The 288358-nt window shown below is 37.0% G+C and overlaps 1 protein-coding gene and 1 pseudogene across 5 annotated transcripts; both read left to right on the plus strand.

Annotated features, from left to right (window-relative positions):
- Positions 1-4637: 4637 nt before the first annotated feature.
- PHF14 (PHD finger protein 14) lies at positions 4638-228209 on the plus strand. Of its 5 annotated transcripts, XM_055420500.2 has the most exons (19): positions 4640-5112; positions 5614-5724; positions 14421-15199; positions 20717-20861; positions 45958-46117; positions 52255-52366; positions 55685-55822; positions 74321-74467; positions 75236-75506; positions 75820-75926; positions 77030-77125; positions 78930-79033; positions 80962-81093; positions 84395-84563; positions 107100-107150; positions 107269-107390; positions 162005-162122; positions 227442-227493; positions 228008-228209. In XM_055420500.2, coding segments are annotated over exons 1-19 (2817 nt in total). In that variant the 5' UTR covers positions 4640-5111; the 3' UTR covers positions 228010-228209. The 5 variants fall into 5 exon arrangements, with proteins under 5 accessions (XP_088689625.1, XP_055276473.2, XP_055276475.2 ...); XM_088833499.1 differs by lacking the exons at positions 227442-227493; positions 228008-228209 and adding an exon at positions 212036-214266 and having other exon boundaries at positions 4638-5112; XM_055420498.2 differs by lacking the exons at positions 227442-227493; positions 228008-228209 and adding an exon at positions 186770-188864 and having other exon boundaries at positions 4639-5112.
- On the plus strand, positions 31047-33269 carry LOC148778302 (vasculin pseudogene; annotated as a pseudogene).
- Positions 228210-288358: the final 60149 nt, after the last annotated feature.

A 288358-nucleotide genomic window follows, 5' to 3' on the forward strand; every position in this document is an offset into this window, starting at 1 on the left:
CTTATTATATTTAATAATGTAAATAACATTTTTATCACTGCATCTGTATCTATTTTCCACTGTTAATAAATTGTCTGTGCTTCCCCAGTGACTCAGTGGAAAAGAATCTGCTTGCTAATGCAGGAGACTCGGGTTCAATCCCTGGCTCAGGAAGATCCCCTGGAGAAAGAAATGGCAAACTACTCCAGTGTTCTTGCCTGGGAAGTCCCATGGACAGATTAGCCTGGCGGACTAAGTCAGACTTGACTTAATGACTAAGCCACAACAATAAATGAAGGCATCACTGCGTTTTGTCAAACACCAAGTCAAATAATGAATCTTTAATTCTCATGGTTGAGTTTTATTTATTTATTTTCTGAACACCTTTCTCTAACAAGCATTTATATCAAAGAAGATTTTAGTAGAAGAAACAGAAATCACTGTAAGTATTTTATACTGAAAAAAAAATTGGTACATGCAAAGTCATTAGAAGGGCTGAAAGTGAGTCAGTAATCCAAAGAGGCTGTGAGTTTCAAAATCGCACAACTGTAACTATGATCTAAAAGTCAGAAAACAAAGTGCAGCTATTGTTGCTAGTCTTTTCCAGAACTCGTTCTCCACCATGATGTTATGCATTTGAAATTGGTGAGTAGATGCCAGAACGTAGATTCTACTTTCACAGATAATGGATCTTGTTTTGCTACTGCTACAGCTGAAAGAAGGTGGCCTCCATGTCCTTTCACCTTCTAAATCTATGATGTAAATGAGACCTGATATATATGAATTATATAACTGTCTTGAAGATTTTTAAAAATCTAAATCCTCTCATGTTGTTAGTTTTACTAAAATATTCATTGATTCTTGGTTGCCTCTATGTCTATATACATAGAATAGGTGGATTTGGTAGCCTGAATTTTTGTATGTTGCCTAGATAAGAAATCCTGTTCACCTGGCAGATAAAAGAATGTAAGTTCTGTTTACAGATATCCTAACTCTGATCATTATGGGTGGGAAGATCACTGATGTAGGGAGAGTACATGTAAGTCGGCTCTTTTTCATGATTTATGAGTGATTTTGTATGCTGGATCTTCCTATTTCTTATGACAGCTCATGGCACTGGGTTTATTATCCTTCTTTCTCCTATAAACCTGGTGCCTAGTCTGGTAATTTCTGGAATCAGACTTCTTACTTAATAAAAATGAACTTGAAGTTATATTCTGGGGAGAAACACTGTTTTCAGGCCCTCTGCAAATGGATTTCTATGAAACATTTTTTTCCTTATTATGAATTAGCCAGCCTATTATCCAAGTCTTAGCTCTTCTCACAGGCCTCATTATCTGTCATTTGAGGGTTATACAGGACTTCTGAAAAAAACTCATTTCAGTGACTCATCTCTTTCACTCAGATGAAATTAAGCACTTTTTAGTCAGGTGGGTTTTGTTGGCAATCTGAGTCTACCTCCATAACTGTTAACATTCTTTTCTACCCTCAAAAGTTTGCTTGTGACACTCTGCTAAGATTTATAGCAGAGGTATGGTTTTCTGGCTTTATTTATATTTATTTTTTTCCTGTGATTTCAGCAAAATTTGGGGAAAGTAGAAATATAACTGACATGTTCCATTATGTTTTGTGAGCCAGATCTGTTATCCTTCGGTCAGTCAGTTCAGTCGCTCAGTCGTATGACTGTGAGCCCATGGAATGCTGCATGCCAGGCTTCCCTGTCCATCACAACTCCCAGAGCTTGCTCAAACTCATATCCATCTAGTTGGTGATGTCTGTTATCCTTAGATTTATAACAAACTGATTTCCAATTTTTTGGTTTCTTAAAATACTAATCAAGACCTGCAGCTTCTCTCTCAAACCAGATAATACAGTTCAACTTTTTTCATTTCTTATTTTACTTTCCCCACACACTCCATCCTTTTATCTCCAAGTATCTTGAATTTGGTTACAAATCACTTTGAATAATGACACTTCCTGAAAGCCAACTAAGGACCAGATGCCACCTTTGGATATTGAGAAAACAAGTGGCTTCCATTTGAGGGGGTTTCATGATAACTTCATACAAACTTTATATATTTCTACTTTATACAAGCAGGTACAAGAAAGATACTGAAACGGGAAAGAGTTTACTAAGATTTTACAATTTTGGAATGGAAGTTTCCTCAGTATTATAGAAAGGTTTGAGTGGGTACACAGGGTCAGGGAACTAAAGGTTCAGACAGATCAGAGGGTCAGAGATGTTGCATTTTTAGCAGTGATGTGGAACACAGAAATATGAGGTTGCAATAACTACAATTGTGGTGGAATGTATTGAGGCATTCGAGATAGCTCAGCTTGCAGGGAATCTGAATAGTCATCTCTATTCCTCTATTCATCCTGGTCATTTGTTTATGTTCTTTCTTTGGTCTGGAACTTGCGTCTCTTTTTCTCTCTTCTCCAGCCCAGTTCAGACACTATGTCTGGAGCTAAATGAGATTTTTGGACTTAACCTGGTGATCCAGTGGTTAAGAATTCATTTGCCAATGCAGGAGACACAGGTTTCATCCCTAGTCTGGGAAGATTCCACACGCTCTGGAGCAACTAAGCCCATGTGCCACAACTACTGAGACCAAGCTCTAGAGCCTGCAAACCTCAGCAAGAGAAGCCACTGTAATGAGAAGCCCACAGACCACAATGAGAGAGTGGCCTGCTTGCCACGACTAGAGAAAGGTGCACAACAATGAAGACCCAGCACAGCCATAGATACATAAAATTTTAAAAAGAAAAAAGAAAAAAAAAAGCTTTCTTTAGGAAGACTGCTCTTAGCATGTGTACTTTTTCTCTGTCAGCCCTTTTCACAATAGGTAGTAATTGCTCACTGACTTATTTGTATCCTCAACTATATCTTAAGCTTTGGTAGGGAAAAGATAACTTTCCTGCTGAAGGTACAACCTCTATGTAATCATCCCCTAAATTGCACTATGTAAGTGCAGGTCAGGAAGCAACAGTTAGAACTGGACATGGAACAACAGCCTGGTTCCAAATAGGAAAAGGAGTACGTCAAGGCTTTATATCGTCACCTTGCTTATTTAACTTTTATGCAGAGTACATCAAGAGGAATGCTGGGCTGGAAGAAGCACAAGCTGGAATCAAGATTGCCAGGAGAAATATCAATAACCTCAGATATGCAGATGACACCACCCTTATGGCAGAAAGTGAAGAGGAACTCAAAAGGCTCTTGATGAAAGTGAAAGAGGAGAGTGAAAAGGTTGGCTTGAAGCTCAACATTCAGAAAACAAAGATCATGGCATCTGGTCCCATCACTTCATGGGAAATAGATGGGGAAACAGTGGAAACAGTGTCAGACTTAATTTTTTTGGGCTCCAAAATCACTGCGGATGCTGATTGCAGATAGAAAATTAAAAGACGCTTACTCCTTGGAAGGAAAGTTATGACCAACCTAGATAGCATATTAAAAAGCAGAGACATTATTTTGCCAACCAAGGTCAGTCTAGTCAAGGCAATGGTTTTTCCATTTTCATGTATGGATGTGAGAGTTGGACTGTGAAGAAAGCTGATCGCTGAAGAATTGATGCTTTTGGACTGTGGTGCTGGAGAAGACTCTAGAGAGTCCCTTGGACTGCAAGGAGATCCAACCAGTCCATTCTAAAGATCAATCCTGGGTGTTCATTGGAAGGACTGATGCTAAAGCTGAAACTCCAATACTTTGGCCACCTCATGCGACGAGTTGACTCACTGGAAAAGAGTCTGATGCTAGGAAGGATTGGGGGTGGTAGGAGATGGGGATGACAGAGAATGAGATGGCTGGATGGCATCACCGACTCAATGGACATGAGTTTGAGTGAACTCCGGGAGTTGGTGACGGACAGGGAGGCCTGGCGTGCTGTGATTCATGGGGTCGCAAAGAGTCGGACACGCCTGAGTGACTGAACTGAACTGAAGTATTTATTATTTTTTCAAATTTAGTATTATAAAATTCAATTACAATTCACAAAAGAATTCAACATGTTTTCTTTAAAGGATAAGCAGCCCTACAGTATTGCATGATTTGCTTCTTATATATTTCATTTACAGTCCTTCCTAACTCTGATTTCCCCATGTTACAAACATTACCACTCAATATATACCTGGGGAATACATAAACTGAATCAGATTTATTCTAATCTTCCTTTCTCCTTGATATAGAAACACATAAAAAGTATTAATACTGCTCAGATTCTAACATTTTAACATTGTTTTTTAAAAATAACTAACCTGTATATGAATAAATGGAATTTGAAACTGCTGAAGGACTGAAATTCAATTGTACATACTTTCCTCATTTTTATGGATTTAAAAATTCATCTTAAAAAATACATTATCTAAGTGTATGCAAAGCACTATTCCACATTCATGGAAACACACGTACTGCTCTGTCTTGTCAGAAACAAAAACTGACCTCCTACTTATTTGGACTGAGGGCCCAGCATCAGGGATATGCAGGCAGAGGGGTTGGGAACGCTCTCTGCTCCCGCTCGGCATTACTCGGCTCCTCTCGGCTCTCCCTCGGCTTCGCGTTCGGCTTCATTCGGCTCCGCTCGGCTCCTCCTCTCGGAGACACAGCCGAGGCGAGTCGCGCGCACGCGCCCTCAGCTTCTGCTGCTCTTAGGGCCGCTCTCTCGCTCCCGTTTTCACTTCCTTCTCTTCAGAGCTGTATCCGGGTCGTTGTTTTCTCTATTGTCTTAGGCCACCGGCCTCGGACTGTGCAGATTCTGGGTCTTTTGTTGCTTTTGTTTGCGGGATAATAAAGTTTTTCTTTCCTTTATTTTTTTTTTATCCAAGCGTTTTAACGGGGTAAATTAACTCCTCAGGGCTGCCGGGTTGGCCGCGCTGCCTGGGCCGGAGGGCGCCTTGGGCCGGGAGCGCCGAAGGAAGGCGCCCGAGCGGCCGGGGTCGGTTCTGCCGGGGCCGGGGGGCGGGAGGGGAGCGGCGGGCTGCACCTGGGGCGCCCCGGGCAGCTCCGCGGCGCCGCCTCTTTTGAGTAGCATCTTTTGGACTTATTTCCTTGGTCTCAGTCCTCGACCTCGGCGCTGCCTGTGCTTTCGCAGCCTCTCTCTAGGTCTCCTCCAAACGACCACCTCGGATTCCTTAGTAAGTGTGTCGGAGGCGTCGGCGGGGAGACAGGTCCATCTCAGCCCTTCAGGAAGCCGGGGCCGGCGGGGGCAGGGCGGGGCTGGGAGAGTCCTGTGGGAAGAGGTACCCTCCGCGGCCGCGCCCCCTCCACGAGCCGTCGGGACGGACATAGCTTTTCATAGTCCCTGGGCTTTGCACTTCCTATTGACCGTTAACGATGTCTTAGTGAGGGATTACAGAGAGCAAGTCTCAGAAGCAAGATGTTCAAGAAGGCCGGTTTTGATTTTGGTCGCCCTGGGCTCGTATTTGCTGCGCCTTGGGGCTGAACCTGCCCGTGGAGCTGGCCGGCCAGCCCCAATATTCCCACCCAACCTTCCACCATACCGTTTGCTGAGAACTGAATTAAGACAAAGATTTGCACCACCTGCAGGAGGTCATCTGTACCTTCTTTCAGCACCACAGCTCTCCCTCGCGCTTGGTGTGATTGTGCATGACGATGTAATGTTTTTCTTTTAACAGTGGATCGCAGCTCCAAGAGGAGGCAGGTGAAGCCTTTGGCAGCTTCTCTGCTAGAAGCTCTCGATTATGATAGTTCAGATGACAGTGATTTTAAAGTTGGAGATGCTTCAGGTAAATGCTTATTTCTCGCTTCCCTTTTCCCAGCTCTTTGGAATTGGGCTGATTTTCAGACGTTGCTTAAAAAGAATGGATTTTAATTAAAATGTCAATATAAAGTTAAAACACGTAAACTTTATTTTGTCGACTTGATTTCCTACATTTCCCTTAGAGCGTGTCACTGGATAATACTATCACTACTTCTGTTTTTGTTGCTAATCAGATAACTGTCAGAGAAGGATTTATTTCAAAGTTGCAGTAATATTGTAAATCACCTGTACCCCAATAAAGGCTTCCCTGAAAGCTCAGTTGGTAAAGAATCCGCCTGCAATGAAGGAGACCCCAGTTCCATTACTGGGTAGGGAAGATCCGCTGCAGAAGACAGGCTGCCCACTCCAGTATTCTTGGGCTTTCCTTGTGGCTCAGCTGGTGAAGAATCTGCCTGCAATGTGGGAGACCTGGGTTGGATCCCTGGGTTGGGAAGATCCACTGGAGAAGGGAAAGGCTACCCACTCCAGTGTTCTGGCCTAGAGAATTCCGTAGGCTGTATAGTCCATGGGATCACAGAGAGTCAGACACGACTGAGCAACTTTCACTTTCATACCTCAATAAACACTAAACAAAAAGACACAATAGAAAACAACAAGACACAAAGTTGCAGAAGTGTTTTCTCTGTTGTTTACTTAAAGATACATTTTTGCTTCTTTTCTGGACAGAGCGGGAAAAATCTAGAGGTAATCTTAAAGCAGAGTACCGTTCTGAGAGTAATAGGAGCCTTGAACCACCCAGCAAGAGTTTGTCTTTTCAGATTGCTTGGCACCCTCTGAAAGGAGTTTTGCTTTTTGTCTGTTAGCTCCCTTACCAGCGTAAAATTGACAAAAGTAAAATGTTGTACTTTGGTAGGTGCTGGGCCTTGTGGATTGGGCCTTTAAAAATCTGAGCTACAAAGCACAAATGCTTGCTCATTTTATTTTGTGATTTTAAAAATAAACTTTAAAAAAAGTCATACACAACTGAAATCATATAGTAACACTGTACACAATTGAAAAATGGAAAGGTATGTTTTTCCTTTAATCTTTTGTTCATTGTAATTCAACAGACATATCTACATAAGTATTCATTGCAGGAATCAGAAATACAAATTATATTTAAATATTTTATGTGAAAAATACAAGTACACATGAACAATAAAAATTACTTAGTTCTACCCCTTTTGACAGAAATTTAAATCAAGTGAGAAATTAAAGCCCTTTTGATTTTATCCTTTTAACAGTTTTAAATTATTCTTCTAGAGAATTTTCAGTGCTTAGTCCTATTTCTCTCCTGATTTTTTTTTTTCCTGCCAGATGTGGTAGGAAGGGATGAAATTTGGTTGTGTTGTGTTACTATTTTACTTTTAATAGCATCAACAGGCAGTTTGCATTGTGATTTACCAACAACTTTTTGTTTCCAATCTCATTTAATTTTTACAATAACTTTGGAAGAGATACTATTTTACAGATAACAGGGACACTGAGTTTAAAAAATTTGCATGAAGCCACTTAGCCTAAATGGATCTAATCCAGTTCTTACCATTCTCAACATGTTTAATGCTTTCACTGCTTAGGTCCTGAAAATAGATAGATGTAGCCTTAAATTGAAACTACTGTACTTACTTATCAGAGTGACTAATTGAGGTTACTCCCAGCAATCAAAAGTTGCAAAGTTTATCTTGTTTAATCTTTTTACCCCTTTATTTCTCAGCTCTTTCATCTCTCACTTGGTTTACTGTTGTTTGATATTTCCAAACGGGGAAAAAAAGGAAGGGAAAGAAGTAAAATCTAAACCTATTTCAGTGCTCTTGTTGAAAACTGTGTCAGAAAGGAATATTCTTTGCTAGAATGCAGCTTTGGTTTGTCATGTTGAGATTGTAAACGGACAAAAATGGTTGGGTCTCAGAAATTATGACTTACTAGAATACCATTAGGGAAAAACTCCAAAGCTTAATTTCTTTTTATTTCATAATTAGTTTTATGACAATAAATTCTGACTTTGCATATAATTTTTCTCATTTTATTTATTGAGATGTAGCATTTTTCTTTACAAGGGTTAAAATAATCTAATGATACAAATTGCTTTCTCAAAATAATTTTTGGTATCAAGCTAAATAGAGACCCCTCACCTTGTTAAATTTTAATCATGGTTGATGTGAATTATCTGTTATTTGTGACAGTGATAGAATGAGTTTTGTTAGGTTGGTAATTTTTTTTTTTTAGTCTTCTGAAGCACTTAAAAATATATACTTTCAGTTGTCTAGTCTGCTATACTTGTAATTTCCTTCCTGGGCCCCAAAGGTCACAAATTTATTTGTGCAGCTCTTGTTATCATAACAGAGTTTAGTAGAAAATGATTTCTTTTTGAAATGGGTAATAGTAGAAATTGAATTGTATTTTCCACTCTTGGTTAAGCTGTATTGTCTCCCATAGCTGAGATACTGCCTTATCTAGACTACCAGTGCTTCCTGTTTGAATCCTTTCTCTTCTCTTTGTAAGATAGTTGGACTCTTATAGGAAATAAGACTTTTGAGTTATAGCTGTTTTTCAAACTTGTTGAAGTTGTGGAATCCCAACCCTACTTAGTAATAGGCGATTAAACTAAAGGTGGAAAAATAGTAACTGAATAGTAATAATCTTTAATAATAGTCTTTCTCATCATAGCTTCTTTCAAAGCAGTCTTTAGAAATCACTAACTCTAGACTTCCCTGGTGGTCCAGTGGTGAAGACTCTGCCCTTTCAATGCAGGGGTTGCTGTTTCAGTCTTTGATTGGGGAACTAAGATCCCATGTATTTCGTGGCCAAAAAAAGATCCCCACAAACTTGTTAAAAATAACTAACTCAATAAACTGTTGACTTTGTTCAGACTTAATGTTAAAATGGTTAGAGTGGTGGGCCTCAGTTTTTTAATTGGATTCTGTGCCTTAATTTCTTTTGATATTCATTTTGAATTCTGAAATTCTGACTACAAAACTTTATATTTCTGTCTGGCTTTAAGAATAAATATTGAAATTTCTGAAAACTGATTATCCTTGCAGATAGACATAATTTTTATGCTTCTCAGATAAAATAGAAAAAGATAAAATTCAGAAAAGACCTGTCAATAAAATTAGATAGTTATCAACAGTTAAGTGTTACTAGCTTCTACCTTTAGAAAAGTATGAACTGAAAATAGACCATCTTTTATTTTATCTCTAATGTAAAAGTAGGACTAAATCTATCATTTTTGATTGAGGACAATCACTAAATAAATTTTCAAGTTAATCCTATATAACATGTAAGCGTATCAGATTTATGGTGGTTACCACCAGAAGAACCACATATAGAAATGTTAGCTGGTACCCTATGAAGTTAATCAGCCTAGGACTAAAGGCAGTTGATTATTGGCAGTTTCATAGTTTGGCTTAAAGTGATTATATCTGAGACTATGACTTAAGGCTGGGGATAGGAGACATTTAAAATAGGCCTGCAGTGCAGGAGACCTGGGTTTGATCCCTGGGTTGGGATGATCCCCTGGAGAAGGAAATGGCAACCCACTCCATTATTCATGCCTGGAAAGTCTCATGGACAGAAGAGCCTGGTGGCTACAATCCATGGGGTAGCAAGAGTTGGACACAACTTAGTGACTAAACTACCACATGCAGCTGGAATAATGTTGAAGATAAATGCATGCATTACTTTTATTAAATGAGATAAAATAGCAGTGCTGTGTCTCCCCAACCCTTAGCCAAAGTAAGATGGTTAACTTTAGCTCTTGAGCCATAGTTAGTTTTGTTGTTGTTTACTTGTTCAGTTGTGTCTGACTTTGTGACCCCATGGACTGTAACCTGCCAGGCTCCTCTGCCCATGGGATTTTCCAGGCAAGAATACTGGAGTGAGTTGCTGTTTCCTTCTATAGGGAATCTTCCCTGCCCAGGGATTGAACCCACATTTTCTGCATTGGCAGGCAGATTCTTTACCACTGATCCACCAGGGAAGCCCATAGTTAGTTTGGTTGGTCTAAATTGCCAGAAAACAATTTAACCAAAAGATTGAGACTAGATTTTGCCTTGGTAGTATTTTGTACTTAACTGACTTTGGCTAATGAGCAGATCTGGTTTTTCATTAACCAACTGTTTTGCTTAAAAGCTCTTTGCTGGATGCTATGCTGTTATTCATGGGGTCGCAAAGAGTTGGACACGACTGAGCCACTGAACTGAACTGATGGTGAATTCACAAAGAAATAATGATAATACTGGAATAAGTAAATAAAAAAGCAGATAGATGTTATAAGGCATGATCTAGTTCCAGTCTTTCAAAGGAGATGGGATGACTTTAGACTGGGTTGATTTAGAACAATTTCACTGAGGAGATGAGAGTTGAACTAGGAAGTGAAAGAGTCCCAGCCTAGGTGAGGGAAACATTAGGTGTTAAAGAGTGTGGAGGATGGTAAATATTATTTAATATGAAGATTAGAATTTGAATAAAAGAACAGTGAAAGAGATGAGCCGGGGAAAATAGAATGAGGTCAAATTGAGGTCTTACATGTCAGACCAGGGTTCTTAATCTCAGTAACACTGGCATTTTGTTTTGGTAAATTCTTTGTTGTGGAGGCTTGTCCTTTGTATTTGGAGGATATTTAGCAGCATCTCTGTCTTCTACTAGCTGCCTTTAACATCTACCCTATCTAATTCCTACTCTAGCCCTGCCCTTTTGTGGCAACCATTATGTCTCGACATTGCCAAATGTTTTCTGTGGGACAGAATTGTACCCACCTGAGAACCATGGTCTAGATTTATCCGGAAAACATAAAGTGACACAACTGGAACTGGAGCAAGCAGTAGAAGATGAGTTGTGTTGACTGGCTTTTTAAAAAGAGATAGACTCGATCAGCTTACAGTGTCCCCAGGATGATAACTGAAGGACCACTAGACTGGTGATGTGTCTGTTACCTGTTGTATATGTGTATAATCCAAATTATTGTTACATCAGTTCAGTAAACAGAATAGTTAAATAATTAAGATTGATGAACAAAGATGATTCTTTATATTGCAAAGCTACCATAAAACTGAATTAAATAATTCTGATTTAATTACTTAATATTTATTAACTGATTCTATTATTTAATATTTATCGGGGGAAAACTTAAGCATTGAATATTGTGAAGGGATTCCTTAAGGTTGATTTCTAATTTCTTTACCTGTAAAGCATTTAACACACTCCAGGGGATCTTCCCGACCCAGGGAGCGAACCTGGGTCTCCCGCATTGGAGGCAGATGCTTTAACCTCTGAGCCACCAGGGAAGCCCCTCTAATTTCTTTACCTGTAAAACATTTAACTGTCTGTTAGTGGAAATAGCTGTTGCTTGGAGAGATTTTGATATATTGTATTTGAGAAAGGTTACCATTAATTTAAGTGACTAGGAGATAGGGATTTCAATTTTAAAGATTTTTTTTCTAATTACAATTTTTTTATTGTAGAATAGCTGTATTTAAAATATCTGGTTTATTTCTCTAGTCTATTATTGCTTTTTTCTTTTTTTTTTTAATGGTTGTAAGAGTGATGGGCTTGGAATATTGTTTGAATTTGTAGGAATAGGAAGTTTTTCATTGCAGTCTACAAAAATACAATTATAGATAGCCCAGGACTCTGATTTTTCTCATTGTCATCATTACTAAGTAGTGCCTGTGACTAAATATTGGTTGTGTCCATCTCCCAAGTGCATATGTATCAAAAAGAAGTTACAACTAATCAGTTGAAGTTATTTTTCAGAAATCAGAGAAAAGTAAAATTTGAAAATTCCTGATCCCCTGCAGTTGGAATATGGCTAATGTGTTATATTTGGAGAATGGAGGGTTGAGTAAGCTAATAGGATTGAAATTTGTGGGAAAATCTCAGATTCTTCTAATAGTGTTTACAAATATAAAACATTTAATTAATCTATTTAAGAATCTGCTTTCTATTCAGGCATGATAAGAAAACAAAAACAGATTCAAAGAGTACTTTTAAAAATAATTTATTGGCATTGGCAAAAACAACCAAAACAAAATTGCAGAAATTCTTGACATTTTGAAAAATTTCCAAGTAATGTTTACCAAAGTTGGATTGGTCTTGATTTTGATCAGGAGTCCACATTTGTGCCTCACTTGATCATTTTTTTCTATCTACTATTATGTTTTTACTGGTAAAAATTATTAGAAGTACTTTTTAATTAAGAAAAAATTCTACAAGGTTAATCCAGAAGAAAAGTACCTTTTCTCCATTTCCCAGCTCTCTTAATTATATCTACTTTTATAATTAATATGCATTGCTTGCAGGATGTTCCAGTTTTCTTTAGTCAGTATGCACAAAGATCCGTCTTTGCCTCTGAAGCATTTGGTTAACTCTGCTTATTATTTTTTATTATTATATCTTTATCTGAAAATGAGCTTCACTGGTGGCTCAGAAGGTCAAGAATCTGCCTGAAATGCAGGAGGCCTGGGTTTGATCCCTGGGTCAGGAAGATCTCTGGAGAAGGGAATGGCTAGTATTCTTACCTGGAGAATCTCATGGACAGAGGAGCCTGGTGGGCTCCAACCCATGGGGTCACAGAGTTGGATGCTACTGAGCAACTTTCACTTTACTTTCACTTTTATCTAAAATTACCTAGGAACTTTTTTTTTAAAATCAGAGGTATTTTTTCTTGGTAGTATGAGTCTAATAGTTGTGAGTGGTATGAAAAGATCACCATTTTTTTCTTTAATGATTTGTAGAGCTGTTGGCTGGAGAAGGAAATGGCAACCCACTCCAGTGTTCTTGCCTGGAGAATCCCAGGGACTGGGGAGCCTGGTGGGCTTCCATCTATGGGGTCGCACAGAGTCGGACACGACTGAAGCGACTTAGCAGCAGCAGCAGAGCTGTTGGACTTCTCCTATTTGTAAGTGATACTGGGTTCACACTCTTCTTGAAATTTGTTTACAAATTCAAAGATGTTTCTTATGTTTGACGTAAACTTATTTGATGAGAAAATCTCACTGGAACTGATAGGAGTTTATTTGTAGTGTTTACTTATCATACTTGTAAATCTTCATACTTTTCACTGCAGAAAGAATGTATTTGATTATACTATAGTACCATAGATCCCACTGGCGGTGTTAGTGTAATATATTGGGCGTGCACTATGCTACGTTTGCAAAATCTGGAAAAAAAAAATCTAAATTCTGAAACACATCTGGCTCCAAAAGTTTCAAACAAAGGATTGTTGGCTTACATTATGTTACTCTTGTGGCTTTTGCAAGATTGTTCAGGTTAGAATGCTTTTTTCACTTCAGTCCTGAGTGAGAAATAGGCACTGTATGATAATCCTGAAATTGACAATGCTATTACAGGCTCAGTCAGCATCGACTAAATGTTAGTCTGTGTTTTTTATGTGATTTAACTTTCAGGATTTTTCTTCATCAGCTGTTTGTAAAGGATTTCTGAGATATTTTATAAACCAGATACTAATAACAGACAACTTTCTTTACTTTGAACGGCCAGGTAATTATAGAGGCTAATGCTGGTTGAGTTAACAGAAACTAAAATGGTGCGAAAATATGAATTTTTTCCATGATTTTATGATTACCCTTTTCTTGATTATAGGTACAAAATGTTCATCACCCTACAGATTTTACTATTGATGTTGGCTACGACCTGATTATTGACTGGTTTGTTTCCTACTTCTTCCTGCTCTCCTTCCATAAATATTTTAGATTCTTATTTATTTGATTATATGTAAAAAGTCTTGGAATGCTACTGAATAGTGTTGGTCTAACAGGGTGTGGACTTCCCTAGGCCTCAATGGATAGCACTTGCTAGGAAGCTTGTGGTCCTACACGAACTCTTAATATCCTCAGCCTGTCGTTTTAGTGACAACTGTGCTTGCTCTTGTCTAAGACGGATTAGTTTTTAAAAATGCACTAATTTCTTTCAATCTAGGGGCTCTAGTAGTTAATGCCTAGAACCTTTGGAAATTTAGGTGACTCTTTTGTTGATATGAACAGTATGCTAATAAGCAGAAAAATTGATAACTTAAATTTTGCAACCTCCATTTTCTGTGCCATTGCTATTGTCTGTTTTTCCCTTGTGTATTTGGTGCTCCTAAATTTGATTGGTATATTAGAGATGTGGTACAAGTTGACTGTCATAAATATCTGGGTTCACTTTTACTAGGTAAAGAGTGAGATAAAACAGGTTTTGTTTTTTTTTTTTTTGGGTCAGATTTTTCTTGCTCTGAATGTGACTCCATGCTTGCCAGTCCATGTAATCTATAAAAGAAAGATGTAAGAGAAGAAGAATGTAATCTGTGTTATAACGTTAAAATCAAGTGCTCAATTTAAACAGAAGCACATTTACTTTTAGAAAAAAGAAAATGCCTCTAAAGTACCAAGTATAGTGTGAGACATATGAAACAAAATAGTGGTCCTCGTTTTAAAGCATGTTTTAATTTAGAGTAACATATATTCATCTTCATTAGTACTATACTAAACTAGAATCATTATATCAACTTCATTGATTTATTATTTAATCAGGTTGGGAACGTCTGCCATTCTTTGACTTAAATTTGTTTATATTGTTTTGCAAGTTATTCACAAATTTTGGTGGTTTCATTTGTGTCAGCGTTGTGTGTGTGTGTGTGTATGTATATACATATGTGTGGTTTTTTTCTCATATTTTCAACAGATTCTGAAGGGAGTGGTAATGGAAGTGAAGATCCTTCAAAGGACAGTGGAGAAGGTTCCTGTAGTGATTCTGAAGAAAATATTTTAGAGGAAGAACTGAATGAAGACATTAAAGTAAAAGAAGAACAACTTAAAAATTCTGCAGAGGAAGAAGTACTGTCATCAGAAAAACAGTTAATTAAGGTGGAAAAGAAAGAGGAAGAAGAGACTGGAGAAAGACCTAGAAAGAAAAAGGAAAAAGAGAAGGAGAAAGAAAAGGAGAAAGAGAAGGAGAGAGAGAAGGAGAAAGAAAAAGCAACACTATCTGATAATGTGGCTGCTGCTGCTGCTTCCACCACACCAGCCACAAGCCCTCCTGCTGCTAACACATGTCCGTCAGTCCCCACTACCACAGCTACTGAGGAGCAAGTCAGCGAGCCAAAAAAGTGGAACCTTCGTCGGAACCGACCCCTTTTGGATTTTGTATCCATGGAAGAGCTGAATGACATGGATGACTATGACAGTGAAGATGACAATGATTGGCGACCCACTGTAGTGAAAAGAAAGGGAAGATCTGCATCTCAGAAGGAAGGAAGTGATGGAGACAATGAGGATGATGAAGATGAGGGAAGTGGGAGTGATGAGGACGAGAATGATGAAGGCAACGATGAAGATCATAGCAGTCCTGCCAGTGAAGGGGGCTGCAAGAAGAAGAAGAGTAAAGTTCTTAGCAGAAACAGTGCTGATGATGAGGAACTGACCAATGATAGCCTGACACTATCTCAGAGCAAGAGTAATGAGGTAGATCAACCCAATTTTTATGATATCTGTCTGTCTGGGGAAAAGGGAATTCTTCTCTAAACCATTCTACCCATTATATTCAGTGGCTTCCTTGAAATCCTGTTCTTAGACAGCTGTGGGAGTGAATGAGCACCCTAACTGTAACATTTATTCATTTGGTCAGCCCACTTTTATTGAGTATCTGCTATTTGTCACCGGCCTCAAGGAGCTCGTAATCACCGTTCTCAAGGAGCTCAGTCTATACTTAAAGAAATATTTTCATGTCCATACCCTTGGGAAATGGTAGAGTTTTTTCCATTTTCTATCCCCTCAGTCCATTGTTCATTGGACTGCTAAATGGTCCTGAGTGGGTTATGAAAACAAAGATCACCTTTCTTTCAAGTTAGTTGTATCCATATCTGCATCAAAATTTAGAGTACTTCTAAGAGTGCTTTCAAGTAGAGCAACAAAGAATTTAATTGTCTCAGGCTTTTAGAGATTCATTTTAAAGGTAATTCCTTTTTCAGTTGTAGCACCCACCTGAATAGTCACCAGATCATTACTTTAGGTGTGTGGAAGTAAATACAAATTATATATTTACATATGTTTAGTGAATAAGTTCTCTCTACAAAGAAATGAAAACAAACATTCTATGCTAAAACAAACATTACTATCATAAAACTACAATAATGACTCAGTTCTTCCACTTGAAGTTCTACTACTGAAAGTTAGGTTTATCCATTGGGCCCAAGATGCAACATTCAAGACTCTTCAAACACATTTGTATCTCTTTGTCCGTGTGTTTATGTATATGTTTTTCTTCAAAAGAAAGACTGAATTGTTGTCTTACATGTAGATGTACCTGTTACATCACATGAAAGAACTATAATGATTGTCTGTCATTCCATTAATGTGTTGATAGTCATGAAAATTCACTTCTTTAACAAGCACTTAGTTTTTGTTTTTTCATGTTATTGAAGTAGATTAAACTGGTAGAAAGATTTTCCTTTTATGCTTTATTTGTTCTTTTACATTTCTTTTGTTTACAAGTTTTACATAACAGTGATTTTCTGTTTTAAGTTTCATTTGAAAATTTGATGTTTAACCAAGATAATTTGTAGTAGATTAGGAGGTGGTAAATGTCAGCAGAGATGAAGCAGTAGTTGATGTATTAGATTATAACATTGATTAATTTCTAGGTTGCCCATTTTCCTAAGAAGAATGTTGCCTGATTCCAGTCCTTTCCTAATTCCTATCTTTAGGTAAAGGAAAATTGTCATTTGGAATATAGTATACTATTCATAATGATGTAGCAAGACAGTCTGTATTTCCAATTTAAGAAAACAAGTATGGAAAACCCAGTTGTTCGTAATTGATTTAAGCATGTATCCAATTTATTTTATGGCACTTTAGCTAGTCTGTATCTCCTGACTAAGTTTACCTTTGGCAGAATCACTTTCTTCATTTTTATTAGTATGATAGTCACACAAGGAGGCTCGCTAGTGATAGGGGCAGTATGAATTGGATTTATGCTAAGGTGTGAGGGAATGTCTAGAAATTTGCCATGTAAAATCTATGTAAATTATTCAGTTGTTAATACTCTGTACTGCATAACAAATTGCTTGAGAGATTGTAGACTATATGATACATATAAAGGTGACATGTGCTGTTTAATTTTTTTCTACTAAACAGAGAAGATTTTGGTAAATAATGGGGCTTTATTTAGGTTAACAGTCCCTAAGGAATGAGATTCCAGAGCATTTCTTGGATAAGTACTTTGATAAAGTTGTCAAGAAAGTTCCTTTTATGGTAACTAAATTGATTCTTTTTGTGTTAATTTATGTTAATTTTCCTTTTGCTCCACTCTGTATAGAAATGTAGAAGAACTTATGGAAGATTAATTTACCCTCAATAATATTCTACCTGCAAGCTTGATAACTGTTTTTTTCCAAGACTGTTTTTCAAACTCCTCAATTATTTTTGATGATTCTGGTTCTACGTAAATGTCATTCAAATTAATGTTAAATTTTAATAGAAAACTAATAAATTCAGTTTATTGTATTATATATTTCTAAATTTCATATTTGTATAATCTTGATTTTGTAAAAAGATGACCAAAAATAATCCTTTTTGTCTGACCAGTGTTTGAATTTTAATCTTCCTGGTTAATTTAGGTAGTGATACCTTGCCAGGTATTCATTAGTTAATACCTATATATCTGATTATATTTGAAGTTTTATTTTTCTATGCTTTTACTTTGTTTCAAATACTACTTTGTAGTAGAGATAGCTGAAAACGTAGTTTAGAATACATAATAGAATGGTATTTAGCCTGTAAGCAGGCAGATTTTTTTCTTCTTGGCTTCTGTCAGGTGCTTTTTTAGGGCTGTGATATTGGGTATTATGTAAATGATGATGCCCAGGAACTTTCATAAAATTTTGAATTTTTTTAGGGGAATTTGACGTTCTTTTTGAGTGGAGACATTTTATAATTATTGGCTCTTCATGGTCTTACTGTGTATGCTGTAGGCCTTGAAATGCTCTAGAGCAGTGATTCTCAAACTTTTTGGTTCAGGATACCTTTATACTCTTAAAAATTGAGGACCTTAATTATTATTTATATAAGTTATATCTTTTGATATTTGCCATTTGCAATTAAAACTCAGAAATTTTAAAAAATGAAATGTATAGAAGCATAGAAGTTGTTGGATTGGTGACACCATCCCATGTCATGTAACTTCTGCAAATCTTCATCATATACCCATGACAGAGAGTGAAAAGGCAAATATCCATAGTAATTAGCTTTTAGAACCCCTGAAAGAGTGTTCCCTAGACCACAATTTGAGAACTACTTTTCAAGAATTGGGCATTTGATAACCTGCATTTTCTTCACATGGGCATATCTTTGTCAGTGGCATTATGACATTTTTTTTGAATTTAAGTGCAATCTGAACAGTGCTCTTGGAATATGGTTACATGTCTTTTTCATCGTTTTATTTTGAAGTTTCTGAGATTCACTAAGATTACCTTACCTTTTAGTTTTCTGAAGTAAGTTTTTTTTTGGGAGGGCTGTATAGTATTTTCAGATAATAGTTCCCGGACTTTGAAACAAATACTTTGGGTGAGAATAATATATGATAGAACATCGTCTTAGTAGAAATTTTCAGGTGGAAGTTTTTTTTTTTTCCCCTGATAAAAGGCTCTGTTATGTTAAATGGATTAGATGTCTTGCCCTGTGAAGAAATAGCAGTTGTCATCTGAATTTTCCTAATTTTCCCCATTTCTGTCTCTTTGTATTTAATTTTTAGTAAGAGTCTGCAATGATGGGTATCAGCCAAAATTGCCAGTTAATTTTGTTTTCTCTGCCTCTAAATGATAATATGTGTGAGAGAAAATGGAATAGAGATATAATTAAGACATTTACTGTTTTTCTGAGCAAAATAGACAAACAGGAAAATAATAGAATTAAAGCTACCTATTGATGCTTGTTTTTCTGACCCATAGACATTTACTTATTTCCCACATGGGTAAATCTTTTTTTCAAGGGCTAATTAATTGTTGTAATTCCACCGGAGAAATACAGGCAGAGTGCATTAACATGAGTAGCTTCTCAGTCATCAAACTCTGGACATTTGCTCACTCTTTTTTTGATGTTATTTTTTTAATCTGGATGTGGTATTCTTAAAAAAAAAAAAAGGGTTTACCATAGGAAAATATTTAAACTAGCAGTGCTTATTGAGACTTATAACTTTCTTTTTGGGATTCCAAGGAAGATTCCCAGTGTAGTAAATGGTCAGCTCATATTTCTGTTTTTGGACCATCTTCAAAGTACAGAAGAAAGGAGAATGGGAATGATCATTTATTGAATACCTAGTATGTATCAGAACATTTTTGCCAAATGTTTTCTTGTTAATTCTTACCAGAACCTGATGAGGTAGGTATTATTTTTGTCATCCCGTTTTACAGATGAGAAAGCTTCAGCTTTGGAGTTTTGGGATGAAAATCTGGGCAGGTTTTTGTTTTGCTCACTGTACTAAAGTACTTTAAAACATGAGTTTTCTTTTTAGGAAATTTTAACTTTATTTGCTAGCCACGTGCAGCACCCCACACTACTTTGGTTGTATAACAAAAGGAGTGAAGTATAGAATTTTAAAGTGCTGGAATTCTCAAGAGAAATGACATTGCCTCCTTGTTGCTGCTGCTGCTGCTAAGTCACTTCAGTCGTGTCTGACTCTGTGTGACCCCACAGACGGCAGTCCACCAGGCCCCCCGTCCCTGGGATTCTCCAGGCAAGAACACTGGAGTGGGTTGCCATTTCCTTCTCCAATGTGTGAAACTGAAGTCGCTCAGTCATGTCTGACTTGTAGCAACTCCATGGCCTCCTTGTTAACTTTTGCATTATTTACTGATTTTTTTGTCAGCTGCAAGTTTAGATTACACAGAAAATATCTTGAAAGAATGTTATTAATTGTGACAGTCGTGTCATTCAGATGTTATTTACAAATTGCTGTTGAAATTACTCTAAATGTTATCTGTGGATATTGGTCACTTTAAAAGAATATAGAAACAAAAATGTTAACATGAAATAATATATTTAATGAATGTGTGATATGGAACTACTTTATTTTGTTTCTGTATATGGTTAGGTTCTTAAATGAAAATATATAGACTCAGATGCCATCTTTTATTACATGTAATGCTAAGCCCAGTGCATTAAATGGAAGACATCATTATCTTATTAATTTGCATTTAAAGTTTAAATTCATAATGCAGAAGGTTTAAGTTAAATGGAGCATCCTCTTCCTTTTTTTTTTTTTTTATATTCCTGAATGCATTTTCCTTTCTCCTTTTATATTGCAGTTAGCTAGGTGTTCACTAGGTATTTCTTGACAAAAGGCTTATAGAGTAGTCTGACTCTTCTAGCAGTCAGTCTGGATTCTTTTTAGATTATTTTCTGTACCTGTATACACCAATTTCCAATGCAGACTTTTCATGGATCTATCATCCAGCAGTTTGATGACTCTGGACATTCTAGATTTCCCAGCACTAAAGGAATTTAGTCTGTAACTATGCCATCACATACATATTTGCCTATATGTTATCTTGAATTGATTTTTTTTTTTTTTTTACTGTTTAATATGTGTGTGTCTTGTCTCCTCTAGATAGGATTATAAGCTTGCTAAGTGTAGGAACCATTCTTACATTTTTAAGACTCATATAGAATTAGTGATTACTTGTGGATTAATTTTACATTTCTCTGAGTTTCAGGGGTCAGGCTATATCCAGAATGGCAGTTGTTGGTTATATATATTTACTTGGGAAGAGAGAATATGAAACTTGGAGAGAAGTGAAAAATTAAGAGAGAGGGTTCTTAGAGGGTCCCTTAACAAAGAGATAATTTCTCAAATGTGGCACACTTGGGAATTACTAAAATAATGGAGAATGCAGCATAATTTTGGAAATGCACAAAATGATTTAAGGTGAGAATTTTATTAAAATTACCTTTTAAATATGTGATTTTCTGATATTTTATTATTAGGACTCGCTGATTCTTGAGAAGAGTCAAAACTGGAGTTCTCAAAAAATGGACCATATTCTGATTTGCTGTGTTTGTCTTGGAGATAATAGTGAGGATGCTGATGAAATAATTCAGTGTGACAATTGTGGGATTACAGTTCATGAAGGTAATTTTGCTTTGTTTTGTTTCCTTTTAGAAATGACTGGTTGACACTGCATTTGTATAAGTAATATCAGCTATTTTACATATGTACTATACTAATTTTTCTATAATGTTTTATGATATTTAACCTGAAATAAGACATACTGAAATTTCAAATTATGATGGGTATTATTTTTTCAGATTAGGTTCATTTAAAATGTGTTTTAAAATAATCAAAATAGATTATTACTGTATATAAATCATTATTTCTTTGAAGGTCAGTACTATGATATTTTTTTTCATGGCATTATTTCTAGTTTTTAACTGAAATTTAGGTATAGGAAAAAATCTAGTATGTTCGTTTAGTAGAGTGCATTCTTGAAAAAGGTACAGCTGAGTCTAGTGGTATACATTTCTTCTTTCATAGTTATAATTTTTAAATTGAAAGGGGAATTTGTAGAGATCATCTTTTAGAATCTGAAATAGGAGCCATTGTAATATATTGAAAGTATTTTTCCTGATTATGAATTTTGAAACTTTTAAATGTAATTTTTGTTGTATTTTATTTAAATTTTTTTTGACATAATTTCTGACTTGTGAATTTCTGTATGCTCTTCACTAAGTTTTTCCAGATGGTGATATCTTGCTATATATGTTTTAACTTCTCTCATATAAAAAATTTTCCCTCACCTCTCTGAGAGTAAACTGCAGACGAAATGTTCAGCTCTGCCTCTAGTGCCTTATTGTGTGTTTCTTAAGAACAAAGATCAAGGACATTCATTCTCTTCCAAAGTCACATAATTATCAAAGTCAGGAAATCACCATTGGTAGAAAACTGTTATCTAGTCTATGACTATATTCACATTTTGCCAGTCATCCCAATGATATTGATTCTAGCAAAATAAAGTCCAGGATTATGAATTGTATTCAGTTGTCATATATATTTAGTTTCCTTTAACCTAGAACATATTTTGAGTCTTTGTGTTTCATGCCATTGACATTTTTGAAGAATACAGGCCAGTTCTTTGATAGGATGTCCTCAATATTGGGATTTTCTTATGTTTTCTCCTGATTAGGTTCAGGTGCTAACCTGATGCTTTTGGCAGAAGTGCCTCAGAAGTTATCTTGTGCTTTCAACGTATTATATTAGGAAGCATGTAATGTTTATTTGTAAAATTACTGATGATATTATTTTGATCACTTGGTTGAGAGGGTGTCTTCCAGGTTTCTCTGTAGTAAAGTTATTTTTTTTTTCCCGTCAGTTAATTTTTTCTTATCAGAGTCATGACTGCTACAAAACAGTGTTTCTATGGCCTTGCCCTTACCTGCCTTTCTGGTATTGCCACCTCCTCCCAAATAGTTCTGGGTGTCTGGTGGACTTGTGAGACCTCTGGGGCTTGGACTTTTTTAACCAGTCCTCTTGCCTTCATATGAAGCTCCCCGCCCTTGCCGCTAAGACTTACTGTGGGACTGTCTCCTGTTGCTGTTATTTATTCTTTTTTTTTTTTGCAGTAGTGTTTGTTTAGAACTTTCTGAGTGCTAGGCATTCTGTATATTTCAGGCATGTAAAATCAACAATATAGATAATGCTGACCTCATGGAGCTTAATGTATAGTAAAAGACAGGAATGAAAATATAATACAGTAATATATATCACGTGGTGGTCTGGACTGTGGGGAAAAATAAAGCAGGAAAAGGAATATTAGGAATGCTATGAATGGGAGTTATTGAATGGGCAGGTGGAAGCTTCTATTTATAAAAGTTTATAAGGAAAATCCTCTCTGATAAGGTGATCTCTGAGCAGTGACCTGAAGCATGTGAGTAGGCAGGCCATGTGAATATCTGGGGAAAGAGCTCCAGAATGAGGGAGTACTGAGTGTAAAGATGTTGAAGTAGGAACGTGTCTGGAGTGTTTGTATGATGACATGGAGGTTAGTGTGGCTAGAACTGAGGGAGTGAGCTGCTTAGTGGTGGAGGCAGAGATGGGGCAAACCAGGTGGGGCCTAGTAGGTCATAGATTTCAGATTATACTGAGATGATGGATATGGGAAGACCTAGGTGAACTTTAAGCAGATAATCAGTATGATATGATTTATGTTTTGGAAGAATCACTGCTGGGTTGAGAACAGACTGAAGTGTGTCTAACATGGGAATCAGGGAGACCATTTTGCAGACCATAGCAATGATCCAAGAGAGGAATAGGTTTACAGGTAGATAGTAAAAGTTTGGTTTTAAACTTTTAGAGTTGAGGTAAGGTACAGGGGCTGGTGAGATAAATTTGGGACTGATCAGCCTGCAGATGTTATTTTAAACTGTGAGCCTGAATGTGCTTTCTAGGGAATAGCATAGTGCTCTGAGCACTTCAAGAGGAGTTGAGGGGCACAGGGCCAGTGAGATTGGAGAAGAGCCTTGAGTAGTGACCTGGAGTAATGCAAAGTTTTCAAAATAGATTGTAACTGTCAAATACTGTTTTTAGAGTAAGATGAAACCTGTCTTATGGGAAATGACCCTAATGCATGGTAAACTCCAAGTCACTACCAGGCAGGTTATCCCAAAGGTTATGGGAAACAAGGCATACAGACAAAATGCTTATGCCACATGGTTTATTAAATAAATGTAAAATACGTAGAAGCAAGGGGGAAAATATGGGATTAGTTAACGTGGTATGTACTGTCAGTTCTGCTACATTGTTCACATAGAATCAACCTTTGTCAAATGTAGGAGGGGACATTCCACGAATATTAATACTGGGGGCCATCTGAGAGGCTGCCGCCCTCAGAGGCAGAGATGCCAGTGTGTGGATGGAAGGAACCAGTGGAAATGGAAAGTTAGCAATTGGTGATGTCAGGAAAGAAAGGCAAACAGTTGGTGGAGCAAGTCCTTTGAGTACAGGGCTAGAAAGGATAGGATCTAACACAAGGGAAGAGATTTAATAGATAAAAGTTGGCATAGTAACTTGGGAAAAGAGAATATATGGATACAGAGGTAGGTAGGATGTTGGAATTGAATGCTTGTTTTCTCAGTGAAATAGGAAGCAGCCATTAGCAGAGTGTAGAGATGGGGAGATGTTGAAGATTTGAGGAGTGAGAGGTTGGCATAAAATAGTTATTTGAGGGAGTAAAAGGATTAGGGAAATACGTACGTAATATTGTGTGTGTGTGTGTGTGTCTACTTACATATTCACCCATGTTATATGTTGTGTGTATATACTATATGTGTATATATATTACCAGACAACAGTAAGGGACTACTTGAGATTAGTGGTAATGATTATAACCTTAGACCCCTCAACATGGTTGTGTGTATGAGTTCTTTTTTTTCTCCAAGAGTGGTTCAGATTTCTTGGAGAGGTTGCAGAATAGGTGAACATCAAAAGTAGCAGCTGTGCTGCCATTGTTTGTCGTGCTGATCACCACTGAAGGTCACAGATGTGTCACCACTGCTTGTGTGCATGGGCTGTCAGTGCTGATGTGAGATGCAGGCATGACTAGTACTGTCAGTGTTACTGACTATTCATCATGCTGAGGGTACTGCCTCTACTTCGTAGGTCATGGTTTTGACCATGGTTGCGATATGTAAGGCTAGCACAATGGTTTTAAAAAATTGGATTGTTAACATTTAAAAACTGAAGATTTTATTTTACATATTTAGGAATTTGAACTTCTCTTGAAGTTTTGACAGCAGTTGGTTTTCACTTTTATGGTAACGATCTCCTGGAGTTGAATAGGGCTGATGAAGCCTATGACTTTACTAGCGTGTGAGATGAGTGCAATTGTGTGGTAGTTTGAGCCTTCTTTGGCATTGCCTTTCTTTGGGATTGGAATGAAGACTGACCTTTTCCAGTCCTGTGGCCACTGCTGAGTTTTCCAAATTTGCTGGCATATTGAGTGCAGCACTTTCACAGCATCATCTTTCGGGATTTGAAATAGCTCCACTGGAATTCCATCACCTCCACTAGCTTTGTTCGTTCGTAGTGATGCTCTCTAAGTAAAGTCATGCTCAAAATTCTCCAAGCCAGGCTTCAGCAATATGTGAACCGTGAAATCCCGGATGTTCAAGTAGGTTTTAGAAAAGGCAGAGGCACCAGAGATCAAATTGCCAACATCCGCTGGATCATGGAAAAAGCAAGAGAGTTCCAGAAAAACATCTATTTCTGCTTCATTGACTATGCCAAAGCCTTTGACTGTGTGGATCACAATAAGCTGTGGAAAATTCTGAAAGAGATGGGAATACCAGACCACCTGATCTGCCTCCTGAGAAACCTGTATGCAGGTCAGGAAGCAACAGTCAGAACTGGACATGGAACAACAGACTGGTTCCAAATAAGAAAAGGAGTACGTCAAGGTTGTATGTTGTCACCCTGCTTATTTAACTTATATGCAGAGTACATCATGAGGAACGCTGGGCTGGAAGAAGCACAAGCTGGAATCGAGATTGCTGGGAGAAATCTCAATAACCTCAGATATGCAGATGACACCACCCTTATGGGAGAAAGTGAAGAGGAACTAAAAAGCCTCTTGATGAGAGTGAGAGTGAGAAGTTTGGCTTGTAGCTCAACATTCAGAAAACAAAGATCATGGCATCTGGTCCTATGACTTCATGGGAAATAGATGGGGAAACAGTGGAAACAGTGTCAGACTTTATTTTTTGGGGCTCCAAAATCACTGCAGATGCTGATTGCAGCCATGAAATTAAAAGATGCTTACTCCTTGGAAGGAAAGTTATGACCAACCTAGATAGCATATTAAAAAGCAGAGACATTACTTTGCCAACAAAGGTCCGTCTAGTCAAGGCTATGTTTTTTCCAGTGGTCATGTATGGATGTGAGAGTTGGACTGTGAAGAAAGCTGATCACCGAAGAATTGATGCTTTTGAACTGTGGTGCTGGAGAAGACTCTTCAGAGTCCCTTGGACTGCAAGGAGATCCAACCAGTCCATTCTAAAGGAGATCAATCCTGGGTGATGCTAAGCTGAAACTCCAGTACTTTGGCCACCTCATGCGAAGAGTTGACTCACTGGAAGAAACTCTGATGCTGGGGAGGATTGGGGGTGGGAGGAGACAGGGACGACAGAGAATGAGATGGCTGGATGGCATCAGCGACTCGATGGACATGAGTTTGAGTGAACTCCGGGAGTTGGTGATGGACAGGGAGGCCTGGCGTGCTGTGATTCATGGGGTCACAAAGAGTTGGACACGACTGAGTGACTGAACTGAACTGAACTGATGAAGCCTATAACCTTCAGTTTACCGCTCGTTTCTGTTAAGTCCCTTACTCATGTTTGATAGCTGCCTGGTCCTTAGAAATGTTTGCATGTATTTGAGGGTGATGTCTCTTACTGCTGGTAGTCAGTCTGCTACAGCCTTGTGTCTCAATGTCCCACAGCCATGATAGTAAAGCAACTCTTACTATAGCTGCTTACTTTCTGCATCTCCTGGAGACTACTGCCCTGTACAAATCACAGTGAACTCTCCCTGCTGACTTGTTATTTGTTTATTTATTGAAGTGTAGTTGCTTTATCGGAGAAGGCAATGGCAAGCCACTCCAGTACTCTTGCCTAGAAAATCCCATGGATGGAGGAGCCTGGTAGGCTGCAGTCCGTGGGGTCGCTAAGGGTCGGACACGACTGAGCGACTTCACTTTCACACATTGGAGAAGGAAATGGCAACCCACTCCAGTTCTTGCCTGGAGAATCCCAGGGACGGGGGAGCCTGGTGGGCTTCCGTCTATGGGGTCACACAGAGTCGGACACGACTGAAGTGACTTAGCAGCAGCAGCAGTAGCAGTTGCTTTATAATATTATATTAATTTCAGATGTACAAAATATTGATTCAGTATTTTTATAGACTATAATCCATCTCAAGTTATTACAAAATAGTGGCTATATTTAGTGGCTGTACTGTACAATGAATCCTTGTTTCTTATTTATTTTATATATAGCAGCTTGTATATTTTATTCCCCTATGCTTATCTGGCCCCTCCCACTTTTCCTCTCCCAGCTGTTAACCATGAGTTTTTCCTCTATATATTGAGTGTATTTATGTTTTGTTATATACATTTATTTTTTCAGATTTCACATATAAGTGATAAAATAGAGTATTTGTCTTTTTACATTTGACTTATTCTCCTACACATAGTACTCTCTAGGTCCATCCACATTGTTGCAAATAGCAGAATTTCATTCTTTTAAATGGGTGAGTGATATTCTGTTGTGTATACCAGATCTGTATCAGTTCATCTGTTGATGTACTTTTAGGTTGCTTCCATATCTTGTCTATTGTAAATAATGCTGCTATGAACATTGGGGTGCATGTATCTTTTCTAATTTGTTTTTGTTTTCTCAGATGTATCCAAGCAGTGGAATTGCTGGATAATATGGTAGTTTATTTTTAGTTTTTTGAGGAACATCCATACTGTTTTCCATAGTGGCCATGCCAATTTACCATGCCACCAACAGTGTACAAGGATTCCCTTTTCTCCACATACTCACTAATGTTTTTCTTTCTTTTTAACTTTTAATTTTGTATTCCTCTAAGACAAGGTCAGCAGCCTGTCAGAAGTAAAGTTTCAATCCTTTACTTTTTTATCTGAATAGAAGCTTTTATGGCTACTTAATTATTTTAGTTTTTAAGGTCTTTCTTATTGTATACTTGAACTATTGCTGCATCTAAAGTAAATAAGGTATAAAGTTAAATGAAAATGTTACTTTTACCTATTTCAGTAGTTTTTTGAAAAGTTGTGCTACTCAAAAGTGTGGTCCACAGATCACAGCATTGACTGGTAACATCCGTATCACCTGGACACTTGTTAGAAAAGCATAATCACAGGCCAAGTCCCTAACCTTCTAAATCAGAATCTGTATTATGACGGATCCCAGGGTGTTTCATGTGAACATTAAACCATTAGCTCCATTGGTAATATGAAGGAGTGGCTCAGTAAGGCTTACCAGGGTATCTACACTTTATTATTTTTAAGACTACTGTTGGTTACATTTCACACCAGCTTATTCAGAAGGATCAGTTCAGTTCAGTTCAGTTCAGTCGCTCAGTCGTGTCCGACTCTCCGCGACCCCATGAATCACAGCACGCCAGGCCTCCCTGTCCATCACCAACTCCCGGAGTTCACTCAAACTCATGTCCACAGAGTCGGTGATGCCATCCAGCCATCTCATTCTCCGTCGTCCCCTTCTCCTCCCGCCCCCAACCTTTCCCAGCATCAGAGTCTTTTCCAGTGAGTCAACTCGTCGCATGAGGTGGCCAAAGTATTGCAGTTTCAGCTTTAGCATCAGTCCCTCCAATGAACATCCAGGATTGATCTCCTCTAGAATGGACTGGTTGGATCTCCTTGCAGTATAAGGGACTCTCAAGAGTCTTCTCCAACACCACAGTTCAAAAGCATCGATTCTTCGGCCGTCAGCCTTCTTCACAGTCCAACTCTCACATCCATACATGACCACGGGAAAAACCATTGCCTTGACTAGACGGACCTTGGTTGGCAAAGTAATGTCTCTGCTTTTTAATATACTATCAAGGTTGGTCATAACTTTCCTTCCAAGGAACAAGTGTCTTTTAATTTCATGGCTGCAGTCAGCATCTGCAGTGATTTTGGAGCCCAAAAAAACAAAGTCTGACACTGTTCCCACTGTTTTTCCATCTATTTCCCATGAAGTGATGGGACCAGATGCCATGATCTTTGTTTTCTGAATGTTGAGCTTCAAGCCAACCTTTTCACTCTCCTCTTTCACTTTCATCAAGAGGCTTTTGAGTTCCTCTTCACTTTCTGCCATAAGGGTAGTGTCATCTGCATATCTGAGGTTATTGATATTTCTCCCGGCAATCTTGATTCCAGCTTGTGCTTCTTCCAGCCCAGCGTTCCTCAGGATGTACTCTGCATATAAGTTAAATAAGCAAGGTGACAATATACAACCTTGACGTACTCCTTTTCCTATTTGGAACCAGTCTGTTGTTCCATGTCCAGTTCTAACAGTTGCTTCCTGACCTGCATACAGGTTTCTCAAGAGGCAGGTCAGGTGGTCTGGGATTCCCATCTCTTTCAGAATGTTCCACAGTTTATTGTGATCGACACAGTCAAAGGCTTTGGCATAGTCAATAAAGCAGAAATAGATGTTTTTCTGAAACTCTCTTGCTTTTTCCATGATCCAGCGGATGTTGGCAATTTGATCTCTGGTGCCTCTGCCTTTTCTAAAACCTGCTTGAACATCTGGGAGTTCACGGTTTATATACTGCTGAAGCCTGGCTTGGAGAATTTTGAGCATGACTTTACTAGCGTGTGAGATGAGTGCAATTGTGCGGTAGTTTGAGCATTCTTTGGCATTGCCTTTCTTTGGGATTGGAATGAAGACTGACCTCTTCCAGTCCTGTGGCCACTGCTGAGTTTTCCAAATCTGCTGGCATATTGAGTGCAGCACTTTCACAGCATCATCTTTCAAGACTTGAAATAGCTCAGAAGGATAGAGGAGGGAAAACACAGCTTGCCAATAAAGCAGCCTCATGCTTTTGTCATTTGAGTCTTTGTAGTCATCCCTAAAGCAAATAACTCACAGTGGGAGGTAACATCTCATGTGCATACACATACAGAAACATATTTTTCAAAAAGATCAGTGGTCAGTAATATGCAGACTCCTCTTGTACCCTCTATACCTCTGTTATCACAGCTCTCCCCTCCTCCTACCGTCAAGGATACAGTCGTGTACCGTGCATTGCATTTTGTGTCCTGTCAGTGTCTTAATCTAAAACAGGTTTCTGTCTTTTGTATCATTTACGTTGACATATTAGTTTTTAAAGTGTTGTGTAGAGTATCCCTCAATCTGGGTTTGTTTTATTGTTTCCTTTGGATTGGATTCAGTTTAAACTCTTTTTTTTTTTTTGGTAAAAGTGCTTTGATGATGTTTCACATCCAGAGCATTTAATGCCAATTTATTGCATTGTTGGTGATATGTTAAGGTAGTGTCATCCAAGCCTCTCCATTGTAAAGCTATACTTTTCTCTTTATAATTAATTAATACCTAGCAGCAGCAGCAGCATAAGGTAGTGACCTTGAGACTTTATGATATCCTGTTGCCTAACAGCCTTATACTTAGTGGCTTTAGCATCATTGACGGAGCCAGTTATGCATGTGGCTGCAGAATGGGGATTTTCTGTCATTCTTTCTACATTTATTAGGCAACTCTTGTTTTGTAAAGAACTTCTCCCCTTTTATCCTTTTTCAATATTACCATGGTCTCATTATCATCTATAACCTGAGTACTCTGATTCTTAAATTGTCCAAATTTTACCAGTGAGAGCCCCTTCTGTCAGGCTCTTAACATACATACAAGTGTGCAACACGCATTTGCATGTTTGCACAGTCCCCAACCTGCAATAAATAAACAAATAAGATAAATTCCCTGAGATTCCCCTCCCATGACTTACTTTATTTTACTCATTTCTTAAGCTTGAGATTCTTTTCATATGAGTTACATATGGGATATGTTACTACTTTCTTTAATGGTATATTTTAATAGCTATAGATGGATCAACCATAATGTCTTTACTTTTTTTGTGTTTCTAGTTTTCCACTGACATTTAGTGCTAACAAATATGTGTCATATATATTCATGTCATAATTTATACAATGTAGATTTCAAGAATGAATCAAAATATAAGTACATTTAAACTTTTTAACAGGACTGAGACTGGTTGTGGGGGAGGGAAAAGCGGCAAAAGGGGATTATTCAAAGTACCGAAAACCTCCTCCTGGGATCAAGCGCAGCGGCACCCCTAGGCCAGGGGCACCTCTGGTGTGGCAGAAGGTGATTGAATTACTCAGATATGAAGATCATCTTCTAGGTTTTGTGTAAAAGGCCCCGGATATTTCAAGTGGCCATTTTGGAATTACAATGTTTTTGGATAATTTTACCCCAGAAGTTTATTAAAATTGACAAGAATCATCTCTGAAGTGAATTGATAGTAGTGAACAATTCTGCAAGCTACTTAAAAAGAGATCCAGGCATTTCTTCAGTATTTTGGTTCAAACGGATTATATAACTGGTTTAGTGTGTTTCAGCTGGTGGTATTTTTGCCTTCCCCCAACCCCTCCCCTGTTGTTGGTGTTCTTCAGCCAAAACTGTAAGATATGTTTGATTTGTGTACTGAGTAGTTTTGGCAGTTTCAAATTACTGTTTAAATATTACTGAAGTTTCATGGCAGTTTATTTTTACCTTTATTAAAAGTTTTAGGAATTTTTGACCTCAGCCCTTTTCATGTCACAATGGGACAGCTTTTCTAAATGAAGACATTGAATGAATACAGAGTTTTTTTGCTTTTATCTTTTATTTACGTGGAAATTTAAGATGTGGCAGTTTCCCAGCAGCATGGTAGTATTGAGATAGCTGTGTGTCTCTTGTTTATGCTGATGTTTAGGAATGCTCTTCAGATGTGAAATTTTCTTTTTGTTTTTGCTTTTTGACTCATAAATTGGATTATTTCTTCTGGAGTGGATAAGTACAACAGTGACAAGTACATGGAATAATAAAGAAGACTTTAAAATCTTAAAATCCAAGGAACTTGGCTAATTCTGACGATAGCCATATGAAAACTTTAAAACAGAAGTATGGGTAGCTGACTGAAGTAACTCTATGTCAAATAGCCATAGGTTAAGTGTCTTCAAAGAACTTGGATATTATTTCAGAGGATACAAAATAAAAAAACAAACTGGAAAACATAAAGATTACAGAGACAAACTCAACACCTTCCTGTGCAGTCCTGTTGGAATTTGGACTTGCCATGAGGTGTTGAAACCTTGTTTCGCTGAGTTGGAGAGACTGGACCTAAATGGCGCAGCATGACTTTGCTCCAGCCTGGCTTAATTTTCCTACCCCACCATCATCAACAAAGTCTTCATTGAATTTTGAAAAGCATTCTGAAAACTTTTCATGGACAGAAAATCGTTATGATGTGAACCGCCGACGACACAACTCTTCAGATGGCTTTGATTCTGGTATTGGACGTCCTAATGGAGGTAACTTTGGAAGGAAAGAAAAAAATGGATGGCGTACACATGGAAGAAATGGTACTGAAAACATAAATCATTGAGGGGGATACCATGGTGGAAGTTCCCGTTCTCGTAGCAGTATTTTCCATTCCGGAAAAAGCCAAGGACTACATGAAAACAACATACCTGACAGTGAAACAGTGAGGAAAGAAGACAAGAGGGAATGCAAGCAGTTTGAGGCTGAGGATTTTCCATCTCTAAATCCTGAATATGAGAGAGAACCAAATCAGAATAAATCTTTAGCTGCGGGTGTATGGGACCTACACGCCCAGACACACACATACCCAACCAAAAAAATCTCCCAAGCTCCTCTCTTAGAATATCCCCCGAATCCTAAATCTAGAACTCAAAGGATGCTGGTCATTAAGAAAGGTAATACAAAAGACTTACAGCTATCTGGATTCCCAGTAGTAGGAAATCTTCAGTCACAGCCAGTTAAGAATGGGACTGGTCCAAGTGTTTATAAAGGCTTAGTTCCTAAACCTGCTGCTCCACCTACAAAACCTACACAATGGAAAAGCCAAACTAAAGAAAATAAAGTTGGGACTTCTTTCCCTCATGAGTCTACATATGGTTTTGGCAACTTTAATGCTTTTAAATCAGCTGCCAAGAATTTTAGTCCATCAACAACTTCAGTGAAAGAGTGTAATCGCTCAAATTCTTCTTCACCTGTTGACAAACTTAATCAGCAGCCTCGTCTAACCAAACTGACACGAATGCGCACAGATAAAAAGAGTGAGTTTTTGAAAGCATTGAAAAGGGACAGAGTGGAAGAGGAGCATGAAGATGAAAGCCATGTGGGCTCAGAAAAGGATGATGACTCATTTAGTTTGCATAACAGCAATAGTACTCACCAAGAAAGGGATATAAACCGAAAATTTGATGAAAATGAAATTCCACAAGAGAATGGCAATGCTGCAGTAATTTCCCAGCAGATCATTCGGTCTTCAACCTTCCCACAGACTGATGTTCTTTCTAGTTCACTTGAAGCAGAACACAGATTGTTAAAGGAGATGGGTTGGCAAGAAGACAGTGAAAATGATGAAACATGTGCGCCCTTAACTGAAGATGAAATGAGAGAATTCCAAGTTATTAGTGAACAGTTACAGAAGAATGGTCTGAGGAAAAATGGTATTTTGAAAAATGGCCTGATCTGTGACTTCAAGTTTGGACCCTGGAAAAACAGCACTTTCAAACCCACTATTGAGAATGACGACACAGAGACAAGTAGCAGTGACACATCAGATGATGACGATGTGTGAAGGATTTCCTAACAGCTTTAGAAATTTTAGTGTGATACATCTCTCATACAGTTTGGTGTGAATTGTAAAAATGAAGAACTATAATTTATGTAGTAAAATACCCCATTAGAAGATGATTTTTTATGCCAGTACCATACTGTCTTGATGACTGTGGCTTTGTAATAGAGCCTGAAGTCCGGCAGGTTAATTCCCCCAGTTCCATTCTTCTTCCTCAAGATTGCTTTGGCTATTCGAGGTTTTTTGTATTTCCATACAAATTGTGAGATTATTTGTTCTAGTTCTGTGAAAAATATTGTTGGTAGCTTGATAGGGATTGCATTGAATGTATAAATTACTTTGGGTAGTATACTCATTTTTACAATATTTATCCTTCCAATCCACGAGCACGGTATATTTCTCCATCTATTTGTGTCCTCTTTGATTACTTTCACTAGTGTTTTATAGTTTTCTATGTACAAGTCTTTTGTTTCCTTAGGTAGATATATTCCTAAGTATTTAATTGTTTTCATTGCAACAGTGAATGGAATAGTTTCCTTAATTTCTCTTTCTATTTTCTCATTATTAGTGTATAGGAATGCAAGGGATTTCTGTGTGTTGATTTTATATCCTGCAACTTTGCTGTAATCATTGATTAGCTCTAGTAGTTTTCTGGTAGAGTCTTTAGGGTTTTCTGTGTAGAGGATCATGTCATCAGCGAACAGTGAAAGCTTTACTTCTTCTTTTCCAATTTGTATTCCTTTTATGTCTTTTTCTGCTCTGATTGCTGTGGCCAAAACTTCCAGAACTATGTTGAATAGTAGTGGTGAGAGTGGGCACCCTTGTCTTGTTCCTGACTTTAGGGGAAATGCTTTCAGTTTTTCACCATTGAGGATAATGTTTGCTGTGGGTTTGTCATATATAGCTTTTATTATGTTGAGGTATGTCCCTTCAATTCCCACTTTCTGGAGAGTTTTTATCAAAAATGGATGTTGAATTTTGTCGAAGGCTTTCTCTGCATCTATTGAGATAATCATATGATTTTTATTTTTCAGTTTGTTAATGTGGTGTATTACGTTGATTGATTTGCGTATATTGAAGAATCCTTGCATTCCTGGGATAAAGCCCACTTGGTCATGATGTATGATCTTCTTAATGTGTTGTTGGATTCTGATTGCTAGAATTTTGTTAAGGATTTTTGCATCTATGTTCATCAGTGATATTGGCCTATAGTTTTCTTTTTTTGTGGGGTCTTTACCAGGTTTTGGGATTAGGGTGATGGTGGCCTCATAGAATGAGTTTGGAAGTTTCCCTTCCTCAGCTATTTTCTGGAAGAGTTTGAGTAGAATAGGTGTTAGCTCTATGGTACTGGCATAAAGACAGAAATATAGATCAATGGAACAAAATAGAAAGCCCAGAGATAAACCCACGCTCCTATGGACACCTTATCTTCGACAAAGGAGGCAAGAATATAAAATGGAGAAAAGACAGTCTCTTTAATAAGTGGTGCTGGGAAAACTGGTCAGCCACTTGTAAAAGAATGAAACTAGAATACTTCCTAACACCATACACCAAAATAAACTCAAAATGGATTAAAGATCTAAATGTAAGACCAGAAACTATAAAACTCCTAGAGGAGAACGTAGGCAAAACACTCTCCGACATAAATCACAGCAGGATCCTCCAAGACCCACCTCCCAGAATATTGGAAATAAAAGCAAAAATAAACAAATGGGACCTAATTAAAATCAAAAGCTTCTGCACAGCAAAGGAAACTCTAAGCAAGGTGAGAAGACAGCCTTCAGAATGGGAGAAAATAATAGCAAATGAAGCAACTGATAAAGGATTAATCTCCAAATTATACAAGCAGCTCCTGCAGCTTAATTCCAGAGAACTAAGTGACCCAATCAAAAAATGGGCCAAAGAACTAAACAGACATTTCTCCAAAGAAGACATAAAGATGGCTAATAAACACATGAAAAAATGCTCAACATCCCTCATCATCAGAGAAATGCAAATCAAAACCACAATGAGATACCATTTCACACCAGTCAGAATGGCTGCTATCCAAAAGTCTACATGCAATAAGTGCTGGAGAGGGTGTGGAGAGAAGGGAACCCTCTTACACTGTTGTTGGGAATGCAAACTAGTACAGCCACTATGGAGAACAGTGTGGAGATTCCTCAGAAAACTGTAAATAGAACTGCCATATGATCCAGCGATCGCACTCCTGGGCATACACACCGAGGAAACCAGAATTGAAAGAGCCACATGTACTCCAATGTTCATTGCAGCACTGTTTATAATAGCCAGGACATGGAAGCAACCTAGATGTCCATCTGCAGATGAATGGATAAGAAAGCTTTGGTACATATACACAATGGAGTATTTCTCAGCCATCAAAAAGAATGCATTTGAATCAGTTTTAATGAGGTGGATGAAATTGGAGTCAATTATACAGAGTGAAGTAAGCCAGAAAGAAGAACATCAATACCGTATATTAACGCATATATATGGAATTTAGAAAAATGGTAACCTGAACCCTGTATAAGAGACTGCAAAAGAGACATAGGCATTTAGAACAGTCTTTGGGACTCTGTGGGAGAGGGTGAAGGTGGAATGATTGGGGAGAATGGAATTGTAGCATGTATATTATCATAAGTGACCAGTCCAGGTTCGATGCATAAATTTTCCTCTGTTCAAAAAAAAAAAAAAGATGATTTTTTTGGGGGACTTCAATATGAAGAAAACCAAGAATGTTGTGTTGAGCTGTGTTGAACATTATTTCTTTGTAAATGAATGTTGTAGAAATGAGGACTTTGGTTGATCCAACATTGACTTTCTTCATCACTGCAGCATTTCTCTGACTAGCAATGTGACGATGTAACAAATGAGAGTTTCTCATTTAACCTGTATTTATTTGTATTCTTCCAACAAGTGTACTAACTACTTGATCGCTCTGCAACACTGAATATTAGTATATTTAAAAAAAATCTTTTGGAGACTATCTCTTAATTGAAATATGCGTTCCTCTTATTTTTATTGAAGTTTGGTAGTAATGTATGTGGCCAGTTTTTTTTTTTCTTTTTTCCTATTGCTTGCTGTACACTTTTCATATCATTTCTTTATCTTTTATTTAAAAAAGGTATTCTATTTTATTTTTGGCTGTGCTGGGTCTTCACTGGTGTGTGCAGGTTTTTCCCTATGCCAAGTGGGGGCTGCTCTCCAGTTGCAGTGTGCGAGCCTCTCATTGCTCTGTCATCTCTTCCTGTAGAGCATGGGGTCTAGGGTGCAGGAGCTTCAGTAGTCATGGAGCTTGGGCTCAGCTGCCGCACAGCACATGGGATCTTCCCTGACCAGGGACTGAACCCCATATCCCTGCATTGGCAGGTGGACTCTAAATCCCTGGACCACCAGGGAAGCCCTCTTTATTATTTCTTAACCTGTCCTTTTTCTTATTGACTTATTGGAATTCTCTCTTTTAGTAATGTCAATCCTTTGTCTGTTACATGTGTTACAAATAGTTTGTATCCTTGCAAATACTTTTTCCACCTTGTCCTGTACCTTTTAACTTTCTGGTATTTTTCACTGTTTAGAATGTTCATTTTTTTTTTTTATACAGTCACATATGTAGATCTTTCTTCGCTACTTGTAAAGTTCCAAAATGAATTTTTATCTAAAATTAATGAATCCAGAAGAAGGGAAATTTTCTAAGGCATAATGCTAAGTTTTGTGTTTTTGGTTTTGGTTTTTAATCAGGTGCCTAAGTGTCAGACTTCCATATTGTAAATTAACCAGGCCACTTTTCCTTAAATATTTTCATGGTTAAATATGAACTTCTTAAATGTTTTATTTTAAAAAAGCTAATTGTCCATCATAATGTATTGGGTAAGTGGGTAAGTGAAGGTTGCTGTCTTGTTCGACTCTTTGAGAACCCATGGACTATACACTCCATAGAATTCTCCAGGCCAGAATACTGGAGTGGGTAGCCTTTCCCTTCTGCAGGGGATCTTCCCAATGCAGAGATTGAACCCAGGTATCCCTCCTTGCAGGTGGATTCTTTACCAGCTGAACCACAAATGTATAGTAAATAAAATGAGGGAAGTATAGAACAGAGAGAAGATAAAACATTTCTAACAGTCCTAACATCCAGACAACCATAGTTAGTGCTTTGATGTATTTCCTTTATCTTTTTCCCTTAAAAGAAATGCTTAAGTAATCATAATTTAGAGAGATTTTTAAGTTGAGATTTTACTAAAAGATAGTTTTCCAAATGTGCTTTTTAAATGTATAACTGTCTAATTCTTTTCAGAGTACTTCATCTAAATGTAGATAAATCTCTTTTCTTTGGAGGTTGCAACTTGTCACATATATAAACACCTTTGTGACAAGATCTTGTAACTGACTTGTAATAGTAGGGTACCCCTGACTGTGATGTCAGTTATCCTGATATATTGATTGCATGTGTCTGAAGAAAAATGTCATCTGCATGTCATAGTACATGACAGAGCATTAGGTAGTATACTTGCCAACAATGTTTTAAATAAGGTCTTTAAGAGATATTTTCCCCCCATTTTATTTATTTTCCAGTCTGCTATTAGCCTAGCCCTATTTCTTTTTTCTTAGCATATGAAAAATTGTATCCTTAGCAGTGTTCACTGGGTAGCAAATGTTTAAGTAATCACCATTTGGACTTTATGTGTCAACAGCATTTTGGCTCTTTTGTGCCTTAGGATATATTTATGCATATTATAAGTTCTTTTCTCATCAGCAGCAATATTACTCAATTTATTTAAAAACTTTTAGTAGGTTTTATAATCAGAGTTCTAGTGATAGGATGTTAAGTACAGAGAAAAATGTTCTAAATGGCAAATTTTGTGTTCCTGTTTTTTCTGTACTGAGAGATAGGATAAATATTAAATACTTATTGAAGGTGAGGTAAACTCAGCCTTGGAGATGCGGTTGGTCAAAGTTACATAGCTAGTGACAAGTTGAATGGGGAAAGTTTCCTCTGATTTGGACTGTACATGTTTCTTGAATAATTCAAAACAATTATAGACACATTTTATATTATTTTTCATTAAATATAATTCACATAGGTTGTGTGTGCTACTCAGAGGTTGATAGTAATTGTTGTTGAGTCATGTCTGACTCTTTTGTGATCCCGTGGACTGTAGGCCTCCAGGCTCCTCTGTGGGTTTCCCAGGCAAGAATACTGGAGTGGGTTGCTATTTCCTTCTTCAGGGGATCTTCCCAACCCCGGGACTGAATGTGTGCATTCTGCATTGGCAGGTGTATTATTTTTTTTTACCACTGGGCTACTAGGGAAGCCTTGATCATAATTTCAAGAAATAAAACATTTCTAACAGTCCTAATATCCAGACAACCATAGTTAGTGCTTTGATGTATTTCCTTTATATTTTTTCCCTTTAAAAAAAAAGCTTAAGTAATTCTAATTTAGAGAGATTTTTAAGTTGAGATTTTGCTAAAATAATAGCAAGCATGTTTTTCCTGTTTACCCATTTTAAAACATGAAAAACCTATATGAAATAGGTTTTATATAGCTATAAATTTTTAATTTTCTATATTTCATCATATAAAAAAACTTTTTTCCATAATCATATTGAAGGTGTTTTTATATCGTTTACTCAAAATTAGATGGGTTGAAGAGAATAAACCTCATTTTATGGTAGTTTAAATTCTGTTTTGTATGAAAGAAAGAAAAAGATGTTAAAATGTAGTTAGTCATTAATTTAAATGGATTAGAGTGGATATAAATGTTAGAATTTCAGTCTAGAGCTCAGTAGACACAACAGATACGGCAGAGAAATATGGAAAAGTGGCAAGTTGAAGATTCTGTAAAGGTAATAACACAGTGTGGATCATTTTTCAAGGGCAGTGAAGCTGAAGAAGAAATACTTATCCACTTGCTCATTGTTCTTTAAGCTTATGTGATACCAATGTTTTAGGTTGCAAACTAGGAATTTCCTAAAAGAGACCCTTAGAAATCACTTCTGAGGTTTTTGTAGGTGATTTAATCATTGTATAGATGTTTGTCAAGTGTGTGGTATATTCTTTAAAAATTACAATAGAAATTTTGCTTTATTTTAAAAGAGTGAGCTGCTATGATTTACCTTGATATTGGTGAATGAGATGAGTAAAATGGATAGTCATTTGGAGGGTTTATTATCTTGGGACTTCATGTGAATACTAATGAAAAAATTTGCCTGAAAAATAGTATTTTGTAAAGAAAATAGTTTTTTTTCCTTGTGGTATTACATAACTGTTTGAGAAATCAAATTCACTATTTTTTATTGTTTTGTGATTTTTCTTCAAATAAACTGCTTACTGTTACTTTTACTGAAAAATGTTCTTATCTTGCTGATAATCAATATTAACTACTCCCAAGAGGAAAATTTTATTTCTTTTTCATTTTATGGTTTATCACTTTAAAAATGTATATCCAAACAGAAGTGATGAAGATGATTATTATTACCAGCCACAGTTAGATGATTTAAATAAATTAATATTTTGAATCTTTTTCTTGTGCATGATAGTCTAGCTCCTTAAACATTTTTAACATTCTTCTGTATGGCATTTGGATTATGTTGAGGTTCACTATTGTAGAACCTCTGAATAACATTTGTTGTTCAGTCACTCATTCATGTCTGACTCTTTGTGACCCGATGGGATGCAGCATACCAGGCTCGCCCTGTTCTTCACCAGCTCCCGTAGTTTGCTCAAACTCGTGTCTATTGAGTCGGTGATGCCATCCAACCGTCTCGTCCTCTCTCGTCCCCTTCTTGTCCTGCCCTCAATCTTTCCCAGCGTCAGGGTCTTTTCAAATGAGTCAGTTCTCCGCATCAGGTGGCCAAAGGATTGGAGTTTCAGCTTTAGCATCAGTCCTTCCAATGAATATTCAGGACTGATTTCCTTTAGGATTGACTGGCTTGATCTCTTTGTGGTCCAAGAGACTCTCAAGAATCTTCTCCAACATCACAGTTCAGAAACATCAGTTCTTCAGCACTCAGCTTTTTTTATAGTCCAGTTCTCACATCCATACACGACAACTGGAAAAACCACTTTTGACTAGACCGACCTTTGTTGGCAGAGTAATGTCTCTGCTTTTTAATATTCTGTCTAGGTTGGTTATAACTTTTCTCCTAAGGAGTAAGCGTCTTTTAATTTCATGGCTGCAGTCACCATTGCGGTGATTTTGAAGCCCAAGAAAATAAAGGCTCTCACTGTTTCCATTATTTCCCCATCTATTTGCCATAAAATGATGGGACCAGATGCCATGATCTTAGTTTTTCAAATGTTGAGTTTTAAGCCAGCTTTTTCACTCTCCTCTTTCACTATCATTCAAGGGACTCTTTAGTTCCTCTTCACTTTCTGCCATAAGGGTGGTGTCATCTGCATATCTGAGCTTATTGATATTTCTCCCAGCAATCTTGATTCCAGCTTGTGCTTCATCCAGCCCGGCATTTCACATGATGTACTCTGCATATAAGTTAAATAGGCAGGGTGACACTATACAGCCTTGATGTACCCTTTTCTCAATTTGGAACCAGTCCATTGTTCCATGTCCGATCCTAACTGTTGTTTCTTGACCTGCATACAAGTTTCTCAGGCAGGTAAGGTGGTCTGGCATTCCCAACTCTAGAAGAATTTCCACAGTTTGTTGTGATCCACACAGTCAAAGCCTTTGGCTTAGTCAGTGAAATCAGTGAATAGCGTAAGTTTGACAATAATTAAGGGATTTGCTTGAAGCAACTTATCCGTAGTTGGAAGCAGGTTTTTAGTTTTCTGCCTACCAGAATAATTTAATTATAATTATATTGAGTGATACTAGGTGAATAAAATGTGCAGGACTTATTAGCAACATTTAGTAAATTGTTACTTTAAAATTGTTGACTAGTGTGCATGGTTCTTTGATTTTTTTGATTCAGTATTTATTTACATACTTATTTGCTTCAATTTGGGTATCTTTGGTGGTTGTGAGAAGACAATTTTCATCAGGCTCCTGTTGTCTGTATAGTGTTATCAGTTCCAGTAGTCACATGATCTTACATTGGATGCATTGAAACTTACCTCCATGGTGAAACCTTTTGAGAGAGAATTGTTACTTACATATGTTTCTCATAGTGGTATTTTTAATGGCTTCAATTTATTGGCGGGTACTTTGAGTGCTTCTTAGAATTTCGCAATAAGACCACCCTATTAGGATAAACCTGGTCAGAATTATCCTGGGATGGTTAATACTATGCTATTTGTAGAAGTGACCTATCTTGAGAGGTAATAAATGTGTCTTAGTAGATCAGAGAAATGCTCAAGCCTAAAAATGATGGGCATAATTGGAACTTTTAATAGAACTAGGTTATCTATTTAATTTTTAATGTGTATTAAATTATTTTTCTTAAGTACACTTTGTCATGAGAGCAGTGTCTTCCATTCGAGAAAAAGAGATATAATATGAAGTTTGTGGTACATCCAGCACCATTTAGGTAAAAAAAAAAAAAAAAAACTATTTAGGAGTCCTGACTATTGTAATTAACCAGGGAAGTACTGGTTATGATAAGCCACAATACGGGTTGATGTCCTACTCTAAAATGTGAAGGATTATGCTACCCTTCTTTTCATTCATTTCAGTTCTGAATACATTTTTACAGAAGACGGAAGAAATACAAAAGTTAAATAGATCAGATATCTTGTATAGCTCTAGACTGGCTCAATTGTGAATGGAACTCGCTTGTTTATCTCCAGTCTGAATTATTCAGATTGCTCAATAGCCTTAATTTATGTATGTGAATGTCTATTATTTTACTTTTACTAGTACTTACTTTGCATTTATGGTTGTATGAATTTGTGTTTTAACCTACCACCTCCAAAATTAGATCAGAGGTTTTTGTTTGTATGTTTTACATGATCATGGTCTTTTAGGTATATTTAAATGCTCAGTACAAAGTTCGCTTGAAAATATTTACTAATTAATAGTTCCTAGACCGGAGATGCTTATACCTTTCCTTTTCTCCTTTGCTTTTCACTTCTCTTCTTTTCACAGCTATTTGTAAGGCCTCCCCAGACAGCCATTTTGCTTTTTTGCATTTCTTTTCCATGGGGATGGTCTTGGTCCCTGTCTCCTGTACAATATGACGAACCTCTGTCCATAGTTCATCAGGCACTCTGTCTATCAGATCTAGTCCCTTAAATCTATTTCTCACTTCCACTGTATAATCATAAGGGATTTGATTTAGGTTACATCTGAATGGTCTAGTAGTTTTCCCTACTTTCTTCAATTTTGTCTGAATTTGGCAATAAGGAGTTCATGATCTGAGCCACAGCTCCTGGTCTTGTTTTTGCTAACTGTATACAGCTTCTCCATCTTTGGCTGCAAAGAATATAATTCAGTGTTGACCATCTGGTGATGTCCATGTGTAGAGTCTTCTCTTGTGTTGTTCGAAGAGGGTGTTTGCTATGACCAGAGTGTTCTCTTGGCAAAACTCTGTTAGCTTTTGCCCTGCTTCATTCCGTGCTCCAAGGCCAAATTTGCCTGTTCCTCAAGGTGTTTCTTGACTTCCTACTTTTGCATTCCAGTCCCCTATAATGAAAAGGACATCTTTTGTGGGTGTTAGTTCTAAAAGGTCTTGTAGGTCTTCATAGAACCGTTCAACTTCGGCTTCTTCAGTGTTACTGGTTGGGGCATAGGCTTGGATTACTGTAATATTGAATGGTTTGCCTTGGAAATGAACAGAGATCATTGTGTCATTTTTGAGATTGCATCCAAGTACTGCATTTCGGACTCTTTTGTTGACCATGATGACTACTCTATTTCTTCTAAGGGATTCCTGCCCATGGTAGTAGATATAATGGTCATCTGAGTTAAATTCACCCATTCCAGTCCATTTTAGTTCACTGATTCCTAGAATGTCGATGTTCACTCTTGCCATCTCCTGTTTGACCACTGCCAATTTGCCTTGATTCATGGACCTAACATTCCAGGTTCCTATGCAATATTGCTCTTTACAGCATCGGACCTTGCTTCTATCACCAGTCACATCCACAACTGGGTATTGGTTTTGCTTTGGCTCCATTCCTTCATTCTTTCTGGAGTTATTTCTCCACTGATCTCCAGTAGCATACTGGGCACCTACCGACCTGGGGAATTCGTCATTCAGTATCCTATCATTTCGCCTTTTGATGCTGTTCATGGGGTTCTCAAGGCAAGTATAGTGAAGTGGTTTGCCATTCCCTTCTCCAGGAGACCACGTTCTGTCAGACCTCTCCACCATGACCCGCCCGTCTTGATTGGCCCCACATGCATGGCTTAGTTTCATTGAGTTAGGCAGGGCTGTGGTCCATGTGATCAGATCGACTAGTTTTCTGTGATTATGATTTCAGTGTGTCTGCCCTCTGATGCCCCCTCGCAGTACCTGAATACAGAGTTCCAAAGAACAGCAAGGAGAGATAAGAAAGCCTTCCTCAGCGATCAATGCAAAGAAATAGAGGAAAAAAACTGAATAGGAAAAACAAGAAATCTCTTCAAGAAAATTAGAGATACTAAGGGACCATTTCATCCAAAGATGGGCTCGATAAAGGACAGTAATGGTATGGACCTAACAGAAACAGAAGATATTTAGAAGAGGTGGCAAGAATACACAGAAGAACTGTACAAAAAAGATCTTCAGGACCAAGATAGTCACGATGGTGTGATCACTCACCTAGAGCCAGACATCTTGGAATGTGAAGTCAAGTGGGCCTTAGAAAGCATCACTACGAACAAAGCTAGTGGAGGTGATGGAATTCCAGTGGAGCTATTTCAAATCCTGAAAGATGATGCTGTGAAAGTGCTGCACTCAATATGCCAGCAAATTTGGAAAACTTAGCAGTGACCACAGGACTGGAAAAGGTCAGTCTTCATTCTAATCCCAAAGAAAGGCAGTGCCAAAGAATGCTCAAACTAATGCACAATTGCACTCATCTCACACGCGAGTAAAGTCATGCTCAAAATTCTCCAAGCCAGACTTCAGCATTATGTGATCTGTGAACTTCCAGATGTTCAAGCAGGTTTTAGAAAAGCCAGAGATCAAATTGCGAACATCCGCTGGATCATGGAGAAAGCAAGAGAGTTCCAGAAAAACATCTATTTCTGCTTCATTGACTATGTCAAAGCCTTTGACTGTGTGGATCACAATAAACTGTGGAACATTCTGAAAGAGATGGGAATACCAGACCACCTGACCTGCCTCTTGAGGAACCTGTATGCAGGTCAGGAAGCAACAGTTAGAACTGGACACAGAACAACAGACTGGTTTCAAATAGGAAAAGGAGTACGTCAAGTTTGGATATTGTCACCCTGCTTATTTAACTTATATGCAGAATACATCATGAGGAACGCTGGCCTCGAAGAAGCAGAAGTTGGAACCAAGATTGCCGGGAGAAATCTCAATAACCTCAGATATGCAGATGACACCATCCTTATGGCAGTAAGTGAAGAGGAACTCAAAAGTCTCCTGATGAATGTGAAAGAGGAGAGTGAAAAGGTTGGCTTGAAGCTCAACTTTCAGAAAACAAAGATAATAGCATCTGGTCCCATCACTTCATGGGAAATAGATGGGGAAATGGAAACAGTGTCAGACTATTTTTTTGGGCTCCAAAATCACTGTGGATACTGATTGCATGCATGAAATTAAAAGATGCTTACTCCTTGGAAGGAAAGTTATGACCAACCTAGATAGTATATTAAAAAGCAGAGACATTAGTTTGCCAACAAAGGTCCGTCTCGTCAAGGGTATGGTTTTTCCATGGTCACTTATGGATGTGAGAGTTGGATGGTGAAGAAAGCTGATCGCCGAAGAATTGATGCTTTTGAACTGGTGCTGGAGAAGACTCTTGGGAGTCCCTTGGACTGCAGGGAGATCCAACCAGTCCATTCTAAAGGAGATCAATCCTGGGTGTTCATTGGAAGGACTGTTGCTAAACCTGAAACTCCAATACTTTGGCCACCTTATGCAACAAGTTGACTCACTGGAAAAGACTCTGATGCTAGGAGGGATTGGGGGTGAGAGGAGACAGGGACGACAGAGAATGAGATGGCTGGATGGCATCACCGACTCTGTGGACATGAGTTTGAGTGAACTCCGGGAGTTGGTGATGGACAGGGAGGCCTGGCGTGCTGTGACTCATGACGTCGCAAAGAGTCGGACACGACTAAGTGACTGATCTGAACTGAGAGCGGACAAGTCAATGCCAACCCACTCCAGTACTCTTGCCTGAAAAATCCTATGGACAGAGGAGCCTGGTAGCCTGCAGTCCATGGGGTCGCTGAGGTTCGGATGTGACTGAGTGTCTTCACTTTCACGCATTGGAGAAGGAAATGGCAACCCACTCCAGTGTTCTTGCCTGGAGAATTCCAGGGGCAGAGTAGCCTGGTGGGCTGCCATTTATGGGGTCACACAGAGTCGGACATGACTGAAGCGACTTAGCATCAGCAGCAGCAGTTCCTAGACTCAGTAGTTCTGATTTTTGTATAATGAAAACTTATATTTTAATGTATTTTTTGTAAAAAATTTTAAAAAACAGTAAAATTTTCCCCTTCTGCACTGCTTATCAGTAGACCTAAACTTGTCTTAACGAGTTATGTCATTGCATACACTATGGTAGGTGAAAACATATTTTTATTAAATGATTTCTGTTCTGTGTTTTGACTATAATATCATTCTTCTAAACCATTAATTTTTCAGAATTTTTCTCTACTTCCTTTCCCTTTTTCTTTTGTAACTTTATAAATGTGAGTTTAAAAAGTAAACTCTAATCATACTTTTTTGTTTTTTAGGTTGTTATGGAGTTGATGGAGAGAGTGACTCTATTATGAGTTCAGCTTCTGAAAACTCCACTGAACCTTGGTTTTGTGATGCCTGTAAATGTGGTGTTTCCCCTAGCTGTGAACTGTGTCCCAATCAGGATGGAATTTTCAAGGAGACAGATGCTGGAAGGTTGATGTCATAATTCTTTTGTGTTAATATACCTGCTTTATAATGCGTATGCTTCTGTTTTTGTATTTATGATTTTCTGAGCTAGACATTTTCATTTGGTTGCTTCTCTCTGTCTTTTTGACATAGAGTAAGTGGATAGGAGGCTACATATCGGGGCAAAGAGGAGAAAAGATCATTTATTGAGTATCTGCATTCGCCTTCGTAACCTGTGTTAATCTTAGGAATGGCCGTATGGTAAGAGAGATGGTAAAGTTGCCTATTTTATAGGTAGAAGCTGAGGCTCAGATCTTTAGATAGTTTTGAACAAGTTCGTAGTTAAATTTGAAATCAGATTTGTTTGAATTCAAGAGTATATTAGTAAATAGAACTTATGCAATGATTATAAAAGGGGATATTTAATTTAAAGAAGTACTAAGCTATAATAAACAGTAACCATAAAGATATAAAAGAACTCTGAAGAAAGAATACTGTAGAGCTGAGAGAGAGTTTCCAGGGAATGACAAACTTGGAAGGAAGACACCTTCCCAAGACTATGGTTCAGGTCTTGTTAGAGAAAGTATAGTTTGAGCCTACTGAATGGCAGAGAAGTTGGCTGGTTTGCCTGGGCCAGTACCTGGCCTGTAGTTCTTGGCAAGTGGGTAGCTGGGCAGTGGTTTCAAGCCAGGAGTGTGTGGTATCTAGGTTGAGAGGGCCACAGAAAAGTGATCTTCAGGCTGGGTCTGCAAGGTCACTGAGGGCAGAGCACTGGTGGGTGTCTTCTTCCCGTCCTGCGGAGAAGCCCCTTCCTCTTAGAGTGCCTTTTGCCACTCTGCTAAGACAGAGCTGAGGATTGTGTAGATGAGAAATGCTGATGGATTCTGTTCATTACTTCAAAGCAGATATTGAAGAGTGGATTTGAGCTGAGAGGCACTAAAATGATAACTGGGCCAGAGAACTATGTTCTTTTCACTATATTCACACTCATTTTTAGTGTCACATTTAGACAGTTGTCATTGTTACAGTGACATCTTTCTTGTTTTTCCCCAGGAGACTACCAGTTGGGATGGGTGACTAATATAAGATTAGTTCATAACCTTTTTTATATTATGAATCATAACTTACCCTTTTCCTCCATGTAAGAGGGGGTACTCAATTTTTTATTTTACCACAGATAGATATTTCAGTATTTTACTAAATGTTTAAAATTTTAATAAGAATAGTAAAATAACCTAGACAAATTATCACGATCATTTTCATATTTAAAATTTTGAAATGATAGGATGCATTGTATGCCAAAAAAATGTTTTGTTTTTTTTAAACTTAATAAATTTTATTTTAGTAAAGTAAAAGGTATTTTTCTCATTTTTACCTCAATTGGTGGGTAGGCCCTTGAGAAGTATTGCCACACAGTTGGGATAGCACAAAGTCTATCATGGAATCTTGGAGACTGTATATTGAGGCTATCTGACTACCCTGTATATTGATGTCTGGGAAAATGACCACAAATTTTACTTCTTGTCCCTCACTGCTTATCCTCAAAATAGACATGTAACACATTATTTGATATATTGAATTGACTCTGTGGTTTGTGTCATAGACAATAGCATTATTTTATGCCTGGACTCACTTTGACCTAGAATTAGGAAATTTACTACAACATTAAAAGTGTGTGCTTTCAAGTTAGACTGCCTATATTTGTATTCTGGTTTTTTCTTACTGTGATTTTAGGCAAGTGATTTAACCATTTTATACCTCAGTTTCCTAGCAGTTTTGAGAGGATTAAATGAGATGATCAAAGTGCTGCACTCAATATGCCAGCAAATTTGGAAAACTCAGCAGTGGCCATAGTACAGGAAAAGGTCAGTCTTCATTCCAATCCCAAAGAAAGGAAGTGCCAAAGAATGCTCAAACTACAGCACAGTTTCACTCATCTCACACGCTAGTAAAGTCATGCTCAAAATTCTCCAAGCCAGGCTTCAGCAATATGTGAACTGTGAATTTCCAGATTTTCAAGCTGGTTTTAACAAAGGCAGAGGAACCAGAGATCAAATTGCCAACACCCATGGGTTATCAGAAAAGCAAGAGAGTTCCAGAAAAACATGTATTTCTGCTTTACTGACTATATCAAAGCCTTTGATTGTGTGGATCACAACAAACTGTAGAAAATTCTTCAAGAGATGGGAATACCAGACCACCTGACTTGTCTCTTAAGAAATCTGTGTGCAGGTCAGGAAGCAATAGTTAAAACTGGACATGGAACAACAGACTAGTTCCAAATAGGGAAAGGAGTACGTCAAGGCTGTATATTGTCACCCTGCTTATTTAACTTCTATGCAGAGTACATCAGGAGGAACACTGGGTTGGATGAAGCACAAGCTGGAATCAAGATTGCTGGGAGAAATATCAATAACCTCAGATATGCAGATGACATCACCCTTATGGCAGAAAGTGAAGAATTAAAGAGTCTCTTGATGAAAGTGAGAGGAGAGTGAAAAAGCTGACTTAAAACTCAACATTCAGAAAACTAAGATCATGGCATCTGGTCCCATCACTTCATGGCAGATAGATGGGGAAACAGTGGAAACAGTGACAGACTTTATTTTTGGGGGGCTCCAAAATCACTGCAGATGGTGACTACAGCTATGAAATTAAAAGACGCTTGCTCACTGGAAGAAAAGTTATGATCAACTGGCATATTAAAAAGCGGAGACATTACCAACAAAGGTCTGTCTAGTCAAGGCTATAGTTTTTTCAGTAGTCATGTATGATTGTGAGAGTTGGACTGTAAAGAAAGCTGATCGCTGAAGAATGGATGCTTTTGAACTGTGGTGTTGGAGAAGACTCTTGAGAGTCCCTTGGACTGCAAGGAGATCCAACCAGTCCATTCTAAAGGAGATCAATTCTGGGTGTTCATTGGAAGGACTGATGCTGAAGCTGAAACTCCAATACTTTGTCCACCTGGTGCAAATAACTGACTCACGTGAAAAGACCCTGTAGCTGGAAAGATAGAAAGCAGAAGGAGAAGAGGACGACAGAGGATGAGATGGTCAGATGGCATTACTGACTCAGTAACATGAGTTTGAGCAAGCTCCGGGAGTTGGCGATGGACAGGGAAGCTTGGTGTGCTGCAGTCCATGGGGTCGCATGACTGAGCAACTGAACTGAACTGAAATGATTTCTGTAAACAGTGTAGTTTCTGAAACTTAAGTGTGTAATAAATATCTCCTTCGTTCCTCTGCTTCTGCTACTTCTAGTGCTAGTGTTTTTTTTTATTAGTGATATTATTCCATTTATTTAAGGTAATCTTAGAAAAGTAACTGCATAAATCCTTTCTTAATAACTTTTTGGTCCTGCAAGTTGAAATTTATGGTAATAAGTGGTTGTGAATAAGTATGGCAGCTTTGAGAAATACAGTTTCCTTTTAGGGAAGAGCATTTATTTTACCTTTTCTCTTGTCAATAATTTGAAATTTCTATTGAGAAACTATAAAGTAGCTCTCTTACCACACTAGTATGTAATATATACTAATACACAGTCCACAAACTAACTTGTAAAATTGTCTCTTAATGAAGAAAAGGGAGGCTTCTTTAACCATTCAGTTTTACTGAGATATATTTACATTGACTTCTGTGGATCTATCATATATGTAGACACCTCCCTTGTTGGTGCAGCCTGGAAAATTTTTTTATGCTTTTTGAACATTTTATTTGTGCTGATGCCCATACTTACCTGTAGAGTACTGTGGAAATTGATACGGTTTGAAGGATGTAATACTAGCTTGAATCAAAAGCAAAAAAACCACGAAGATTTGACAGGTATATAGTCCTCTAGCTTCAAATGGAAAACAGATGAAAAGAAAGAACTACGTATGGAAATAATGAAAAAAGTTTTGAAATTTTCTTCTATTACATAGGCCATTTCGACTGTTTTCCCTTCTGTGTCTGATGGGAGCTACATATACTACAATAGAAAATAATGCAATTTAATGTGAAAAGACCATCAGTACATTCTTATCATTAAATTTTAAATTTTTTTTCTTAAAGGGAGTGTTTTATCCTGCCTTAGTGGTATGATAAACCTGAATATGGGAAATATTACACATACTTTAATATAATAGCATATCTCATCTTATGCTGCAAGCATTTCACATACTTCTTTGTCACTTCCCCACTGCCTGCCTGGTGCTCTGTTCTTCAGTTCAGTTCAGTCGCTCAGTAACTAATTATTGAATGAATAAATGCAGGGATCAAAATAACTCCTGAAGTGAGTTTTTTAATGTGTTATAAAGACACCGCAAGTACAAAGCATTTCAAAATCAAGTTTGATCGATGAATATAGTTCTTATTTGAAATGAGTTTTTGAGAAGTATTTTCCTACTTAGTTTGCTTTATTAAAATCTGTAAATTTAAAAGAATATATTAGTAGCTTCTATGCTAGAATGACAATTCTGACTCTGTGTTTTGGTGGTCTTATGGGATGCTTCTTTTCTGTTCTCCTTCCTAATCAACATCTGCCTTCATAGCTCCAAGCAAAATGAATGATAAAGTAACAAGGAAGTTTATTCCTTTTTGATTTCTCAATTTGTCTTAATTACAAGGTTCTAAAGTACATGCAGTTAAACAAATGAACAAAAATCTATATACAACCCATACTAAAAAGGACCAAAATTATCTCAGCTGTTTGGTATGTATTTTAATAAAGACTCAAGTTGGCATCTTCACAAGTATGGTTGGGGAAAATGATACACTTTTGTGCCAGTCACACTGAAATGGCAGTTTCAATCTGTAGTACTTGTGTGACTAGTTCTAAAAGATTTTAAGAAGGTCAATATGAAGCAAGCAGCCAGCTGTTGGGTTTATCAAAGATAAACTCCTACAGAGTACAGCAGCATTTAATACATCAGTGGAGCATGAAAAAACTGCTCAAATTAAATTGAGAAAGCAGCTGCTCGTTGAAGATGTGTATCTTTATATTGAACTTCACAGGATGCGTTTGGGAAGTTGGATTAAAGGATTTTATCAAGAAAATCTTCAAAACTTTGAATTTTCTTCCCAATAAAAAAGGATAAATTTTAAAGATTTGTAACTATTTTCCCCAGTACCTCTATAAAATTATTCTTAGTCTTATTTCTTTAAGACTCATAGTGCATCACAAGATAGAACCATGTAGCAATTGTAGCCTCTCAAACTATGATAAAGCAAAATTTGTTAATATTTTCACAAGGTTAAGAGATATTTCCCATCTCATTTTTACCCTCTTTCTTGCAGAGATGAGGGAGATATGTTTACATTTCAAAATCTAGTGGTCCTGTATTTTGTATGGTTGTAAGCAAACAGAAAGGGTTCCTAATATATTTTATAGAGGTTCAGAACAGTTTTTAAAAAATGTAATTAGAATCAGCTCCTACTTTTTTTTTAGTACACTGAAACTCTGAACATTTTGTTGTTGTTGTTGTTTAGTGTTGTAACATCGTCCAGACTTTAAAAATTATTTATTTGTGGGGCACATACATAGTACATAGGTTGTATGGTGAACAGATGAGCTGAATGAACTGTGACTTCCTTATATTATCACAAGTGTTCTGTCCAGTCTCCTTTCAATCAGTTTCAACCTAGGAAGAAAGAAAGTTAAGATGCACACCAAGAATTTTTTTTTTAAATATGTCATTAAGGATTATCTAATAGCTTTTAGAAAAAAGTAGCAGGAAAGATCAATGTTATATAGTTTATTCAGAGTAACTTCACAGTTCTTAAATTAGGATCCTTAATTCTCAGAGTGCTTAAAATAATGTGAATACTTTTCCATGCATATGAAAATGTTTTGTTTCATTTGAATAGTGGTTTTGTGCAAATATTTAAGAATAACAGATAAGTGCAAAGTGCGGTGAATTTTAAGTGAATGGCAATTATAGTTGTTAACTCTCAGCTTTGGCTAAGCTGCTGGAAAAGTAGCACTTATTGCAGTCCCCTTTTCTGTAACTAAATGATATAATTATCTAAGTGTTTAATATTCTGTAGTTGTATGTCTGAGTTTTTGAGACCTGGCCATAAAATTCTTGCAGTAGTTATTTGATATGGCACATATATTTTATGTTTATTTTCCATGTGGGCATTTTATCAGAAGGTTTGATAACAAAGTCAGATCTTTTCTCTTTATAGATGGGTTCACATCGTTTGTGCCCTATACGTTCCTGGTGTAGCCTTTGGAGATATTGACAAATTACGACCAGTAACACTAACAGAAATGAACTATTCCAAATATGGTGCCAAGGTGAGACAAACTGTTTTTGGTTGTCTAAGAGAAAGTTTTACTTGTTAGTTTACATGGCTTTTTGCTAATATCATTATTAACTACAGAAATGCTTATTACTAATTATGCTATTGCTTGTGTGCATTCTTAATTGCTCTGTTGTATCTGACTGTTTGTAATCTGTGTGGGTGTAGCTTTCAAGTTTCTCTGTCCATGGAATTTTCCAGGAAAGAATACTGAAATGAGTTGCCATTTCCTTCTCCATGGGATCTTCCCGACCCAGAGATACAGCCTAGGGTCTCCTGAACTATAGGTGGATTCTTTACTGTCTGAGCCACCAGGAAAGCCCAATTATGCTATTGTAAAGTACTGAATCATTTATAATTGACAGTAATTTTCCCAGAAAGCCAGTAATATATAAATTCTTCCATGTGTTTGTAATTTAGTTTAACCTGTGTGGAAAAATGATAGTTGATATCACTGTTGTTTCCTTGGCATTTGGCATACTGTTTAGTGTATAATGAATTCTCAGATTAAATCTTTATTGTTAACCAGTTGGACCAAATACGAGCTTAATTTCTAACTTTACTTTTGAAGTGAAATTTATGAAATTATGAAAAGAGTACAAGAAAAGCCCATTATCTTACTCAGATTTCAAGGACTGATTTTATGACTACATAACCTGCCCTAGCAAATGAGTCTCCATAGATTATAAATTGGTTTTTTACTATGACTTTTAGATTATGAGTGATAAGATAACACACTTATTAATTTAAACTTACGTGTATAATTACTGCACACATCTTTAGAATGCTAGAACTAGGTAGGCACTGACATATTCTCTTTCCGTTACTGTCTGTTGGGCATTTGGGAAGGGAGTCTCTTGAAAAGCATTAGTAACCTTTAAATTAAAGGTAAGGTAAAAAACATATATTGTTGGAAAATTCTGATTTTAAACTTTGATAGTTTCTGCTATTATATCCAGAATATCCTCCTTGGACTCTAACAATCACTCCAGTAATCTTTTGCCTTGGTTTTGGTAATTGCAGCTTCCCTCTCCAGAATTAGCTAAAGCTTCTAAGCCCTAGTATTGAATTTACTTTCCTCAGGTACCTGTACACAGTCTCGTTGTTTCTCTAATATCTTTATAGTAAATAAATACTAATTTGTCTACATTTTCTAGTTGAGTAGAAGCAATACAGATTACCTAGTCTACCACTTTTGGAAATGGAAGTACCTACTTTTTGATAGCAGCTTCCATCGAGCCTAAAAGGGACTGACTTCCATCATTTTCAATAGGCATATGTTGTTACCATAAATATAAATCTCAAAGCAATTAAAAAAAAACCAGTAAGCAGATACTGCTTCATAAAACTGAGGCTAGCAGTGACCTCTGGATTAAAAACGAGTCATTAAATATGTAGTTATCACCTGATTTTTTTTCATTACACCTGCTTTTGTGTTGAAGTATTACTAGGAAAAGGAGTAACAAAATCATGTACTGTCTAGCTCATCTGCAAAATCAAATCCAGTGTTGTGAGTTTTATCTTAGACAGCTCTCTAGACCACATTGTCTATCCATTTCCTAATTCTGATTACTTTCTTCCCTGTGTTCTCAGTTGCTTCGTTCCCTAGCATTGTAAATGATTCAAGCAATTGAGGAAGATTCTGTTTTCTTTGTGAGGTTGTTCTATAGTCTTTTAAGACTTCAGTGTCAGACATTTTTTCTTTGTGTTCTCTCAGAAGTCCCTTGCCCAATTTCATCATATTACATTAAATTACTCATTTAATGTAATTTTATTACGTTAAATTACATTAAATTGTTATCCTGAACCAATTGGATTCTGTTCATGGTATTGACATCCTTTAAATAATTTCTCCCCTTCTCCATCCCCCTCTACTCTCTTTCTCTTTAACAGTTTTTTTGTTTAATGTTTATATTACTACTTGCTGATATTTTATACCATATATATACTACTGTTAATGGGAAAGACCTTTAACTAGGCAGTAGAAAGTCAGGAGTTGGCAGTGTTTTCACACCTGTGCCCAGAACACAGTTCTTGGATAACAGTGCTAATATATCAGTTTGGTACTGTCTACCAAGTAGGTACTAACTGTTACAGTATTACAATGATGTTTTTAGCATCTATTGAAAGTTTCTCATTTTTCTTTTTAAATGTTTCCCTCATATTTAATTTATATAAAATGCATTTACTAAGCAGTTCTTCTTTAACTGTCTACTGACTGCTGCTGCTGCTTCTAAGTCACTTCAGTCGTGTCTGACTCTGTGTGACCCCATAGACGGCAGCCCACCAGGCTCCCCCGTCCCTGGGATTCTCCAGGCAAGAACACTGAAGTGGGTTGCCATTTCCTTCTCCAGTGTGTGAAAGTGAAAAGTGAAAGTGAAGTCGCTCAGTCATGTCTGACTCGTAGTGACCCCATGGACTGCAGCCTACCAGGCTCCTCCATCCATGGGATTTTCTAGGCAAGAGTACTGGAGTGGCTTGCCATTGCCTCCTCAGTCTTTCATAATTTAGCAAGTTATTTTGTGAAGGTTCATATTTATAGAGTATATTTTGATAGTAGGTTTTTATTCTTTTCTTCCTTTCTATGGTTTAGTTAAAAGTCAGGGTGCTGGCATTTGGGGTAATTTCAACAGCTTATTCCTTTAGTTTTGTAGTTTTTCCTTTTATATACAGGAAGAATATAAATAATTGGTTACATTGTGTATTATTTAATTTCACAAAATTATTTACTTAAGATTGCTTCTGCTTCTCTTAAATATATTTTAAAAATGCGTTATTTCTTTGATTTCAATGTCTAGATCTTTTGGTGAATTTCTCTGGCTTCTTATTTGTTTAATTTTTTCAAATAGAATATTATTGTTGAAATAAGTGTAGTTTAATGGTTAAGAGCATGGTCTTTAAGATTATCTGGTTAAAGACTGCATTTACCTCAGTTTTCTCACGTGTAAGATGAGAATGACTGTAGTACTTCTTTCACATTTTATTATGAAATAGTGTCAAATAACACTATATATAAATAATTATATATATTAATTCATGTAAAGTGCTTAGAATAGTGCTTAGTGCATGGAAAGCCTTCAACTACTTATTGTTATAATCATTATTATATAAGTGGAATTTTGGTTTTGTAGAACTATATAGAGAATTACTTTTCTTCTTATAAATATTTGGCTTACCTACAGTTTTTGTTTATATTGATATACTATTGGTACTATTGGTTCACTCTTTGTATTTTGTAGAAGCTTTGTATGAGAATGCAGTTTCTGTTCTGGGAATGTTTTCCCTCTGAGACTTTTCCTATTGTTCCATGTAGGAGTGTAGCTTCTGTGAAGATCCTCGTTTTGCTCGAACTGGCGTTTGCATTAGCTGTGATGCAGGGATGTGCAGAGCCTATTTCCATGTGACCTGTGCTCAAAAGGAAGGTCTGCTTTCAGAGGCAGCAGCGGAAGAGGTAGGTTTATTTAAATCCATGGTTGGTGAATGTGTTCATAAGACTTATCATGACTCCATTATATTCTCCAACAGGTGTGCATTTTAAAATAAATTTGTGAGTTTATTCTTTAAGTGTTTGTCTAGATCACTGGTCTAAAACTTTGAGTAAACAGTATATGTGAATTTTTTCAATCTTAAAGCTAGCCATACATTTGGAAAACATGTTAAAATTTTATAATGAAATCTGACAGATAAAATGAAACATAATTCAAGGTGTTTTAAAGCATTATAATGTCTGCACATCTTGTATAAAAATCTAAAATTATATTTTAGTAATAACCTTGCTCTTTTTCTCTTTAAATAAAATCATTACCCTGTCTTCAGTACCTGCATTTCTATTTCTTTACAATTATTTTTAATTCTAAAAATTTCCTACTAGAAATTTAAGCAATCAGTCGTTTTCATAGTACGTTTTGGGACTCTTCAATATTCTCTCAAGGTCTGTGAGGTTAAAACTGTCTTCATAACAGTATGAAAATAATACGTACTGTTTTTGCTCTTGAATTTCTCACGTGTAATAGTGGAGATTTCCAGAGATCATATAGCATATAACAATATAAGCATTTGAATGTCGAAGCAGTTTTGAAAATCCAGCTGTCTTCCTTTAATCTAGATATTAAGAGACTTGCAAAAATGTAAAACAGTGTCACTCTTCTCACTAACAATTTTTCTGTATGTAAATCTTAGTATTTTTCATTAAATTGTTATTTTTATTAACATAAAATAAAAGTAAGTGGGCTTATTGTTATTTTAAAATAAATGAATATTTAAAAAATGTCTCAATTTTAAATTCTAATATGGTAACTGTAACTCACATAAACTCTTTGCAAGTCTTCAAAATCTTTTACTACTATAAGGAATCCTGAGACCAAGTTTTGTTTTGTTTAAGCTTTTTATATAAGTAGGTAATTGAGTGTTCTGTAATTCTTACTTTATGTTTGGAATAGATTTATGGTACTATCTAAGCCTCTGTTGTTATGCTACTTTATTGGGTGAATTTTCAGTGTCATGTAAAAATATATTTTTTATGTTGGGCTTTCATCTTATTCCATTTTATTTCATAGGCAAGAAACAAGTAAAAATGATAATCTCACGAAGAAAATTTTTTGAGCCAATTTTAAGGGACATATTTTACCAATGAATGGATCTTATTGAGATTATATTTTGGGCACATGTGTCTGTTTTTGTGCCAGTCTCTGATTATGATCAGTTGTATTTTGATTAATTGAAGAGGAATACTAAAGGGACCTTTAGCATTTTCACAGCTATTTGGTAGACCTATACATTGGAGCAGTTGTATAATGGAGTCATGTAGATTACTCACTGGTCATAGCAAACACCCTCCTCCAATGACAGACTCTACACATGGACATCATCAAATGGCCAGAACCAAAATCAGATTGATTATATTCTTTGTAACCAAAGATGGAGAAGCTCTATACAGTCACCAAAAACAAGCCTGGGAGCTGACAGTGGCTCAGAACATGAACTCCTTATTGCAAAATTCAGACTTCAGTTGAACAAAGTAGGGAAAACCACTAGGCCATTCAGATATGACCTTTAGGTCAAATCCCTTACGATTATACAGTGAAAGTGGCAAATAGATTCAGTGGATTAGATATGATAGTCAGATCTAATCTGGAAAGCTATGGACGAAGAATCATGACATTGTACAGGAGGCAGTGATCAAAACTATCCTCAAGAAAGAGAAATGAAGAAAGGCAAAATGGTTGTCTGAGGAGGCCTTACAAATACCTGAGAAGAGAGAGAAGCAAAAGGCAGGGAGAAAAGGAAAGATACACCCATCTGAATGAAGAGTTGCAAAGAATAGCAAGGAGAGATAAGAAAGCCTTCCTCAGTGATCAATGCAAAGAAATGGAGGAAAACAATAGAATGGGAAAGACTAGAGATCTCTTCAAGAAAATTAGAGATACCAAGGGAACATTTCATGCAAAGATGGGTACAATAAAGGACAGAAATGGTATGGACCTAGCAGTACTAAAAGACAGAGGTGGCAAGAATACACAGAAGAAGTATACAAAAAAGATCTTCATGGCCCAATAACTACAATGGTGTGATCACTCACCTAGAACCAGACACCTTGGAGTGTGAAGACAAGTGGGCCTTAGGAAGCATCACTATGAACAAAGCTAGTAGAGGTGATGGAATTGAGCTCTTTCAAATTCTTAAAGATGATGGTGTGAAAGTGCTGCACTCAATATGCCAGCAAATTTAGAAAACTCAGCATTTGCCACGGGACTGGAAAAGGTCAGTTTTCATTCCAGTCCCAAAGAAGGGCAATGCCACAGAATCTTCAAACCAGTACACAATTGCACTCATTTCACATGCTAGTAAAGGAAATTCTCAGAATTCTCCAAGTCAAGCTTCAGCAGTATTTGAACTGAGAACTTCCAGATGTTTAAGCTGGATTTAGAAAAGGCAGAGGAACCAGAAATCCAATTGCCAACATCTGTTGGATCATAGAAAAAACAAGAGAATTCCAGAAAAGCATATACTTCTGATTCATTGACTACCTTAAAGCCTTTGACTGTGTGGAAAATACTTCAAGAGGTGGGAAAACCAGACCACCTTACCTGCGTCCTTCAAAACCTGTATGCAGGTCAAGAAGCAACAGTTAGAATCGGACATGGAACAACAGACTGGTTGAAAATTGGGACAGGAGTACGTCAAACCTGTATAGTGTCACCCTGCTTATTTAACTTATATGCAGAATACATCATGCAAAATGCCGGACTAGCTGAAGCACAAGCTGGAATCAAGATTGCCGTGAGAAATATCAATAACCTCAGATATGCAGATTATATCACCCTTATGGCAGAAAGTGAAGAGGAACTAAAGAACCTCTTGATGAAAGTGAAAGAGGAGAGTGAAAAAGCTGCCTGAAACTCAACATTTAAAAAAGTAAGATCATGGCATCCCGTTCCATCACTTTAGGACGAATAGTTGGGGAAATAGTGGAAACAGTGACAGACTTTATTTTCTTTGTCTCCAAAATCACTGCAATGGTGACTGCAGCCATGAAATTAAAAGACACCTGCTTCTTGGAAGAAAAGCTATGACCAACCTAGACAGCTTATTAAAAATCAAAGACATTACTTTGCCAACAAGGCAAAGCTATGGTTTTTCAAGTGGTCATGTATGGATTTGAGAGTGGACCATAAAGAAAGGTGGGCACCGAAGAATTGATGCTTTTGAACTGTGGTGCTGAAGACTCTTGAGAGTCCCTTGGACTGCACGGAGATCAAACCAGTCAATTCTAAAGGAAATCAGTCCTAAATATTCATTGGAAGGACTGATGCTAAAGCTGAAGCTCCAATACTTTGGCCACCAGATGTGAAGAGCCCACTCATTAGAAAAGACTCTGATTCTGGGAAAGATCAAAGGCAGGAAGAGAAGGGAATGACAGAAGACGAAATGGATGGTTGGCATCACTGACTCAATGGACATGAATTTGAGCAAGCTCTGGGACATGGTGGAGGCCAGGGAAGCCTGGCATGTTGCAGTGCATGGGGTCACAAAGAGTTGGACATGAATGAGTGACTGAACAACAACAGATTACTCAAGATGGTGGCAGAAATCCAGAAAGATGAAGTAAGACTCAGCAGATCAAATACATCTCAGTGAATAATCTGAATCAAGGTTTCTGTAGGTTAAGATTAGGACTTCTGGAAACTTTGAACTTTGTAGCCAGGATGTTTTTTTTGTAGCCGTTTCTTTTAGAACGTGTTGAGAGGACTTTGCCTTTTATACTGTGGTAGTTCAGGTCTCTTTGTGTAGTGCCATCCATCATTATTTTTGGTAGACAGCAGCCATTTAATTAATGAAAATGTGTGAAGCAGCCATGTATGGGACAGGGGGTATCATGGGGTCCATAGTGATTTAAAGATTGCATCTCCACATCTAAAGGCATTCAAATTAAACAAAACGCAGTATTACACTGAATAAATAGTTTACAGTTTGTGGTCTGAATATATATCTGTGAGCTAATCTGGGGAAATTTACAGGGAAAGTTAGATAAATCACGATGTGGAGATTGGGCCTGAGGTTTTTTCCTTGCCTTGCTCCCTCCTTTGATTGATTAGGTAGGAATTCTGGATTTTGGAATAATGAAGTGTGATTTTTCTCTCCCCATCTTGTTAAATGAACTCTTTTTGGGGAACTGATTTAAAGCATCTTTGCATGTATTTGTGGTTTCTTCTTGTAAACAGTTATATAATTGAAAAATCATAAAGAATTTTGAATGTGCTGTGTGCTCAGTCGTGTCTGACTCTTTGTGACCCCATGGACTGTAGCCCACCAGGCTCCTCTGTCCGTGGGATTCTCCAGACAAGAATACTGTAGTGGGTTGCCATTTCCTTCTCCAGCCTAGTACTGTTAGCACTAGAATTTTGAATAGGGTTTTAAAATACATGACTTGGCTTGAATCAATATCAATGAAGTTTGCTCCTGTCAATAAACATCTTGTTAAAATGAGCTTCTTGGCTGCTTCTCCTGGTTGTACTTCTGTAGATTAAGATTTGTGTAATGCATATTTGATGAAAAAATAAATTTTAAATCAAAATAGATCTGCTGTTTGTGGGTATGCCTTGTCTTCTGTTTCAGTTTTATGACATTAGAGAAAGCACTTTTTTTTGTCTTTTTTAAAGACTGTTTTATTAAGTTGTGTTTCTTACTTCTTAATGGCTGATTTATATAGGCAGTCAAAGAAAGGTTGAAAAAGAAAGTACTTTGGTTTCATCCAGTGACATCATACACCCTAGCATACTTTTTACATCTTTTTATAGCCTTTTGCCATAGTACTTTATCCTGTTAGTGAGATGTGTTCTGTTGCTTTTGACCCATTTTGTGAAAATTCTAGATTATTTAGAATATTTTGCCATATTATGGAGAAGGCAATGGCACCCCACTCCAGTACTCTTGCCTGGAAAATGCAATGGACGGAGGAGCCTGGTAGGCTACAGTCGATGGGGTCGCACAGAGTCAGACATGACTGAAGTGACTTAGCAGTAGCAGCAGCCATATTATGGCCCTGGTGGCTCAGACGGTAAAGCATCTGCCTACAATGCAGGATACCCAGGTTTGATCCCTGGGTCAGGAAGATCCCCTGGAGAAGGAAATGGCAACCCACTCCAGTATTCTTGCCTGGAAAATCCCATGGATGGAGGAGCCTGGTAGGCTACAGTCCATGTGGTCGCAAAGAGTCAGACACGACTGAGCGACTTCACTTCTTGACAAAATATATCTTATTGTTAAAACCAAACAACAAAACAGGCCCAGTTATGCTGATTGCAACTTACGTTTCACATCATATAGTTAGTTTTAAGATTCCTTATCTTTCACTTAAACCATATGGTAGTTTCTTCTATGATAAAGTATGATTTTGGTACTGTAAACATTGTTATAATCTGTTACCATGTAAAAAAATCTCTTTGAAATAATGTGAAATTAGGTATCATATATTTTTCCTACAACCTTTCATTTAATGGATTGCAATCATTCATGGATTAAATTTCAAAGGCTCAAATTAGATATTTGGCACTGAACTGATGCCTTAATATTCCTTGAAGAACCAGGATTGGTAAGAATGGCTCTTGTTGGATCAAAACATTTTTAAATGAATTAATAAAGACTTTACATCCGTTAAAAGTAGATATTTTGTATGAGATCTTCAGTAATGTGTTTATATGGCTGTTTTAGGCATTATTTTAAAAATTATTCTGGATGAATTCTGACAGTTACTCAGATCACTTTCTCTCACACTCCATATCTAATTCATTAGCATATCCTGTCTTCAAAATATATCTAGTACATGTTCAATGTTGTCTTGCTAAGTTCATTGCTCTGCCCTAGTCCAGGTCTTCTTTTGTCGCCTGGATTAATATAATAACCTCCCAGCTCTTTCTAGCCTTGTCTTGCTAGAGCAGAGGGTGGCAATTTTTTCTTTTTACTGTGAAGAGCCAGATAGTAAATATTTTAGGCTTTGTGGGCCTATGGCTTGTGTGTAACTATTTAACTTTGCCACTGATTATGAAAAATCCATAGACAATATATAAACAAATGAACATGGCTGTGTTCAAATAAAACTGTATTTCCCAAAACAGGCAGTGCCAGATTTGGCTTTGGTGTCAAGCCTTTTCGTAGAGAACAGAGGACATTTTCAGTTGTAGCTAGTATTCTCCCATTAAAATCTAAGTCGGATCTGGTCACTCCTTTGCTCAAAACCCTTCATTGGCTTTCCATCTGATTAAAACTAGAGGCCAGTTTCTCTGCTATCTATAAGGGTTTGTGTGATCTGGCTTCACATGACGTCTCTGAGTTTATCGTTTCCCCTCGTTCAGCCTCATTGGCTCACCTGTTGCTCCTTTAATGACTGGCCAGGCGAGCTCCTGCTCTGGGCCTCTGTATTTGTCTCCTTGCATGGGCTGCCTTTCCCCCACGTGGCTCATTCCTTCACTTTTTGTCAGGTCCTCATTCTATATCTGCTAATCACTTTTGCTTTTGTTGGTCGCCCGGTCTAAAGTTGCAATCCTCCCATTCCCATTACAGTTTCTATTCTCTTTTCTGCTGCTTTCTTCCCTTTTTAACTAACCTAACCACTCTCCAATATAGCTCCAGTAGTTTTCTGGTAGTGTCTTTAGGATTTTCTAGGTATAGCACCAATATCATATGCAAACAGTGACAGTTTTACTTCTTTTCCAATTTGAATTCTTTTTCTTCTGTGATTGCTGTGTCGAAGACTTCCAAAATAACTATGTTGGATAAAAGTGGTACAAGTTAGCATCTTTATCTTGTTCCTGATCTTATAGGAAATGCTTTCAGGTTTTCACCCTTGATTATGGTATTAACTGTGGTTTTATCGTATATGGCGTTTTTTTATGTTGAGGAATGTTCCTTCTATGTCCACTTTCTGAAGAGTTTATTTTTTAAATCATAAATAGATGTTGAATTATGTCAGAAGATTTTTCTGCATCTATGAAGATGATCATATGGTTTTTATTTTTCAATTTGTTATTATGGTATATCACTTTGATTGGCTTATAGATACTGAAAAATCTTTGCATCCCTGGAATAAGTCCCACTTGATCATGGTGTGTGATAATATGTATGATTCTTTTTAATTTGTTTATTGTCTGTCACTTTCATTAGGACATAGATTCATGAGGACAGGTTTTTTTGTTACTATTTTTTACTGTGTTCTCAATGATTAGAATACAAGTTGAGGGACCAATCCCTTCTATCATTCACCTTGTATGTGATCAGCTGTTTAGCATTTAAGGTCTTTTTTTTTTTCCTTTTAAGATTTCATTAAGAAAAGAGTTCTAGAGTAAAATTAGTTTTCAGACCATCATTTTGTGTATAGTGAATTGCAATTTGATTTCCCATTTATCTACAGGCATTGCCTGAGGGTATTTCCTTGGTACCTTTACTTGTGGTATTAGAATAACTTTATTCATACATGTGTCTCTTTATCTTTTTGGTTTGCATAAGTTGCTCACTATTTCCTCCAGCTTGGTTACCTGTTAGCAGATAGATCACTTTCACTTTGGTACTTCTCTGCTGCTGCTGCTAAGTCACTTCAGTCGTGTTCGACTCTGTGCGACCCCATAGACGGAAGCCCACCAGGCTCCCCCTTCCCTGGGATTCTCCAGGCAAGAACACTGGAGTGGGTTGCCATTTCCTTCTCCAATGCATGAAAGTGAAAGTGATAGTGAAGGCTCTTAGTCGTGTCCGACTCTTCACGACCCCATGGACTGCAGCCTACCAGGCTTCTCCATCCATGGGGTTTTCCAGGCAAGAGTACTGGAGTGGGATGCCATTGCCTTCTCCGTGGTACTTCTCTAAGAATCATATTTAACTTTTTTTGAAGTATGACTGTAAGAAATATAATTTACTTGAAATTTATACAGATTATCAACTGCTCCAAGCATTTACATGAGCCATATTATTATATGTTTGTGTTCTTGGATAAAATTATTTTGATTCTTAACTATTATTCGTTTAGTTGATGTGTACTTTTTATACTTTTGTTGTTGTTGAAAGCCTTATTGATTTTTTTTTTGTTTAAACTGAGAATGTTGATGAGCCTGTTTGTCAATACATTATATAGTGTTCTTTCTCTCAGTTCTTAATAGTAGGTATAGCTGTGTGTTTGCTTATTAACTGGTTTCTGATACTGTGAATTATGTTACTGATTGCAATAACTTTAATTTTCCGGAAATTTCAGAGCGACATGTGGAGTCTACTACCAATGTGCATGTGACTTTTATGTTAAGTGTTTTGGTTGTTCATCTTTTTGATGTTGTACCTTATCTAGGCTTTTGGAAGCAAGTAATAGAATACTTAACTGTGGTAGCCATGTGCTAACTATCTCATGACAGGAGACATAAACAGTAGTAGTTCTGGGGTTGTTTCAGAAGCTCAATGATTAAGTCTTATTTTATTCTTCTATTCTACCAATATCAATATGCTTTTCTTTTTGGTTCCTAACCTTGTTGTCTCATGGTCTCAACATTGCTAGAATAGCTCTAAATAAGCACTGTGTTCTTTCATTATATAATTCAAAACAGAGGAGGAGGGGAGAGGGTTCTCTTATCATTTGGACTGAAAAATTTTCTCATACGTTCACTCCAGTAGATTGTCCCATTATCTCATGTGTCAAAATAGTCATTATGGCTGTCGTTAGCAGTGCGATAAGATGAATTGGTGAAACCTGACATTTTCAGTTTCTGTCAGAGAAAATGAATTTTGCAAAAAAGGAATATGTTGGAAGGGAATGGCTGGGGGAGTCAGCAGCTAACAAATAGTTTGCTCAGTTCAGTTCAGTTCAGTTGCTCAGTCGTGTCCGACTCTCTGCGACCCCATGAATCACAGCACGCCAGGCCTCCCTGTTCATCACCAACTCCCGGAGTTCACTCAAACTCATGTCCACAGAGTCAGTGATGCCATGCAGCCATCTCATTCTCTGTCATCCCCTTCTCCTCCCGCCCCCAACCTTTCCCAGCATCAGAGTCTTTTCCAGTGAGTCAACTCGTCGCATGAGGTGGCCAAAGTATTGCAGTTTCAGCTTCAGCATCAGTCCTTCCAATGAACACCCAGGACTGATCTCCTTTAGAATGGACTGGTTGGATCTCCTTGCAATCCAAGGGACTCTCAAGAGTCTTCTCCAACACCACAGTTCAAAAGTATCAATTCTTCGGTGATCAGCTTTCTTCACAGTCCAACTCTCACATCCATACATGACCACGGGGAAAATCATAGCCTTGACTAGACGGACCTTTGTTGGCAAAGTAATGTCTCTGCTGTTTAATATACTATCAAGGTTGGTCATAACTTTCCTTCCAAGGAGTAAGCGTCTTTTAATTTCATGGCTGCAATCAGCATCTGCAGTGATTTTGGAGCCCCAAAAAATAAAGTCTGACACTGTTTCCACTGTTTCCCCATCTATTTCCCATGAAGTGATGGGACCAGATGCCATGATCTTTGTTTTCTGAATGTTGAGCTTCAAGCCAACCTTTTCACTCTCCTCTTTCACTTTCATCAAGAGGCTTTTGAGTTCCTCTGCACTTTCTGCCATAAGGGTAGTGTCATCAGCATATCTGAGGTTATTGATATTTCTCCCGGCAGTCTTGATTCCAGCTTGTGCTTCTTCCAGCCCAGTGTTCCTCATGATGTACTCTGCATATAAGTTAAATAAGCAAGGTGACAATATACAGCCTTGACGTACTCCTTTTCCTATTTCAGCCTAAGAAGTTGGCAGTTTATTTCCTTTCACTGTAGCTCACCCATATACTTAGATCAAATGAAGAGTAGTGTTTTTATCAGATATTAAAAGAAGGAAAAGAAGAATCAGTTATTTTGATAAAAGAAAGAAACAAATGAAAATGTCACCGTTTCCATTTTTCCCTTCCTTGCTTCACAATAGAAGAATTCTGATGTTCTGGCCTTTCTTTTCCCTGGGTTTGATCTGTTACGTGATCTTTGCCTTTTAAGAGTGTCATCCCCTTTCCTTCCAGCCTCCCTCATCACATTGGAATTGGCTGCTCAGAAGTCCTTCCTTTTCAAGACTTTTTTTTTCATTGGTTTTTTTCCAAGTTAATATTGACTTTGGTTTTATAATCTTACACAGAGAACTTTAAGGAATATTCTGTAGGTCTGGGCTTCATCTTATTTTTTCCTACTTCGTTTTTCCCTTCGTTTCATTATTCACTCTCACCTTCTAAGCACACACACACTTCAGTCCTTAGTTTTTAAAATTAATGATTAAAGCTTAATTAAATTATCCTATGCTTTGCATATTTTAATAAGCCACCTCACATCTTTTTTGAATAATATAAATAAGAAATAACCTATAGGGTAAACACACACCAGTTCTGTTTTTAATAAAGAGTTTATATCATTTTTCAGTTAACTTTGTGAGTTTTGTGTCAGTGTCTAAATTTGATGTCTACCTTAAGACTGTATTTTTATCTGCTTATAAACCGCAATTAAAAATAATGAATTTGGAATGGTGTGACTATGTGTAAGGAAATAATAATATATAATAAATGCAAATGGATATTTCCTAAGTATGTGCAGAGCTGATTATTAGGACTTTTCCTAGATAAACAGATATTGCATAAGTTGAACTTTAGGCTGCAGAATTAATTAACATAGGTTTTCTTTTTGTTTTAACAGATATGGTTAAAAAATGAAAAGTAGAATTGAATAAAGTATTATATAATCATTAAATCATATGTATTTTCCTGCCAGAAAGAAATATTAATGTCAGATTTTAATGAGCTTAATATAAATAGTTAATATCTAATGTTTTTGTAGAATCTGATGCCAAAGGATAATTTTGCTTTCATAAAGTATTATTTTTCTGTTAGCTAGATTAGTGTTATTTTTTATATAAAAGATATAGATAAGGAAAATATTTTAATGATGGGTAAAGAAACTGCTTTATTTTTTTAAATAAATATCATTTACATAAAATTCTTAATATAAATTTAGATTTAGTTCACCTTGGTTTTAGACCACCATATTTTGCATAGAATATGTGTGAGTTTTAAGAATTGATAAAATACTTAAGTCATAAAAGTGAAAAATGAACAAGTGATAAATGCAAAAAATGGGAAAAAATAGACCTTTAAAAATGAGATCAAATTGAAAACAGATTCTTAGCTAGAATAAGATATCAATAAACTTAAGTTGGTTACTTTCAGTTTTTATACAAAAGGATACTAAACAGCTTGTACATATGGTTTTGTTTATGGTTCAGAAAATATATACATTGTCAAATTTTTCTTTTTTGGTATCTAGACACTAGGCATTTGTGCATTAGTGTAGTGTTAGTCACTCAGTTGTGTCCAACTCTTTGCGACCCCATGGACCATAGCCCACCAGTCCTCCATCTATGGAATTCTTCAGGCAAGAACACTGCAGTGGGTTGCCATTTCCTTCTCCAGCATTTGGGCATTGAATTTGCATTAAAATTTTTCATCTGTAAAAGGTTCTAGAAATTTCAAGTACTAGATTCAGGAAATTAAGAAATCTTGCTTAGATTTATTGTTTTTATTCTTTGGTCTTCATATTCTGGGAGTTTTAGATTTGAGTACAAGACTTCTTAAAAAGTAAACTAAAACTGTATGTTAAATAGTTAATCATGTAGTGTTTGCAAAGGCATCACAGTTGAGGGCTGAATTATATAACTCAGCAAGCATTTGTGGAACGTGACTATCAGGAGTAAGTCCTTACTGCATTCATGTTCTAAAACTGAGTTGTTTTGTTAAGGGGTGACCTAAACTTTGTTTACAAACAGTGAAATTTATATTCAAACATAACTTCATAGTACCCAGTTAACATCAGTCAGTCATGATTGAGGGCCTGTGCATATGTGCAGGACACTATAAACTCTAGGTTTGGGGGTGGAGGAGTTTTTCAGGGAGCATAAAAATAGCTTTAAGTCACATAGATGGGGTTAGATAGTAAACACAATGAAATGTTAAAGAGTCTTACAAGACGACATTGAAAGATGTCACGGGTGCCTCTGATGGACAAGAAGTGCTGTAAATACAGAAATAAGATTCCCTAGAAGAATCAGAAACTTCAGTGGAGCTTCTTGGCCTATCTATCTCTTACCTTTGAACTATTTAAGGATTACAGATTAATGCTTTTTACTGTCATTCATTCAGCATATTTATTCAACAGCTATATTGAGCTACTGTGTATTAGGCTTTGCTGTGGAGCCTATAGAGATTAACAGTGAACAAAATAAACTGTTCTTAAGGTAGCTTACATTTGAGTGGCAGGTTGGGAGAGGGCAGATAGTGAAAAAGCTTACCAGAAAATATCAGTACTTTTGAGACAAATGAGTAATCACTTCCCTATCTCCCAGACTTAAGGGTTTATCTTCAACTCACTGCTATATTGTGATAAATATTATGAAGAAATACAAAGCAGGATAAAGTATGTAGGGAGTAAGGGAAGTAGGACAGTACTATTTTATATGGGGAGATCAGAGGTGGGCTCTCTAAGAAGGTGACATTTTGTGGAAAAAAATGTAAGGAAAATGGGAGCATATGTTTATTTGAGAGGAGAGCATTACAGGCAGGGGGAACAGAATATAGAGGCTCTGAGGTAGAAACATGCTTGGTTTGAGGACCACGAAGAACTGGTTTGGCTGATACAGAGGTGGGGGCTGGTGTTTGGTAAGAGGAGAGGAAGGAGGTCATAGAGGGGGCAGGCAGCTACAGCATGTAGGGCCTGGAAGAACATGAGAATGACTTTGGATTTACACTCTTGAGTGAGACGGAAAGCCATCAGATTTGCATAGAGAACATGTGAGTCAGCTGATGTTTAGAAGGATGACCCTGATGGTTGTATTCAGCATAGACTATAGAGAGGCGAAGGTGAAAGTAGGGAGAACAGGTAGAATGGTTTAGCGTGTTAAGGACAGAGGTAATAAGAAATGACAGATTTTGTAGATATCTGTTGAGAGATTGTGGGGTAAACAAAAAGAGGAAAAGGGTGAATTCTCTGAACTTCTAGTTCAGTCGCTTAGTCATGTCTGACTCTGCGACAGCAGAGAATGCAGCACACCACGCTTTCCTGTCTGTCACCAACTCCCCGAACTTGCTCAAACTCGTGTCCATCTAGTCAGTGGTACAGTCTAACCATCTCGTCTTCTGTCGTCCCCTTCTCTTCCTGCTTTCAATCTTTCCCAGCATCAGAGTCTTTTCCAATGGGCCAGTTCTTCGCATCAGGTGGCCAAAGTATTGGAACTTCAACTTCAGCATCAGTCCTTCCAATGAATAATCAGGACTGGGTTTCCTTTAGGATTGACTGGTTTGATCTCCTTGCTGTCCAAGGGACCCTCAAAAGTCTTCGCCAACACCACAGTTCAAAAGCATCAATTCTTCAGCACTCAGCTTTCTTTATAGTCCAACTCTCACATCCATACATGACTACTGGTAAAACAATAGCTTTGACTAGCCGGACCTTTGTCAGTAAAGTACTGTCTCTGCTTTTTAATATGATGTCTAGGTTTGTCATAGCTTTTCTTCCAAGGAGCAAGCATCTTATGGCTGCAGTCACCATCTGCAGTGATTTTGGAGCTCAAGAACATAAAGTCTGTCAGTATTTCCATTGTTTTCCTATCTATTTGCCATAAAGTGATGGGACAGGATGCCATGATCTTAGTTTTTTAAATGTTGAGTTTTAAGTCAGCTTTTTCACTTTCCTCTTTCACTTTCATCAAGAGGTTCTTGTGGAGCTTCTAGTATAGTGGAGTTATGGTTTACTGAGGTGGAAAAGACTGCAAGAAGAGCAGATTTATTGCAGGAGAGAAGGAAATTGAGGACAGTTTTGGACATGTTGAGTTCAAAACGCCTATTAGGCCTGTAAGTGGAGACATCAGGTAGGTAGTTGATTATCAGAATCTGAAGTTTAGGGAAGCAATCAAGGCTAAAGATACAGGTTTGGGAGTGTCAGGGTATAGATAGTATTTATGGTGAGATGACTAGGTGAAATTATCTAGAGTAGAAGAGGAAAAGGAGATGGGAAGAGTTCTGATGACAGTCATAGGGCTACCTTGGCATTCAACAGCATTGAAATTTGGGAAAATAAGGAGGAATCTACCAAGGAGTCTGAGGCAGAGTCATTAGTGAGGTTTAAAAAAAAACCCAACAACTAAGACAAGTGTTTCAAAGAGAGAGTAAACAAGTTGTTTCAAAGGAATAAGGTTAAGAATGAGAAATGACCATTGGATTTGTCAAAATGAAGGTCAGTTTTCACTTGAGAGGAGCTATTAGAGAAGTTGAGAGTAGTTGAAAACTTAGGAGTGAAACAGAATTGAAGACAGCTAATATGGGCAGGGCTTTAGATTTTTCCTTTTAAGGGGGACTTTGAAGTGAACTACAAATGAGAGCCCAGGGAATGTCTTTTAAGTATCCTTAAAGGATATTACAGTGTTTTTAGTATGCCAGTAGAGATGGCCACCTCATGCGACGAGTTGACTCACTGGAAAAGACTCTGATGCTGGGAGGGATTGGGACGGGAGGAGAAGTGGACCACAGAGAATGAGATGGCTGGATGGCATCACCGACTCGATGGACATGAGTTTGAGTGAACTCCGGGAGTTGGTGTTGGACAGGGAGGCCTGGCGTGCTATGATTCATGGGGTCGCAAAGAGTCAGACACAACTGAGCGACTGAACTGAGAGAGAAAAAAATGTGCAGGAGGTAGAATTGCTGGAGGGAAGATGGGGTGGAATTAATCACAACTGAAGGTCAACCTTATATAGGAACATTGAGCAGTTTATCCTTGGTAACAGGAGATTAGAGGATATGTGTAGACATGCAGATAGGTTGAGGTATACAGTGACCGGAGGTTGTGGAAGTTCTCATTTCATTGCTTTTCTCCTCTCTTCAAAACTTCTCCAGTGAAGTAAATAAGGCCATCATCTGCAAGTTAAGAATAGAGAGGAGATACTGAAAGTTTTAGAGATGAAGATGTTCAGTGATTATCTATAAAAGTGGAATGGAAATTAATTTGGGAATGTGTTCAGCTGCTCTGATACAGGTTAAAATAGGGGAAGAGTTGGATTTACCTGTGCTTTAGGTTTTGTCAAGTGAAGCTAGATGAGGAAGAGAGGAACAAGTGAAGAGAGGACTGCACCTTGCAAACAAACAATAGATGGGCCATGAAATAATCAGATAAAGAGGGCAATCGTGCATGGGCTCTGGGGCAGTCAAAGGATAAAAGTCTGTACATTGGAGACCTGAAAGGTGATAAAACTTGTTTGAGTCTGAAAAGAAGTGATCAGGAAAGATGAAAGGTGATGCTTAGAATACTTGAGGAATTATATTATGGAAAGAGTTCAGAATATAGGTACAGTCATAGGAATTAAATGGCTGAGGTGAGGTGGAAAAGATGGTGGTGTAACTGAGAAGATAAATATGTCATGCTCCTAACTCATGATAGTATTTATACTTTTCTGATTTCAATAAACAATTTTATGCATATACCAATAAAGCCTCTCTACTTTTCTTAAAAATACTCTGTTTTTACAAGTGCCAGTTGGTTCTTAATGTATAAGATCCCTAACAGTTTCTCAGCTTATAGTCCTTTGAACTGCTGAATCAGTATTAGGTCAGGGAGCTTTGTTTGAAAAAAATTGTTTTGGTTTTAAGATTCTAGAGATTCAGAGGTCCACAAGCTAAATTTGACCTGTAGATACATTTTGTTTGATAAGAATAGTACAGTAAAAAGATAACTTGAGTTGATGGGGCATTCCAGTCTGTCACAGTTCCCCAACATTTACCGCATATTCTGCTTTCCCTCCTACTTCCATCATTATTTTTTTCTTATAATTTCCCAGCATCTTTATATCCTTTTACTCATTTATGTTTACCAGTAACTGTTTCTCAAGGCATTCACATTTAGAACTCTTTGCCTTAGACCTACTGAAAAACAATCTCCAGAGTTTTGTCATTTCTATTTGGAAATGTCCTTAAGTAAATCTGATGACAGACAATGGTTGAAAAAGACAGCTTTGACTTACTAGCAGTGGATCTTGGGTCAGCAACTTAGCCTCTCTTGCTTTCAGTTTTCTATCTATACATTTGATATTAAAATAATAGAATTCACCTCATGTGGTAGTGATAGAAGATAAATGAGATAGTATGAAAACAGGCACTATGCCTGGTACGTGGTGGATATTCAGGAAGTTTTTTTCCCTTTACATTTTCTAGTGGGAATAGGGTCTTGGAAGTTTCTCTAGGCAAGTTGAGGGGATATTCCAAGTCAACCAGATTATTAATTAGCACACTATTTTGAATGGTTTAATAAAATTGAATAGCCAGTAACTTGAATAAGGAAGACGTTAAATTCTTTCTATGATTCCAGATTGATTTTATGTTCCGGGGAGTTTGGTTCCAGGGACCAGGTGCCTCTTACTTATTGCTTCATATTCGTTTAGTTTGTTGTACTTTCTCACATGGTCAGAGATGGTTTATCACCACCAAGAGAAGGTGAAGAGTGGACATTTCCTTTCAAGGGTCTGGTTAAGAAATTTCATAAACTTCATTGGCTGGAACTTATCACATGGCCCTACTCAGCTGCTGAGGGTCTAGAGCAGAAATTTTCTAGCAAGGTCATCATGTATCCAGTAGAAACTCCAAAGATTCTAGTACTAAAGGGAAAAAAGGGAGAATAGATGTTAATGGATAGTGGTTGCTTGGTATATCTGTTTCATTCTCTAAACAAGATTAATTCCTTGGTCTTGATTTATTGTCCCCAATCCCAAGTCATGAAACAAAAGAAAAATTACTTGGGCTACTTTATCCTTTTCATATATATTTTTGACCAGAGATGACTGTCTTTTTACCAAGTCAGAGTCTTGATTCTAATGTTTAACTGACCTATGCAAGCATGAATCCTTTCTCTGATAACTCAATTTCAACATTACCTACTACTTTAAGACAGTAGAATGGTTCTTGAGATCAGTTTGACTATAGTTCAATATATTCTTTATTTCCACTTACTCTCTCCTATTGCCAGGATGTGTGGAGCATGTTGTGAGAAAGCAGCTGTGTGTGAGTGTGAATGAGAGAGAGAGAATCCAATCTCCTGTCTACATTTTTGTATTATTTCTGTACCTATATGAAGTAATTATTATTAAATCTGTTTTGTTAATGAGTTAACAGAGACCCAGAGATAATTAGCAACTTGTTTAAAGCCACAAAAACCTTTAATTGGTGGGGCCAGGTTTTATGTCCAGGTTTTTATATATCCAGATTCTCTAATTACAATATTACCAGTGCTATATTGTGTCATCTGTGAATATCATACTAGAAAATTGCTTTATATACTTCACTGTTTTTAATGTTAAGGACACTTTGGGTTTTACTATATGATGATTTTTCTTTTTGTACTTTTCATTTGTTTCTTCTTTTGTTTGCATCATCAGTTCTCTTTGGGTTGTAAAACCCCACCTTACTAAGAGACTCTAACGTAACTTACCGTATGGGCAGCTTATCTGTTTTTCTCTTTGGGACAAACCTGAAGAATGAACTACTTGTTACTTTGCTGGCAGTCACATTGCAGAATGCTTTTTTTTGCCTACATATTTAAATTTTTTTCCCTATTTTTGATAGTAGATTTCCTTTTATGTTTTTGTATCCTGTCATTTATGAATATGTACCCATTAAGGTAATACAATAAAATAAGACTCTGAGAGAGCTGTGTTTCCACTTGCGGTTTTAGAATTTTGTAAAGAGTTAAAGAGAATATCTGAAGTGTTTTATTGACAAGGCCTGGCCTTTTTTTAAACATCTTATTTTGTATTAGGGTATAGCTGATTAACAAACTTTATTGTGATAGTTTCTGGTAAACAGTGAAGGGACTCAGCCATACATATACATGTATCCATTCTCCCCTAAATTCCCCTTAAATAAGGCCTGGCCTTCTTAATCTAGTTTTATCCCAGTTTGCCTGTGCATTTCTCGTCAGTTAGAAATGCCCTACTTAACTGTATTGACTAGTCCTATATTTTCTAGATAATATTGTTGTTTTATAATATTAATCTATGTATTAAGAACTTTAATGATGGTTTCTACCTATGACTATTAATATCTTGTTTTAAACAGTGATTTTTTTTTTAGCTAACAAGTATAACTTAATGTAACACCTAAGTTTTGACTTCAGTATTTTTAAATCCACAAGGCCGTATATAAAGAAAAAAAAATTGTTAAATTAAATTTGGTATACAGGATTAAGTTCCTAAAGCAGCAATTTTTATCATTATGTATAAAACTTAATTTTGTAATTTATTTTTAGGAATAACCAGCACTGTGGTATATTCTTCAAAAAGGAAATATTATCTCTTATGACTTTTTAAAAAATGGCCCTTTGGAGTAAAAATGTTCATTTCCCCCCCCTCTGTTTTTTTATATAGGATATAGCAGATCCATTTTTTGCTTATTGTAAGCAACATGCAGATAGGTTAGACAGAAAGTGGAAGAGAAAAAACTACTTGGCTCTACAATCCTATTGTAAAATGTCTTTACAAGAGAGAGAGAAGCAGTTATCACCAGAAGCACAGGTATGAGATTCATTCCAAAACTCGTGTTTTTTTCTTTCAAGGGTGTAGATTTCAGGGAAATCCCTGGTGTTTCAGTGGTTAGGACTCTGCACTGTTACTGCTGAGGGCTCCAGTTTGATCCCTGGTAACAGAGCCAAGATCCCACAGGCTGTACAGCTTGGCCAAAAGAAAAGAAGTTAAAAATTTAAGATCTCATGCATCTTTGATATGTGATGTATAATTGTGAAATTTGGTTAGTGTAATTGTGAAATTACCTAGAAAGTGGTCTGTCATTAAGTTAAATCAAGAGTATAGTTTGTGGTTGAATACATTACTCATCATCTAGTCTCAACAAAGCAGTCATTTATAAAATATGTTTCTAATACATTAAAGAGTGTGGCTTAAAGGAAATTATTCTATCAGTGCAATATGTTGACCACATCTTTTTTCAGTCTGAGATTCATATATGCAAAGACTTTGATTAGTTTGCCTGTCATGAAATATATTTTTATGTAAAATAAGTAAATTTATGAAGACTAGTACCAGGCTAGTTGAGAAGCTTCAGCTTAATTATACTAGTTTTTGACAACTAATCATAGGCTAGGGCAGTTGTTACTAATTTATTGTAACCCAAGAATTATTCTGTATACTTTAAGGACTGTGGATAGATATTATTTGCCTCAATAGAGGAACTTCTGATCATTCTTACTCTTGCTAAGTGTGGAAATAAAAGTCATAAGTATGTTCCATTTTAATATCTTTTAAAATTTGTATATGTTTCTTTTATAGGCAAGGATCAATGCCCGGCTTCAGCAGTATCGTGCCAAAGCAGAACTAGCTCGATCCACCAGACCCCAGGCCTGGGTTCCGAGGGAAAAATTGCCCAGGCCACTCACTAGCAGTGCTTCAGCCATTCGCAAACTTATGCGGAAAGCAGAGCTAATGGGGATCAGTACAGATATCTTCCCAGTGGACAATTCAGATACTAGTTCTAGTGTGGATGGAAGGAGAAAGCATAAGCAACCTGCTCTCACTGCTGATTTTGTGAATTATTATTTCGGTCAGTATAGGCCCTGATGTATGCACATTTTCATTGAGAACAATTTGCCGATAGAAATACTTGCCGATAGAAATATTTGATACACTGTCAATGTTTAGAAATTTACTAGTCTTACTACATATATCAAGTATGTTTATTTTCCTAATAAGTTGTGGATTGTTGTAAAATGCTAATTTAATATATTTGTGAGTAGAGTTAAAAGTATCTAAGTTTATCCATGTGATCCTCTCTATGGCTAGCTTCTTCCTTTATGTATTTTGTATATCAGCTTTTATTTTCTTCTAAACTAAAATTGGATGTTTAATTTAACTAGAGAGAAATATGCGCATGATTCAAATTCAGGAGAATATGGCTGAACAAAAGAATATAAAGGATAAATTAGAGAATGAACAAGAAAAACTTCATGTGGAATATAATAAGGTAAAGCAAACAATGTAATGTAATTATATCTTATTGATGATTTCTTTTGTGATTTTTTATTTATGTTTCATTTTGAAATTCCTCTGGCGTTTCTGCGACTTGTCTGTAATTCCAATCCCTCGTTATCTTCATTATCGTCACTAACACTGTACTTTCTATGTGCCAGGCACAGTTCTGAGCATTTTCACTTGTGTTAACTTTCTCATTCTCACTTCAGCTTTATAATGTGGCATATGATTACTGCTCCCTTTTTCAGAAGCATAAACTGAATCTTAAAACAGCTGAAGTAATTTGCCCACCTTCACAAAGGTAGTCAAGGTGTAGAGCTGGGGTTTGAGGCCCAACAGTCTGACTCCATTTATCTTTCTAAGTTACAGAAAACTTTAAAACTTACTTTTGAATTACTGTTTTTCTTAAGTTGTTTTGTTACTTTTGATAAAAAAAATCTACCAATTAAAATTTCTCTTCTGCGTCTTCATTCTAAAGATGAAATTCATGAAGAAATGTATAAAAGCAAGTTGTGACTAAATGTGAGGTAATAAGTAACATGAGCAAAATCTGGATTGACTTTTTTTTGGCTGTGCTGGGTCATCATTGTGGTGCGAGGGCTCGGTAATGCGTCATGTGGGCTTCTCTAGTTGCAGAGCTCAGGCTCACTTGACCTAAGGCATGTAAGATCTTAATTCCACAACCAGAGATCAAATCTGCATCCCCTTCATTGAAAGGCGGAATCTTAACCACTGGACCACAGGGAGGTCCCCAGGATTGACTTATTGATGTATATCATTTTCTTCTCATTGGAAAAATGGTGGGAATGCATCTTGATACACTCATAAGGGTTAATTAGTGTGTCTGTGAAATTATATAGTAAACTATAATGTAAGTATCATTATTAGTAAAATGCTAACATAATTGCTTACTTTTTGTTGGTGCTGCTTAAATAGTTGTAGTTGCAGACTTTCATTTTTCAGTGCATTGTGACTTGAATGTGTTAAATATATATGGAATAGAAATGTAGATATTTTGGACATTGATAAATTATATTTTCAAATATGTTACTGAATATTGTAATGGTCTACTAATTTGAATTGTTTGCATTATAGCTCTGTGAATCTTTAGAAGAACTACAAAACATGAATGGAAAACTTCGAAGTGAAGGGCAAGGAATATGGGCCTTACTAGGCAGAATCACAGGGCAGGTTAGTTTCTTTCCAATTGCTCTCTCCTCTTCTTGCTTTCTGTATGATTTCAAAGATTGGATCTCTAATACAACTGTCACTTCACTAACTGAAGAATTCTGTTTAATCAGGACCAGCTAATCCTTTGGGATAATGGTTTCTGCCTGAAATGCACCTAGAGCTTTGCAAGCGGCCTACTGAGAACCTGTAGCTTAATATGGTTGTTTTAACAGCTATCTTGTTTGCAAAATTTTTTCATCTGCTCTAACTGATTGACCTGTCATTTGTGATGAAGCTAAGATTTGAAGCATGAGTTACTCCTCCTATATTCTTCTGCCTCTCCATAGCGGTTTTAGATTCCTTGCCACATTTCTTCTGTCCTATTCTTGTGCTATAATTAGTTGTTATTTTTTTTTAAATGGGGGAAATGTAAAAGGAAAACTGGATTTATTTTCATGTTGATGGGTTTTGAACTTATAAGAAATGGTTTTTGAAATTTAATGTTAAAGTATAGCTTTTCCCTTCATTAGTTTTATTTTAATTATGAAAGAAATTACTTTATCCTTGAACATGTTGAGCCTGTTACAGTTCTTGGTATTGAAAAGAACAATCATTGCCAAATGGATTTCTTTTAAAGCTTTTTTTAGTACTGTGCATTTAATTCTTAAATTAATAATTCATTTGAATAATTTCAGTCATTTAAGGATGATGGAGACTCGCTATGGTCTTTTCACTATGGAAATAGTTTTATTCATGAAGGAAGGTTTTTAAAGAACAGATATTTTTTGTGGTACTTATTTGAAAGGTTTATAAAGAGCCAAATTCATTATATAGTTTGTGTAGACACGTTAGTTTAGAAAGTAATACATACTGATATGTACTGTGCCACGCTCACTTTGAAGATGTTTCTTTTGTGAACAGGGTGTACGTGGCGTATAGTATAATGCATAACGTAAGAGGTGAGAATGAATGGTTACATATGCACAATTGACCTTCGTTTCTATTGATAGGCTGTTGGTGAATATTTTGAAGATTATAGTGTTTTATATTTTATATTTAGTGAAATTAATATTGAATGCAAGCCTATTAGTTTATTTGGCAAGCTAGCATTGTCTTTTGGCCTGATTTGCAAGTTTGTCTCATAAGGATCTATTTAGTGTAAGTCGTGAAAGAGCATTTTAATTTATTAAATCACTTGAAACAGAAGCACATGCATTTCTGTGTGCAAATGTAAAATACACAGCAGAAGTAGAATTCGTTTGTACCACTTGCAGGACACTTATTTCCGGTTGGTTGAACTGATGCTGGCCCACTGGGCCACTGAGAAATGACTTTGATAGATGGTTGCTGTCTGAGAAGCCAGTATACTACAGATTAGTAGAAACCCAAAGAGAATCTAATTCGCTTTGTGAAGAGTTTGGTCCAATAAGATAATTTTTCTAATTAACCTTTGGAGCACTAGTGTAGCTGTGGTGTTGAAGAAAATAAACGGCCTCAATATTCTTTTTGTCAAGTGTTCTTTTTTTTTTAAGTTCTTGAATTCTTGTCCTTGTCTTTCACTTTTAAAGCTAAAGTAGAAGTTTAATTTTCACAATGTTTTAGTGATCCAGAGAAAATTGATGAAAGTATGTAATTATAGGCTTCTCACAGCAGTGACTATGAGACAAAAACTCATTTTAGTCCTTTTTGCCAGTGTAAAAGCTTGTAAAACATTTCCCCCTCACAATCCTAGCATATTAGTTGACTTGAACGGCGCATAAAGAAAAATGTTGCTTTATATTTTTTCTTTGAAAACAAAATAAACTGCATTTGTTCAAATCAATAGAAGTTGAACATACCGGCAATTTTGCGAGCACCCAAGGAGAGAAAGCCAAGTAAGAAAGAAGGGGGCACACAAAAGACATCTGCTCTTCCTGCAGTGCTTTACAGGCAAGTAATGAAATGTTGACAGATTGATAGAGGGTGTTTTTAAATGAATACTTTTTAGTAGCAAGATGCTTTAAATATTTGTGAATGAATTATGTTTATATCAGAATTTAAAGTTAAATGTGTTTGAAGTTCGTTTTATTAATACCTTCATCAGAGATACTTTCCAGACTGAAAGATGATAGGATAGAACCGCTCCTCTTTTAATGATAGATCACTTTTTGTATCGTTTAAGTAACTGGGGTTATATGTGCACAAGCTCCATGGAAAAGTCCTCTTAAGAGAATTGGAAAGTGACTTTTAAGTAATGTACATGATTATTTTCTTAAATAGTTAAAGCAATATGTTAGATAAATGTACATTTATATTTTATTTTGCTTAAGTGAGTTTTAGAGGTTTACATGTGTTTTTAGGTAGTGTTGGATATTATAGTTTGAATTACTGCCTTTGTACAGTGGTAGTGGTGGATAATGAAGATAAGTTTTAGATTTGAATCTGTCTACTTTTTTTTTCTCTCTGTGCTCAGTTGTAGTAATTTCATTTCCCCAAGTATTTTTGTTCTTTCTTTTGGCTCAGTATTTTAGAGTGTTCACCATTGTAACAGTTTTATATAGTTATTAAGATCTCTTTCCATACCAGTATGTTTGGATCTTAACTTTTTTTTCATGTAGCTGATGAAACTAATTGAGAAAAGTTTAGAAGATGCAAGTATGTTTGTGTGTATCCATACACACACAAATGTATCTGTTCACACACACAAGTAAATATGCTTATGTATATGCTTATACATATTCTCCCCACAATCTCTTTCTTTCTCAGAATTAGCAACAACAATTTCAGTCTCAATAACTACTTTCTCTTCTAGCTTGGAGGCTTTCTCCATAGATAATAGCAATTAACTTCTCTGAAATGTGGGAAAAGCTCACTAGTGTCTATAGTGTACTTTATGAAGACTAGCACTGTCACAGTCTAGCTTTTCCAGATAAAATTGTTTCATTTGAAACTGTCAGGCTTATCACTTATGCTTCTGACTTTTCATCACTACAGCTCATTTTTGTTTCAGGATACAGTTTAGTAAGTTTTTCATTTATACTCTGAGCAACTTTGAGACCAAGTATTGGTCTCTGTTGTATACGTGTATATTTGATTTTTTTTTCTAAGGTTACTTAAAATTCGACCATCATTGCTGTTTCTGTATATGTATGGCTTTTTTAGGTTCTCAGCAACTTTTTCCTCACCCTTCGCATCCTAATATAAGTACACCCTGGATTTGCAGATCATGGTGTTTGTGCTCTCAGGAGTAGTTGACCTTTTGCACAAGAAAAGTTAGATTTCTTAAGAATAATCAAAAATCTAAAACAACAGTAACAACAATAATAAAACTTCCAGTTCTTTATAATAAATATCAATTGGTATATTTTTAAGACTCAAAGTCTGATTCTGTAAAAAGACTTACATATGTAACTTATTTACATGTTGAAGGTTCTTTGAAAGATTTACAGTTAATGGTAGAAAATAAACTGAATTTTGTTTGTAAAGTAACTTCTTTTTAGTTTCAGAGAGGTATAAAATTGAAAAATATTTTTGTTAAATAATTTGTTTCTAGAGGAAATTTGGTCTGATTACATGGGCTTTAAGTAATAATTAAGATTAAGATGATGTTAGAATAAATAACATATGCCCTTCTCTGAATAGTTTGACTCCAGCAAAATTTAAATTTATACTAGATCTAAGCTATTTTTCTACATTCTCAAAAGTATTTAGATTGTTGCCATTATAAAAAGATATGTGTTATGAAAAAATATTTGATTTCAATTAAGAAATACTAAGTTAAATCACAGTGAAATTTTGAAAATTTAAAAATACGCCATAAATTAACTATTCACTATGATAATTATTATTCTAATCCTTTATTGCTGCCTTTATCAAAGTTGTGGAATTTGTAAGAAGAACCATGATCAGCATCTTCTTTTATTGTGTGATACCTGTAAACTCCATTACCATCTTGGATGTCTGGACCCTCCTCTTACGAGGATGCCAAGAAAGACCAAAAACAGTTATTGGTAAGTAAACTGAAGAGCATTTAGATGTTAGAACTGATGTTGCTCTTGGTTTCAGCAGTATAAGATGAAGTGTTACAACATATTGATGCATAATAAAGTTTTCAGTATATTTTTAATTGAAAATTTTATAATGTTTTCCAATAATATTGACATATTGGCATTTAAAAGTTGTATATACTTAAGGTTTGCAACATAAAGATTTGGTATATGTATATACTGTGAAATAATCACCACAATCAAGCTAATTAGCATATTCAGCACCTCACAGTTATCATTTTTTGTGGTAAGAATACTTCAGACATAAATGTTTATTACAGTATTATATACATAAAGATGCAGCAGTTACTGAATTTTAAGTTAATTGAGGCTATTTCAATGTCTTAGCAATGGTTTCTTAAGGCATGAATTCTGTTTAGTGTGTTTATAATTCTCTTTATTATAAGATCTTTTCAAATTCTTTATTTTTTGCTTTTTATCAAGGATTTGCCTCCATATTCATGTTTAAGTGTAGTTTAGTATTTTGTTTCTAAATTAGTGTCACCAAAGGCTTTTACTTCTAGTAGTGGTCCTTTATGCTAGTTGTATATTTAAATTCAACCATTCTTTGTAAATCTAGAAACATTTGACTTATGTTTCTGAATTTTTTCATTAACTTAGGCATGTTGAATCAGTACAGATGTTTGATAAAAGTTTATGATACTTATAAGTTTTATTCTTTCCTTAATTTTAGTCCAAGAGAAAGACAGATGTTCAAATTCTAATAGATTGATTCTGTATAAGAAGAATATAGGCCACGGGGATCTTTGGAAGGCACATGACTATTCTTTTTATACAAATTTTACACAACTTCTAGTTTTAGAAAAGACTAGACCCCAGAGTCTTAAATGGTAATCTGTACAAAAAGGTGTTTATTTATCAAATACATTAAAGCATGTTTTCTGAACTCTTTGTTTTATTTCATAAACCTACGTTTGTCCATTTTATTAAGAAGCTCAGATTCTTTCACCATTTTCACATGATTACTTTTTCAAGAAGTGAAGCGGAAGTCGCTCAGTCATGTCCGACTCTTTGCGAGCCCATGGACAATACAGTCTATGGATTTCTCCAGGCCAGAATACTGGAGTCTGTAGCCTTTCCCTTGTCCAGGGGATCTTCCCAACCCAGGGGTTGAACCCAGGTCTCCCGCATTACAGGTGGAGTCTTTACCAAATGAGTCGCAAGGGAAGCCCAAGGATACTGGAGTGGGTAGTCTATCCCTTCTCCAGTGGATCTTCCCAACCCAGAGATCGATCTGGGGTCTCCTGCATTGTAGGTGGATTCTTTACCAACTGAGCTCTGAGAGAAGCCCATCTTTTTCATAGTGCTCTTTTATCAATTTGCTTGGAGACAGTCATACTGGTCAACTCTTTTCAAATATAGTAGAATGTATTACTTTTGATTTTGATTTGTGAGTGCTTTTGAAACCGGAATTTAAGAGAAACTGCTGTCACATATTAGAATATCAGCAGTGTTAATAAGTATCCTATGTGTGTTTCTAAGCTGAAAGCCACTTTGGTAGTCTCCAGGGCCAGGGAACTTTGTCATAATCATGGATGTGTTTTAGCATTATTATACAATGACATTGTTTTTCTTTAATAATAAAAATTTTACAAAGGGCTTCACTCCATTTTTTATATGTATTTATGTATGTATATTGAAGAAGGAAATGGCAACCCACTCCAGTATTCTTGCCTGGAGAATCCCCGTGGACAGAGGAGCCCAGCGGACTACTGTCCATGGGATCGCAAAGAGTTGGACATGACTGAGTGCCTAAGCACACAGCACACATATACAATGAAATTGTTTTCCTTTAATAATAAAGATTTAAAAAAACCTCCTTAATATAAGTTGGAGTATATAATGCTGAGGATCAAGAACATACAGCAAACTGAGAAAAATCTGTTAGTATTTCAGTATGAAGGTAATCCTTTGGCATAAATTCCTAACATGAATTTTCATTATTATTACCCTAAACATCCTGTTTCTTAGGATCTTGTGTACCAGTTAATGTAGCAGAGATGCTTTTTCATGTTTTAAAGGCTATAACATGAGGACTACAGTGTTTCACAGATTGTTGAAAGAGCTGCAAATAGTGTTTTCATCTGTACTGACTTTATGTGCTGCAAGTATCGTGTGGCAGTTGTCTTGAAACGGGAATAAATTTCTGCCTTAGCAGTTAGATTTTTTTTTTAGATTTTTCTGAGTTGTTCAGTGTTTTGTGGTTTTCAGAGCATAACATTTTTATTTGTCTGAGTGCTCTAAAGCAAGTTTCTTTGTCACCTAAATGTATTAACTTTGGGTGGGGATGAGCTTGAGAAGCTAGAGACTATCCTGACAAGGAATATAGTTTCAAACTGAGAAACAAAAGGGGAAACAAGTCACTTAAAAAACAAACAGAAAAAATCCCTACAGTGATTCATTCTAAAAAGATACTTGTTTCCATATCGCAGAAATGCATGTATGTTAAAAATATTTTTATTTGATGGTAATCTATGAATCCAAGGAATAAAGTGCTTGGTTTTTAACAACAGTTATATAAAAATCTTTAGGTAACTAATGATAATTGACTCTTACGGGTCAAATTTTTTAGTGTTAAAATTTTTGCTTAAATGTAGAATTTAAGATATTAAAAGTAATACCTTAAATTTTAATTTGCATGTTACCAATAGTGCATTTGTATTAGCTGCACATGATACTTTGTATTTAATTCTGTTATTGGAGTTCAAAATTTAAAGCTATTAAAATAAATACTAATTTGGTATTAAATTACAGTGCTAATGAGTATGAATTTTTACAGAATTTTCTCAGTTTGTATATTCAGCACAGCTTGCCGTTAATTAAGATGCAAGGATATTACAGCTGTGACAAGTAGAGTCGGTCAGTGAATGACTTTGATTTTCTGATGTCACAATGTGTATCATTTGAAGAGAAATCACGATTTCCTAAGGGAAACTATCTTTTTAATCAGTACTGGGCCTCTTACATTCGTTCACTTCAATATGTGGCAGTATTACATGTGTTTTTATGATACTTATTAGGGATACATGAAGTTGCTTTGGACATTTTTCATGTATTGTTGTTACTCTTAAAGGAATGTATGTGCTTTTCTGTATGTATGGTCATTATATGCCTATGGTCACATGTTCCTATGTACATTTTCATATATCCTAAACATATACCTGCATTTTGTATTTATAGAAACCATGGCTAATGCTGGAAGGTAAAAATAAATGTATGAAATAATATTTTTCTCTTTATGTAGGCAGTGTTCTGAATGTGACCAGGCAGGGAGCAGTGACATGGAAGCAGAGATGGCCATGGAAACCTTACCAGATGGGACCAAACGATCAAGGAGGCAGATTAAGGAACCAGTGAAATTTGTTCCACAGGATATGCCTCCAGAACCCAAGAAGATTCCAATAAGAAACACGGTAATTTATTCCCTACTAGTCATAATAATCTTTTCAAAACTCTGAGGTCAAAATTTAAAGGGTGAGAAAGACAAAGGGCAAGCATATACTCAATAGTCAATGAAAGAAATATATTGCTTTTGTTTTTTCTTAATAGTTTACTGTTTTATATTATGAAATATACTATACCAGTTACACATGAGAATGTATAGTTTACATATTCAATGCAAAGCACAACAATAATGAAGATCTATCATGTTCACAAGCCCACTTTAAAGATAGAACATTACCAAAACCTGTGAAGTCACCTTTGAATCCCTCAGGACTCACTTCACCATCCATTTAGTCTAGCAGTAACCTCCTTTCTCAAGTTTGTGTTTCTTATTCACTCCATTTTTTATATGTATTTATGTATGTATATTGGAGAAGGAAATGGCAACCCACTCCAGTACTATTTGCCTGAGAAATCCCATGGACAGAGGAGCCTGGTGGGCTACAGTTCGATGGGGTCACAAGGGTCAAACTCGACTTAGTGGCTAAACTACCACCATCGTGTGTGTATATAAATAATACATAGTTTTGCACAGTTTGAATTTTGCGTAAATTGAGTCAAACTGTTTTTTTCCCATTATTTGATACTTTGACCAACTTTACCTTGATTTGATTCATACATGCTGATCTGTGTAATTGTAGCTCATTTATTTTCACCAGTATGTCATTTTTTATTGAAAATAGATCGTTATCTGTTCAGTTCAGTCGCTCAGTTGTGTCCAGCTCTTTGCTACCCCATGGACTGCAGCACTCCAGGCCTCCCTGTCCATCACCAACTCCCGGAGTCCACACAAACCCATGTCCATTGAGTCGGTGATGCCATCCAACCATCTCATCCTCTGTCGTCCCCTTCTCCTCCTGCCCTCAATCTTTCCCAGCATCAGGGTCTTTTCCAGTAAGTCAACTCTGCGCATCAGGTGGCCAAAGTATTGGAGTTTCAGCTTCAACATCAGTCCCTCCAATGAACACCCAGGACTGAGCTCCTTTAGGATGGACTGGTTGGATCTCCTTGCAGTCCAAGGGACTCTCAAGAGTCTTCTCCAGCACCACAGTTCAAAAGCATCAATTCTTCGGCGCTCAGCTTTCTTCATAGTTCAACTCTCACATTCATACATGACTACTGGAAAGACCATAACCTTGACTAGACGGACCTTGGTTGGCAAAGTAATAGTTTGGCAACTATTTTTTTTACTTATAATTTATTTATTTATTTTTAGCTTTATTGCTATGTGAGCTTTTCTCTAGTTGTGGCAAGCAGGGGCTACTCTCTAGTTTTGGTGTGAGGGTTTCTCATTCTGATGGCTTTTCTGTTGCAGAGCACATGCTCTAGAGTGCACAGGCTTCAGTTATTGCCTGGGCTTGTGGTTCCTGGGCTCTAGAGAACAGACTCAATAGTTGTGATGCACAAGCTTTGTTGCTCCATGGAATGTGGGATCTTCCCAGATGAAGGATCAAACCTGTGTCTCCTGCATTTATTTGAAGGTGAATTCTGAACCATCAGGGAAGCTCTCCATCTTTTTGCTTTTATAAACAACTTCACATTAAATAATTTTCTAAATCTCTTCTGCAGCTTGGTAACAAGGAGTTAGGGTATATAGCAAAGCATGGATTTGCTTAGTTACAGGATATTGGCATCTTCAGTTTTGCTGGGTAAGTGCAATATTTTCCAAACCAGGTTACACTTATACCAGCAATGAGTAATGTTACTTTTTCTGCCAAACGTGGTTTGTCCAGTGTTATAATGCTTTCCAGTGTGATATATGTAAATAGTAGAGAGTCATTTTATTTTGCATTTCTCTCAATACTTAGTTGACTTAGAGCATCTATATATTTTTGGTTGGTTGTATGTGCAGATCTTATTCAGCTTTTCTAACAGGTTGTTAGCCTATTTCTTATAAAAATTCTCTCAGGTCAGAGTTTTAAAAATTTTTTCCAGAAAACATTTATGTTAGTTATTAGCAGGTGCCTGGGAGCTCTACCAGCCTAAGGCCATTTTAATAAAAGTTTGTCCTGTGTGTCTCTTCCACTTCATGAATATCGTTAATTTCTACTCCAAAGCCATGAGCAATGACTTGCAGTTATGAATTCTTAGGGGAGACATTTTTCACTTTCTTACTTTGAGCCAAGGCAGGCACATTTTACAAATCTGCCTACCCCTAAGGGAGATGTAAATATACTTTTAGGGATAGTTGTCATCATTCATCTGTTTTGTTATCAGTTTGGTTTTAGTCTTAACTTTTTTCTTTCCCTTAAAGTAACAGTTTTCTTAGAAGATTTTTTTTTTAACCTGTAGTAACCATCTATATTATAATCACTTAAAAGATTTTATTTGAGAGAAATAACCTAGATTATTTCATTCAGTTTTGTGTTATGGACTAATTTGAAATTGATGAGGCAAATCTGAGCATTGTTATCTTTTAGATAATTGAAATATTTAGTTTTGGGTGCTCTAAATTGATCAACTTGAAATAGTTTTTAAATAATTTCCACTAGTTTAAAACATTTTTTAGATTCCACAAATATATTTTGCTTACGGATGAACTAGAGAGAATTTTACTTCTTTAAATAAGCCTGCTTGTTTCTATTTCTAAAATATTCTTCTGTATTTCTTTGATGCTATTATCTGCAGCTGTTCTTAAGATCTTAGAGGAAAAGCTGTTGTTACTTCTTCTGTCTGTGTTTGCATAGATTATCTTCTTAGGGAACATTTTTTCTAGTTTCTTTATTGTTTAAAGAAATTTTTAGGAATGATATTACCATTAACTTTGGAGTTATCATATAGAGGGAAATTTTGTACATATTATAGTGATATCTGTGTGTCCATAGTTCAGTGTTACTTAAATCAAGATTCCATTTTTTTCTAATTTACCTGTCTGCTTTTTAGCCTAGAATTATAAGAAAGTTTTAAGTTTCCCAGTTTGGTCCAGTGCTTTTCATCATATTCTTTGTCTCTAGTTTCTTTGTGTAAAAGTTCATTTTACAGTAGTCATATTATTCTATCAAAATTTAAAAAACTGTTTTACCCTTGTGACATAGAGGATTCATGACAGACCTTAAACTTCAATTTCTCATTTCAAAATAGTATTTCACTCAGTGAAACAGTTCAAATGATCATTTGTGTTCTAATTTTCCATTTCTGTTAAATTTGTTATGTTCCATTGGATTATAGTGATAGCACAGTTTTTAGAAAAGTAGTTTGGGGTTCTCTCATGCTAGTTGAAATGATTTCATCTTCTTTCAGAAACCCATATTGTGGGGTGTATGAACTGATATTCTGTTGGAATGACTTTATTTTAAAAAAATTAAGACTTTGCAGTATAATTAAATGGACAGAACTTTAATCTCTTATTTTGAAGTCTGTCTCTGTGGAATTGTCCAAGAACCATCAAAAAAAAAAAAAAATGGTCAGAGCTGCTATAGATTGAAGTTCCATTTTTATTGAATAGTTTTCTCTATTCTCTGTTATTAATTTCTCTCCTTTTATACTTTATAAACATACTTTATAAATATACTTTATATCTTTATGTTTAAAAATAGCATCATGGTAGTAAGGGAGTAAAAGGGAGAAGGAAGGTATTCATGTGTTGGAATATTTTATTAAATACTAGTGTGTTGCTGGTAATAATTTAACGTCCTTTTATCTGTACTGCTAATAAATCCAACTACTTTATCATTTTATATTTCTTTCTATTATTTGATCTTTGGCTATTTTACTTCATAACATTTTTCAAAGGTGGGTAAGTCAGAAGTGGATGTGAGCATCTGTTTACTCTTACATAAAATAGTTTATTAGTAATAATACCTAACATTTTCTGAGGATTGATCATATACCAGACACTATAGTAATCCTCCATCCTACTCCCCCTTAAAAAATTAGTATTTAGCTATTATAACTTCTTTATTACTCAAGCACTAAAACCTTCAGTAATTTATCTGTGATCTTACAGGTAGTAAGAATAGGAATTGAACCCAGATAGCTGAATTAAGAAGTAGTGTCTTTTCTGAGGTCTGTAGAAGAGCATTTATTTGTGGTACAAATGGAATAGTTGTAAAAACTTTTGATCATTAGATAACAGAGTTGGAAATGTGATACTCTTATCTGGTATCCGAATGGTCATGTGTCTTTCCACAGCATAGTGTTACCTATGGGCAACCAGACACATATCCACTTACTGACTCTCAAAACTGAGTTCATTCACATTAAATATTACATTTAACATTGTTTTTCTTTGTACTTGCAATTGGGTGTGAACTGTTTTCCTTTTCAAGCTTGTGCAGGAGTGTTGACAACACTCTTGTCAATCACAGTATAATGCTGTAGAAGTTAATAAATTTGAAGATTATTTTACCTTGAGAAAATTGATATTTTAAAGAATCAGAAAAGAAAAAATTAGAAGCAGAAAATAAATAATTATACTGATAGCATATGTATGTTTGAGCTACCAGTATATGTTTATTTTATTGTTCTTTATTTTGGTTTCTATTTTTTCTACCACATTGAGTACTGTGAAACCTGATGTGGGAAAAAAGGAGTATTGAGTGAAGTTGGAGAAGTGCATGGTGGTTTTCTTTACATTTTTTTCCTTTCCTAACTAGTTATCCCAAATTCACCTAAAACATTTGGCTTATTGCATCTCAACTTTTTGATTAAGCAATGAATATCTTTTTGATTTGTTCACTTGGTTTGATCACTGTTAAGAAAGATATGCCCATAGACTCAATCTTTGTGCTCCAATGCCTCTTTTGTGCAAAACAAAGCTGCTACTAGGAAAATGGCATCCACTTTTTCCTGCTGACAGGCAGTTGCCATTTATCATGACCAAAGGGTGCAACAGGTAGTAGAACACTTTGTTAAATCTTACTTTATTTTTATTATTTGGATACTGAAGAAAGTATTTTTTATTTCATTCTACTCTGATTTCCTTAATAAAAATATATAGAAATCTGAAAGGATATATCATTTTTTGAGACAGTAGATTTAATAAGATCTACATGCTTTTCAAAGCAAGTAGTCTCAGTACTATTTTTTCTATTAGAAATATTTTCTACCCAAAGATCATAAAAAGATTAACCAGAAAAGTTACTTGAAAAAAATTATAGCATTAAAGATTTAGTATTTTTTTAAAAATGGGTTAAAAGAGCTATTTGTATAAGAATGAAGATAGTATACTTTCAGAAAATATCCTTCCCATACAAACATGTAGATTCTCTGTTTTGTATTTTAGTGTTATCCATATTTAATTACTAAATTATCAGTGTTTCTGAAATTTATCATTCTGAATGTTAGAATAATTTTTAAATTAAGTTTTAACTATAAATGTAATGTGAATACATTTTTTGTTGTAAGAAGTTTAAAAATCCAAAGTCTCTTATAACTATTTTCCCAGCATTCCCTTTCTCCAACCCAATTCACATGCCTTGAATCTGTCTTTATTAGAAGGGTATATATTTTGAACTTTGATGATTTGACATTTCTATAGGTATATCTGTCAGAGAACAAGAAAAAAAATGATGAATGAGTCATACAGAAAAGTAGTATGGGGATGGTTCAAGACACAGAGCATATAGTTCAAGTATTAATAAATAAAACAGGAATGATCTGATTTTATAAAATTCTTCACATATGGTTTCCTGCTCCAGAGATAAGACTTTGTAACACTTCTTCCATGGACTCATAAATATCCCATCTCCGGTATTTCAGTGTCTTAGTAACCATTATTCTCTTTTATTACTGGGTACAAATAGGAGGAGTGAGTTTAAAGAAGGAAGAGTGTTGAAAAGCATATTTTAATAAACTTTACCTATTCTTTAGTATGTATTTAATATTTATTCATTTGTCATAGCTACCCTGTGAATTAGTTACTAATATCGTTGCCGTTGCTAATATCATTGCCAAATGAGAAACTGAGGCAGAGAGTTTAAGTTACCTATCGAAGAACATACAGCTTCAAAGTGGTAGAACCAAGGATCAGATTTAACTGCTAGCTCCTGAGCCCTTTAACTACTTTATTAGGCTGCCTTTGTAGAAAAGATCCTTTGCTTTCCTGGACTTTCTTGGGCTAGAATCACAGGATCTTCATGCTTCCAGCAGCTTAGTAACTAAAGATTTGGTCCAGAAAATGGAAGACATTCTATAAAGAATTCTCACCTTATACCACAGTTGAGGGCCTGAATGCCAAGAAAAGATCACTGTAGGTTGGAGGAGCTCTACTGAACATCAGAGACACTGTCAGTGAAATTATCCTGAAGCACTGAGCAGAGGGTAGGAGCTGACATTAGATCAGAGAACTTTGGTGAAAACCTCAGCCTGAACATCATTGGTAGTAAGTGAGAAGAAAAGTGAGTATTTGTCGGAAGGTCTGCAAAGCCTATCGGGACTGTGAAGTGCGAGCTGATGTAAAGGTCTACAAGGCTGCAGCATCTGAAAAAACCAAGCACCTGAGCCCTGTTACTTCTTGAGAAACACTGGCCTTCACTTTGCTTATCTGCTTCAAATATGAGGTACTGTCATGAAACTGTGCAGAACAGGAGGTTGTGGGAAATGTGGTTTCCAGCCTTAGACTGCATAAACAAGGTGATGGTAGTGTTGGTGGGGTGTCTGCCAGATTGACCACAGACGATCTAGCATAGTAACCAGCTGCAGCTAAATGTAGTGATACTTTGCATGTGGTAGATGCCATAAAAAGTAACACTTCCAGACTCCTTCCCCCACCCCACCCCTTACTCCCTTTTTCCACCTTTAAATGTAAAATGGCCAAATTTCATATAGTGTTTTCCCTTTGATTCTTATATTACATAAGATAATGTAATATCTTTCAACTATGGGTTTTTGTTATAGTACTTTCTTTTTACTAATTTCAAATAGTTTCTTTTTCCTTCTTCCACCTTTCCAGTTTGTTTCTCTGTCATTGAGCCAGAACAACTTGTAATACTGTTGACCTTGTGGGTTGCTGTTTTACTAATAAGTGATACATTTACTTTCAATCCTTTGGACTACAAGAAGATCCAACCAGTCCATTCTAAAGGAGATCAGTCCTGGGTGTTCATTGGAAGGACTGATGTTGAAGCCGAAACTCCAGTACTTTGGCCACCTCATGCAAACTGACTCATTTGAAAAGACCCTGATGCTGGCAAAGATTGAGGGCAGGAGGCAAAGATTGAGGGCAGGAGGCAAAGATTGAGGGCAGGAGGCAAAGATTGAGGGCAGGAGGCCAAGGGGACGACAGAGGATGAGATGGTTGGATGGCATCACCGACTCAATGGACATGAGTCTGGGTAGACTCTGGGAGTTGGTGATGGACGGGGAGGCCTGGGATGCTGCAGTTCATGGGGTCACAAAGAGTTGAACACGACTGAGCAACTGAACTGATCAGACAGACTGTTTTACGATTTAATAATATTCTAGTTTTAAGATTTAAGTGCTTTCTCATACCTTTAGAGATCCCAGTAATTCTGTAGTTATTTCATCTTCTCTGATTTTGCTTATTTTCAGCTTTGTCTCACATCATGTAGAGGGTAGATAGTGACTTTTAATGCATGCAACACAATTCTCAGCCTCAGTGGTTTGATCTTTAATTTTGTCCTCATGGGTAAACTTTCAGAGTGTAGTAAAGATGAACTTTTGTTTGTAGTATATAAGAACATGAATTCATGTTACATTTTCTTCACAGTTCTCAAAATTGTAGGGAATTACCTTTTACATGAGTGCTTTGGTCATATTCATTCCTGAGTTGAATAGTTCTTTATATTAAGCAGTAAAACTTGGCTGTATGGATGTCTAGGTCTTTCCATGTTCTATGGTCTTTGTGACTCCTTGTCCTACTCTTGAACCATGGTCAGATTACTTTTCTCAACACATATCCATTGAGCAACTAATGAGGCAAGGCATTGGGCAATAGATGCTGAATAGAACTACTAAAATGAAGACAAGGTCTGTGTCCTCAAAGAACTATGCTGATAGAAAATTGACCCTCAAATAATGTAATATTTTATAAACTAGAAGGTAAAGTGTCCATATGAGGGGGACATTAAATTACACTAGCAGGTAACATGCTAACTGAAATAGAAGAGGAAATACAGAAGACTGAGATGAGCAGCAAAGACGACAGCTTGACTATTACTGTTGTCAGGAGTAGGAAAGTATTCTACTGGCTGGGAAAGTCCTGATTTTCCACTGCTGAAAACCTTGGTATTAAAGAAGTTGAAATTTTTAAAGTAACAGCAAGCTGAACACATGTAAAAGCTTTGGAGACTAGCATAAAATTTAGTGTAAAAATTTTGAACCACGTACGGTTATCATTTAACACCTGTGTCTTGTCTTTCTTACATGTTTTTATGAGCATCTGGATGGCTGGCAACAGCTCCTTGCATAATTAACTTCAAAATTTTAAAGAAGTTAATTGGATCAAATCTTAATGTTAGTACAGATTTACTTATCAATTAAAGTTATTGATTATTAATGAGTTAAAGCACCTTCAGCAAAAAGTCTCTTAATATTTCAGTTATTTAATTTTTTCATATAAATAGATAGGAACATTGTTTTAGGATAGCTCATTTATCTTTAAATTATTCCTGGGTTAAGCAAATTTTGATCATTAGTATATTGATTGAAGAGGTGGTTGTTTTTTTTTTTTTAATTAAATAACTTTCTTATATTTATTTAGTTGAAAATATCTTTAGATATAACTTCTAATTATGCTGAGAAAATAACCAACCATTGAAACTGTAATGGTATTTTCCTCTCTAGGACAATTTCTTTGTAGCATTATTTCCTTTAAAAGATAAATAGTAGAAAATCAAATTCTTGAGTGTTTTAGATAGCCTCGAAACCTATAAGATAGCATAGTGTGTGGTGGAAAGTTCCTGGACTAGCACATGGTAGATTAGAATTTTAGTCCATACTCTGCCAGAAACCCTTTGTGTGACCTTGAATAAGTAATTTACTTATCTTGTTTGCACTCAGTATCCTCATTTATAAAATAGATGATCTGCAATCTTTTCTAGAACCAAAAGTCTCTTTCTAAATTTCACAGTTTTATTATTTTCTATCCCTAAGACTGTTTATGGGAGGATTAAAATATACACATTGACATTGAAATAATCTGGAAATTTTGGGGAATATTTTGTCATTATATTTTAGAGTTTTTAGTTTTATTTTTAAAGATCATAATTATTGGTAACCTTTTTCTTTCCCTTTCTAGTAGTTACCTTTGTTATAATCATTGTCTCTTTCTGAAAAAATTGTGTGAATGATTCCAAGAAAGTGGGTCACCAGATGTGTAGGATAACTTATTTTCATGATTTTATTAAAAACAATTTTTTTAAGTTCTCCTTTTGTTTCATTTCCAAGGTAACATTAGATTGTTTTACTTAGCCAGGTTTATATTGACTTCATGATAGTAACTTTCCAGAGATAAAATATTAAGAACAATAGAATAATAGAAATATGCTCTCTAAACACTTTATGAACTTTTAAGCATTGACCCACTTTTTGCCCTATTATTGGTCTAAGGCTGGGTAGGCAAGAGTGAGATTGGTGCAGAAGGAAAGAATACAGTCAAATTATCTCACTAATTAAATTTTGAGGATTCTTATTCAGTTTATTTTTAAAGAAAGGGATGAATAGTTTTAAAAATAAACTATTTGCCTTTCATTGTATTTGTAATTTATTTTTAAATCTAAGTGTCTTCTCACAACCTTCAGCTAGCTACCTTATAAAATGTTTCTGATACACTGTCTTCCCTTATGGTCACATATGTCATATAATTTCTTAAATATTTTCTCTGAGACCTCTCTCCTCCAATTCTAATATGAATTTTTTTTTTTTTTTTAATGTTAACCTTGAACTCTGTTTCATTATCATCCTGGGAATTCCTTTTAACCTTTGACAGATGGAATTTCCTGTTGCTTGCATTTCAGTTTGTTTTTTATTTTTTTTTTATATAGTCCCTTATCTTGATGGGGCAACTCTTTCAATGACATACTGAGTAAAGATTAATAAGAGGTAAATTTTTTTAGATCTTATATGTCTAAAAATCAATTTTTTTATTTCATTACTTATTTGGCTGTGTATAAAATTTTTTTTTTTGAGTATTACTTGACTGACTCCTGGCTCCCAGTATTGCTTTATGCATTTCTTTTTTTCCTTCTCTTGAAACTCTTAAGATTTTCTCTTTCTCATTTAGGATAACCATGTACTTCCATTGTTTCTTTTAATAGCAAATTTCTTTAAAAAACAGCAAGTATTCTTATTTCATGATTACAAAAACTTCTTTTATATCCTTATGAATATGATACTTTTTATTTTTTTTCTGTATTCTGCATTTGGTTTCCTTATTTCTATTCGTGTTCATCTTTTTCATGTTGAAGCTTTCAGATGCCTAGGAATCTTTGGAGTCATCCACTCATATAGGGCTGGTAAGCCCATTGTTTTCCCCAAAGGTTAATTTTATGATCACAGGGCTTTTTCTTTGGAAACTTCCTAAATGTCGGTATCTATAGGTTTTTTCCACATTAATTCAGTTGAAGCAGTCTCTTGTTTCCTAATTGATAGGTATAATTTTGACTGGCAAGATCCTGGACAGGTGAGGAGAAAGGGGCTAAGGGTCTCATGGTTTAGAAAGAAGAATTGCATTAATGCTTCCTGGTTTCTGTTTGCTGCCTCATTGCTTCCTTCTCTGTGCCTGAAAATCCCTGTACAGAGTCTCTCCGGTTCTTTTTCTCCAGAGGATACACCTCCTGTGTCCTATGGAAGAGGGGTAATCTCTTGACTGCACAGAAAGGAAGTGAAATCCTTATATCTTCATGTTACTGAAGTTTCATCCAAAGTAGCATTTTATTTCTTAATCTTTTTTTTTAATTTACATATTTTTAATTGAAGGATAATTGCTTTACAATGTGGTGTTGGTTTCTGCTGTACATCGATGTGACTAGCCATTGTTATATGTATGTCCCCCGACTCTTGAATTTTCCTCCCACCTCTGACCCCATCTCATACCTTTAGGTTATCACAGAACCCCAGTCTGAGCTCCCTGAGTCATCCAGCACATGCCCACTGGCTATCTCTTTTACTTATGGTAGTGTATATGTTTCCGTGCTACTCGCTCCATTTGTCCCACTCTCTCTTACCTGCCCTGTGTCCACAAGTCTGTTCTCTGTGTCTGCATCTCCATTGCTGCCTTGCAGATGGGTTCATCAGTGCCATCTTTCTAGATTCCATATATATACAATAATACATGATATTTGTTTTCCTCTTTCTGACTTACTTCACTCTGTATGATAGGCTCTAGGTTCATCCACCTCATTGGAACTGACTCAGATGTGTTCCTTTTTATGACTGAGTAATATTCCATTACATGTATTCACCACAGCTTCTTTATCCGTTCATCTGTTGATGGACATCTAGGTTGCTTCCATATCCTGCTACTGCTGCTAAGTCACTTCAGTCGTGTCCGACCCCATAGACGGCAGCCCATCAGGCTCCCCCGTCCCTGGGATTCTCCAGGCAAGAACACTGGAGTGGGTTGCCATTTCCTTCTCCAATGTGTGAAAGTGAAAAGGGAAAGTGAAGTCGCTCAGTCATGTCTGACTCGTAGCAACCCCATGGACTGCAGCCTACCAGGCTCCTCCATCCATGGGATTTTCTAGGCAAGAGTACTGGAGTGGCTTGCCATTGCCTTCTTCTTCCATATCCTAGCTATTGTAAATAGTGCTGCAGTGAACACTGGGGTAAATGTGTCTTTTTTAATTATGGTTTCCTCAGTAGTGTGACTGTTAGGTCATATGGTAGTTTTATTCCTAGTTTTTTAAGGAATCTCCATACTGTCTTTCATAGTGACTGTATCAATTTATGTTCCCACCAACAGTGCAAGAGGGTTCCCTTTTCTCTTACACCCTCTCCAGCATTTATTGTTTGTAGATTTTTTTATGATTGCCATTGTGATTGGTGTGAGATATCTTACTGTAGCTTCTCCAATAATGAGCGATGTTAAGCATCTTTTCATGTGTTTATTAGCCATCTGTAGGTTCTTTGGAGAAATGTTGGTTTAGATCTTCTGCCCACTTTTTGATTGGGTTGTTTGTTTTTCTGGTATTGAGTTGCATGAGCGGCTTGTATATTTTGGAAATTAATCCTTTCTCAGTTGTTTCATTTGCTATTATTTTCTCCCTTTATGAAAGTTGTCTTTTCATCTTGTTTATAGTTTGCTGTGCAAAAGCTTTTAAGTTTAATGAGGTCCCACTTGTTTCTTTTTATTTCCATTACTCTAGGAGGTGGGTCATAGGGGATCTTGTTGTGATTTATGTCATAGAACGTTCTGCCTGTGTTTTCCTCTAAGAGTTATATACTTTCTGGTCTTTCATTTAGATCTTTAACCCATTTTGAGTTTATCTTTGTGTATGGTGTTAGGAAGTGTTCTAATTGCATTCTTTTACATGTAGCTGTCTGGTTTTCCCAGCGCCACTTACTGCAGAGGCTATCTTTCTCCATTGTATATTCTTGCTTCCTTTGTCAAAGATAAGGTGCCCATATAGGTGCATGGGTTTATCTCTGGACTTTCTGTCTCATTCCATTGGTCTATAGTTCTGTTTTTGTGCCAGTACCATACTGTCTTGATGACTTTAGCTTTGTAGTATAGTTTGAAGTCAGGAAGGCTGATTCCTCCAGCAACATTCTTCTTTTTCAAAATTGCTTTGGCTATTCGGGGTCTTACGTGTTTCCATATGAATTGTGAAATATTTTGTTCTAGTTGTGAAAAATGCCATTGGTTATTTGATAGCGATTGCATTGAATCCAAAGATTGCATTTGGTAGTATAGTCATTTTCACAGTATTGATTCTTCCAACCCAGGAACATGGAATATCTCTCCATCTGTTTATGTCATCTTTGATTTCCTTCATTAGTGTCTTATCGTTTCTGTATATAAGTTCTTTTGTCTCTTAGGTAGGTTTATTCCTCGGCGTTTTATTCTTTTTGTTGCAGTGATAAATGGGACTGATCCCTTAATTTCTCTTTTGGATTTTTCATTCTTAGTGTATAGGAATGCAAGTGATTTCTGTGTATTGATTTTGTATCCTGTGATTTTACTTAAAAGTTCGTTGATTAGCTCTAGTAATTTGCTAATAGTATCTTTACGGTTTTCTATGTATAATATCATGTTGTCTGGAAATAGAGTTTTACTTCTTCATTTCTAATCTGGATTCCTTTTATTTCTTCTCTGATTGCCTTAGCTAGGACTTCCAAAACTGTGGTAAGAGTGTTGAGAGGGAGCATCCTTGTCTTGTTCCTGATCTTAGAGGAAATGCTTTTAGTTTTTCACCATTGAGAATAATAGTATGTGAGTTTATGTGATTATAATATACTTAGGGATTTTATTTTTCAAGTATTACTGCTGTTAAATGCCCCATTTCCATCTGTAGACTGATAGCTTTAATAAGCTCATTAAGCTCATTGGTTTCCATAGTGTTGTAGGCAGAATAATCCCCCTAACCCCACAAAGATGTCCATGTCCTAATCCCCAGAGCATTTTTATGTGTTACCTTGGCAAAAGGGACTTTGCAGATATGATTAAAGTTATGGACCATGAGATGGGAAGATTAAACAGTATTATAGGGGTTCAATCTTTTGATGGCTACTCCATTTCTTCTAAGGGATTCTTGCCTACAGTAGTAGTCATAATGGTCATCTGAGTTAAATTTACCTAATCCAGTCCATTTTAGTTCACTGATTCCTGAAATGTCGATGTTCACTCTTGCCATCTCCTATTGGACCACTTCTAATTTGCCTTGATTCATGGACCTAACAGTCCAGGTTCCTGTGCAATATTGCTCTTTACAGCATTGGACTTTACTTCCATCACCAGTCACATCCACAACTGTGTGTTGGTTTTGCTTTGGCTCCATCTCCTCATTCTTTCTGGAGTTATTTCTCCACAGTTCTCCTGTAGCATATTGGGCACCTACTGACCTGGGGAGTTCATCTTTCAGTGTCCTGTCTTTTTCCTTTTCATACTGTTCATGGGTTCTCAAGGCAAGAGTATTGAAGTGGTTTGCCATTCCCGTTTCCGGTGAGGCATTTTGTCAGAACTCTCCACCATGACCCATCCATCTTGGATGGCCCTGCATGACATGGCTCATAGTCTCATTGAATTAGACAAGGCTGTGGTCCGCGTGATCAGTTTGGTTAGTTTTCTGTGACTGTGGTTTTCATTCTGTCTGCCCTCTGATAGATAAGGATAAGAGATTTATGGAAGCTTCCTGATGGGAGAGGCTGACTGAGGGTGAAACTGGGTCTTGTTCTGAGGGGTGGGGCCATGCTCAATAAATCTTTAATCCAATTTTCTGATGATGGGCAGGGACTATGTTCCCTTCTTATTGTTTGACCTGAGGCCAAACTATGGTGGAGGTAATGAAGATAATGGTGACCTCCTTCAGAAGGTCCCATGCACGCACTGCTGCACTCAGTTCCCCTGACCCTACAGCAGGCCGCCAACCCATGCCTCCGCCAGAGACTCCAGGACACTCACGGGCAAGTCTGGGTCAGTCTCTTGTGGGAGATCATGGCATCTGGTCCCATCACTTCATGGCAAATAGATGGGGAAACAATGGAAACAGTGAAAGACTTTTATTTTCTTGGGTTCCACAATCACTGCGGATGGTGACTGCAGCCATGAAATTAAAAGACGCTTGCTACTTGGAAGAAAAGTTATGACAAACCTAGACAGCATATTAAAAAGCAGAGACATTACTTTGCCAACAAAGGTCAGTCTAGTCAAGGCTATGGTTTTTCCAGTAATCACATATGGATATGAGAGTTGGACTATAAAGAAAGCTGAGCGCTGAAGAATTGATGCTTTTGAACTGTGGTGTTGGAGAAAACTTTCAAGAGTCCCTTGAGGGTCCTCTTGAGAGTCCTCTTGAGGACTGCAAGGAGATCCAACCAGTCCATACTACAGGAGATCAGTCCTGGATGTTCATTGGAAGGACTGATGTTGAAGCTGAAGGTCCAATACTTTGGCCATCTGATGCAAAGAACTGACTCATTGGAAAAGACCCTGCTGCTGGGAAAGATTGAAGGCAGGAGGAGAAGGGGACAAGAGAGGATGAGATGGTTGGGAGCCATCACCAACTCAGTGGACATGAGTTTGAGCAAACTCCGGGAGTTGGTGATGGACTGGGAAGCCTGGCGTGCTGCAGTCCATGGGGTCGTAAATTTGGACACGACTGAACTGAAAGAAGAAGAAGGCAATGGCAAGCCACTCCAGTACTCTTGCCTAGAAAATCCCATGGATGGAGGAGCCTGGTAGGCTGCAGTCCGTGGGGTCGCTAAGGGTCGGACACGATTGAGCGACTTCACTTTCCCTTTTCACTTTCACACATTGGAGAAGGAAATGGCAACCCACTCCAGTGTTCTTGCTCGGAGAATCCCAGGGACAGGGGAGCCTGATAGGCTTCCGTCTATGGGGTCACACAGAGTCGGATACGACTGAAGTGACTTAGCAGCAGCAGAACTGAAAGTAAGAGGGAGATGTGACTGTAGACTATGAGTCAGAGATATGCCGCCTTTGTAGTTGGAGGAAAGGGGCCATGGAATGCTGGCAGTCTCTAGGAGATGGAAAAGCAAGCAAAGTGATTCTCTTCGTAGAACCTCCAGAAAGGAATGCATCCGCTAACACCTTGATTTTAGCACAAGAACACTTAGGGTATATCATTGTGGTTTTGATATGCATTTTGTTGTTGGCTAATGACACTGTTGATATTTTAAAAGAAACAGAAATGATGAATCCTCTTCAACCTTTCTGTTATCTGTTCTCTATTCAGTTCAGTTTAGTCGCTCAGTCGATAGTGCAAAAATGATGTTGTAGTTGGACTCTTAAATGAAAAGTGACAGATTATAGATCTGCTGTAAAGCGTTATTCATCTGTGTCATTATTGCCATCATCCCTCAATTTTAGTTCTTATGATCTAAGAAAGTAAAACCTATGATGAAGTTCTGGAAAAGTACTCTGAGGAGTAATTAATTGAAAGATTGTTCACATAAAGTTATTTGATTTTGCTGCCCAGGTTACTTTATAATTATTTTTTTGGTATGTTTATTAGCTTAACAGATGAATGAACAGAGACTCTTTACATAATAAAGACCTGTTCGTTTATCTTTAAATATTTACACTTCTATTACCTGAATGCTAACGATGTTTGGATAGTAAAACTGGAACTGATAATTAGAACTGTATTATATGGAACATTCTGCCTTGTTTTCTGGAATCATCGTAGCTTTTCTGCACTGAGTAGAGATTACATGAAATAATATTTGATTTTAATTTTAAGATTCGTGTGTGTGAAATAATCATGATTAAAAGTAAATTCACATGCCCTCAGTATGTTGTGGGTTTCTTTTCTACATTTCAAATCCGATTACCATCTTTATTCTCACAGTTACTTAGCAGCCTGGATATCTAGGTACCTCATGCCTTCCTTACAATTCCAGTATCTTTCCTCCCGCCTTTGTTATTTTAGTAATGTGTTTGCTACTGTCCTTGATTCTTTTATCTTCTTGCCTATCTGAACTCTTTGTTTTTCCATTCTTTCCTGAGGGACACCAGTGTCACATGTAAGTGTGTTCCTTTGAGAATTTTTTTTTTTCCAGTTTTGTGTGGCATTTTCTCCCTACCCATCTTTAAGGTGAATGTAGTTTTATATCAACTTTGTGTCATTATTAAGAGTATAAATTATGACTGACTTGAATTTTAGAACAGTTTTGATTAAAGATTTGAGCAGTACGTGACTTTATTTTTATGCTTCACCTTCGTTGCCCTTTCCAAATTTATAAATAATTATACATTTAATTATTTGTTCTGAACCCAAATGGACAGAGGCTCTCCTGTTCACCTCTATGTATCCGTTACCTTCTATAGTAGGTACTTAGTGTGTATTTCACCAATGAGTTCTTTTCCACTTTTGCTATGTATCAGAAGCTTAGTATACTTTGAAAGACTCTTTTCCCTAGCCCTTAATTGTTAGGAAGGGAGTTAGTTTGTTTCTCCTTGTACGTATTAATCATATTTCATTGGTGAAACTATAGAATTACTTGAAAGGCAGCCTTCCCTTTAAGTATCTTGTTATTTAGACATTTTCTCTGCATTTTTTTTTTTAATGTAGAAACTTTTCACTTGCTTTTAGGCAAGAAAATTACTTTTGAAGAAAATATAAATTAGCTTACCCATGTTCCTTTTGAAGTTACTTTAAAATTGATATTTGTACTTTTTGGGATATTTTCTAATAACTTTAATGTAACTTGAAAGCTTTCATATTTTCTTTTCGTTTTCTTTACACTCTGTGTCATTTAGTGACTTTTCATCTTTTATCCAGGTGCCAAAGGGACTAGCTGGGACTATCTTTCCATACTCTTACGCACAGCGTATCATCTTCTACTCTCTTTGAAGTTGTCAGATCTTTCTTTCTGTGTCATACATTTTTTTATTGTTTTATGTATCTCCTTTTTTGGAAAGATAAATGCAGTAAAATGTCAAAGTACTTTTTAACAGCTTTGACTGAAGCCATATTTTTTTTCAGAATTAACCTTTTCTTATAGATCATTATTCTAGAAATAGACTTAAATACATTGTTAATCTGTTTTCCAATCTGTTTTACTTAACAAATCGGTAGTCTAAGTGGCAAGCTTCATTTGAAAGATAGTCAAATATCTGAGGGTCTGCTTTCGTTTGTTTTTAAAATAGTTTTACACGTAAACATATGTTTTACGTCTGTTGTATAGTCTGTTTAACAGAGAAAATTTTAAAATCTGGAATTTATTTTTCATACATACAATTTTTAGATGCTAGTTTAGTAGAAATAATAGAAGCATTGGATTCAGCCCTATTAAAATGACTAAAGGCAACTAGGCATTCATTGCCCAAGTCTTAATTTATTTGTTATCTTTATGCTAATGATTTTGATTAATTAATATAGTTCTTGGAAGAAAGGATTATGTTTGGGGGGGCTTTAGATATCAGAATTATGTTTGAGTTTATTATCAGACCCAAGGGGACCTCTGAAGTACTAAACAGATATATAACCTGTGTGTCTGTCATAGATCCTTAGCAGAAACCTAGGCAAAAAATTTTTTGGCGAACTAAACCACGCTTAATTCACCTTGACTCACTTGGAAGAGAGCCACTGTGGGTGTCCTTATGTCAAGTAATCTTATTTGGAACCCACAGGCTGCTGCTGTGCTTTTTGCCTTTTGGAAATTCATCATTTAATTTATTTCCAGGTGTATGAAATAAAGAGAACAGGACTATGTGGAGCTTCAGGATTTTCCTTATTTTGAATATGCCATTACCTATGAGAAGGGTGTTACAGAAACATTTGTTATATAAAATGTAGCTTTTATCTTTTTAGGCTTGTGGTTATTTTAATTTATAATGTTAAGTGAAACTGGTCATGATATTCTTTTTATTTTCCACCTATTTTCCCAACCTGGTTAATATAAATAAGGTAAAAATAAACTCTAGTCAGTTGACAAGAAGGGAAAACACTCGTTTTTGGTGATCACCATTCCATCTGTTGTATGCCTGTAGCCAACAGAAACAGATGGTGCTTTGTTCACACTTTGTTTATGTATATAACATTTTTCTCTTTTGAATGTTTTATGAGTTTTAGTATACGATTGTTTTTAATGTATTTTTTAATTGGAAAACAAATATTTTTAAGGAAAAAAATATATATGCTGTATATATATTTCATTGAAGCATTTTGAACAGCTGTAACACAGCCCTGACATTTATTCCTCAGCATAAATCTGAAGCTATTTTAGCCTGACAGAGGTTTTCAAGGTTTAATTGTCCTAATTAACATTGAATTTTGAATTTTGTTACTAAATAAGCATTTTATCTTTTTATATATAAATTGCATAGGAAGGCATTCTTCGTTTTGTCTAACCACATGTGGCTTATTTATTGTTATTTGTGTAAATGATGATTTATCATCAAAAAGATATGTCAGACTTAGAGAAATCAGTGCACAAATGACTGTGAAATCCATATTAATGATATCAAAGATGTTGAGACACTGTCTTTTAGTTTTAAATTTAGTTCATTTGTGAAATGAATCATTCTAACCTTGGGAAAATAATCATACATCTGAATTAATTATAAATTAAATTAACCCAGAATTAAAATTTGTTATGTTTATTAGTCCAAACGAGTGAAGTTATTGAAATATTTATTTCAGATGAATGTGCTTTTAAAATGATGCCTATAGTTGCAAATGTTTTATTCTTTCCTAACTTAGATCCATTGTCTCTAATATTATGCCACTCTTTGTGGGTGTTTTTATCACCTCCTGTTTTCAAGTAAATGTGTCAAAGACAGAGCTAGGTGATCGAAGCAGCTCAGAATGTCAGTGTTCCCTGAGCAAATAAAGTACTTAAAAAATAACAAAGAAGAAAAAAATAGGAACGTGTTAAGATTTGGAATGATTTTCAAACTTTCATTTACTTTTAAGCGTGTAATAATTGAAAAGGAACCTCATCAATCATTTGGAACGTCTGGATAATATATCTGTGTTAAGTTCTAAAGCACATACTTATTAAATAATTTTTTTTCCTTCTTCCATGCACTATGTTCTCCCTTCTGCTTTATCTTGTTTCTAAAGTAGTGTCAGGCTCAGTGTATACCATGAAATGACCACCTTGTTATGAATACTTAGGTACATCTAAGATGGGGCAAGCTCTTTGATTATTGAAACTTGTTGGATGAGGGAAACCTTTTTTTTTCCCCTGTCATTTCTCCTTTTTAACTCCCCTTATGTTTTTGATTCACTGGAGATACCATGTTTAACATATGTTTGTAGACTAGTGTGAATTACAACAGTTACAGTTGCTGGCACTTCATTAAAACTAGGGGGCAAAAACCCACTACTCTCAGTATTTTCTTGGTTGAGGGACTTGATATTGTGAAGCGCTCTGTTTGGATTAAATCCTCTTATTTTTAATTTTTGGAAATGCTAGTTATATCATATTTGCTAAAGAAACTTGTTATAAATCACTTTGGTAATGGATGATGTTAGTCATTGTATATTTAGAGTACCAAATTGGGTGGAATATAGAGTCAGCTTGAGGTATTGAGGTCTCCACTCTTTTGGGTAGGTTTGTCTCCTTTGTGTCATTTATTTGTTTCAAAATGTAATTAGAGTGCTACAGTTTATTTAACTATCAAGTGAGAATAAGACATTTGCTTTCTTTTGATAGTTTTACTCATCTTGATGTGGGATTAAATTATTAATCTTGGATTTATCATGCAAGAAAAATCACTGAATTGAGAGTCGTAAAACCTGGGTTTGAAGTTCCCCTTCAGTCAGTTACAAGCTGTGTGATCACAGCTGATCGAGTTACTTCCGTGACCTGCTTTCTCAGAACTCTAAGATGCTATAATTTCACGTTGCTAGTAACAAACTTTTTTTTCTGGGTAGAAATTGTTTATGTTGGTTTCTTGTATTTAGTTATTTAAAATTGCTGCAGGAATACATAAATGATTACCTTCTTGTAATATATGCACTTAAGTTAAAATGACTTAGATAATTATAAATGTTTATTCATTTAAAAATACTTTCATAAAATATAAAACAATTTATAAATGTAGAGATATGTAACTGTAGTTATGAGATAGGATCAGTGTGACATTATACTTTGATATGATGGTAATTGCAATATGGGTGATAGCTTACAGTGAATGATGTCAGACTTGTGATCTCCAAAGAAGATTTAGCTTTAGGACCAGGGACCAGGCTTGATCACCCAAGAGCTTTTGTGTAGCAGACTTATTAAAGTATAAAATGGGAAAGTTTCTGACATAGACATCAGAAGGGGGAAGGATAGTGCCCCTAGAGCTCACTAGTCTTATCAAGGCCTTATATACTTTTACTAGACCTGCTCCCACAACATACATCTTAAATTAACAAGATTAGAGCTAACAATATAAAGGTCTTACCATACCCACTCCCACAATATATGTCTTAAGATAACAAGATTAGTCAGAATGTTCTTTTTAAGGAGAAACATGTCCTTGAGCAAGATAGATTGTTATGTTGACTAAGACAAAGCAATGTAGGAAAAAAACCTTTGTCCTTTTCTCCTTCTTGAGAGCCCCAGACCCCTTTCTCCTTGAGGGCCCTGGACTCCTTACCAACCTACCTAAAGATTAGCTCTTCCATGGGTATGTAAAGCTTCCAATTGATGGAATCTAACCAGATGTTTTGGAGAAGGCAATGGCAAGCCACTCCAGTACTCTTGCCTAGAAAATCCCATGGATAGAGGAGCCTGGTAGGCTGCAGTCCATGGGGTCGCTAAGGGTCGGACACGACTGAGCGACTTCACTTTCACTTTCACACATTGGAGAAGGAAATGGCAACCCACTCCAGTGTTCTTGCCTGGAGAATCCCAGGGCCGGGTGGGCTTCCGTCTATGGGGTCACACAGAGTCGGATATGACTGAAGTGATTCAGCAGCAGCAACCAGATGTTTGAAAACTTGAAGTATTACTCAGAAATGGTAAATCAGTTCAGTCGCTCAGTCGTGTCCGACTCTCCGCGACCCCATGAGTCACAGCACGCCAGGCCTCCCTGTCCATCACCAACTCCCGGAGTTCACTCAAACTCATGTCCACAGAGTCGGTGATGCCATCCAGCCATCTCATTCTCCGTCGTCCCCTTCTCCTCCCGCCCCCAACCTTTCCCAGCATCAGAGTCTTTTCCAGTGAGTCAACTCGTCGCATGAGGTGGCCAAAGTATTGCAGCTTCAGCTTTAGCATCAGTCCCTCCAATGAACATCCAGGATTGATCTCCTCTAGAATGGACTGGTTGGATCTCCTGGCAGTATAAGGGACTCTCAAGAGTCTTCTCCAACACCACAGTTCAAAAGCATCAATTCTTATTTAAAAATAAAGCATTGTTACTGTAGGATGTACTTAATTTGTTATGTTTTTATTTTCTATGATATAAATTGTAACAAAAGTACAATAGAGCAGTACTGCATTAATTAGAAATGCTGCTAACTTTCCAAGTGCTTAACCTAAGCAGTAACATTTCAGTTCAGTTCAGTTCAGTTTAGTCTCTCAGTCGTGTCCGACTCTTTGCGACCCCATGAATCACAGCACGCCAGGCCTCCCTGTCCATCACCAACTCCTGGAGTTCACTCAAACTCATGTCCATCGAGTCAGTGATGCTATCCAGCCATCTCATTCTCTGTTGTCCCCTTCTCCTCCTGCCCCCAATCCTTCCCAGCATCAGAGTCTTTTCCAGTGAGTCACCTCTTCACATGAGGTGGCCAAAGTATTGGAGTTTCAGCTTTAGCATCAGTCCTTCCAATGAACACCCAGGACTGATCTCCTTTAGAATGGACTGGTTGGATCTTCTTGCAGAAAGCAGTAACATTTAACAGAGGAAATTTATTTTTACTGTTAATTAAACATTGGATATTTTTGTGGATTTTTCTTTCTTTCTTTCTTTTTTTTAGAGAACCAGAGGACGAAAACGAAGCTTCATTCCTGAGGAAGAAAAACATGAGGTTGGAATAAGTTAAGCATATTTTGCATAGTCTAAACTTTGAAAAACTTCCTTGCTTAAAATTATTTCTGTTTTCCTCATATCCTGATTTTATATTTTGTTTCTTCCTTGTATGACAGGAAAGAGTTCCTCGAGAGAGAAGACAAAGGCAGTCTGTGTTACAAAAGAAGCCCAAGGCTGAAGATTTACGAACTGAATGTGCAACTTGCAAGGGAACTGGAGACAATGAAAATCTTGTCAGGTAAGCTGGATGTTGAGACTTTATCTTTAGGGGATTAAGTTTCCATCCTAATTATTTTCTCATCACATATAATGGGGGGAAAAATCACAGTATAGGACCTTTCTTAAAATCTTATTTAGTGAAAAAAGTACTTCAGAAACAAATTTCATCCAATGTGCTACACATGGTTATTCTCTGGATTTAGATATAGTTAAGAGTGATAATCTGGATTTTGAGCAAAAGAGAATTAATTTTCCCTTGACATGAGAAGTTGACTGTGTTCTATAGAGGCCACAAAAATGATCTAAACTCTTTGCGCTAAGGTTATTATATTTTATCTCATAAAGCAATAAAATTACTGAGTTTTGTTAGCATATAAAAGTTGATCAATTTTTTAGCAGTAATGTTAAGAAATACTTTTTATTGACATGAGCTTTGTTAGTACTTTATAATTTTTCAAAAAAATGTGTTGAATGCTTCTCTCTTATGAAATAAAGAAAGGTGAAAAGATGGCCTAGGTAGACATTTTTTTGTTTTATGTTTTGTTTTCTTCTTTGTTTCTTTGTTTTGTTTTGTTACTTTTTTTTAAAAAATCAGACATAATTCTAATCAGGAATCTCAGGTGATATGGCATAGTGGCTATTTCTGAGGGTCCAGCGACTGCTAATTTTAGCCATTTGCCTCTCTTGCTGAGATGATGAAACTGAGCAAAGCTTTCAGTGAGATGAAACAGTGGGTGGGTGATAGAAAGGAGACCTCATCTAAACAGAGGTATCCTCTTTCAAAGGACAGTGACACAAAGAATTTTCTAGTATGTTATGGGAACACTTTCTGATCCTTCAAAAATTGTCTTTTGATAAACCCCTGAATTTTATGTAGAATTTCATGTGTTTCAAGAGGTACGTTTATAATGGCATAGAAATTAAATGATTCAAAAATTATTAGTTACTGTGTATTAATACCTTTATAAGATTTTAAATATTTGCTTCCAAAATGATGTCATTTATTTGTCATTAGAAGTATAATTTGCTTGTTTTAATTTCTTAAGTTAGTCATGTGGTTTTAAATTTCACAACTTCTTTATGCCGTCATTGAGGTAGAAAAAGTATAAATTCCAGTGAAGAAATACAGAGTGCTTCAACAAACTTGAAAAAGTCTATAATATTAGACCACTGTTTTTTTAAATAGTTTATGTAGAATATCATGAGAGCTTTCCTGGAGATTAAACTCATTTAAGTTTAGGGTAAGTTCTAATATCAGAAGAGACCCATGAATAATTCTCATCACAACATGATTTTCTGATTTATATAAAAAAAAGAAATCCAAAGCATAAGCATAACATACTGGAATGCATAAAACAACAAATAAATAAAAGAAAAAACATAAAAACACTCTTACATTTTGTTCATTATGAACAAAAATTCAATATAGAATTGAGAGTGGCATTGTGGGGCTGATCATTTTGAAGCAATAGAGAGCTGGTTATTCTTTTTATCACTACTAAAATCTATGTAAATATCTACCTCCTATTTATTTTTTTAAGATAGTAGGCTGATGCAGGCCTTTTTGCTATAGACTCTATATGTTTTTGTCAGGTTTTTATTTTATTTATTTGGTCATATATTTGAAAAAAAGAACCTAAGAAGTAAATACAATTTTCATCTTAAAAACCACTTTATAACAAGAGTATCTCCAGGACATTGTTTTATAGTTGTCTTAAAAAATAAAAAATAGGTATCATCTTTCTTTGATTCTTGATAAACATTTTTAACTATTATTAGCCTTTCCTCTCATTTATTTAATCAGTTCCTATTATAAAATTTTCATCCTCACTTGCATTATTATAACATTCCAGTGTCGGATTTTTGTGAAAGTCTTCTGGAAGGTAAAGATATTTTTGTTACTCTAGAAATGATGGATATACAGATCTTCCTTAGTTTTGCCTTGTTAAGAAGATAATATCAGATTTTCTGCAAAGATTTTAGAGGTAATGAAGAGGAAATTAAATGTTTTATAAACATTATATTATTAATAATGCTCTGAGAACAAAATAAGCTGGATATAAAGCCTTGCCATAAAATGTTTTATAGTTATAATGTGATTGTTCTTTAAAAATACATATATATTTTATCTATATTTTATATATACACACACACACACATTTAGTTTAAGCACATTGCTCTTGGGTTAAAGAAGAATTTTATAGAATTTCATGTGTTTCAAGAGGTACGTTTATAAGCCAGTATCTACCATTTCCCCAAGATCTCTTTGATTTTGTAATTGGTACCATCATTGTTTGCAAACCCCTCTCCCCAAAACCCACACTTTTATGGTTAAGTTGCATCTTAAATATTATGTACACATGCTATTTTTTTAACTTTACTTTTAAGACATTTTAAATTAACCTTTTTTTTCCCTGAAGATATATTTCAGTGCTTGATCATATTGCTTATTATATATGGTTATTAAGACCTCTTATAAAATTAAACTTCTTGGGTCATAATTTAATTACTAATATTATATTGAATATACTGTATTTTCTCAGGTTCCTTTTAACTAATGTACATGACTCACTGGAATCGGCTGTTTAGCAGCTTTGATTTTGAAACCACACTTCTCTATGTAATTCAGGCTATATAAAAAATTCTTATGATGTTCCTGGCTCTTTCAGTTATTTGTAAATGTGTATATGTTAATTTACGTGTATAAATTTTTTAATATCACGAGAAATTGCATTCAATTTGTCATTTACCTGTAATAGTAGGTTTCAAATGTTATTTTCTGTTTTGCCTCTTAAGTTTTCTCAAGTCTTTGACAAGTAATTTAGAATTTCTGTGTCTTGGTTTTTTCCTCTCTTGTACCTGACCACAATCATGCTGTGCTCCGTTTTAGGCTTTGTGAGTTATTCTGTAGAAGATAGTAGGGCAGTAGTTTTATTAATACTTAGTAATTCAAAGAATATATGTGTGTGTGCTCTGAAATAAGGGTTCTAGTTGGTAAATATGTTACATTAATAATACTAACGCATATTTTTTTAACCTTTCAGAGAATGTGCTTCTCCTGTTTTTGTATATGATTATTCTTGCAATAAGGGAACGAAAAAAATTTGAATTTGTTGAAACATGGTCCCTAAAATGATTTGACCAACTACTTCTTCTAAACATGGAAAATATGAAAGTTATCAGTGTCTTAAGGATGAAAGATGGTTTACATTATTATATTGATTAAAAAAAATAGTGCTTCCTTTTTTGCCATCTACTTTTTAAACTTAATTAAAATTTAACTGGAAAGTTTCCAATTGAAAATATATTCCTCTGTGTTATTTAGTGCAGTTAAATGCTAAAGGGCAAATTGAAACTGTCTTCAAATTATGAGGTCTTTGGGGATATTTATCTTTTTGCTATGAGTGTTCCTTGTTGGAGGTACTTTTGAGCTCTTAGCGATATCTTACTTGGTTTTGCTTCCTCAGTTCCTGGGACATTTAATTCTCAGTAAATGCGTGGCAAATGAGTGACTTTGCCATATGAGTAGTGACCGATTATTCTTTGCTGAATTAATTCAAAAGCATTTACTATTCTAATTTATTCCTAGAACAAATTGTTCACTCAGTATATGATAAAATGTTTAAAAGACTTAATAAAGAGGATTACTTTCATGTCACTAAAGAACAGTGGTATTTTTCTGTGTATTAGGTAAAGGACTAGGAATCACAAATTTGAAATGTTAGTTGGTATATTAATGTAAAAATAGAAATAAAGTGATTATTCTTCTTGAACATATTTTATTTTCAAAAAAGATAGATTTTAGAGATAGGTTGGCTTTTGTTCTCTACACATCTTTATCAAACTATCAACTTAGGAATAAAACCAAAATTTTAGGCTTCAAATTTTATCTTAACTTCGTAAACTCAGTGGGACACATTTTATTACTCAACGGGAGATAGGAGAGAGGAAAAAAGTCTCCTAAAACTAAGATCCTTAAAATCCATTGGTCCTCTTAAATAACGTCTTTAGTTTTACCTTATATTGTGGCCATTACTTAGAAGCATTGAGGGTAGGAAATGATCTGTGCAACTGTTTTATTTTTATAGCTAAGTCTATAACATTAAATGTTTACTATATTCTCTTCCTTATTTGAGTATATGGCAAATTATGTAGGTATTGAACCACTTTGGTTACAGGGTTAGGATGTTTATTTAGTCTGTTAACACTGTTATTAGCACTTTTATTTATTTGGCATTTTAAACATCTACCTTCTGAGTGCCTTCCTCAAAACAATTTGGTGGTATCATAAGTTACTAGGAACACAAACACAAATTCATATTTATCAATTATTTCAAATATTAGTCTCTGTGATAATGTAGGTTTTTCAATTTATAATTATCTTTCCTGTTTTAGCTTGTTGGAGGTTTATAGATTGCCTGGGTCATAGTAAGGGGTGTTTTATTCCCCAGAGATCCGTTTAAACTAAGAGAGCAGATCTTATTTGTAACTCTATGTCCACAGAACATAAGATCCCTTTAAATATTAATAGGTTGTTTCAAAGTACTTAAAAAAATAAAACTTAGTTTCATTTCTCTCAAGAATAATTGATTACATTTGATAGATTGCCTAAAATATTTCATACTGTTCATGGGGTTCTTAAGGCAAGAATACTGAAGTGGTTTGCCATTCCCTTCTCCAGTGGACCACGTTTTGTCAGAACTCCCCACCATGACCTGTCTGTCTTGGGTGGCCCTGCATGGCCTGGCTCATAGTTTCATTGAGGTAGACAGGGCTGTGGTCCATGTGATTAGATTGGTTAATTTTCTGTGATTGTGGTTTTCAGTCTGTCTGCCCTCTGATCAATAAGGATAAGAGGGGTATGGAAGCTTCCTGGTGAGAGAGACTGACTGAGGGAGAAACTGGGTCTTGTTCTGATTGGCAGGGCCATGCTCAGTAAATCGTTAATCCAATTTTCTGTTGATGGGTGGAACTGTGTTCCCTCCCTGCTATTTACCTGGGGTCAAACTAAAGCATCAAATGCAGAGTTCCAAGAATAGCAAGGAGATAAGAAAGCCTTCCTCAGCAATCAATGCAAAGAAATAGAGGAAAACAACAGAATAGGAAAAACAGTATATTTCTTCAAGAAAATTAGAGATACCAAGGGAACGTTTCATGCAAAGATGGGCTCGATAAAGGACAGAAATGGTATGGACCTAACAGAAGCAGAAGATATTAAGAAGAGGTGGGAAGAATACACAGAAGAACTGTACAAAAAAGATCTTCATGACCAAAATAATCACGATGGCATGATCACTCACCTAGAGCCAGACATCTTGGAATGTGAAGTCAAGTGGGCCTTAGAAAGCATCACTACGAACAAACCTGGTGGAGGTGATGGAATTCCAGTTGAGCTATTTCAAGTCTTGAAAGATGATGCTGTGAAAGTGCTGCACTCAATATGCCAGCAAATTTGGAAAACTCAGCAGTGGACACAGGACTGGAAAAGGTCAGCCTTCATTCCAATCCCAAAGAAAGGCAATGCCAAAGAATGCTCAAACTACCGCACAATTGCACTCATCTCACACGTGAGTAACGTCATGCTCAAAATTCTCCAAGCCAGGCTTCAGCAATATGTGAACCGTGAACTTCCAGATGTTCAAGAAGGTTATAAGAAAAGGCAGGCACCAGAGATCAAATTGCCAACATCCACTGGACCATGGAGAAAGCAAGAGAGTTCCAGAAAACCCATCTATTTCTGCTTCATTGACTATGCCAAAGCCTTTGACTGTGTGGATCACAATAAACTGTGGAACATTCTGAAAGAGATGGGAATCCCAGACCACCTGACCTGCCTCTTGAGAAACCTGTATGCAGGTCAGGAAGCAACAGTTAGAACTGGACATGGAACAAGAGACTGGTTCCAAATAGGAAAAGGAGTAAGTCAAGGCTGTATATTGTCACCCTGCTTATTTAACTTCTATGCAGAGTACATCATGAGGAACGCTGGGCTGGAAGAAGCACAAGCTTTAATCAAGATTGGTGGGAGAAATATCAATAACCTCAGATATGCAGATGATACCACCCTTATGGCAGAGAGTGAAGAGAAACTCAAAAGCCTCTTGATGAAAGTGAAAGAGGAGAGTGAAAAGGTTGGCTGGAAGCTCAACATTCAGAAAACAAAGATCATGGCATCTGGTCCCATCACTTCATGGGAAATAGATGGAGAAACAGTGGAAACAGTGTCAGACTTTATTTTTGGGGGCTCCAAAATTACTGCGGATGCTGATTGCATCCATGAAATTAAAAGACGCTTACTCCTTGGAAGGAAAGTTATTACCAACCTTGATAGTATATTAAAGAGCAGAGACATTAGTTTGCCAACAAAGGTCTGTCTAGTCAAGGCTATGGTTTTTCCCATGGTCATGTATGGATGTGAGAGTTGGACTGTGAAGAAAGCTGATCGCTGAAGAATTGATGCTTTTGAACTGTGGTCCTGGAGAAGACTCTTGAGAGTCCCTTGGACTGCAAGGAGATCCAACCAGTCCATTCTAGAGGAGATCAATCCTGGGTGTTACATTGGAAGGACTGATGCTAAAGGTGAAACTCCAGTACTTTGGCTACCTCATGCGAAGAGCTGACTCACTGGAAAAGACTCTGATGCTGGGAGGGATTGGAGGCAGGAGGAGAAGGGGACGACAAAGAATGAGATGGCTGGATGGCATCACCGACTCAGTGGACATGAGTTTGAGTGAACTCCGGGAGTTGGTGATGGACAGGGAGGCCTGGCGTGCTGTGATTCATGGGGTCTCAAAGAGTCGGACATTACTGAGCGAATGAACTGAACTGAAATTATGATGGAGGCAGTGAAGACAGAGGTGACCTCCTTCAAAAGATCCATTGCAAGAACTGCTACACTCAGTGCCCCCAACCCCGCAGCAGGCCACCATTGACCCACACCTCTGCCAGAGTCACCCGGACACCCACAGGCAAGTCTGGGGCAGTCACCTGTGGGGTCACTGCTTTTTCTTCTGGGTCCTGGTGCACAGGTTTCCGTTGTACCCTCCCAGAGTCTATTTCCCAGTCCTATGTAAGTTCTAGCAGCTCTATGGTGGGGTTAATGGCAACCTCCTCCAAGAGGGCATATGCCATACCCAAGTCTGCTGCACCCAGAGCCTCTGTCTGTGCGGCAGACCACCACCGACCCGTACCTACACAGCAGACGTTCAAGCACAGTTCCATCTTAGAGTCTGTGGGGTCCTGGGTCCTGGTGTGCACATGGTTTGTTTGAGCCTTCTGAGCATCTCTAGCAGGAATGGGGTTTGATTCTAAATGCTAATTCGCCCCTCCTACCCTCCTTCTGGGGCTTCTGCTTTGCCCTTGGACGTGGGGTATCTCCTCACTGCTGGTCCAGCGAGTAGAGCCACCACTCCTGACCTTGGGCATGGGGTATCTCCTCCTGTCTATTTCTGCTTCATTGACTATGCCAAAGCATTTGACTGTGTAGATCACAATAAACTGTGGAAAATTCTGAAAGAGATGGGAATACCAGACCACCTGACCTGCCTCTTGAGAAACCTGTATGCAGGTCAGGAAGCAACAGTTAGAACTGGACATGGAACAAGAGACTGGTTCCAAATAGGAAAAGGAGTACGTCAAGGTTGTATATTGTCACCCTGCTTATTTAACTTCTATGCAGAGTACATCATGAGGAACGCTGGGCTGGAAGAAGCACAAGCTGGAATCAAGATTGCTGGGAGAAATATCAATAACCTCATATATGCAGATGACACTACCCTTATGGCAGAAAGTGCAGAGGAACTCAAAAGCCTCTTGATGAAAGTGAAAGAGGAGAGTGAAAAGGTTGGCTTGAAGCTCAACATTCAGAAAACAAAGATCATGGCATCTGGTCCCATCACTTCATGGGAAATAAATGGGGAAACAGTGGAAACAGTGTCAGACTTTAGTTTTTGGGCTCCAAAATCACTGCGGATGCTGATTGCAGCCATGAAATTAAAAGACGCTTACTCCTTGGAAGGAAAGTTATGACAAACCTAGATAGTATATTAAAAAGCAGAGACATTAGTTTGCCAACAAAGGTCCGTCTAGTCAAGGCTGTGGTTTTTCCCGTGGTCATGTATGGATGTGAGAGTTGGACTGTGAAGAAAGCTGATCACCGAAGAATTGATGCTTTTGAACTGTGGTGCTAGAGAAGACTCTTGAGAGTCCCTTGGACTTCAAGGAGATCCAACCAATCCATTCTGGAGGAGATCAATCCTGGGTGTTCATTGGAAGGACTGATACTAAAGCTGAAACTCCAATACTTTGGCCACCTGATGTGAATAGCTGACTCATTTGAAAAGACCCTCATGCTGGGAAAGATTGAAGGTGGGAGGAGAAGAGGACAACAGAAGATGAGATGGTTGGATGGCATCATTGACTCAATGGACATGAGTTTGAGGAAACTCCAGGAGTTGGTGATGGACAGGGAGGCCTGGCATGCTGCTGTCCATGGGGTCACAAAGAGTCGGACACTACTGAGCGACTGAACTGACTGACTGACTGAAATATTTGGAATGATTTGTTTTATTCTGATTATACACGTTCCAATTTATTATTTCTTATGTAGTTTATCACATAGTAATCAGTCTTAATGATAAATTTTGCATATTTATATAAGAATGTCAACTGATGGTGCAAACATATATTATATGGATACTTATAAATTAGGAACAAATAGAAAATTTAAAATTATTTTCTTCTAATAAATTTCAAATTATTAAAAACATTTCCTGCACAAAGACATTTCTGGTTCATCTTCTGTTTCTATTCCTTATTTTTACCAACAGTTTCAAGTGTAACCCTGAATCAGCGATTGGTGTAGTACAAATCGCTGTATTTTAAAGGATTGTTTCCAAAGCTTGGAGGTCTAATATTTCTTTCAATTATGTGTAGTAAAATGTATCCCCTCATGTCACCCTTATGTCCTGTGTGATATATCTCTTTTTGAAGTTCACTGCTGTTCAGTTCAGTTCAGTTCAGTCGCTCAGTCGTGTCCGACTCTCCGCAACCCCATGAATCACAGCACGCCAGGCCTCCCTGTCCATCACCAACTCCCGGAATTCACTCAAACTCATGTCCACAGAGTCGGTGATGCCATCCAGCCATCTCATTCTCCGTCGTCCCCTTCTCCTCCCGCCCCCAACCTTTCCCAGCATCAGAGTCTTTTCCAGTGAGTCAACTCGTCGCATGCGGTGGCCAAAGTATTGCAGTTTCAGCTTTAGCATCAGTCCTTCCAATGAACACCCAGGATTGATCTCCTCTAGAATGGACTGGTTGGATCTCCCTGCAGTCCAAGGGACTCTCAAGAGTCTTCTCCAGCACCACAGTTCAAAAACATCAATTCTTTGGCGATCAGCTTTCTTCACAGTCCAACTCTCACATCCATACATGACCACGGGAAAAACCATAGCCTTGACTAGACGGACCTTGGTTTGCAAAGTAATATATCTGCTTTTCAATATACTATCAAGGTTGGTCATAACTTTCCTTCCAAGGAGTAAGCGTCTTTTAATTTCATGGCTGCAATCAGCATCTGCAGTGATTTTGGAGCCCCCAAAAATAAAGTCTGACACTGTTTCCACTGTTTTTCCATCTATTTCCCATGAAGTGATGGGACCAGATGCCATGATCTTTGTTTTCTGAATGTTGAGCTTCAAGCCAACCTTTTCACTCTCCTCTTTCACTTTCATCAACAGGCTTTTGAGTTCCTCTTCACTTTCTGCCATAAGGGTAGTGTCATCTGTTAGTGATGTAATATTACTTGACTTTTCTCCCTTGCAAGTGTGGCCATCTAGAAGGCACAGTCTCTTTTACATACCCTTATAGCTGTCCTTGGAGAAGGAAGTGGCAACCCACTCCAGTATTCTTGCCTGGAGAATCTCAGGGATGGAGGAGCCTGGTGGGCTGCCCTCTATGGGATCGCACAGAGTCGGACAGGACTGAAGCAACTTAGCAGCAGCAGCAGCAGCATAGCTGTCCTATTCTTACTCCAAGTCACTGAGCCAAGAGCGCCTCTCTGTGGTGGTTAATGGCCTACACACTTTATAGGAGGTTGCGTTACGGAATCATTGGCCAGATATTAAATCTTCCTATTTTTTATTTTTAATATAAAATAGGGTTAAAGATATTATCAAAATCTGATATAAAAATCTAGTTTTACATAAAAGGCAAAGATAAAGTAGCATATCAAGATGTTGAAAGACATATAGACTTCCTGTAACTCATAGCCTGAGGAAAAGCGCTAATTCTTAAACAAGATTCGTGTCAAAAGGGAAGGTAAGTGTAGCATTTTAAATACAAACTGATGAGCATTAGAAATTATTTGGAAATTTAAATAAGGAGTATGACTTGAAACTTCCTTTTCTTAGGTTTATTTAACTGCTTAAAAAACTTACGTTTACTTTTTGAATAACCATTATAAGAAATAGTTTATAGAAACAGATTTTCAAGGAAATTCTGATATAAATACCCAAAGAACATCACCTAATGCATAAGTAAAATTGAAATTGAATGGAATTCAGAAACGTATTTCTGTCATATTCTGGAGAGTTTAACATCATTATATCCGTATTTTGAGAAAATATTTCTAAATTTTCATTTTGTTTAACAGACAGTTGATTTTTAAGCTTTTTGATGTTAAAAAAAAAGCTAGTGAGGTCTACTTTAGTTCTGAAAGTTTATTATAATTTTTGAAAACCTGGTTACTTATTTGTATTAACTTAAAAAAAAGAACAGCTTAATTCAATCAGCTTAATAACAGAATTAAAACTCTATAGGAATTCCAGCATTTAATATATGAATAATGCTAGAATGTATAAACAAATCAGCCTGAGCACTGATTAACAAAGATATTTTTCTTTCTCTTTTTAATCAAAAAATGGCAACCTATTCCATGGAGCCTACCAGGCTATAGTCCATGGGGTCGCAAAGAGTCAGACACGACTGGGCGACTTTCACTTTAATCAAAGATAAGTAGGAAAAATGCAAACGTTGAAACTATTTAAAGTTTCATTTTGTGTCACCCTATCTGAATATTTTTTAAAATAGATATTTTGACAAAATATGATCTTAATAATTTTGATGTAAACAACAAACATTAAAATTCAAGTAAGAAGAATGGCTGTATCTGTATAGAAGTCTAGTTACATGTGCTTTGTTCAGTGTTTTTAAATCCAGACTCTGTAAACTACTTAGAGAAACAATAATTAAGTTTCCCGAAGGTTGTCAATTCTGAATTAATGATGAAACGAGATGAAACAGTTTCATAGAAACATTTCTAGAGAAATAGAAATATTTCACAGAAATATTTCATAGAAATATAAAAATGTATTTATTAATTATCTTATCCAGTTTAGGTTTCAGGACAATATATTTTCCTATTTGCTCAAGCTTAGAATATATAGAAGTAGTTTCAGAATTGCCAGCCCCAACCACTGCAAAAAATAAATCTATTAAGTTCAGTAGCTGCTTGTGTGTGTGAGTGGTTAGTTACAAACAGTGAAATGCATAAATGTTAAATGAATAAATTGGTGAATTTTAAGAAAAACATATAACAAAATTTTTTATGATGTGTTTATGTAACTCCCATTTCTATTAAGACGTAGAACAGTTTTTATCACTCTTAATAGCTGTGCCCTTTCCTAGTCATTCCTTCTTCTCAAAGGCAACCACTTTATTTTTTTCCCCTAGAAGTTACCTCTTGTAGAACATATAAATGGCATGTTTAGTTTTTATTTGATTTCAGCCATTTTAATGAATGTGTGAGGGAATGGCACTGTGGTTTTAGATTACATTACTCTGATGTATGATAATGTTGAGCACATTTTTATATGCTCACTGGCTGTTTGTATATCTTTGTTAGCTAATTCTTTTGCTCATTAAAAAAAAATGGGTTGTATGTTTAGTATTGAGTTTATATGAGTTTTTAATATACTTTATTTTGCAAATACATGTTTTTCAAACATACAGTCTTTATCTATGGCCAGCTTGTTCATTTTTTAATGGTACTAGAGAGCAGAAATTACTAATTTTACTAAGTTCAATTTAACAACTTTTTATTTTATGATTAATGCCTTTGTGTCCTATCTAAGAAGTCTTAGGTCCAGGTCACAAAAATTATCTTTGTGTTCTTCTAAAAGCTTTATGATTTATCTTTTATATTGAGATTATATGGTTCATCTGAAGCTAATTTTTGTTTAACTTCAGGTAGAGTTAAGGAAGGTTTGTTTATTATCCCATGTGGATTTCTAGTTTTCTAGCACCAATTTTCTAACATTTCTAGCAAGCATTTCCTTTCTACATTAAGTTGCTTTGGTTTCATTGTTAAATATTAGTGGACTTTTAAAATGAAGGTCAGTTTCTAGACTTTCTATTCTGTTCCATCAAGCTATGTACATATTTCTAGTCCAGTCCTAATGTCTGGATTGTTGAGGCCTTATTGTAAGCTCTTTTGTTATTTGTGATCCTTTGCATGTTCATATGAGTGTCAGAAAGAGCTTTCCATTTTTATTAAAAGGAAGAAAACCTGTATATGATACCAAAAAAAACACAGGCCAGCAACAACAACAAAAATATATGTTAGACTTCATTCAAAATTAGAAATGTCTGTGTCAAAGGAAACTGCCAAGATTGAAAAGGCAACCAACAAAGTGTGAGAAAATATTTGCAAATTTTACATCCAGTGAGGGATTGATATCAAGAGTGTAAAAAGAACAACAAATCATTTACAGCAATGAAAAAAACTGAATAAAAATGAGCAAGAGATTTGAACAGACATTTCTCCAAAGAAATTCTACAGTTATTAAGCATATGAAAAGATGCTGTACATTAATCATTAGTGAAATTCAAAGCAAAACCACAATGAGATACTGCTTCAAGCCAATTAGAATGACTATTATTAAACAAAAATTGAAAATAACAAGTTTGGAGGAGGATGTGGAGAAAAAGAAATTTCACTTCTAGAGAGTATATACCCCAAAGAATTGAAAGCAGGAGCTTAAAGAGATATTATACATTCATATTCATGGCAGCATTATTGCTGTGTGCTTAGTCGCACAGTCATGTCTGACTCTTTGTGACACCATGGACTGCAGCCCAGCAGGCTCCTCTGTCCATGGGGATTCTCCAGGCAAGAATACTGGAGTGTGTTGTCATGCCTTCCTCCAGGGGATCTTCCCAACCCAGGTCTCCTGTGTTGCAGGTGCATTCTTTACCGACTGAGCCACCAGGGAAGCCCAAGAATACTGGAATGGGTAGTCTATGCCTTCTCTAGGGTTTCTTACCCACCCAGAAATTGAATGAGAGTCTCCTGCATTGCAGGCAGCTTTTTCACCAGCTGAGCTACCAGGGAAGCCTGGCAGCATTATTGCTAGTAGTCAAATGGTGGAAACAAACCACGTGTCCATTAATAGATGAATGGATAAACAAAATATGATATATACATGTTGTTGTTGTTTAGTCACTAAGTCATGTCCCACTTTTTGTGACGCCACGGACTCTAGCCCACCAGGCTTCTCTGTTCATGGTGTTTCCCAGGCAAGAATACTAAGTGGGTTGCCATTTCCTTCTCCAGGAGATCTTCCTGATCAAGGGATCGAACCTACGTCTCCTGCATTGGCTGGTGGATTGTTTACCACTGAGCCACCGGGGAAGCCCTCAGGATATATTTCAACCATAAAAAGGAAGGAAATTCACATGCTATAACATGAATGAACACTGAAGACTTTAATGCTGACTGAAATAAGCCAGTAATAAAACTGCAAATGTTGTATGATTCTACTTAATATGGAATACTTAAGAGTAGTCAAATTCATAGAGACAGAAAGAGGGATTGTGGTTGCCAGGAGCAGGGTGACTGGGGAGTTAGTGTTTGAATAGGTACTGAGTTTAAGTTGTTTAAAATGATAAATGGTGATGATCCTTGCACAACAGTGTGAATATACTTATTGTGTCTGAAATGTACACTTAAACCGGTTAAAATGGTAAATCTTACATATATTTAACCACAGTGTTTCAGAAGAAGCCTACTGGGATTTTGATTAGTTTTGTGTTGAATATATGGGTGAATTTGAAGAGCATTAATATTGAGAAGCATTAACAGAATTGTTTCCTGATGCATGAACTAGGTATATCTTTACATTTGTTCAGATTTTCAGATATCCATTATTTTTTCATCAATGTTTTTATAGTTTGCATTGTAGAAGTCTTACATGTTTATTATTAAATGTATTCCTAAGTATTTAATGTTTTTGATGCTATTGTATAAGAAATTTTTAAATTAGATTTTAAAAAAAGAAACTGTTTATGCAGGTGTTGAGAGCTGCCAGGTGTTGAGGTAGTCAGTTAGGATCAGAAGCCAAGCTGAACATTACAGTTAAAATCAGAAGGCTTTTGCTGTTTAATGGACCCAGGGACTGGAGTGAAGAAGGGAAAGGGCTAGGAAATTAAAAAATACAGAGTCAGCGGCGAGAAGTGTTAAGACCTCTCAATAAGGAGATCTTGGCACAAATAGGTGCACAAGCAGTGTTTCAGTCTAGCGTTTCCATCCTTCACAGATAGAGACCTCAAAAGTTGTATCAACTTTGCAATCCTGGGATAAGGCCCTCCTGGGCTATATATTCGGATTTCATTTGCTAGTATTTTGATAAGGGTTTTGTGTCTCTATTCATGTAAATATTATTCTTACAATTTCTTAAGTTTTTATCAGAGTTTGTTTTTCAGGTTATACTGGCCTTCTAAAAGATGTTAGAAAGTATTCTATTTTTTAAAATTATTTATTGATTGATTTTATTTCTTCATTGAATTTTCATTGAATTCCTCATGTGTAACCATCTGGACCAGAATTTTCTTTCTGTTTAATTTAATTTTACTTGGAGAATAATTGTTTTTACAGTATTGTGTTGGTTTCTGCCATACATCACCATGAATCAATGATAGGTGTACATATGTCCCATGTCCCCTCCTTCTTAAACCTCCCTCCCACCTTCCCTCCCACCTCACCCGCTTCATTGTCACAGACACTGGGTCATACAGCAAATTCCCACTGGCTATCTGTTTTACATATGGTAAGGTACATGCTTCAGGGCTACTCTCTCAATTCATCCCACCCTCTCCTTCTCAACCATGTCCACAAGTCTGTACTCTAGGTCTGTGTCTCCATTGCTGAGTTGCAGAGAGGTTCATCAGTACTATCTTTCTAGATTCCATATACATATGTTAATATATGATATTTGTTTTTCTGACTTATTTCACTCTTTATAATAGGCGATAGGTTCATCCTTTTCTTTAGAACTGATGTGTTTCTTTTTATGACTAATACTCTATTGTATATATGTAATACAGCTTATTTATCCATTCATCTGTTGATGGAAATCTGGTTTGCTTCCATATCCTAGTTATTGTAAATAGTGCTGCAGTGAACACTGGAGTGTGTGTGTCTTTTCCAATTATGGTTTCCTCAGGGTATATGCCCAGTAGTGTGATTGTTGGGTCATATGGTAGTTTATTCCTAGTTTTTTAGGGAATCTCTATACTGTATTCATATCAGTTTACATTGATATAGCTGTATCAATTTACATTCCCAACCAACAGTAAAGAGGGTTCTGTTTTCTCTGCACCCTTTCTAGCATTTATTGTTTGTAGATTTTTTTGATGGTGGCCATTCTGATTGGTAGGAGGTGATATAACTCATTGTATTTTGATTTGCATTTCTATAATAATGAGCACTGTTAAGTATCTTTTCATGTGTTTATCGGTCCTCTGTATATCCTCCTTGGAGAAATGTCTGTTTAGGTCTTCTGCCCACTTTTTAATTGGGTTGTTTGTTTTTCTGGTATTGAGTTGAATGAGCTGCTTGTGTATTTTGGAGATTAATCCTTTGTCAGTTGTTTCATTTGCTATTATTTTCTCCCATTCTGGACTAGAATTTTCTTTGTTCAGAGGTTTTTGGTAATTAATTTCATATTAAAAAATCTTTACTTATTTATTATTACTTTTTATTTCTTGACTGCCCCATGAAGCATGTGGGGGTCCTAGTAACCCAACTAGAGATTGAACCCACACCCACTCCATTGGAAGGACAGAGTCTTAACCACTAGACCACCAGGGAAGTCCCTCTATTTTTAAAATATTTAGATAATAGAGGTATTGAAAATTTTTTCTTTTGTCTTACCTTAGTTATGGTAAGCTGTGTTTTTCAAGCAATTTATTGATTTTATTTCAGTTGTCAGTTGCTTCTTTTCTTGAGTATGCTTATCTTTTGGATGAGCACTACAGCTGTTTGCTTGAGACTTTCCTGCTTCCTATGCTATTTCAGATCATATTCTCTTCTTCTAAGACTAGGTCAGTATTTACTTCTTTCATGTATCCTTCCAGACTTATATGATCCCATAATGATGTTTTCCTTACTTTGATTTTCCTTGCTGCTAAGTCACTTCAGTCATGTCCAACCCTGTGTGACCCCATAGACAACAGCCCACCAGGCTCCCTCGTCCCTGGGATTCTCCAGGCAAGAACACTGGAGTGGGTTGCCATTTCTTCTCCAATGCATGAAAGTGGAAAGTGAAAGTGAAGTCGCTCAGTCGTGTCCGACTCTTAGCGACCCCATGGACTGCAGCCTATCAGGCTCCTCCATCCATGGGATTTTCCAGGCAAGAGTACTGGAATGGGGTGCCATTGCCATTGCCTATTGTCCTTGGGATCCACATAAAATCTGACATCGTGCTGTTATCCAATTCCTTGGAAATTACCTATGAATTACTTTTTTCACTAGATTAAGTGAGGCCTTCCATTTATTCATGATGATTCTCATAATCTTCTACAATATGGCACAGGAAGTTAATCGGAGTAAATTTTTGTTAAATTATTTACTGATGCACTGCTAAGTCTGTATTCATTTCAGCCTTGTACACTGAAATAGTGTCATCTCTTTGAGAGCAAAGACTTTTCTTTAGGTCTTAATTCATTTGTTTTTTCATTTTTACTTATTAAAAACAAACTTTAAATAGTATATACTTGTAGCAAACAAAAACAAAAAGGGTAGGTAAATAAGTGTTTCTGGATTGACTATGATTACTTCACTGAGAATTAGAAGGCCTCAGTTAGTCCAAGCTTGTTTCTTACCAATTCTAGCAAGTTGCTGAATCTCAGAGGGTCTCTGTTTTTTTATTTGAATAGAAAAGATGTCAGGCTATATCATCTCTGAGTTCTAACAGACTACCTCTGATAATCATATGTGATGTTCAGTTCAGTTCAGTTTAGTTGCTCAGTTGTGTCTGACTCTATGTTACAAGTTCCCAAATCTATTCTAAATTACATTCCCTCACAGGCTGTCCTGTAAACACATACTTTCAGAATCTCTTTCTAGACTATCCTGTAACTATGTAGAATATAGATATATTTTGATTAAGTCTCTGAGAGTGGAAGTCATTCTTGCTGCCTTTTCTCTCGTTTAGCTAAAGAGACTGGAAAATAAGTCAGTTCCCTTGGTACAGCCTACTTCCTTTGATAAAGAGCAAATATTTTTTCTTTTTAAAAATAGCTATATTGAGCTTTAATTTTCATACTGTACAAATTCAGCCATTTTATATTGTAGACTGTTACAATTTTTAATAAATTTATAGAACTGTTCTGCTATCAATAGAGTCCCATTTTAGAGAATTTTCCATTACCTCAGAAAGTGCTCTGCCTATTTACTGTCAATCCTAGCTCCCAGCCTACCCTCAGACAACCACTGCAGATATTCTCTTGTCACTGGTTTGTCATAGCCTATTCCTTTCTTGATCCATTTTTTTCATCTTCATATTACTCTTATGGGCTTCTCTAGTGGTCCAGTGGTTAAGACTATGCACTCCAAATGCAGGTTTCATGGGTTTGATCCCTGCTTGGGGGAAGATTCCACATGCCATGTTTCCCATAACCCACACTCACCCTTACCCTCAGAAAACCACTGCAAATGTTCTCTTGTCATTTGTTTCTCATAGCCTATTCCTTTCCTAATCCATTTTTTAAATCTTAATATTATTTTTACACGTGTTTGATTAAATAAAATTAGTTTTTGTTGTTTTTTTCTTCAAAAAAAGTTTTTTAAAAGACTCTGATGCTGGGAGGGATTGGGGGCGGGAGGAGAAGGGGACGACAGAGAATGAGATGGCTGGATGGCATCACTGACTCTGTGGACATGAGTTTGAGTGAACTCCAGGAGTTGGTGATGAACAGGGAGGCCTGATGTGCTGTGATTCATGGGGTCGCAGAGAGTCAGACACGACTGAGCAACTGAACTGAACTGAACTGAAAGGCAACAAAGATTCTTTGCTGGACCAAACTTTAGTCAGGTTACTGAACTTTCTCCGAAGTTCATCTGTATGTTTCCTTATAATGTCCAGTTTTAGCAGGAACCCTGCTCAGTCAGTTTAAGCAGAACCTCTCGCCCTTGATGTCTGATCACCCTCAGTATCTGATCAGGTTCCTCAGTCTCTACCATTCTGATCACCCAGGCATATCTTAAGAAGAAATTCTTTCGGGTCAGTTTAGCCAAAACCCCCTTAGCACTGATATTTCCGCTTATTAATTTTCTATCCATTGATCCCCACCATGCACTTTTTCTATAAATTCCCTCTTGGCCATACTGTATTCAGAGTTTGGCCCAGTCTTTCTGCCCCAGTATAAAATCCCAGTGCAGTGGTTCTTAAATCTATCATGATGGTCTTAAATAAAGCCTGCTGTACTATCTTGAACACCTGTCATTGAATATGTTTCTTCTTTAATAAAAGAATTTAATGAAATAGATACTTCTAATTAAAGTGAATCTTATATGTGAAAAACTTATCCCATTTTATTCCTTCTTCAGCATGATATTCTACATTGGATATTTTTAAAGCAAACCTGCTAAATTTATGTGAAAAGCCTAAATGTTATTAAATTTCAGAGTCTTTCTACATTTTGGGAAACAGTTTTATATAATGAACAATTAAAAATGGGTATTTATAGCCAGCCACCTGGTTTAAAACCTGTTTCTGTTATTTGGGAATTCTGCCTTTATGTTCTCTGTGGTTTGGTTTCTTTATCTGTAAAATAACCGTAGTCAATAGTACCTAACCCAGAGGTTGCTGGAGGATTAGAGATGGATAGAAGTAAATGGCTTGGCACAGTAATTAGGGAATTGTAAATATCCTATATATGCAAACAACTGTAATAAATCATTTATATAATGCTTATATGGACCAGATACTGTGTGTATATATATATATATATATATATGCACACACACACACACATACTGAATCATTCAATCCTTACATATAAGGTGAGCAGTAGTATTGCTTCCATTGAATTGATGGGGCAACTAAGGCATAAATAACTTCCCAAAAGAAAGTAGTGAAACTGATACTCAGATTCAAACAGTCTGGGCTCTTAGCTCAAACAGACTCAACATAAATTTACATTTCAGCTCCCTGGTAGAATAAAACTTGCCTTTGATAAATGTATTTGTTTCAGGCTAAATGATGACATCCCTTTTGGGATCATATCTGATGTTTCGAATTTTTTTTTTTTTTTAATTTGATGTTCTTTGAGACTATAGTGCTGTAATTTCCAACTATACTATTTGATTTTCTTTGATATTAAAAGGATTTATTAAAATAACTACTTTTTGTTTTAAACTTTAGATGTCATTATTCTTCATTTGTATTTTATATTAAATAGAGGCATGCTGCTGCTGCTGCTAAGTCACTTCAGTCGTGTCCGACTCTGTGTGACCCCATAGACGGAAGCCCACCAGGCTCCCCCGTCCCTGGGATTCTCCAGGCAAGAACACTGGAGTGGGTTGCCATTTCCTTCTCCAACGTGTGAAAGTGAAAAGTGAAAGTGAAGTCGCTCAGTCATGTCAGACCCTTAGCGACCCCAGGGACTGCAGCCTACCAGGCTCCTCTATCCATGGGATTTTCTAGGCAAGAGTACTGGAGTGGCTTGCCATTGCCTTCTCCGAAATAGAGGCATAGGACTCAATAAATAGAGGCATAGGACTCAATAAATGTGACCTTTGTAGATGTTTATCTCTGGGACTTTTGTTTTTAAGGAAATATACTCTATCCTTTTTTTCAGAGGCAAGTTACATCTTCTACAAATAACTTTCAGGTTGAAGGGTATATGAATATACATTGTATTTATCTTATATGTATACACATTAAAATGGCATATGTGTACATACTTAAATCACATACATAATGTTACATATATTAATTGAAGTTGCTGTTTGTGAGAATGTGTGATGCATCTTATCGTCACCCTTTTGCTCACTCATTTTAATTGTGGTCATCTGTTTACTAAATGCTTTTTTAGTCCCTCTGTGTTGTCTTGAAGAACACAACAGCATCACTCTAAATAGACTGAAGAAATCTTGAGTTTATAGGCACAATGATGTGAAATTTTAGAGAGGTGAGTATTTGTATTAACCACCAGTTGTGAAAAAAAAAAATCACTAGTGCAGTATATTTGCAGTAATAGATTAAATTGAAAAACAGATTTACCTCTGTTGTAGTCAGCCTCTTCATTACCTGTGATCTGAGGGGTTTGTTTTTGAGAAGACAGATTATTTAAATGAGTAGAACAATACAAGTTAGTAGACAAAGAATTGCGGTCCTTTGAAATTCAGTGAGCAAATAAGAACATTGTCATTTCAGAATCTTCATAAAATAAATGTTAATTTGTTCCCCACTTGGGAAGTTTTGCATCATTTAGTTGATTCTTTAGCATACATAAAACTGAGACTTCAATCTCAGAAATACATAACCTCAGAATTCTTTAACCTTAGGGTGATCTTGTTCAGGTTTTAAAATGTACATGTGTGAATATGTGTGTATTAGTTATAACATTGTTGTATTTGAACAAATGTTTTCTTATTTCTATCTCTATTTTTTGAATAAGGATAATAGTAAGTTATCAAACCTCATTTTTCCCTCATTTCACCCTATTCACTTATTATTTAGATGTGGTATATGTCAATATTACAGCTCTAATTTTCCACATAATGCTGTTAACATATATGAAGAAGTTGTTAATTAGGAAAACCGGGAATATAATTTTCTTGCTTATTAAGGACAGTCTCTCTTTGGCCGTGATAGTGCATTGAATGTGTATCTTAATAGGCTCAAAAAATGAACCTCACTTTAAAACTTAATTAGATAACTAACCAGGCAAAATGATGGTGGAGGGTATAGGACTAAAACTGAGAGTTTGAAGACTGTGTCACCTTGAGGATGCAGACAACTTTTCTGGAAACCATCTATCTCATTCATAAATTAAACAATGTATTAGATATATTTGAAGATCCCTTTTAATTTTCACATTGTATGATTTCATTATATCATAGACTAAAGTAGAAGAGAAGGAAATTCAAAAATGAAAAATACCCAGCAGTCTGGGATTTTGAACAATTTACAGCACAAACCTCCCACCAACAGTGCTGTTTTTTACTGTATTAATCTGTATTATTTTAGCAATTTTGTTGTCAATTATACATTTTATAGGTCATAGCTTACCAGAAGCATATGAATTAATTTTAAGGCAGCCACTTTTCATTTTTTACTAATTGAGATGTAGGTTTGTGAGAAATAGTTTCTAGTAGAAACTATTTTCTTTCAATCTGAAAAGTTTTTTATTTTCTTAATTCTATAAAATAAAATATTATAGATTGAGCTTTTAAAATATATTAAATATATTAAAATATGTTTTAATTATTATTTAATTAATATATATTAAAATATATTAAATATAATATAAGTAATCTATTCAAATATTTGTAGATTAAAATGTTATCTGGGTATTTGTAGCATAACTCATTTACTGTATCTTTATGGTTCTTAATTGATTTATGTGTATGATATATGGTTTCTTTTCACTTTAATTTGTAAGAATTTTCCTTTTGTGTATTTTAACCCTTTTTGTGAAACAGTTTCAGTTACATTTATCCTAAACTGAAATGAGTTAAGATTACCAATTTCTGAATTAACTCTTTCTATAACAATGCAGTTAATAGGATTTAAAATTAAATATAGTATACCTGTGTACAGCAGGCTCCCATTTAAATGGAGTTTTCTCTAATTCTGGCGTTAGTTTCTAGACTGACCTTACGTATTATTAAGAAAATACACAATCAAGAATTAGGTTGATAATGTGAAATGAGTTGGTTGCTGACTTTTACCACTGCACATAAACAGCGCAGTTATTCTGAATCTCAGTATCACTTTCAGTCAGATAACCACTAAAATCACTGCACTGTGGTTTCTGAAAATGCCATAATCTTTCAAATGCCACATTAAACCGAGAGAGAAAACCGTCAGTAGTGCCTGCATGGTTATGTAGAAGGATGAGCCGTGAACCAAGTGAAAAGATGTTCTGGAAGAGCAGTAACCTTTCCCTTGATGTGTGCATTTCCCATTACATTTTTGACACAAAATGTTGCAGAATGATTTAATGGTGGCATTTTGTTTTGCTGACTCCTTTTTTTCATTAAAAAGAAACCAAAGTTTAGGATAGGAATGTAGGGGAAGAGTGACCAAGCACTGAATTCTATTATAGGAATCTGTTTTCAAAATAAATAAGCTAAATTTTTTTTAGTAACATGACTATTACCCCTTTACATTTTATGTTAACTGTGATACACAAATCATTTAGTTCTATTATCTTTAAAGCAGTGTTTTTTTTCTTTCAAGTTAATTTTTTTCTCCATTGTCCTCCCCTCTCCTTTTTTCTTCGTAGTAACTCTTGATCAGAAATGACATGTCAGTAAATCAGGACAGCTTTGTTTAGTAATTACATAGACCTCACCTATTACGTGTAACCAGAAAGTATCCTACTTTTTATTGTCACTTTAGATGTGTATTATTAGAGCTGATTTTATAGGCTCACTGGTCTAAAGATCAATGCCTGTTAACTTTGAGAGGGCACATTTCTGTTGGGAATGAAGTCATAAAATTGTCCCACATAAAACTTTTTTGCCCTATGGAAACATGCTGAGAAAGAGAAAGTAACTTACTAAAATTTATTTTGTAACACTTGTACAGCATTGGACTCTGTTTTAGAGTTGATACGGAGTGCCTGGATATGGGCCCCATCACAATAATTTAAAAAACAAAACCAAAAACCTTGGAAATGTATTTTGCACATACATATTTCTTAGTATCTCACTTTTGAAAAAAGATACATCAGATAGTATTTGACTAAACACTACTTTGGTTCCCCTGAATCCCCAGGATTATAGGAATATTCATAAAAGGTGCAATTTCAACTAAAGAAATAGAAATTTAACTTGAAATTTCTCACTCAATCTGCCCGTTTTCCCAGCTGGCTTTAATAGGAGACCATCACTCTTCATGAACTCTATTGTTGATTATATTTAGTTGCCTGATGGACTTTAATTCTGCTGCTCTTTCTTGCAAATGTCTCAGAATGGGAGGGTTTACATTGAGTTCAGCAGTTCTTTGTCTTCAAATGATTATATAGATCAAAAGAACTAATTAGAATACTATGCAGTGTGGATATAAATCCCTATGTTTTCAACTAAAAATGATTTGGCACTTTGTTAGTGATATAATTAAAGTATGCCTTACTGAGGAAGTACCTTTCTTTTGCTTTCCTTTTCTTTTTCACTTTCTTCCTTCCTTTTTTTCTTTTTTCCCTCCCTCTGACCCTCCTTCACTTTCCCTTCTTCCTTCCTCCTTTCTCCCTCCCAACTCTCCATCATTATGACAAGAAAACCACAGAAATTGGTTATGTGGAAATAATCAGTTTTCTGAAAATTCTCAGATAATGGGAACTGTTAGTATAGGATTACCCAATAAGATAATTTTAAAAAAAAGAAACAATGGTAGCCAGTAAAGCCAATGGATTTGTAAAAAAAATGGGTAGGTTTAAGCAAGTAGGGAAAAATAGAGCAAAGCTTTCCAGAAGAGAAGAGATGCTTTGTGAGCATTCTCAGGAAGATGGGAAGTCCTTTTGTGCAGAGTTCTTTTGTTCTTTTGTGCAGAATTATTTGACCTAAAATGCCACAATTTATGATTGTTTGGGGGATTGTAACATTAAAAAGCAGAGACATTACTTTGCCAACAAAGGTCCGTCTAGTCAAGGCTATGGTTTTTCCCGTGGTCATGTATGGATGTGAGAGTTGGACTGTGAAGAAAGCTGATCGCTGAAGAATTGATGTTTTTGAACTGTGGTGCTGGAGAAGACTCTTGAGAGTCCCTTATACTGCAAGGAGATCCAACCAGTCCATTCTAGAGGAGATCAATCCTGGGTGTTCATTGGAAGGACTGATGCTAAAGCTGAAACTCCAATACTTTGGCCACCTCATGCGACGAGTTGACTCACTGGAAAAGACTCTGATGCTGGGAGGGATTGGGGGCAGGAGGAGACAGGGACGACAGAGAATGAGATGGCCGGATGACATCGCCGACTCGATGGACATGAGTTTGAGTGAACTCCAGGAGTTGGTGTTGGACAGGGAGGCCTGGCGTGCTGTGATTCATGGGGTCACAAAGAGTTTGACATGACTGAGCGACTGAACTGAACTGAACGGAACATTACATAAGTAAGATAAAAAAGATACTTTATATTGTGCTATTTTGCATAACTAAAGCTATAATATTTTCATTAAAATATTATAAATTATATTTTAAAGTATATATATATATTTAGTTAATATATATTTTAACTAAAATATAATAGTTAAAAATAATTAGAAAATTTAAACATGTTCATGAAGAAACTATATACATACATTATACATACATGCACATACAATTCTGGGAAAAACAAAAACCATCAGTATAATAAATGTTTGGCATATGCAGATAGCCTTTTATTTTGGAGATACTGGCATACTGGATTAGAGCATATTTGTTAATTTAACAGATTGTTATTTAAGTATTAATACAATATATGTTGTTTTTAATTGCTTAATAAGTATACAAAGAAATGTTATTTTCACCCTGCTTCCTCAAAACCCTTTCCATTTAAGGTAACAGACATAGACAATTAGAGTATAATCAGCCATACTTCTTTCTTCTAAGTGCAAACGAAATATTTAGGGCATATTGGCTGGCTTCCTTCCTCTCTCCCTTTTATAGCTATTGTAGGCTTTACTCTGAAATGTCCCTTGTTTTTTTTAAACTTGAAAACACATAATGGAATTTTTCAGTAAATTAAGAACTAAACCAGTCTTTTAAATAGCAATAAAATAATACAATAAAATAAACCATAAGTTTTAGTACTTATCTATAAATGGAAATTCATTTTTTTTGTTTGAGTTCTATCCCAAATTGAGTTTGCTAGACCAAACTATATGTATATTTTACATTTTAATATATATTATTGTATCATTTCCAAATATACATAATTGTATGAGGATGTTATTGTGTAAGTTTTTGACAATTTGGTTGATAGATATTGACATTTTTATTTTATTTTGTGACTATGTAGTTGAGTATCTATTCATATCTTGATTAGTCATCTGGATTTTCTCATCCATGTGTTGTCTTTCCATATCTTGTGCCTCCTTACTGAGATGTTTTCTCTTTTATTAAAACTGAGTTGATCACATATTTTAGGTATAGATTACAGGCCTTTTCTTTCAGGTATTTTGTGTGTGTGTTTTGCTTGCTAATGATACTTTTGGCAAAACTGAACTTTTAATTTTTATATGTTATATTTATGTCTGAAGAAACTTAATATGTTGACATATATGTCTAAGGTGTAATATAAACTAATATGTTGACATATTAAGCTAATATTATGACATAACCAACTAATATCTCATACATTACCTAGTCAGGCAGTACATATTATTTGTCTTTGCCCTTTGGATGATCTGTGTGCAGTTTTGCTTGAAATATTTTTAAAGACCTGCAGAGATACTATGTCACTTAAAAATAGTTTTATTTTATGTTTTTGTATCCAGTTCAGTTCAGTTCAGTCGCTCAGTCGTGTCTGACTCTTTGCGACCCCATGAATCACAGTACGCCAGGCCTCCCTGTCCATCACCAACTCCCGGAGTTCACTCAACCTTATGTCCATCGAGTTGGTGATGCCATCCAGCCATCTCATTCTCTGCCCTCCCCGTCTCCTCCCATCCCCAATCCCTCCTAGCATCAGACTTTTCCAGTGAGTCAACTCGTTGCATGAGGTGGCCAAAGTATTGGAGTTTCAGCTTTAGCATCAGTCCTTCCGATGAACAGCTGAAATATTTTTAAAGACCTGCAGAGATACTATGTCATTTAAAAATAGTTTTATTTTATATTTTTGTATTAGCATAATATAAAATGTTAGTTTGCTTTACTAGTATATGTCAAATTCTTTTGATTTGAAAATGACTTGTTTTCAGAGACTATTTTATGACTTCTTAAATATTGAGAATGCATATTTTCAAACTGTTGAAGCTTCTTTTCAATTTTGTAACTTTGTATATAATGTTTTGGACCTTATTAATAGTGTTTGGTGATTGGACCTTGAGGAAATTGAATTTGTGTTTGGTGGTTGATTACAAGGCAAAATTATTGTTTATATTAGTCACTGATAAATTCTGAATTGCTAAATTCAGACATTTTAATTTTCTAAGTACTCTTCAATTTTGGTCTTGTTTCAGCATTTAATAACATTGGTGACAAACATTCCTTCTTAAAGCTTTGTTTTTCCTATTTCAATGTTTTACTCTAGTTCCTATCAGTGGCAGAATAGTGGTTAAAATGCTTGTGTCTGGGAACCAAATTATTTGGGTTCAAATTCTCAGCCAACAGTTATTAGTTTTGACTTTGAGTAAGTTATATAATTGTGCCTTCAGTTCAGTCACTCAGTTGTGTCCAACTCTTTGTGACCCCATGGACTGCAGCACATGTCTTCCCTGTCCTCCACCATGTCCCAGAGCTTGCTCAAACTCATGTCCATTGAGCCAGTGATGCCATCCAACCATCTCGTCTCCTGTCATCCCCTTCTCCTCCTGCCTTCAATCTTTCCCAGCATCAGTCTTTTCTAGTGAGTCAGTTTTTTGCATCAGGTGGCCAAAGTTTTGGAGCTTCAATCCTTCCAATGAATATTCAGGACTGATCTTCTTTAGGATGGACTGGTTGGCTCTTCTTGCTATCCAAGGGACTCTCAAGAGTCTTCTCCAACACTCCAGTTCAAGAGCATCAATTCTTTGATAGTCAGCTTTCTTTATAGTCCAACTTTCACATCCATACATGACTACTGGAAAAACCATAGCTTTGACTAGATGGACCTTTGTTGGCAAAGTAATGTCTCTGCTTTTTAATACGCTGTCTAGGTTGGTCATAGCTTTTCTTCCAAGGAGCAGGCGTCTTTAATTTCATGGCTGCAGTCACCATCTGCAGTGATCTCTGTGCCTTAGTTTCTTCATTTATGAACTGAGAATAGTAACTGTTTCTACCTCATAGAATTGCTGTGAGGATTAAGTGAATAGAAACAGAGGCTGTATGCCTTCATCATCTCCCTCTTAGTCTGTTACAGTGACCAGCATCGTCAGTGGTCTGAATGTCTCCAGTCTCCATCTAGTTGTCTAAAGAATTTGTTCATGTTGTACTTAAATTTGTCCAGAAGCTTCTCGTTTGTTACAAGGTAAATCCAGAGTCTAAAACATGGTCTAAGGTCTTCCACACCTGACCTCAGTCTTTTTAATCTTCATTTCAGTTATTCACAGTCTGGGATAACCTAGTTCTCGTTCCTAAAACTTTCACTTAGTTTCATGCCACCTTGCTTCAACTTTATGTTACATTAGTCACTCAGTTGTGTCCAACTCTTTGTGACTTCATGGATTGTAGCCTGCCAGACTCCTCTGTCCATGGGATTCTCCAGGCAAGAATACTGGAGTGGGTTGCCATTTCCATCTCCAAGGGATCTTCCCAACCCAGGGATCAAACCCAGGTCTTCCACATTGCAGGCAGACTCTTTACTGTCTGAACCACCAGAAAAGCCCCAACTTTAACGTGTTCTTATCTAAAATGATCTCCTGTTTTTCTCTGGAATGAGGACTTCTCAGTCATTTATATTTAGTCTGTATGTCTTAGTCAATTCATGATTCTTAGTGTGTAAGTACCATATCTTTAAAAAAATATTTTTTTATTTTAAATTGGGAGATAATTGCTTTACAATGTTGTGTTGGTTTTATTTTATTATTAGTGTTGGGCCAGACAAAACAACCAACAGAAAGGAATAAAAATCCCAGAAAAAGGATTATGCACATAAAGAAACCTCAGTAATGGTATCTTTTTAAAATTTATTTAATTGGAAGATAATTGTTTTACATTATTGTGTTTATTTCTGCCATACATCACCATGAATCAGCCATAAGTGTACATTTATGTACATGTGAACCTCCTGAACCTCCCTCCCATCTCCCAGTACCATATATTGATATTTAAGTTAATTTTAATTTTTCCAGTCCCAGGTTCCCTCCATGCTTATCACATAGTATGCCCTTTACATAGGTGAAGAGAATAGAGAATCTATAGATTTTAATTAAAGTCATTCATATTTAATAATTTAAGAGTAATATTCATCAGATATTACTGGGAACTTGGCTTAGTTAATGTTATTTTTATATACAAAATGTTCAAACCTTATTTAGATTGGGATGGTAGTTTTTGCCATACTTTAATGTAGCTTAGAGTAATTCAGTTCATTTTTCTCTTCATGGCTGTATTGTTCTATGAGTTAAGATACATTTAAATTCTTAAATGAGTTTTATTACCATTCACATTCCTCTGGTGTTTCTAAGGATAGTCCTTACTTCATTGAAATCTGAATTTTCTTTAATCTGAAAATATGTGTGATGTTAGTTTTTGCTAATTTTAACTGCTTGAGCAATATAGAGTCAGTTAAGTTAAATCTGACTAGGTCATAATACAATTTTAATCAGAGTAGAGGGAATAAAACTGTATTTTTTAATTTGTAACAATCTGGATTTTCTTTCCATTTTAATGTGAAAGAAAATTATTAACAGTTTGAGAATTTCTAATTTGGCTTCCTGGGGTAACTCCATGGCAATAAAAGACACAGCTTCTTTCTTTACCTTTCTTTTTTGGGGGTGGTTTGTTTGCTTTGTTTTTTGTTATAGGTACTTTGGTATAGTACCATAGTTTTTTGTTTCACTCCAGTGGTTGGCGTCCCAGGTGTCTTTCCCCATGCAGTTAATCCTCTCAGTGGCTCTTGCTGACTTGGATTATGCCTATGAGCTACCTCTCTGACCCTTATTACTCTTCTCACTTGGTAATTAATCTCTAGATTATTTCATTCCTGTTAATATCTTTATTTGTGTGTGTGCGCCTGTGTGATGTGCATGGTTACATTTATAAGACTAACTCTAGCACTTTTTTCTGTGTTGGGTAAGCATTTTAAAAGTGTAATTAAAAAAGCAGCTATGAATAATTTAGGAAAATTATGATGATTTCTGGAAGTTGAATGGAAGCAAAAGCAAAAGTGAAAAAAATAAAATATACATCTTTAAAGTCATTCAGGGTAATTACTGTTTGTAGAACATAATTCTTTAAGTTTTAACTTCTGATACAATACTGCTTGTATCCTTCAGTATAACGTTTAACTTTGTAAAATTATCATTGTTATTAACTTTAGAAAGAAATTTGTATTGGGTGTATACACACAATAGTCTATTTTCTAACTTGACTATTTTACAAATTGTCAAGTGACTCAAACACTGACAATTAATAAGAATAACAGTGTTTGTTATTTTCAGGCATTTAACAGTATCTAATTTGTAAATATTGTATATTTTGTATGTAATTCTACTTTTTTTGTTTTCAGGTGAGGAAAAATTTAATTTTGTCCTATTTTAGTTGTGCTAGTTTTATATGTGCTCTTAGTTTTATCATGATGACCTTCCTCTTTGGATTTTATCACAAGGAAATATTCAAAGAAAAGTATTTAAAGAATATTTGTAGAAATATTAATAGTGGTAAAATTATCCATACTCAAAACACACAAATCCCAGAATAAAAGCAGCTTAAACATGGTATGGGAGGGGAATGATAAGTATAGTAAATTAGTAGAACAAAAAATATTTATCTTTTATAGATTATAAGATAATTACATGGGAATGAAAAAACTATTTTAGAATATAAGTATATGCTCCTCAGTTGTTACATAACAGATACCTAGAGATTGGAAGGGAGCAAGAAATAAGCATGCTATTTTTTTTTTTTTAGAATGGTGGTATTGTGAGTAAAACATTAAAAATTTTTTTACAAAATTGTAAGTTACTTAACACTTTAAAATACAGTCCTAATTGACTACACACACAACAAGGCTCAGTTCAGTTCAGTTCAGTCGCTCAGTAGTGTCCGACTCTCCGCGACCCCATGAATCACAGCACGCCAGGCCTCCCTGTCCATCACCAACTCCCGGAGGTCACTCAAACTCATGTCCACAGAGTCGGTGATGCCATCCAGCCATCTCATTCTCCGTCGTCCCCTTCTCCTCCCGCCCCCAACCTTTCCCAGCATCAGAGTCTTTTCCAGTGAGTCAACTTGTTGCATTAGGTGGCCAAAGTATTGCAGTTTCAGCTTTAGCATCAGTCCCTCCAATGAACATCCAGGATCGATCTCCTTTAGAATGGACTGGTTGGACCTCCTTGCAGTATAAGGGACTCTCAAGAGTCTTCTCCAACACCACAGTTCAAAACCATCGATTCTTCGGCGATCAGCTTTCTTCACAGTCCAACTCTCACATCCATACATGACCACGGGAAAAACCATAGCCTTGACTAGACGGACCTTGGTTGGCAAAGTAATGTCTCTGCTTTTTCATATACTATCAAGGTTGGTCATAACTTTCCCTCCAAGGAGCAAGCGTCTTTTAATTTCATGGCTGCAATCAGCTTCTGCAGTGTTTTTGGAGCCCAAAAAAATAAAGTCTGACACTGTTTCCACTGTTTTTCCATCTATTTGCCATGACGTGATGGGACCAGATGCCATGATCTTTGTTTTCTGAATGTTGAGATTCAAGCCAACCTTTTCACTCTCCTCTTTCACTTTCATCAAGAGGCTTTTGAGTTCCTCTGCACTTTCTGCCATAAGGGTAGTGTCATCTGCATATCTGAGGTTATTGATATTTCTCCCAGCAATCTTGATTCCAGCTTGTGCTTCTTCCAGCCCAGCGTTCCTCATGATGTACTCTGCATATAAGTTAAATAAGCAAGGTGACAATATACAACCTTGACGTACACCTTTTCCTATCTGGAACCAGTCTGTTGTTCCATGTCCAGTTCTAACTGTTGCTTCCTGACCTGCATACAGGTTTCTCAAGAGGCAGGTCAGGTGGTCTGGGATTCCCATCTCTTTCAGAATGTTCCACAGTTTATTGTGATTGACACAGTCAAAGGCTTTGGCATAGTCAATGAAGCAGAAATAGATGTTTTTCTGAAACTCTCTTGCTTTCTCCATGATCCAGCGGATGTTGGCAATTTGACCTCTGGTGCCTCTGCCTTTTCTAAAACCTGCTTGAACATCTGGGAGTTCACGGTTTACATACTGCTGAAGCCTGGCTTGGAGAATTTTGAGCATGACTTTACTAGCGTGTGAGATGAGTGCAATTGTGCGGTAGTTTGAGCATTCTTTGGCATTGCCTTTCTTTGGGATTGGAATGAAGATTGACCTTTTCCAGTCCTGTGGCCACTGCTGAGTTTTCCAAATTTGCTGGCATATTGAGTGCAGCACTTTCACAGCATCATCTTTCAAGACTTGAAATAGCTCAACTGGAATTCCATCACCTCCACTAGCTTTGTTCGTAGTGATGCTTTCTAAGGCCCACTTGACTTCACATTCCAAGATGTCTGGCTCTAGGTCAGTGATCACGTTATCGTGACTATCTTGGTCATGAAGATCTTTTTTGTACAGTTCTTCTGTGTATTCCTGCCACCTCTTCTTAATATCTTCTGCTTCTGTTAGGTCCATACCATTTCTGTCCTTTATCGAGCCCATCTTTGCATGAAATGTTCCCTTGGAATCTCTAATTTTCTTGAAGAGGTCTCTTGTTTTTCCTATTCTGTTGTTTTTCTCTATTTCTTTGCATTGATCACTGAGGAAGTCTTTCTTATCTCTCCTTGCTATTCTTTGGAACTCTGCATTCAGATGCTTATATCTTTCCTTTTCTCCTTTGCTTTTCGCCTCTCTTCTTTTCACAGCTATTTGTAAGGCCTCCTCAGACAGCCATTTCGCTCTTTTGCATTTCTTTTCCAGCAAAATGATAGGATACTGAATGAGGAATTCCCCAGGTCAGTAGGTGCCCAGTATGCTACTGGAGCTCAGTGGAGAAATAACTATAGAAGGAATAAAGGGATGGAGCAAAAGCAAAACCAATACCCAGCTGTGGATGTGACCAGTGACAGAAGCAAGGTCCGGTGCTGTAAAGAGCAATATTGCCTAGGAACCTGGAATGTTAGGTCCATGAATCAAGGCAAATTGAAAGGGGTCAAACAGGAGATGACAAGAGTGAACGTCGACATTCTAGGAATCAGTGAATTAAAATGGACTGGAATGGGTGAATTTAACTCGGATGACCATTATATCTACTACTGTGGGCAGGAATCCCTTAGAAGAAATGGAGTAGCCATCATGGTCAACAAAAGAGTCTGAAATGCAGTACTTGGATGCAGTCTCAAAAATGACAGAGTGATTTCTGTTCGTTTCCAATGCAAACCATTCAATATTACAGTAATCCAGGCCTATGCCCCAACCAGTAATGCTGAAGAAGCCGAAGTTAATCGGTTCTATGAAGACCTATAAGACCTTTTAGAACTAACACCCAAAAAAGATGTCCTTTTCATTATAGGCGACTGGAATGCAAAAGTAGGAAGTCAAGAAACACCTGGAGTAACTGGCAAATTTGTCCTTGGAACATGGCATGAAGCAGGGCAAAGGCTAATAGTGTTTTGTCAAGAGAATGCACTGGTCATAGCAAACACCCTCTTCCAACAACACAAGAGAAGACTCTACACATGGACATCACCAGATGGTCAACACCGAAATCAGATTGATTATATTCTTTGCAACCAAAGATGGAGAAGCTGTATACAGTTAGCTAAAACAAGACCAGGAGCTGACTGTGGCTCAGCTCATGAACTCCTTATTGTGAAATTCAGACTTAAATTGAAGAAAGTAGGGAAAACCACTAGACCATTCAGATATGACCTCAATCAAATCCCTTATGATTATACAGTGGAAGTGAGAAATAGATTTAAGGGGCTAGATCTGATAGATAGAGTGCCTGATGAACTCTGGACGGAGGTTCGTGACATTGTACAACAAGGCTAATAAAGTATAAAAAAAACATGACTATGATTAGTTGGCCTAAGCCAATAAAAATCTTGCACAAACTTTTACTGAGAAACTAATTCTAGGGAAAACATCTTTAAGTAAAATATAATAAACATAAAAATTCTTCCTCAAAGAACTAAAAGTTGCTCAATTAAGGTTTTATGTACATTTTAACTTTAGTTAAGGAACAAAATTATAAACAGTGAAAGTATATGTCTCTAGGGTATAGATAATTCACTAACTGGTGCATATGTATATTTTTTAACATACCTGATTATTATAAATTAGATCCTCAGTGTTATCTGGCAGGCAGTCCTTCCATATTTTCCTAGTCAGCTTGAACTTTCATTTCTTAGAGCACCTGTTTCCATTCTTCTCATGCTCCTTATCTCATCACCTTTTCTTTTCCTTCATATTTATCAAATGACCTTGTCTTCTGCTTCACATAGGAAACGGAAACCATCAGACAGAAATCCCTAAACTTTCTGACATGGAAGCTATAACTTACTTACATCCATAGGCTTCTGTCTTCCACCACCCTTTCCTCTCTTTTCATAACAGTCTAGTAGAAGAGGTGTTCCCTTTTCCTTCTGAAACTATCATGTCTACCAGTGCCCCCTGACCGATTATTTCCTGCTGCTGCTGCTAAGTCGCTTCAGTCATGTCTGACTCTGTGTGACCCCATAGACTGCAGCCCACCAGGCTCCCCCTTCCCTGGGATTCTCCAGGCAAGAACACTGGAGTGGGTTGCCATTTCCTTCTCCAGTGTGTGAAAGTGAAAAGTGAAAGTGAAGTCGCTCAGTCGTGTCCGACTCCTAGCGACCCCATGGACTGCAGCCTACCAGGCTCCTCGTCCATAGGATTTTCCAGGCAGGAGTACTGGAGTGGGGTGCCATTGCCTTCTCCGGATTCTTTCCTACTCTTCTGTAATTGTCTTCAATCTCTCAGTTGATTGCTTTGCTTTAGCTTTCAGATCATGCCATTCTCTTAGATACTCTCCTTTCTCTCTGGACTGTTGCTGCTGTTGTTCAGTTGCTGAGTCTGAAACGCCAATACCCTGGCCACCTCATGCTAAAAGTTGACTCATTGGAAAAGACCATGATGCTGGGAAAGACTGGGGGCAGGAGGAGAAGGGGATGACAGAGGATGAGATGGCTGGATGGCATTACCAACTCGATGGACGTGGGTTTGGGTAGACTCAGGGAGTTGATAATGGACAGGGACGCCTGGTGTGCTGCAATTCATTGTGTCGCAGAGTCGGACACGACTGAGCGACTGAACTGAACTACCTTTGCGCTTGTTGCTCTTCCTAAACCTCTGTCCAAGTTTCTTTATTTTCATTCTAAACAGTCCTTGGTGATCTCATCTTTGATGTCTTCTTTTTTTAAATTCAGAATACACCCAAATTTTTAATTCTAGCCAGACTCTCCACTTAGTTTCTGAATGGTATTAGCCAAATGCAAGCAAAACATTTTTCTGATATACTCTTTTAAAAAACTCCTCTGTACTTCTTCAAATTTTATTCCACATATTCTCTCCCTGATAAATTCTTACTTACCTTTTAACACTTGCTTTAATCTTGTTAGTGTTTTCTCTTGTTAATCCTTTCCTTAGTCTGCTACTAATCAAGCAAAGATAGTCTGTCTACCTAATATGTTTTATTGACCATTTATTGCAGGCCTGTATGCTAATAATGCTTGTTGAAGTGAAGTGAAGTGAACTCGCGCAGTCGTGTCCGACTGTTTGGGACTCCATGGACTGTAGCCCACCAGGCTCCTCAGTCCATAGAATTCCTCTATGAATTCTCAAGGCAAGAGTACTGGAATAGGTTGCCATTTCCTTCTTCGGGGGATCTTCCCGACCCAGGGATCGAACCCAGGTCTCCTGCATTGCAGGCAGATACTTTACCCTCTGAACCACCAGGGGCTTGTTACTTTGTATTAAATCTCTCCTGACAATATCTCCTAACACCATACACCAAAATAAACTCAAAATGGATTAGAGAGCTAAATGTAAGACCAGATTCTATAAAACTCCTAGAGGAGAACATAGGCAAAACACTCTCCGACATAAATCACAGCAGGATCCTCCAAGACCCACCTCCCAGAATATTGGAAATAAAAGCAAAAATAAACAAATGGGACCTAATTAAAATCAAAAGCTTCTACACAGCAAAGGAAATTATAAGCAAGGTGAAAAGACAGCCTTCAGAATGGGAGAAAATAACAGCAAATGAAGCAACTGGTAAAGGATTATTCTCCAAAATATATAAGCAACTCCTGCAGCTCAATTCCAGAAAAATAATTACCCAATCAAAAAATGGGCCAAAGAACTAAACAGACATTTCTCCAAAGAAGACATAAAGATGGCTAACAAACACATGAAAAAATGCTCAACATCCCTCATCATCAGAGAAATGCAAATCAAAACCACAATGAGATACCATTTCACACCAGTCAGAATGGCTGCTATCCAAAAGTCTACATGCAATAAGTGCTGGAGAGGGTGTGGAGAGAAGGGAACCCTCTTACACTGTTGGTGGGAATGCAAACTAGTACAGCCACTATGGAGAACAGTGTGGAGATTCCTCAAAAAGCTGGAAATAGAGCTGCCATATGATCCAGCAATCGCACTCCTGGACATACACACCGAGGAAACCAGAATTGAAAGAGACAGATGTACTCCAATGTTCATTGCAGCACTGTTTATAATAGAGAGGACATGGAAGCAACCTAGATGTCCATCTGCAGACGAATGGATAAGAAAGCTTTGGTACATATACACAGTGGAGTATTTTTCAGCCATCAAAAAGAATGCATTTGAATCAGTTCTAATGAGTTGGATGAAATTGGAGCCTATTATACAGAGTGAAGTAAGCCAGAAAGAAAAACATCAATATAGTATACTAATGCATATATATGGAATTTAGAAAGATGGTAACCTTAACCCTGTATACGAGACTGCAAAAGAGACATAGGTATATAGAACAGTCTTTGGGACTCTGTGGGAGAGGGTGAAGGTGGGATGACTGGGGAGAACAGCATTGTAGCATGTATATTATCATATGTGAAATGAATCACCAGTCCAGGTTCGACACGTGATACAGGATGCTTGGGGCTGGTGCACGGGGATGACCTGGAGGGAGGATATGGGGAAGAGGGAGGTGGGAAGGGGGTTCAAGAAAGGGAACACATGTACACCCGGGGCGGATTCGTGTCAATGTATGGCAAAACCAACCAATATATTAATGTAAAGTAATTTGCCTCCAGTAAAATAAATTAAAAAAAAATTCCAAGCCTATATACAATAAAAAAAAAAATGAAGTGGATTCTAAACACCACTTAAAAGTACATTAAAAAGTAAATAAATAAATAAATCTCTCCTGTATAGAGTCTTACACTTCAGTTCACTTGACCCTCCATCAGACTGTGAATTTAATGGAAGAGTTATACTTTTATCTCAAATGCAGAATAAAACTTGGCATACTGTAATCTTTCTGTGATTATTTGGATGGATAGTGTTTAAGAGATCACTTGGTTAGTGTGAGTTAGGCTTAGAACTCAGACTTCTTGACTTCAGTATTCATTATCACACTGTTTCTACAGGTGCTGTTATTAACTTCTTATAATAATCCTACTCTTTATAAAGACACTATTATAGTGCACAGTTGTGTCTTTACATGCCCTACAAACAATATTATTAGTTTTAATAAAATGTTTATACTTTTAAACACTTTTATTCTAGAATCTGGTCTGTTGATATTTTAGGTTCATTTTAATTTTGGAGAATATAACTCCATCTGGATTAACTGCACAAGTCTTTTCATTGTTTAAGTACTTACTGGAAATACTAAATCTTTTGCAGTGTTGTGTCACTGTATGTCATTGAGTTTCCATATTTCCCTTTTGTGACAGTAGCTACTTTATTTTGTGAAATTTTGTTGATTTAGTCTGCTCATTTGAATTAAATGGTACAAAAAGTTTAATTCTCCATACATTTCTTGAGCTTTAATCTTTGCAGTCACATCTTTCTAAATTTGGCACCCATTATAGAAGAAGTATTATATCCCATATATAAAATTGCTCACTTTGAAAATTTCTTAGATTTTCTTGTTCTGATGTTTGTTTGGCCATCTTAAAAATCCCTGAAAACAATTTTTGGTAACGGTGTGTGATTTATTAATATCAGATAGACATGTTATCAATGGGCAAACTTTTAAGTCTCATTAAACCTTTTTTTTTTTTTACTGGTAATAACTTACTCTCTATATAAATAAATATAAGCACATATGTGCATGAAATATGCATAACATTGCTTCCTTTACACCTCATTGTTTACCTTGTAGTACTCTCAGAATTAAAGTTTGGGAAATTCCCTGGCAGTCCAAGTGATTAGGACTTGGTGCTTTCCTGGCTTTGGCACAGGTTTAATCCTTGGTCAGGAAACTAAAATCCTGCAAGCCATGCACCTTGGCCAAAAAAAAGAGTTTGATATAGAATTAGATTGTTTTCGTCTAGATTTTTTATTTTTATCAATTACAGTTTTGATTTACATTAACTTTATTAGTTAGTAGAACTGGAGTTAGAAACTAGATCACAATAAATGTTCAAAAGATTCATTTACCGTTAAATTGGATTTTTTCCTTTAAATTCCTGCATATTAAAGAAATGGAGAAAAATTTCTTGTGCTCTTTATTGCCTTGCATGTATTATGATTATCTGAAAATTAAACTGTCAATTCCAAAGTTTATTACCTGTTTTGAAACAGTGGGGTTTCCCAGCAAGAATATTGGACTGGGTTGCCATTTCCTCCTCTAGGGTCTCTTCCCAACTCAGGGATCAAACCTGCATCTCCTGCTTGTCAGGGGGATTCTTTACCTAAGACTGAACCACTGGGTTCAGTACCTCCTTTCATTTGCCCAAATTGCTTGTTTTGATATTTAATTTATGTTAGGCAAAGGCATGTTGTTATTTAATCAAAGTTTGTTTTATTATACTGTTATTTTAATTCTTTGGTGAATTAAAGTGAAAAATTTAGAAACAAAGTTAAGAAGTGAATACCTCAGTTTCCTCAGCCTTTCTCTCAGATATACATTATCAGTTACATAATTCCTTATGACTTTCCTTTGACTCTTATCTGAATACTCCATGGTTTCTTTAAAAGTTGAAATTCAGAACTCCACAAACAATTTTTAATGAGGCACTTAATGTTTGTCTGTTTTCCTAAAATACTTTGGCAAGTTTGAGTAAAGTGAAGGTAATTATTACCTTCTAACTATACTATTAAAAAAGTGATTATGACTTAACTTTAGTATAAAATTGTTCATGCATTCTGTGTGTGTGTGTGTGTGATTTTTTGGTACATAGATAATACATGAAGCCCATGATCTTAAGTGTCCTAAGTGTGATTTAGCCCGTTGAATACTGTGAGAGTTGATAGAGTGAACTACATGAAAGTAACTTTAACTGTGTTTTCTCCAGCTAATAGCAAGTGGAGGAATAATTCTTCTTGGAATGAAACTTAGGTCGTCTCTGTAGATACTCAGTAAATCAGATGGACACAGACTGCGCTGCACAAGGAAAATAGGCCTAGGAAAGACTCAATCAATGGGATTCAGTCACATCCAAGAGAAATTACACGTCAGTAACTTGCTTTTTAAGTGACTGAAATCTTCCAGATCCATTTCTTTTGTCACTTACTCATTTGAGTCAATTATTAAAGAATTTTAAAAATTACCTGCTTATATCAAGTATAAGCAGGTAATTGTTGCGACGTGGCCTTTAAATGTAGATCATTTAAATGTAGATCATTTAATTGTTGTGTCATGGCCTTTAAATGCAGATCATTTAAAAAGGAAAGTTTAGTTTCTTATAGTGAGTATATTAAGCACTCTGACCAAAAAGAATTTTTTGATTGTGCTTTGGAAGCTTTCACTTGTAAAGAAATTATGGAATCTATTTCCCTCCAGTTCTTTTAATAAGATTCCTATGTTTATTCTCATCAAATTTATTTTCTAATCTATTTAGTATTAAGGAAATTAAAATCCATTTATTTATTCATCAAATTGTCATTTGGAAGATATATAAAGACATAAGACTTTATATGGGAATGGGAATGTTTCTAGAAGGATGAGGGAGAAATTTCCATATAAACGAAGGTGACATTTGAGTTGGATCTTGAAGTATAAGCAGGTTTCAGAAGATTGTGATAGGAGGTACCAGATCCTTGAAGAGAATGAATATGATTAAAGACATAGAGCATATCATGCAAATTGCTGGGCTGGAAGAAGCACAAGTTAGAATCAAGATTGGCGGGAGAAATATCAATAACCTCAGATATGCAGATGATGCCACACTTATGGCAGAAAGCAAAGAAGAATCAAAGAGCCTCTTGATGAAAGTGAAAGAGGAGAGTGAAAAAGTTGGCATAAAACTCAACATTCAGAAAACTAAGATCATGGCATCTGGTCCCATCACTTCATGGCAAATAGATGGGGAAACAGTAGAAACAATGACAGACTTTATTTATTTGGGCTCCAAAATCACAGCAGATGGTGACTGCAGCCATGAAATTAAAAGACGCTTGCTCCTTGGGAGAAAAGTTATTAGCAACCTAGAGAGCATATTAAAAAGCAGAGACATTACTTTATCAACAAAGGTCCATCTAGTCAAAGCTATGGTTTTCCAGTAGTCATGTATGGATGTGAGAGTTGGACTATAAAGAAAGCTGAGCACCGAAGAATTGATGCCTTTGAATTTTGGTATTGGAGAAAACTCTTGAGAGTCCAAGGAGATCCAACCAGTCAATCCTAAAGGAAATCAGTCCTGAATATTCATCGGAGGGACTGATGTTGAAGCTGAACCTCCAATACTTTGGCCACCTGATACGAAAAACGGACTTATTTCAAAAGACCATGATGCTGGGAAAGATTGAAGGTGGGAGGAGAAGGGGACGACAGAGGATGAAATGGTTGGATGGCATCACCTACTCGATGGACATGAGTTTGAGTAAACTCTGGGAGTTGGTGATGGACAGGGAGGCCTGGCATGCTGCAGTCCATGGGTCGCAAAGAGTCAGATGCAACTGAACTGAACTGAAAGACATAAAGTGGGATCCTTGGAGTCATTGGTGATGTAGATTGAAGGTAGATTGGGGCCTGGATTCAGGTTAAAGATTTGGAGAGTAGGGTAAAGAAGCTGCCTGCCCATGCAAGAGACGTAAGAGACATGGGTTTGGTCCCTGGGTTGGGAAGATCCCCGGGAGGAGGGCATGGCAACTCACTTCAGTATTCTTGCCAGGAGAATCCCATGGGCAGAGGAGCCTGGTGGGCAGCAGCCCATGGCTTCCAAAAGAGTCAGAAACTACTGAGGCGACTAAGCACTTAAACACACACAATGGGGATTCACTGAAGGTCAGAGATAACAGGAAGAATAGTACCTTATGAGGTTGATATTGTGGTGGCCTGTGTGATGAATGACCAGTTTGAGGGCCTCGAACTTAGACTGATGCAAAAATAAATGGAAAGTATTCAGTACATTCGGGGGACGTAAGTCCACACCAGTGGTTACAGCAGATAATTAGCCAAAAATGACGAGGCAAGGAAGAAAAGGGTATATTAAACCAAACTCTCCATTTCTTTCCTTTCCCATTTTTCTGGCTGACTTAGGATGTCTGCACTGTTCTCTACTATGTTATTCTGTACACTTGAGCTTCTTCATTGTTTCCTCTTTTTTCCTGTCTGTGTTTCTCACTTCTGATGAGTTCTCCTTGGATTCCACTCTGTTTGCCTTGGCTGTCCACATTTTTTTATTGCTGGTAAAACTGGTATAACTGCATTCTTTTGCTCTAATATATGTTGATTCCTCCAACTTTCTGGTGTATTCCTTCCCCGATTAAATGACCTAAACCTGAACTCCAGTCACTGAAGGAAGTCCACCAGCATCCTCCTTGTCTGAGCAGGCCACACTTTCTCCTGCTTCTTCATTTTCTCCTGAACCCAGCTGTTCTTTGTTCTCCAAATAGTATCACTCCAAGGTTGTCTTGAACATTTGTTGAATCATTTAGGGTAAAAGGGTCTAAAATTTAAAATTGAATGCTTTATACTACTGTTTATAGGAGTTACTTAGCCATCCCTCACACTAAAGATACTGCCTTTGTGCCTTAGACCTAGCTTTATAGAAAACAATGATCAGTGGTTTAAGTTAATGTCTTTAGAACCAAACTGATGCTGTATAATACATCTTGAAGAGATTAGATTCTAAAGAGGAAATTCAAAAACAAACTGAGTCTTGTGAAGGAAACTATACTTGAAAGTTTTTTTTTTAAGAATGCTCTTCTGTTAGTAAAAATTGGGAAAGAGATGTTTAATGTTCAAAATATTTGTAAATGGATAATGGAGGTAGACCAACTGCCACTGAATCTTTCATATTAGAATAGTATTCTGATAAAATTTGGGTTGAAAAGAAAATGTTTATTCAGTACATATTTTTACCTTTATAACTAAGCTGATTTGATGATTTTATTAGACATGTGGAATGGCTAACCTGCCTCACACATTAAGTATTCAGTGATGACATTCATTGATTTTCAAATCTATATTAAAACATTAAACCTTCAAGTAACTTAGTATGATTTATAAATATTTTTGTTATCTGTGTTTGAATTTTTAAATTTTCTTCCTAAAATAAATGCATTATAGACAAGTAAATTATAAAAAAAAAACAGAAGCCTGAACATGGTAACCATTAATTACATAGTGAAGTGTGGTATTTCTGGAGTATGCAATTTTAGAGTAGTAAACATTATAATTTTTATCATATATAGCAGTGAAATATTTCTCATTTCACTCATTTATTTTTTAGTAAAGTTTATTTTTTGTAATTTTATATTCATTATTTATTGCAATGTGTTAATATTGTTAACTTATACATCAAAGGGTTTATTCAGTTATTTGGAAAGACTGATATTCCTCCTGCTACGGCTAGATGAATGACCTTGAATTATGTTACCATCATAGTCATTTTCTCATCTATAAAATGAAGGTCTCAACCTCATTTTTTCTCAGATTTTGTAACTCATAGTAATTTCAAAACAAATCCTATACAGTTCTGAAAAGGATCTCACTGTCAATTTGGCACTTGAATCATATGCTCAGTATCACTGCTTAAGTAACAGGCAAAGAGCCCCTGCCAGGATAGAAGTATATAAGTCACCCATTCCCTGTAGAGGCTGCTCTGAGCACTGGGAGTTTCCTTCTCCAAGTCAGCTAAGGTATCTCTTCTTAACAATTTCAATCATTAGAATCATATAAAACAAGCATTGTCTAACTTCTAGTGTTAGAAACCAACTATATTGTTTTCTGATTTTTCTTTTTTTTTTTTTAATCAAACATCCTGTTTCATCTGTTCTTCCTGTAACAAGGTTTTGATTTGTGCTGTTTGTATAGATTTGTATAGTTTTGGACATATGGAATAGACATATTAATTGGAATTAGAATTTGTAGATAGGATATGAATGTTGGAGTTAATGGATTTTGAAGACTAGATAATAATATATATGAAAATCATATTTTGACATTTTATCAATAATTGAACCCCAAAGTCTTTATGAACTAGAGATTAAAATAATGCTAGTGTTAAAATAATGCTTACTATGTCCTAGATCCTCTTCTCTGCTCTCTAAATGTATTATCTCATTCACTTTTTAACAGCAGTCATATGAGGTGTGGATATCTCCATTTTGGAGATTAAATAACTGAGGTACAGAGACATTAAACATCATGAAGTAGAAATTGTTCCAAAGATATATTGAAACTGTGTTATATAAATTGTTATTAGAATATAGTTTCTTCCCTTCCAATACACATACTACTATAATGTTTGATAAATCTAATATTGTTCATGTTGGTTGCTGAGTGTTTAGTTTTTTATTAGTTTATAGAGTGTTTATTAAAGGCCAGCGTGCTAGTGTTTTCCATAGTTTATCTCATGTAATCCTCAAGGCAACTGCATTAGACAGATATTCACTTTACCCCTAGTTTATGACTGAGGAAACTGAGTTTTAACTTGTTCAAGACCACACAATAGGTAGAATAGGAAGTAGTAGAATTAGTTTTGAGTTTAGGCAGTCTTGAATGTGTTGCTAATGCTCTAATCAATAGGCATACTGCTGATCAGACAAATGCTTCTTTAGCATATTTGCCTTCATTGGGGCAAAAGTAGATGTTTCTTCTTGGTCAGCAATTCCAGCTATACAGGAAGCTTGCCTCAGGGAATCCCTTTGAAAATATTTAATTCTCGTTTTTTCTACATTAATGTGTAAGTAAACTTATTAGAAGCACATGGTATAAATACAAAGCCAAGGCTTGACCCCTGATGTAAAAGACCACATATTAGTCTTCTGTCCTAGGAATGTAGCACACAGGATAAATCATATTTCTTATTCTGAAAATTAAGTGAAATTTTAAAATGGAAGAATATTAGTGATAGCTTTTTAGTATTTTCAAAGTTAAATCTAGATTTAATTAGAATTTAAAACAGATTTCTATGATACCTAGTGTTTCTATATTCAGGTTCCTATCAATGTTAAATACAAATACATCTTTGGATTGTCTGCTAGTCTTCATTATTTTTGAATGTAAGTTCAAGTTAAATGTACTTCTGTGATAAATGATGTGGTTGCTTCCTCTTGCATTATGCTTATCTAGTAGTGCTTAACCTGCTGACAAAGCATTTCTCAGAATATCAGATTTAGAATGTACTTAAAGCTCATCACTTGGAGACTGAAATGCTGAGAAAAGTTAGCACATGTGACTACTCAACAAGGGAATTCAGCTCTTCCTGTTTCCTTGTTGCTCAGTGAGGGACTTCTGTTAATTCTGTTTACTTCTCATATGTTGATAGGTAAATATCTCTGAAAACTATGTTTCATGTTATATTCTTTTTTTCTTGTACAGTTTTGTTTTTCCTTGCTTTGGAGGTTATTCAGTTTGGCATGGTGGTTCTTTTCAGTAGCGCTTTGTCTGTGATCGTGCCACTTTTCACTTTCTTTTTCTCAGTAGAACTTAGAAGCATTAAACACATCTCTCTAACAGATATTGAAGTGAACATTTTCTGTGATGTGTGACTAGTTGGCAATTTTACCTCATATACACAGATGTAAATATCTGAAGAGAATGATAAAATTTTGTTTACCAAAATCAAAAAAGTTACCTCAAATTGCTAGGCATCTAAAATTACTCAGAAAATTTATTGATAGGGAAATAAATATAAGAAACATTGATGAAAGTTTTGAAAATAAATAGAAACAAATGACTTTTGAAAATTTGGCCAAAATTAGTGTATTTATAATCAATGACCAGGTCTTTACAATGACGTGTATTCTGTCACTTGTTGCAAAGTTCTACTCAAATAGCTAGTTAGGGATATACTTTTCATAACTGTAACAAAGCATTTCCAATATAGTCTTTAATAAAAGAAGGCAGTGGAGGCCCAGGGAGTAAGAATCATCTGAGAATTTCCTCCCTGTACGCTCTACTTGAGTAGAACCAGTCCTGTACTGTACTGATTACGTGTACTTGTTTTTAGCATAGTTGCATGCTTTCTCAAGCATTATTAAATTGCTATATTTGATGAGAAAATAGCAAACTGCTATTTTTAAAACATTTATCGATTGTATAAATACAAGCCCCTCATCATTTTTATGCTTTCTTTTTTTGTTTTAGTAAGGTTTATTTTGACAACTAAAAGTAATAAGAGTAATACAAGAGGCTACTCAGTGTTTCTAATGATAGAATAGTTCCAGTTTAACTAGTAAAAACCTTTGCAAGATCATGGCATTTAGATTCAGGGCATCTGTCTCTTTTGGCCAGATCATATGTTATTTGAATCTACCATGGTTATTCTTAGTGTGTTTCATAAGACATAGTGCAGATCTGCTGTGATCTTTAAATGTTAATGTTCTTTTCTTATCACTTTACTGTGTAGATACCCTTCATGAGACCCAACCCTGCCACAGCTCATCCTCGGAGGCAGTCCTGGAAACCTCTTTTATAAGTGTGATTTTTAAAATGTGGATAACCCTCTCAATAGAGTACATAAAGTAAAGGAGAACAGCTATCTTGTCCTTCCCATAATCTTATCACTGCAAAAAGTTGCCTTTGCTTGTCAGGTTTGAATAGAATGTAATTGATTTGTTTGTTACTTGGACTGACAAGGCAGTTAATTTGCCTCTATGGATTTTTTTTTCTCTTTTTTTTCCTTCAATTTTTTTTTTGCACTAATCAGAAACATTTGATATGTACATTGTTGAAAAATACTAGATAATGTCTTGTCAGAATTGTCCATTAAGTAATGTCTTCCCTTCTTGCTTCTTTGGCAAATGATATACAGTGTTTGGACTTACTAAAGAGTTGTGGAAGTCTGTGGAACTTACATGCAATGTGCTACTCATTGTTGTTGAACAAATCTAGTAACAAACAAGAAAGACAATGCATTCCATTAGTCTGCTGTTCTGTTTCATCCAGCTAATGCATATATTCATATATGAAATGCTACATTGGGAAACAACTGTAGACTATATTATATGTTACTTTTATTTATAATATTCAGCAAAAATGAAAACTTGTGAAAGACTATGCCATTCTAGTTTTGACTCATTAGTTTTAGTGTGAAAGCACTAGTATTATTAGCATGCAGTTTTTACAACTTCAGATTTTAAATAAATAGGATATATCTGTGTTGGTCTCTAGATATTTTTAGTAACCAAACTTACTGAGTCTTCATTGACTTAATACAAACTGTCTCTGTTCAGTTTAATTTTACTTTTCTCAACCATAAATATGAGGTTACAAAATAAGGAGAGAGATACAAAGCTTATTGACTATATAACCTGCCAAATAAAAGACTTCATCAACGTCTGTATCTTTCCAAAGGTTTGCAGAATTAAAATTTGATCTTCAAGCTTTAATGATCCAGTTTTAAGTCAACGACAGAAATATGTTGAATATTTCATCACTTCATCTTGAACTGATTTAGAAGAGACTCTTTGCTGAAATTGAAATGCATATTTACATGTAAATTGTCAACACATCTCTTGGAATTACCTGATTTATAGATGTGGTTTGGGACATCTTTTCAGGTATAGTGGCAATTGAAAATAGTTTAAACATTAGGAATAGAGTAGGAAATGTTATAGATAATCAAAAGCAAGTGTCAATATAAAGTTGCTATATGCTAGTAATCTATAGTTATACTAAGGAACCATAATTTATTGGATATGTAATAAAAGTAGAATGTACATACAATATGTATAAACTGAGATCATTAACTTATTGAAAGACCTTGTAACATTGGAGGAAAAATATCAATAACCTGTAGCAAAACCAGTAGGCTTTTTTTTTCCCTTAGGAGAAGGACTCACTATTTATTGCTGTATAATCTTAAGAAAAAGTTGGTAATGATTACTGTTGCTGAATTCTAGCTGATTTTAAGAAAAATGGCAGATTTCCATTTCCATAGAAAAGAATATGCTAATGCATTGGGACCTGATCCTCCTTTGATATATGGTGAGAAATTACTAATGGTCATTTTATTTTAGACTGTTTTTTTTAATGATTAAGTCTTATGCTTTTTATGTCACTGTCAATCAAAATCCTTTCCACCTTTTTCTGTTTGTAATAACATATTGTCTTCATTCTCTGTCTTACTTTATACTTCTGTGGTAGATATCCTGTTCTATATTTGGTGCTAGCCCTAAGAATCTTGGTCACAGATCACAAATATAAAGATAAAATTGTAAAACACAAATATAAAACACAGAATTCATAAGATCATTGTTCCTGCAAACCTGTGTTTGGAGTAGAACTTTTCAATAGAATAGGATAAAACACTTTCTCCTAATAATGTCCAAGATACTCATATTTCCAGGGAACAGAATTAACCCTTTTCTGAAATTGGTCCAGTTGTTATTCAAAGGAGATATTAGTGTGTACTTAAGGGAATATACACTAAACTGTTCATATTTTACAGACATATATAAAAGTAAACAGCCAAACAAGTGAATGATGGTTCATTGTCACATAATAGGGAAAGAAAAAAAAAACACTGAAATATCAAGGGGTAAAATAAATAACTCTGAGATACAAGAAGAATGACATGACAGTATATAGCAGTGGTTCTGAAACTTTGTAGTACATCAGAATCACAGGAAGAGTTTGTTTAAAAGCAGATTGCCCACATACTACCTGTCTTCTTTTAATCCTCTGCATTTTACTCCCTCCTCCTTCTCCCTGCGGTTCCTGATTAAGTGGCTCTGGGATGAGGCCAGAAAATTTGCTTTTCTAACAAGTTCCCAAGTGATAATGCTGCTGCTGGCCAGGGACATCCTTTGACAACCATTTGTATATAATATTTTTTAAAAGAATCATGATGTGCTTGACATCAGTTGATTGAATGTGGCTTTAATCTCATTAAAGGGCCCTTAAATTTTCAAAAATATTTATTTCCAGGTAAAAGAGATTGTGGTAATTCTGTTTACAACACATGCAGTATAACTTCTTTATTATACATAAGTTCAATTAAATAGGTGTTTATTTTATACCTGTTACGGAGATAGCAGTATTTTAGGCACAGAAATGAATCAAGGCACATAGCCTTTGTCCATAGTAACTTTGTTAAAATTTGAAATTAGGATTATGTTTAACATGAAAGCAGAAATTAGCCTTAACCTTTATCCATTTTAAGTTTGTAAATGAAATTTTTTTATCATTTATATATCATTGTTATTCATATGTTTGAGTGTTTATCTGATTTTGCATTTATAATAGTAAAAATAGATTGATGACTAATAAATAAGAATATTTACACTCACTATCCTATTTCCCTGTTTTTACATCATATACTTAAAGAGATCACTATTTTTAAATGCTTAATATTCTTTATTTGACAAAACTTACCACTGTTTCACTTGTTTCTCAGTATGGGAATATTTTATTAATATTTCACCAAGATCTTTTGAAGGCATTCAGAAAGACTCTGCAGCAGAATAATATGTTGACATCATTAATTTTTCTTTAAATTTTCTGGAATCATTTCAACAATTAAAATTTGTTTAAGAGACTCAGCTTTAGAGTTGCATGATATATGAAGGCAGAAATTTTTTCCTACTTGTCTGAGTCAGCACTTTGTCAGTTTACATAACACTAAGGATTGTGATGAAAAATATTTCTGATCTGGACATGCTTTGCAAATACTTTTTTTTTAATTTAATAAAAATGTAGGCCTCTTTCTCCTAGTACTCAGTCTTAAGACTTTCTGTGGGCCTGCTGATAAGATTCACTGCTGTTTGGTACATAAGATATAATGAAGTTGGATGCTCATGCTGGGCTTTGTAAATAAAATGAGACTGACGCCCAGCCATTATGTCATTTATCTAATTTATTTTGTAAAATCGAGATCTACACTATTGATTAGAGATAAATTAGTTAATTTGAGCAGGGAAATACAAAGTTATGTGGGACTTGAGCACAGCAGGTTGTGCTGCTGAAAAATTTCCAAGGGCATGAGCAGATGGAGATCAGTTTATTAAAGAAGGAAGCAGACGTGTTTCAGGTATGAAAATGTCTCATCGTTCTCTCGTGCTGTGAAGAGGTACTTGACCTTATTGTGCATTTTCATATGAATTCTTTTGTTTCATGTTTTATTTTTTTCCTTTCACTTTTAATCTTATAACTTGGCTGCTGCAGATGTAGAAAACTGAATTAACCCCATTATTTAAGTGAATTAAAAATGAATTTGGATTTCAGTAGTTATCCAAATGTTTTTTCCAGTTAATATACTTAAATGTGTAAAGGATATTTTTGTGTTTCCTACCACTCATTCATTCATTATTGCATGTGATGGAAGTCTATAGTGGCATTAATAAAAATATGTTAAAGAACTCCGTATTAGTCATTATATGTGAAATATGTTATAATAGACGTTTTCTAATCATTTAGAAAATGCTCATATATGTTATTTACACTAAAAGTGTAAAAAGGAATAACGTTTGCCTTTATTGATATTAAGTGTTATTCTAATATTGGTAGAATGCAGAATTTTGTGCAAGCTTGTATTATTTTAGAGGTGATTTAACTCATGGGACACAAACCTGCATTTTCTCCATCTGTGAAAATGAATAATTGAAATAATTGGCTACTGTTCAATAAAAAAGTCTATCACTACTGGTTAATACCTTTGTGTAGGTGTTCTAACTGCTAGTAAGATTTTATGTAAGTAATCTTATATTCAAATACAATTCTTTTGATCATTCTTATGTAGAATTTTTACATAGAGGTGATGAAAAATGAAGAAAATCCAACCCACAGTTCTCTTGATACTTAACTGTGTGTTTCTTTTTTTAAGTGAATCAATGTAATAGTGTACATTTTCAGAGTCAGTTTTGTTTTACTCCATATAGATGTGAAAGGGATCTAAATCAAATGTTCATTGACATAAAAAATAGCTATGATTATGGATCATCCTAGTTATAATACATGCACATCACTTTTCAAGTCCCATGTTGTGGATTTCTGTTCTTCCTAAAGTTTAGCTGATCATCTAGCTATGAATTATGTATATATATAGAAGGTGCACTTAACTTATTTTGGTTAGTTTTAAAAAGTTGTTACTTAGTGTACTCTCCCAGTAAAATTATCAATTGGAAATTAAGGGAGTTTAAGAAACACTTTGGAACACTAGCCTCTTAGGTGTAGACAGAAATGTTTCTTTTCACTTATGTGCATATTCTCAGTAATCAGACAAACACATGATTGATTGCTTCTATGGATCACAGGACATATGAACATAAATCATTTTCTTCCTCTTCTTTGTCTAGGGTGCTATACTTAACCGTATGCTAAGTAAGTATTTTAAATACGTATAGAATTATGTTTATTTGGTCACTGTATTTTGTTAGATGAATGTGTAAAAGACTATATACATATAGCTGCTTTATTGTTTACATCTGTATCCATTATGAATCTGATGAGTAGGAAGTTGTATTTAATAAGAATCTAATCAATCAGGTTTCCTTTTATTATAAATGGGATTTGTTTTATCTCACTTAAAGTTGTAATTTTAGAATGTCCTATAATATGTTAATGTGTACAAGTTTATTAGATGTTTAGAGGATATTCTTTAGGCATCCAGTTTGCATTTTATTAAAAAAAAAACTTGTGTTTCCTTATACGTTAGTTTTAGATTATCTTTTGCTATTTTAAGACATTGTCTTCACATTTAATATATGTGCCATTGGTATAATAGTCTGTTTTTTTAACAGAAATTTGTGTTATTTAATAAAGTATATTGTGTTATATCAGTATGCTTTTGTGGGTCAATGACTGCTTTTTTCACAGTATTTATTATTTTGATAAATATGTTCCATATTATGTGTTGCAGTTATGTATTTCCAAGTATATGTCAGAATTAGATGTAGCAGTCATAATAATTGGATCAGTAATTACTTCAACTCTGTTTCAGTTTTTTGGTAGCGGAATGATCACAGATCCTTATTAGTTTCTGATTTTTGAGTTTTTAAAATGATCTAAATTTGTAACCTAAGCCATAATTTGTTGGCTGACAAAATTTGCCAAAGTTAACAGAGTGGTGTGTGTTTGCGCGTGAAATAAATAATTCAATTTTTTTACCATCTAAATTGTTCTTGGATTTCTAGGATTCTTAATGGAATCTCTTACATTTGTCTATGGTGAAGTAATTCTTGCAAATTCTACTGGAGTTCACTTGTATCACTCAGGATAGTTTTGTTACCAGCACATGAAGCTATAGATATTTTCAATTAAATAGTTTAGTATAGAACAACTATATTTTTTTCTACATGGAAATAATTTTAGTCATTTTTAGAAAGCACGAGTCAGACACGACTGAGAGACTGAACTGAACTGAATATTTATTAATAGTTATTATTTCAAGATTGGGTTATTTCTTTTTCTGTTTGCCTCTCCTGGATTTTGGCAGTTCCTAAGTGTATTAACTCCGGGAGTTGGTGATGGACAGGGAAGCCTGGCATGCTGTGATTCATGGGGTCACAAAGAGTCGGACACGACTGAGCGACTGAACTGAGCTGAACTGAAGTGTATTAATTACCTCTTTATGCTATTAATACTTAGTCTTGGAATTGCAGTTTTTATTTACTGGTGAGTGAGCTATAACTTCAAAGAATTCCAATATCACTCCCTGATTCTAACAAGTAAGTTCCTCCTTTCCTCTTGAACCCAACACTAATACATTAGTTCTATATGTAGACTAAGTCATTCTAAAAAGTATAATTAATGAAAGAGTCATAAGGATTGGGTCATTTCAAATAGCATCTACTCAATATTATCTTCTAACAAATCTAACATATAAAATCTTTTCCTTTTGTATTTTTTATTGAGCTGAAAGATAGCTTGAGTTTACAATTAACTGAAATCAGCTACAAATCTGAACTACTTCAGTGTCACAAACTTGTTCTTAATTTATTAGATTGAAAGAAAGAAACTGAAAGTGAAGTGGCTCAGTCGTGTCTGACTCTTTGCGACCCCATGGACTGTAGCCTACCAGGCTCTTCAGTCCATGGAATTTTCCAGGCAAGAGTACTGGTGTGGGGTGCCATTTCCTTCTCCCAGGGATCTTCCTGACCCAGGGATCAAGCCCGGGTCTCCCACATTGCAGGTGGACGCTTTACCATCTGAGCCACCAGGGAAGCAAATATTAACTTGTAGTATCTGTGTATATACGCATCTTTATATTCATACACCATGAAGGTGTACATGAAGGTGAAAGGTAATGAATTATGATTTACCTCTATATTCACATAGTGTGTGATTCTAGTTGTATACTAGAGATCATAATTTGCAAGTTTACTATGGCATGGACTTGTACACAGTAGTTAGGTTGTAATTTAATATGAACTAGGAAAACACTAATACTATAACTCTTCACTATCAAAAGCCTAGATTATTGGCAATCTAAAACTTGCTTTAAAAAACCTAAATTAAGCAAAAAAGACTATAGTTAACCAAAATTGAGCCCATGTACTTAGCAACTCTCATTTCTATGTTCTTTTAACTGTCAATTTGCACAGATGTGAGTGATCTGTTTTCTGAATCCACAATGAATTATTGTTGGGGAGATGCTACTTAGACAAATAACACTGACAATATCAGAAAGTAGTGACTTGTATTTTTCAAGCAAGTGAGGACCTAAAATAGTTGAATACAACAATTCAGACAGTATGGCAGACTGATGATACTCATCACAAAAGACTGGCACAACTGTTGGACATGTCGCAGTATCTGTTACTCGCCTTTGTGACCCTGGGGTGACAAAGACACTAAACCATATCTCGCAGATTTTTCCTGATGGAGCAAAGACTGTGATTCTCCTTAAATTTTGCATTGACGATGACTGAAATACTAGTTTCCATGCTTGAAGGAGTACGCTCTTAGCCATCTAGAAATCTCTAGCTGTTAACTCAGAAATGCTTATACTCTGAAGGGTCCTGTATGTGTTTAATGTAACTGGAACCTTAACTTCTGAAAGGTAAATAAGTTCAATTGAGGAGAACATAAAATTGTACAGGCTTGCTATTTAGTTTTATGTAATGTTTGATGTTAGCTATCTATTTTCTTAATAATAGAAAAATAGGTACTTAAACATTTTAACTACTTTTAAATATATTTTGGACAGTTATATAATACTGGCACAACAAATAAAGTACCATTTATTATTCCATTTGATTTGATGTTTTGTACAGATAGAATTATTATAATAAACATTTTTGTTCAAGTCCATCTCTTGAGTCTAAGCAAAGGTTTTTGGAAAAGTACTGAAGTTTGTTAGGTTTATAAGAAGAAAGTTGTAGAGGAATGCATACATAAACTTAGGACATAGAATTTTGTTTTAGACTTCTTTATACCTGAATAGCTTAGCTAATTTGCTAATTTTTTTGAAATTCTTGATTCCTGAAATGGGAGGTTGGGTTTTGTAGAATGATATAAAATTTTTACTATAAATGTAAATTTACAGTTCCCTTTATTGTGAAAATAAATTGCTTTTCTTTGTATGTTGTTTATCACAGTAACTCCTTCCCCTTTTTTTCTAACAAAAGTTATTGAATAGTTATTTTGTGCTTTATTTAAGTAACATATTACTGAACTATGTTGTCTATAAAATATCCTCTTTGCTTTCCTAGTTTTAAATTCCTCAACTTTTTATCTTTTAAATCATAAGTGTAACTTATACGTTGAGATTGTGACAGATTGGTTTGTAGAAAGTATTATTTTTTTTAACTTAAAAGAACACAAAATGAGGAATATAATCCTTTTTATAAAATATATACAACTTTGTTATTTGTTGTTAAATTTTCATCTTGTTATTCCAACTGATGCAAAATTCATTTTTAAAAACACTGAAATAATACAGATCTTTCTTCATTATCAGCAGGATGAGATTGTCTGAAACGAAGAATAGGTATGGTAGTTTTCTTAGATTTTGTACCTCATAGGTGGCAAAGACCCTATCAAAACATTTGTTAATAAGCTTTAAAATGTACTTAGAAGGTACTTTGAAAACCCAAATGCACTGAAAGTGGCAAGTAAATTTTTGAGAAAATTTGTATTTTAGAAAATAATATAAAATTCTGAGTATGTTTTTTATTTGCTATAGATTATGTTAGCATGCTGCAAACATTAGAAATTGTTTTTAGAATCTACCTTAACTTAGAGAGTGATGAGATACACAAATGGTATAGAAGTAAGCTTAGCGTGGCCCAGTAGAATTCATTAGATTTAAAAATTTTTTAAAAAGTCATTATGTATTAGATTGAATTCAATCTTTAATTATATGTATCTTATTAAATATTTTAAAACTAATAGGCAAGTGATTATTATTGAAGTTCAAAATTGAAAATGTTAATATTAGTTTTGAACACATGGCTATACACATAAATTTATTCCTATGGTCTTAACATTTCTACCATCAATGTGTTGTAAATGATATTTGTTTTGTTTGTTAATTTTGTTGTTTTGGTATTTTGTTTTTCCTAAAACATTTATTTCAGGTTTAGATTGCCTTTTTCATAAACATTAATTCAATAATCTTGTCAGCTAAGGATAGAATTAACAGTGTTACAGTTGAAATGTATAGTAGTTTACTAGTTTTTTGTTTTCTGAAAAAGGTGTTTTTAAATATTATTTAGATACACCATAAATCTGTTTACCCTGCAGGTGTGATGAATGCAGACTGTGCTACCATTTTGGTTGTTTGGATCCTCCTCTGAAAAAATCTCCTAAACAAACAGGCTATGGATGGATATGTCAGGAGTGTGATTCTTCATCTTCTAAGGTAAGGGGGGAAAACCTATAAGAAAAAGTCTTGTTTCTGTTTATTTTGATAGCTTTTCTACATCTTACCATCAGCTTCCTCAGTTTAAAAATAATTGGAATATGAAGGACCAACATTTTAATCTGATGCACTTTAAGAAAATATTGCCCTGGCGATTTTATTGCCCTTAAAGAGTAAAGAACTCTACTGAAGTATATAAATTTTCTCTATGAAATATTTTAGCTGTGTTGTGTAGCATGTTGAATAGTCATTTAGTAACCAAAACTTGTTATCTTCTGCTTATCCACCCCTAGGGAATAACCAATAAAACCCAATTTAATTTTATAGATGACTCATCTTAAGGTATAATCAGTATATTATAAATTTTTTATAAGGTGTGTTCTTTGAGGAAACTAGTTTTTATATATTAAAATTTTTTATGATAATTATTTTAGATAAGTAGAAAGGATGAAATACCTAATAAATTTGTTTCATAGTTTATCTCTGAAAATATTGAAATTATATATTTTGAATATCAATATTATAACCTTAGACTTCTCTTGTAGCTCAAACCTTAAATTGTGGTGATTAGTATTTTAAGATTACAATGTGTTTTATTTAAAATGTGTGAGTGAACAGCTGGACTCCTAATGCTTTGACTCACTTGACAGATACATTGAATACATTTGAACTAAGACAATAAAATTAGGTTAAACAAATTATTCTTCTTTAAACAGATAACAAAAGCTGACTGTCTATTGTAATATGAACTTCAAGCCATCTTTCTTACATGCCATTTCAGTGCATTTGTTTTTCTTTCGGTTCAGTTCAGTTCAGTCGCTCAGTCGTGTCCAACTCTTTGTGACCCCATGAATCACAGCACGCAAGGCCTCCCTGTCCATCACCAACTCCCTAGGGTGAATTAAAATTGACACTGATTTACTGTCTGATTATGGAATCAAAAATACTCATTTTATCAGTTAAAATGATTTACTCAAGCTTACCACAGATGCCATCTGTAAAAATTGCTGTATTAAAAATTGCATTTGGCTATAGGGAAAAAAATTCTTTATTGTTTTCTCAAAGAATGAAGTTTATTAAAATTTTCCATATTTTATATAATGATTATTAAAATAGAATATTATGCATTTTATTTAATAATGAAGCTTTTTTACTCAAGGTTTTAAACTATATGATATCAAGAATAATTTTCCAGCTATTAAGACCCATATTTAAGATGGAGCATATTTAACATCAAAATATTTTATTACATAATTAAAAAATGCTTTCTAGAAATTATATTTAAATGAAAAAATAGTAGTGTACTGTAGATTTTAAATAATCATCTTATGAGACTCTTTGTGATGTAATTTTTCTAAGTGTGTTTTTCGTTTGGGATTTTTTTCTACCCTCATCCAGTACTCTTGCCTAGAAAATCGCATGGACAGAGGAGCCTGGTGGGCTGCAGTCCATGGGGTCGCGACTAGTCGGACATGACTGAGCAACTTCACTTTCACTTTTCACTTTCACACATTGGAGAAGGAAATGGCAACCTACTCCAGTGTTCTTGCCTGGAGAATCCCAGGGACAGGGGAGCCTGATGGGCTGCCATCTATGGGGTTGCACAGAGTCGGACACGACTGAAGCGACTTAGCAGCAACAGCAGCAGAAAGCAATGAGGAAAGCAATTTTTGAAAAAACATTTATTGCATTTTATAAATAAGTTTTTTTGTATACATTCTTATAAAAATGTTTTATACTACTCTAATTATGTAGCACTGTATTAATTCCATAGTGCCTTTGTTAAGTTATGTAGTAACTTCATTAATGAACATTGAAAATGCAAGGGGATGTATTTCACATACGTTAGGAATATACAAAATGAATATTTTGTAAATGCAGTAGGTGCATGCCGGTAGCCGTTGAGTTGTTCCTGTATTTTGTTTTTCCCTCTGTTTGAAAGAATGAGATCTTTGGACTCTGAATGGAAATCTATTAGTAAGATACATTGTTAGAAAAGTTGGATTGTATTTGCTGTACTCTGACCTGTGATTGAATGAACACTAGATGTAAACTGCCAGCATTTTCAAAATTTCATCTAAATATGGTAGGTATCTCACTGCTGAATGTCACAGCAGTTATTGTAAGAATTACAGCAGTGAAATGGATTTATATTTTTATCATATCAAGATGATTGTTACATACTTCTACTTTTTTCCTATGAAAAATTAATCAATATAATAGTTAAGCTGAAACTTTCTTAGCATTAGTTGCTCAGTCGTATCCAACTCTGTGGGAATCTCATGGAATCTCTGTCCATGGAATTCTCCCACCAAGAATACTGGAGTGGGTTGCCATACCCTTCTCCAGGGGATCTTCCCGACCCAGGAATCAAACCGGCATCTGTTATCTCTCCTGCATTGGCAGGAGGGTTTTTTTTTTACCACTAGCGCCACCAGGGATGGAGGAGCCTGGTGGGCTGCAGTCCATGGGGTCGCTACGAGTCAGACGTGACTGAGCGACTTCACTTTCACTTTTCACTTTCACACATTGGAGAAGGAAATGGCAACCCACTCCAGTGTTCTTGCCTGGAGAATCCCAGAGACGCGGGAGCCTGGTGGGCTGCTGTCTATGGGGTCGCACAGAGTCGGACACGACTGAAGTGACTTAGCAGCAGCAGCAGCAGCGCCACCAGGGAAGCCTAATTCATTCCTTTGGATACTTGTGTTAAATCAGCTCTGGTTTGCTCACTTTGAAAACTTTTATTCCTGACCGGCAGGTAGTAAATTTCTGTTTACATTTTCTCTTGTAAGGTGTTGACTAGTATTGGGTTCCAAGAAGAAAACATTGATAATGTCAGATTTCAGTTCAGTCGCTCAGTCATGTCCGACTCTGCGACCCCATGAATCACAGCACGCCAGGCCTCCATGTCCATCACCAACTCCCGGAGTTCACTCAAACTCATGTCCACAGAGTCGGTGATGCCATCCAGCCATCTCATTCTCTGTCGTCCCCTTCTACTCCCACCCCCAATCTTTCCCAGCATCAGAGTCTTTTCCAGTGAGTCAACTTGTCGCATAAGGTGGCCAAAGTATTGCAGTTTTAGCTTTAACATCAGTCCTTCCAATGAACATCCAGGATTGATCTCCCTTAGAATGGACTGGTTGGATCTCCTTGCAGTACAAGGGACTCTAATTCAGTAAATTGTTGCAGAAATTCTCAAATTAAGAAAGCAGTATATTAACATCTGTCAAGAAATTAGTATCATTTTGGGGCCTAAAGAAATCCAGAATAAAGGTTAATACATTTTGCACATTGTCTCTAAATTTTGCATACTAATGGAAGCTCTAAAATACTGCCATGCATACTCTGAGCAGCATATATATATTTATATATGACTTTGTCTTTGAAGTAATGGGCTTTTTTTTCTGTCAGCTTTATGAGAGCAAAAATCTGTCACTAATCCTGCCTGTTGCTTTTAATTATAGAAATAATAGAAATGTCTATAACAAAAGTCTTAACAAAATTCATCATATCTCAATCCATGATATAAAGTTCTAGCTCATGAAAGATAAAATATACCTAAGTATATTAAATTAATAATAATATTAATTCTAAAGGAGATCAATCCTGGGTGTTCATTGGACTGATGCCAAAGCTGAAACTCCAATACTTTGGCCACCTCATGAGACGAGTTGACTCATTGGAAAAGACTCTGACGCTGGGAGGGATTGGGGGCAGGAGGAGACGGGGACGACAGAGAATGAGATGACTGGATGGCATCACTGACTCAATGGACATGAGTTTGAGTGAACTCCGGGAGTTGGTGATGGACAGGGAGACCTGGCGTGCTGTGATTCATGGGGTCGCAAAGAGTCGGACACGACTGAGCAACTGAACTGAACTGAATATTAATTAATGATATTGATTTAATAACACTTTGCCTAACAGAATGATTTTTTAACTGAGATATAATTGACTTACATTGTTAGTTTCAGATATACAACATAATGATTCAATATTTGTATATAAAATTACTTTTACTCTATCCAGACCCACAAAGTATGATATAAGACTGTCTCTGCCTTATCAATCCTTCATATCTAGGTAGTCACTGCTGCTCTAAGTCATTTCAGTCATGTACAAGGACTAGTTTGTACATTTGCTAGTCACAATATCTTGTACAGGTGTTTCCTTAAAAATATCTCCAGTTTTTCTTTGCTCCTTTTCTCTACTGTTATTGCTTTTATTCTTGAATTTGTTGATGTGGTATTCACACAGATTGATTTGCAGATACTGAAAAATCCTTGCATCCCCGGGATAAATCCTACTTGATCAATGGTGTATGATCCTTTTAATGTATTTTTGCGTTTGGTTTGCTAGTATTTTGTTGAGGAGTTTTGCATCCATGTTCATCAGTAATATTGGTCTGTAATTTTATTTTTTTGTGATATCTCTGTCTAATTTTGGTATCAGGGTAATGAAGACCTCCTAGAATGAGTTTGGGAGTGTTCCTTCCTCTGCAATTTTCTGAAAGAGTTTCAGAAGGATAGGTTAATTCTTTAAATGTTTGATAGAATTCATCCGTGAAGCCATCAGGTCTAGGACTTTGTTGGGAGTTTTTTAATGGCAATTTCAATATCAGTATTTATGATTGGCCTGTTGATATTTTCTTTTCTATTTCTTCCTGGTTTAGTCTTAGGAAATTGTACCTCTATGAGAATTTGTCCATTTCTGCTAGGTTGTCCATTTTATTAGCATATATATAGTGGCTTGTTGTAGTCTCTTACGATCCTTTGTATTTCAGTGGTGTCCATTGTAACTTCTCCTTTTTCATTTCTAATTGTATTTATTTGAGCCCTCTCCCTCTTATGCCACGTTAATATAGGGCACAGTTCACTAGTCTCTCTTTTTAAGGGTATACTTGATACAGATCTCAACAACTGCTTTGTATTAAAACATCCCAAATGAGGATATTTTGATATGGTTAAATGAACATGAATAAAATCCTTTTGAAGGAATATTTATAGAAGTGATATATATTCACAAGTGCCACTGAGAATTTAAATACACATCATATATTTTACAGTGACTGACAGTTGTGATTCTAGCTTTTCATCCCTGTTCATGCTGTGTTTTGTGAAAAGTCAAAGGGTATACATGACAGATCATTACCTGAATACTACAAAATGAGCTGTCTTAACTTGAGATTTCCATTTGGTTCACTCTTATTTCGTCTTTCTAGTACTCTTTTTAGTGGTAATAAGTTGAATTCATATGCATAAAAATCTCATCTAAATCCATATGAAAGATTTTCTGGAACTGCAAATTCATGACACACTAGCTCAGGCAAGTGCGGTACTTTTGGATAATCATTTGTGTTAGAAATCCCTGAGTAGGGAAGTTTGCTTTTTTTCAATTTTTGTTTCATTTTCCATTTTTTTTTTTTTTTGCATTGAGCAGCTAGAATTCTATAACTGAAATTCTTGTGTCAAAATGACATATTGAATATTTATTAGCAAATAAAATAGTCATTGAGAATTTTGCTTCTTTAAGAACTGCACGGAACAATCTCTCCAAGGAGTATCTTGCCACAATACATTAAACAAGCACGTTTAATTGAACTTGGTGATATTGGAAATTGAATGTCTGAGCTTTATGTATTATGAAGATTTATGAAAAATATAAAATTAAAATGAGTTATCCTTTAAAGTTCTTCTAAATTTGAATTGTATAACTGACCCATAAAAGAAGACTTTTTAATATTTTTGCTATTCATTTGACCTCTGAGATTTTATCTGGCATTAGGTTAGATTTTAAGTTTCTAAATTTAGCATGGTTGACAGAGAAGTCATTTTCGGGTAAAACTTATACTACTTAACTGTCTTAATTCAGTATTCCAGAACTTGTATGATGTTACTGGTTATAACAATATGTTTTATCAAACTTCCCTGAGTTTTTATTTTCCTTTTTACTGATACAATTATGTAAAGTCTAGAGAAAACTTGTTTACATGGTATCCTAAATTAGAATCCCATAGAACAAATCTGGTAGTTTGTAGACTTACTAAAAGTCTGAGAATTAAAACTGGTGTGGTTATATTTCATGATAGCTAGAATTAAATATTTAAACTTCAGATTTCCTCTTTGCTAGATTTCCACACACTTCCAGTAGATCTTGTACCTTCAGTTCAGTTCAGTTCAGTTGCTCAGTCGTGTCTGACTCTTTGCGACCCCATGAATCACAGCACGCCAGGCCTCCCTGTCCAGCACCAACTCCCGGAGTTCACCCAAACTAATGTCCATCGAGTCAGTGATGCCTAGTCTAAATTCAGGCAGTTGCTGGTTACTATAGAATTTTCCCTGGCAGGCATAATTGTGTAAATATCTTCTAAGTCTTAATTTGTAATAGAGTACTCCAGATAATATTTTTTATCATGTACTTTGAGACTAGTAGCAGTATTTTGTGATTTCGATAAAAAGTAGTAACCATTAACAATTTTAAATATAGTTGGTAAAAAGTGAAAGTGAAAGTTATTCAGTCAGTCATCTCCAGATATTTACGACCCCTTGAACTGTAGCCTGACAGATTCCTCTGTCCATGGAATTTTCCAGGCAAGAATACTGGACTGGGTATCCAATCCCTTCTGCAGGGGATCGTCCAGATCCAGGGATCAAACCCGGGTCTCCTGCATTGCAGGCAAATTCTTTACCATCTGAGCCACCAGGACATTAACAATCTTTGTTTTGCTGAAAATTGTTACTTGGTAAAAATATTACCTGAAGATATGGTTCATAAGTATGTCTAGGACAATCAAGCAAACTGCTTTTTGAGCCGGCAATAATGATCAATAAAGTGTTCAGTTTATTATATAAACATTCTATTCAAACAAATAAAACACACTACTTTTTATAGTAGTGTGCTTTGTTTAAATTGAACATTTATATACTGAACTGAACATTTTATTGGTCATTATTGCCTCCTCAAAAACGTTGTTTACTTGACTGTCTTAGACATGTTTCTGAACCCAGTCTCCAGACAATATTTTTATCAAGTAACAATTTGCACCAAAACATATTGTTTGTGGTTATTCTTTATAACAGAATTGAAATCTACACTGATCTGTTAATTCTGTAATCTAGGATAATTTTTCTGTGAACTCTGCAGTACACATGAATCACATTGGCATATCCCAATAAGTTATGGCCAGGCATTCCTTAAGAACCTTTTCAAAAATAGGATTTCTTTCCTCTGATAAAGTTTGTTAGTTTTTATGACATACATTTTTATATATCTCAGCATCATATTTACAGAGAAAGAAAATGATTGGAACCTCTAAAATACACAAATGTTTTCTCTCAATATTTTGAAAACTAAGATAAACTAAATCACCTTTTAAGTTACGCGTTCTACAAACTGGGAAAACCAAGCCATTTTCTAATTCAGATGGTATGTGGGCTTGATATGTTTACATAACATGCTGTGAACCCTGCTATGAAATACCATATGATGAGAAACTAAATTAACCAAGATAAATAAAGTTCAGTAGGGTGCCATATATAGGAATATCATTTGGAGATCACCAAGAATTGATGCTTTTGAACTGTAGTGTTGGAGAAGACTCTTGAGAGTCCCTTGGACTGCAAGGAGATCCAACCAGTCCATTCTAAAGGAGATCAATCCTGGGTGTTCATTGGAAGGACTGATGCTAAAGCTGAAACTGCAATACTTTGGCCACCTCATGCGACGAGTGAACTCACTGGAAAAGATTCTGATGCTGGGAAAGGTTGGAGGCGGGAGGAGACGGGGACGACAGAGAATGAGATGGCTGGATGGCATCACCGACTCTGTGGACATGAGTTTGAGTGAATTCCGGGAGTTGGTGATGGACATGGAGGCCTGGCGTGCTGTGATTCATGGGGTCACAAAGAGTCGGACACGACTAAGTGACTGAACTGAACTGAACTTCATTCTATCCTTTGGTTTCAAAAAATTTTGTTTTTATTTTGGAGGAAAAGTTACCTACTAAAATTCTGGTGGCTAAGCTGAAGGATATTTCATTACAACTTTTAAAAAGTTAGTAAGAATATTTTTACCTTACTAGCCCAGCATTTGAAACATTAATTTGGGGTTATATAATATACCAAGGAGGAAAGCAGAATATATTAATTATGTAAACTTATTATTCTAGTATTCATATGTAATGTGAGTGGGAAAGATATTGTTCATTGCAAATTGATGGTCTTAATTGAATTAAGCAAGCCCATTCTCTGAGTTGTGAAAGGAACACCTGAATAATAGGAAAGGCTTAAATTCTAGCTTCAGAAAACAGATCATGTATTCTAGAGGTATGCTTACTCCTCGGAAGGAAAGTTATGACCAACCAAGATAGCATACTAAAAAGCAGAGACATTACTTTGCCAACAAAGGTCCATTTAGTCAAGGCTATGGTTTTTCCCGTGGTCATGTATGGATGTGAGAGTTGGACTGTGAAGAAGGCTGATTGCCCAAGAATTGATGCTTTTGAACTGTGGTGCTGGAGAAGACTCTTGAGAGTCCCTTGGACTGCAAGGAAATCCAACCAGTCCATTCTAAAAGAGATCAATCCTGGGTGTTCATTGGAAGGACTTATGCTAAAGCTGAAACTGCAATACTTTGGCCACCTCATGCGATGAGTTGACTCACTGGAAAAGAGTCTGATGCTAGGAGGGATTGGGGGTAGGAGGAGATGGGGATGGCAGAGAATGAGATGGCTGGATGGCATCACCGACTCGATGGACATGAGTTTGAGTGAACTCCGGGAGTTGGTGATGGACAGGGAGGCCTGGCGTGCTGTGATTCATGGGGTCGCAAAGAGTCAGACACGACTGAGCGACTGAACTGAACTGAATAGTTATATTTATATAGTTACTTTCTTCTAATTTAAACATTTAGTTTTACCATTTTATCATTTTATAGAGTACTTATTTCTTGAAGAATTGTCTTTCTAACCTATGTATTGTGGTTTCAGAAGTAACCTTTTGCATAAAACTTAGACTGCTTTAAATTTAAGCTAAGAGAATTAAGGGAAGCCTGGCATGCTGAAGTCCATGGGGTCGCAAAGAGTCGGACATGACTGAGCGACTGAACTGACTGAAGAGAATTAAATGTATGAACTCTGATAGCTAATTAAATAGAGTTCTGATATCAAATATATTTAAACATTCTAATTTTGATTTTCTGCTAGAATCCTCTCAAGATTAAAAATAAACTAAAAGTTAGGGGTTAGTGTGCTGTTACATTTGCTATGTTACATTTTAACACTCATTTTTTAAAATTAAATTTTTTATTTTTAACTGAAGGATAATTGCTTTACAATATTGGATGGTTTCTGTGAAACAGCATGACTCAGCCATAGGCATACCTATGTCTCCTCCCTCTTGAACTTCCCTCCCACCTTCCTCCCCATCCCACACATGTAGGTTGTTACGGAGACCTGGTTTGAGTTCCTTGAGTCATACAGCAAATTTCCATTGGCTATCTGTTTTGCATGTGGTAGTATATACGTTTCCATGTTACTCTCTCCCCGCGTCCCACTGTCTCCTTCCTCCCTACTACCCCGTGTCCGTAAGTCTCTTTTCTATGTTTGTGTGTCTGTTGCTGCCCTGCAAATATCAGTACAACTTTCTAGATTCTTTATGTATGCATTAGGCACATACCCTGAGGAAACCAAAGTTAACATACTCTTTTTGACATTGCTGAAATTAAAATGTGTATCTATAAGTAGTTTGTTCCTTTAAGTGATAATATTTCTTTTTTCCATAAAAATTTGCCATGAGGTTTAGAGTTATAAACTGAGTCATTGTTGAGTAAGAAAGTAGAGTAATTTAAAATGTACAGAAAGTTGAAGTATACAGTGTGATGTAGAGGTAAGAGCTTTATAAGCTTTGAAAAGAAGTGAACTGAGTTCAGATATTATTAATAACTATTTACAATGTTTGGAACCTTTAACAAGTTGCTTCACTTATGTGAGTTTCAGGTTGCTTATTTGTGAAAAGTTTAATGGCAATATTTAGAATTTACTTTATCAAGGTGTATGTGGTCAGTAAATAACACATCTTCTCATTCTTAAAAATAAGCAGTCATTTTATTTGTGGAGAGAAGGGCTCAAAATCAGTGATAATGTTCTGATTTTTCAAATGTAAAATTTTTTTTTTTTAAGTAATCTGAAGAGCAGTTTGCTGTGTTTTATATTTTATCTTTACACATTCCAAGTGAAAAATCTTTCATGTCTCAGAGTTCTATACTAAATAGAATAAGGTCATGTCTAAGACATAACTGATACAGGCAAGAGTTCCCTTTTAGGGAAAAGTGCTTTTAACCAAAGACATGTTTTGTTAATAGATGAAGAAATATCAAAGAAATTTCCCATAGACTGGAGGAATATTATTTCCATGTCAAGGTCATGAAAGCTATAAAATTGAAACTGAGATGAAATAAAAAGCAAATAAAATTTAAAAGTAGCAAACTACTGAAGATAGTTGTAAGATAACTTATGAATTTACTTTGTCAAGGTGTATGTGGTTTGATAACAAAAGACTCATCAAGCCTAACAAATAGCTTTTAGAGAAATAAAGAAAGTGAAAATGTTAGTCACTCAGTCATGTCTGACTCTTTGCAATCCTATGGACTGTGGCTCACCAGGCTTCTCTGTCCATGGGATTATCCAGTCAACTGGAGTGGGTTGCCATTTTCTTCTCCACTGGATCTTCCTGACCCAGGGATCAAACCTGAATCTCTCAAATTGCAGGGAAATTCTTTACCATCTGAAGCATCAGGGACAGGCATATATCAGCAACATACCCTTTTTTCGTATAAATGTTGGAATACCTTTAAGGATGGAAACATGGGAAGTTCTGGGCCAGCATTTTTACATTCCTTGTGGTACCTCGAAATTAAGGTTATTAACTTTTAGGGCAACTGTGTAAATACATTTAGAATTCCATCAAATGATAATGTGCCTTCAATATGTCTCACAAACATTTATGCCAAAAGAAAACTTCCCATGAAGTAAATAAGTAAATTTGTACTCATTCTCAAATGCTACTAATGCCTTTCTCTCAAAAAGGTAGAATTTTAGTACATGCTTTATATATTTAAGTTAAAGGGCAGTGATTTATACATGTAAATTCCTAAGAAACCTGTCTTGACACCTCATACCTTTCTTTGTCTGCCACCTGCTCCCCTGATTCTCAGTGGAAGAAACCATTAATAATATACATCCTTAATAATAGTATATAAATTTCTATATTTGATTATCTTCATGTAACTTTAAAAGTAGAATATCTCTTCTGGGAATATCAAATATGATATTCTTAAAAAAATTCTTGAACTTCTGATTTTGATATTATAATTTGATATTTTCATCACTTGTTAATCTTCCTAGCCCAAATTTCAGTGATTTCTCTTCAAAGTATAGCCTGCAAACACCTGCATTAGGGTCATCTAAAGTACTGTTAGGGATTCCCTGATAGCTCAGTTGGTAAAGAATTCGCCTGCATTGCAGGAGACCCTGGTTTGATTCCTGGGTCGGGAAGATCTACTGGAGAAGAGGTAGGCTACCCACTCCAGTATTCTTGGGCTTCTATTGTGACTCAGCTGGTAAGGAATCTGCCTGCAATGTGGGAGACCTGGGTTGAATCCCTGGGTTGGGAAGATCCCCTGAAGAAGGGAACAGGCTACGTACTCCAGTATTCCTGAAGAATTCTGTGGACTGTACGGGGTCACATAGAGTCAGACATGACTGAGCAACTTTCACTTTCAAAGTACTGTTAAATAGGCAGTGTGGAAGGCCCATGCAGATCTGCTAAATTAGTATTCCTGGAATGATGCCCAGTAATCAGCATTATTATAAGCACCACAGGTGATAATTATACTTACTAACATTTAAGAACCTCGGGTCAAAGAACCTTCTTTGACCCTAATTTCTTTTAAATTCCTTACACACAGTTTTGTCTCTGGAGTATTCACTTATTGTAACTACAGAATACCATTCATTCTCAGACTTTATTCTTCTCTAATGGGACTTTCTTTCAACCCGACAAGCAGGTTCAAGGTAGACTGAGTCAGGTTCAGTACTGTAGTATCTCTGGTTTGCTAATATTTCCTTTCTTCTTTCTGGAATTGTCCAGCAGTATCTCAAGGATCTCCTCTGAGCTATAGATTCTCTTTATCCCCATCAATCTTCCTGTTACTCAGCTTCATATTTTCTTCTGCTTTTATATAGCTGTTGATACTGTTGTACTTCTTTTTTACAAACTCCTTCTTTGCCTTCCTGTTTCTCTGGTAGCTCAGATGGTAAAGAATTCACCTGCAATGTGGGAGCCCTGGGTTGGGAAGATCCCCTGGAGGAAGGCATGGCAAACCCACCCAGTATTCTTGCCTTGGAGAATCACCATGGACAGAGTAACCTGGTGGGCTACAGTCCATGGGGTCACAAAGTCAAACATGAGTGAGCGACTAAGCACACATCTTTGCCGTCAGTGAATCTGTTTTCTTCTGGTTTTCTCTCCCTTTTATCAGACTTCTTTTTTTTTTGCCTTTTGATAAGCTGCTTTTGCCTGTTCTCACTGTCTTTTCTTACTCTGCAGGTGACAGCATCCATACCTAAGGGTCATACCATACCGGTTTTGCTACAGGAATACCTGGGACTTAAGATTAATGATCTATCTACTTACTTTCTCTGAGTTAATGTTAATCAAGAGAGAGAAAGTTTCTATCTTTTAAAATATTATCTTTCAATATAATAATAAAGACATAATGTAATAATAAATTTACATTTACAAAAAATAAGTTTTATTTGACCATTTCCATTATCTTATAGTCTCCATTTACTATAAAGCTTGAATAGTAGTATATGCTTAACTAGGAGAATACACAACAGCTTGATCTCCAGGTGAAATATTAGTGTGAAGATATGATTAAATACTCTATAATTGAGATGTCAGGCTCTATTTGAGTTTTGTTTAACTTTAAAGCTAGAGAGTAGTAATTCAAAATAGCAAATTTTTAGTGTAATAAATCTAATATCCTTTATATAAATCTTGCTTTAAAAAATTCATGCTGCTTACTCCTTTTTTATTCTTTGACTCTACTTTTCTGGAGAAATTTGACGTCAGAAAAAAGAATTATGTATCTTATGTGTGTTTCTAAAAATTTTTTAGAGATGTAATGCATGGTTATTATAGACTATTAGGAAAATTTTAAAAACATGAAGAAAAATATTAAAAATTACCTGCAATTTATAGTACCTAAATGTAATTCCATTTCTGCTCATGTTTCTGTGGTATATTTTATCTCAACCTACTCCCTAAAAATTACAGTTACACTATTATATACTTTTTGCTTCATGTAACTGCATTATATGACAATTTCCCATAGGGTTAAATACTCTTTTCTAATGAGATTTTTAAAGTACTGTAAAATATTTTTTTTGCTCAGATAGACTCTTGGTGTAATTTCTGGGTCAAAAAAAGTGAACATTTTAAAAATAAGAAAGAACCCTACTAGTAATAATATTAGAAATTAACATTCATTGAGTACCTCTTTGTGCCTAGCATTATGTAAGCGCTTAAAATGTATAATCTCATTTAATCCTCACTATATGATATATTACTGGTTTTATGGTAGCTACTATTTTTCATCCCCTTTTTGTAGATTAAAAAAGATGAGGTTCAAAGAAGTTTTTTACACAGCAAATATGTAGTTTAACAGTGATTCAAACCCAGATCTGCCTGATTCAAAGCCTTGTTTTAGAAATTTGATACTCTATTCCTTGTTGCAAGAGGTTCTCAAATTTGATTTTGTTCTGAAGCGACTTTAGATTTTCATCATATAGAAACTCAGTTAATTTTTCTTTTACAAATAAATACTGCAGTAATAGGAAAAGTGTTTGTTAAATGGGATCTGTTCCAATTTTTTTAATGAATAGGAGACTAAAGGTAATTCTTAAATAAATCAACTAAGGATGTTCCCCCTATAAGGTATTAAAAGATGGTCTATAATTCCTCAAGGCCCTTTCTTTATAAAATTCAGTGAAATAAGTGTCTATGTTTAGGGAGCTGCCACTTGACAACATAGATGATTTATGTGGTCCTGGCAGAATCAAATCTTTTGTAGTTGGAGGGAGGTGAGGGAAGGGATTTAAAAGTGAAAAAAAAAAGTTTTATTAGTCACCAAGCGCTGTGTTTTAGCTGAGTCAAATATTACTGCCTAATGTTTGTCATGAGTTTTAAAAGTCTGAAAGTCTGTACTGTAAAGAGAAACTAAACCAACCACATGCAGTGTTTTTGCAAAGATAGTTTAAGAATATTTGGATTTGTACCATGTCAACCACTTTATGTATAAATTGGAAGATTTTGTATATTTTTTCAATGTTAGCGTAATTTTACAGTAAAAGATCTTATTCAAAAACAAATACCTTGTTTGTCAGTAGATCAGAACTAAATATTATGCAGTTTAGACTCATATGGATTAGTTCTTTTGTTAATTCTTTTGTTGTTCTTTAACCAAAGAGTATGAAATTGTTACCTCATCTATAGTGTTTAAAAATGTTTCATTTCTTCTTGACAGATAAAGATCCATCTATGTAGCTTTTTATTCCACTGTATCTTGACCTGTGATCTAGCTCAGCCATCTACATTCTTTTGCGATTTCAGACTTCTACAGGTTATTTTAGCTAGCTTTAATAAATTGTTCTCTTTTTTCCTTTGGTCCATATTCATATGCTAAATTTAAACTCTGGTCACCTAAGATGCAATCTATTTTAATGTTTTCTCTGAAGGTTTCTTAAAGGTTTATGTTGCAGTGTTATATTGTCATTGAAGTTAAGTTGGTTTTTTGTTAAATGTACCTTCGATAATGGCTACAAATGATTATCTGCTTCGCTGGTTTGAAAACTCTTTAAGGTATGCCTGTAGAGGTTAAAAATTTTAAGAATCACTTTGAAAAGTTCAAAATGCATCAGAGCATTTTTTTCAGTTCACTTATGTGTTCTTAAGGGACTGGACTATTTTTTTCAACTTTTAAAGACTAAAATAGTATTCCAAAATTCTGTTTTTTAAATATAGATTAGCAGATATTTGTGATCCAGTTTCCAAAGCATAGATATATAAGATGTGTGTGTGTGTACATTAGTTGCTCAGTAGTGTCTGACTCTTTGTGACCCTATGGACTGTGTAGCCTGCCAGGCTCCTCTGTCCATGGAATTCTCCAGGCAAGAATACTGGAGTGGGTTGCCATTTCCTTCTCCAGAGGATTTTCCCAACCCAGGGATCGAACCTGAGTTTCCTGCATTACAGGCAGATACTTTACCGTATGCGCCACTAGGGAAGCCAATAAGATACATAGATAATAAAAGAATATATAGTAATATATATAATATAATATGCTAAGATATATAGTCTAAAGCAAATCATGAACATGAGATGTTTCAGCATTATTTTCTTATTTTAATGCAACAGTTTCAAGAAAAAAGTTGTTACTTAATAACTCAGTTCAGACTTTATTACAGGATCCAGTCATTAGTTTACTTACCATTAGTCAATTTATCTCCACTTCATGCCATTTTAGGATTATGAGTGAAGTAGATATTTTTAGAAAGTTTTCTTTTAAAGAAGAAAAAGTGAAAGTGAAGTTGCTCAGTCGTGTCCGACTCTTTGCAACCCCATGGACTGTAACCTACCAGGCTCCTCTGTCCATGGGATTTTCCAGGCAAGAATACTGGAGTGGGTTGCCATTTCCTTCTCCAGGACAAAGTGGTATATAATTTAGACATCTTCCAACCCTTTCCCTGTGACATTTAGTGACAATGTGGAAGCTTTACCCTGTTTACAGCATAAATACTGTATTAAGTATAATCTTATTCTCCATTTCCTTTTGACTGCTTCTTTTTGAGTTTTGCTTCTCATGAGAATCCCATGGATAGAGGAGCCTGGTGGGCTGCAGTCCACGGGGTCACAAAGAGTTGGACATGACTGAGCGCATTCACTCACTCACTCACGATCTAATTTTTGCTATGAGATAAACTTTGTTTATTCATGACTGCAGTTCCCAAATCCTCCAGTTTTCTCTTTTTTCGTAGTCTTTCACCTCTTCTTGTTTTTCCCAGACCTAGTGAAAGCAGCATTTGGAAACATGACATTCTTTATATTTATCAACTGTATTATGTTCCTTCATCAGTAAAAAGCTTCCCTAAGATAGAAACCTCCCTCAGTCAGTTCAATCACTCAGTCGTGTCCAACTGTTTGCAACCCCATGGACTGCAGCATGCCAGGCTTTCCTGTTCATCACCAACTCCCAGAACTTGCTCAAGTTCATGTCCATAGAATCAGTGATGCCATCCCACCATCTCATCCTGTCGTCCCCTTCTCCTGCCTTCAATCTTTCTCAGTATCAGGGTCTTTTCCAGTGAGCCTCTTCTTCACATCAGGTGGCCAGAGTATTGGCTTCAGATTCAGCTTCAGTCCTTCCAATAAGCATTCAGGATTTCCTTTAGGATTGACTGGTTTGATGTCCTTGCAGTCCAAGGGATTCTCAAGAGTCTTCTCCAACACCACAGTTCAAAAGAATCAACTCTTCAGAGCTCAGCTTTCTTTATCGTCCAACTCTCACATCCATACATGACTACTGGAAAAACAATAGCTTTGACTAGATGGACCTTTGTCTGCAAAGTAACATCTCTGCTTTTTAATATGCTGTCCAGGTTGATCATAGCTTTCTCCTAAGGAGCAAGCGTCTTTTAATTTCATGGCTGCAATCACCATCTGCAGTGATTTTGGAGCTCCTCAAAAATAAAGTCTCTCACTGTTTCCATTGTTTCCCCATCTATTTTCCATGAAGTGATGGGACCGGATGCCGTGATCTAAGTTTTCTGAATGTTGAGTTTTAAACCAACTTTTTCACTCTCCTCTTTCACTTTCATCAAGACGCTCTTTAATTCTTCTTCGCTTTCTGCCATAAGGGTGGTGTCATCTCCTTATCTGAGGTTATTGACATTTGTCCCAACAATCTTGATTCCAGCTTGTGGTTCATCCAGCCTGGTATTTCTCGTGATGTACTCTGCATATAATTAAATAAGCAGGGTGACAATATACAGTCTTGACCTACTCCTTTCCCAATTTGGAACCAGTCTGTTGTTCCATGTCTAGTTCTAACTGTTGCTTCTTGATCTGCATACAAGTTTCTCAGGAGACAAGTCAGGTGGTCTGGGATTCCCATCTCTTTCAGAATGTTCCACAGTTTATTGTGATCCACACAGTCAAAGGCTTTGGCATAGTCAATAAAGCAGAAGTAGATGTTTTTCTGGAACTCTCTTGCTTTTTCGATGATCCAGCGGATTTTGGCAATTTGATCTCTGGTTCCCCTGCCTTTCGTAAATCCAACTTGAACATCTGGAAGTTCACTGTTCATGTACTGTTGAGGTCTGACTTTATGAATTTTGAGCATTACCTTGTTAGTATGTGATATGAATGCTATTGTGCTGTAGTTTGAACATTCTTTGGCATCGCCTTTCTTTGGGATTGGAATGAAAACTGACCTTTTCCAGTCCTGTGGCCACTGCTGAGTTTTCCTCTGTTCATTTCCACGGCAAACCATTCAATATCACAGTAATCCAAGTCTGTACTCCAACCAGTAATGCTGAACAAGCTGAAGTTGAATGATAATATGAAGTCCTACAAGACCTTCTAGAACTTACACCCAAAAAAGATGTCCTTTTCATTATAGGGGATTGGAATGCAAAAATAGGAAGTCGGAGATAACTGGAGTAACAGGCAAATTAGGCCTTGGAGTAGAAAATGAAGCAGGGCAAAGGCTAATAGAGTTTTGCCAAGAGAATGCACTGGTCATAACAAACACCCTCTTCCAACAATACAAGAGAAGGCTACACATGAACATCACCACATGGTCAACACCAAAATCAGATTGATTATGTCCTTTGCAGCCAAAGATGGAGAAGCTCTATACAGTCAATGAAAACAAGACCGGGAGCTGACTGTGGTTCAGATCATGAACTCCTTATTGCCAAATTCAGACTTACATTGAAGAAAGTAGGGAAAACCACTAGATCATTCAGGTATGACCTAAATCAAATCCCTTATGATTATACAGTGAAAGTGACAAATAGATTCAAGGGATTGGATCTGATAGAGTGCTTTAAGAACTATGTATGGAGGTTCGTGACATTGTACAAGAGGCAGCGATCAAGACCATCCCCAAGAAAAAGAAATGCAAAGAGGCAAAATGGCTGTCTGGGAGGCTTTACAAATAGCTGTGAAAAGAGAAGCAAAGGAGAAAAGGAAAGATATACCCATTTGAATGCAGCGTTCCAAAGACTAGCAAGGAGAGATAAGAAAGCCTTCCTCACCCATCAATGCAAGAAAATAGAGGAAAACAATAGAATGGGAAAGACTAGAGATCGCTTCAAGAAAAATAGAGATACCACGGGAACTTTTCATGCAAAGATGGGCACAATAAAGGACAGAAATGGTATGGACCTAACGGAAGCAGAAGATATTAAGAAGAGGTGGCAGAATTCGCAGAAGAACTATGCAGAAAAGATATTCATGACCCAGATAACCACGATGGTGTGATCACTCGCCCAGAGCCAGACACCCTGGCATGCAAAATCAAGTGAGCAGTTAGGAAGCATCACTATGAACAAAACTAGTGGAGGTGATGGAATTCCAGTTGAGATATTTCAAAACCTAAAAGATTTTGCTGTGAAAGTGCTGCACTCAACATGCCAGCAAATCTGGAAAACTCAGAGGGAACCTCCCTAATAAGGCCAAATAGAGTTAGTTGCTTTTTTTTTTAAATAACGCACCATGGCAATTTGAGGGGTTGTGGCACGGCAATCCTGAAGTCTGAAATAGACACCTTTAAACAACATTAAATAAAGAATATAAAAGGAGACAATAGAAACGGGCATATCTGTTCTCTATCTTAAATGTGTGAAGGACTATCCAGACTACTGTTTTTAAAAGGCTGATTTTCCTTTTTAGTCCAAATAAATTTTTTCCCTGAATTCAACAAGATGCCCATAGAAAGCAACTTAATTTTTTTCATTCCAGTACCTTTAAACAAGCTCTGATGAATTTTCTTTTTTTGGGGTGACTTGTGGCTTTTCCAGTCTTCTGAGGTATTATTAATAATAGCTCTCTTTTTTAATATAGAAAATCTAGTCCAATTTAATGTGAAGGTTTCAGACTCTCAACCAGGTCCAAGTTTCTCCTCTCACCAGCTCCAGGCCTGCTTCAAGCTGGGAAGTATACAGTTTGAAAAGGGCACATCCTGGACTTTGACTCCTGTGCATGCTTCCTTTTGTGAGGTTTTAGTGTTTCCTCACTGCTTAGGACTTCCCTACTGCTGTTTCCTTGAAGTGAGAGAGGTGTTCTTCAGTGGGTTATGTAGAGCTCATTTTCTGAAGTCTTTAGGTCTTTAGTCTTTTGGCTTCTCCCTGATTGGCATAGGCACACTCCCACTAGGCTGTCCCTCTTTGGCTAGATCCCTTTCTAAACAACAGAGTCTTGTTCTTTTTCATGGGTCTTTCTCATTTGTCCTGTAAGCTAAGAAGAGCAGTCATTCCCCCCACAGCACTGCATCTTTGCTGCTCTGCCTTTACAACTAGATGGATGCATCACCAGCTCATCTGAGTGTCCCTCAAAACTCCGAGGGGACAGGTTCTCTGAATACGCTTCCAAAGCATCTCCCACCAATCTCAGTGTCCTTGGAACTCCTAAGGAACAAACGCTCTGAATAATTTTCAGAAAGACTGTCTCATATAGGGACTTCCTATAGAGTACATCTTTTAAAGCAGTCCTTACTCTCCAATATCACTTTTCCTCATTCTTCAAGCTTCTCCTTTGATGAATCTTTGTATGTGTGAGTCTTTGAAGACAATACTTTCTAAAGTATATTATCAGTGAATATTTTTAAAACATGAAATTTTAGACTTTTTGTGAGAGACTGAGAGATAAAAATGTCACCTACCCTTTATTTAGTCCTTTTGTGTGAGAAGGTCAGATCATTCTCAAATCATCATAACTCAAAACCATCATTCCTTTTTTTTAATTCGTCCACTTCTTCACTTTCTGCCAGTTGCTTCAAGTCTTCTCAAGACCACCAGAACATCATTTCTGATTTTATCTGCCTCTCCTTTTTGAAGCTATGATTTGGCATTTTAATGGATACTTTTAAAAAACATTAGAGTCCTCTGTTATAATTCATTAACTTTCTCTGCATTCACTGTATTGTTTCATCTTAAATGTGTTTGTTTTTTTTCTTCTCTCTTCTGCCTAAAAATAACTGGAGGAATTTGTAGACTTAGATTCACTACAAATTTTATGGTTCTTAAGTTGAACCAAGCCTCATTGCTGTTTTTTTGTGAGTTCCTTATCAGGTTTCTTTTAGCAGTTATTTCCGATATTTGCCACACCTGTCAAGTCTAAGTTTTATTTACAGCACCCTCGTTTTTTCTAGGTAACTCTGTCTCTTACTTTACTGAGGAAAAAGGGGCCATAACCTTATCTTATCACATCCCAACCTTAGAAAGTCTTTTGTTACTTTTTCTACTTCAACTTTTGTTACTTTGAAAATACCTCAATCTCTTATTTCTTTTCTTTTCAGAAGAAAAAAACAAATGTCACTTACTTTTGTTCTTTATTCCAAAAATCTTTCTCTTCAAATTCTAAGTTTCTGTTTTCATCAAGTCCCCCTACAAGGTTTTTCCAATCAGTCTTTTGAAAGATCACTTTTCATCTATCCTTCCAGGTTGCAAAACTCAAAGAAGCTCTTCACTGTCCACTACTCTATAGTGGACAATGAAAACTCTGACAGATGTCAGAGTTTTATCCTGGACTTTCAAGGCTGTCTATAATCTGGCCTCATGCTAATAATTCAGGTATATCTTTTCCTGTCTCACTGTCTCTCTCCCTACTCCCCACTCCCTTCCCTCTCCTTTTTAGAGATATCATCAAAATGTCATGTTTGTTTGTTTGTTTAGTGAAATATTCAGCTAAATCCTAATTTTCAAAGTAGTGTTTAGGACTAAACTAAAATTCTTTTGCGTTTTGCTAGACTGTTAATTTGACATTTGGTAGATGTTTCTTTGAATTGTTATTCATCTTTTTATGTCTTGGCTCCCCTTACCAGCTACATTGCGAAATCTTAGAGAATATTTTTTTCATAATTTTTTAAAGACAGGAACATGAATGTTACACATGATTTTTTTCAAAGATAGATTTAAAATCACTCCTGGTAGTGCTTCACTGCTAGCTTGCTTCCTATTTGTTGTTATTGAAATTATTTTTTAAACTTTCATTTTGCTGAATGGCAGTAGAAATGGTACAGATTCTAGTTTTTGCCTTAGATGCCCAAGGCTATTTTTTGAACAATAAATGAATGTCTGAAACATAAATTTCTTCCAGTGATGACCCAAATAGGCAGAAAAGCCCTAGAATAAGAGACATAGTCTCTTCAGCAAGTTTAAAATACTGTCTTTTCTTAGAATTGTTTCTGTCTAGGTCAGTCAAATTTCTGTTAACATTTTAAAGTGCCTGTTGATTATGGTAAATTGCCTTGAAATAGAGACATAGTTTTAAGTTAAAAAGAAACTGTCTCCTCCAAAATGAAGAACACCAGAGTTCTCTGAGATTTTTAAAGGCAATCTGAAAGAAAATGTCCATTTCAATATTTTGTATAAATATTTGATAAGAAGTGTAACATTTGATAAGAAACAGTAACTTTTGTTTATATAGATATGTTCTTTGTCTTGATGGACCTACCAATATGTCTGCAATAGGAACCTCATTTTGTTGAATAAAAATCTGTATAATATTCAGAAGGTATGCCACATGCTCTCCTAGGTACTTGAGACATATTAAAATAATCAGACATAAATGTGGCCCTTAAAAAGTTATGTTCTAGTAGGATATATAACACATGTATTAATCTAATTGTAAGATTTAAAGTGTTAAATGCCATTATAAATTACAGATAAACTACTGGAAATTAGAAGACTAGAAACATTGCTTACAAAAACAAATTTTTTAATATTCACAATAAAAAAGATTGTGAATAATATGTCATCTGAATGGAATTACAAAAATTAGGTTGGATGTGGGCTTTCCTTATAGCTCAGTCGGTGAAGAATCTGCCTGCAATGCAGGAGACCTGGGTTTGATTCCTGGGTTGGGAAGAACCCCTGGAGAAGGAAATGACAATCTATTCCAGTATTCTTGCCTGGAGAATCCCATGGACAAAGGAGCCTGGCAGGTTATAGTCCTTGGGGTCCACAAGAGTCAGACACGACTTAGTGACTAAACCAAACCAAGGTAGGAATGTCAATCAGGATAGACAAGGTTATGCAGCACACACCAAAAAAATACAGAATTTTTATTGACCCAACACAAGTTGATTTCTCATGGAAGTAACATGTCAATACAGGTTGACAGAGCAACTCTGTATATCATAGTCACTTGAGGACCCGAGCTGATGGCAGTTTATTTCAACATATGTGCTTCACAGCACTGTAGAAGGAAATAAAGCAAATTATAGAATGACCTTTAAAATCTTATCTGGAAATTGACACCTTGAGCTCCATCTTATGGTACACTAATTCCTCAGGTTAAACCTAATGTTAAGAGGCCAGATGCTACCATGTGCTAACATACTTCAAAGGTCTTTTTTGGTATTTGAAGCAGCATAGGGAGGGGTCGGACACGGCTGAGCGACTTCACTTTCACTTTTCACTTTTCACTTTCACACATTGGAGAAGGAAATGGCAACCCCCTCCAGTGTTCCTGCCTAGAGAATCCCAGGGACGGGGGAGCCTGGTGGGCTTCCGTCTATGGGGTCACACAGAGTCGGACACGACTGAAGTGACTTAGCAGCAGCAGGGAGAATCCAGAGAAAGAAAGAGTATATGTACAATTTGTACAGAGAAACTGCGTAATAATTTGAGAAGCAGTAATTGTACTAATGATAAATGCTAATATGTTTAATTTTTTTTCTTTTTGCTTTTTTTTTAAATAGACTTTTTTGGAGCTGTTTTCGGTTTACAGAAAAATCAAGTGAAAAGTACAGAGTTCCCTATATGCCCCTCATTCCTGCCCCTTCACCTGTAATATGTAAAACTGTAGTAATAGTTTCCCCTGTTACTAACATTTTGTATTAGGGTGGTACATTTGTTACAATTAATGAGCCAATATTGATACATCAGTTCAGTTCATAACTAAAGTCCATAGTTTACATTAGGATTCACTCTTTATGTTGTATATTCTATGGGTTTTGGAAAATGTGTGATAGGGTATATCTACCATTACAGTATCATAGAGGATAGTTTCACTTCCCTGCGAATCCCCTGTGTTCCACCTTTCTGCCCTTCCTGCCCTCCCCCTAAAATCCTGGTAACCACAGATCTTTATACTGTCACCATACTTTTGCCTTTTCCAAAATGTCATATGGTTGGAATTACATAGCACATAGCTTTTCACATTGGCTTCTTTCACTTAGTAATATGTATTTAAGTTTTCTCCATGTTTTTTCATGGCTTGCTAGCTGCTTTCTTTCTTTCTTCTTTTTTTAATCCTTTACATTTTAGGTTCACAGCAAAACTGAGTGGAGTACAAAGCGTGTCTGTATACTGCCTGTTTCCACAGTGTAAGCCATCCTCCCCTGCTTGTGACATCCTGCATCTAGTGTACGTTTGTTACCATCGATGAACCTACATTGATGCATCAGTACTACCCCAGGTCCACAGCTTACATTAGTGTTCACTCTTGATTTTATGCATTCTGTACATTTTGACATATGTATAATGAATTATATCCATCATCACAGTACCATGCAGAATAGTTTTATTACCCCGAAAAATCCATTATGCTCCACCTATTTACTCCTCCCTCCCTTTTCCAAATCTCGGGCAACCACACATCTTTTTACTATTTCTATAGTTTTGCCTTTTCCAGAATGTCACATAGTCAGAATCATATAATATGTTTGGATGTACCACAGTTGGTTTATGCACTCACCTATTGAAGGTGAGGAAGTGTATGAGTACAATCAGTTTGTTGTATATACAGCAGTCTTGGTTGCTTCCAAGTGTAGGAATTAATGAGTAAAGCTGCTATGGACATACATGTATGGGTTTCTATGTGGACATAAACTCATTTGGGAAGAACCAAGGAGCATGGTTATTGGATCATATGGTAAAAGTATATTTACTTTTGTAAGAAGCTTTGCCAAACTGTCTTACAAAGTAACTGTACTACCGTGCATTCCCACCAACAATAAATAAGAATTCTTATTGCTCCACATGTTTGCTAGAATTTAGTATTGTCAATGTTTCACCTTTTAGCAATTCTAATAAATATGTAGTGATATCTCATTATTGTTTTGATTTGCAGTTCCCTTGTGACATAGATGTTGAGCGTCTTTCATATGCTTATTTTCTATCTATATATCTTTTTTGGTGAGCTGTCTCTTCAGATCTTTTGCCTGAATCTTAATTTGGTTTTGTTTTTATTGCTGAGTTTTAGAGTTCTTTGTATATTTTAGATTCTTGTCCTTTATCAGATTTGATACAAATCTCAGTGTCTCTGAGTTTATTTTGTTTGTTCATTTTTTTTCAGATTACATATATAAATGAAATGATACGAGTATTTGTTTTTCTCAATCTGATTTGTTTTACTTATCATAATATCTTCAAGATATGTCCATATTTTCGCAAGTGGCAGAATTTCATTCCATGAAGAAGGAAATGGCAACCCATTCCAGTATTCATCCCTCGGAAATACCATGGACAGAGGAGCCCGGCAGGCTATAGTCCATGGGATTGCAAGAGTTGGACACAACTAAGTGATTAAACCACCACCACCACATATATAATCAACCAGTCTTTGGCAAAGGAATAAAAGCAGTTTAATGGAGAAACTGTCGTCTTTTTAGCTGATATGTTTTTAATACAAAGCAGGTGGTTGGGAGTTTAGATAGATCCATAATATGAAAGGTTACAACTATCTTATCATGAATTTGTAAGCACTGAAGTTTTGTTTGGTGTCCTTTAGGGGATGTTAAGGATCAGAAGAGGAGATACCATTTAGACCAATGATTCATAAGCTTTTTTGTCAGAGATTTATTGCATATTGTTTGTTACATATAACCTAAAGATTTTACAAAAAGCATGCTGATAATTTTTGTTCTTTTCTTTTTACATTAAAAATGCTGATTAGTTTCCACTAAATGGATTTTACTACCACTTATATTATTAAATAATTTGAAAAATATAGATCTGGTTAAAGTGCTTTATTTTAGTTAAGGGAAGTGAGACTCAAAAAAGTAATCTATGTGAGTCTCAGGGTTATTCAGCTAGTTAATGGCAGAGCTATGACCAGGTTAGTGCCAGTTAGTACTTTTTATGCAGTCATTTATTAATCTATCACTGTGCCCTTCAGAAATTATTTTATATTGTCATTAAATCTGCTTAGTGATTAAAAACAAGTTTAGTGCTAAAATATAGATGTCTAAACTCATTTTGCAGAATCATGAGTAAACTCAAACTATGGAAGGGTCCAGAGTGATTGATTCGATAGAGCAACACATAGTCCTCAGAGTAAACTTTGTCAGTGACTGAACACATTCTTGTGTTATATGAGTACTTGCACGTGAACGTGGTGGTTTGTGTATTGTCACAGGAGTCTACCTCTGTCTTCACTTGACATATTCTTGTAAGCCTTTGAACTTGATTTTATTCCTGCCATGCTGGTAATTCCTCATCATTTCCTCCGAAACAGTTTCTGAAAAATTAGTGTCTTACATGTACTGGATGTCCCTGTACTCTTAGTCAAAGTCTCCCTTAAGAACAGACTTGAAATCGAATTGTCCAGGTAACTGTAAACTTGGGCGGGTGACTTAATGTCTCTGTACCTCATTTCCTCACTTGAAAATGGAGACAGCAAAAAATAATACCTACTCATCGAGGCTTTTTTTTTTAAGCTCTTTTGTTGGTGGTGTAGAATCAGGTAACAATGACAGTGAGCCTAATCTAATACCTAATTCACTTGTCTATTTAGTTGCACAGGAAAAAGAAATGAAATGGTTTCTCACTAAAATAAAGATGAAACATATACATTTATGTCCAGTACTTCTGAAACACTGCGAGTAGCACATCCATTGTAGGTTTTTTCTTTTTCTTAATTTGAGGACCATTTAAAGTTATTTTAATAGAATGCAAGCTTTAACTGTATTTCTTTAGTATTCTATAAAATTTAATTTTAATCAGATGTTAAATGTTGTATATTTTTCACAGTATAGACACATCTTATTTTTCCCCCCTTTGAATCTCCAGCTTTGTTAAGGAGCAACAATTCCCTGCATTGGTAATGTTAAGTGTAACTTTAGTTTTCAATTCATTGCTGCAGTTATGTTTCCAGAGCCTGCTGTAAGAGATAAACCCATTGCAAATGAAAGCAGCATTCATTTCCTTCCACCTCAGGCCACACAGAATTGATTGAGGTAATAAAATGACAGCACATTGTAATATACTGAAGGCTCTTTAATTCGAAAACCAGTTCTAGCCTGATTCAGAGCTTGTTTAAAGCTAATTTATAGCTTGCATAATTTTCAGCTGGCCGACCAAGGTAAAGGATGATATATGAAAACTGATAAAGAATTAACTTATAATCCATTCAGAGCTGTCTCGTTAAAGTCAACCGCTATTAAAAAACACAGGTAGCAGGGGGCAGGGGAGGATGGTGGGAAAAAATCATTGGTAACCTTTTGCTTTACGTAGGTAAGATGGTTGACAACAGTTTAAATTTCCCATCATCTTATTTCAAACCTAGCTTCTTGTCCTCTTTTTGTAGAATCAGTTCTGTCTGCTTTTCTTACGTTTTAAAGTCCTTCATTTTTTATCACATATTAAGGTTAGTGTGAGACTGAGTACAGGTAGCAGCTGTTCTAGCTTCCAGTGTCAAATCTACTGTATGCCATAGTGGCAGTGCTGCTGCTAAATAGTTCTTTAAAATGCTAAATAGCATTTTAATTACAGATCATCTTTTTCAAAGGGGAAACTGAAAGAGTTAGTGCTCTTCATTTTTATTTGAGCTGAAAATTCAGGATTAGGCCTTTGCCTTTACAGGCTATTTTTGTCCCTTTATTCTAGCATATTTATGAACTTTCCATCCACAGATACTACAACTATGATAGTTTTGAAAGTATTCTATACTACGAATGAAGCCATGTTTTCAGAAATTTCATGTCAGCATTCATGGTGAAAAATGAATTACATTTTCCTTTTTAATGCTTAAATTTTTTACATGGTTATTATTTTTTCCTTAAAAAGTGAAAGAACAGTGGAGGATGAGTATATCTTTTGCCATATTCCATTATTATAGGGTCTTGGAAAGTATTGAAAACTTTCAAAAGTGCATTTCCTATTTTTAACCATGTGTATCACAGTTAGTTTATTGCAAATGTTTTATATATCAAAGCTGCTGCTGCTGCTGCTAAGTCACTTCAGTCGTGTCCGACTCTGTGTGACCCCATAGACGGAAGCCCACCAGGCTCCCCCGTCCCTGGGATTCTCCAGGCAGGAACACTGGAGTGGGTTGCCATTTCCTTCTCCAGTGTGTGAAAGTGAAAAGTGAAAGTGAAGTCGTTCAGTCGTGTTCGACCCTTAGCCACCCCACGGACTGCGGCCTACCAGGCTCCTCCATCCATGGGATTTTCTAGGCAAGAGTACTGGAGTGGCTTGCCATTGCCTTCTCCGATATCAAAGCTAAAAATCAATAAATATATATCAGTTCAGTTCAGTCGCTCAGTCATGTCCGACTCTTTACGACTCCGTGAACCACAGCATGCCAGACCTCCCTGTCCATCACCAACTCCTGGAGTCCACCCAAACCCATGTCCATTGTGTTGGTGATGCCATCCAACCATCTCATCCTCTGTCGTCCCCTTCACCTCCTGCCCTCAATCTTTTCCAGCATCGGGGTCTTTTCAAATGAGTCAGCTCTCTGCATCAGGTGGCCAAAGTATTGGAGTTTCAGCTTCAACATCAGTCCTTCCAATGAACACCCAGGACTGATCTCCTTTAGGATGGACTGGTTGAATCTCCTTGCAGTCCAAGGGACTCTCAGGAGTCTTCTCTAACACCACAGTTCAAAAGCATCAATTCTTCGGCACTCAGCTTTCTTTATAGTCCACCTCTCACATCCATACATGACCACTGGAAAAACCATAGCCTTGACTAGATGGACCTTTGTTGGCAAAGTAATGTCTCTGCTCTTTAATATGCTCTCTCGGTTGGTCATAACTTTCCTTAAATATATATAAGTTTAGATATATGACTGAGAAATTTTTTTGTTTCTTCATTGAAGCTTGTCTAGCTATCTAGTTAAGTGTTATGAAGAAAAGATTTTGGTTAGTCTAATTATGATGTCTATGGTAAATGGTCATAACTTTAGTTACTTTTTTGAAAGTTGTAAGCATATGTACTTATTACAGAATAAGATATAAAGATGAAAATAAAAATCATTCAGGGAATAACCACTATAACATTTTGTTATTTTTTTCTCTGTATTTTTTAAGATCTTAGTATCATATGACATATGCCATACATTGTCATTGAGGGGGCAGTATCACTCTAAGATGGCAAAAAATTCGTTCTTGCAGGAATGAAAAACCAAAATTGATTGGTTTGTGACACTCTGCAGCTTAACCTTTTTTGATAAAAATCTTATTTTTAGTATTTAATTTCTCTCAGATTTTCTTAGGTATCACAGAAGTGGTACTGACATTGAGTTCATGGCAAATATGCAAAACTGTGTACATGGTCAGTGCTACAAAGCAATGACAGATGATTTTGATCAGAGGACTTTCAGTCAGTTGCTTGATCTTCCAGTTATGTCACGCAAGGTAGTCTGCATGTTCCTGTTATGGATGTTGTTTATGCTTTATCTTCTGTGCTGTTGTGTATAAATTAGGTTTTGAGAATTAATCAAAAATAGATTATGTTATTTAATATTACAAAAAATTTAGCCTATCACTCATTTAGTTAGGTGCTGGAATGAGAACATTTTGACAATTTATGAATTATTTTTAGCTGCTGGTTACCTTTTTTTATCAAGCAAAAGTTAAAAATGATTTTTAAGATTTTTTTCAGTTACTTTTGCTGGAAGTATAATAGTTTGAATGGTTTATTAGGACTTGATCTTACATTGTTATTCTTACATGTTTATGTAAATTATGATTACCATAGAACTTGACCTAATTTGTATAGATAAGTAAAGATTCTTTAGCAAAGATAGTTATATAGTTAAGTTACATATTGGTAACTTACAATTTTTAACTTAAAAATTGTATTTAGTCATTCATAAGCTTGTATCAAAAAGTAACACTTTATGCTTTCACTTTTTTTTTAATTTTTTATTTATTTATTTATTTTGTTTTTATTGGAGGCAAATTTCCTTACATTAATATATTGGTTGGTTTTGCCATACATTGACACGAATCCGCCCCGGGTGTACATGTGTTCCCCTCTTGAACCCCCCTCCCACCTCCCTCTTCCCCATATCCTCCCTCCAGGTCATCCCCGTGCACCAGCCCCAAGCATCCTGTATCATGCGTCGAACCTGGACTGGTGATTCATTTCACATATGATAATATACATGCTACAATACTGTTCTCCCAAATCATCCCACCTTCACCCTCTCCCACAGAGTCCCAAAGACTGTTCTATACACCTATGTCTCTTTTGCTGTCTCGTATGTGATTCATGGGGTCGCGGAGAGTCGGACACGACTGAGCGACTGAACTGAACTGAACTGATACAGGGTTAAGGTTACCATCTTTCTAAATTCCATATGCATGCGTTAGTATACTGTATTGATGTTTTTCTTTCAGGCTGACTTCACTCTGTATACTAGGCTCCAATTTCATCCACCTCATTAGAACTGATTAAATGCATTCTTTTTGATGGCTGAAAAATACTCCATTGTGTATATGTACCAAAGCTTTCTTTTCCATTCATCTGCAGATGGACATCTAGGTTGCTTCCATGTCCTGGCTATTATAAACAGTGCTGCAATGAACACTGGAGTACATGTGTTTCTTTCAATTCTGGTTTCCTCGGTGTGTACGTCCAGGAGTGCGATTGCTGGATCATATGTCAGCTCTGTTTCCAGTTTTTTGAGGAATCTCCACACTGTTCTCCATAGTGGCTGTACTAGTTTGCATTCCCACCAACAGTGTAAGAGGGTTCCCTTCTCTCCACACCCTCTCCAGCATTTATTGCATGTAGACTTTTGGATAGCAGCCATTCTGACTGGTGTGAAATGGTATCTCATTGTGGTTTTGATTTGCATTTCTCTGATGATGAGGGATGTTGAGCATTTTTTCATGTGTTTGTTAGCCATCTTTATGTCTTCTTTGGAGAAATGTCTGTTTAGTTCTTTGGCCCATTTTTTGATTGGGTCATTTATTTTTCTGGAATTGAGCTGCAGGAGCTGCTTGTATATTTTGGAGATTAATTCTTTGTCAGTTGCTTCATTTGCTATTAATTTCTCCCATTCTGAAGGCTACCTTTTCACCTTGCTTACAGTTTCCTTTGCTGTGCAGAAGCTTTTGATTAGGTCCCATTTGTTTATTTTTGCTTTTATTTCCAATATTCTGGGAGGTGGGTCTTGGAGGAACCTGCTGTGATTTATGTCGGAGAGTGTTTTGCCTATGTTCTCCTCTAGGACTTTTATAGAATCTGGTCTTACATTTAGCTCTCTAATCCATTTTGAGTTTATTTTGGTGTATAGTGTTAGGAAGTGTTCTAGTTTCATTCTTTTACAAGTGGCTGACCAGTTTTCCCAGCACCACTTGTTAAAGAGACTGTCTTTTCTCCATTTTATATTCTTGCCTCCTTTGTCAAAGATAAGGTGTCCATAGGTGCGTGCGTTTATCTCTGGGCTTTCTATTTTGTTCCATTGATCTGTATTTCTGTCTTTATGCCAGTCCCATACTGTCTTGATGACTGTGGCTTTGTAGTAGAGCCTGAAGTCCGGCAGGTTAATTCCCCCAGTTCCATATATAATATACAACTATACATACAGTACATAAACAGATATACAGTATATCTATGGCATTAAAATTTCATGAGGTAGTTAAGAAAAAAAAATTGCTAAAAAGACTCAGTGTGTGTGTGTTAGTCGCTGAGTCATGTCTGACTCTTTGTGACCCTGTGAACTGTAGCCTGCCAGGCTCCTCTGTCCATGGGATTCTCCAGGCAAGAATAATGGGAATGGGTGGCCGTTTCCTTCTCCAGGGTATCTTGTGGACCCAGGGATTGAACCTACATCTCCTGCATTGCAGCAGACTCTTTACCATTGAGCCACCAGGGAAAACCCAAACTACTCAGGGAGGATGCTATAAAAAAAAAAAAAAACCTGTTAAGAAACGTGGACATCATCAACTTTTATCCTGCTTTTTCCCTTAGTGTTACACAGTAAGCATTTAAAAAGTTAATCTGAAAGCAAGTTTTGTGTCCTGCACAGAGGCCATACTACTGAAGTAGTTATTGTGTTAGCCCCATGTCATTTATAATCAGATTCCTTTGTGACTTTTTTACATGTTATTGTTCAGCATCTTTTGAATGATCTGACCTTTGTATTTACTATGATCTTTCTAGTTTGTATTTTCCTTTCTCTCATATAATTCTAGGGTGTGACTTCTGTCTCTACTCATTCACAACATTAACACCTTTAACCTGTCCACTACTGTGCTATGAGGCCTCCCAAGTGGCTCAGTGTAAAAGAATGCAGGAGACTCAGGAAATGCAGGTTCGATCCCTGGGTCAGGACGATACCTTGGAGGAGGAAATGGTAACCCACTCCAATATTCTTGCCTGGAGAATCCCGTGGACAGAGGAGCCTGTCAGGCTGCAGTTCATAGGGTTGCAAATAGTCAAACATGACTGAGCAACTGAGCATGCACGCACTGTGCTGTGAGGATTCAAAAATGAACAAGACAGAATTTTTTCTCTAAATAACATGTCTAATTAGGAAAATAAGCCCATAGATTGAAAAACTAAGGATTTACTACTCCTTTAAAATTCCCAGATAAATGATATTATATAAATATATAAGTAATCCATTATTTTATAGAGTCAAGAAAGCAAAATATTTGGCAGAATAAAGTATAACAATAACAAATAATATTATATATACTGTACATACTACACTAAATATTAAAATGAATAATACTTTAATTTCTAATACCAATCTCAATAGTGTATAATGTTTTTCATTTCTATTGATAATTTTAAAAGAAAGATTGTGAGAGACAAATCGAATATTCTCAAGGTAGGAATAGTATATTTTTTATTGTTTTCCTTCATAGTTTTACAACTTGAAGACTTCTATTTTTTTAAATAGAATCTCCACTTTCATTAGTTTCACTGTCACTAAAACATAAACTCTTTAACTTGAACCGTAAAAGATAAAACCTTTTTTTTTCCAAAAATTGTACTCTCTTTTTTTTTTTTATATAAGTGAATTTAGAGCTCATGTAACAAGTGATTTGGAACCATAGTAATCCAAACAAACAGAAACATAGGGTTGTAATATTTTTCCTGCTTTTATAGTTGAAAAAATGTTTTTAGAACAAATATTTTATTTTCCTGCCATATGAATTTTTACAAATCTAATGAAGCCCAAAGCCTTGAAAATAGTATTACAAAAAAATAAAATAAGCCCTCAGGGATTAGGAATATCTATAAAAACATATTATTGTTTTTATATTCACAATACTTATATATGAGAAAAATTTTATTTTATAGCAGAAAAATTTTTTAGATAGATTGTTTCAGCCTCACTGGAATTAACAAAAGGAAGCCATTAGTTTTGGGTTATTTAAAGCAAAATTTGTCCCTAGCAAAGAGTTGATTTATTTTAAAATTATAAGTCAAACTAGAACAAATAATCTCACAATTTGTATGGAAATACAAAAAACCTCGAATAGCCAAAGCAATCTTGAGGAAGAAGAATGGAACTGGGGGAATTAACCTGCCAGACTTCAGGCTCTATTACAAAGCCACAGTCATCAAGACAGTATGGTACTGGCATAAAGACAGAAATATAGATCAATGGAACAAAATAGAAAGCCCAGAGATAAACCCACGCTCCTATGGACACCTTATCTTCGACAAAGGAGGCAAGAATATAAAATGGAGAAAAGACAGTCTCTTTAACAAGTGGTGCTGGGAAAACTGGTCAGCCACTTGTAAAAGAATGAAACTAGAACACTTCCTAACACCATACACCAAAATAAACTCAAAATGGAAAGATCTAAATGTAAGACCAGAAACTATAAAACTCCTAGAGGAGAACGTAGGCAAAACACTCTCCGACATAAATCACAGCAGGATCCTCCAAGACCCACCTCCCAGAATATTGGAAATAAAAGCAAAAATAAACAAATGGGACCTAATTAAAATCAAAAGCTTCTGCACAGCAAAGGAAACTCTAAGCAAGGTGAGAAGACAACCTTCAGAATGGGAGACAATAATAGCAAATGAAGCAACTGATAAAGGATTAATCTCCAAATTATACAAGCAGCTCCTGCAGCTTAATTCCAGAAAACTAAGTGACCCAATCAAAAAATGGGCCAAAGAACTAAACAGACATTTCTCCAAAGAAGACATAAAGATGGCTAATAAACACATGAAAAAATGCTCAACATCCCTCATCATCAGAGAAATGCAAATCAAAACCACAATGAGATACCATTTCACACCAGTCAGAATGGCTGCTATCCAAAAGTCTACATGCAATAAGTGCTGGAGAGGGTGTGGAGAGAAGGGAACCCTCTTACACTGTTGGTGGGAATGCAAACTAGTACAGCCACTATGGAGAACAGTGTGGAGATTCCTCAGAAAACTGGAAATAGAACTGCCATATGATCCAGCAATCGCACTCCTGGGCATACACACCGAGGAAACCAGAATTGAAAGAGACACATGTACTCCAATGTTCATTGCAGCACTGTTTATAATAGCCAGGACATGGAAGCACCCTAGATGTCCATCTGCAGATGAATGGATAAGAAAGCTTTGGTACATATACACAATGGAGTATTTCTCAGCCATCAAAAAGAATGCATTTGAATCAGTTTTAATGAGGTGGATGAAATTGGAGCCAATTATACAGAGTGAAGTAAGCCAGAAAGAAGAACATCAATACCGTATATTAACGCATATATATGGAATTTAGAAAAATGGTAACCTGAACCCTGTATAAGAGACTGCAAAAGAGACATAGGCATTTAGAACAGTCTTTGGGACTCTGTGGGAGAGGGTGAAGGTGGAATGATTGGAGAGAATGGAATTGTAGCATGTATATTATCATAAGTGACCAGTCCAGGTTCGACGCATAAATTTTCCTCTGTTCATTTAAAAAATAAAAAATAAAAAAAATAAAATTATAAGTCAGTTAATAAGAAACTTATTAAGAGAAAATGTTTAAGTAATTCATATTGATACTTGTTATTAAAAATTGAACATTTACCCATATTTGACCTTTATTTAGAGGCACTAACCATATTTAGAGTCACTGTATTTATTTCAGTGTACACTCATTTCTTTTGGTATTAAGTTACTTAATAATGACAGTATCATATTCATTGTATAATAATTTTATAAGTTCTGCTTTCTGAGTATCTTTGCATATGGATGGAGGGGAGAACATGATCAATTTAGCCTAATTAAGTTTAACTAACTTTCGCACTCTGATGAACTTCATATTAAGAAGAAATTAAACACAAAGAGAAACAACAAGTCTTTGATTTGAAATCAAATATAAAGGATTTTACTAAATTGTACTATATTTAAATGAAGAGTGTTTCTATTTTAAACTAACTCTAATGTATAGGTAATTTAACATGTTAAAAGGCAAATGTTTGGAGTAAACCAAAGCATTTAGGTTTTTTTCCAAAAAAAATGTAAAAAAAAATTACATACACTAAAATATATAGCAGGTCATTTTTTGTACCTTTTAAGGCACAAAAGTTATGGTAAATGTTTCTGGAGCCAATGAGAGTTGAGTAACATTTTCCATAGGATATGACTTCATGTAGTATTCCTAATGATGTTTTAATGCATCATTATAATCAGTGTGTACATTCATTGACTTCTAGATTCCTGTCCTTATGGGGGGATGACCTGGCCAGTGAGGACCCTACACACATTCATATCAGTTCAGTTCAGTCACTCAGTTGTGTCTGACTCTGTGACCCCAGGGACTCCAGCACGCCAGGCCTCCATGTTCATCACCAACACCTGGAGTCCAACCAAACTCCTGTCCATTTGAGTTGGTGATGCCATCCAACCATCTCATCCTCTGTCGTCCCCTTCACCTCCTGCTCTCAATCTTTCCCAGCATCAGGGTCTTTTCAAATGAGTCTGATCTTTGCATCAGGTGGCCAAGGTATTGGAGTTTCAGCTTCAACATCAGTCCTTCCAATGAATACCCAGGACTGATCTTCTTTAGGATGGACTGGTTGGATCGCCTTGCTGTCCACAGGACTCTCAAGAGTCTTCTCCAACACCACAGTTCAAAAGCATCAATTCTTTGGCGCTCAGCCTTCTTTATAGTCCAACTCTCACATCCATACATGACCATGGGAAAAACCATAGCCTTGACTAGACGGATCGTTGTTGGCAAAGTAATGTCTCTGCTTTTAAATATGCTATCTAGGTTGGTCATAACTTTCCTTCCAAGGAGTAAGCATTTTTTTAATTTTGTAGCTGCAATCACCATCTGCAGTGATTTTGGAGCCCCCCAAAATAAAGTCTGACACTGTTTCCCCATCTATTTTCCATGAAGTGATGGGACCAGATGCCATGATCTTTGTTTTGTGAATGTTGAATTTTAAGCCAACTTTTTCACTCTCCTCCTTCACTTTCATCAAGAGGCTCTTTAGTTCTTCTTCACTTTGTGCCATGAGGATGGTGTCATCTGCATATCTGAGGTTATTGATATTTCTCCCGGAAATCTTGATTCCAGCTTGTGCTTCATCCAGCCCAGTGTTTCTCATGAGGTACTCTGCATATAAGTTAAATAAGCAGGGTGACAGTATACAGCCTTGGCATACTCCTTTTCCTATTTGGAACCAGTCTGTTGTTCCATGTCCAGTTCTAACTGTTGCTTCCTGATCTGCATACACATTTCTCAAGAGGCACGTCAGATGGTCTGGTATTCCCATCTCTTTCAGAATTTTCCAGTTTATTGTGATCCACACAGTCAAAGGCTTTGTCATAGTCAATAAAGCAGCAATACATGTTTTTCTGGAACTCTCATGCTTTTTTGATGATCCAGCTGATGTTGGCCTTTTGATCTCTGGTTCCTCTGCCTTTTCTAAAACCAGCTAGGCCATCTGGAAGTTCACAGTTCACGTATTGCTGAAGCCTGGCTTGGAGAATTTTGACTGTTACTTTACTAGTGTGTGAGATGAGTGCAATTGTGTGGTAGTCTGAACATTCCTTGGCATTGCCTTTCTTTGGGATTGGAATGAAAACTGATGTTTTCCAGTCCTGTAGCCACTGCTGAGTTTTCCAAATCTGCTGACATATTGAGTGCAGCACTTTCACAGCATCATCTTTCAGGATTTGAAAAAGCTCAACTGGGATTCCATCACCTCCACTAGCTTTGTTCGTAGTGATGCTTCCTCAGGCCCACTTGACTTCACACTCCACGATGTCTGGCTCTAGGTGAGTGATCACACGGCTGTGATTAACTGGGTTGTGAAGATCTTTTTTGTACAGTTCTTCTGTGTATTCTTGCCACCTCTTCTAAATATCTTCTGCTTCTGTCAGGTCCACACCATTTCTGTCCTTTATTGAGCCCATCTTTGCATGCAGTGTTCCCTTGGTATCTCTAGTTTTCTTGAAGAGATCTCAAGTCTTTCCCATTCTGTTGTTTTCCTGTATTTCTTTGCATTGATCGCTGAGGAAGCCTTTCTTATCTCCCCTTGCTATTCTTTGGAACTCTGCATTCAGATGGGTATATCTTTCCTTTTCTCCTTTGCTTCTCTTCTCTTCTCAGCTATGTGTAAGGCCTCCTCAGACAGCCATTTTGCCTTTTTACATTAATTTTCTTGGGGATGGTCTTGATTCCTGTCTCCTTACAGTATCACGAACCTGTCCATAGTTCATCAGGCACTCAGTCTATCAGATCTAGTCCGTTAAATCTATTTCTCACTTCCACTGTTTAATCGTAAGGGATACTTGATTCTAAACGTGCATCACCTTCTCATACCCCACATACATTCCTACAGATGTTCCCATACACAGCTCTACACATAGCCCTACACACTGCCTTCGTAGCCCTTTACCAGACTCTGTCACTCATGCACCCTGTACATACGCATACACACACTACACTAAAACAAAACTTATTTTCTTTCCTTACTATGTGTGATGTACCCTATTTAATTTTTTCTATTAAATTTCACCTTTAACTCACTAAAGTCACATGTCATCTAGACTAGTGCATGCTTGCTTTTAGAATAGATCCTGACTTCTGTATCGGCCTATATTTTTGCTAGGTGTCTATGTATAAAAATACAGATACAGAAGAAAATATATTTAACCTAAGAGGAAGTAACATTGGCTTACATTCATAATTTTGTGTAGATATTTTTCAAGCTTTTGTGTTGTGATCTTTGATTGTTCAGCAATGATGAGCTATATATATTAATACATCCTCTTTTTTTCTTTACCATGCAATGGACAAACTACGAAAATATTCTATGTAGAAGTTTTTAAAGAAACTAGAAGTTTAAGCAAAGAGATTTAAATTATACTATTTGAAAGAGGTTCATAAAATAGGATTGATATTTCTCTACTTTATGATAAAATGAAGGACTTTGTGCTAGTAGAATAGCAATTGGTTACTAATTTTGTCATTATCTGAAGCTTTCCAGCTACTTACTGACCCTGAGAAATGTCTAATTCCTGGGAAACATCTCTGGTATACAATCAGTCCTGTCATATAAATGTCAAGAAGCCAATAACTGTTTTCTCTACGTTTATTATCTGGGAGTCAACCTCTTTTTTTATATGTCAATTTCTGTAAAATTGGAATTGAGTAAAATATGCCTCTGAAGCATCGGTTTATGGTCAGAACTGGATTGAATATCTGCTTCTCCATTTAGTAGCTTGGTACTCCGGAGCAAATTCCTTAAGCCTTCTGAGTTTGTATTTCCTCTTCAGTAAAGGTAATACTGTGGAGGCAAGTTCTGAAGATCAGAGAATAGTATTAATATAGATGTGTAGAATGCCTAGCATAATTGTTGTTATTGTTTAGTCGCTAAGTTGTGTCTGACTGTTTGCAGCCCCCTGGACTGTAGCCTGCCAGGCTCCTCTGTCTGTGGAATTTCCCAGGCAAGAATACTTGAGTGGGTTTCCATTTCCTCTCGAGGGGACCTTACTGACGCAGGGATCAAACCCGCATCTCCTGCATTGGCAGGTGGATTTTTTACCACTGAGCCACCAGTGAAGCATGCCTAACATAATTACTTGCCCATTAAATATAAATGGTAACACATACCTTCATGATTATTATTATAGCTATTAATACCGTTGTTAATCTCATTTTTTTACAGTTTTGTGAGCAAAGCAAAATTATTCTGTTGCATACATGTTTGATTTTTCATAACCCAGAGGATAAGAGATATCAAACAACTTTGAGTAGGTCTTATATGATAGTTGTCAAAAAAGACTGAGAAAAATAGAATCGTATTAATTTGGTTATAGGTTTGCACCCTATGGTTTCTAGATTTATATGGAATCATATATGGAAATAGTATTTCACAGTTTTTCAACAGAGGTTTTTATGAATACTGTATTTTTTAACTCAGGCTCTTAGTGTTGAATTTCATATGATATAGAATTATTGCTAATAAAAGAGGTCAGTAAATACTGAAATGTGTTCAGGCTTACCTAAACAAGTAATAACTGCCTTAAAATTTAGTTTGTTAGAATTATAAATTATTTACCCATGGAGAGAGTTGATTTCCCAAGGTTGCTTGAGGAAAACACTAGTTTTCCTTTCAGTGTTATTCATAATAGTTTTCTTCTCATTCATTTAAAATAACAGAATCTTAGAATTTAAATCTAGAAGTGACATAAAGTTATAGGTCAACTGGTAAATTCTCTTAGATCTCTTTTCCCTTAAGGCTATCTATCACTAGTTAAGAAATCTGGAGTTCCAAGAGGTTTGTGAATGAATTGTGGAAGACTTATGATAAGTATCAATAAGGACTTTGACTTTCTGTCTTCAGATCCTTTGGTTTTCTCATATATAGTGCCAGTGTCCAGTGTTTGTTTACATACATTCATGGTAAATGTCTTACGGTGCTAATGTAATTCCCAAGTATTAAATAATTTCCATCATTATCTAATTGGGCTTATTGTTTGGAATATGTACATAAAATAAAAATATTTTCTTACCACTTTAAAATAAAGTAAGTTATGTAAAAATTTCCCATGCATTGTTATATAATAGTCTGAATTTTATCACAAGCATAATCTCCCAATAAATCAATAATCATGGTTCTCCCGATAAATTTAATCTAGGTACAGATTTTATTCTTCAAAATTATCAGCTTCATTTTGTATCAGTGTAGTATGTGAATCTCTGATTGTAGTTATTTTTTGTTACTTTTTTTTTAAAGGTTAGTTTGAAATTATTTCTAGCACTCCCAGGTGGCATTGGTGGGAAAGAACCCGCCTGCCAGGGCAGGAGACGCAAGAGACTTGGTTTCAATTGCTGCGTTGCCATGATCCCCTGGAGAAGGAATAGCAACCTATTTCAGTATTTTTACCTGGAGAATCCCATGGACGGAGCGGCCTGATGGGTTAGTCCGAGTTTGCAAAGACTCGAACATGGCTGAGTACCCAAACAAAAATATAAGTTTTTATGCTTATATCACTTTATCAATGATATTGCTGTTTCTATGTGATACTTCCTTCTCCTTTCCATGTAGTCTCCTCAAAGTTAAAACTACTGCTTCATGAAAGGAAAAAAGTACTCAACATGTTTTCTTCAAATTATCAGACTATGAGAATTATTTGCCTGTACAATTTTTGGTGGTTATCTGTTGAATATCGAGATATCAGAAATGGCAAAGTAAATGAATAATTTACTTATAGCTTCACTGTTTATTTTTACATTCAGTTCAGTTCAGTCGCTCAGTCGTGTCCGACTCTTTGCGACTCCATGAATCACAGCACACCAGGCCTCCCTGTCCATCACCAACTCCTGGAGTTCACTCAAACTCATGTCCATCGAGTCGGTGATGCCATCCAGCCATCTCATTCTCTGTCGTCCCCTTCTCCTCCTGCCCCCAATCCTTCCCAGCATCAGAGTCTTTTCCAGTGAGTCAGCTTGTCGCATGAGGTGGCCAAAGTATTGGAGATTCAGCTTTAGCATCAGTCCTCCCAATGAACACCCAGGATTGATCTCCTTTAGAATGGACTGGTTGGATCTCCTTGCAGTCCAAGGGACTGTCAAGAGTCTTCTCCAGCACCACAGTTCAAAAGCATCAATTCTTCGGCGCTCAGCTTTCTTCACAGTCCAACTCTCACATCCATACATGACCACGGGAAAAACCATAGCCTTGACTTTTTTTTAATCAAGCCTTGACTTGATTTTTACATTAGGGTTTCTTAAACTTTTATTTTGGTGTGGGTGGGGATTGTCTTGCATACACAGATGCTCAAGTAAAGCAAGGTTTTATTAAATTTTCTCCAAAGTATGCCACAGAGAACAGTGTTAAATTTATTATCAATACAAAATCATGAACCACAAACACACTGTCCCAAACACGCAAAACTGTAGATTTTTTATTTTCCCAGTAACTTTAGGTATTCTCAAATTTAAAGCTGGTAGAAATACTTAATGCCCCTTTCTGTTCAAATAGTGATACAAATAGCAATTATTCACTGCTCCATAATGAATCATTTTTATCTACATCTTGTGTCTGTTCCATTTATATAGAATAAATATTTATGTTTTCTCATTTTTCTCAACTAAGAGATACAGATAAAATAGGTTTGAAGTATCAGCTATAATTCATTCTTGAAAAGAAAGGCCTTAAACTGATATTGTTTGGAAGAGAAAACCATCTCAATCATTTCAGCAGCAAGCTTATAACCAAGATAACATCAGCATTTTCCTTCTTGAAAATATAGCTTCTATATATTAAAGTAAGGAAGCAATATTTTATTAAAAATAGTATCAGAAGCTCAACCTATCATCACAAACCTTAAAGAGGATACTGTTATGATAGGGGAAAAAATAATAGTAAGATTTTGTTTTAGTCACATGCTCACTATACAAGATCATCAAAAAAACTCCTAAAATTCAAAAACAGCAACAACAAAAAAGTGAATAAATAAAAGTGAAAAAAATAGTTCTTATGTTAATAGTTCATGTTTTTCTATTTGGAGTTCTCAAGCCAAATTATTATCCTACATAAATATACAGTGATAACACAATATTAATAACTTAATGGCTAGTTGACTAATGTCAAAAAAGTTATGTTTGAAAAATCTAGAATTTTCTTTTCTGCTCATGCACACAATGTAGCCCTGTAATTTAGTACTATTTACGTGTTTTTGTAGTTAAATATTTTTCTAGGAGAGGAACAAGCTATATAACTCTTGATCTGCATTCTAAAAATTAGAAATGAAAAGGTGTTATGTTAGACATATTTGACATCCTTTGTGAGTTCAACAATTTTTTGACTTTGACTTGATATTGCCTTTTCCTAATGAAAAACACAATTTTATTGAACTATGGCGTATATACTAAAATACATCCTTAGATAATGTTTTGAAGATGGCATGCTACAGTAATTTATAAATTAAATATATAAATTTCATTTAGCATAAATGTATTCTATAAGTAACTGTGTAACATCAATTTATTTTAACTACTACTTTTTTCATATTGTTGCATATCTGTTGTGTAAGGAATTAAGTGACCAGTTACTTTAGGAGCTGCATTTTAAGTATATTAATTATTTTGTTCCCATTATGGAAGTAATATATGTTCGTTATAGATAATTTGAAAAATTCAAAGAAATGGATTAAAAAAACAAAAGTCACACCATATTCCCCAGGGATTGTCATTGTTAGAATATTGGTGTATTTCTTTCTAGAGTTTTTCTTGCCTTCGTTTTACAAATATTAACTGACCCTGTTGTAAAGTGTAGGGCCCAGTAATATTTGCTAGAAGTATCCATGAAAGGACATAATCCCTGTCCTCTTGATACTTATAGTTTAAAAGAGAATATAAACAAATGAAAACTTTGGAAGAAGTTTTGAAAGAACTCAGTGTGTTAGTCACTTCAGTCGTGTCTGACTCTTTGCAACCATGTGGACTATAATTCACCAGGCTCCTCTGTCCATGGAATACTCCAGGCAGGAATACTGGAATGGGTAGCCATTCCCTTCTCCAGGTGATCTTCCTGATCCAAGGATCAAACCCGGGTCTCCTGCTTTCTAGTATTATTTTAGCTTATTTCCCTGGAAAATCTAGGCTTTAGACAGTACGTTTATTGCATAGTTTCTAGTGCTTTATGAATGTGAGAATTCCTCTAGGAAGAGCTGTTGCAAATGAACTTATTTACAAAACAGAAATAAACTCACAGACCATGAGAACGACTTTATGGTTGCCAGGGGAAAAGATGGGAAGAAGGGGTAGTTAGGAAGTTTGGGATCAACTTGTATATACTGCAGTATTTAAAATGGATAACCAACAAGGTTCTACTGTTTAGCACTGGGAACTCTGCTCAGTGTTATGTGGCAGCCTGGATGGGAGGGAAGTTTGGGGGAGAGTGGATACATGTATGGCTGCGTTTCTTTGCTGTCCACCTGAAACTATCACAATATTGTTAATTAGCTACACTCTAAGACAAAATAAAACATTTTTTTTTAATGTGAGAATTCCTATAATATTTATTTATATGTTGCAGAATTGTATTTTGAAAGCAAATAATTTTTGTGTGATATAAGACTTTGAAACTAATATCAGAGGAATATGAGATAGAAAATATCTTAACTCCTTCAAAAAGAATCTCTTCATTTCCTTTGACATGTTTTAACACTTCCCAAAAAGATTTCCAGGAGAAATATCAATAACCTCAGATATGCAGATTGCACCACACTTATGGCAGAAAGTGAACAGCCTAAGAACTAAAGAGCCTCTTGATGAAAGGGAAAAAGGAGAGTGAAAAAGTTGGCTTAAAACTCAACATTCATAACCTGCAGGACTTCAGGCTGTACTACAAAGCCACAGTCATCAAGACAGTATGGTACTGGCATAAAGACAGAAATACAGATCAATGGAACAAAATAGAAAGCCCAGAGATAAACCCATGCACCTATGGACACCTTATCTTCGACAAAGGAGGCAAGAATATAAAATGGACAAAAGACAGTCTCTTTAACAAGTGGTGCTGGAAAACTGGTCAGCCACTTGTAAAAGAATGAAACTAGAACACTTCCTAACACCATACACCAAAATAAACTCAAAATGGATTAGAGAGCTAAATGTAAGACCAGATTCTATAAAAGTCCTAGAGGAGAACACAGGCAAAACACTCTCCGACATAAATCACAGCAGGATCCTCCAAGACCCACCTCCCAGAATATTGGAAATAAAAGCAAAAATAAACAAATGGGACCTAATTAAAATCAAAAGCTTCTGCACAGCAAAGGAAACTATAAGCAAGGTGAAAAGACAGCCTTCAGAATGGGAGAAAATAATAGCAAATGAAGCAACTGATAAAGGATGAATCTCCAAAATATACAAGCAGCTCCTGCAGCTCAATTCCAGAAAAATAAGTGACCCAATCAAAAAATGGGCCAAAGAACTAAACAGACATTTCTCCAAAGAAGACATAAAGATGGCTAACAAACACATGAAAAAATGCTCAACATCCCTCATCATCAGAGAAGTACAAATCAAAACCACAATGAGATACCATTTCACACCAGTCAGAATGGCTGCTATCCAAAAGTCTACATGCAATAAATGCTGGAGAGGGTGTGGAGAGAAGGGAACCTTCTTACACTGTTGGTGGGAATGCAAACTAGCACAGCCACTATGGAGAACAGTGTGGAGATTCCTCAAAAAACTGGAAATAGAGCTGCCATATGATCCAGCAATAGCACTTCTGGACATACACACCGAGGAAACCAGAATTGAAAGAGACACATGTACTCCAATGTTCACTGCGGCACTGTTTATAATAGCCAGGACATGGAAGCAACCTAGATGTCCATCTGCAGATGAATGGAAAAAAAAGCTTTGGTACATATACACAATGGAGTATTTTTCAGCCTTCAAAAAGAATGCATTTGAATCAGTTCTAATGAGGTGGATGAAATTGGAGCCTATTATACAGATTGCAGTAAGCCAGAAAGAAAAATATCAATACAGTATCAGTTCAGTTCAGTTCAGTCGCTCAGTCGTGTCCGACTCTTTGCGACCCCATGAACCACAGCACGCCAGGCCTCCCTGTCCATCACCAACTCCCGGAGGTCACTCAAACTCATGTCCATCGAGCCGGTGATGCCATCCAGCCATCTCATTCTTTGTCGTCCCCGTCTCCTCCTACCCCAATCCCTCATAGCATCAGACTCCTTTCCAGTGAGTCAACTCTTCACCTGAGGTGGCAAAAGTATTGGAGTTTCAGCTTTAGCATAAGTCCTTCCGATGAACACCCAAGATTGATACAGTATACTAACGCATATATATGGAATTTAGAAAGATGGTAACCTTAACCCTGTATACGAGACTGCAAAAGAGACATAGGTATATAGAACAGTCTTTGGGACTCTGTGGGAGAGGGTGAAGGTGGGAGGATTTGGGAGAATGGCATTGTAGCATGTATATTATCATATGTGAAGTGAATCACCAGTCCAGGTTCAACACATAATACAGGATTCTTGGGGCTGGCGCACGGGGATGACCTAGAGGGAGGATATGGGGAAGAGGGAGGTGGGAGGGGGTTCAAGAAAGGGAACACATGTACACCTGGGGTGGCTTCGTGTCAATGTATGGCAAAACCAACCATTATATTAATGTAAGGTAATTTGCCTCCAATAAAATAAAAAAATAAAAAAAAACCCTCAACATTCAGAAAACTAAGATCATGGCATCTGGTCTCATCACTTCATGTCAAATAGATGGGGAAACAGTGGAAACAGTGTCAGACTTTATTTTTTGGGGCTTCAAAATCACTGCAGATGCTGATTGCAGCCATGAAATTAAAAGACTTACTCCTTGGAAGGAAAGTTATGACCAACCTAGATAGTATATTAAAAAGCAGAGACATTACTTTGCCAACAAAGATCCGTCTAGTCAAGGCTATGGTTTTTCCAGTGGTCATGTATGGATGTGAGAGTTGGACTATATATATATATATATATATATATAAGAAAGCTGAGCACCGAAAAATTGATGCTTTTGAACTGTAGTGTTGGAGAAGACTCTTGAGAGTTTCTTCGACAGCAAGGAGATTCAACCAGTCCATCCTAAAAGATATCAGTCCTGAATATTCATTGAAAGGACTGATGTTGAAGCTGAAACTCTAATACTTTGGCCACCTGATGTGAAGAACTTGACTCATTGGAAAAGGTCCTGATGCTGGGAAAGATTGAAGGCAGGAGGAGAAGGGGACAGCAGAGGATGAGATGGTTGGATGGTATCACCAACTAGATGGACATGAGTTTGAGCAAGCTCAGGGAGTTGGTGATGCAGTCCATGGGGTTGCAACAGTTGGACATGACTGAGCAACTGAACTGAACTGATGACTCGCAGAGTCCCCTAATTTTCAGGCTACATAAATGGCAACTCCTTCTCAAACTTCTAAGCTGAGTACTCCACCTGTGCCCAGTTTTATTTCCATGGGTTAGTCCATAGGACCCTTTTCTTCTCTGTATACCATTCCCTTGATGAGTGCATATAGTCTCGCCTATAAGTTGGAGATTTCCAGATTTCTAATACTAGCCCTGAACTCTTCCCTCAAGATCTAAGTTCATGTATCCTGATGTTTTCCTCTCATTCCCATTGGACAACTAAAGATTGTCTCAAGTTTAATGTTGCTGAAATAGAATTTTTTTTCCAGATCATTCTTCACTCCAATAATAGCTTACTTGTTTCTTACTCTTTCCCAACTCACTACTACCATTTTTGTGTGCCCCAAACAGGAATCAGTTCGAATTACTCTCTTTTGTTTGTTCCTCCATTTCTCCCTCATAGCCTGTCCTGACTCAGAACCATGTCATGCATCTTCCCATTCCCACCACTACGACAGTGCTCCAGGCCACCGTCATTTCTGATTTGTACTGTTGGAAATTTTCATTCTTACCTAGAACCCCTATCCTTCTTTCTATATACAGCAACCAAAATAACCTTAAAGCTCAAAACCAAATTATATTACTAGTATTAAATCCTTCAATGGCTTCTCACTGTAAATGGAATCAGCCTAACATTGCCTCTCCTGCCACATATATTGGTGGGCATACATGCTGAGCTCATTTGTACGGTTAGGCCCTCGCCCTTGTTCCCTATGCCTGTACGTTCTCTTTTCACAGGCTAGTACCTGACTGGCATCTCAGCCTGAATATTACCTCTATAGTAACATTGCCTGACTGCATCATCTAAGGAAACCTGTGCTCCCACACATTACATTCTTTTCCTTTGTTTTTTCTACTACATCAAAATGTGAAATTATCTGTTAACAGTTTATTCTGTTTCCTGTTGAAATATAAGACCTATGAGGACAAAGGTAAATACTGTTATTTACCACTTGTTTCTCCACCTTCTAGAAAGAAACCTGGCAGATAGTGAACAGACATTTACATATTTGCAGGTTAATAAACAAGTAGAAAACACTTCTATATTACAAGTTTAAGTAATTCTTAACATTACAGTTACCATCAGCATTGAAATACTATAATTCTTGTTAGAAAAGGAAGCAAAACTGTTCATTTTTATTCTGGTAAAAAGAAAAAGCACTTTCTCCAACCAGCCTTCTCAACTTTCGAGCCTGGTTTTTGGAAATGTATTTTAACTTCTTTAATAATAGTTGCTGTGTTAACAAATTTTATTAGTAAACATAAACCTTTTATTAGTATAATTTGCATGCAAAGTCATATTGCTAATCCCCAAAGTGTGTTTTTTCAGGTTAGTTTTTAGGTTTTTTTTTTATATTTTACATCTAAGAAAACAGACTGAGAGGTCATGTGCTTTTCCCGAAGTCACACCAATAGTAGGTGTCAAAGCAGGACTGGGATAGTTTTGTCTGAGGCCAGAGGTATATACGTTGTCCACTGTGCTCATGTAGATGCTTTGGATAAGAACACAATTATTTTACAATGTAAGATCACTTTGATTCTTAGAATACCTAAGTACACACAACCTCACCAACATTGTTTGTCTTGCTTTTAGGCATGTTGTATTTAAAATCATACTGATTCATTATGGTCAGTACTGGCTTATTATGACAAACAGTTCCAGACAGCAGCTTAGGAGACTTGAATTCTGATTCCAGCTCTACTATTTAGTAGCTGTGGGATCCTGGCTAAGAATGGCCTCTCTATCAGCAGAGTAAATAGAATGTATCAAACAATACATCCTCTAAGTAAAATACCTTCCCTCTGTCTCTAAAATTTTATGGCTCTTTTATAGAGAAGAGTGGTCTGGAAAAACCAATGAAATCTATTTAACTTAGCATCTGACTTATGTATTTAATGTAAATTGCTTATTTTAATATATTGATTTGCTCTTTTTAGAAATACACATTACAAGCAGTATTCTTGCTTTACTCAGTCTTAAAATTTAGAGAGGTGATTAGAGGAATATGGATACAGAATATAATAGTTGTCTATCTAAATTGTTTTATTCTGTTACCTACCATTGATTTTCCTCATAAACAGGTGCTCATTGAATTCTCTTTCCTTTTATGTGTTTCAGTTGATTCTCTTGAAATTTCCAGTTATAAACAAATAGAGGTGGTTTTATCTCATCCTACAATTTTATACTTCATGGCATTCTCTTCTAATTGTGTTGACTAGTATATCCAAACAAGATTAAATAAGAGTGGTATATTTGTCACCACCTTAACTTAGTTGGATTGTTTCTAGTTTGTAGTGCTAGTTTTTGAGCTGAAAACATGTATGTTATTTGAAGAAAGTATAACAAATAAATAAGTAAAATATAGTGTTGAAAATAACCTGGAACTTATAGAAGTTTAATATGATGCCACCCATATAATATGTTAAAATATGAAAGCATACCAATGAGTGATGTCCAGTTCAGCATATTGGTCATATCTGGTAAAAAGGAAGGAATAGGAATGTATTGGGGAAGAAATATCCAGGGGGTTTCAATAACTGCTATGTTATAGCTATGATTATTGCTATGTTTGTAATATTTTATATACAAAATAATTTGACTTTCTGAAGAAACATAGAGGTATCTATTGACAAGGAATAGAGAAGGTAGGAGGCATAAGTTGAACTCAGTTTTACAGTTCAAGTGCATAAGTTTCCTGAAAAGGGATCAGCTGTTTGTTCTCCTCTCTACCCTGAGCATAAGCGCAGCATGTAGTAGGTATTCACTTAATAATTTTTGATTGAAAGAATAGAGGAAAGAAAGAGAGGAGGACATTCTTCATTAGTTTTCCCTGTTCCTTCTTTCTCCTTATTCTTTTATCGTGCGTGCATGCTAAGTCACTTTGGTCACGTTCAACTCATTTACAACCCTATGGACTGTAGCCCACCATTCCCTCCTCCACGGGATCTTCCTGACCCAGAGATTGAACCAGCGTCTGTTATATCTCCTGCATTGGCAGACAGGTTCTTTGCCACTAACGCCTATACATCATTAATTTTTTTAAGCAAATCTTAGTTTAAATAACGATGTAGATTTATTTTGCATATTAGAAGCCCACTTTTTTTTCTGAATGTAGAAAATGTGACCAAGTTTTCCATATAACTTTCCAGAAAACAACATATTATTTCATATTTATTAAGCTGCCTTGTGATTTATAAAATACATAATCAAATTAATTATGGGGTATACTACTTGTGTGCTGAGTCCTAACAATGATTCATGCTACGCTACATTCAGAGGAGGCAAAATGGTATCACAGTTTCCAGTGCCTGCTGTTGCTCAGTTATATTCTGCTTTATCATTCTTTTGAAATTAGATATATCATATATGAACAAGACATTTCAAACTGTGGTGAAATTCAGAGTATACAGCTTATTTTTTAATTTTAAAAGAAAATTGGAATTAAAAGGTCACACTCTGTTTATGTATTTTGTCTATGATAAAATGTATGATAGTATCTTTAAAAGTTAAGTAAAATCATCTTTTAAAAATGCTTTCATATTTCAATGGAGAATTAGAGATTTGTTTCCTGGGTAACTGTTGAACACCTGTATTACGAAAATTAACTCTTTCCAAATGATTAATGAATTTGATTGAACAATATGGTTGCCACATAATGTGGCTATGAGGTCATTAACTTTTAAGTTAAAAAGTTATTTTATATTTAAATTTATAATTTAATTTTCCTTAAATGTTGCATTTTGTCAGCTTTATATTCAATTTAATATTATACCAGGATTTTCTTTTGAGACCCTTCAATTTGAGCTCTCAACATTTCCAAAAACTTCCAAGAGTCCTTCATGGACCTACCTCTGTAAAGGCTTGTGATCCTTTTTCTTAAAAATAGAGACTATTTTTTCTTTCTCAGAAAGTAAGCTTTTGTGTTGGTATCTGTCAAAGAATTGAGAAAGCCATGGACCTTGATAATAAATCTTCTTTACACAGGCTTATTTGAAGACAAAAGAGCAGCCATCCCAAGGTAATGGCAGAATTTTATGTTTCTCAGAAACTGTTCCTTGCAACATTTTCCCAGTACCCCTTTTTGTTTTCAACCATTTCTGTATCCTCATGAGATTTAGGAAATATAGCACAACAAATCCTAATATTGTCAGAATGCTTGAAAAAATGAAAAGGCAAGTGGTATGTTTATCAGGATTTTTATAAATAGTATTCAAGGTGCACAGTGGCTAAACTGTTTTGGATTTAAAGATTGCTTTTCAATCATTTCTGCAAGACAGATTTAAGATCTTTTTGTATGACTGAGCAATTAATGCGATCAATATCTGTTAGACAAAAAATGAATTATTGATATTTTGGAAAAATAAGTGAGGTTTAAATTTACTGATCATGAGCAATTCTACTTGTCTGGAATACTGGAAGGAGAATTCTTTGGAGTCAGACAGAGCTGAGTTTAAATCTAGGTTCTCTTAAACTTATAGGTGTGTTACCCAGGGTAGTTCTTTAATATCTTTAATTCTCAATTTTCTGGATGGGAAATGGGAATGATAATACTTACGTTGCCTGGCACTTGTGAGTATTAGATACAGTATATGTGAAAACTCTGTATTTAATAAATACTGAAAAAGTCAAAACTACTACTTATTTGTTTCCTATGCAGTTATATGTAGGGTAGTTATTCATACAGTAAAGAAATATTGAGACTGTGATATGATAGAAATGACACTAGCTTCTGAGGATTCTGTGGTTAGCAAGACAGAGAAAATCTGCAATCATGGAGATTACACTGTAGTGAGGGAAGACAGATAATATATAAAATAAGAAAGTAAATGGTTATTTCATTGTGATAAGTGTTATGAAGAACAGTCTGGTTGGTGGAGGAAAGGCTGGTTCCATGTGCATGACGTCAGATAACTCAGTAGGACTGTATAACAAAAACCAAACAACTTAGGCGTACAAAGTTAAAGGCAGAGAGAACAGCTCGTGCTATTTGTTCAGGGATCAAAAGGAAGACCAGCATGTTGGGAGCTAACATAAGCAAGTTGGAGAACTGTTGAAGATGAAGCCAGAAAGGTGGGAGGGGCCAGATTTTACAGGATTTTATAGGCCATCGCAGGAGTTTGGATTCTAGTATAAATACAGCACTCCTGGAGGGTTTCAAGCAAAAGTGGGATGTGAATCCTCCGTGCCTTACAAAAATTGCTGCCTATTATATGGAGAATCGGTTGTACAACAGTAAAATGGAAGCAGTTGATTAGGAAGGCATTAGAGTAATCCTGGCAGGAAATATGAAATGGAAATACTGAAATGGTATTATCTGTGGTAATATAGACAACAGGAGTTGGCTCTGGAGTATGAGAGAAAGAAAAGAAAGAATGACTCCTAGAGTTTGTATTTGAGCAACTGAATAAATTATAGACCAGGAGAGGTATAAGGCTTTTGAGGGAGGTTGGTAGTGCTTGGGAAAGGCAAATAAAGTTTGGCTTTGTACCTGGTCTGTTTGAAGTGCTTATTTAAAAGTTCAGTGAAGACATCAAGTAGCAGTGAACATATGACCTTAAAACATTGAATATATGCCAGGCTGAAGGTATAATTTGGAGAGTCAACATAAAATAGATAGCATCTGAGGCCCTTTAGAGCCACCTCCAGTTAAGAGTAACAGAGTTCTAAAAACATTGATAAAAGGAAGTTAAAAGAACTAAAAGATACGGGGAAAATTCAGAGAACTAAGAGAAGAAAATTAACAAAGATTCCAGTGTTGTATTGGTAAGGATGCTTTAACTGCAAGTAATAGAAAATATAACTTTTTAATATTTCATGCCTTGTGTTGATATATTCAGAATTAAGACTATTAGATGGTTGTAGGGTTAATTAATCTAAGGTGTTTATTTGTCTTCTTATGTTATCTGTGTGTGAACTTTAGGTTTACCCATTTATTTTATCCTCCAGGTCTGAATGTATTTTTCATTTTTAGGACGGGGACGAGCTTCTCTGAAACTTTTAGGTTGTTCTAGTAAAATGCTCATAGCATTGTACTTTCACTGAACATGTCTTAATTGCAATTATAGTTGCTCAAGTAATCATTGTTTTGGACAGAGATTAAAAGCTTCATAAAACTCAGAATCTGCCTTATGTATCAGTTTTGTTTGTTTTTTTCTTTTTAGCACCTTTCACAATAACTGACACACAGTTGATAATCAGGGGAAAATGTATAAATGGCTTTTGTAGCTCTCTGAATGATCTTTTCAGATAGGTTTTTCAAATGTCATTTTATCAAATATTTTTTCTAATGTTTTATAGTGTTGATCATGGGATATTGAGAAACGCTTTATACTTATAGAATAACTAATTGGTCATAGGAAACATCAGTTAAGTAAATACATTTTTAGGCAAGTTTTGTAACTGATTTGGTACTTGCCACAAGGCCTACTTTTGGGATTCATTTACAACGGTATCAGTACTTGGTTTTCATTATGGTAACGGTTTAAAGTGAAGAGTTTAAAACATTTAACACTTTTCTTTTAAGAGCAAAATAGTGTTTATACAATTATTTTGAATTCAGAATGCAGAAAATGTGGCTATTATATTTGACTCTGTCTGGTATGAAGTGCCACTACTAGAAAAAATTTCTGTGTGGAATTTTCTAAAATGTTATTTTTATTTTTTTGAAGCAAAATCAAACTTTTTTTCACTCATGAAAAATTAATGTGCCATAGGAAATGTGTTACTTGGATGTCTAATGAGCTATTAATTTCTAATAAAACTGAGAAGATTAATGGATTCACTCTAGGGAAGATAGCATTCAACTTGAAATAGAGACATTTGCAGCAACTTAATCTGTTCACTTGGGAGTAAAGTTTTAAAAATTCACTTTTAAGCATAAGTTTATTTCTCAAAGAGGTACTCCTTTGATGTTGACTTAATCTTAATAAAAGAGTAGTCAGTGTAAGTTATGTTGAGAAGTGTTTGTTTCAAAGATGCAGAATACCAATTATTGAGAATGAAGGGGGATATATTATTCCAATGCCATACCCCAACTCTAGAATATAACGCATTATTTTTTTTTAAAAAAACTCTCCTTATGTATTGTTCAGTTTTTTCTCTTTACATTTTATGCCTGATAGACTTTAAAATATACTTTCTCCATTGCACTATAATTATATGACTGCCTATCTACCACATTGAGCTTCCCTGATAGCTCAGTGGGCAAAGAATCCGCCTGCAATGCAGGAGACCTTGGTTCGATATCTGGGTCAGGAAGATCCTCTGGAAAAGCGATAAGCTACCCACTCCAGTATTCTTGGGCTTCCCTTGTGGCTCAGCTGGTAAAGAATCCACCTGCTATGCAGGAGACCTGGATTCAACCCCTGGGTTGGGAAGATCTCCTGGAGAAGGGAAGGGCTACTCACTCCAGTATTCTGGCCTGGAAAATTCCATGGACTATATGGTTGTAAAGAGACAGACACAACTGGGCAACTTTCACTTTCACTTTTCTACCACATTGGAACACAGGCTCCTCTAGGCAGGCAGACATTTCGTTCATCTTGTTTCTTCCAGTACTTTTCCCAGTGTCTGTCTGACACGCAGTCATTGTTCAACAAATTTTTGCAGGAGGAAGAAAGGAAGGATTTCTAGGAATAGAACTTACTTCAAAACTTAATACTATCTTTAAAAGATAAAATGTTTAATATGAGTCAAGGGATGAAGAGTCTTGTAAAATGAGAAGATTATTTTACCGTTAAGAGTTGAATTTGATTCTCATGGTTCTTATTAAACTTAATGAATGCTCAAAACACTACAGTGAATTTCATGTGTGAAACATAACTCAGTATCTCTGAATGATTTTATGATTTTACTAGCAAGCAGTAAATACAGTTTACTAGTTTACAGTATGGAGTCTGTAATGACCTGTCCATATCACAGAAATGCTGAAGCTGTTACTCATAACTCTGATAACCTCTATATTATTTTGGTGAGAAACTTTATAGTATTTACAATATAAGTATCAGTTCAGTTCAGTTCAGTTCAGTCGCTCAGTCATGTCCGACTCTCCGCGACCCCATGAATCACAGCACGCCAGGCCTCCCTGTCCATCACCAACTCCCGGAGTACACTCAAACTCCTGTCTACAGAGTCGGTGATGCCATCCAGCCATCTCATTCTCCGTCGTCCCCTTCTCCTCCCGCCCCCAACCTTTCCCAGCATCAGAGTCTTTTCCAGTGAGTCAGCTCCTCGCATGAGGTGGCCAAAGTATTGCAGTTTCAGCTTTAGCATCAGTCCTTCCAATGAACATCCAGGATTGATCTCCTTTAGAATGGACTGGTTGGATCTCCTTGCAGTATAAGGGACTCTCAAGAGTCTTCTCCAACACCACAGTTCAAAAGCATCGATTCTTCGGCGATCGGCTTTCTTCACAGTCCAACTCTCACATCCATACATGACCACGGGAAAAACCATAGCCTTGACTAGACGGACCTTGGTTGGCAAAGTAATGTCTCTGCTTTTTAATATACTATCAAGGTTGGTCATAACTTTCCTTCCAAGGAGCAAGCGTCTTTTAATTTCATGGCTGCAATCAGCATCTGCAGTGATTTTGGAGCCCTATTGCTAAATCATCTAACAAAAGATCATTTGTCTGTTTGCTTATCTGTTCTTTTTGTGTTGAGATAAATTTGATTTTAAAAGTGTTGCAAAAACATGTACGGTGAGTATGAAGCATCCAGCTTCTTTTGGTAACTTGTATAACAGGACAGTTATCAAGCCCAAACATCAAGTTATATAAATAACATCATTTTCATTAGGGGAGTTTGTGTTACCTTTCACTTTTTGAATGTCTTCTACCTCTTCTCTAAAGTAGCACTTTAAGATTGTGATATTACCATTTATATAAATTCTACTTCTTTGACAGTGATTTGATACCTAGTCTAGGTAAATATTAACTACAGGGCTTGACTAAGCAAAAAACTTATTTTTAATTGAAGTATAATTTTTAATTGAATATTGATTTATAATATTGTGTTAGGTTCACATGTATAGCAGAGCAGTTTGGTTATACGCATATTTATACACAATAAGTTTTTTTTGCCTTTCTGTTATAGGCTATTAAAAGATATTGAATACAGTTCCCTGTGCTGTAGAGTAAATCCTTGTTGTTTATCTGTTTTACAGATGGTAGTGTGTATCTGTTAATGCCATACTCCTAACTTATCTTCCCCCTACCCCTTTCCTTTTTGGTAACCATAAGTTTGGTTTCTATGTCTGTGAGTCTGTTTCTATTTTGTAAATAAGTTCATTTGTATAGTTTTTTTTAGATTCCACAGGTTTTATCATATGGTATTCATCTTTCTCTTTCTGCCTTATGTTGCTTAGCATGAAATTCTCTAGGTTCACCCGTGTTGCTGCAAATGGCATTATTTCATTCTTTTTGTGGATGAGTAATATTCCATTGTATATATATATATACCACTTCTTTATCCATTCATCTGTTGATGGACACTAAGGTTGTTTCCATGGCTACTGTAAATAGTGCTGCTGTGAGCATTAGGGTGCATGTATCTTTTCAAATTTGAGTTTTTGTCTTTTCTGGATACATGAGCAGGAATGGGATTGCTGGATCATAAGGTAACTCTGTTTTTAGGTTTTTAAGGAACACATACTGTTTTCCATAGTGGCTGTACCAATTTACATTCCCACCAGCAGTGTAGGAGGGTTCACTTTTCCCCAAACCCTCTTCAGCATTTAGTATTTGTAAACTTTTTCATGATGACTATTCTGAACTGTGTGAGATAATACCTCAATATAGTTTTGATTTGCATTTCTCTAATAATTGGCTCACTGGAAAAGACTCTGATGCTGGGAAAGGTTGGGGGCGGGAGGAGAAGGGGACGACGGAGAATGAGATGGCTGGATGGTATCACCGACTCTGTGGACATGAGTTTGAGTGTACTCCGGGAGTTGGTGATGGACAGGGAGGCCTGGCGTGCTGTGATTCATGGGGTCGCGGAGAGTCGGACACGACTGAGCGACTGAACTGAACTGAACTAAATAATTGGCAGTGTTGAAAATCTTTTCATGTACTTGGTCATCTGTATGTCTTCTTTGAAGAAATGTCTATTTAGGTCTTCTGGCCATTTTTTGATTAGGATGTTTGTTTTTTTGTTACTGAGTTGTATGTTGTTTAGTCGCTAAGTTATATCTGACTTGTTGCAACACTGTGGACTGTAAAACGCCAGACTTCTCTGTCCATGGAATTTCTCAAGCAAGAATACTGGAATGGATTGTCATTTCCTTCTCCAAGGGTATTCCTGATGCAGGGATCAAACCTGCATTTACTGCATTGGCAGGCCAATTCTTTACCACTGAGCCACCAGGAAGCCCTGAGTTGTATGAGTTGTTTGTATATTTTGGAAATCAAGCCCTTGTCAGTCTCATCATTTGGAAATATTCTCTCACAGTCCATAGGTTGTTTTTTCATTTTGTTTACGGTTTCCTTGTGGCTCCGACGGTGAAGAATCTGCCTGCAATGCAGGGCACCTCAGTTCAATCCGTGGGCCAGGAAGATCCCCTGGAGAAGGGAATGGCTACCCATTCCTTTCTGGAGAAGTCCATGGACAGAGAGGAGCCTGACGGGCTATGGTCCATGGGGTTGCAAAGAGCTGGGCAACTGGGCAACTAACTCTTCTCTGTTCTTGCTGTGCAAAAGCTTATAAGTTTGATTAGGGCCCATTTGTTTATGTTTGCTTTTATTTCTTTTTGCCCTGGGAGACTGACTTAAGAAAACATTGGTACAATTTATGTCAGAGAATATTTTGCCTATGTTCTCTTCTAGAAGTTTTATGGTATCATGTCTTAATAAGTTTTTAAGTCACTTTGAGTTTAATTTTGTGCATGGTGTGAAGGAGTGTTCTAACTTTATTGATTAACATGTGGCTGTCCAGCTTTCCAAACACCACTTGCTGAAGAAAATGTCTTTCTCCATTATATATGTCACCTTCGTTGAAGAAGACTAATTGACCAAAGGCGTACGGGCTTATTTCTGTGTTCTCTTTTGTGTTCCATTGATCTATGTTTGTTTTTGTGCCAATACCATGCTGTTTTAATTACTGTACTGTAGTATTGTCTGAAGTCTGGAAATGTTATACCTCCAGCTTTGTTCTTTTTTCTCAGGATTGCTTAGAACGACTTTTGCTGTGCCCCATAGATTTTGTGTGGTTGTGTTTTATTGTCATCTATCTCACGGTATTTTTTATTTCCTCTTTGATTTCATCATTGACTCACTGATTTTTTAGTAACATTTTGTTTAATCTCCATGGAATCGTTTTTTCCCCTTGTTTCTCTTTCTGTGATTGATTTCTAGTTTCATGACGTAGTTAGCAAAGATATTTGAAATAATTTCCATCCTTTTAATTTATGGAGGTTTGTTTTGTATCCAAGTGTGTAGAGGATGTATTTATCCTGGAGAATGTTCCATATGCACTTGAAAAGAATATATATTCTGGTCTTTTTAGATGTACTATCCTATAGATCTCAATTAAATCTGTTCTATTGTGTCATTTAGGATTTCCGTTGCCTTATTGAATTCCCATTAGTTTGTCCCTTTATGTCTGTTATTATTTATGTATTTAAACGCTTCTATAATGGGTGCATATGCACCTCTTCTTGGATTGATCTATCATTATGTAGTCTCCTTTGTCTTTCTTTATGGCCTTTGTTTTAAAGTCTGTTTTTTCTGATATGAATATTGCTACTTTTGCTTTGTCATTTCCATTTGCATGAAACGCCTTTTTCTATCCCCTCGCTTTCAATGTATACATTTTCTTCCCGAAAGAGAATCTCTTGTAGGCAGCATATTGTAGGTTTTTGTTTTATTATCCAGTCTGCCACTCTGTGTCTTGATTGGAGAATGTAGTCCATTTACCTTTAAAGTATTTATTGATAATTATTTATTGCCATTTTAAACCTTGTTTTCCAGTTGATTCCTTTGTATTTCTTCTTTATCCCTGTCTTCTTTTTGTTTTTCTCTTGTGCTTTGATGTTTTCTTTTCTATTATGCTATAGTTCCTTTCTTTTTGATTTCTGTGAAGTTACTGCATGTTTTTGATTTGTGATTATCCTGGTTTTCAAGTATATTAACCCATAACTTACCTACTTGCTTTCAACTGGTAGTCATATAAACTCAAATATATTCTAAAAGATCTACATTTTTTTACTTCCCTCCCTACATTTCATGATGTCCTATTTTACATCTTAATTTTTATCCTTTTGCTGTTCATTGTAGTTATAATTGCTTTCACAGATTTTTTTTCATTGTTTTTTATTGTTAATATTTGTACTGGCTTATTGAAGTCATCTTCAATCCTTTTATTTATTTGCCTTTCATGTAGATACTTGCTTCTTTTCCATTTAGTGAAGACCTTTAGATATTTCTTTTAGGATTGGTTTAGTATTCACAGAGCTAACTAACTTCTAGGGTAGCTCAAATGGTAAAGAATCTGCCTGCAATACGGGAGGCGGTGGTGGTTGGTGGTTTAGTTGCTAAGTCATACCCGACTCTTGCGACTCCGTAGACTGTAGCCTGCCAGGCTCCTCTATCTGGGATTTTCCAGGCAAGAATACTGGAGTGGATTGCCATTTCCTTTTCCAGGGGATCTTCCCAACCCAGGAATTGAAGCCAGGTCTCCTGCATTGCAGGCAAATTCTTTACTGACTGAGCTGTGAGGGAACCCAGGTTCAATCCTTGGGTCAAGAAGATCCCCTGGAAAAGGGCATAGCAACCCACTCCAGTATTCTTGCTTGGAGAATTCCATGGACAGAGGAGCCTGGAAGGCTACAGTCCATGGAGTCACAAAGAGTCAGACATGACTGAGCATCTAATACAACATTAATAAGTAAATTTAGACAAAAGAATTTCTCAGATAAGCAAAAACTAAAATAATATATTTTTATGTATTTGTTAGAGCAGGTCAGGGCTTCCCTGGTGGCTCAGATAATAAATAATCCACCTGCAGTGCAGGAGACCTGAGTTCGATCCATGGGTTGGGAAGATCCCCTGGAAGAGGGCATGGCAAACCACTTCAGTATTCTTGCTTGGAGAATCCCAATGGACACAATCCTGGTGGGCTACAGTCCATGGGATCACAAAGAGTCCGACATGACTGAGTGACTCACATACACACACACACACACACACAGCAGGTGAACTCCACATCCCTCTACTCTGCCATCTTGATCTCCTCCACCAAAATCCTTTTAATATTATATATGTAAAATGTCTTTTAAATCTATGTTGCATTAAATTTCTCATCATATTGTGAAGGATAAACAAAATGATGTCACATATTACTGAAGAGGTCACTTCTTCCACAATGGCCAATTCCAGTATCAATGGTTATTGCTTATATTAATAGATAAAAATATGCTACATATAAGTGTTTTCCAGCTTGTATAAGGAACTCATTTATTGCTGAACAATTTCCAGTCATAAAACAGTACATGTATGACTGGAAATTTTAATGAGTCAGTCACTGATTTTTATACAACCTGGAAATTTCTTAACTGTGGAACTATAATTTTACTGATGAGCTTTTTTACTGCAAACATTTTTAGACATTTTTGCCTCATTTTTGCTTGATGAAATTTAATCTTGTATGTGTATGTTTAGGACAGAAAAAATCAAACAACATAAATTTAGAAATGTGTCTTCTCCTTGAATACCTGTGGGAAAAGTAAAAATTCATGTGTATTATCTTTAAATATTAGCACATTTGGGATTTTTGTAATGTTACATTTAGTGAATAATAGATGATTTATGCAAAAAATACTTTCTGAAGAGCCTCTTAAATGTTACATCTTAATATAACATAATCTTTTAATTCATATACTTTGGATTTGTGCTGTTATAATATGAAAATATATTGCCCCATTATAGAATTTGATTTCTAGTGTACACTTCTAAGCTTATTTCCTAGATATTAGAAGTCTACCAGAGAAGGAAAATGTATTATCTTTAAGATATAAGTTCTACAGGGGTTATCAAACATATGCCTTATACAAGAACTCATCTGTCAAAGAAGAAAAGAATATGATTAAAATTTCTAGGCCCAGCAGGTTAGCAACCTGCTAAATACCTAAAAATTCAAAGTTGTGCTTTTTTTTCATGTTTATGGGATGATATAAGCTTATAGAATTAGGTTTATGCTCATTAAGTGTCTGCCCTAACTCACATTTACCATCCATCATTCATTTTCCTTTTTTTAATTCGATTCTGCCAGACTCTTACCTTGCACTTACTGTTTTCCCTTAACTTTTTAATATGCCCTCCCCAAATGGCTGACCAATCCCTTAGGCCCTTTCTTCCCAGGTCACAGAAATTCTCTCTATCTCAAATCATACATGGGAAATCCAAAGTCTTATTTTTAACTATCCCATTTCCATGCCATGAAGAAACACCACAAGGAAGTTAAAGGTAACAAGAGAAACTAAAGATTTAGAAGGGCAAACCTACTCAACTAGATCTCGAGAATCACAAATGGAGAGATATGATTGCTAATAAATGAAATAAATGAGATATGAAACTCATATTTTACTCATACCTGAAATTAGAAATTTATTACCATCCCTTTGGGCTTCCCAGGTGGCACAGAGTTAAAGAATTCACCTGACAATGCAGGAGAAACAGGTTCGATCCCTGGGTCAGGAAAGTGCCCTGGAGTAGCAAATGGCAACCCTCTCCAGTATTCTTACCTGGAAAATTCCATGGACAGAGCCTGGAGAGCTACAGTCCATGGGGTCGCAAAGAGTCAGACGTGACTGAGCACTCCTTGTCCTTTTACGTATGAATTATACTTGCTATTAACATAAAGCCCATGATTATGTAATATTATATAATATTACCATATTAGGTAATATTACAATATTAGACAATATTTAACTATCTTTTGTTGAATCACTAAGTAGAGAAAAAAGGTAGAAATTTATAAAATAGCTCCATCTTATTTAGCAACATTTATGTTTGAGCTAGGTTCACTAAGAACTTCCCAGATTACTGTAATTTTACAGTGTAGCCCTAGACTTTCTAATTAAATATGCAACTTCTGTCATAAGAAAAAAACCTCTTTTGCTTTTTACTGTAAATTTAATTAAGCATTTCTTGTAAGTTCATTTCCGTATCTTTATCACAGCCCACTAAAGTTGGGATTCAGTTGTAAAACGGTAGACTAATTGCCTTTTGTATTAAATGAAATAAGAATCTCAAATATGCAACGTCAGGAAATTTAATTGTGGTCTTCAATTGCTTATTCAATGCATTGGAAAACTGATTGCCAGAAGTACAGAATAAAGGGCCAAAGGTTGTTAAATGTAGCACATCACACACATTTTGCACTTTACTTAATGATCCAAGTGTTTATTGCCATGAAGTAAATGCACCATTTAAAGAATTATGGTGGAATTGTAAAACGTTAAAAACTCTAATTAATTTTAGTCTGAAGCATGCAGCATGCTCATTTTTGTCTAAAACATTTTCATTATCATCAGTATTTTTTCAGTTATTAAGATAAATTTTTCCCATTGTGCAGCACTAGCATATTTTCAGTATTAAAAGCACAATCTTAACTGCTGTTGAGAGTTACATCTGGTATGCTTTAAATGAGTAAAAGAGTAATTTTTGACCACAGATCAGAGTATATTATATATTGCTTTTCTATACTTACTCTACAATTAACAGGTTAAGTGTGTCTTCATATTTTTTACTGGAAGCTGCATATATACTGCAGTTTTGAAAGGATCATAGTTAAAGCATACAGATAATTTCAACTATTAATTTGAATCTGATTACAGAAACTCTTCTGATTAAAGGAATATTTAAAATCTTAAGAAAATAGAAATATTTTAGTGCTTAGTTGTACTTAGTTTACTGTTCCCACCATATGTCTTTGTCTGCTGCTATGAAATGAAAACAGCTGACATCATTCTCTTTGAAAACAGTCTCCCATTATGCTTCCTTATTTCTGGAAATAAAGCTTATATTTCCTGACTGTGAAAGTAATCTGTACTCAGAGTACAAATATAAGAAAAATGCCTGGACGCACAGACAAGAAAATAAAAAATTAATAGCATCATCATAATAAACAGTTGAGGTACTTAAGAAAGGAATTTTAAGTACAAAAATGGAAAGCATAAACAATTTATTTTAGCTGTATATTTTCAGTGTAGAGACTAAAGTAACCTTCAGTTTTCTTTTACATAAAATCTTTGTGTATAAATCAGGCTTACTTTGAATTTATAAAACTTTCATCAAGTATTCATTTCTATTTTGTTTTTTAAATCTTTTTTTATTTTAAAATAATTTTAGACTTAACAAAACTTGCAGGTTTCCCTGGTGGCTCAGAGGGTAAAGCATCTGCCCACAATGTAGGAGACCTGGGTTTGATCCCTGGGTTGAGAAGATTCCTGGAGAAGGAAATGGCAACCCACTCCAGTATTCTTGCACGGAGAATCCCATGGATGGAGGAGCCTGGTAGCTATACGTTCCATGGGGTCACAAAGAGTCGGACACAACTGAGCAACTTCACTTTCACTTTCAAAAGTTGCAGAAATAGCATAGATAATTCCCATTTGCCCTCCATCCAGCTTCCTATAGTGTTATTATCTTCTACTGTTCAATTCTTTTATAGAGTGTTTATCTGATGTTTTCTTATTAGATTGAGGTTCATGCATTGCTAGAAAGAATACCACAAATCAGAATTAATATGCCCTTTGTAAAGCATCTTACCAAAGTGTTGATGTTAGTATGCATTACTGATAATGTTAACCCTAATCATTTGGTTAAGTTAGAGTATGACAGATTTCTCTACTCTAAAGGTACTTATAAAGTCATCTTTAAAGATAAAATGAAATAATGGGGAATGTTTGTCCCTTTGTATAATCCAACCTTTAAAAGAAATCATTTAAAACTTGACAGTCTATAGGGTAAATATAGAGTCATCTTTATTCATAGACTGTAATTTTGAGTCTAGATACTACCTGAGCATTAAGAAGTCCAGCTGCTAAAATAATTGCTCTTTGTTTGGAGTTGGTTATCTCAAGAGAAAGAAAAAGTGGGATGGATAGGTTTTATTGACATTAATTCTTTCAACTATTATGAGAACAAAATCAAATTTGTAAATAAAGGGAAATAGAAGGCCACCTCTTCCAAACTGATGCTACAAGCTGAGTAGTATTTAAACAGACTCTTTTGGGCTTTATGGGATCTAGTTTAGATGAAAAATGGCACTGTTTTTACTTATTTTCTGTTTGAATGATGCTTTTAGTCTCATGTTGCCACCTGGAGCATGAGTCCATAATTACATGGTCCACGTATGCCTAGAAATTATCATTCTCCTCACTAAACAATGCTGTCAGTGTACAAAGAGCAGGGAAGTCAAGGAATCACATGTAAGGATTTGGCATTATGAGTGTTACTGTTATGTGTACATATTCCTAAAATTCCGCATGTAACAGCAGACCTGCAAGGTTGCTATAATCACATGTTTTCTGGAGTATAAATGAACAGGCTTAAACATTAAGAGGTAAACCTGTCTACTTCCCAGTAGCCCCAAAGGGTACGTTTTCTTGTTGGCTGCTTCAGAACACTTCATGAAACAAATGTCAAACTTGTCAGGGCTGTCACTAAGAAAATGATCCTTGTAGCAAAGGGTCTTCTTTCACTGGGAAACAAACAGATGTCTTATCTTAGAAAAGAGTGACAAAACCTGCCATCTATCAGAAGAAATTTTTGCCAGCCTTTATTAATCCAGAAGCGAAGAAACAACCGGTAAAAGAGCTTCCTTTCTTTGTAGTTTCATTCATTACGCAGTCATTTGTGAATGATATTTGATTTGCTGCCTGAACTATTTTAATGATTTTATTAATTTTGAACTGTTTATAAAGTTCTTATAAAAATTGTCAATGTAACGTTAGAAATACAAGTTAGCACTTCTGAAAAAAACAAAAAAGCAAGACAACTTCTAAAATCCTTTCTGGAGTTTTATTATATCTAATTCTGATGTTTTATTTATAGTAATTAAAATCTATTGCTGTTTTATTATTTTGGTGATACTATACCACAGCAATTATGTTATGTGGGACTCTTATCAGTGGGACTAAATGCCTTCTCTCCACTTCCATAATCCTTTTCTATATTCAGATTACAGCTATTCTTATGCAAAGGAAGAAAAGATTGTATCTTGCTAACTTACACAAATAGCTTAAAGGCATAGAAAGGCAAGCTATTTTAAAACATACTCTCATCATAAGAAACTTTCGTACCTGTCCTGAACAGGAGGTGCTATTACAGTAGACATGCATTTATTAGCTATACTTTATTACTAAGAAAAATTCAACAAAAAGACTGAAATTATATAAAGAATGTGAATTAATTGTGAAAGTAAATATTATAGATAATTCCAAATTCTCAGGAAAAAACTAGGTAACCACACCTGTTAGACCAGTACATCATATTGCTGTGGGGACTTACTAGACCATTCACATAAAAGCTCCTTTTTTTTTTTTTTTTTCAAAAAGTAAAGACTGTGAATTTGGCAAAGGCAATTTTGGCTAATGTTGCTTCAAATATTTTTGCTTATTCCTGTTTTCAATACTGTTTTAGTAAACTCAAAAGTGTAACCACTGGATAAGGAAGGATATTCTGCTTTTCCAAAGCACACACCTCTTATTCATTCTTTATCCCAGTATTTAAAATAGTTAAGGAAACGTTTATTGAACTCCACCTAGATACTAAATATTGCCTGTTAGATGGTAAGAATATAAGATAAAAAAGATAAAACCTTGCCTTGAGCAACATACAGACACATTCAGTCCTACCTAATAAAAACTTGCCACCTTTACCTGCTGATGTAACACTTGCTGTCTGTGTTTCATATATATATATATATATATACACACACACCTTGATTTGCATTTACTTAGTAAAGTCAGTTTACTAACCAAAGCTCAGTAATTATTATTTAATTGAATTTGGTTTTATAAGAAGATAAAGAGATACAGGGTGATATGTTTGGTGATACTGATATTATTACTGTTGTCCAGAGATGCTTAAGAAATTAAGATACTCATACTTTAACTCGTAAAGAGTTAGACAATGCTTTTTACTTCAGTTAATAAAAATGAAAGGCCTTTCAAGAATACTAGGAAAGCAAGACTGCTTTGTACTTGGGTGTTATTGAAAGAACATAGATGATGAGATGGATTATAAAATGTAAGGTGACATATTTTTTCAGATTCTCATTCATGTATACTTTGGAGGTCACCATTTAATATTGAACAAAAGATGTTATTTCCTTCCTATGGAAGCAGACATTATGATGTCACTTTATTTATTCACCATGTTCCACAGGAGCCTGCTATGAATTATGAAGCCACCACTCAGAATCGAAACTGTAGAAGATGTAAGCATCCTATTGCCTGACGTGCCCATTTTAGAGCTTCCTACTTTAGAGCGGACTGATTTTCAGATGACATATGGTGGTCCAGTGATTGGGAAATTGGCAAATCTGGCAAGAAAGTCTGCTGGATGAGACAAAAGTGCCAGTGTACACAGTGTCTCAGATGTTACATTTACTACTTTTTTATCAAATAGTGAAGTAAAAAATACCTGATTGACCCCTAAAAGGGATACTTTTTAGTGGCAAGTGTTTTCAAAAGTAATTTTAGGTCATTGATAAAATAAGTTGCTTTTAAAAATATATAGAAAAATGTAGTCAACATGTAGTATAAAACAGCACCCACTGTAAATATTTAAATGTTACATAATTGTGCCATTTTGTTTATAGCCTTTTCCCTAGTCTTACTGAAATCATGGTAGTTAATTCTTCAGAGAAATGAAATTAAAAGTGTATGAAGTATAGGTGATTAAATGCTCTAAGGTTTGTATTTTAATGTTTTCTCAAATTTATTTTACAGGAAGATGACAATGAAGCAGAAAGAAAAAATATATCTCAGGAGCTCAGCATGGAACAGAAAAATTCAAAGAAATAAAGGATTTTCTGTAGTGTTTTGAGAAGTTTGCAACTTATGTAGCAGCAGATAAAATTTCTAATTGTATAGTGTTAAACTGCAAAATCTAATTTGCAAAATGTTCTCAATAAAGTCATTGAAAATGAAATAGCTTGCATTTGGAATTTGTATGCTTTTTTAGAGCAATTTAAACATGTATATAAAAGACCTTTAAAATATATTTTTTTAATTCTCTACTGAAATTTGAGAATAGAGACAGAATTTTCTCTTATCTGTAACCCAAGTGTTATCACATGTGAATGACCTGAAAAAAACAAACTCTGAAAGTCTGTGTTTTTCACTTGCAAGTCTGTGCTGTCTTCTTCAGGAACCTTAATAGAATTCCAATTATTAATTTAAAGAAATCCAACATAGTTCAAAAATGAACAGGAAATGTTTGCATGTAAAATCTCTGAAAACCAGCAAGTACCACAGGATGAAATATCATTTTCTGATTTCATCAACTTATATATCACATAATACTCTGGGGTTGCAGGTAAAGGCTGAAAAGAAATGGTAATTTAACATTCTCTGTGACAGAAGTAGTACCATGATTTTGAATTCATATGATATTTACTAAAGACCTATTATGTGCTAGGCCCTACACATTTTTTCTGGACATTTGTTCCCTACTTGTGTTTCTTTGGCTTAGGATGTTTCTAAAATTCCTTTGATTCCTATCTTTATCAGAGTGCTCAGTAACCAGACATTTTACTTTTCCTGATTCTAATTCCTAAGCTATCATCTGCCAACCTCAGCAGAGGAACAAATCTACTTGCTATTTCCAGAGCCAAATGTTGCTGGCAGATGCCTTTGTTTGATTATTTAAAGCAGAGTTTCTTAAAATGAGTAGCAAAACTTTGGAAAGCTTATAAGAACATGCCAGCACACACTTCCCTGTGAGAATGGAGTCTGTGTATTGTACTTACCCGGGAGCGATGGTTTTATCACAAGCATCTGAGGAGCCCTGTAAAGGTGTGACAGTGGGACAGGCTGGCAGCTATGATTATAGCACACCAAAATGGGGAAAACTGCAAGTAGGCAAGATAGAAAATTCACTGATGTATATAACCTCAAATAATGGATATCAGGACAACAGCTCTAGCCCACAGACTGGACTCCCTGGGTGGTGGATTCTGAAGCAGACTTTGAGCCAAAGAAAAGCCTGAGAAGGCATGTCAGAGTCTGAAGAGGGCCTTTGGAATAACCAAATGTAAAGATAATTTGACTCCTCCTTTTTTTCCTCTATTTTTGGAATACATATTAGTCTTTCAAAATAACCCATATTTACTTAGATTGGAGTTACATTAGTGGTGTCATTTTTGAAAAGAAACTAATGCACGATTCATATCATCATGATCATTTATTACATTGTGTTGTAGATACTGTGCTAAACAGTATTTTTTACACCACTAATAAACGCTATTAACATAAAAGATAGTTATTACTTTTTCGCTTTACCAATGATAAGTTTCAGTTCAGTTCAGTTCAGTCGCTCAGTCGTGTCCGACTCTCCGCGACCCCATGAATCACAGCACGCCAGGCCTCCCTGTCCATCACCAACTCCCGGAGTACACTCAAACTCCTGTCCACAGAGTCGGTGATGCCATCCAGCCATCTCATTCTCCGTCGTCCCCTTCTCCTCCCGCCCCCAACCTTTCCCAGCATCAGAGTCTTTTCCAGTGAGTCAACTCGTCGCATGAGGCGGCCAAAGTATTGCAGTTTCAGCTTTAGCATCAGTCCCTCCAATGAACATCCAGGATCGATCTCCTTTAGAATGGACTGGTTGGATCCCTTGCAGTACAAGGGACTCTCAAGAGTCTTCTCCAACACCACAGTTCAAAAGCATCGATTCTTCGGCAATCAGCTTTCTTCACAGTCCAACTCTCACATCCATACATGACCACGGGAAAAATCATTGCCTTGACTAGACAGACCTTGGTTGGCAAAGTAATGTCTCTGCTTTTTAATATACTATCAAGGTTGGTCATAACTTTCCTTCCAAGGAGCAAGCGTCTTTTAATTTCATGGCTGCAATCAGCATCTGCAGTGATTTTGGAGCCCAAAAAAACAAAGTCTGACACTGCTTCCACTGTTTTTCCATCAATTTCCCATGAAGTGATGGGACCAGATGCCATGATCTTTGTTTTCTGAATGTTGAGCTTCAAGCCAACCTTTTCACTCTCCTCTTTCACTTTCATCAAGAGGCTTTTGAGTTCCTCTTCACTTTCTGCCATAAGGGTAGTGTCATCTGCATATCTGAGGTTATTGATATTTCTCCCAGCAATCTTGATTCCAGCTTGTGCTTCTTCCAGCCCAGCGTTCCTCATGATGTACTCTGCATATAAGTTAAATAAGCAAGGTGACAATATACAGCCTTGACGTACTCCTTTTCCTATTTGGAACCAGTCTGTTGTTCCATGTCCAGTTCTAACTGTTGCTTCCTGACCTGCATACAGGTTTCTCAAGAGGCAGGTCAGGTGGTCTGGTATTCCCATCTCTTTCAGAATGTTCCACAGTTTATTGTGATCGACACAGTCAAAGGCTTTGGCATAGTCAATGAAGCAGAAATAGATGTTTTTCTGAAACTCTCTTGCTTTCTCCATGATCCAGCGGATGTTGGCAATTTGATCTCTGGTGCCTCTGCCTTTTCTAAAACCTGCTTGAACATCTGGGAGTTCACGGTTTACATACTGCTGAAGCCTGGCTTGGAGAATTTTGAGCATGACTTTACTAGCGTGTGAGATGAGTGCAATTGTGTGGTAGTTTGAGCATTCTTTGGCATTGCTTTTCTTTGGGATCGGAATGAAGACTGACCTCTTCCAGTCCTGTGGCCACTGCTGAGTTTTCCAAATCTGCTGGCATATTGAGTGCAGCACTTTCACAGCATCATCTTTCAAGATTTGAAATAGCTCAACTGAAATTCCATCACCTCCACTAGCTTTGTTAGTAGTGATGCTTAGGGGGAACAAATTAACCAAGGTTATATAACTTGTAATTGGCAGAGCAAAACTTCAAACCCAAGCAGTCTCACCCCAGAATATCACATTTAATCATTGTGAAATACCTCCTAACATCATATCTCTTTCAATTCACTGTCATTCCCCCAAAACATACAGTCTTTCTTTTTAGCATCTTATTTACCACCTGCTACATCCCATTTAATTATTTTTCTTCTTAACCATGCTTAATTCAGTTTGCAAACTTTGACTTCAGTAAAATAAGTGAAATAATTAACTACCAGCCCACTTCGCCTAAAACATGAAAAACCTGCTTTATATTTTCTACACTGAATTATAATGGAACATCAAGTATGAAAGCATCTTACTGCTTCTCACCAATTTCTCAGTAACTTTTTGGACATTTTTTCAGTAAACTAGTTACTAGTGTACTGTCATCTCATTTCATAATACTTACATTTCTGAAATAAGTTGTTGAGTATGAGAATCTCAGGGACACTCAGCTATTCAACAGGCATTTTAAATATATTTAAGTGAATCCTTTAACCATTTAAAACTCCAATTTTCCATTTTAGAAATATTCTAAAATATTTTTATAGCCCTTGGTGTATGGACAATGTGTAATAAAGTAAATCACTATAAATTTCTTTAGGGAAAATTTGCCATATGAATTTATCAAAATTTTGGGGGTTTATACATTTATGCCATAATATATACACAAATCTTGTTATAATGCTAAAAGATTGCCCATATTATATGACTGATTAAGCTAGTCATTGTATTTAAATCAAATTTTACATATTATGTATTGTTTTATAGAGCATATAACTTGTACTAGCTCAGGTTGCCATAACATACCTCAGGCTCTGTTAAGTTCAGTTCAGTCTCTCAGTTGTGTCTGACTCTTTGCTACGCCATGGACTGACTGTAGCACGCCAGGCTTCCCTGTCCGTCACCAACTCCCGGAGCTTACTCAAACTCATGTCCATAGAGTCAGTGATGCCATCCAACCATCTCATCCTCTGTTGTACCATCTTCTCCTGCCTTCAATCTTTCCCAACATCAGGTTCTTTTCAAATGAGTCAGTTCTTTGCATCAGGTGGCCAAAGTATTGGAATTTCATCTTCAGCATCAGTCCTTCCAATGAATATTCCAGACTGGTTTCCTTTAGGATGGACTGGTTGGATCTCCTTACAGTCCAAGCAACTCTCAAGAGTCTTCTCCAACACCACAGTTCAAAAGAATCAACTCTTTGGAGCTCAGCTTTGTTTATAGTCCAACTCTCACATCCATACATGACTACTGGAAAAACCATAGCTTTGACAAGATGGATCTTTGCTGGCAAAGTAATGTCTCTGCTTTTTAATATGCTGTCCAGGTTGATCATAGCTTTTCTCCTAAGGAGCAAGCGTCTTTTAATTTCATGACTGCAGTCACAATCTGCAGTGATTTTGAAGTCCCCCAAAAATAAAGTCTCTCACTGTTTCCACTGTTTCCCCATCTACTTGCCATGAAGTGATGGGACCCAATGCAATGATCTTTAGTTTTCTGAATTTTGAGTTTTAAGCAAACTTTTTCATTCTCCTCTTTCACTTTCATCAAGAGGTTCTTTGGTTCTTCTTCGCTTTCTGCCATAAGGGTGATGTCATCTGCATATCTGACGTTATTGATATTTCTCCCGTCAATCTTGATTCCAGCTTATGCTTCATCCAGCTCAGTGTCTCTCATGATGTACTCTGCATATAAGTTAAATAAGCAGGGTGACAATATACAGCCTTGATGTACTCCTTGCCAGATTTGGAACCAGTCTGTTGTTCCATGTCCATTTCTAACTGTTGCTTCTTGACCTGCTTACAGATTTTTCAGGAGGCAAGTCAGATGGTCTGGTATTCCCATCTCTTGAAGAATTTTCCACAGTTTGTTGTGATCCACACAGTCAAAGGCTTTGGGATAGTCAATAAAACAGAAGTAAATGTTTTTCTGAAGCTCTCTTGCTTTTTCAATGATCCAACAGATGTTGGCAATTTGATCTCTGGTTCCTCTGCCTTTTCTAAAACCAGCTTGAACATCTGGAAGTTCACAGTTCACATACTGTTGAAGCCTGGCTTGGAGAATTTTGAGCATGACTTTACTAGTGTGTGAGATGAATGCAATTGTGCAGTAGTTTGAGCATTCTTTGGCATTGCCTTTCTTTGGGATTGGAATGAAAACTGACCTTTCCCAGTCCTGTGGCCACTGCTGAGTTTTCCAAATTTGCTGGCATATTGGGTGCAGCACTTTCACAGCATCATCTTTCAGGATATGAAATAGCTCAACTGGAATTTCATTACCTCCACGAACTTTGTAGTGATGTTTCCTAAGGCCCCCTTCACTTAACATTCCAGGTTGTCTGGCTCATGGTGAGTGATCACACCATCATGATTATCTGGGTCATGAAGATCTTTTCTGTATAGTTCTGCGTATTCTTGCGAGCTCTTCTTAATATCTTCTGCTTCTGTTAGGTCCATACCATTTCTGTCCTTTATTGAGCCCATCTTAGCATGAAAAGTTCCCTTGGTATCTCTAATTTTCTTGAAGAGACCTCTAGTCTCTCATTCTGTTGTTTTCCTCTATTTCTTTGCATTGATCACTGAGGAAGGCTTTCTTTTCTTTCCTTGCTATTCTTTGGAACTCTGCATTCAAATGAGTATATCTTTGCTTTTCTCCTTTTCCTTCTGCTTCTCTCCTTTTCATAGCTGTTTGTAAGGCCTCCTCAGACAACCATTTTGCCTTTTTGCATTTCTTTTTCTTGGGGATGGTCTTGATTACTGCCCCAGCAAGAGAGACACCCAAGCAAAACAGTAGGAGGGGCAAAGTCATGTCTAGAATCAAACCCCATACCCGCCAGAGACACTCAGAGACTCAAACAAACCTTGTGCCCACCAGGACCCAGAGCCCCCACAGAGACTGAGCCAGACTGTGTTTGGGTGTCTCCTGTGGAGTGTGGGGCAGCAGTGGCCTGCCACAGGGGCAGAGGCTCTGGGGGCAGCAGACTTGGGTATGGCGTAAGCCTCTTACAGGAGGTTTCACCATTAACACACCATAGAGCCGCCAGAAATTACACAGGTCTGGGGAAAAGGCTCTTGGAGGGCATAGACAGAAACTTATGCATACCAGGACCCAGGAGAAAGGAACAGTGACCCCACAAGAGATTGACCCAGACTTGCCCAGGAGTGTCCAGGAGCCTCTGGAGGATGCGTGGGTCAGCAGTAGCCTGCTGCAGGGATGGGGGCACTGCGTGCAGCAGTGTGTGCATGGGACCCTTTGAAGGAGATCTCCATTATCTTCATTACCTCCACCATAGTTTGGCCTCAGGCCAAATAACAGGGAGGGAACACAGCCCCGCCCATCAACAGAAAATTGGATTAAAGGTTTACTGAGCATGGCTCCGCCCATCATAGCAAGACCCAGTTGCCCCCTCAGTCAGTCTCTCCCATGAGGGAGCTTCCATAAGCCTCTTATCCTTCTCCATCAGAGGGCAGACAGACTGAAAACCACAATCACAGAAAACTAACCAATATGATCACAGGGACCACAGCCTTGACTAACTCAGTGAAACTATGAGCCATGCCATGTAGGGCTACCCAAGATGGACGTGTCATGGTGGAGAGTTCTGACAAAACGTGGTCCACTGGAGAAGGGAATGGCAAACCACTTCAGGATTCTTGCCTTGAGAACCCCATGAACAGTGTGAAAAGGCAAAAGGATAGGACACTGAAACATGAACTCCCTGGGTCAGTAGGTGCACCATATGCTACTGGAGATCAGTGGAGAGATAACTCCAGAAAGAATGAAGGGATGGAGCCAAAGCAAAAACAGCACACAATTGTGGATGTGATTGGAGATGTAAGTAAAGTCCGATGCTGTAAAGAGCAATATTGCAAAAGAACCTGGAATCTTAGTTCCATGAATCAAGGCAAATTGGAAACGGTCAAACAAGAGATGGCAAGATTGAACATCAACATTTTAGGCATCAGCAAACTAAAATGGACTGGAATGGGTGAATTTAACTCAGATGACCATTATATCTACTACTGTGGGCAGGAATCCCTTAGAAGAAATGGAGTAGCCATCATGGTCAACAAGAGAGTCCAAAATGCAGTACTTGGATGCAATTTCAGAAATGACAGAATGATTTCTGTTCATTTCCAAGGAAAACCATTCAATATCACAGTAATCCAAGTCTGTGCCCCAGCCAGCAATGCTGAAGATGAAGTTGAACGGTTCTATGAAGACCTACAAGACCGTCTAGAACTAACACCCAAAAAATATATCCTTTTCATTATCAGTTCAGTTCAGTTCAGTTGCTCAGTCGTGTCCGACTCTTTGCGACCCCATTAATCACAGCACGCCAGGCCTCCCTGTCCATCACCAACTCCCGGAGTTCACTCAAACTCATGTCGATCGAGTTGGTGATGCCATCCAGCCATCTCATTCTCTGTCGTCCCCTTCTCCTCCCACCCCCAATCCCTCCCACCATCAGACTCTTTCCCAGTGAGTCAACTCGTCGCATGAGGTGGCCAAAGTATTGGAGTTTATGCTTTAGCATCAGTCCTTCCAATGAACACCCAGGATTGATCTCCTCTAGAATGGACTGGTTGGATCTCCTTGCAGTCCAAGGGACTCTCAAGAGTCTTCTCCAACACCACAGTTCAAAAGCATCAATTCTTCGGCGATCAGCTTTCTTCACAGTCCAACTTTCACATCCATACATGACCACAGGAAAAACCATTGCCTTGACTAGACAGACCTTGGTTGGCAAAGTAATGTCTCTGCTTTTTAATATACTATCAAGGTTGGTCATAACTTTCCTTCCAAGGAGTAAGTGTCTTTTAATTTCATGGCTGAAATCAGCATCTGCAGTGATTTTGGAGCCCAAAAAACTAAAGTCTGACACTGCTTCCACTGTTTTTCCATCTATTTCCCATAAAGTGATGGGACCAGATGCCATGATCTTTGTTTTCTGAATGTTGAGCTTCAAGCCAACCTTTTCACTCTCCTCTTTCACTTTCATCAAGAGGCTTTTGAGTTCCTCTTCACTTTCTGCCATAAGGGTGGTGTCATCTGCATATCTGAGGTTATTGATATTTCTTCTGGCAATCTTGATTCCAGCTTGTGCTTCTTCCAGCCCAGCGTTCCTCATGATGTACTCTGCATAGAAGTTAAATAAGCAGGGTGACAATATACAACCTTGACGTACTCCTTTTCCTATTTGGAACCAGTCTGTTGTTCCATGTCCAGTTCTAACTGTTGCTTCCTGACCTGCAAACAGGTTTCTCAAGAGGCAGGTCACGTGGTCTGGTATTCCCATCTCTTTCAGAATGTTCCACAGTTTATTGCGATCCACACAGTCAAAGGTTTTGGCATAGTCAATGAAGCAGAAATAGATGGTTTTCTGGAACTCTCTTGCTTTCTCCATGATCCAGCGGATGTTGGCAATTTGATCTCTGGTGCCTCTGCCTTTTCTAAAACCAGCTTGAACATCTGGGAGTTCACGGTTCACATATTGCTGAAGCCTGGCTTGGAGAATTTTGAGCATGACTTTACTAGCGTGTGAGATGAGTGCAATGGTGTGGTAGTTTGTGTATTCTTTGGCATTGCCTTTCTTTGGGTTTGGAATGAAGACTGACCTTTTCTAGTCCTGTGGCCACTGCTGAGTTTTCCAAATTTGCTGGCATATTGAGTGCAGCACTTTCACAGCATCATCTTTCAGATGTGAGATGCCGGCTCCGCGCAACTGACCGTGCAGAAGTGTGGCGGAGAGGAGCTACCCCACACTCAAGGTCAGGGCGCCGGCAGAGAGGAGTTGTCCCACATCCAAGAGGCGGTGGCTGCACAGGCACAGGAGGGCCGAGAGGAGCTACTCCACATTCAAAGTCAGGAGGGGCGGTCTTGAGGAGATACCCCTCATCCAAGGTAAGGTACAGCGGCTGCACTTTGTTGGAGCAGCTGTGAAGAGATTTTCCATGCCCAAGGTAAGAGAAACCCAAATAAGACTGTAGGTTTCGCGAGGGGGCATCAGAGGGCAGACACACTGAAATCATAATCACAGAAAACTAGTTGATCTGATCATGTGGACCACAGCCCTGTCTAACTCAATGAAACTAAGCCATGCCATGTGAGGCCACCCAAGACGGGTCATGGTGGTGAGGTCTGACAGAATGTGGTCCACTGGACAAGGGAATGGCAAACCACTTCAGTATACTTGCCTTGAGAACCCCATGAACAGTATCAAAAGGCAAAATGGTAGGATACTGAATGAGGAATTCCCCAGGTCGGTAGGTGCCCAATATGCTACTGGAGATCAGTGGAGAAATAACTCCAGAAAGAATGAAGGGATGGAGCCAAAGCGAAACAAATACCCATTTGTGGATGTCACTGGTGATAGAAGTAAGGTCCGATGTTGTAAAGAGCAATATTGCATAGGAACCTGGAATGTTTGGTCCATGAATCAAGGCAAATTGGAAGTGGTCAAACAGGAGATGACAAGAGTGAAGATCAACATTCTAGGAATCAGTGAACTAAAATGGACTGGAATGGGTGAATTTAACTCAGATGACCATTATATCTACTACTGTGGGCAGGAATCCCTTAGAAGAAATGGAGTAGCCATCATGGTCAACAAGAGAGTCCAAAATGCAGTACTTGGATGCAATCTCAAAAACGACAGAATGATTTCTGTTCATTTCCAAGGAAAACCATTCAATATTACAGTAATCCAAGTCTATGCCCCAACCAGAAATGCTGAAGAAGCCGAAGTTGAACGGTTCTATGAAGACCTACAAGACCTTTTAGAACTAACACTCAAAAAAGATGTCCTTTTCATTACAGGGGACTGGAATGCAAAAGTAGGAAGTCAGGAAATACCTGGAGTAATGGGCAAATTTGGCCTTGGAGCACGAAATGAAGCAGGGCAAAGGCTAACAGAGTTTTGTCAAGAGAACGCACTGGTCATAGCAAACACCCTCTTCCAACAACACAAGAGAAGACTCAACACATGGACATCACCAGATGGTCAACACCGAAATCAGATTGATTATATTCTTTGCAGCCAATGATGGAGAAGCTTTCTATACAGTCAGCAAAAAATAGACCAAGAGCTGACTGTGGCTCAGATCATGAGCTCCTTATTGCCAAATTACAGACTTCAGTTGAAGAAAGTAGGAAAAACCACTAGACCATTCAGATATGACCAAAATCAAATCCTTTATTATACTGTGGAAGAGACAGTAGATTTAAGGGATTAGATCTGCTAGACAGAGTGCCTGAAGAACTATGGACGGAGGTCCGTGACACTACACAGGAGGCAGGTTGGTTTAGCCAACCGTACCTCAGGCTTGTTGGCTTCAAAACCAGAAATGTATTTTTTCACAGTTCTGGAGGCTAGAAGTCCCAGATCAGGCTTCTTCAGGTTTGGGGTTCTGGTGAGGACTCTCTTCCTGGCTTGTAAATGGTATCCTTGCTTCATCCTCACATGGTCTTTTCTTGGTGAGTACACACAGAAAGAGGGCAGATGAGCTCTCTAATATCTTCTTAACAGGATACTAATCCTATCAGGTCAGGACTCCCAACTTTATGACCTCATTAACCTTAAGTACTTATAGCCATAATGAGGGCCATGTGAGTATTAGCTCTCGAGGGGGAGGGGTGGGAAGAGCACATTCAGTCCATAACACAGTATTTAAATAAGTCCAAACATCTCTGCTATAACAATTCTAGTTATATTAGGGAACACTAGAGTGAAGTCCCAATGTTATGTCTATGGCAATATAGATTGTATATATTTAGGGTCCTTAGAAACGTTAACAATTGGAATATGATCTAAGAATTGATTTCTATAGAAAACAATTATATGTATTATGCCTGTTTTATCTCTACATGCCCATTACTTAGCTTGTTTCCTGACCCATACTGGGTGTAACACTGCCATGCTAAGTCAGCCTATAACTTGTATGGAACACCTGAAGGACAAAATTTTCTTCATGTTAGTTATTGAGCTATATTTCTTCACATTTTCAAAGAATTTAAAAATAAGACAACTTTTAATCAGTATTTGTCTCTATCATAAACATCCTTTAATAATAATTTAAAAAGGGCTATATTCAGAATTCTACTCTCTCCTTAGGTCTGTGGAGCACAGGGCAGAAGTAGGAAGAGACGTTAGGCTGTCCTTGAAAGGAAGTTGCTGGGCATCACTATGCCTGGCTTCGCTGGTGGCTCAGTGGTAAAGAATCTGCCTGTCAATGCAGTGGATGCAGTTCGATCCCTGGGTCAGAAAGATCCCCTGGAGAAGGAAATCGTGACCTACTCCAGTATTCTTGCCTGGGAAATCCCAGGAGCAGAGGAGCTTGGTGGGCTACAGTCCATGGGGTCTCAAAGTGTTGGACACAACTTAGCAACTAAACAATATGCACAAGTTCTTAAATTCATCCAACAGAATTTTATTAGAACATACTATAGCCTATTCACTGTCACTAGGGATTTATAACAGACAAAATCCCTTTGCTGTCACCATCTTAAAATTCTTAATACTTTTTGAATATGAGTTCCTACAGTTTTACTTTGCACTGGGCCTGCAAATTACATAGCAGGTACTAACATATATTGCTTTTACTCTAAATCAATTAAATTGAAGTATAATGTATATGTGCATGCACCTACTTTAAGTTTGCCATTCAGTAGGTTTCAGAAAAGGCAGAGGAACCAGAGATCAAATTGCCAACATCTGCTGGATCATGGAGAAAGCAAGAGAGTTCCAGAAAAACATCTATTTCTGCTTCATTGACTATGCCAAAGCTTTTGACTGTGTGGATCACAATAAACTGTGGAAAATTCTGAAAGAGATGGGAATACCATACCACGTGACCTGCCTCTTGAGAAACCTGTATGCAGGTCAGGAAGCAACAGTTAGAACTGGACATGGAACAATAGACTGGTTCCAAATAGGAAAAGGAGTGTATCAAGGTTGTATATTGTCACCCTGCTTATTTAACTTATATGCAGAGTACATCATGAGGAACGCTGGGCTGGAAGAAGCACAAGCTGGAATCAAGATTGCTGGGAGAAATATCAATAACCTCAGATATGCAGATGACACCACCCTTATGGCAGAAAGTGAAGAGGAACTCAAAAGCCTCTTGATGAAAGTGAAAGAGGAGAGTGAAAAGGTTGGCTTGAAGCTCAACATTCAGAAAACAAAGATCATGGCATCTGGTCCCATCACTTCATGGGAAATAGATGGAAAAACAGTGGAAGCAGTGTCAGACTTTATTTTTTTGGGCTCCAAAATCACTGCAGATGCTGATTGCAGCCATGAAATTAAAAGACGCTTGCTCCTTGGAAGGAAAGTTATGACCAACCTAGATAGCATGTTAAAAAGCAGAGACATTATTTTGCCAACCAAGGTCCATCTAGTCAAAGCTATGGTTTTTCCCGTGGTCACGTATGGATGTGAGAGTTGGACTGTGAAGAAGGCTGATCGCCAAAGAATTGATGCTTTTGAACTGTGGTGTTGGAGAAGACTCTTGAGAGTCCCTTGGACTGCAAGGAGATCCAACCAGTCCATTCTAGAGGAGATCAGTCCTGGGTGTTCATTGGAAGGACTGATGCTGAACCTGAAGTTCCAATACTTTGGCCACCTCATGCGACGAGTTGACTCACTGGAAAAGACTCTGATGCTGGGAGGGATTGGGGGTGGGAGGAGAAGCGGACGACAGAGAATGAGATGGCTGGATGGCATCACCAACTCGATGGACATGAGTTTGAGTGAACTCCGGGAGTTGGTGATGGACAGGGAGGCCTGGCGTGCTGTGATTCATGGGGTCACAAAGAGTCAGACACGACAAGTGACTGAACTGAACTGAACTGAACTGAAGTTTTGATAAATGTACATTTCTACATAATCATCACTCCAATCAAGATACAGAGCATTTTCGTCACTACAGGAAGTTCTCTTGTGCAGTTTTTCAGTCCTTCACACACCCCTACTATGGTCTTGCTTGTTTTTCTTGGTTAGTTTGCCTGTTCTAAAGTTTCATGCAAATGGAATCATTTTGCAAGTATTTTTTTGTGTCTGGCTTTCTTCACTCAATATCATATTTTGAGATTCATCCAGGTTATTTCATGACTCTGTAATTTATTCCTTTTTATTACTGAGTACTTCTTCAGTGTATCAATATACCACAATTTATGAATCACCGCTGTGTGAATATACCTTGTGTTGCTAGGCACTTGAACAAAAACTATACAAAAGATCTACATATGGTCAATAAGTATACAAAAACATGTTTAACATCATTTAGTTATTGGTAAAAATGCAAGTTAAGACCACAGTGAATGACTATACCCACGGAAGCATCTAACTGTGTTGTCCAGTACAGCGGCCACTAGCCACTAAGCCCTCGAAATACAACCAGTCTGAACTGAGATGTGCTAAAGAACAAAATTCTTGAGAGTCCCTTGGACTGCACAGAGATCCAACAAGTTCATTCTAAAGGAGATCAATCCTGGGTGTTCATTGGAAGGACTGATGCTAAAGCTGAAACTGCAATACTTTGGCCACCTCATGCAAAGAGTTGACTCACTGGAAAAGACTCTGATGCTGGGAAAGATTGGGGGTGGGAGGAGAAGGGGACGACAGAGAATGAGATGGCTGGATGGCATCACCGACTCGATGGACATGAGTTTGAGTAAACTCCAAGAGTTGCTGATGGACAGGGAGGCCTGGCGTGCTGTGGTTCATGGGGTTGCAAAGAGTCAGACACGACTGAATGACTGAACTGAACTGAAAGAACAAAATACATAAAAATACAATTTTGTTGACTTAGTATGAGAAAAAATATAAAATTTCTTAACTTTTGATTACCTGCTGAAATGGTAATATTTGGATAGATTAGTTAAATAAAATATATTACTAAAAGAAACTTCAACTATTTTCCCTTTTTTGATGTGGTTCCTAGGCAACTTGAAATATGTGTGGAAAATTCCATTGTATTTCTACTGGCCAAGTGTAGGTGATAATTTAAACTCTTGGTAATGAAATGTTGGTGAGGTTGTAAAGCAACCAGAACTCACAAAGAATTCAACAAAGCTATGTCCAGGCTTATGGCTCATAGAAACTCTGAAATAATAATTGTATTGTTATAAGCTGCTAATTTAATGGTAATTTTTATTCACCAATAGAAGTCTAATTGAGATATTCCATAAAAGATTAAACAAGGGTTGCTACTATTAGAAAAGTTAGGCATTCAGCAGTGCTAACCAAATCAGCCTTCAAGAGTAAACACTAATGTTATTTTCTATACACAGCCTTCCTGTATGCTGAATGTCCATTTTATCATGATCCTATTAAAAAAAGCAATGAGAGAAAGCTATGACAGCTATGGGAATTGTCATCTTGTCCACTTGATTACTGGTCCAAATGTAAAATGGTACACCCCTTTGGAAAAGAGTTTGAACATTTCACATGAAGTTAAACATACCCTTAATACATGAACCAAGTACTCCACTATAGATTTTTACAGAAGAGAAATGAAAAGATATGCCTACAGAAAGATTATATATGAATATTTTAGTAACTTTATTCATAATTTTATAATAGCCAAAAACTGGAGGCAACTTTCTTTCTTTTAAGTAGAAATTGTACCACATAATGGTTATTCTTTTCAGAAACTGTCACACTAAGCTGTGTAGCATGGTTAAATTGGAGTCTAATCCTTGACTTTTCTTTCAGGGAAATTGGATGTATTCTGCAATAGTGTTTATAACACTTTGAAAGTTAAAAGTAATCACTGTCTACAAAAGATGCTAATGAAAGTTTAAAAATAAATAACAGATTTTTTTAAAATCCAGCATTCAAAAAAGTGTGATGCCTTATTTGAAAACATTTAATGTAGATAAAGCTTTTTAATGGATTTCATACTCTGTTTTAATAAATGATTTTTTGAATGACCTCTGCAGTTGAAAATACATTTAAACATAATTTAAAATTTTTAAATCTTAACTTTATCTTCTCAATAAATTCTATCCATTTCCCCTGAGATTAGAAAGCTTGAGTGAGAAATGTCTGTTTAATTCTCTGGCCCATTTTTTTGATTGGGTCATTTATTTTTCTGGTATTGAACTGCATGAGCTGCTTGTATGTTTTTGAGATTAATTCTTTGTCAGTTGCTTTGATGCATGAAACAGGGCTCTCAGGGCTGGTGAACTGGGATGACCCTGAGGGATGGGATGGGGAGGGAGGTAGGAGGAAGGTTCAGGATGGGTGCACATGTACACCCATGGCTGATTCATGTCAGTGCATGGCAAAAACCACTACAATATTGTAAAATAATTAGCCTCCAATTAAAATAATTAATTTAAAAAAAGAAAGTTGTGTGAGGAAGAAGCAAGATGTATTCCTCAAATTTAAATGTCTGTGAACTATCAATTATCCTTCAATTAAAAATAATTTAGAAAATGTCTGAGCTACTTGGAGTTTCAAGTGTCTATGAACTTGTTTGAATTTTATTTCCGCACACATCAAATAGGACATGGTCTTTCCAAGGTATACTGTTTCCCATATGTAACTTTCTAATCATCCAGATGAAATGAGGTGAGTCTAGGTAGTTTTTGCTTCTCTGATAACTTTGAGAAATCAATAATTATATTCTTTTTGCATGTGTATATTCTTTCTGTAAAACAATCACTAAGACTCTCCTCTAAACTTAAACATTTGGAGGCGTTTGAAATGCTCTCTTACACCATTATAGTGTCTTGTTTCTCCCAGACGCAACAAGTGGTTGCTGTTTAAGTTGAACATGCAGGAAACAAAGGAGAATGTTTCCTGTAAGTGGATCTCTCCCATGGATATGGAAGATTTATTCCACAATCCACTGAGAAAAAAGAAATAAGTTCAATTAATTTCTTTGACATTTTCCAGTGCCTTGGATCCCTGAGACCTGCAGATACTTCTGTTGGTTGGGTGCTAGCACCATATGGAACTGGAGAAACTTATAGCTCCTGAGTGTAGCCTGAATGATATTTACTCTGAATAGTGAAGGTTGATTAAAACCCTCTCCATTTCACATTACCTCAAGAAAACAATTTTTATGTAGCCATGAATGAGCAAATTTCATCTTGTCCCAGACTATCCTGAGCAACCATAGCAGGTAATAAATGTCTCCCCATGGTGAATTCAATGTGGAGTCTGGGGTTTTGTTGTCTAGGGAGGAAGTTAAGTGCTAACAGCAACAGCATGAAAACACATGCAACTGTGGCATAATTCTGATTTGTTTAAAAAAAAAACGATTAATTTCCTAGTTACAAAGCCAACTAAGTACAACCCTTTAAAACTATTGAACCATGAAAGCCATTTTCCTTAAGGGTTTTAAATTTAGGAACAAACTCATGAAATTTATGGCTTTAATGAGATATTCTTTGCCTGCAGTCAAGATGAGAGCTAGATCATTGGTTTCCCAGCATGATACCTATGTGTTCTTATGTGCACTTGATATCATTAGGCTCATAATAATAGCCAACATCACGTTAATGTTAAAAGGTTCACTTTTGTCTCTTAGTTTATGTCTTTTATTTATACCTATGGCATGCTAAACATTTCACTCTAGAATATAAGATACATTCTACTTTTATTAACTGTCAAAGGAGTAAAAAAAAAATTGCTATTTTCATATCCATGTTTCAAGCCACAATCAATAGATAATGGTTTCCAGAAAACATTACATAATTGATTGAATCAGATGTTACATGTGTAAGTCTGAATACGATACCCTTTCTTGTTGACATATAAGGATCAGGAAATGTGGATTGTCCTAATGTGTTCAGTTTCAACATTATCATTTTTAACATTGAGTAATTTTAAAGATGATGCAAGATTATTGTTGCTTTTCAAGATAAATGAACTCTTTCAAGATGTTCAGATTTAAGGGCAATGAGAAATGCACTTATTAAATATCAGAAAAAGGTAATACCACTGTAGAAATCTGTCATTGAATGGTCCATGATGAAATATCACATATGAAAGAGCTCTCAAGAAAGAATCTAACATGTTAATTCCAAAATATCATTATCATTTGACATTACCCAGTAAAATTCAATGACTAAAGAACCTAATTATTTAAGTTGTATCCTTAAATTTGTACAAATGTTAGAAGCTATTTTATCTGTAAGTTTATGATCCCTGTATCATTTATTATCATAAACAACTTCAGATATACACAAGAGTGGAGAGCAGAGTATGATGAACCCCCCTATATTCATAACTGAGATTCAACAATTATTACGATTTTGCCATGTCTGCTTTATGTATATACTTTTTCCTCTCTCTCATCAAATTGTCTTAAAGCAGATCCAAGACTGCAATACTTTTTAGCATATATTTCTCCCCTTTAAACAATTCATTTCTGATTGAGGTATTTAATGTATACATATTTTTGTATGACAGATACACATTTTGCTTTTTTAATAATGTGAGACAATAGGTTAATATAATAATGGCAGATTGGATAAAAGCATACTTTGCTTCATGTACATCAGGCCATAATTTTAGTGAAATTAAAAAAAAAACTTGTTTTGTGGGTCTTTGCTAAAGCACTTAGATTTAGCTTTATAGAACTGGACATATATTAATATCAAATGATGAGGAGAAACTAATGGTGATGGCTGTATAATGTAACTAATGGCTGTGAATGTTAACCGATGTCACTGATTTATACATTTAATGGCAAATTTTATGATATATACATTTGTTTTTGCCTCAACTTAGAAAGTTAATAATGGAATATACCAAAACCCATTGATTTATACAGTCTAAGTAGATGAACTGTATGGTAGGTACATTATATCTCAGTAATACTCTTTTGTTTAAAAAAAGTTAAACCTAAAAAATAATAAAATCATATGAGGAGTTTTTAAGAAAACTGACACTTGAGCCCTATCCAATGATCAATTAAATCAGAACCTCTCAGGATAGGTCCAGCAACCAGCAGCTGGAAAAGTGCTCCAGGTGACTCTACTGTGCAGTCACCATACAGAATCACTGCAGTAGGCAGTAAGAGATCAGTGAAGAATTTTGATGAGGAGAATAACATGATCAGATTTGCATTTAAGGAACACAGATCCCTAATTTTTCTGCTCAGATCTTTCAGTAGCCACATAAATGTGTGTAGAGACTTCATTCATAAAAGCCCAAACATGGAAAAAACTCATATGTCCTTCAACGGGCAAATAGATAAACTATGGCATATTCATATAACACTGTTAATTTTGCTTAGTCGGAAGTTGCTCAGTCGTGTCCGACTCTTTGTGACCCCATTGACTGTACAGTCCATGGAATTCTGTAGGTCAGAATAGTGGAGTGGGTAGCCTTTCCCTTCTCCAGGGGATCTTCTCAACCCAGGGATCGAACCCAGGTCTCCCACATTGCAGGCAGATTCTTTACCAGCTGAGCCACAAGGAAAGCCCAAGAATACTGGAGTCGGGAGCCTATTGCTTCTCCAGCTGATCTTCCTAACCCAACAGAGTATAATAGAATACCAGTTAGCAAAACAAAAAAAACCCCATCTTGTTCATATTAACTTTGTATTTCTGCTGCCTGCCTCCAACTCTATTTGCCAAGGCAGAACCTGCCCTTATTTCCTTTTGGGCTTGTCTGTTGCCCAGTCAAGTTTTCCTATTAATTTCAGCAATGTCACTCTCTAATTGTCACTCAAGCCAGAGACCTCTTAGGTTTTTCCTTCATTTTTAAGAGTTATAAAATTCACACTTTTAATGTACAGTCCTGTGTGTTTTGACAAACCATACGGCCTTGTAACCACCACCACAATTAAGACGGAGAACAAACAGTTCTGTCACACCCCCAAATTCCTGTGTGCCTCTTCATAGTCAACTGTCAGTGTCTCCTCCCCACAGCCAGCTTCTGGAAGCCACTCTTCTGCCCTCTGTTTCTACAGTTTTGCCTTTTTCACAATCTTATACACTGGAGTTTCTCTCACCTAACATAGTTCATTCATGTGACTTCCCTTAGCAGGAGTTCATTCCTTTTTACTGCTGAGTAGTGTTCTTTGTATTAATGGACCCCAGTTGGCTTATCTACTCACTAGTTAGGAGATATTTGAGTGGCTCAGATGGTAAAGCATCTGTCTACAAGGTGGGAGACCCAGGTTCAATCCCTGGGTCGGGAAGATCTCCTGGAGAAGGAAATGGCAACCCACTCCAGTATTCTTGCCTGGAAAATCCCATGGACAGAGGAGCCTGGTAGGCTACAGTCCATGGGATTGCAAACAGTCAGACATGATTGAGCAACTTCACTTTCTTTGGTTTTGACAATTATTAATAAAGTTACTATAAAGATCTGGGTTCAGATCTTTGTGAGGGCATACTTTTCATTTTTCTCGGTAAATTCATAAGAGTGGGATTGCTGGGTTATGTGGTAAGCATATATTAAACTTTATAAGATGCTATCAGAGTATTTGTCAAAGTAGCTTTAACATTTTACATTCCCATCAGCAATGTATGATAGCCACAGTTGTTCCACATCACATTCTCATCAGTATTTGTTATTTTTGGCTTTGTTTTGCTTTCGCATTAGCCATACAAGTTTGGATCTCATTGTGGTTTAATTTTCATTGTTGTTCAATTGCTTAGTCATGTGTCACTCTTTGCGACCCATGAACTGCACCTGCCAGGCTCCCTCGGTCCTCCACTATCTCCCCGAATTTACTCAAATTCATGTCCATTGAGTCAGTGATAATACCTAACCATCTCATCCTCTGCCACCCGCTTCTCCTTTTGCCTTTAATCTTTGTCATCATCAGGGGCTTTTCCAATGAGTTAGCTCTTCAGATTGGGTGGCCAAAGTATTTGTGCTTCAGCTTCAAAAACAGGCCTTCCAATGAATATTCAGGGTTTTAATCAGCAATTCTCTAATGACTGATTATGTTGAACATTTTTTATGTGCTTATTTGCCATCTGTATAGAAGTTCTGAAGAAGTGTCTGTTCAAATATTTTGCCCATTTTTCTACTGAGTTATTTGTTTCCAAAATTATTTTTAAAGTCCCTGATTGCCTTTCTCTAGTTATGACTAAGGCATTTAGCTGTTCCTCCATTATAATAATCAAATTTTATTTTTCCTATCATCAAATAGCCTTCTAGGTCCATTTTACTTCCAAATAAGCTTAAAAGGTATTGTAATCTAGTAAGAAAAGAAAATGAATGCTAGATGCTACGCTTGTGATGAAAATGCAAATCAGGAAGAATATGACTGTCTACAGAAGTTTTGAATGAGAAGGTAGCTGAGGTGCAAGGTTCCAGGCCAGAATCTACAACTCAGTGACAAACACTTAGATCAAGACCTAAAACTACTTAACATGGCCAGAGAAAAATTAAAGTGAAGACTTCTGAATCAAATCATTAATGGATTAAAAGTATAAATGAAGCTTTTCATAGGGGAAGAAAATTTTATTGGAAAGTAGGTCTAAATATTAGGGGAATGGAAATGAAATATAAAAGAGGAAGCAAAAATCCATATAGAATTTAATTTCATTTTAGAGTTATTGTGGCTTAGGAATAATATTACTTTTTCCAAAAATCACATTTTCAAGGACACTTGTATAAAGGTATTGTGATGACAGAAGATGACATAGTTTGAAAATGACATAGTTTGGAATACTAAAGATAATACAAAACTAGGGAAATAATTGTTGATTTAAAACACTCTTACAGAATTGGAAACAATTCATTTCTTAAAAGGGCTTTCCTGGTGGCTCAGATGGTAAAGAATCTGCCTCCAATACTGGAAAATTGGGTTCGATCCCTGGGATGGGAAGATTATCTGGAGTAGGAAATGGCAACCCACTCCAGAATTCTTGCCTAGAGAATTCCATGGACAGAGGAACCTGGCGGGTACTTTAAAGACCTTTGCAGCATTGCCACTCTCCCCTCTTTTTCAAAAGGGTAAGATCAAGTGGAACATCATTTCAAAAACTTTGAGAACAATAAAGTTAGATTGATCTTTAAATATTCTAAGCACTCACAGGGAAGATACCATTCTCTGGCTTGTAAAGATTTGCATTTTCTGCAGTTCACTGAACAGGCAAATGTCAAAGGAGATCTCAACTCTTAGTGTCCACAGTTTATATTATAAAATGTGAAAGAAGCTGTGAGCTTCCCTTAAAGAACAAAACAGAACACAGTACCTACAAAGCCCTCTTGCTCTGTACTCATTCAACACCTGTTTAATGTTTTTTCCTTCTGGTTTGTGAGTCCTGATCCATGAATTACATTGAACCTTTGGTGAGCTGGGCAGGAGGTTCAGACTTGGGAATAACAAGCAAATTAATTCAGCCAACAACTTGTTTGGAATGAACCCTTTCACAGTCAAACATTGAGATGAGACTCATTCCTGGATAACACTTTAATTGCAGGTACAAAGCAAATTGTACCCAGACTTCTGACCCATAGAAACTGTTCAATAATAAATGTGTGTTATTCTAAGCTAAATTTGAGGTAATTTGTTACATAGCAATAGATAGTTAATACATCAGTGCTTTCAAAACTGTGTTTCAGTTCAGCTCAGTTGCTCAGTCGTGTCTGACTCTCTGCGACCCATGAATCACAGCACGCCAGGCCTCCCTGTCCATCACCAACTCCCGGAGTTCACTCAAACTCATGTCGATCGAGTTGGTGATGCCATCCAGCCATCTCATTCTCTGTCATCCCCGTCTCCTCCCACCCCCAATCCTTCCCAACATCAGAGTCTTTTCCAGTGAGTCAACTCATCGCATGAGGTGGCCAAAGTATTGGAGTTTCAGCTTTAGCATCAGTCCTTCCAATGAACACCCAGGATCTATCTCCTCTAGAATGGACTGGTTGGATCTCCTTGCAGTCCAAGGGACTGTCAAGAGTCTTCTCCAGCACCACAGTTCAAAAGCATCAATTCTTCGGCAATCAGCTTTCTTCATAGTCAAACTCACGTCCATACATGACCACAGGAAAAACCATAGCCTTGACTAGACGGACCTTGGTTGGCAAAGTAATGTCTCTGCTTTTTAATATACTATCTAGGTTGGTCATAACTTTCCTTCCAAGGAGTAAGTATCTTTTAATTTCATAGCTGCAATCAGCATCCACAGTGATTTTGGAGCCCCCCCAAAAAAGTTTGACACTGTTTCCACTGTTTCCCCGTCTATTTCCCATGAAGTGATGGGACCAGATGCCATGATCTTTGTTTTCTGAATGTTGAGCTTCAAGCCAACCTTTTCACTCTCCTCTTTCACTTTCATCAAGAGGCTTTTGAGTTCCTCTTCACTTTCTGCCATAAGGGTGATGTCATCTGCATATCTGAGGTTGTTGATATTTCTCCCAGCAATCTTGATTCCAGCGTGTGCTTCTTCCAGCCCAGCATTCCTCATGATGTACCCTGCATATAAGTTAAATAAGCAGGGTGACAATATACAGCCTTGACGTACTCCTTTTCCTATTCTCAGTTCAGTTCAGTTCAGTCCCTCAGTGGTGTCCAACTCTTTGCAACCCCATGGACTGCAGCACACCAGGCCTCCCTGAGCATCACCAACTCCCAGAGCTTATTCAAACTCATGTCCATTGAGTCAGGGATGCCATCCAACCATCTCATCCTCTGTCGTCCCCTTCTCCTCTCACCCTCAATCTTTCCCAGAATCAAGGTCTTTTCAAATGACTTAGTTCTTTGCATCAGGTGGCCAAAATATTAGAGTTTCAGTTTTAGCATCAGTCCTTCCAGTGAACACCCAGGACTGATCTCCTTTAGGATGGACTGGTTGACTCTCCTTGCAGTCCAAGGGACTCTCAAGAGTCTTCTCTAATACCACAGTTCAAAAGCATCAATTCTTCTGCACTCAGCTTTCTTTATAGTCCAACTCTCACATCCATACATGACTATGGAAAAACCACAGCCCTCCTCCAGGTAAGATTTGGTATCACATTGCAGAAGAGCTAATGGGGTGGGAGACATTGATGTGACCCTCTTTGGAAAGTTTCATGTGACACAAAGGGGCAGATCCATTCATGAATGAAAGTCTCCTCCCAGGTTATTAAAGCAAAATGAAAAATGCCCAAAGATAGGACTAGGACAGTCCTGAGAAAAATAAAACCAACAGAGCAGAAGCTGCAGCTGAGCCTCTCTGAGCATGGCAAGCCAGTTATAAGGAAGGAAAGGGGCTTAAAAAGCCCTGGGATTGATGTGCACTGTCAATTCTTAGCACAAGGCAAAGAGGGAGTGGGTAATGAGGAAACCCTGTTCAGTGCCAAACATGTTAAATCCTCACAACCACTTGAAGGTAAGGGGAATTATTACCCACATTTTACAGGTGCAGGAAACCATACTTTAGTGAGTTGTAAAATGAGGACTTGAACCCAGATTTGGGGCCCAAAGTTCAGTGTGCTTTTACTACCAGGTCATCAAGTGGATCATCCTCACTACAGAGAGAAGGTAGCTAACTGATCCTTTTGTTTCCATCTTGAAGGCAATTCTTTAGTTCCTTTAAGGAGATTTCACCACTGTTATGGGAACTGGGGAACACTTGGATCTCAGGATGATTTAGCCAAGCTCAAATCCCAGAGATATAGACAAGCTATTCAAGGTACATTCTGAACTCTTAAGCATGATGGCAGGCCACTTTTTATCTCCTGAAAAACCTGTAGAGAAAATGATGAGATGCTGGTGATCAGATAGTACTTATCTAATAAATAATGATGTGACTGACAAATATTTATAGGAATTGAAAATACACTATCACTTAAATGATAAGAATTGTTGTCAGAATTGAGGCATACTAATTTGACCTTGAGATCAATCCTGGGTGTTCATTGGAAGGACTTATGCTAAAGCTGAAACTCCAATACTTTGGCCACCTCATGCAATGAGTTGACTCACTGGAAAAGACTCTGATGCTGGGAGGGATTGGGGGTGGGAGGAGACGGGGACGACAGAAAATGAGATGGCTGGATGGCATCACCAACTCGATGGACATGAGTTTGAGTGTACTCTGGGAGTTGGTGATGGACAGGGAGGCCTGGCGTGCTGTGATTCATGGGGTCGCAAAGAGTCAGACACGACTGAGCAACTGAACTGAACTGAATTTGACCTTGTTTGACTTTGTGTATCCATTACTAAAGTATGTTTTCATATTAAATATACTTTAGGAATGGACACACAAAATCAAACAAGGTTAAATTAGTAGGCATTGATTCTAACAATGATTCACATCACTTAAGGGATACTGTATTTTCTATTTCTGTAGTTGCAGAGCACATGAACAGTTGGTTTCCCAGGTGACACAATGGTAAAGAATCCACCTGCCAATGTAGGAGTTGCAATAGAAGCAAGTTCCATCCCTGGGTCAGGAAGATCTCCTGGAGTAGGAAATGGGAACCCACTCCAGTATCCTTGCCTGGAAAATTCCATAGACAGAGGAGCCTGGAAAGCTACAGTCATTGGGTCACAAAGAGTCAACCACCACTGAGTAACTGATTACATTTCAGAACAGGTTAAGTAAGTGCTAAGTACTTCATCGTATTTGAATGAAACACACCAGAAAAGAACAATGACAAGGCAAATTATAACTTCCGCCAAAATTTCTTTTCATACTGTCCACGGGGTTCTCAAGGCAAGAATACGGAAGTGGTTTGCATTCCCTTCTCTGCTGCTGCTAAGTCGCTTCAGTTGTGTCCTTTCTCTAGTGGCCCGCATTTTGTCAGAACTCTCCACCATGACCTGTCCACCTTCGGTGGCCCTGCACAACTTGGCTCATAGTTTCACTGAGTTAGTCAAGGCTGTGGTCCATGTGATCAGATTGGTTAGTTTTCTGTGATTGTGGTTTTCAGTCTGTCTGCCCTCTGATGGAGAAGGATAAGAGGCTTAGGGAAGCTTCCTGATGGGAGAGACTGACTGAGGGGGGTACTGGGTCTTGCTCTGATGGGCAGGGCCATGCTCAGTAAACCTTTATGATGGGCGGGGCTGTGTTCCCTCCCTGTTATTTGGCCTGAGGCCAAACTATGGTGGAGGTGATGAAGAAAATGGTGACCTCCTTCAAAAGGTCCCATGCACGCACTGCTGCACTCAGTGTCCCCAATCCTGCAGCAGGCCGCCAACCCACGCCTCTGCTGGAGACTCCTGGACACTCATGGAAGTCTGGGTCAGTCTCTTGTGGGGACACTGCTCCTTTCTCCTGGGTCCTGGTGCACATAAGGTTTTGTTTGTGCCCTCCAAGGGTCTATATCCCCAATCCTGTGAAAGTTCTGGTAGCTCTATGGTGGGATTAAAGGAGACTTCCTCCAAGAGGGCTTCTGCCATACCCAGGTCTGCTGCCCCCAGAGCCGCTGCCCCTGCAGCAGTCCAGGCTGCCCTGCCTCCACAGGAGATGCTCACACACAGTCTGGCTCAGTCTCTGTGGGGCTCTGGGTTCTGATGCACAAGGTTTGTTTGAGCCTCTGAGCGTCTCTGGCGGGTATGGGGTTTGATTCTAACGCCATTTCAGGGCTTCTCCTTTGCCCTTGGAAGTAGGGTATGTCCTCAAAGTTGCACTCACCACACACACTAGCAAAGTAATGCTACAAGTCTCCAAGCCAGGCTTCAACAGTATGTGAGCAGTGAACTTCCAGATGTTCAAGCTGGATTTAGAAAAGGCAGAGGAACCAGAGATCAAATTGTCAACATCTGTTGCTGCTGCTGCTAAGTCACTTCAGTCGTGTCCGACTCTGTGTGACCCCATAGACGGAAGCCCACCAGGCTCCCCCGTCCCTGGGATTCTCCAGGCAAGAACACTGGAGTGGGTTGTCATTTCCTTCTCCAATGCATGAAAATGAAAAGTGAAGTCGCTCAGTCGTGTCCGACCCTTAGCGACCCCACGGACTGCAGCCTACCAGGCTCCTCCATCCATGGGATTTTCTAGGCAAGAGTACTGGAGTGGCTTGCCATTGCCTTCTCCGCAACATCTGTTGGGTCATTGAAAAAGCAAGAGAGTCCCAGAAAAACATCTAATTCTGCTTCATTGACTATGCCAAAGACTTTGACTGTGTGGATCACAACAAACTGTGGAAAATTCTTGAACAGATGGGAATACCAGACCACCTGACCTGCCTCTTGAGAAATCTGTGTGCAGGTCATGAAGCATCAGTTAGAACTGGACATGGAACAACAGACTGGTTCCAAATCAGGAAAGGAGTATGTCAAGGCTGTATATTGTCACTGTGCTTATTTAACTTGTATGCAGAGTACATCATGAGGAATGCTGGGCTGGATGAAGCACAACTGGAATCAAGCTTGTGGGAAAAATATCAACAGCCTCAAATATGCAGATGACACCATACTTATGGCAGAAAGTGAAGAGGAACTCAAAAGCCTCTTGATGAAAGTGAAAGAGGAGAGTGAAAAATCTGGCTTAAAACTCAATATTCAGAAAACAAAGATCATGGCATCTTGTTCCATCACTTCATGGCAAATAGATGGGAAAACAATGGAAACAGTGACAGACTTCAGTTTTTTGGATTGTAAAATCACTGCAGATGGTGACTGCACCCATGAAATTAAAAGACGTTTGCTCCTTGGAAGAAAAGTTATGAAAAGCCTAGACAATGTATTAAAAAGCAGAGATATTACTTTGCCAACAAAGATCTGTCTAGTCAAAGCTATGATTTTTCCAGTAGTCATGTATGGATATGAGAGTCAGACTATAAAGAAAGCCAAGCCCCAAAGAATTGATGCTTTTGAACTGTGGTGTTGGAGAAGACTCTTGAGAGTCCCTTAGACCTCAAGGAGAACCAAACAGTCCATCCAGAAGGAGATCAATCCTGAGTATTCATTGGAAGGACTGAAGCTGAAACTGAAGTTTCAGAAGCTGAAACTCCAATACTTTGGCCACCTGATGCAAAGAACTGACTCATTTGAAAAGACCCTGATGTTGGGAAAGATTAAAGGCAGGAGGAGAAGGGGATTGACAGTATGAGGTGGTTGGATGTCATCACCGACTCAATGGACAAGAGTTTGAGTAAACTCCATGAGTTGGTGATGGACTGGGAAGACTGGCATGCTGCAGTCCATGGCATCACAAAGAGTCAGACACAACTGAGTGACTGAACTGAACTGAACAATAATTTCTCATACAGGGTTGTACACAGAGACATGTATAATTTATGTGTATAAATTTCTTACCCTATGTCTGGCTTATTCCCTAAACAAGTAGACACAGCTTCTACAATGCATGCAATAAAACAGAAGAAAATAAGCATAAATAAGTAAAATCAGGAACAAGTAAAATATAAATTAGGAACCAAGATTAAGACTGAAAGAAGGTAGAAGGCAGGAAGGTAGGTTCTACTGAGTTATTAAACTGAGTCACAAATTTGGCTCTGTGCTTCCTGGAGGCTAAGCAGCTAGAAATTAATGAACAGACTAACAGATTTTGATACGTTATCAGTAGGAAAAATGTATTTTCTATTAGCTGTCTAATTCTTTAATACTTCACACTAAATATTCTTTGCAGATAAAGTTCAAATATGGAAATTTTTGTGGGAAATAAAGGTTTTGTTAATTAAAAGGAAAGGCATAAAGAAGTGTGTTTACCAAAGTGTTTCTCGTTATGAAAACTGATGGTTTCAAAAAACATATTGTGATAAGAAAGAGAGTTTTAAAGAGTCCCCAGGTTAATCAGGAAAAGAAACCAAGGGCCTGCTGCTTTGAAAGCTTAATCCAAGATGCTTATCCAACCTCTTTGTTGAACAAATCTTGCAAATAAGTCCTTCTCAGAAGATTCACAGTGTTTTCTGTGGGAGCTTGAAATGTCAGCAGAACAGGCTTTCTGATGATATTATGCTGGCATAACACCCTAACAGTTGGGGTGGGGGTGCAAGAGGAAGATAGTAAAATTTTTTCACCACTTGATTTTTATGCTACACTATGTAACAGCTTTTCTGGCAGTCATGATAGGCATGACATAAAGAGACAGCGAAGCAAATAAATAAGCCAAAAGGAAAACAAAGCTTGACAAAAACCAGTGGCACAAATCCTCATTTTTCAACAATTTCTAGTGTGAAAGTGTTCATCTCAAAACAGAACAAAATTGTAATGTTACACTCAATTCAAAGGAGAATCCAAAGAACATATACATTTATAGATTGGGAATACTGAAATGAATTTTCAGATGAACCCATACATGGCTTTTCTGTGAAGAAGAAGGCTGTCCCTCCACCAGACAGAGTTCATTTGCATATCCATAGACACAAATGGTTTGCTTTGCTGTCAATTGTGAAATAGCTCAAAGACAATAAATTGGATAAACCCTGGAAATAATGCAGTTTTTCATTAGAGACAACTAGTAATCTTAGTTGCTTATTCTGAGTTTCCTGACACTGGTAAATGAATATGACATCCATCCTGGACACCCCACTCGTACTAGCAGCACTGAGTCTGGCAGCATTTTGAGGCACTTGATGCTGTTTATCTTACTTCTTGGGATTCATAAGTAGAACAGTGCCCTTGAATCTTACTTGAAGTAAACAAAATAGGGGATCCTGAACAGAATCCTACTGTTCAATGGACCCTCAATATTTGCTTTAATAGCAGATCTTTCAATGGTTCCTTTAAACTGAAGACGTGATAAATGGGTCAGATTAGTGAACACGCAGATCTCATCAACATCAACAAATCTGTCTTGTGGGAACAGTTATGTAATGACACAATTTCAAAACAATGCTCTAGTAAAAACTAACTTGAAATACTCAGAAAATAAATAGGATTTATCAAAATTTTTCTTTTGCGAAGTTTTCCCACTGGTAAAATATGGCTTTTGTTCACCCAACTCATCATCTCCTCCTCCAGGGCCCACAGCTAGGCTGTTTTCCTGGCTTCCTTTGCAGTTGTGGGTGGCTGTCTGGCTGAATTCTGACAAAGCAATGAGGGTAGCAATGATTGCCTCACTTCCAGGTCCATGGTTCCTCTCCACCACCCCAGTTCCACCAGCTGGATGCAGAGGAATCTGAGATACACAGGAGAAAAGGAGACCTATTTTGAAAGAAACTTGGGTCCCTGGATGACCTTGAGCTTTTGGATTTCGTGTGAGTGAGAAATAAACATACTACAGTCGGCCTTTGAGTTTTATGATTTATTTGCAATAGCAGTTAGAAATGGCAGTCCACTCCAGTATTCTTGCCTGGGAAATTCCATGGATGAGGATCCTGGCTGGCTACAGTCCATGGAGCCACAAAAGAGTCAGACACAACTGAGAGACTAAACAACAACAACAAAGCTAGTTTTAGCTTAACAAATTTCTATTGTTGTTGTTGTTTAGTTGCTAAGTCCACTTAGCAATTACTAAGTCATGTGGACTCTTTTGTGATCCCATGGACTATATAGCCTACCAGACCCCTCTGTCCTTGGGATTTCCCAGGTGAGAATACTGCAGTGGGTTGCTATTTTCTTCTGGGGGATCTTCCCGACCCAGGGATTGAATCTGCATCTCCTGCATTGGCAGGCAGGTTCTTCACCACTAAGCCACCTGGGAAGCCCACCTTAACAAAATCACATCCAAAATTTCTTTTGAATTTAAAAATTTTAAAACCGGCAATATATTCACATTGTTTAACAATCAAAACAACATAAAAGGTGCACAGTGTCAGTATCACTCCCTCTTCATTTCTGTACAGGCTGTTTCATGACCCCCTCACTTCTGCCCTCTAGTAAATTAATAGTTTCTTGTATATACTTTCAGTGTTCCTTTACACATAAATGTAAAACATACAGACATTTTTCCAAAGAAGACATACAGATGGCCAAAAAGCACATGAAAAAATGCTCAACATCACTAATTATCAGAGGAATGCAAATAAATACAATAGGTATCACCTCACACAAGTCAGATGGGGAAACAGTGGAAACAGTGGCTGACTTTATTTTTGGGGGCTCCAAAATCATTGCAGATAGTGATTGCAGCCATGAAATTAAAAGAGGCTTACTCCTTGGAAGGAAAGGTATGACCAATCTAGACAACATATTAAAAAGCAGAGACATTACTTTGTCAACAAAGGTCTGTCTAGTCAAGGCTATGGTTTTATACAGTAGTCGTGTATGGATGTGAGAGTTGGACTATAAAGACAGTTGAGCACCACAGAATTGATGCTTTTGAACTATGGTGTGGGAGAAGACTCTTGAGAGTCCCTTGGACTGCAAAGAGACCCAACCAGTCTATCCAGGAGATCAGTCCTGGGTGTTCATTGGAAGGACTGATGTTGAAGCTGAAACTCCAATACTTTGGCCACCTGATGTGAAGAGCTGACTCATTTGAAAAAACCCTGATGTTAGGAAAGATTGAGGACAGGAGGAGAAGGGGACGACAGAGGATGAAATGGTTGGATGGCATCACCGACTCAATGGACATGAGTTTGGCTAGGCTCTGGGAGCTGGTGATGAACAGGGAGGCCTGGCGTGCTGCAGTTCATGGGGTTGCAAAGAGTCGGACATGACTGAGTGACTGAGCTGAACTGAACACGCAAGTCAGAATGACCATCATTAAAAAGTCTACAAACAATAAATGCTAAAGAAGATGTGGAGAAAAGGGAACCGTCCTACACTGTTGATGGGAATGTGAATTAGTGCAACCACTACGGGAAAATATGGCGGTTCCTTAAAAAATTAAAAATAGACCTACCATGTAGGCTACCAATCCCACTCTTGGGCATATATCCAGAGAAAACCCAATTCAAAAAAATACATGCACCTCGGTGTTCACTCTAGCACTATTTACAACAGCCAAATCATGGAAGCAACTTAAATGTTTATTGACAGAGGAATGGATAAAGAAGATGTAGTACAAATATACAATAGAATGTTACTAAGCCATAAAAGGAATGAAATAATGCCATTTGCTTCAACATGGATGGACCTAAAAATTATTAGAATAAGTGAAGTAAGTTACAGGGAGGAAAAAAAAAAAAACAAATATCACCTGAAATTGCTCATATGTGGAATCTAATTTCAAAATGATATAAATCAACTTATTTACAAAACAGAAACAGACTCACAGACTTCAAAATCAAATTTATGGTTACCAAAGGGAAATGTCAGGGAAGGGGAATAAATCAGGATTTTAGGATTGCATACACACATTACTATATATAAGATAGATAACCCACAAAGGCCTACTATATAGTACATGGAATTCTACTCAATATTCTAACCTATGTGAGAAAAAAATCTGAAAAAGGATAAATATTGTATACATATAACTGAATCACTTTGCTGTATACCTGAAATCACATAACATTGTAAATCAACTATACTCTGATAAAATTTTTTTTAAAGTACATACAAATAACATATGTGAATATATTCTTTTCTTCCCTCCCTAGCCCAAAGGTAGCATAGTATTTAAACTGTCTTGCATCCTGGTTGTTTCATAGAATGAAATAGCCTGATGATCTTTTCACTGGACTACGTAATAGCCTCCTCTTTCTTTCAACGGTTGCACAGTATTCCACTGGGTTAGCTACTATAGAGTAACCAGTTGTCTACTGATGGACACTTGTCAATCCATTCTCTTGAAGGTAGGTGATATAACTGAAATAAATCAGGGTCAGTCAAGGATTAAAGCCCCATCCTAGTTGACTGCAGACCACAGGCCCACAGACTGCCACGCTTTCTTTAGGGGGTCTGTTACCTGGAAAAAATTTTTCTATTTATTCACTAAGCCAACAATATAATGCACACAGGGAGAATCAGAAAAAGTGAGGGTGAAACTGCCCTCAGCACACCAGGTGGCAGGAGAAAGGCATGGTGACCTCGTTCAGTGTCTGCCACGTGTTATCCGTGTCGACAGAGCAGGAGAGCTGCATTTGTTCTCCAGGGGCCTCCTTCTCCTATTGCTCATGAAACACCATTTTTGAGGTCATCATTAATCTACAAGTCAAAGCCAAGTTTTTAGCTTCTACCCCTCATTGCTGAAAGGACGAAAAGGATACCAATTAAAAATTCTGTAGCTCTTGGCCCCCTTTCTCACTTCTCTCTCTGCCTCCTGCACTTTCTCTTGGATGTCTAAAACCAGACTCAGCAGGCTCACCTTCCTATTCCTCCCAGATTCAAGGTCAAAGAGCCATTGTTAAGTGTTCTACACCTGAAAGGCAGGAGCCAAATTCCCCTTGATTCGTTGTTGACAATGTCCCTTGCAATGTGCAGGAGGCGTGGTTTGAAGAGATCTGTGCGATTTGAAATGAGCTCCAAACTCCCTTCTACAGTATATGGTTTGGTATGTAGACATTGTTCCCATACTAGTGATCCCATCATCCTCAGAGCAACAAAGGACTCTGAGAATTCATTAAGGCATCAGTCCTGGAAAAGGTTAGGAAATTGGAGTTCCAGTGAAATCAAAGATCTTTCCATGTGGAAAGATCCTTAGAGATTAACTTGACCAACAAGCTGATTTCACAGATGAAGAAACAACTTCGAAGAGGATGTACCTTGCTCAAGAGTCCACGCAAGAATGAATGACAGAGAGTTAGTCTTCTGGGGCCCATCGCTTGCTTGTTTCTTTACATTGTATGCCTTGCTTTCAAAACTGTGTGAATGGCCATGCTTTTAACATGGGCTGTGTTTGACCTGCCTAAGTAGTCCCTGTTTTTAAGAAGACTAAAAGAATCATGAAAAATTGTTGACCTTTGCAACTGTGAGATCTAAAATGTTTTGTGCTGTTTTGAATGCAATGGCAAGCTTCTTGGGTAGGGGTGGGGGTTAAGAAAGAACAACTGCTCTAAGATCTGGAGAATGGCTACAGGTACTCTTGGGCACACTATTACTCTCTTCCAACATTTCCCCTGAGCATCTGGGACACTGCTGGTTCTTCTGTGTTTGTATTTCAGGGCACATGAATACTCCTCAAAGAAGATAAAGACACTCATTTTCTGTTACCATTTGGCACTCAGTCACTTTTTTCCATCTCAGTAAAAATTTAATATTCTAGACACAGGGTTGACCTATGCAAACTTAATTCAAACAAAAGCTTATTCAGTCTTCATGACCTCTAATCATGACTTTAAAAAGATGCAGGGCCAGGGTAAAGGTTGTTTGGTTGCTCTATTCTTGGAAGTGGGAGTGCGTCAATTGGATCTGTTAGTCTGAGGACCATTGGATGTAAAGCATAATTAACTCATGATAAATAAATTTGATGACCATGATTTTGTCTGTCCAGGAAACACCCTGCCCAAACTCTGGGACCATACTCTTACCCATCTCTGAGCACATGATCCCAAGCTGGATCAATCATTTCATTCCATCCCTTTGGTATCCCTCCTAAATGAGCAGCTAACTCAAATCTGAACAATAGGAGGAATATTTTAGGATATTTTCTGCTGGAACAAGCAAAATCATTTCTTTCTTCTTTATTGCTTGTGGGCTATAAAATATGATCTCAGAGCTGTTGGTGTCTTCCTGGATGTAGAAAATCCCCAAACAATGACGAGAGGAGAACATGGAGTTCCAAGTTCCATCCTAAAGGCCCTGAAGCAACCCTGGTGCCTGAAGTTCCTTCTTTGTAAGCCAAATGGATAATTTTCCAGGCAACCCCTTTTGTTTAACTTATGTTGGGTTTCTGTAAAATAGAGTCTTATTTTACAGAACAGTCAGACACCAGACTGCCAAGAATTTGCTCTATAAACTGGGTTTTCAGTTTTAAAACTTATTCTAAGAAATGTAGCTGCCAAATGGATTGGAATATTACCGTGGGCTAGTTAGCCTCTTCTCTTCCCTAGAGTACAGTCTATGTGGGAAACCAAATGATGATATAAAAGTTGCTTTGCAAGTGCAATGTCAGGATGTAAAGAACAATCTCAAGGGGCATTTTCTATATCCCTGGCCCTCCACTCTGCCAGCTAGACATGGCCTTACTGCCTAGCACAATTTCTTAGAGGCACGCTGGCAAACTTTTCTAACTTTTCACTTTAAAAGATCTTGTTAACTACCAAATGATTCTGATCCCCCATCTGATATCATGTAGCTTTAAATAGTTCTATGATGTTGCTCCTTACCCTTGCTACCCTCCCGTACAGCAATCCTCTCAGTGCCACCCACCTTTCTCTCCTCTGGCTGTAGAAATCATCCTCAATCTTCTAGGAATTGACAGCACACATCAGGTCCTCTGTCAGACAGTTCTGTTTTTGCCCAAATCAGACTTTAGTCCCACTCTCTCCTGCATTTTCCCTTCGTTGTTGTTCAGTCTCTAAGTTGTGTCCAACTCTTCGTGACCACATGGACTGCAGTACGCCAGGCTTCCCTGTCCTTCACTATCTCCCAGAGTTTGCTCAAACTCCTGTCCATTGAATCAGTGATGCCATCCAACCATCTCATCCTCTACCGCTCCCTTCTTTTCCCACAATCTTTCCCAGCATCACTGTCTTTTCTAATCAGTTGGCTCTTCGCATCAGGTGGCCAAAATATTGGAGTTTCAGCTTCTGCATCAGTCCTCCCAGTGAATATTCAGGACTGATCTCCTTTAGGATGGACTGGTTGAATCTCCTTGCTGTCCAAGGACTCTAAAGAGTCTTCTCCAACACCACAGTTCAAAAGCATCAATTCTTCAGTGCTCAGCCTTCTTTATGGTCCAACTTTCACTTTTCATGACTACTGGGAAAAAAAATAGCTTTTACTACCTTTGTGGGCAAAGTGATGTCTCCACATTTCCCTTGAAGGCACTCATTTGGCAGTATCACAAGCTGTATTTCTATTGTGTCTCCTTGTATATGATGAGTTCTTTGAGGATGGGCATTCAACTTGACCCATTCTTTCTGATGCCCAGTTTTTAACACAACCCATTGCAAATAGTAGATGCATAAAATATATGTTGATTGTGAGGGATGTTAGCGTGAATTACTGCAGTTGTGATTTTGTTTTACTCACAAGGTGTTTTACTGCTCAGAACATTTTGGGTAACATTTGACAGAAAGTAAATCTAAATTAAAAGAGTTTGGGTAATGACTTGAGAAGCAGGCTTGAACAACCAAATGACAGGATAGGTGGGAAAACAGCTGAAGCTTGAAGATAAGTGGTCCCCGAGGCAATGCGCGTCCCTAGAGACTTCTCTCCATCTTTGATCTGTTCATCTCTCCCCACATACTGCTGTGACCAGTTTCTTCCTCTCACTGGGGGATGTGGGTGCTGGGCCACCTTAAATATCCACAGTTCTTGATGCCACTGACCAACAAGGAACTGAAATTCCCCAGCTTGAGATGGAACATTTCTAAAGGAGTGAGTGGGACTTTGTGGTAGCTTGTGTCATTAGTCCCAAAGCTTCACTTCTCCCTGAATCTTTCCGCTTTGCTTTTGACTGTGGAGCTCTCACAAGAGACAGACTACACATCCCACTTCTTTACTGTGTCTGCATGAGGTGAAAACAGCAGTGTGCTGATTCCTAGTCCGGGCCTCAGGAAGTCTCTTTTGTTTCTCTCTGTGCTCTTGCTCTCTGGTTATTCCCTAAGGACATGCCCAGGCCAGCCCTCATGTCCCTGGAGACACATGGAGCTCAGTCACCCAGCCTGCATCTGCTGATGCTATGGACCCAACTGCATGAACCAGCTCAGCCGAGTCACATCTGACACATCTATCTGAGCCCAGCCTCTACCAGCTAACATTTGTGTGACCCCAACTCAGGGAGAACACATGATTGTTGTTTTAAGACACGAAATTATTTACCCAGCATTTTCATGGCAATAGCTAACTGATAAAAAATGAATCTCAGCTTTGCAACTTTCTAGATATTGGACCCTGGGCAAGATGCCTAACCATCTAGATTTCACTCTCCACCTCTAAAAAAATGGAGATAATAACAGTACCTACATCATAGAATCTTTGTGAGAATATGTAAAAAATAAGACATCTGGCACATAAAAACCACTAATATATTTTGAATTACTGTTACTGTTTCACATGCTCATTGTAACAAACAATCATAGCCAGGGAGTGGGAAGGAGTCCATCCAAGGGGTTGAACTGACTTGGGCATGTGCCCATCTGGGCCAGTTACTATGGACAGAGGGGCTGTAAAAAGAGAGTGAGCAGCTCATTCGATGAGACAGTTGATATAGTGGAAGGAGCATCCTCCAGAGGACACTGATGCTGATTTCGCATGAAGATAGGAGGTGGGTGGAACAGATAGCACAGGGAAAATGCACCTGGTATGCTGTAGTTATTTCTAGACTCATAGTTTCATTGGCAAACTCTGAATCACAAGAGATGGTTTCAGATACCTGACACAGAACAAGGGCATGAGTGTATGCTCTCTCTTCTATTTACCTAAATATTTAGGGATTGCTAGTTTATCTCAGCTTAAGTTAAGAATGCAAACAATAATTCCCATCTCCCAGCCTGGTTTTAGGAATTAAAGGACATTAGGGCTTCCCAAGTGGCACCAATGGTAAAGAACACGCCTGCCAATGCAGGAGACATAAGAGATACAGGTTTGATCCCTAGGTTGGGAAGATCCCCTGGAGGAGGGCATGGCAAGCCTCTCCAGTATTCTTGCCTGGAGAATCCCATGGACAGAGGAGCCTGGTGGGATATGGTCCATAGGGTTGCATGGAGTTGGGTACGACTGAAGCGACTTAGCACGCACAGTGTGTGTAAAACAAGTGGAAGCATATGTGACTTACAGAAGCTACTCCACAAGTGGTAGGTATTGTGGCTGCCGTTACTCTTGGCTCCTTCTGTGGTGTGCTGTTTCTCAGTAGCCTCCATGACTGGGGGCCCTTCATTTCTGGGGCTCTCTCCAATGACTGGAGCCTAAAGCACATCCTATTAAGGTCAGGTATACGGTGAGGTGTGAACGTGAGCAAGGTGCCTTCATTCTAATTCAGTTAATAATGAAGATGGCCACCTCCCTAGTTTTCCAAAGGTGATGGACTCAGAAGAAACCTTGTGATATCTATTCTGGAAATCCTTTGTAGTACAAAATCTGAATTCAGTTCAGTTCAGTTCAGTTCAGTTGCTCAGTCGTGTCTGACTCTCCACGACCCCATATTGCAAATCCGCTATTAAAACCTGCAAATGATCCACAGTGGTAAATGTGTAATATTGACTCCCTCTTAGCCTCTTTGTCCCTCCTTGGTCAACACTCCCAACTGACATGGAACTGGTGAGCAGCTCGTTGTGCTGAGCAGGAATTAGCACATGTCTGGAGATGCATGTTCACAAATAGACTTCTGTAGAAAACTGCTCATTATTCTTGTGATTTCAGGAAATAAACACCCCAATTAACTCCCAAGCCGAAGAAATGAAGAAGAGCAACAAGCAGTTTTCCTCTGGCAAGAAGAGGGGTAGAAGAGAATTAGATCCAGGTTACCAGCACAAAGTCACCATCTCATGGAATGCATTTGTCCCTTGTCACCCCCAAGTCCAGCAGCAAATAGACACAACCTCCATCTTGCCCAGGGGAAGATGAAGGTGAGCTCAGTGGGTTTACTGAGAACTGGAAGAAATTGCTCTTTATCATTCTTGATGAAAGTGAAAGAGGAGACTGAAAAGGTTGGCTTGAAGCTCAACATTCAGAAAACAAAGATCATGGCATCTGGTCCCATCACTTCATGGGAAATAGATGGAAAAACAGTGGAAACAGTGTCAGACTTTATTTTTTTGGGCTCCAAAATCACTGCAGATGCTGATTTCAGCCATGAAATTAAAAGACGTTTGCTCCTTGGAAGGAAAATTATGACCAGCCTAGATAGCATATTAAAAAGCAGAGACATTACTTTGCCAACCAACGTCTGTCTAGTCAAGGCTATGGTTTTTCCCATGGTCATGTATGGATGTGAGAGTTGGACTGTGAAGTAAGCTGATTGCCTAAGAATGATGCTTTTGAACTATGGTGCTGGAGAAGACTCTTGAGAGTCCCTTGGACTGCAAGGAGATCCAACCAGTCCATTCTAAAGGCTATCAATCCTGGGTGTTCATTGGAAGGACTGATGCTAAAGCTGAAACTCCAATACTTTGGCCACCTCTTGCGATGAGTTGACTCACTGGAAAAGACTCTGATGCTGGGAGGGGTTGGGGGCAGGAGGAGACAGGGACTTCAGAGAATGAGATGGCTGGATGGCATCACCGACTCGATGGACATGAGTTTGAGTGAACTCCGGGAGTTGGTGATGGACAGGGAGTCCTGGCGTGCTGTGATTCATAGGGTCGCAAAGAGTCGGACACGACTGAGCGACTGAACTGACTGACTGACACTTCTGGCTGGTGTCAGATATGTTGGGGAGAAAGGAAGTTTGTAGTAGTTGAATGAAAGGATTCACCCTGGAGGAGAGATACACAAAGAAAACATATGTTGCTATATGAAGTTAAATAAACTACCAGCCATAATTGTAGATATATCCTCTAGTTAAATGAACAATTTTCATTCCAGTCTGTGTACGTTTGAATGAGTGGTATATTGGAGTGAGCACAGGAAGAAGGGAGGTTGTAGGTAAAATACAGTGAGCTAGTTTGTTCTAATATATTGCTGAATGACAGGAAAGTGGGAACGTGTGCACAATGGGTAGTCCTGATCCTTGGCTACTAGTTCATCAAGGGCAGAGGGAATATGTTAGCAGGCTCAGGCATCTTAGCATGTCCATAGAAATGCCACTACATGTGCTATCCCTAGGGGAAAGCAGTGAATTCTCAGACTGGGAACAGGCTGCAGTGATCTAAGAGGCTGCAGTGATCAGACAGAACCAGTGGTTCTGGCTTTCAGAGCATATTTCAGTGATTTTGCATGAAAGACATGACCAATGGTTGTTTTTGAAAGATCTTGCTTTTAGGTAAATTTACTTTCCCATCATGAATGCCATGCTATCAGAAAGACAAATTAATTTAGCGTAAGTGACTCAGTACTCTCTTATGAATTACTTTCCAATTGTTTTTAATAGCATCTCTTTATCTCTAGCACAAGAAAACACAGTTGACCTTTAACAGCCTCTTTTATAAATGAACCCAATTGCAGTCCAGCTTCTCCATTTTCAGATCTTTATCTCTTGGCACCTTGAATCCAAACTTATCTGAATGCAGGTCCAGTTGTCTCTCTAATGATATCTTTCCATTAATTAAACACTCTGTGCTTTATGGCTTGCATGCCAGCAGCTGTAAAGGATGAAAAGGCAGCTCTCCTTTAATCTACAAATATTTGTTTTCTTTTGTGGAGATTGGTTGGGAAAAGATTAAGTGTATAGGAGGATCATCAGTTTACAGAGAATGTGTGTGTTGAGGTGGAAGTTTCCTGCCAAGCCATATCAGGTGCAGTTAGTAAGCAGGGAGGCTGGCTCCTAATTCCTGAAATCATAAATTATGAAGTGCTGGTTAAACAAGCATCTTCCTCCATCTGGGCTGAGGAATGTGTCTGTGTTCTCTGAGTATGTTAATGCATGCCTGTGAATAAGTTTACAGAGAGGAGTGATTATATAACTCACAAAGACTCAGACTCTGATATTTATGGGATCCTGTCTGCCCAGGAGCTGGGCCATGGCCTGGAAATCCATATCCTGCCACAATGCATTATGGGACCCTCTTTAGTCCATTTACATTTTTCCTTGTTTCTCAGACTCATTTATCTCTAAACTGTATAAAAATTGCCCTGGAATAACAATAACAGGTTGAAAGTTGGACTCTGTATTAGCTTTTTCAAAATGCTTCCTTTAAAACATCAGAGCAGTTTATGTGTGTGTGGTAAAATATTAGAAAACACAGATAAATAAAACTAAGGGAATAATAGGATCATACTGCAAATATCTAGAGATTGAACAGTCAATACCTTAGTGTATATCTTCCCAGATCTTTTTTTTTTTTTTTTGGCTTTTGGAATACACACATACACTGTCTCAGCTAACAATATCTATTTTTATACTTCAGTATATCTTCATCTCATGAAGTTAAGGACATATTCACATTTTTATAATTGTCTCAAAAAGATCTTTTATATCTGGTTTGCCCAAACTACAGTCCAATCTAGAACCACATATTATCTTTAACTGTTATATCTTCTAGGTCTCTTTCAATCCAGTCTGGTACATCTTTCCGCGCGCTAACGTGTTAGAGTGGGCTAGTTGTCTAGGACAAGATTCTGGGGCTTCGAGTAAGACATTAACTCTACTCTGCTTTTGGCTGTGCATTAACTCTACTCTGCTTCCAGCTGTGCTTGCATAGGCTTAGAGCTTGTACAGCATGAGAAAAGGTCCAGGGCAAGAAAACAGAGAGGGTCACCTAGCTTCTGTCCACTCCAGCTGCAGTGCAATCAGAGGTGGGTCAAGGGGATGTGATGCAGGCACCAGGAAACAGAGTCCATAATATGAATTTTTCCATACTTTTCCCCTCATTTTTCCCCATGTAGTATTATTCAGTTTGTTATTCTTTAGGAGAATTTTTCTAAAAACAAAAAGCTATCTAAGTCTTGATATAGTTAAGTACTTTGGGGAAAAGAATGGTTTGCTTACTCTTATCTACATATGCAAAGATATACTAATACCTTTTATTTCTAAGAAATTAATTTATCAAACTAACAACTACTTAGCATCAGATATTGAGTAGATGCTGATAAAATAACTCTGACTTAAGTTTATCAAGTTTTGAAAACTATTTTGTGTGCTCTGGTGGAATGTTATATGCAGTATGGTGGTGGAAGTAATTAATTATTTCAAGGTAGTGAGGGGAAAGGTAGAGTGAAAGAGAAAAGTCTTCCTGTATGAAGTGATGCTTGACTTGGGTTTGAAATATAACTAGAAGGGGAGGAACATATTTTAGGTTAAGTTATATTGGAAGCAAGGTTTATATTGGCAGCAAACTTTATAGGAATGAAATGGAAACTTTGTTTCAGTTCAGTTCAGTTCAGTCGCTCAGTCGTGTCCGACTCTCCGTGACCACGCCAGGCCTCCCTGTCCATCACCAACTCCCAGAGTTCACCCAAACTAATGTCCACAGAGTCGGTGATGCCATTCAGCCATCTCATTCTCGGTTGTCCCCTTCTCCTCCCGCCCCCAACCTATCCCAGCATCAGAGTCTTTTCCAGTGAGTCAACTCGTCGCATGAGGTGGCAAAGTATTGCAGTTTCAGCTTTAGCATTAGTCCTTCCAATGAACACCCAGGATCGATCTCCCTTAGAATGGACTGGTTAGATCTCCTTGCAGTCCAAGGGACTCTCAAGAGTCTTCTCCAGCACCACAGTTCAAAAGCATCAATTCTTCAGCGATCAGCTTTCTTCACAGTCCAGCTCTCACATCCATACATGACCACGGGAAAAACCATAGTCTTGACTAGACAGACCTTGGTTGGCAAAGTAATGTCTCTGCTTTTTAATATATTATCAAGGTTGGTCATAACTTTCCTTCCAAGGAGTAAGCGTCTTTTAATTTCATGGCTGCAATCAGCATCCGCAGTGATTTTGGAGCCCCCCAAAATAAAGTCTGACACTGTTTCCACTGTTTTTCCATCTATTTCCCATGAAGTGATGGGACCAGATGCCATGATCTTTGTTTTCTGAATGTTGAGCTTCAAGCCAACCTTTTCACTCTCCTCTTTCACTTTCATCAAGAGGTTTTTGAGTTCCTCTTCACTTTCTGCCATAAGGGTAGTGTCATCTGTATATCTGAGATTATTGATATTTCTCCCAGCAATCTTGATTCCAGCTTGTGCTTCTTCCAGCCCAGCGTTCCTCATGATGTACTCTGCATAGAAGTTAAATAAGCAAGGTGACAATATACAGCCTTGACATACCCCTTTTCCTATTTGGAACCAGTCTGTTGTTCTATGTCCAGTTCTAACAGTTGCTTCCTGACCTGCATACAGGTTTCTCAAGAGGCAGGTCAGGTGGTCTGGGATTCCCATCTCTTTCAGAATGTTCCACAGTTTATTGTGATCCACACAGTCAAAGGCTTTGGCATTGTCAACGAAGCAGAAATAGATGCTCTTCTGGAACTCTCTTGCTTTCTCCATGATCCAGCTGGGAGTTCACGGTTCACATATTGCTGAAGCCTGACTTGGAGAATTTTGAGTATGACTTTACTATCATGTGAGATGAGTGTAACTGTGCAGTAGTTTGAGCATTCTTTGGCATTGCCTTTCTTTGGGATTGGAATGAAGACTGACCTTTTCCAGTCCTGTGGCCACTGCTGAGTTTTCCAAATTTGCTGGCATATTGAGTGCAGCACTTTCACAGCATCATCTTTCAAGATTTGAAATAGCTCCACTGGAATTCCATCACCTCCACTAGCTTTGTTCGTAGTGATGCTTTCTAAGGCCCACTTGATTTCACATTCCAAGATGTCTGGCTCTAGGTCAGTGGTCACGTTATCGTGACTATCTTGGTCGTGAAGATCTTTTTTGGACAGTTCTTCTGTGTATTCTTGCCACCTCTTCTTAATATCTTCTGCTTCTGTTAGGTCCATAGCATTTCTGTCCTTTATCAAGCCCATCTTTGCATGAAATGTTCCCTTGGAAATTTTGTTTAGGAAACTGAAAATCATTCAGTATGACTGGTTAGCAGGTATAAAGGGTTAAAGCCAGAGTTGGAGAAAGAAGATGTGACACTTTATGGAGACCTTGTATGTTAGATTAGATATTGTCTTCACAACTGATTTTACATGGAACATTCCTGGCAGGAACATAGGTGCTCAAATGTGTTCCAAAGTGTGAATTTTAGAGTATACAAAACTAAAGATGTAGAAAAACCAATAACCTGGGACTTCCCTGGTGATCCAGTGGCTAAGACACCATGCTGTCAATGTAGGGGACCTGGTTTAATCCCTGGTTAGGGAATTAGATTTCATGCCACAACTAAAGATCATGCACGCAGCAGCTAAGACCTGGTGCAACTAAATAACTATTAACAACAGCAACAACAACAAATAACCTTTTCCAAAGAAGGCAACTCCAGGGGTCATTACAGTTTAGTTAGTGAAGGCTCTTGGAGTAGGAAATGGCAACCCACTCCAGGTTTCTTGCCTGGAAAATTCCATGGGCAGAGGATCCTGACTGGCTATAGTCCATGGCGTCTCAAAGCCTCGGACATGACTAAGCATTCACACAAAGAGAGAGTGAAGACTCTAATGCATACATTTTACTTGATTTTCAAATTGTAGCTTTGCATGGAACTTCTTTTGGGGTCATGAAATTGCATTAGACATTAAATATGTGAAATAGAAGCAACTTAAGAGAAGGACTGACATAAGATTGGCATCCCTCAGGCATCTGTTTGCAAGAGTTAATAGGCATGAGAGGAGATAGACTTCAGGAAAGTGGAAAACAGGAGAGGAGGGGGTCAAAGTTAGATTTGTTGCCTCTGGTGGCCCAGTTCTAAAGCCTTATGTCAGGTCCCATAAAGAAGGACAGAGTTTGACAGAGCTGTTTCCATGAGGTATTGTAAGGCAAGGGGCATGGGCAGAGTTCCTTTGGTACCCGGGGGCTGGAGGGCATGATGGTGCTGGAGAGAAGAGCATTCTTATACTTCCTCAGGAGCACAGGCCCACACTAGCTCCTCGAGGTCTGGGAAGATTGGGAGATTGTCCCCTTGACAGAGACATTCAAGTTGCTATAGTAAACATGGCTGGTGGAACAGCATCTCCAAGTGCCTTCGCAGGTAGTAGCTATAGAGGAGGAGGCTGGAGCAGATGCTGGACATAACTCTGGTAGGAACTGACCACTAGTATGTGAGGACTTTAGGGTGATCCTCTGGGGATTCCCCGTAATAATTAGATCAGACTTTACAGACTAAGTGGATGGAGTCAGAGCCATTGAAATTAATGTGAACATAGATATTGGAAGCGCCATTTGCTTCCATGGGGGGAAATGCCTGGAAGATCTGGGTTACAAATAAATAATGGGAGACCATGAGTATGCCTGGTTGGATGTCATGGTTCAGGCCCTTTAGCTGCATCTGAAAGCCTCTCTCTGGTCTGTGTTTATGGTGCTGATGTGATGGTGTCCATCTTGTGGTTATATCCCCCGAAAATGTACATTATTATTACTGATTACATGTGAAGGTTAGAAGCACCTTCATGTGAGACACAATCATGATAAGAGCCAGTCCTATTGCACCATCCACCCTTTGTTGGCCGGCTTATCTCGTGCAAGTATTGATCCCTGCAAGGGAAAGAGGCCATATATTCAACCCTCTCTGTCAAAGTGAAGAGATTTATCTGAGTACAAGTAATGAAAGGAGGCAGAAAGAGGGGAAATATGGCCGGGAATCAGCTACAGCTGATGAGACAGTGATGTCTGAAGGAGTCAGTGACAAAAAGGAGAAAATTCAGAGGTGTGTCACTCTCCCAGAACACAGCCAGCAGCACCTCCAGCTGATGTACGATGCTAGGGGCCGCAGAGTGCTATCTTCCTAACTGGGCAGCGTGGTGCTCTCATGAACAGGCAGATTTATTGTACTGTCATTGGTGCATCATCGAGCAGAGAAGGTGTAAGGAATTGTGGGTAATAGGTTTTTGCTTTTTCTCTGATGGAAGCCAAAAAACTGCCTCCTTTATCTCAGCAAGCAGGAGGCTCAGAGACAGAGCAAATGGGAATTTATACATACATTGATTATGTTCCCATCCTTCCAAGTTCTGTTACAGTATGTCTGACTTCTGTTGTTACACCAATAATGGAATAAAAATAACACTATCTACATCACATATAATGACTAATCTTTATCATTTGTCTTTTCTGTTGTTCCTACATTTTTACACATAGACTACCAGCATTTATAACGTTTTAAATAATTGTGAGTAAATAATAAAATACACCTGGGGTTTCCTTTTTGAGGATTAAAAGAGGCAGAGAGTCGATTGTGACACATGGATGGACTTGAGGGCATTATGCTAAGTGACATAAGCCAAACAGAGAAAGACAATATTGTATGATCCCACTGATATGTGGGATCAGAAAATGAAAAACATACAAAAAAACTCCCAAACTCCTAGGTGGCTTCCAGAAGGGGTGTGGAGTTTGGATGAAATGAGTGAAGGTGGTCAAAAGATACAAGCTTCTAGTTGTAAGATATATAAGTCCTGGACATATAACACGTGGTGTTACATGTGACACATGTAAGCATGGTGACTATAGTCAAAAATACTGTACTATATATTTAAACAAAATTTTGTAATTCTGTGTGGTAATGGATGTTAACTAGACTTATTGTGGTGAACATTTTGCTATATGTTCAGTTCAGTTCAGTTCAGTTGCTCAGTCGTGTCCAACTCTTTGCGACCCCAAGAATCACAGCACTCCAGGCCTCCCTGTCCATCACCAACTCCCGGAGTTCACTCAAACTCATGTCCATTGAGTCGGTGATGCCATCCAGCCATCTCATTCTCTGTCATCCCCTTCTCCTCCCGCCCCCAACCTTTCCCAGCATCAGAGTCTTTTCTAGTGAGTCAACTCTTCGCATGAGGTGGCCAAAGTATTGGAGCTTTAGCTGTAGCACCAGTCCTTCCAATGAACACCCAGGATCGATCTCCCTTAGAATGGACTGGTTGGATCTCCTTGCAATCCAAGGGACTCTCAAGAGTCTTCTCCAGCACCACAGTTCAAAAGCATCAATTCTTCGGCGATCAGCTTTCTTCACAGTCCAGCTCTCACATCCATACATGACCATGGGAAAAACCATAGCCTTGACTAGACAGACCTTGGTTGGCAAAGTAATGTCTCTGCTTTTTAATATATTATCAAGGTTGGTCATAACTTTCCTTCCAAGGAGTAAGCGTCTTTTAATTTCATGGCTGCAATCAGCATCCGCAGTGATTTTGGAGCCCCCCAAAAATAAAGTCTGACACTGTTTCCACTGTTTCCCCATCTATTTCCCATGAAGTGATGGGACAGATGCCATGATCTTTGTTTTCTGAATATTGAGCTTCAAGCCAAACGTTTCACTCTCCTTCACTTTCATCAAGAGGCTTTTTAGTTCCTCTTCACTTTCTGCCATAAGGGTGGTGTCATCTGCATATCTGAGGTTATTGATATTTCTCCCGGCAACCTTGATTTCAGCTTGTGCTTCTTCCAGTCCAGTGTTCCTCATGATGTACTCTGCATAGAAGTTAAATAAGCAAGGTGACAATATACAACCTTGACGTACACCTTTTCCTATTTGGAACCAGTCTGTTGTTCCATGTCCAGTTCTAACTGTTGCTTCCTGACCTGCATACAGGTTTCTCAAGAGGCAGGTCAGGTGGTCTGGTATTCCCATCTCTTTCAGAATTTTCCACAGTTTATTGTTATCCACACAGTCAAAGGCTTTGGCATTGTCAATGAAGCAGAAATAGATGGTTTTCTGGAACTCTCTTGCTTTCTCCATGATCCAGCGGATGTTGGCAATTTGATCTCTGGTGCCTCTGCCTTTTCTAAAACCAGCTTGAACATCTGGAAGTTCACGGTTCACATATTGCTGAAGCCTGGCTTGGAGAATTTTGAGCATGACTTTACTACCGTGTGAGATGAGTGCAATTGTGCGGTAGTTTGAGCATTCTTTGGCATTGCCTTTCTTTGGGATTGGAATGAAGACTGACCTTTTCCAGTCCTGTGGCCACTGCTGAGTTTTCCAAATTTGCTGGCATATTGAGTGCAGCACTTTCACAGCATCATCTTTCAGGATTTGAAATAGCTCAATAGTGGAGGATTTCCATCACCTCCACTAGCTAATATATCAATTATATCTCAATTTTTAAAAAAGAGAGAGCAGTAGCTGGACGAGTTAGAGGGGTGTGACTTTTGATGACAAAGTCACTTGGTGCACTCTCTGGGGGGCAGTGGAAAACATTAATTTCCTTTGATCCTGCAATTTTACTACTAGAAAAACTTCCCCACAGATATACTCATACAAATGTACAAAGAAAGGTGGGACGATGAACAGAGAAGCACCCTTTAGAAGTTAAAAAAAATGGAAACAGCCTAAATATTGGTCACTAAGAGATCTGAGTAAATGAATTACAGTGCAACCTCATGATGATATTACTCAGCACTAAAATGATTATTGTGTGTTGGAAAATAGCTGTAGAATAGTTTGTGGAGTCTGATTCCACAAAGAGCTGTAGAATAGTTTGTGGAGTATGATTTCATTTGAAAAGTATGTGTATATGATTGCATATGCCTAGAATATATTTGAAAAGGAATGAAAACTCTGAACAATCATTATGGAAAATGTGACTTACAGGTGTTTGTAGAGGTAGAACTTAGATACTGTTGCACAAAAATGACTATATCACCAGCATCTTTTACTTATGAAAATTTTAAACACACTTGAGAGTAAAAAATCAAATGGAAATATAATTTAAGGATTCTTTAACACAATCTGCCTCAAAATAGGTGGGAACCCCAAATGACAAATCCAGGTACATCCCTGTTGTATGATCTTATTTTCCATATCCCTCCTCAATGGGGTTTCTCCTCCTTCTTTTCAATTTCATTATAATTTTTAGCAACTGCAAAATATGTCAAGGAAAAGGGAAAAAAATTGAGTAAAAGTGGTTGTATGGAATGATGAGAAAACACCTAGTATGGTAGGAAAAAATCCTCATGGACAGCCATCAACCCAGGGGAAGGCTCTTTCTGCTTTCCACTACCATTTGTGACTGGCTGTTTCTGTACCAGACTACTGACGATGCTGTTTTGAACAAACTTAAGCCTATTTCAACATTAAACTCTCAAGAAGTTGGGGTTGGAGTCCTTAATGTTTTTCCTGTGTAACTCTTGCAGGTGAGGGGAGTCAGTATGTCTCAGATGGAGAGCATCTCCAGTTCTCTGCAGGAATCTGAGCTGAGAGACCACCACTCTTGAGGTGTCATCTGCTGTTTGGTATTACTTACAAAGCAAATCTGTGCACAAAGCCTATACATGACTCACTAAACTGAACTTTGATAAAATGACCGTTTTATGCACTTTCTATGTTTCAGATACTAGGGGGTGTAAAGATGAATGTGCATATATTCTTACAGAGTTTACAATCTAGTTGAAGAAGTAAACATATGACACAGAAACTATAATACAGCATGTTAACTGCAATGAGGGTTTCCCTGATGGCTCAGCTGGTAAAAAACCACCTGCAATAAGGGAGACCTGGGTTCAATCCCTGGGTTGGGAAGATCCCCTGGGGAAGGGAAAGGCTACCCACTCCGGTATTCTGGACTGGAGAATTCCATGCGGTCGCAAAAAGTCAGACGTGACTGAATGATTTTCACTCACTCACTAAATTGCAAATGAAGCGAGTAGGTTTAAAGTATAGTTACCAGGAAATACACACACACTGATATTCTAAACTAATACATGCCCACTTTTAGCTTCTTAATTCAACTGAAGGAATCTACCACACAGACATCATCCTAAGCTTTTCTCAGGACAAATTAAACAATGTTGTAAAATCATAAACTGATTGTTGGGAAAATGGTCTGGAGGGGAAAAGAAATCATGATGGAATTTTTTGACTGCCCATTTATGAAACGTATCCTATATTCTTTCCTCAGAGGTTCCCTGCTTCTCCAATTAACATTGCAATAAAAATCAGTTTTCCAAATCTGTTCATTGAGAAAAGAATTCCTTCTGTATATAGTACAAGAAACAATTAGGTTTGGATTGTTCACAGAAACATAGGAAAATTTGAAGCAAAATGTAGCAGCTATCAATGAGTAAAGGGAAAGCTCTTGACATCCTCAATGGCCAGTAGATTTTTCCTTTCTACCCTAAGGTCTTCCACACTTGTCAATTCCATTTACTTTCAATTACGTCACATGAATAAGTCAAATGGAAAAACAATAGATCTGGGTATGCTAATTATGTTATTGAAAGACAAACAGATCCAGCAGATTAAACTGAACAGAATAAATAAGTGTGTGCTCTTTTTGACTGTTTTAACAAACACTGCCCAGATTTACTTTAGCAGTAGTATAAAAAGAGAGCAAAAGGAATTCCATAGGCAAATCTAGGATTATGTTCAAATTATGGAATTAAAAATAAAGATCCCCAAAGTTATAAAACATTTTTCTGTTCTCTAATTTGATATTAGGGGCCCTCTAGAATGTGAAATCTTCCTTGCTTACCAGACTTTGAACTTTGCCTGGCACCATCTGCTGGATGGTATGAAGGTTTGCATGTGCCATGGAAACGGATCTGGAAACACATCCAGATTCTCATGTAATGTCTCTTGTGCTACCCAAAAAGGCAGAGTATCTTCTTCTGGTCTATAGCATTTTCCTGTGAATATGTTTTATCTTCCATCTTCACTGCTAGAAAAATAAACAGATTAGGTAAATTCCACCTATATTTTCAAATCTGATATGCATACAATATGGCCTTTGCCAACAGATGAGATTTAGGGACAATAAGTGAAAGCAGAGATCTGATCCTCTCCATGACATGCTTGTTTGAGGGGTTATGTCCTCAAGAAAGGGGTAAAAAAATAGATAAGCTTATCTGCTAAATTCTTATTTTATTTCATTTTTCTGTATTCTATCAAATATCTTATAAAGATGTCTACATTAGATTTATTCTGATGTAAGAAGTCTATTGATAAGGGTAAAGAAAAAAGGAATTGATAAAATAATGTATATTTAAAATACTTGGTTTTTGGAAAGATCATCACTTGACATTAGGGTTGATAATTTCTTTATTATTTTAGGATGACTGACTGACTTTGAAGTAAAACCATTGTCTAAACACCTTATGAAATTCTATCAGAGTGGGATGAATTCAAAGACTATTTCATCATTACAGACAAACCAGACCAAATAAACAAAGCTGCAGAAAATTGCCCAAAGGACTTTTTCTCATTGGATGAACATTGTGAGGTCTTTTTAATCATGGGTTAACTATTTGGTGTATTTTAGATTTTGAAATTGCTGGAGCGTTCCCATGGGAAAAAATATAGGCATTATTTTTTAGTAAAGATTTTTCATTTCTTACTTTACGCTTTTGCCATTATGCATGCATTATGGTGCTTGCAGTAGTATTACCTGTATTTCCAACTATACTTTAAACCTAAAAAACTATAATGCTTCCCATTTAGCCAATCAACCTTACTTCAACAAGTTAGGACAAGAAATGCATTTGAAACATCAAGTCCTTCTCTTACAACTGTGGGGTTTCACAGAAAACACCGAGAAAAATAGAAAGCCAGCATTTTATTCTTTTATATAGAGAATAAAAGGTCAGCGGGATTGCAGCATAAAGTGCAAAGGTCCAGAGATGATGGACATACAGAACTGACAGCTTGCTGCAGTCTGGTTATGCAAGATCAGTTGCTCAAAAACAGATCTGCTACATCTCACATTTGCTTCTTGTCTGTCACTGAGGTTGGCCACTCTAACAGATGCAGATGACAAAAGGAAGGCAACTGTAACAAAACAGAGCCTTGCATCTCAGAGAAGCCTCTGTCACTGCCCTCTTCATTTACGCTCAGCACTGTGTCCCATTAGAGAAGTCTTCCGAGCACTGCTTTATCTCTGAGCCAAGTCAATCCAGAAAAGACTGAGTTCTACCAGACTTGGGGGAAATGTGCATGAGTAACTGACAAGAATAACTGAAAACTCTTGAATGAGGCCAGTTCTAAAAGACATTTGTTATTACAAGAGCCCTTAACTTATTTAGGAAAGTAATGACAAGAGAAATATAGGAAATAAATTTCATCATCACTATGAAAACAGCTGTAATTTGCAACTTTTAATATGCAGTCATGGTTCCTTAGAGGTCTCTTTATTTGTACCAGCAAATGATGGCAATGGAAATTTGTCCCTTCCTTCACTAGATTTGTACAGTAGACCCTCATTATTTACTTATTTTGTATTTGTGAATGTTTGGGAACATGGAAATCTATATTTTTAACAAGCTTCCCAGGTGATCCCTATATTAAAACATTTTAGAACACAGACTTAGGCTCCAAAAGCAGATGCTTACCCACTGGCAAGCTGTGGTCAAATGGAAGCATGGGCATAGCCTCCTTTTACTTTCCCTATTCCTCATTTCGGAGAAGGCAATGGTGCCCCACTCCAGTACTCTTGCCTGGAAAATCCCATGGACGGAGGAGCCTGGTGGGCTGCAGTCCATGGGGTCGCTAAGAGTCGGACACGACTGAGCGACTTCACTTTCACTTTTCACTTTCATGCATTGGAGAAGGAAATGGCAACCCACTCCAGTGTTCTTGCCTGGAGAATCCCAGGGATGGGGGAGCCTGGTGGGCTGCTGTCTATGGGGTCGCACAGAGTTGGACACGACTGAAGTGACTTAGCAGCAGCAGCAGCATTCCTTATTTCAGACGTAAACACTCATAATATCTGGGGTTTTCTTCATCTGTGAACCTCTGGGGCAGAAAACAGATAAAACACTGGAAGGTGCTCTTCTTGGAAGCCATTATAGATACTCTGGAGCTCATCTTTGGGAAGCCTTGAAGACCAGGTATGAAGCTGCATTTAGTCCCCAACTGCTGCAGTCTGCTCTGTCTGACCATGGATCATAGTGTTTACATTTTCAAGGCTCTCCTTCTTGAAGACAGATGGAAACAATCCCAGTATAGTCAGCTCACCCATCAGCCCTTACATGGCCCTCCGAAATGCTCCCTCTAGCCTTCCCTTCTAGCCTCCTCCTTCACCGCTTTCCCTTCCCTTACTTTGCCCAGTATGCATAGGTCTGCTAATTTGCCCTTGCACAAGGAAACCTATTCCTGCCACATTGTCTTTGCACCCGCACTTCCCTGGATCTTCATATGCTTGGTGAGAGATCTCACTTGATTTAGTTCTTCTCTCATATGTTACCATACCAGGCTCCTCTGTCCGCGGAATTCTCCAGGCAAGAATACTGGAGTAGGTTGCCATTCCCTTCTTCAGGGGATCTTCCCAGCTTAGGCACTGAACCCATGTATCCTGCATTGCAGGCAGATTATTTACCATCTGAAGCACCAGGGAAGCCCATATAGAACCCTACTAAGCAAGAAAATACTTCAGAATGATTAAAGAAAGGGAAAACCATAGTCCCTAGTCTTGAGGAATAAACAGAATACAGAAAACCAATTGTTAATGCATCAGACAATGATGCATCACACAATTTAGGATTTATTGCCATAAGAGCTATAATTATTCAGATATCTAGTAGGTTTCTCTGAGAAAGATGTATAGTAAAATGAATACAGCGCAGTGATTTAAAGGAAGATGTCAGAAGATAATTAATTTGAAAACAATGAGACTTGAAATAAATAACCCACAGGAAAAACTGATCTAAATATGTGTTTATACCAACTAACAATGTACCTATTCCACCTTCATTAAGACAATTGTTAGAAATATCTCCTTTGAGCCTGCCAGAGAGTGTTTTTAAGGTTTTCTCATAACTACTCAGATATAACAATAGAATTAGGCACTCATTTCCAGGCACTTAAAATAATGAACAATGAATAGAGACTTGTTTGGTAAGTAGCAAGGGGCCAAGTGGAAATTGTGGCAGCAACTGCCCATACCCACAAGCTCCCATCTGGGGCACCTCTTACTGAGTTCCACCAGACTGGTGAACCATTTAACCAGGCAGGCTAAATGGTACCTCCTGGACTTAACTAGGTGATGACAGGTCCTCTTACGAGACCACTGCTCATGAGGCAAAGGAGGGGGCACAGCACAGCCAAGCTGGGCTTCTAGGTGCACGTATATAGCACGTCATCTACGGCAACCTCAGTCTGTGATATAAAAACCTCCCTATCCCAGCTCCTGAGTATCAGAGATGTGAGTTTTTCCCTCAAGGATTATGCACTCTGAAGAACTACTCAGTAAAATGGGAACTCAACTGATTTACTTATGAGGACAAAGTTCAATAAGACTTAGGCACCCTGTGCTCAGTCATTTTTCATGGCTAGGTTGTACTCATTATTCAGAAGCATCTCAGATTCACCATAAATTTTAAACAAAAGCAAATTCAAAATCCAGAAATAATATATCCAGTATGGTTTTTCTTACCTTTTATGGTGAATTAGCTCTCCATAATTAGGCTGATTCCAAATTTTCTCACTTCCCCAGATAGAATGTCACAAATAAAATCTTGAGAAACCCAGTGTTCAACTATTAATTATTGCTTACATTTTGGGGTGGCCAAACATAGTTTATGGGATAACTGACTGGAATCTTCAACTTCAGTTTTCACATACAAATTTTCTCAGAAAACTTTCATCTCACCTGACCTTCACAAAGTCCTGTTTGACTCTGTGACCCTATCGATTGTAGCCCACCAGGCTTCTTCGTCTATGGGATTCTCCAGGCAAGAATACTGAATTGGGTTGCCATTTCCTCCTCCAGGGGATCTTCCTGACCCAGGGACTGAACTCGGGTCTCCACATTGCAGGCAGATTCTTTACCATCTAAGCTACCAGAGAAGCCCATCACAAAGTATATGTATGCTCAATTAATTCTTAGGTTCAGTGATTTTTTTAAAGCCAGTCTCATTCATCTTTGACTTCATAAAATAAGTGCTCAAGATGTCATATAGCAATCAAATAAATATTTAAGAATTGCTCCTCTTTCATTTATTTTTTGGTTTTATAGATAAGTTTTTATGTTTTTTGCTAGTCTGGTACATTAGTCTTTTGCAGCTAGCCTCGGAAACTAAAACATCTTTTACCAACATGTACATATATGAATATATTCATTGTTCCTTATTTTCCAAAGATCTACTGCATACTTTATAGAGTCCTTGTGACTACTACTGCTAGAAGTATTTCAACTGGAATAATTTCCTTGAAATCATATAGGAAAATTATTCTGAAGGCCTGGAGATCATGGGATTAAGGACAGAACTATGGCTTAGAAAAACAAACTCAGTTAAGGCTCTAACTGGAATCTAACTGGGGTCTGAGCATATTGGCAAAGTCAGAATCATTTATAAATGATTCAGTTGTTAGGAGTCTTGCATTAAAGAAAATTTAGAACAATAAACACTGTGTGCAAAGGAGAAAGTGGGATAAAGCCAATATACTACCTTAAGAAGCTTATTGTCCAATATGGGCAACTGACTTCAATAGATCATACTCCAGTAAAATGCATTACAGGGTGATTATCCCCAAATGAGGGATAAACAGGGTGCTATAAAAGGTAATCATTCTTAACAATGTAATTAGCAAACACTTTATGGAGGAGATGGCATTGGAGAAAGGCTTTAAAAGACAAGGGAATAAAAACTAAGGCTGATGGAACAGCTCCACTATCATATCCAGGTCAGAGACAACGAAGGGCTAAAGGAGGCCACAGGGAATAGAGAAGGAATCAAAACGTATTCAGGAATGGCCTGTAGTTTATGGGGCTTGTGTGTGGGGTATCTATCACTAGACTTTCCATCCTTCTTGAGAGAAAATCAGAAGTCACTTCTGTATGGCAAGAATGGCAAAGATAGGACAAACAGGATGATTTTAGGCTAATTCTACTTAACTTTATATTTTACAATTCCATATGTCAATCCAGGAAGGTTTACTGATGATAACTGAAATTTTCTGGTCCCCAGTGATACTGTGAAAAGTTAAAGTTTCACATAGTTGCATGGTATCCATTATGAACATTCATTTCCTTCAAATTTTTTAATTGAGTAGGTGCTAATCGCTCTCTTCACACCAAGGTCCCAAATCACTGGTGGTTGCTCTCATTCATCAGTAATGCTCACTGTATTGCAGTGAATTCATCCATGAATATTTTGTGAAAAACTCTATTAGGTTTCTCTTATTGCATTAGGAAGACAAGCCCCAGGAACAGATCTTTTGCCTGAAGTGCAATCATTAATTTTGTCTTTCTTGTTGAGTAGCTCAGATTCTTGCTTTGTAAATTCCCTGTATTGTCTTAGATTTAACCACAGTCTGAGATGATATTTACAGGGGCAAGGTCCCGATTTGGAGGGCTCCATGCACTTCTGATATACTTATTGTAAGTATGTTGATATGGATGGTCATCCCTTACTCATATAGAGAAATCAGGTCCTGTTTCTTAAATACATTTAAAAGATAAACGTCAGTGGGAGTGGAAGTGGAAAATAAAACTATTCTTCAACAGGCCATATGGCCATTATGACATAGTGTCAAGGAAGAGCACAAATTCAGGGGCCTGACAGTAAGACATTGCTTCAGGGTAAAAACAGTGGTTGCTAAGTCCCTTTGTGAGACTTTTGAAATGATTAGTGAACTTGCTAGCTCCTTTCACAAGGATAAAAGAGTTCCCACAAAGATTAAGGTCTTGGTTCTGTAGAAGCCAGGAACCTCTGAAGTACCTGTAATTGAGTCTCCAGAGAGAGGCATGTCTCAGAAAGAATCATGGGTGTGACATATTTTGGTGCAAAAATGTTTGGAACTTACAACATTTTTAAAAGAGCCATATTGGAAAAAGAATTGCAGTCAAACTAAAAGATGAAATCATATGAGACATAGAAAGGTCTTACAACTCCCATATCCTCAGGCAGGAATCAGGCTGCAAAAAGTACTCATTTTTTTTAGTGCAAGTTCTTAGTATTATTTTTATCCCATTGCCGTTCTATCTCTGTACGTTGGATGTGTGCTGGACAGATAACCTGTCTTTTTATTATGAGGTCTCTGAACAAAGAAGAGCTATGTTTAGACCTGATGTAGATCACAAGATCCTGGACTTTGAACATGATGCTGTAACTAAATGAGACTTTTGAGGGTCTTGGGATGTGGATTAAGGTGTTTTCTATATGGGAAGGATATGAATTAATATAAAACAGAGAGTTGAGAGTAATAGTCGCTGTGACTGTTCAGCAAAAACTCCTCCCTCCCTCCCTCTGCCTGATTGATGCGAGGCTTGGCCATGTGTTTTGCATTGGCCAGCATGATGTTGGTGGAGGTTACACTAGCAAATGCTTGTAATGTGCTTGTATGGCGGTGCTTCTGTCACTGCCATAAGAAGAGCGTGTCTTAGGGGAGCCTGATGTTTCCAGGATGAAGGAGATGTGTGGATCAGAGCTTGATCAGCTTCCCCGCTCACCTGCAGCTTCAAGGTGTCCCCTTAGTCAACTTCAGACTTATGAGAATGAGAATGAAAACTCACTGCTGTCGTGCCACTGAATCTGGGGTATAATTGTTACATCCATTCCGTTCCATTCCATAGCTCAGTCGTGTCTGACTCTTTGCGACCCCGTGGACTGTAGCTTACCAGGCTTCTCCGTCCATGGGATTCTCCAGGCAAGAATACTGGAGTGGGTTACCATTTCCTAGCTAATTGATATAATTCTATATCCGAAGCACCAAGCTGAGCACTTCATCATTTATCAACCTTGTGAAGCTATAATTAGCTTCATTCTGCAGGAAATTGGAGTTTAGAGTTCAGTAAGTGTAGAGCCGGTCCTATCTGGTTATAAATCTTGTTTGCTTTAACCTTATCTATAACTTTCAATGTTTTAGAAAATTCACCTTCGATCATTTTCTCCCACTTCCTCATACCCTGCTTGTAAAGATTCCTTGCTTTTGTACAAACAGACTTACTGGTTAGGACAAGAAGTCTTTCTCTCCACCCACTGCTGCCTTTGACCTGAGCAGAGATGACCCTAACCAGGACTGGCCCGAAATCCCAGTGGTGAAACTGACAAAAGTTGATCTGAAGCCTTTCAATCACCCCTACTTTATGTTGCTGTTTCTTTTTCCAGTGAAGTGTACTACCCCTACTTTCAAGTACATTTTTTTTGTTTGTTTGTTTCTGAGTCCTTCTCAAGAAAAGAGATTTCAAATGTTTATTTGGTGAAAGAAACTCATCAGTACTATGTACTCTTGATCCTAGCTACTTGCATTTTAATCTTATCTCCAAATGAAGATTGTGAGGGCTGGAGAGAACCTCTTGAGCCCTGAAATACTGTCATAAGTCAGTCTAGCTCTGAAGAGCAGGAAGGAAAGAGAATGGAAGACAGTAGGTTAAAGGAAGGAAAGAACAAAATGTAGACTTGAGCTCACTTTAAGATAGTCACGATGACGTGATCACTGACCTAGAGCCAGACATCTTGGAATGTGAAGTCAAGTGGGCCTTAGAAAGCATCACTACGAACAAAGCTAGTGGTGGTGATGGAATTCCAGTTGAGCTATTTCAAATCTTGAAAGATGATGCTGTAAAAGTGCTGCACTCAATATGCCAGCAAGTTTGGAAAACTCAGCAGTGGCCACAGGACTGGAAGAGGTCAGTCTTCATTCCAATCCCAAAGAAAGGCAATGCCAAAGAATGCTCAAACTACCGCACAATTGCACTCATCTCACACGCTAGTAAAGTCATGATCAAAATTCTCCAAGCCAGGCTTCAGCAATATGTTAACCGTGAACTCCCAGATGTTCAAGTAGGTTTTAGAAAAGGCAGAGGCACCAGAGATCAAATTGCCAACATCCGCTGGATCACGGAGAAAGCAAGAGAGTTCCAGAAGAGCATCTATTTCTGCTTCATTGACTATGCCAAAGCCTTTGACTGTGTGGATCACAATAAACTGTGGAACATTCTGAAAGAGATGGGAATACCAGACCACCTGACCTGCCTCTTGAGAAACCTGTATGCAGGTCAGGAAACAACTGTTAGAACTGGACATAGAACAACAGACTGGTTCCAAATAGGAAAAGGGGTACGTCAAGGCTGTATATTGTCACCTTGCTTATTTAACTTCTATGCAGAGTACATCATGAGGAACGCTGGGCTGGAAGAAGCACAAGCTGGAATCAAGATTGCTGGGAGAAATATCAATAATCTCAGATATGCAGATAACACTACCCTTATGGCAGAAAGTGAAGAGGAACTCAAAAGCCTCTTGATGAAAGTGAAAGAGGAGAGTGAAAAGGTTGGCTTGAAGCTCAACATTCAGAAAACAAAGATCATGGCATCTGGTCCCATCACTTCATGGGAAATAGATGGAAAAACAGTGGAAACAGTGTTAGACTTTATTTTTTTTGGGCTCCAAAATCACTGCAGATGCTGATTGCAGCCATGAAATTAAAAGACGCTTGCTCCTTGGAAGGAAAGTTATGACCAACCTTGATAATATATTAAAAAGCAGAGACATTACTTTGCCAACCAAGGTCCGTCTAGTCAAGGCTATGGTTTTTCCCATGGTCATGTATGGATGTGAGAGTTGGACTGTGAAGAAAGCTGATGGCCGAAGAATTGATGCTTTTGAACTGTGGTGTTGGAGAAGACTCTTGAGAGTCCCTTGTACTGCAAGGAGATCCAACCAGTCCATTCTAAGGGAGATCAATCCTGGGTGTTCATTGGAAGGACTGATGCTAAAGCTGAAACTGCAATGTTTTGGCCACCTCATGCGACGAGTTGACTCACTGGAAAAGACTCTGATGCTGGGAAAGGTTGGGGGCGGGAGGAGAAGGGGACGACCGAGAATGAGATGGCTGGATGGCATCACCGACTCTGTGGACCTGAGTTTGAGTGAACTCCGGGAGTTGGTGATGGACAGGGAGGCCTGGCGTGCTGTGATTCATGGGATCGCGGAGAGTCGGACACGACTGAGCGACTGAACTGAACTGAACTGAACTGAGCTCACTTTAAGTGCTAGACACTTTTCATGTGTTCTGGTGTACCTTGCAGCCCACCTAGACAGAGACTGCCCTACTGAAGACATGTTACAATGTGCCCCTTTCATCTTTGATTGAGTCGCTGGACCCAATTCCAGTATGTGTGTGTGGAGGGCTCCCCGTATAATACCAAGCAATTCTAGAACACCAGCAGGATGTCTGAGAACTCAAATCTGAGACTATTTGTGGATGAAGACCAAATATGTATTTCTTATAAATCACAATATCACAATCTACTCTGAAAAGTTGGACCTCGGCTGAGATAGTCAGTTAGGGATCTTTCTCGGAGAAGGCAACAGCAAGCCACTCCAGTACTCTTGCCTAGAAAATCCCATGGATGGAGGAGCCTGGTAGGCTGCAGTCCGTGGGGTCGCTAAGGGTAGGACACAACTAAGCGACTTCACTTTCACTTTTCACTTTCACACATTTGAGAAGGAAATGGCAACCCACTCCAGTGTTCTTGCCTGGAGAATCCCAGGGACGGGGGAGCCTGGTGGGCTTCCGTCTATGGGGTCACACAGAGTCAGACACGACTGAAGTGACTTAATGTAATGTAATGTCTTGTAAGCCTTCTCACCAGGCGAAAATGACTTTCAATTCTTGGGGAAAAGGCCTTTTAACTGTTTTATAGCAAACTATGAACATTGAGTGGATTTCACTTTTAAATTTCTAGTTTTTTCTCTACTAAGGAAACTGATACTAGTCAAGGAAAAAGTTTCCCCAAACCTCATTTGGGACAGAATTTTTTAAGGCTATGTAATTCATGACTTCCTTCTGGGAAGATAGTAGCAAGGCTAATAAAATACTAAGCAATTTTCTGATAAAATTTATGGGAATTAATGGGACTAAAATTTGTACTTGATCTTTTGCTCTCTTCTTTTTGTATTTGATCTGATGAAGACTATTAACATTTTTCTGTTTCTAAAAATGTCACTGTACATAGTAAGTGTATAAATGTTAGTCACCCAGTCATGTCTGACTCTTTTTGACCCCATGGACTATAGCTTGCCAGGTTCCTCTGTCCATGGAATTCTCCAGACAAGAATACAGGAGTGGGTAGCCATTCTCTTCTCCAGGGGATCTTCCCAACCCAGGGATCAAACCTGGGTTTCCTGCATTGCAGGCAGATTCTTTACCATCTGAGCCATCAGGAAAGCCCCAAAATGTCACTACTAAGACTAAATCTTTAAATTAGCCTACTGATTAAATTGACCTCTTAACAACAAAACTGTAACCAAACATTTGACTGCGTTTATAAACACCAAGATTATAACGAAACACATATCTATAACTAAATTTCTAACATTAAAAAATATTTTAGCATTGGTCTGGGCCAATTCTTCCTCTCCTTGTGCTGCTTGAGGCTACTTATCCTCTTTGTGGGTCACCCTGTTATTTTCAAAGGCCCGTATATCTTGGTGTGGATAGGGGCTGAATTCAGCCTTGGTGGACCCCACATTATATGATAATATTTGCAACATGCCTAGCATGAAATAATCAATGTTGATTTCTTTCCTTATTTCCTTTTCCACTCCTCCCGTTTTCATTCACTCTGCTCAGAGCAACCCATTACTGTCAACAAACTTTAGGGCAAGAAGATTTCGGCCCCAAACATTAGTCCCTTATCCTCACTGTCATAAATTTTCACAATTTCCACTCTAAGTACTGCCTTTATGTTTTTTAACAGAAGTCTGTTCTTTGAATATCCACCATTAATCATAGAATGGTTTACTTTCTCTCAT

The sequence above is a fragment of the Moschus berezovskii genome, chromosome 3 (assembly GCF_049115385.1).
Source record: "Moschus berezovskii isolate FMDL1 chromosome 3, NW_MosBer_1.0, whole genome shotgun sequence".
Taxonomy (NCBI): Eukaryota; Metazoa; Chordata; class Mammalia; order Artiodactyla; family Moschidae; genus Moschus; species Moschus berezovskii.

Coding starts and splice junctions, on each gene's coding strand:
- PHF14 (XM_088833499.1), top strand. Junction 81,094..84,394: donor AAGACCAAAAACAGTTATTG/GTAAGTAAACTG, acceptor CTCTTTATGTAG/GCAGTGTTCTGAATGTGACC. Junction 84,564..107,099: donor AGATTCCAATAAGAAACACG/GTAATTTATTCC, acceptor TCTTTTTTTTAG/AGAACCAGAGGACGAAAACG.